The sequence below is a fragment of the Ambystoma mexicanum genome, chromosome 13, assembly GCF_040938575.1.
Source record: "Ambystoma mexicanum isolate Mex_15411 chromosome 13, UKY_AmexF1_1, whole genome shotgun sequence".
Lineage (NCBI taxonomy): Eukaryota > Metazoa > Chordata > Amphibia > Caudata > Ambystomatidae > Ambystoma > Ambystoma mexicanum.
In genome coordinates this window covers 492,944,230-493,232,587 of record NC_090938.1, presented here as the reverse complement: position 1 = coordinate 493,232,587, position 288,358 = coordinate 492,944,230, and the positions used below count along the sequence as shown (strand labels likewise).

The following is a 288,358-nucleotide window of genomic DNA, read 5'->3' as shown; positions in this document are numbered from 1 at the left end:
CTCCTTCATGGCCACCAAGTTTCCATCCAAATTTCATGTCAACGAACCCTTGGTGTTGCCTGTGTTTTTTCTGACGCCTTCGTTGCCGGCTTAAAAGACTTTGCACTCACTGGATGTGGCTCGAAGGCTGAAGTTTTATGTGGCCCACACGCAGTGTTTCCGGAAGGCATCTTGGCTTTTTGTTAACTTTGGTCCTGTGAACCATGGGAAGGCCTTGTTCAAGGCTTCCATCTACCATTGTCACTAGATGGCATACCAACTGCTGGCTGGCCGTCCGAGAGCCCACTCCACCAGAGCGATCGCTGCGACGACGGCATTCCTGTCTGTTGTGCTCCTGCGAGACATCTGAAGGGCTGCTACGTGGAGGTCTACCCACACCTTCACAAAATTCTACTGCATTGACAGGGATTTCAGAGAGGAGTCCAGAATCGGCCAAGCAGTGGTACGCAACCTGCTTGCTTGAAGGTGAGGAGGTAAGAGTAAATCCTTCTGTTGAGCCTTGCCACATCCCGTGGGCGTGTATGCATGTACTGCTATGTATTCTTTATTCATGTGCATGTGAATGCTTGCTAGACCCCATGCTGGAGAACGAACGAGTTACTTACCTGTAACTGTTGATCTCCAGCATGGGTCTGGCATGGAATCACATGTGAACCCTCCTGCCCCTCTGGGGCTCTTCTTGGTCATACTGCCACTTTACGTGCTACCAAATCTGAGGATGGCTGCCAGAGGAGAGGCTTAGGGAGAGGGCAGTCATTTGGCTGATGGCAGTATGACCCATAGCTCAGACATTGGTTTATAGGAGAAAGACAGTTTATAAACAAAAGTGAAACTTTTTTTTCTTATACCGAGGATTCCCAGCCCGACGACAGGGAATATTCATGAGCATGTGATTCCGTGCCAGACCCATGTTAGAGAACAACAGTTACAGGTAAGTAACTTGTTCCTTACCCTACTTTCCCCCTTGCTTTCCACATCCTCTACCTAACTCTATTTCCGGTTACCCTACCTCCCTGTGCCTATCCAATCCAACAGACCCTAACCCTCTATCCCTGAGGGGTTACAGTGTCCTGTGTACTACTATAGTGCAGGTGCCATAACCCTATGGGGATGCACAAGTTTGTGCTACCCCTACATAACAAACAGAGCACCTGTGACACCTGGAGACACGGCTTTGTAATGCTAGTGTGTAAAATGTGAGCCAGAATAACATGGCATCGATGTGCAGCCATTTTGAACACTCATCTACCATTACTGCCTACATTGCCCACAGTGGTGGCAAGGATCAAGTTCAAGACCCTCTGCATTGTCCACAAGTCTTTATGGCGCCTGGGACCGCACTACCTACAACTCCCTCTTCCTAAACATGTCCCTTCTTGACATGAGTGATACACAGGTTAACGTCATCAATGACGAATATTTACTATAAAGGTGTAATTTTTTTTTATGAAACGCTGTGAGATAGTGATGATAGACATCTGCTGATGTCCGTTGTCCTCCCTGTTTTAGATAATTGATATTAAAACAGTTATCCTTTTGCCAAATACCTGAGTTGTTTCGATTATTGCTGTTTGAATACAATTCTGCATCCCCATCTATCTCAAGGGTATTGCTATCTCATCTTAAAGGGCTGGAAGGTCCAGTTCACTCTGATGACATGTACATTGTAATTTTGAATTTCACATTACTATTATAAATATATGTACCTTGATGCACCATTTGCTGTATAGGGGCATTATAAATGCCCAATACATTATTGATTAATATGTTCATGCTGTCATACGTTACATTTTGGTGGCTATTGTATGCATCCTAATCTTTGAGCCTTACTTTTTCATCTCTTTCCACTTACAGAGAAGTTATCCCCATTGGAGCATTCAGAGTTAGCTTGTGTGGGTGACCTGAATTTCGCACCAACCTCCTGAGTGCCATTGTTTCGAAGTTGTCCAAAAATAAAATGTTCTTGCTGACTTTTGCAATTTATTTTCTGTTAATACATATTTCATTGTAAAGAATAAAATGATCAGCGTAAAACTTGATTGCTTCTCTATTACTTTGCTTCTTTGTGTTAACCTTGATCAAATCAGCGTACCTTCAAATGGCCTTCAACTATACAGAATGTGGGCCAATAAAGCAAATCGGGCCTTGTACATCTATGCTTGCTGACAGGAGCATCAGGGTGGGATGGAACATCACATACTGTTCAGTATGAACTCTTTTGCTGTGCCTTGAAACTTCATCCTGGAGAACTCCTTGGTAGTGCTAAAAGAAGGTATAAATCATAAGCTATACAGTATATATAATTTGAATCCGTTTTATGACACTCAACATTGTTGACTGGGGTGTATGTCTAGGCAAACAGCCTGACACTCTTGGGCCCCTATTGTTATGTTATTTGGCATTTATATAGCGCTCTATATCATTGGTGTGACCTCCAGGTGCTGGTAGGTTGAACGCCCTCTGGGACCAGAGTCCAGGTCAGTTGAGAGAGTAAGTGTCGTAGGGTGCATGGGTGCACCAGTTATGTGTGGAGCTGATGTAATTGCCTAATGGTAGCTGCATCCTAGCATTAGGTGTGGTGTTGATGATATCGGTTGAATGTGTGCAGTCTGGTGGGTGGACACCTAGACTGGGTTCTGGCTGCGTTAGGACTGTAGGACGCTTATGTGTGCAGCTAGGCCGGTTTGTCATGGGATATAGCTGCGTTTAATTAAAGTGATGAGGTGTTTGTGGGGTAGTGGTCGTATGTGAGCAGCTAGGCCGAATTGATTGAGGGGTATAGGTGCACTCTAATTGTGTGATGGTGTAGAGTAGAGAGTAAGCATACTGATATGATATGATGTTTCATGCAAACGGCGCCTAAGCGCAATGCGCTTCAAAGGCGTTCAATGACAAGGGAGGGAAAGAGGGAGAAAGCAAATACACTTCCACACGGAATGAACAGCACAAATGTGAAGATTACCTACTGCACTCGGTCTAGAGACACCTAGACAGTGCAGGTGCTAGGGCACAGACAGGAGGGCATGCCTGGGAACTATAAACGAGGACGGAAGGGGTTGGGTACACAGCAATATCGCAGGGGACCGGGGGTAGAGGCAAACGGCAACAGCCTGCAGGGGGCCAGAGGGTACAGAGAGACATCACGGAACCAGAAGGGCAGGGGGTGTACAGCGACATCAAGGGTGACCAGAGGGGGCTGGGGGCACACAGCAACAACATGGGACACGAGAGAGGCATGGGGTAGACGGCCATATCTTCGGCGACCAGGCGAGAAGCTGGGGGCATCACACTGGACCAGAGGTTGTTGGAGGGGCAGTGACGAGATGGGAACCAGGGGGTCTGGGCACACAGTGACGACGAGGAAAATAAGGGCGGGTTACACAGCGACAACTGGCGGATAGTAGGTCAAGAAACTCATATCAGTTAAGACTAGTGATCTGACCAATCATGGAGGAAGCGGGTGGGGAAGGCAGGGAGAGGGATTCCCTGAGGCACGGAGCACAGATTAATACAATTAAATAGAAAAAACATGCTCGGAGGAGCTTTTAGATGCTTTCCACTCACCTCGCTTTCACGAAGCGATTATTACCCAAAGCAAAGACATTGGGCCTCATTACACGGATGGCGGAGAACCATGGCGCTATTAGCGCCATGGTTCATGCCGGTAAAATACCGGCACCGCCTTGGCGGAAAGGGGAATTACCACCCCATTCCAAGGTTGGCGGGGTGGTAATTCCCCCTTCCACCATTGCCCTTCCCCATTCCCATTTTTGCACCATGGGCTCAGTGGGAATGGGGAAGGCGCTAATTACGGTACCGCAAATTGCGGTACCGTAATTAGCTCCCTGGGTCCCTTTGCGGGTTGGTTTTTAACACCTGCAAAAAGGGACCTCGTAGTAAGGCGGTATCCTTACCGCCATCCGTGTAATGAGGCCCATTGGGTAATAATTTTATTTTCGCTGTGTTGCAACTAACCAACGATCCACGACTATTCGCAGATAAACCTGCCACTCCGTCCATGTTACCAAAATTGAACAAGGTTTATAATTTGCTTATGTTTCCAATCTGTTCACATCCCTTATGGTGTACTAGGGGTTGTGTGATGGTTTAGAAACCGATATTCATCCCTGCACCACTGGTGCACTAGAAGTTGTCATAGTGTGCCTCATACCCCAAACAGAACGGCTCTCCTAATTGGCTAATAGTCACCAAAGAGCTATAAACCCAATCAGAGGGGTTGGCTAGCCAACTATGATTCTATGAAGGTCACTTGCCTCGGGCACTAATACAGTTGTGTTCTGCTGAGAACAGCTAATGATTGTCAGGTAAGGGAGGAGTGCTTCAGTCGGAAAGGGTTTCTAGTACAGAGGCAGTCAGGCACATACGATGTGGCCTTAGGGGATGCAAGGATGGCAGTGAGTGTCTCAAATTGTCCAGATAGCTGCGGTTTTGCGAGATGGGATGTGTAGTGTGCAGTCGGTTGTAGCGTTGGTTTCAGCATGAGTGTAATTGTTTCAGTGAGGGGAGGCGGGACAAGACTTCTCGTCAATGGTGTGATAATTGCACGAGAGGGAAGCCGCACTTCACCTGGTGTGTGATACTTAGCAACACTTTATGCGCCAGGTTCCCATCCAGTCCCCAGGCGGTGTTTGAGCACGATTCCGGGAGAACCCACAACCAGCCCTCTGCAAGAATGTTTTATATGTTACGCATACCCTGCTTCAAGTACTCCCAGGGTGTTGAGTAGGGTAAGAAAGGACGTGGGGGCTCATTTGGGGGGCGTGTCTTGCATGATGTCCATGGTCTAATACCTGATGGGGGTGGCCTACCTATGAACATTTTAAAAATGGTGAGGCTTGCTAATTAAGTGCATATCACAACACAGTATGCTTGCTACATTCCTTAAAGTATTAGAAATCAATGCTCAATATCATTACTTATTGGACCCTCGCAAAAGGGTAGTTGTTTTAGTAGCAGGTTCATTAGCATCCCATTAAGTAGGTTGGGCAACCCTAACCCTTCAAAGGCACTACTCATCTCCTCTGTCGGCCCCTGAAAGGGAGGCCCAGGCAATTCAAGCACTTTCCTCTGCAGCACCTAAACAGCTAGTTTTGTTTGCAAAGAGCCTCTGACTCCATCCAGTGCCTTATGAGTGAGAAAGCAGCCAGAGCCAGCCCTGAGCCTTGAAGGGACAAGCGTAGAGGAGAGCAACAGGGGGATAGCAGGAGCCTTGAAGGGGCAAGCGTACAGGAGAGCAACAGGGGGACAGCAGGAGCCTTGAAGGGGCAAGCATAGAGGAGAGCAACAGGGGGGCAAGCGTAGAGGAGAGCAACAGGAGGACAGCAGGAGCCTTGAAGGGGCAAGCGTACAGGAGAGCAACAGGGGGACAGCAGGAGCCTTGAAGGGGCAAGCGTAGAGGAGAGCAACAGGGGGACAGCAGGAGCCTTGAAGGAGCAAGTGTAGAGGAGAAGAACAGGGGACAGCAGGTGCTTGAAGGGGCAAGCTTAGAGGAGAGCAACAGGGGGATAGCAGGAGCACCCATGGAGCCTCATAAGGACCTCGACAAGTGCAACCCCGACAAGTGCAACAGGTGAGGCCCCTCCATTAAAGTGAACACACAGAGGAAGATACCGTAGGACATAGCAAGGGAGGGAGGAGGCTCTGGGCCACAGATCAGTTGGCTATACCCAGAGGACTACCTCACAACCCCCACTACACTACCCATCCAGGAGAACATTGAGGCCAGGAAGGGCCAAGGCACCGCACCTTGTTGGCCCCGGCGAGATCCGATCAAGGGCCCACAAGAGTGACCCCAGACACCCCGGTTCCCCAGAGCAGGATAAAGGAGCTAAGGTGGAGCTTCCAGGGGGGGCAGGCACTCCTGACCAGAGAAAATGTGGCAACCACAGGAGAAGAAGCCTCTAATATCAAGAGGAGCACAGCTGATAACCCAGGCGGGGGAGGGGGGGTCACTGGCAGACGTTGCCCCATAAAAGCGGGGGAAGTAAAGGACTGGGGGCCCCGCAGACCTGGTCCAGGAGAGAGAGACAACCTGCCAGGTATAGCCCTGTGGACCTCCACGCGAGAGAATCCCCAGGTAGCTCCAGAACAGAGGTCCCACAAAAGGAGGCCCAGGGGAGAAGGAGGGGGACCGACCAGCACCTCATCGCCACAAGATCGAACCTCGAAGACATTACATAGAGGGGATTCTTCCGCCCCCCCATGAGGCTCGAGGGGTCTGAGAGGCCCAGGACCAGAATAAAAGCACCAGGGAGGCTAAATTTTAAGGCAAAATGAAAGCCCGGGGAGGGCAACCACCACAATAGATAACACCACAGGGGAGGGGGGGTGGGCTCTTCGAGTTGAAAATAGGCCCATACAAGCCTGCAGGTTATACAGCTGGGGAAATTAAAGGACTCAATACTTTTTTAAAAAACATTTTTTATTGTGTTTGGTTTAAATTTACCTTTACAAAACAATCATCACATTACTAGTAAACATGTGTAAACTAAACAAAAACAGCCTTAATACTCTAAAAGAATAAAAGAAAAATGAAAGGACTCCATACCCACCAATCCACAGCGGATTCGCCGCCAGCTTTTGCTATCACTACCTAAATGATGCAACATAGGGTTAAAAATGATGAGGCACAGCTCCAGTTGCCCGGGAAGGACGGCGCCAAGCCATCATAGGGTTAAGTTGGCACAATTCCTCACAGGCGGCTTTGCAGGGCAGCAGAAAATGCCATTTTACGTGCCGTCAGATTTTGCTTAGGCTGCCGTCAGAATTTGCTTAGGATGCCCAAATGATGCAACATAGGGTTAAAAAGGCTGAGGCACAGCTCCAGTTGCCCAGGAAGGCAGCTTTGCAGGGCAGCAGAAAATGGCATTTTACGTGCCGTCAGACTTTGCTTAGGCTGCCGTCTGATTTTGCAATCGCACCATAAATGATGTAACATAGGGTACAAAATTGCCACCATAGGGTTAATGCTGCACTGCCCTGCACAACATATGGTTAAAATAGATAATATGCCCTGTGGAAACATAGGGTTAATAGGGTTAATGTAGTGCTGCCCCCGCTGCCCCTGCCCCTGTCCCGTAGACCAGAAAGCATTCTCTGACGGCAGAAAGCATTTTCTGAGGGTTATATGCCCTGTGGAAACATAGGGTTAATGTAGCACTGTCACTGCCCCTGCCCGTGCCCCTGGCCCCGCTGTCCCTGGCCCTGCCCCGTAGACCAGAAAGCATTTTCTGACGGGTTAATGCACTGCCCTGCACAACATAGGGTTAAAATATATAATATGCCCTGTAAATAAATAATATGCCCTGTGGAAACATAGGGTTAATGTAGCACTGCCCCTGCCCGTGCCCCTGCCCCCCTGTCCCTGCCCCGTAGACCAGAACGCATTTTCTGACGGGTTAATGCACTGCCCTGCACAACATAGGGTTAAAATATATAATATGCCCTGTAAATAAATAATATGCCCTGTGGAAACATAGGGTTAATGTAGCACTGCCCCGCCCCTGCCCGTGCCCCTGCCCCCCCTGTCCCTGCCCCTGCCTCGTAGACCAGAAAGCATTTTCTGACGGGTTAATGCACTGCCCTGCACAACATAGGGTTAAAATAAATAATATGCCCTGTAAATAAATAATATGCCCTGTGGAAACATAGGGTTAATGTAGCACTGTCCCTGCCCCTGCCTGTGCCCCTGGCCCCGCTGTCCCTGGCCCTGCCCCGTAGACCAGAAAGCATTTTCTGAGAGGTTAATGCACTGCCCTGCACAACATAGGGTTAAAATATATAATATGCCCTGTAAATAAATAATATGCCCTGTGGAAACATAGGGTTAATGTAGCACTGCCCCTGCCCCTGCCCGTGCCCCTGCCCACCCTGTCCCTGCCCCTGCCTCGTAGACCAGAAAGCATTTTCTGACGGGTTAATGCACTGCCCTGCACAACATAGGGTTAAATATATAATATGCCCTGTAAATAAATAATATGCCCTGTGGAAACATAGGGTTAATGTAACACTGCCCCTGCCGTGCCCCTTGCCCCAGCCCCGTAGACCAGAAAGCATTTTCTGACGGGTTAATGCACTGCCCTGCACAACATAGGGTTAAAATAAATACTATGCCCTGTAAATAAATAATATGCCCTGTGGAAACATAGGGTTAATGTAGCACTGCCCCTGCCCCTGCCCGTGCCCCTGCCTCCCCCTGTCCCTACCCCTGCCTCGTAGACCAGAAAGCATTTTCTGACGGGTTAATGCACTGACCTGCACAACATAGGGTTAATGCACTGCCCTGCACAACATAGGGTTAAAATATATAATATGCCCTGTAAATAAATAATATGCCCTGTGGAAACATAGGGTTAATGTAACACTGTCCCTGCCCCTGCCGTGCCCCTTGCCCCGCTGTCCCTGCTCCAGCCCCGTAGACCAGAAAGCATTTTCTGACGGGTTAATGCACTGCCCTGCACAACATAGGGTTAAAATAAATACTATGCCCTGTAAATAAATAATATGCCCTGTGGAAACATAGGGTTAATGTAGCACTGCCCCTGCCCCTGCCCCTGCCCCCCCTGTCCCTGCCCCTGCCTCGTAGACCAGAAAGCATTTTCTGACGGTTAATGCACTGACCTGCACAACATAGGGTTAAAATAAATAATATGCCCTGTAAATAAATAATATGCTCTGTGGAAACATAGGGTTAATGTAGCACTGTCCCTGCCCCTGCCCGTGCCCCTGGCCCCGCTGTCCCTGGCCATGCCCCGTAGACCAGAAAGCATTTTCTGACGAGTTAATGCACTGCCCTGCACAACATAGGGTTAAAATATATAATATGCCCTGTAAATACATAATATGCCCTGTGGAAACATAGGGTTAATGTAGCACTGCCCCTGCCCCTGCCCGTGCCCCTGCCCCCCTGTCCCTGCCCCGTAGACCAGAACGCATTTTCTGACGGGTTAATGCACTGCCCTGCACAACATAGGGTTAAAATATATAATATGCCGTGTAAATAAATAATATGCCCTGTGGAAACATAGGGTTAATGTAGCACTGCCCCTGCCCCTGCCCATGCCCCTGCCCCCCCTGTCCCTGCCCCTGCCTCGTAGACCAGAAAGCATTTTCTGACGGGTTAATGCACTGCCCTACACAACATAGGGTTAAAATAAATAATATGCCCTGTAAATAAATAATATGCCCTGTGGAAACATAGGGTTAATGTAGCACTGTCCCTGCCCCTGCCTGTGCCCCTGGCCCTGCTGTCCCTGGCCCTGCCCCGTAGACCAGAAAGCATTTTCTGACAGGTTAATGCACTGCCCTGCACAACATAGGGTTAAAATATATAATATGCCCTGTAAATAAATAATATGCCCTGTGGAAACATAGGGTTAATGTAGCACTGCCCCTGCCCGTGCCCCTGCCCCCCCTGTCCCTGCCCCTGCCTCGCAGACCAGAAAGCATTTTCTGACGGGTTAATGCACTGCCCTGCACAACATAGGGTTAAAATATATAATATGCCCTGTAAATAAATAATATGCCCTGTGGAAACATAGGGTTAATGTAGCACTGCCCCTGCCCCTGCCCCCCTGTCCCTGCCCCTGCCTCGTAGACCAGAAAGCATTTTCTGACGGGTTAATGCACTGCCCTGCACAACATAGGGTTAAAATAAATAATATGCACTGTAAATAAATAATATGCCCTGTGGAAACATAGGGTTAATGTAGCACTGTCCCTACCCCTGCCCGTGCCCCTGGCCCCGCTGTCCCTGGCCCTGCCCCGTAGACCAGAAAGCATTTTCTGACAGGTTAATGCACTGCCCTGCACAACATAGGGTTAAAATATATAATATGCCCTGTAAATAAATAATATGCCCCGTGGAAACATAGGGTTAATGTAGCACTGCCCCTGCCCGTGCCCCTGCCCCCCTGTCCCTGCCTCTGCCTCGTAGACCAGAAAGCATTTTCTGACGGGTTAATGCACTGCCCTGCACAACATAGGGTTAAAATAAATAATATGCCCTGTAAATAAATAATATGCCCTGTGGAAACATAGGGTTAATGTAGCACTGTCCCTGCCCCTGCCCGTGCCCCTGGCCCCGTTGTCCCTGGCCCTGCCCCGTAGACCAGAAAGCATTTTCTGACAGGTTAATGCACTGCCCTGCACAACATAGGGTTAAAATATATAATATGCCCTGTAAATAAATAATATGCCCTGTGGAAACATAGGGTTAATGTAGCACTGCCCCTGCCCCGTAGACCAGAACGCATTTTCTGACGGGTTAATGCACTGCCCTGCACAACATGGGGTTAAAATATATAATATGCCCTGTAAATAAATAATATGCCCTGTGGAAACATAGGGTTAATGTAGCACTGCCCCCGCCCCTGCCCGTGCCCCTGCCCCCCCCCTGTCTCTGCCCCTGCCTCGTAGACCAGAAAGCATTTTCTGACGGGTTAATGCACTGCCCTGCACAACATAGGGTTAAAATAAATAATATGCCCTGTAAATAAATGATATGCCCTGTGGAAACATAGGGTTAATGTAGCACTGTCCCTGCCCCTGCCTGTGCCCCTGGCCCCGCTGTCCCTGGCCCTGCCCCGTAGACCAGAAAGCATTTTCTGACAGGTTAATGCACTGCCCTGCACAACATAGGGTTAAAATATATAATATGCCCTGTAAATAAATAATATGCCCTGTGGAAACATAGGGTTAATGTAGCACTGCCCCTGCCCCGTAGACCAGAACGCATTTTCTGACGGGTTAATGCACTGCCCTGCACAACATAGGGTTAAAATATATAATATGCCCTGTAAATAAATAATATGCCCTGTGGAAACATAGGGTTAATGTAGCACTGCCCCCGCCCCTGCCCGTGCCCCTGCCCCCCCCCTGTCTCTGCCCCTGCCTCGTAGACCAGAAAGCATTTTCTGACGGGTTAATGCACTGCCCTGCACAACATAGGGTTAAAATAAATAATATGCCCTGTAAATAAATGATATGCCCTGTGGAAACATAGGGTTAATGTAGCACTGTCCCTGCCCCTGCCTGTGCCCCTGGCCCCGCTGTCCCTGGCCCTGCCCCGTAGACCAGAAAGCATTTTCTGACAGGTTAATGCACTGCCCTGCACAACATAGGGTTAAAATATATAATATGCCCTGTAAATAAATAATATGCCCTGTGGAAACATAGGGTTAATGTAGCACTGCCCCTGCCCCTGCCCGTGCCCCTGCCCACCATGTCCCTGCCTCGTAGACCAGAAAGCATTTTCTGACGGGTTAATGCACTGCCCTGCACAACATAGGGTTAAAATAAATAATATCCCCTGTAAATAAATAATATTCCCTGTGGAAACATAGGGTTAATGTCGCACTGTCCCTGCCCCTGCCTGTGCCCCTGGCCCCGCTGTCCCTGTCCCTGCCTCGTAGACCAGAAAGCATTTTCTGACGGGTTAATGCACTGCCCTGCACAACATAGGGTTAAAATATATAATATGCCCTGTAAATAAATAATATGCCCTGTGGAAGCATAGGGTTAATGTAACACTGCCCCTGCCCCTTGCCCCGCTGTCCCTGCCCCAGCCCCGTAGACCAGAAAGCATTTTCTGACGGGTTAATGCTCTGCCCTGCACAACATAGGGTTAAAATATATAATATGCCCTGTAAATAAATAATATGCCCTGTGGAAACATAGGGTTAATGTAACACTGCCCCTGCCCCTGCCGTGCCCCTTGCCCCAGCCCCGTAGACCAGAAAGCATTTTCTGACGGGTTAATGCACTGCCCTGCACAACATAGTGTTAAAATATATAATATGTCCTGTAAATAAATAATATGCCCTGTGGAAACATAGGGTTAATGTAACACTGCCCCTGCCCAGTGCCGTGCCCCTTGCCCCAGCCCCGTAGACCAGAAAGCATTTTCTGACGGGTTAATGCACTGCCCTGCACAACATAGGGTTAAAATATATAATATGCCCTGTAAATAAATAGTATGTCCTGTGGAAACATAGGGTTAATGTAACACTGCCCCTGCCCCTGCCGTGCCCCTTGCCCCAGCCCCGTAGACCAGAAAGCATTTTCTGACGGGTTAATGCACTGCACTGCACAACATAGGGTTAAAATAAATAATATGCCCTGTAAATAAATAATATGCCCTGTGGAAACATAGGGTTAATGTAGCACTGTCCCTGCCCCTGCCCGTGCCCCTGGCCCCGCTGTCCCTGGCCCTGCCCCGTAGACCAGAAAGCATTTTCTGACGGGTTAAAGCACTGCCCTGCACAACATAGGGTTAAAATAAATACTATGCCCTGTAAATAAATAATATGCCCTGTGGAAACATAGGGTTAATGTAGCACTGCCCCTGCCCCTGCACGTGCCCCTGCCCCCCCTGTCCCTGCCCCTGCCTCGTAGACCAGAAAGCATTTTCTGACGGGTTAATGCACTGCCCTGCACAACATACGGTTAAAATATATAATATGCCCTGTAAATAAATAATATGCCCTGTGGAAACATAGGGTTAATGTAGCACTGCCCCTGCCCCTGCCCGTGCCCCTGCCCCCCTGTCCCTGCCCCTGCCTCGCAGACCAGAAAGCATTTTCTGACGGGTTAATGCACTGCCCTGCACAACATAGGGTTAAAATATATAATATGCCCTGTAAATAAATAATATGCCCTGTGGAAACATAGGGTTAATGTAGCACTGCCCCTGCCCCTGCCCGTGCCCCTGCCCCCCCCTGCCCCTGCCCCTGCCTCGTAGACCAGAAAGCATTTTCTGACGGGTTAATGCACTGCCTTGCACAACATAGGGTTAAAATATATAATATGCCCTGTGGAAACATAGGGTTAAAGTAACACTGTCCCTGCCCCTGCCGTGCCCCTTGCCCCGCTGTCCCTGCCCCAGCCCCGTAGACCAGAAAGCATTTTCTGACAGGTTAATGCACTGCCCTGCACAACATAGGGTTAAAATATATGATATGCCCTATAAATAAATAATATGCCCTGGGGAAACATAGGGTTAATGTAACACTGTCCCTGCCCCTGCCGTGCCCCTTGCCCCGCTGTCCCTGACCCAGCCCAGTAGACCAGAAAGCATTTTCTGACGGGTTAATGCACTGCCCTGCACAACATAGGGTTAAAATAAATAATATGCCCTGTAAATAAATAATATGCCCTGTGGAAACATAGGGTTAATGTAGCACTGTCCCTGCCCCTGCCCGTGCCCCTGGCCCCGCTGTCCCTGGCCCTGCCCCGTAGAGCAGAAAGCATTTTCTGACGGGTTAATGCACTGCCCTGCACAACATAGGGTTAAAATAAATACTATGCCCTTTAAATAAATAATATGCCCTGTGGAAACATAGGGTTAATGTAGCACTGCCCCTGCCCATGCCCCTGCCCCCCCTGTCCCTGCCGCTGCCTCGTAGACCAGAAAGCATTTTCTGACGGGTTAATGCACTGCCCTGCACAACATACGGTTAAAATATATAATATGCCCTGTAAATAAATAATATGCCCTGTGGAAACATAGGGTTAATGTAGCACTGCCCCTGCCCCTGCCCGTGCCCCTGCCCCCCCCTGTCCCTGCCTCGCAGACCAGAAAGCATTTTCTGACGGGTTAATGCACTGCCCTGCACAACATAGGGTTAAAATATATAATATGCCCTGTAAATAAATAATATGCCCTGTGGAAACATAGGGTTAATGTAGCACTGCCACTGCCCCTGCCCGTGCCCCTGCCCCCCCCCTGCCCCTGCCCCTGCCTCGTAGACCAGAAAGCATTTTCTGACGGGTTAATGCACTGCCTTGCACAACATAGGGTTAAAATATATAATATGCCCTGTGGAAACATAGGGTTAAAGTAACACTGTCCCTGCCCCTGCCGTGCCCCTTGCCCCGCTGTCCCTGCCCCAGCCCCGTAGACCAGAAAGCATTTTCTGACAGGTTAATGCACTGCCCTGCACAACATAGGGTTAAAATATATAATATGCCCTGTAAATAAATAATATGCCCTGGGGAAACATAGGGTTAATGTAACACTGTCCCTGCCCCTGCCGTGCCCCTTGCCCCGCTGTCCCTGACCTAGCCCCGTAGACCAGAAAGCATTTTCTGACGGTTTAATGCACTGCCCTGCACAACATAGGGTTAAAATAAATACTATGCCCTGTAAATAAATAATATGCCCTGTGGAAACATAGGGTCAATGTAGCACTGCCCCTGCCCCTGCCCGTGCCCCTGCCCCCCCTGTCCCTGCCCCTGCCTCGTAGACCAGAAAGCATTTTCTGACGGGTTAATGCACTGCCCTGCACAACATAGGGTTAAAATATATAATATGCCCTGTAAATAAATAATATGCCCTGTGGAAACATAGGGTTAATATAACACTGTCCCTGCCCCTGCCGTGCCCCTTGCCCCGCTGTCCCTGCCCCAGCCCCGTAGACCAGAAAGCATTTTCTGACGGGTTAATGCACTGCCCTGCACAACATAGGGTTAAATATATAATATGCCCTGTAAATAAATAATATGCCCTGTGGAAACATAGGGTTAATGTAACACTGCCCCTGCCGTGCCCCTTGCCCCAGCCCCGTAGACCAGAAAGTATTTTCTGACAGGTTAATGCACTGCCCTGCACAACATAGGGTTAAAATAAATACTATGCCCTGTAAATAAATAATATGCCCTGTGGAAACATAGGGTTAATGTAGCACTGCCCCTGCCCCTGCCCGTGCCCCTGCCTCCCCCTGTCCCTACCCCTGCCTCGTAGACCAGAAAGCATTTTCTGACGGGTTAATGCACTGACCTGCACAACATAGGGTTAAAATAAATAATATGCCCTGTAAATAAATAATATGCCCTGTGGAAACATAGGGTTAATGTAGCACTGTCCCTGCCCCTGCCCGTGCCCCTGGCCCCGCTGTCCATGGCCCTGCCCCGTAGACCAGAAAGCATTTTCTGACGGGTTAATGCACTGCCCTGCACAACATAGGGTTAAAATATATAATATGCCCTGTAAATAAATAATATGCCCTGTGGAAACATAGGGGTAATGTAGCACTGCCCCTGCCCGTGCCCCTGCCCCCCCCTGTCCCTGCCCCGTAGACCAGAACGCATTTTCTGACGGGTTAATGCACTGCCCTGCACAACATAGGGTTAAAATATATAATATGCCCTGTAAATAAATAATATGCCCTGTGGAAACATAGGGTTAATGTAGCACTGCCCCTGCCCCTGCCCGTGCCCCTGCCCCCCGTGTCCCTGCCCCTGCCTCGTAGACCAGAAAGCATTTTCTGACGGGTTAATGCACTGCCCTGCACAACATAGGGTTAAAATAAATAATATGCCCTGTAAATAAATAATATGCCCTGTGGAAACATAGGGTTAATGTAACACTGTCCCTGCCCCTGCTGTGCCCCTTGCCCCGCTGTCCCTGACCCAGCCCCGTAGACCAGAAAGCATTTTCTGACGGGTTAATGCACTGCCCTGCACAACATAGGGTTAAAATAAATACTATGCCCTGTAAATAAATAATATGCCCTGTGGAAACATAGGGTTAATGTAGCACTGCCCCTGCCCCTGCCCGTGCCCCTGCCCCCCCTGTCCCTGCCCCTGCCTCGTAGACCAGAAAGCATTTTCTGACGGGTTAATGCACTGACCTGCACAACATAGGGTTAAAATAAATAATATGCCCTGTAAATAAATAATATGCTCTGTGGAAACATAGGGTTAATGTAGCACTGTCCCTGCCCCTGCCCGTGCCCCTGGCCCCGCTGTCCCTGGCCATGCCCCGTAGACCAGAAAGCATTTTCTGACGGGTTAATGCACTGCCCTGCACAACATAGGGTTAAAATATATAATATGCCCTGTAAATAAATAATATGCCCTGTGGAAACATAGGGTTAATGTAGCACTGCCCCTGCCCCTGCCCGTGCCCCTGCCCCCCCTGTCCCTGCCCCGTAGACCAGAACGCATTTTCTGACGGGTTAATGCACTGCCCTGCACAACATAGGGTTAAAATATATAATATGCTGTGTAAATAAATAATATGCCCTGTGGAAACATAGGGTTAATGTAGCACTGCCCCTGCCCGTGCCCCTGCCCCCCCTGTCCCTGCCCCTGCCTCGTAGACCAGAAAGCATTTTCTGACGGGTTAATGCACTGCCCTGCACAACATAGGGTTAAAATAAATAATATGCACTGTAAATAAATAATATGCCCTGTGGAAACATAGGGTTAATGTAGCACTGTCCCTGCCCCTGCCTGTGCCCCTGGCCCCGCTGTCCCTGGCCCTGCCCCGTAGACCAGAAAGCATTTTCTGACAGGTTAATGCACTGCCCTGCACAACATAGGGTTAAAATATATAATATGCCCTGTAAATAAATAATATGCCCTGTGGAAACATAGGGTTAATGTAGCACTGCCCCTGCCCCAGCCCGTGCCCCTGCCCCCCCTGTCCCTGCCTCGCAGACCAGAAAGCATTTTCTGACGGGTTAATGCACTGCCCTGCACAACATAGGGTTAAAATATATAATATGCCCTGTAAATAAATAATATGCCCTGTGGAAACATAGGGTTAATGTAGCACTGCCCCTGCCCCTGCCCCCCCCTGCCCCTGCCCCTGCCTCGTAGACCAGAAAGCATTTTCTGACGGGTTAATGCACTGCCTTGCACAACATAGGGTTAAAATATATAATATGCCCTGTGGAAACATAGGGTTAAAGTAACACTGTCCCTGCCGTGCCCCTTGCCCCGCTGTCCCTGCCCCAGCCCCGTAGACCAGAAAGCATTTTCTGACAGGTTAATGCACTGCCCTGCACAACATAGGGTTAAAATATATAATATGCCCTGTAAATAAATAATATGCCCTGGGGAAACATAGGGTTAATGTAACACTGTCCCTGCCCCTGCCGTGCCCCTTGCCCCGCTGTCCCTGACCTAGCCACGTAGACCAGAAAGCATTTTCTGACGGGTTAATGCACTGCCCTGCACAACATAGGGTTAAAATAAATACTATGCCCTGTAAATAAATAATATGCCCTGTGGAAACATAGGGTCAATGTAGCACTGCCCCTGCCCGTGCCCCTGCCCCCCCTGTCCCTGCCCCTGCCTCGTAGACCAGAAAGCATTTTCTGACGGGTTAATGCACTGCCCTGCACAACATAGGGTTAAAATATATAATATGCCCTGTAAATAAATAATATGCCCTGTGGAAACATAGGGTTAATGTAACACTGTCCCTGCCCCTGCCGTGCCCCTTGCCCCGCTGTCCCTGCCCCAGCCCCGTAGACCAGAAAGCATTTTCTGACGGGTTAATGCACTGCCCTGCACAACATAGGGTTAAATATATAATATGCCCTGTAAATAAATAATATGCCCTGTGGAAACATAGGGTTAATGTAACACTGCCCCTGCCGTGCCCCTTGCCCCAGCCCCGTAGACCAGAAAGCATTTTCTGACGGGTTAATGCACTGCCCTGCACAACATAGGGTTAAAATAAATACTATGCCCTGTAAATAAATAATATGCCCTGTGGAAACATAGGGTTAATGTAGCACTGCCCCTGCCCGTGCCCCTGCCTCCCCCTGTCCCTACCCCTGCCTCGTAGACCAGAAAGCATTTTCTGACGGGTTAATGCACTGACCTGCACAACATAGGGTTAAAATAAATAATATGCCCTGTAAATAAATAATATGCCCTGTGGAAACATAGGGTTAATGTAGCACTGTCCCTGCCCCTGCCCGTGCCACTGGCCCCGCTGTCCGTGGCCCTGCCCCGTAGACCAGAAAGCATTTTCTGACGGGTTAATGCACTGCCCTGCACAACATAGGGTTAAAATATATAATAAGCCCTGTAAATAAATAATATGCCCTGTGGAAACAGAGGGTTAATGTAGCACTGCCCCTGCCCGTGCCCCTGCCCCCCCTGTCCCTGCCCCGTAGACCAGAACGCATTTTCTGACGGGTTAATGCACTGCCCTGCACAACATAGGGTTAAAATATATAATATGCCCTGTAAATAAATAATATGCCCTGTGGAAACATAGGGTTAATGTAGCACTGCCCCTGCCCCTGCCCGTGCCCCTGCCCCCCGTGTCCCTGCCCCTGCTTCGTAGACCAGAAAGCATTTTCTGACGGGTTAATGCACTGCCCTGCACAACATAGGGTTAAAATAAATAATATGCCCTGTAAGTAAATAATATGCCCTGTGGAAACATAGTGTTAATGCAGCACTGTCCCTGCCCCTGCCTGTGCCCCTTGCCCCGCTGTCCCTGCCCCAGCCCCGTAGACCAGAAAGCATTTTCTGACGGGTTAATGCACTGCCCTGCACAACATAGGGTTAAATATATAATATGCCCTGTAAATAAATAATATGCCCTGTGGAAACATAGGGTTAATCTAACACTGTCCCTGCCCCTGCTGTGCCCCTTGCCCCGCTGTCCCTGACCCAGCCCCGTAGACCAGAAAGCATTTTCTGACGGGTTAATGCACTGCCCTGCACAACATAGGGTTAAAATAAATACTATGCCCTGTAAATAAATAATATGCCCTGTGGAAACATAGGGTTAATGTAGCACTGCCCCTGCCCCTGCCCGTGCCCCTGCCCCCCCTGTCCCTGCCCCTGCCTCGTAGACCAGAAAGCATTTTCTGACGGGTTAATGCACTGACCTGCACAACATAGGGTTAAAATAAATAATATGCCCTGTAAATAAATAATATGCTCTGTGGAAACATAGGGTTAATGTAGCACTGTCCCTGCCCCTGCCCGTGCCCCTGGCCCCGCTGTCCCTGGCCATGCCCCGTAGACCAGAAAGCATTTTCTGACGGGTTAATGCACTGCCCTGCACAACATAGGGTTAAAATATATAATATGCCCTGTAAATAAATAATATGCCCTGTGGAAACATAGGGTTAATGTAGCACTGCCCCTGCCCCTGCCCGTGCCCCTGCCCCCCCTGTCCCTGCCCCGTAGACCAGAACGCATTTTCTGACGGGTTAATGCACTGCCCTGCACAACATAGGGTTAAAATAAATAATATGCCCTGTAAATAAATAATATGCCCTGTGGAAACATAGGGTTAATGTAGCACTGTCCCTGCCCCTGCCTGTGCCCCTGGCCCCGCTGTCCCTGGCCCTGCCCCGTAGACCAGAAAGCATTTTCTGACAGGTTAATGCACTGCCCTGCACAACATAGGGTTAAAATATATAATATGCCCTATAAATAAATAATTTGCCCTGTGGAAACATAGGGTTAATGTAGCACTGCCCCTGCCCGTGCCCCTGCCCCCCTGTCCCTGCCCCTGCCTCGCAGACCAGAAAGCATTTTCTGACGGGTTAATGCACTGCCCTGCACAACATAGGGTTAAAATATATAATATGCCCTGTAAATAAATAATATGCCCTGTGGAAACATAGGGTTAATGTAGCACTGCCCCTGGCCCCCCTGTCCCTGCCCCTGCCTCGTAGACCAGAAAGCATTTTCTGACGGGTTAATGCACTGCCCTGCACAACATAGGGTTAAAATAAATAATATGCACTGTAAATAAATAATATGCCCTGTGGAAACATAGGGTTAATGTAGCACTGTCCCTACCCCTGCCCATGCCCCTGGCCCCGCTGTCCCTGGCCCTGCCCCGTAGACCAGAAAGCATTTTCTGACAGGTTAATGCACTGCCCTGCACAACATAGGGTTAAAATATATAATATGCCCTGTAAATAAATAATATGCCCTGTGGAAACATAGGGTTAATGTAGCACTGCCCCTGGCCCCCCTGTCCCTGCCCCTGCCTCGTAGACCAGAAAGCATTTTCTGACGGGTTAATGCACTGCCCTGCACAACATAGGGTTAAAATAAATAATATGCCCTGTAAATAAATAATATGCCCTGTGGAAACATAGGGTTAATGTAGCACTGTCCCTGCCCCTGCCCGTGCCCCTGGCCCCGTTGTCCCTGGCCCTGCCCCGTAGACCAGAAAGCATTTTCTGACAGGTTAATGCACTGCCCTGCACAACATAGGGTTAAAATATAAAATATGCCCTGTAAATAAATAATATGCCCTGTGGAAACATAGGGTTAATGTAGCACTGCCCCTGCCCCGTAGACCAGAACGCATTTTCTGACGGGTTAATGCACTGCCCTGCACAACATAGGGTTAAAATATATAATATGCCCTGTAAATAAATAATATGCCCTGTGGAAACATAGGGTTAATGTAGCACTGCCCCCGCCCCTGCCCGTGCCCCTGCCCCCCCCCCCTGCCTCTGCCCCTGCCTCGTAGACCAGAAAGCATTTTCTGACGGGTTAATGCACTGCCCTGCACAACATAGGGTTAAAATAAATAATATGCCCTGTAAATAAATAATATGCCCTGTGTAAACATAGGGTTAATGTAGCACTGTCCCTGCCCCTGCCTGTGCCCCTGGCCCCGCTGTCCCTGGCCCTGCCCCGTAGACCAGAAAGCATTTTCTGACAGGTTAATGCACTGCCCTGCACAACATAGGGTTAAAATATATAATATGCCCTGTAAATAAATAATATGCCCTGTGGAAACATAGGGTTAATGTAGCACTGCCCCTTCCCCTGCCCGTGCCCCTGCCCACCCTGTCCCTGCCTCGTAGACCAGAAAGCATTTTCTGACGGGTTAATGCACTGCCCTGCACAACATAGGGTTAAAATAAATAATATCCCCTGTAAATAAATAATATTCCCTGTGGAAACATAGGGTTAATGTCGCACTGTCCCTGCCCCTGCCTGTGCCCCTGGCCCCGCTGTCCCTGTCCCTGCCTCGTAGACCAGAAAGCATTTTCTGACGGGTTAATGCACTGCCCTGCACAACATAGGGTTAAAATATATAATATGCCCTGTAAATAAATAATATGCCCTGTGGAAACATAGGGTTAATGTAACACTGCCCCTGCCCCTTGCCCCGCTGTCCCTGCCCCAGCCCCGTAGACCAGAAAGCATTTTCTGACGGGTTAATGCTCTGCCCTGCACAACATAGGGTTAAAATATATAATATGCCCTGTAAATAAATAATATGCCCTGTGGAAACATAGGGTTAATGTAACACTGCCCCTGCCCCTGCCGTGCTCCTTGCCCCAGCCCCGTAGACCAGAAAGCATTTTCTGACGGGTTAATGCACTGCCCTGCACAACATAGTGTTAAAATATATAATATGTCCTGTAAATAAATAATATGCCCTGTGGAAACATAGGGTTAATGTAACACTGCCCCTGCCCAGTGCCGTGCCCCTTGCCCCAGCCCCGTAGACCAGAAAGCATTTTCTGACGGGTTAATGCACTGCCCTGCACAACATAGGGTTAAAATATATAATATGCCCTGTAAATAAATAATATGCCCTGTGGAAACATAGGGTTAATGTAACACTGTCCCTGCCCCTGCCCCTGCCCGTGCCCCTGCCCCTGCCCCATAGACCAGAAAGCATTTTCTGACGGGTGAGCAAAATCCGACGTTATAGTACCGTCGGATTTTGCTTTTCCATTGAAATTCACGCATGCGCAGTAGCAGCCTAAGCATTTTTCGACGATGAGCAGAATTCGACGTTACACCGGCGCTTCTGCTGCACCACGTTAGGGGGACAGGAGTAGTGTGGCTGCCCACTCTCAACCTTCATCACACCTGAGCTGCCCAGCAGTGAAATTGAATGCGCTCCGTGTTGGAGCTATATGAAGGGTGAAAAGGACACCCCTGAGAATTCCAGGCCCAGCGGCGGTGAGAAAAATAAAACCATAATAGATTTGGACAACACACGCTGCGATTGGTGGTTAGAGCCCATGTGTTGGGGCTGTAGTGAAATTATCTGCATGGGTTGCTTCAAATAGCTCTGCACTCGGCCACCTTACTGCACCTGCAGTACCTCCTCATGGGCCACACAATGGACAGTCTCTGTGGGACACCATCTTGGGTTTTGGTAAGGTTATCAGTAGACACTTGAGTGAAAGAGGAAAATGCAGTAGAATGTCTTACCGGACCCGTGGCCAGTGCCTTTTACAGGAAGGGGAGAGGATTTCTTTTTCTGGTGCACAAACCAGGTGCTGTGCTCTCAGGCACCTATGGTGCGTCAGAAGGAGTCTGGTCACATGAGGAGCATAAGGGTCCTGAAGCCTGCTGGAGGGGTGAGACAGATTTGCACCTTTGCTCTGGTAGTTGACAGAGTGGAAAGTAGGGGGTTGCGGCTCCAGTGAGTGCTTGTGCGCCCCTTATGTCAAGATATTTTGATTTACAGTGGCACACCCACTGGCACGTGCGCAGGTCACACCACCATCTAATACCAAGGTGGCTGGTAGGACATACCAGCAACATGGACAGCTAGCGCCACTGTTATGTTATGTTAAAGGATCTTTATACTGCACACTATAACTACCTAAGAGGTCCCCTGATGCTCTGGCGGATCTGAAAGGGTAAGAAGGTGGGGTTGGTTAGTAGGACTACGAGGGATAAGAGCAAGAGAGCTGTGATGTGCTGCTGGCAGCATCAGTTCGGTTAACACTGTTCGCTGAACTTAAGTGTGCTTTTCGGTTGATTGCCGTCATGTGCTGTTGTGCAAAATGATGGGTGGTTTGTTTTGTTGTTGCAGTGTAGAAAAGTGCTTGCGGGTTGTTGTGCTTGGAGGAATGGTTGTGTTTGGTTTGAGTATGAGAGGTGTATGCAGAAGGGTGAGATTTTTATTAGGGTTGGTTAATGGCATCACTATCTGGATGTGGCGCATTCTGAACTTCCCAATTCTATCTAGATGGGACTCATGCTAATCTTTACAGTTATATCCAGATCTGACGCATGCCAATTTCCAAAATTCTATCTAGATGTGACGCATGCTAATCTCCAAAATCCTATCTAGATGCGAGTCATGCTAATGTCCTCGATTATATCGAGATTTGGCACATGCTAAATTTCCCAATGCTATCTAGATGCGACTCATGCTAATCTTCATAGTTATATCTAGATGTGACGCATGCTAATTTCCAAAATTCTATCTAGATGTGATGCATGCTAATCTCCAAAATTCTATCTAGATGTGACGCATGCTAATCTTTACAATTCTATCTAGATGTGACGCAAGACTATCTTCACAGTTCTATCTAGATGTGACGCAAGATTATCTTCACAGTTCACAGGCCAAAGGACAAGCGAAAAACCATGTGGCACGGCCACATTTGGACATTAGCCAAAGTTAGTAATGAAACGCAAACTAATCTTTGCAGTGTTGTCTAGATGCAACGCAAGCTAATCTTCACAATTCTGTCTAGATGTGACGCAAAGCTAATCTTCACAATTCTGTCTAGGTGTGACGCATGCTAATTTCCAAACTTCGATCTAGATGTGACACATGCTAATCTCCAAAATTCTATCTAGATGCAAGTTATGCTAATCTCCAAAATTCTATCTAGATGTGACGCATGCTAATCTCCAAAATTCTATCTAGATGTGACGCATGCTAATCTTTACAATTCTATCTAGATGTGACGCAAGACTATCTTCACAGTTCTATCTAGATGTGACGCAAGATTATCTTCACAGTTCACAGTCCAAAGGACAAGCGAAAAACCATGTGGCACGGCCGCATTTGGACATTAGCCACAGTTAGTAGCGAAACGCAAGCTAATCTTTGCAGTTCTGTCTAGAAGCAACGCAAGCTAATCTTCACAATTCTGTCTAGATGTGGCGCAAGCTAATCTTCACAATTCTGTCTAGATGTGACGCAATGCTAATCTTCACAATTCTGTATAGGTGTGGTGCAAGGTGACATTTACAATTCTGTCTAGATGTGGCGCAAGCTAATCTTTACAGCTCCTTCTTCTCTAGCAACAGTCTCTCTCCCTTGGTTTTAGCCTAGCGAGGTGAGTTGGCTTTGGCTTCATTCTGGTTCTGTGGTGAAGAGCCAGGTTTTTAGTAGTTTCCTAAATTTTAGGTGGTCCTTTGTATTTCGTATGTCTTTCGGGAGGATGTTCCAAGTTTTTGCTGCCAGGTAAGAGAAGGAGGATCCCCCTAGTTTTTTCCTTGTGTAAGGTTTTGGTACTAGGCCGATGTCATTGCTTGATCTGAGTGTTCTTGTCGTTTAGTAATATGTACATTTCTTTTGTATGAATCCTGCTTCTTGGCCGTGAATTGCTCTGTGAACACTGTGTGTCTGTGATGTGGTGGGACCACCTGTCAGTCTGGGACCCTGATGGACAGCATGGGTGGAAAACCTCAAACTTTATTTTCAGGCTGTGGAGATTAATGAAAGGGCAAAATGGCCAACTAGTCTATATTCAGCAAGCCCCGCTGTTCAAAAATTGTTCAAAGCTCTTTGGCCCAGCGATCATTCATATGCCGTCACTACTGCAACACTGTATGAATACTTCATGCCCATGATCAATCGTGATTACGAGTGGTTCAGGATGAGATGTGCGAGACAGGAGGAAGGGGAGAGCTTAGACGCATTTCATGGCAAACTTCAGAACATTACGCTTTCATGCGCATTGGGCAACTTCGAGGACGACGAGATTAGGGCTCAAATAATCTATGGCTGCAGCCCGGTCAAATTTAGGAAGCAGGTCCTCACGGAGCCAGGGTTAACCTTGGAAAGGATCCTGGAATTGGGACAATCCCTGGAGCTTGCAGAGGTACAAGCATCTGCAATGGCCGTCTGCAGGAAGAAGTTCAAGCTGGAAGCCCCCATGCAGCAGGTGGAACTAGAGGAGGTGTGCGTCGCGGGCATGTGGCAAGGAAGTAAGATGGCTAGAAAAGAGGAGTGCCCAAGGAAGGAGACAGGCGCAACACTATGCTTGCAGTGTGGATGGGTCCTGCCACACCACATGAGTGCCCAGCCAAGGGACACACTTGCGGGAGCTGCGGGAAAGAAAACCATTTCCCAAGAGTCTGCCCAGCCCCATTATCAGCTAGCCCAGTTGCACAAGTAGCAGGGATTGCCTCAAAAGAAGACACTAGAGAAGCAACAGGAAAGAGACCACCCACACCAGCCGTGGCCGAGCTGGCGTGCCCCAGAAAGGACACCCTTTCTACAAAGAGGAGGATGACGAGGATGTGTTCTTCCTGTCCTGCCCCCAGGCATGTGCCCAGGAGCGTCTACAGCAAATGTGGGAGGATTGGAGCATGGTTCCACGAGATGAACAGTTTGATCCAGGAAAATAGGATCACCAGGTGCTGATTGGGCCGCCTACATCCAATAACGTAATGGGGGTGTGGACTGGAATGCACCTTATATTGTTGTGCTTAGTTACATGGTTCATAGTGTTGGTTTGCAGACTGGAATGCACCAAAACTGGGGGGCTCAAGTGCAGGGACATTGTTATCACTATTATTGTCATTTGGTTATGAAAACGGAGGAGTGTGGTGTGGCCCCTTTAACCAGACCCTCCAGCTTATATCGATTTTGCGATCCCGCAAAATGCTGCGAAAATGGCAGTTTTGCACAAAAACATCAGTTTTCGCAAAAATACCTGCAAAAAATACTGTTTTAAAAGAAAATACTCAGGGGGCCAGGTTCTCAAAACGTTTTTGGACGCAAGAAATGAAATACGCAAACACATGTCATCATTTGCGCCAAAAAAAGAGAAGCCAAATCCACATAGGACACCTGAATGGGCACATTTTATATGCGCATCCATTCAGATGGCCTTTTTCACCTCCTTGCGCAAATCAGGGGGCGTTTCTGAGCGCATCCCAAATTTCCAAGAAAGATGAACTTTCTTTTTTAAGTTAATTGATCTTTATTGGAAGTTAAGAATAATTAAGCAGATGTTACAGCAAGTTGCATGAAAGTGAGGTACATCATAGTTATTATGATAATTGATGATGCTGTAGTTAACTACATACATATTATATATAAGACACGTCATAATAATATTAAGTAAAACCATAGCATGGTTCGGGACAAACAGGGGAGTACAGACACGACACGTTAAGGGGAGAATATGGAGAGGGAAGAGCAAGGAAAGAAGCATTTTATGTTAAGTTATCATGAAAGGGATTCCATTTGTTATGAAACTTAGGTAAAGTTTTTGTTGATAAGGCATACATTTTTTCAATTCTGTGAAAAGAGCAAACAGAGTTCCACCATAAATTATAAGTTAATTTATAAGCTTTTTTCCAATTAGGCACAATGAGATGCAGAAAATACCATAATATATGTATTTCTATACCAGAAAATTTAATAAATCATATTAAGTCACGTGATATATAGGGATTTGCTATGGTTCCAATCATGACATTATGTGAGAGGCTCCTCAAACAAAAACATTTTTTGAAGCATTTCCATATATGAGTCCAAAATGTAAAAACAAAATTACAGTTAAAGATTGAATGAAGGATTGGCCACCAGGGGGCACACGGATGGAGGAAGCAAGCTAGAGCCTCTCCATGTCCCTGACACACCGAAACCGCAAATGTGCCCCCATTTGCATGTACCCCGAGAGCACCTGATCGTCCATCGCACTAATGAGCATCTAGAGCTTACAACGAGAGAAACCCAGACTAAAATCGGAGCCGCGCTCCCAGAGAAACACCATTGCCACCCTTGTGGCAGGCCGCAAAACCCACGCGGCACACTTGCGGATCACATGGAAGCAGACTACACTGATTCGAGCCCGCCTCAGCGTTCCATGGTGAGTTTTCACTGCCCTTTGGTGGACCAGCGGTGTAGCGACCCCCGCCTCATGGCACATTCGGCCAAATAGCAGCAAGAACGCAGGTGCATCGCTGAGGAAACCCTTTGCCTGCCGCCCGGTCCCAAATTGTAGTCCGGAGAGAAGCTGGCGAGTACGCCTCCATCCACGCAAGACTGAGGCGTGGATCCCAGTCAAGGGACGCGCCAACCGAAGGGAAACCCTGCTCACGCAACAACACCCGCAGAACAGCAACGTAAAATTGTGCTCCAAGGAATGCTCCAGTGAACCTAAAGGGACCCTAACAAAACACCACCCCAACGGGCCACCCTCCGAACCCATCCCTGCGGCACAGTGGAGAGAGAAAGCTAAAGGCAAGTACATACTTTGCCGCCACCGCCGGGCCAACCAGCGGCAGCCTCTGCCTGCACACCGGGGCCCAGTGGAGCTGATTGCACCCAAGTGCAGTCCATCTGACAGAAGACGGGAGACTTAAAAACACGCAGAAGGTCCACACCACTCAAATAGTAAGAGATTTAATTTCTACATTTAATCGGTCCCTCCAAACCGCATAGTGCACCTTCCAGCCCCTACTCACGCCCCCTGTCGTTACCCTGACCGACACGCCGCAATTTAGGAAATAACCTGCACCGACACAGGCCTCCCAAAGGTCGCACGCTAAAGCCCGCTGCCCTGGCCTGATCCCGCAAACCCCAGCATCTCTCCCGCCTCCCCCAGCGCCACGCGGCAAACCCTGTGAGGCAGTAGCAAGCAAAGAGGCCGCAGACATGGACTTGGTAACCCCACATTGGGACTGGCCTTTGGGAAACTAATATCCCGGCACTGGGCAAGGAGCTGAGACCACGGACGAAGGTTGGTGGCCACTGTGAGCGATTGTCGGTCGGTTGCAAAGCAATCCGCCCGACCTTAAAAAGCAAAGCCCCCTACGTAGAGACACATGACATCTGTGGTTTTGGTAGGACCCGGATAATAAACTGCCACCCAAAGAAACAAAACTGACCCAAAAACTGTGGTGCAGTGAACTGGGCGGAATTGAGCACAACCCCCTCAACGCACCCACAGTGTGATTGTGCTACACCGGAAGATATACCAGCCATCACACTAAGGACTTCAAACGTTGATGCGAGGGATCACTGAAAGGCAAGTAGAGGTGTGTGGCCCCCGATAAGGGGCGTGTGTCCGCCTATCCCTTTCACAAACGACAAAGCCATTCAAACTGATCAACCTGTGCCCGCCGTACAATTCCATAAGAGGACACCTCCAGCCATAATCGCTGGACACCATCGTTAACTCACAGCACGACACATCCTTACTCCCCCAGGCATCAGCAGAGAAACACGGCACTTAATAACCCGATATTCTAGGGTCCCCCGCAAACATAACCTGTTATATATGAACTCTAAAGAACACCTGGCCAAATTTGCATTTCCACGTAACAATAGAAGCAGCTCCCCGAACACTAGAAGGGAAATGGCAACTGGTACCAAAGACTCAACAGCAACTAAAGGGGACATTCCCGTTCTACTCGACGAAATAAGGGAGTTGCGTGTGGACATAAGCAACAAGGTCGAAAAAATCAACAGCAGAATAGACCAAATGGATGACAGACTCAAAAAGGTGGAACACAACCAGTCATCTCTTGACACTATTGAAGCCCAAATGGATGTCCGTCTAGTTGAAATGGAACGACAGGAGGCGGACATGATATTAAAATGGGATGACTTCAAGAACCGAGAGAGGCGAAACAACCTCCGCTCCTCAGAGTTCCCAAAACCGAAGGTGAGAACGAGGGAGATCTAAAGAACATCATTTATCGGGTCCTCACACTTCTCTTCGATGACGACTGTATAGACTCCACAAAAATTGAAAGACTTCATAGAGCAGGCGGACCCAGTGGAGGACCACGATTAATCTTGGTCTGCTTCCACAACTATCCAGACAGGTCCAGGATCATGGAACAAGCCAGAATAAAGGCGGCCAATACTGCTAGACACAGCAAGAATCCCATATTTCAAGACCTGTCATCTCTCACTCTCACCAAAAGACATCTATGCTTACCACTAACCAAATGGCTCAAAGAAAAGGGGATTTGATACAGTTGGGGCTACCCTTTCTCCATCACGGTTGAATTGGACGGGCAGAGACATAAACTTGCCACAGACACAGAAATAAACACCACTATCCGAGAACTGGTGGACGGGGGAGAACTTGCATCAGATACCCAATCACAAACCATCAAAAACACAGAATGGCGCATCAAAGGACCAAGAAGAAGGAGAATACCTGGGTCAAGGAAATTCATAAGACTCAATGCGTCTGCACCCAACACGTCATGAAATACACCTTCCACCTAGAACCTGACCACCACACATGGCAAAACACATGACACAAAGGGCAAGAAAGCAGTCGGCGACCAGTGGAAACTCTTCTCGAACCGCAGAAGCTCAGACCGATCCACCTGAGTAGGTCTAAAGCAACGGTTTATTTAATAATGATTAAAAACTATCCATAGTTCAAAGTTTTTGAGAATATGATCAAAGTTAAACAGAAGGTAACAAAGCAACATCAAAGGGGGGCACCCAACAATGTGATACGAAGCGAAGGAGCCAGGTTCAAAGACCTCATCAGTGGCTCTGACTCATCTCGATCTTACTGCCGGAGGAGACCGGGCACCAAGAAGGGAGGAAATTCAGGGGAGGGAAAGGGTGGGAGGAGGGGATGAAGAAGGGAAGGGAAGTCACTCAGGCAAGCAATAGAATCAACGTGACGCTCACCACAACAAATAGAGAGGACACACTCCAACAGCGCAATAGGTACACACAAGCAGACAGACACCACTAACAATATCAATGGCGGAACCAACGGAGGCTCACAGGGTTAATACCCTTCGAACATGCACACTTAATGTCAAAGGCTTAAATTCATCAACAAAAACGTCTCTGGTCTCCAGGGAACTCAGGAAGTCTAACATTGACATCCTATTCCTACAGGAAACCAGATACTAGAGGGGAGAAGATTGCAATATACCAACTAGCGTCAAAGGAGACACATACTGGAGCTCGAACATTATCGAAAAGGCTGGAGTTGGGATCTTGATACGCAAAGGGATACGTATGAGAATTACGAAGACTTGGTCGGACACAGAGGGAAGAGCACTCCTGATCTCTGGATAAATCGAGAACACGCAAATTCACGTTTGCAACCATCTACGCACCTAACCAGTGTAAAAAAAGATTCCTGCGAAAGACCACAGAAGAAAATATTGGCCTGGCACAGGGCCACCTTGTATTACGTGGAGACTTTAACACCTGGATGAACATACATATAGACCGACAAACCAAAACCCACGCTCAGAGCGATGCCCAAAAGCAGGAGACAGTGGAGAGCAACGCACCCCTTGAACTTTACGGGATGAAGGACAGCTGAAAGATCTTCATCCACAAGAAAAAGCCTTCACCTTTTACTCTGCTCCACATAATACCCTTACGAGAATAGATTACATCTTTATCTCCGAAGGCCTATTGAACGTAATGAACAACTCCACCATCCATTCATTTGCATGGTCAGGCCATGACATGGTCATGCTGGACCTATACTGCGAATGACCCCCGCAACAAAACTCAAAATGGAGATGCAATGAACATCTGTGGAAGGACCCGGTCTTTAATCAAAAACTCGAAAAAGAAATTAAACAGTTCTTTATTACCAACGACACGCAGGACGTCAAAAAGCAAATAGTATGGAGGCAGCCAAGGCTACGTGGAAGGGCATCCTTATCAGAGAAGGGGCCAAATAAAAAGGGGAAAGGTCTCTTATTGAAACAAATCTTAGAAACAAGATAAGAACCACTGAAAGACTTGCCCAGTCTGTGCCTGAAGAAAGGCTGAACCACCTTGCAGAGGCCAGGAGCTTAAGAGAGGAGATGACAGCACTCGAAGAAGGGAAAATAGTACGGAACCTACAATTTCTAAAACAAAAATTCTATGAAAAGGGAAACAAAGCTGATACCATCTTGGCAGCGCGACTACGCAAACAACACGCCGAACGATGGATTAAGGAGATAGAAAGACCAACTGTCAACCATACGCATAAAACAGTCAACACGCCCCAGGAAATACAAGAAGCATTTGCTACCTTCTATGAAGATCTGTACACCAATGTAGAGATGACACCCATCGAAAATATTGACGCATACATTACAGACTCACTCTTACTGTGAGTCTCCACAACAGAGAATGGAGGTTCAAATTACTGCAGACGAAATAAAACAAGCCATTCAACGTCTAAAATTAGGTAAGGCCCCTGGTAACGATGGATTCACCCCTGGTTTTTACAAGACGTTCTCCTCACTTATTACTCCCTTCTTAACAACACTCTTTAATAATATACTTGAAACAGGCACAGCGCCCTCCTCATTCGCGCAGGCCCTGCTTACGGTCATTCCCAAAAATGGTAAAAACCCTAAACAATGCTGCTCTTACTGTCCAATCTCGCTTCTCAATATTGATGCAAAAATATACGCCAGAGTAGTTGCTGCCAGACTACAGAAACACCTACCTAAACTGATACACCCTGACCAGGTGGGTTTTATTGTGGGCCGACAAGGCGCTGACACAATGAGAAAAACACTACACCTATTCAATGAGGCGCAGAAAATGGATGGAGACCCTATGCTCCTCTCATTAGACGCTGAGAAAGCATTTGACAGGGTAGCCTGGGACTTCCTGGACAGAGTCCTAGTGAAAATAGGCCTCGGATCAAAACTTTGCAGCAGAATCAAAGCAATATACATGTCTCCCAAAACCAGTGTGGTGGTCAACGGAGGAGGTTGCTCAAGGTGGTTTGAACTAAAATGGGGGACAAGACAGGGCTGCCCACTATCCTCCATACTCTTCGTCCTTTCACTGGAACCACTGGCTCAGAAACGGAGACAAAACAGATGTGTGGATGGAATCACGGTCAGAGGCCAAGTGTACAAATTAGGCCTTTACGAAGATGACATACTTTTGCACGTAACAAACCCCCTAACTTCAATTTTAGCAGCAATGGAAACGATAAAAGATTACGGCCAACTAGCAGGTCTCAAAATAAACACAGGAAAATCAACCATCCTCCCCATAGACAGGAGCAAAGACACCATGGTGGTGCAATTTGCACCCTTAGGCATGACAATCACCCTGAAAACCTTACGATACATATGCATCAATGTCACCCGCGACCTCGGAAGCCTCTATGAAGCCAATCCCCCTCCCCCTGATGTCGGTGATCGAATTGGACCTTCGAAAATGGGATAAACTCACAATCTCGTGGATGGGGCGACTTAACGTTGTCAAGATGGTAATCTTACCCAACCTTCTATACTTATTCCAAATGCTCCCCATTCACATACCGGACACCTTCTTCGTAACGATCAAGCGCCTAATATCAAGATTTTGAGGCAGAACAAAAAGCCAAGAATCCCACATGCACTGTTTAGGCTTCGGAAAGATACTGGAGGAGTTGCACTCCCGCACATACACTTGTACTACAAAGCCACCCAATTAAGAATTCTGATTCCATACCTCAGACAAAGAAAAGATCTATATTGGGTAGATCTAGACAACCACCACCTTCGACCCTCGACTGTAGGAGAGTGGCTCTGGGTACCCAGACCTAAATTACTCAGGAGAATACGAGAACACCCCATACTTGGTACCTTATGTAATGTGTGGAAGTAAGGCAATGGAATGAAGGGAATCACAACATGGCCATCTCCCTTAGGTCATTTATGGATTCCAGGGATTTGTGACGTCTTTCCAGAACCAGAACGTTTCCAGACCTGGTATGAAACGGGGTTAGAGAGAGCAGGTCAATCATGGAAGGGAGGGAACTTTCTCACCATACAAGAACTTGAAGAAGCACTTGGTTTAGGCCCCCTCCCGGTTCCCCCGTACCTGCAACTCAAGGGGATCATGACAGATAAGCGATGGAAAGATGAACTGCAAAGAGAGCTCACCCCTTTTGAGAAGGTATTGGACATGGGTGTGAGCACCAGCGGCCTAATAGGAGCAATGTACACTGATCTAGTAGAAGCCAATAACTCCTCTGTTGAAGTCCTAAAAGCAAAATGGGAGACCGACCTAGGAGGAGAGCTTTCCCCCAATATCTGGCACTGAATCTGCAGAAGAACTGCAAAAACATCCATTGCATGCCAGTACAAACTTCACAGCATCAAACTGCTTCACAGGTGGCAATACGACCGTGCCAGACTTGCGAAAATGTACCAAAGTGCAAACCCACACCGCAGATGTGGAATGAAAGCCGACTATTGGCACATGTGGTAGGACTGCTCAGCTGTGCAGGCGTATTGGGACGAAGTCCTTAGTTGGATAAAGGAGCTAGATGGTATAACCAGAGAAAAGGTCCCACTACTAATTTTATTCAGGCTGCAAGATCAAGAAGACACAGCCACCCAACTCCCGAAAATGATTCACAGTTTAATCCCGGCCGCTAGAGCTTGCCTCACCACCTTCTGGAAAAGGGAATCTCTTCCAATCAAATGCAAATAGATTAACAGCAGCAAAGAATTTATACCGAATGGACAGCCTGACCGCTGCCCTTCATGGAGATCGTACCTTGGTGGATGTGGCCTGGACTGACTTCCGTGCCAAATACATTGAACCATCATGAGATGTGTGCAATATCACTGCTACATAATAATAGCCTGTCATGCTTGTAATATTGCTTGTGTCATAGTTAGATCTCTATATACCTTGCATCTTTCTATTGTACAGGACGTTTAGATTAGTGGCAATTATACCGATGAGTGACGAAATTATGGACTATTGGTAAAACTATACCAAAGCGGGGGGTGAGATACTCGGGGTTAAAGTGAGAAAATGTTATGTTATTTAATTTACAAAACATGCTTGTAGGCGTTTGTGAATCATTACCACTCATCGCTTTTCCTAGGTTTATTACTGAACTGTTTGTTACATACGCTTGTTGTACTCTGCAAAAATCAATCAAACTCAAATTTTTTTTTAAAATTAAGATTGAATGAATTAAATCTGCAGGAGAAGATTAGCAGGACTAGCATACACTTTGACTGGAGTTAGACATGTTGGCAACCCTTGGTGGCATAAGATAGGCTCTATGTAATATGAAGTAGTGTGATTGAGTGAGATTTGCTGCAACAGAAGTGGAAAAGCATTGTAGCCATATCTTAGTCCACACTTCTTGAGTGATTTGTAAGTTCCAATAAGATTCCCACAGGTTATAGGGCCTCATTACCCGGTAGGCGGTGAGCCATGGCGCTATTAGCGCCATGGCTCATGCCGGTAAAATACCGGCACCGCCTTGGTGGAAAGGGGATTTACCGCCCCATTCCAAGGTTGGAGGGGCGGTAAATCCCCCTTCCACCATTGCCCTTCCCCATTCCCATTTCTGCCCCATAGGGCTCTATGGGAATGGGAAGGCGCTAATTACGGCACCGCAATTTTGCGGTGCCGTAATTAGCTCCGAGGTCCCTTAGCGGGTTGGATGTTAACGCCTGCAAAAAGCAGGCGTTAAATCCCCCAACCCGCAAAGGGACCTCGTAGTAAGGCGGTAAGGATTTACCGGTACCGGTATTTTACCGGTACCGGTAAATCCTTACCGCCATCCGTGTAATGAGGCCCATAGAGTTTAACAGTAGTATTAGTGGGCTGATTGAGAATGGAATAGAATTTGGATGCTTTGGTGGAGAGTACAAAATTAGTTCTAAATATTTTGAGGGAATTTTATGTGTATAGTGAGGAATATCTTTAGATATAAGTTTAATGAAACTGGAATAAGTTTTAAAATCTGATTAATTTCAATTGAAGCAATTACAGTGGTCTTGGAAAGGCATGGGAACGTTATTGTTAAATAATTGTGAGAATAGGAACATTTCGGCTGAGTACCAAGGACAAAAGAGTAATGAGTTTTGATAACAAAATAATCCATGAGGGGGTATTAATAAACTGGGTTTCAGAAGTTAAACATAAGGTAATTTGTCATAATAAAAAGGATTTCTGGTATTTAAAGAAGTCTGGAAAATTCTCTCCACCGAAAGGTTTACTGGATTTTTTTTATTTATTAAGAGCAATTTTGGCAGATTTATCTTGCCACAGGAATTGAACTAGAATTTTGTCTATTTTTTTAAAGAAAGAATTTGGGAGTAGTACTGGTATCATAGAGAGGTAATAGAGAATAATGGGCCCAAGAGTCATTTTAATAGAGTCTAGTCTCCCCCACCAAGAGAGAAACAAAGGAAACCACTGATTACTGGATGAGTTAACTTTTATCAATAATCATATTCTGGGTTAGGTTTAGGGTGGTCTCGAGGTCTTTAGCTATAGGGACCCCAAGGTATTTAACAGATGAAGTACACCATTTAATTCTAAAAAGAGGTGTGTTCGCTAATGTACATGAATTCGTAAGGGGCAAGATTTCTGATTTGTCATAGTTCAATTTATATCCGGAGACACAGGAAATTGATCTATAGTAGACGTAAGTGCTGGATGGGAAGAATTGGGATCTGATAAAGTTGAATATCGTCCGCATAAGCAGTGAACTTAAAAGTAAAATCTTTAATCGTGATACCTTTAATGCTATCATTGACGGTAATACTTTGGAGTAAAGGTTCTAAAGCTAAAACAAAAAGGAGTGGGGATAGTGGACAGCCCTGTCCAGTGCCTTGTGAGATGTGAAAAGCTTTAGTGAAGGTGTTATTAATAAAGGTTCTGGTTGAGGGAGATGAGTATAGAAGTGACACTAATTTGATAAAGGTAGGGCTGAACCCATGCCATAAGAGGGATTGAAAAATAAAAGGCCAAGAGACTCTATCAAAAGCTTTTTCAGCATTCAGAGCAAGGAGGAAAAGAGGATCTGTAGCATCTTGCGTGTATATAAGAGTGTAAAAAAGAATTATTGTATTGAATAAGGCATACCTTCCTTTAATTAAGCATGTTTGATTAACGCTGATTAGTTTATGCATAATACCGTCCAGACAGCAGGCAATTATCTTGGCTAAGATTTTGGAATCCAAATTAATTGGTGAGATGGAACGGTAATTTTTAACCAAACATGGGTCCTTGTCTGGTTTGGGAAATACAATAAGAAGTGCTTCTCCAAAAGAACCTATGCTAGAGCCTGAGGCAAGACAATTATTGTAGAGTTTGAGACGTTTAGGAAATAGTAGGGATGAAAAAGAACAATAAAAATCTATAGGAAAATTAACTAGTCCAGGGGCTTTACCAATTTTAAGATCCAAAATAGCTTTTTGTATTTCTTGCCACGAAATCGGGTTATCAAGGAATGAAAGGTCTATTGGATGTTCGGTGATCTTTTTATTAGAGCTGAGATATTTAAGAATATTATCGTTAAGAATTGTTTGATCTGCCGAGTAAAAAAGGGAGTAGTCATTAATTTGTTGGGAATTAGAAACTCTGATATTGCGTTGGTTAACTACTGAAGTTATGACATTTTTTTCCTTTTTAGATAAGTGGATAATAATTTGCAAAATTTATTGGATCCGCCATAATTTCGTTTTGGATCTCAATAAAGAGTGTGACCACAAAAGTGATGGGTGGAAGGTTTTGAATTAATCTGTACCACTGGCGTTGCTCTGGGCAACCTTCCACATCACCGTTTTTTAGCCCGTCTGTGCCATTGCAAAAGGGGTCCAGCCATATGCAAATCAGTCTGGTACTGCCACCAATGGTAGCAGCCCAGCCCGAACTGCTAGGCCAGGTCCCCTCTGCACGGAAACACAAGCAACCCCAGACATGTTTCAGCCTTGTTGGGCCTCCTCAGTGAGGTGCAGTTTGGTTCCCTATGGCGCAGCGAGCAAGGGACCTGTAACGCTCACCTGGCTCCCACGGAGGCGCTGACCTGGTCTGGATTGCTGTGACCTCTTCAAGCGTGATGCGCAGGATTCGAAATACCGACTGAACTGGACCCCCAAATCTGGCTTGTCTGGCCCGTAGAAAAATCTTTCTGTAGGTGGAGAAAGGGGATTAACTGACTGCAGAGTATTGTGATTGCTTCCCACCTCCCCTTTGCTCTTCTCTGACCACCTCCGAAATCCCCAATCAAGGCTCACCTTAATGTTTGAATGGATGAGCTCTCCATCCTGCTTCTGGTGCAGGGGTGCGTATTTGACCAGTTACTTCACTGGTTTCGGAAGACGAAATGCCGTAAGTATGCAGTTTAAAAAGTTCCAGAGTAGAGTCTACTCTTTGTTTGCTTTTCTTAACCTGCAATCTGTCCTTATTTTCAGGTGCAGAGTGGAAGTGATGCTTCGAGGGATATTGCCGGAGATAAACTCAGGTGAGTTTGTGATAAAATGATCCCTTTAAATGTATTTGAAGCCCTCTAGTAATGTCTTTCTTTTTTCCCCTTAGGGGCTGGGGTGCGGTACCAGGCCAAGAAGTGGCGCCGACCCGAAATGAGGAGTGGTTCCGTCAAATATGGCCAGGTAAGTCTTGTGACGGAAAATCAGGCTTTCCTCATTTGTTCCTCCTGCTCACCTTTTGTCTCTTCTTCTCCCCTGCAGGTGCAGAGATGTAGCGGAATGCCCAGAAGGTCGTGGTGGATAGTGAAGAGCCCACGAGGCAGGTGAGTGATGCGCGGCGCTGCTACAAGTAGCGCTATGCTTTTAAAGAATGTCTATCTTCAGGATCGCTGGCGTGATGATTCTGGAGACAGGTAAGAAATTAGATTAAGTTCTTGGTTTTCACCTTTTCTCTTCCCTTCCTTCCTTTCAGGTATCCCAAGATCGAGGCGGGCGTGGCTGGAGGCAAGATGCAGGAGCAGGCACGGTGAGCGTTCAGCTTCTAGATGCAGAGCAACGCGAAGCACGTGTGGCAGTCCGGGCGTGGTTTAAATGGCCTTGGAAGAAGTTCCAGGTAAGTATTCTTCCACGGTCCCCACCCAAGTAAAATAGTTCCTATGAGAAAATAGTCCCTCCTAAGCCTCATTTGGCTTGAGGCTTCATGCAGCATGGTCTGCGTCAGGTAAGTGCACCAAACACCCTCTTTTATGAGCCTGGCACCTATGGCGCCAGGACTGATGTCCAACATGAGTCTGGCGCCAAAGGCGCCAGGACAAAGTCCAAAGAGCCCCTATTAGGGGCCGCTGGGCTTTTACCCGAGGGCATGATGCCTGCTCCCGGGGATGCTGGGCCTGTCCTGGTGCACCGGGGGTAGGCATCATGACAGGACCCACATCTGGGCATACCCTCTCTCACAGAGTGAGACAAACTGTGACCACAAAAGTGATGGGTGGAAGGTTTTGAATGAAACTGTACCACTGGCGTTGCTCTGGGCAACCTTCCACACCACTGTTTTTTAGCCGGTCTGCGCCATTGCAAAAGGGGTCCAGCCATATGCAAATCAGTCTGGTATTGCCACCAATGATAGCAGCCCAGCCCGAACTGCTAGACCAGGTCCCCTCTGTATGGAAACACAAGCAACCCCAGACATGTTTCGGCCTTGTTGGGCCTCCTCAGTGAGGTGCAGCTTGGTTCCCTATGGCGCAGCGAGCAAGGGACCCACGTCTGGGCATACCCTATCTCACATAGTGAGACAAACTGTGACCACAAAAGTGATGGGTGGAAGGTTTTGAATGAACCTGTACCACTGGCGTTGCTCTTGTCAACCTTCCACACCACCGTTTTATAGCCCGTCTGCGCCATTGCAAAAGGGGTCCAGCCATATGCAAATCAGTCTGGTAATGCCACCAATGGTAGCAGCCCAGACCAAACTTCTAGGTCAGGTCCCCTCTGCACGGAAACACAAGCAACCCCAGACATGTTTCGGCCTTGTTGGGCCTCTTCAGTGAGGTGCAGCTTGGTTCCCTATGGCGCAGCGAGCAAGGGGCCCACGTCTGGGCATACCCTCTCTCACATAGTGAGACAAACTGTGACCACAAAAGTGATGGGTGGAAGGTTTTGAATGAATCTGTACCACTGGTGTTGCTCTGGGCAACTCTTAATAAAGAGTAACAGGCTTTATATGTGCTATATTTGTTGAATTCTATAAGTTTTGCAAGAAGGGATTTGAAGGAGTCTTCTGTGCGATTGTTGAAGTACACCTGTTCTAATGAATTTATGGAGCAAATATGGTCTTGGGAGAGCCTATTATTTTGTTTTAGCGTATAATTAATACATGCAGTGTGACTTTAAAGGTATCCCAATTGTTATGTATAGATGTATCAAGGGGATTATTAAGAGTAAAGAATTCCGTAATAAAGATATTCATTTGTTGGATAAAATCTGGGTCATTCGTTAAAAAAGAATTAAATCTCCATCTGGATGAACGGAAAGGCAAGGGATCCCCTTCCAGGACAGTAAGAACAGGGGCATGCTCAGAAATAATAATGGGGCCAATTTCAGAATGAAGAATGTTGGGTGCAAGAGGGGAGTTTATAAATATATGATTATTCTTGAAAATTATTTGTGTGGGGGAGAAAACAGTATATTCTTTCGCCTCTTGAAGGCAGAAGCGCCAAGTATCAATAGGGGCAAGATCTTCTATAAAACGTAGATATTGTTTGTGTGATTTCGGATTGATAAATTTAGACTCGGATTAACGATCTAGGGTAAAATCACAAATTTGGTTGCAATCTACGCAAATAATGAGACAATCTGAATTTTTGCTGAAAATAGTGTGTTTTAAATGGTTACAAAAAGTACTGCTGCAGTAGATATTAAGAATTGTGACAGCTACCTTGTTGATAATGGAATCAATAATAGACCATCGTCCTGAGGAATCATGTTGCTCATCAATTAACTGAAAGGACTTTTTTTATGTATAAGGATACTAACTCCCCCCTTCTTATCCGATGCAGGTGCAAAAAAAGGCGTGATTTATGGTATGGTAATGTTTATTTATATAGCGCCTATACACAGGCAAGTGGTCAAAGCGCTCAAGGAGGGAGGGAACACGGGGAAAAACAACAGTCGCTCAGACCCCTTGAATTTCTGAGACGATAACAGCCTGAACAGGCAGATTAAGTGAACATGAAGCATTTAACAGTTTAGATACAGCAAATAGGCCTGCCAGCGATTCTGCATTTTTTTCAAGTGCACATTAAGGGGTGAAGACAAGGGAGAACAGATAGACGATCTTCAGGCAGGGCTGTATACAAATCGTGCAAGTGCGGGAGTGCAGGGAGAAGCAGGGGACCAAGTGCATCAGTAGAGACTGGGGAACTGCTGGGAGAGAAGCTCTCGGGGTTTTTTTATCACAAGTGCAGTGTGGTGAAGGGCCTTGCGGCAAGTGCAGAGGGACTGGAAGGGGTACCTGGGACCTGTGAGACTCTGAGGTACACCAGTGGGCCAGTCAATAAGCTGTGTGGAAGGAGGAAGAAAAGGAAGAGCAGAGAGCTAGGTTAGGAGTGTCGGGTGAGAGAGAATGAAGGGGAGAAGAGGGAGGTCTTGAGGAGTTTTTGAAACCTTAGAATTTCAGGCTCAACATGTAGGGCAGGGAGGCTGTCCCATAGGGAGGCACCTGCTGAGGAAAGGGTTCTCCCTCCAAAACTGTCTGTGGTGAAAACACTGGTAGGCCTCCCACCCCAGCCTCAGAGAGATCCGGAAGCACCTCAAGGCCTTCCTCTTTGCTTCTGCTTTCTCTCTCCCTCTCCCCTGCTGACCAGCTAATATTCTTCACTGAAACTGCACTGATCCTGCAACTGGACCTCTCTAAACGGCCTCGGCCCTGGGCCCAGCCACTCTCCACTTGCACTGATGCCCTGGAACCCCTCTGCACTGCGGGACTGTCTCTGTATCCCTACAGCCCCCCCCCCCTTCCCCAGCACTTGTTCTGCGCTTACCTTGCACTTGCCACCAGCTGGCCCTATTTATTTATTACTTTACGCCACTTACCTTGTACTGCACTTCCCCCCCTCCCCTTCCCCTTGCACTTTTCCCCCTCCCCCACCCCTGCACTTGCGCGATCTGAATGACACCTGGCCTAGTAGGATCGTTGTCTGTCCTCCCCTCCCTGCCTCCTCGCGCCTTGAAACACCTGTGTATAGGCGCATTACAAATACCATATCATATCATATCATATCATCTCTGCTTGGGGAACCGGCTCACTCGCAGAAGGTTGGAGGTAGATGAGCAGAGGGCTCGAGAGGGAAAGTATTTAGGAAGGCAACGTAAATAGGTAAATAGGTCCCAGGCCCCAGAAAGCCTTCTGGACAATGCAGAGGGTCTTAAATTTGATCCTTGCAGCCACAGGGAGCCAATGAAGGGATTTCAGCGCTGGAGTCCCTGGGATTGAGGCCAAGGATAAGTTGTGCGGTTCTGTTCTGGATGAGTTGCAGAAGGCGCAAGACGGAAGCAGTGAGGTTGAGGAAGAGGTTGTTGCAGTAGTCCAGCCTGGAGAGAAGTAGAGCTCTGGGGACAGTGAGCCGCTGAGGGAAAGTGAGAAAGGGTAGAATTCCTTACCCAAACTTTACCCAAAGTTTAATCATTTTATTATTTTCTTCTATTGAATCTAGGTGTGTTTCCTGAATACATGCAATGTCAGGGTTACTTTTCCCTAGATCGCTGAGGATTCTTTATCTTTTAATAGAGTTAAGTCCTTTAACATTCCAAGATAAGACTTTAGTACTCATAGCTATAAGGAGTTATGTAGTGATATTAAAAAAGGACATAAAAAGAGCAATGATAAAATGAAATAGAAAGAATAAGGTAGTGACGATTGGAGTCAGTTTGTATACATTGGTAGTTAGCTACTTTGATATAACAATATATTTGATACAATACAGATGAGAGGAAAGTCAGGAAAACACACGAGGAGAGGTAACAACCAGAACAAACGAATATTTGATTCTAAAAATGGTAACAATCGTACATCAAAAAATGAGTGATCTTGAATTTGTAATGCTAAACAAACAGGAATCTGCTAGGAGCTGCCGTAGGAGGTAGCAAGATGTCACACATTTCATTAATGAGACAGACAGAGTTAAATCTTTACGTATTGCAAGATTGGGCAAATTAGTAATAAATAGATAAGAACAACATCTGGGCAATAATAAACCAACAGTAGTGAAGCTAGGAATTAAACCTTCATGAAGTTGACATCTAACCCAGCATGTTTAATCAGGGACCTGGATTTATCCCTTTGTATTTCGGGAGTTGTCAAATACCTTGGCAGATGGGTTCAGTTCAGATCTATTCCTGGAGTGGTGGAGTTTACCAGATTTAAGTTTTTGCCAGACCGGTATATTGTGGGCAAGTTAAGGTGGTAGATTGGAATAATTATGATCTTTGGAGGTCGATGTGCAGGGCATGGTGTCAATATCAGAAGATTGAAGGGTTTGCACAAAATCATTTAAATCTTCAGGGTTCAAATATTCTTTTGTAATGCCTCCTGGAGAAGTAATCAGCATTCTTGCTGGTTCAAGCAAACCATATTTAATATCAATTTTTTTCAGTGCTGGTCTTAGATCTAAGAATCTTCTTCTATCTTGCATGAATTTGGAACAGTCAGGGGGATAAATATCTTGTTTCCTTGAAATGGGAGAGTTGAAATTTTCTTTGCCGTAAGGAGAATTAGTCGAGCTTGTTAATGTCGTAATAAACAAGCAAATAAGGGCTTGGGTGAGTTATTATGTGAGGTGAATCGAGGTTTAATTCTATGAGCGCGTTGAAATTCGAGATGAGGCGTGACGGTAAGATTTAACATTTTTGGAAGCCTTTCAGTGAGGAATTTAATGGGGTAATTTAGTTCGATATTTTCAGGGACCCAGTATATTCTTATAATATCCCTCTTGTTGCTATCTTCGCGGTTCGCTACTTCCATTTCAAGGTGCTGAATGTTGCTGTGCATTTGTTCTAGACCTTCCATTCTGTCTTCAGTAAAAAAAAAACGCTCTTCAACCTCTGTTAATCTGGAATTTATAGTTTTCATATTGTTTTTAAATGCATTCAAATCATCCTGAATCCCCAAGGTTCTTGTGTCTGAAACAGAAATGGATGTTTCGATCGATGAGAGTTCTTGTAGTATCTTTTCCATACAGTTGTTGATGGAAGATAAGTCTGTAGAAGCATTTTGGGCAGACATTAGAGCGATTAAGGCTGTAACTGCAGACTCTCCTAGAGCGTGACGTGAATGAATAGCCTCAGAGGAGGTGGCATCCCGGCATTATTCAGTTTAAGTTAACCTTATCGGTTCACCTGATGTTCAAAGGTAACTCACACTCACACCTCTGATTGCTGCCAAAGTGGTGTTCTCCACTTCACTCAAGGAATATCAGCCAGAACGCTCAGGGTAACGGAAACGCTTATTCCTCAACCAGCGTTGTGATGAATCACCTCACTAACGTCCAGGCTCAAAGGCGTCCGCTGTTTCCGAGTACCGGAAGGTTGTACCCAGGTAAAAACGGCACTGGAGCCCACAGTAAGGTATCCACAGTAGAATTCACAGCAATAAGTGTGTAAAGTTTGTTGTAAAATTAAAATATGCCCATTTATTAAACACTCCTCCTGCGAGTTCACCAATTATGCGGCCAGCTTGTTTAGTCTCCGGCCACGCACCCAACGTTATTTATCTTTTTTTAAATTTGTAAATTATCTTTGAAGTGATGCAGAGTGAAAGTTCAAAGCAAAACGCTGTTTTTATAGGTGCAATACAAGAATTAGCCACTTGATGTCAGGCGTGAGAGGCCTACTGTAAACCATGAAGCCTCGTTCTAACCTTAATACTTGCCTCAGAGGCGTCCCGTTGACAGGAGCCAGTGTGAGGGTGTGAGGGACTAGTAAGGCAGATTAGCTGTACGGACACCAAAGTTCTGGCACATTGAGCTATTCTAAGTAGAAAAAGCACCTGTATACCCCGTTCCTCATAGGTATAAAAGTTGTTTATTAAAAGCTCCCTCTGACAGGTCATTAATTAAGAGGCCATTTTGTTTGGTTGCTGGACACGCCCCAAGATGCACTTTTAAGTGTGCAGAAATTGTAGGCAACCCCACGTGCGTGGGGGTGCCACTGACACTGTCATGCATTTTATTTAAGGTATGAACCGCTGTTTAACTTGCATTTCTGTTCCTCAAACAGGATAGAAATGCGTTTTTTGGGACGCATTTTACAGTGGCAGGCCCATCACGGTGAAATGCGCGGGAAGCCTGCAGCACATTGTCGGGAGAACACTTCTATTCAAGGCAGCTCACCAGTGCACAATTTGCGCTACAGCTCAGCCCCGTGGAAATACACAGGTCACCTTTGAGAATAAGGTGACCTGCTCATTTCGAAAAATGGGTTATCTAAAAATAGCATATCCTCAGCTCTATTTTTAAAGGTCCCATTTTTTTAGGATCTGGGTCCAAATCTACATTTAAAAAAATGTAATAATGGTCACACTATGAGAGGGAATGGAGAGAGGAGGGGGTTGATGGGTGAGATGTGAAGTGATAGGCACGAAAGCAGAGGGAGAGCAGTGGGTCAGAGGAGGAAGCAGTGCACAAGAGAGCAGAGGAAGCAGTGGGGCGGTGGGCCAGAAATCTGAGAGCGAGCAGAAGTACAGAAAGTAGAGAGAGCGTGTGCTCAAGGGGAGCAGTGAGCCAGAAAGCAGAGAGGAAGCGGTTGGCCAAAAGAGGCAATGAGCTGCCGATTGGGAAAAAGGATGAGGCAATAGAATGGGAGAAAGGATGCAAGATGCAGAAGCAGCACAAAGGTATGAAGGACTGTATACTGCAGGAGTAATTGGAGAGCGTGAGGTGTGAGTTGGGAGTATGGAGTGTGGCAGGGGCTGGGGACTGCAAATTGTGACTTGGCAGTGTGACATAGTATGTGAGTATGAGTATGACAGAGTGAGAGGTTCAGGAATGCAAGTTGTGATGGGGAGTTGGTGAGATGTGTGATGGTGAGAGAGGTGTGTGGGTGTTTGGGGGATTGGAAAACATAGAAGGGGAATATTTTAAGCATTACAACTGATAATGATCAATTTAGTTAATACTATTAAATCGGCATGCACATTAAACCAAAAATGTACCCAAAGCAAGCCAGATTAAATTAATGCATAAGATACATAATAATGACACCCTGGCTCTCTTGTAGCCTTGCACTCTGCCTCTTTCCTGCAATGTGGCAATCTTACACCCTCCAGTTAATACAAAATGTCCCGCAAAAATGCTGCAATAAATAAAGGTTTGTGCCGCAATATTTGCGATTTCATGCCGCAAAATTTGCCATTTCATGCTGCAATATCCTGGAGGGTCTGTTTAACAGTGATATGTTGCCTGTTTACGAGCATGAGTCCATACCATGACTGGATTTAATAAAAAGGGGAATATGTGCGCATGTGCGGCCGGTGCAGCAGCAGACCCAGAGAGTGCTAATCATTTGTCTGTGTTTTATTGTATGGTGTGCCAGCTGTGTGCTCACAGTCTGTGGGGGAGCCTTGGCCTGTGTGATCGCAGCGCCAAGGAGCAAGTGCACTGGGTGATCCCAATGCCAGGGTCCGGTTGTGTGAGCACGACAGCAGCAGGGTGCTCCCCCTGCCATGTTACCAGCTGCCTGGTCACAGCAAGTCAGACCCTGCTTGGTGTTTGCCAGCAGTTGCATGTCCTGCCCGAGTGCCCCCGAGCAGGGTACAACAATGTTAGTGTTGCAACGTCTATGTACCTCCATGGTGCTATACATTGAGGGTCATCACAGAATATTATTTTCTTTTATGTATTTTTTCAATATATAATTAGCTTAGTAAAAATATATGTTTAGTTATACCAGTTTGGCCTGTTAACCCATATTTGCTTGTGCCTCCACCCTGACCCATACCTGCCTAAACTCCGGGTTTATACCGGAGACTCAGGGTTTTCACACTCTTCTCCGGGTCGGAAGAGCTTGGAGTCTCTGGGTTTTCGCAGCAGGCTTCGAGTTGCTGCTGCTCTGAGGCTCAGAATGGTTGGAGCAGTCAACATTGAAGCGGCTATGGCGGCACCTGCATCCCTGAAAAGGGTGTTTTTTAAATTGTCAGTGCTTTTCTAATTATGGGTTATTTTTATTTGTTCCTGCCAGGGAAGCACTGATGAAGGGCTTGACAAAATGTTAGAGATGTCTCAGCAGAACTATACAGGCTGCAGGCATTTCCCCTTCATTCTCTTTGTTTCCTTTAAGTAACCCACTTTGCGCATCTTATTGCAGGCATTATGTGTGGGAATGGTCCATTTCTCTATGAAGCCATGGCTCACTGGGATGGACTGTTTAACATTTAAAAGCCCCATAATCTGCATCTATGCTAAGGTAAATACCAGACTAACAATGCATACTAATCTGTGCCATGTCTGCTTGGTTGACATGAAAACAATTTTTTTACCCTTTATGAGGCATTGCGCATTTTATTTACATCCTGCATAACAAAATGCATTCCAGTGTGAAATGACCGAACTGCATTCTGGGACTCGTAATCTTGTAGTTATAACGGGGAAACCAGGGTTATATTCCCACAATCAATTTAAAGAGGCTGGAAGGCCGTCTCCGAATGGAATGGTGTGTGGGAGCGCATTTCAAAATGATGTTTGGAGGTCCCCTTGCCTTCAGCTGAGAAGATCTGCCTGCAAACATGCCTTTATCTGGATTAGTGTAATGCTTCCAGATGCAAAAGTGCTGTGTAAAAATGGTAAATGCATTTTTTGAGGGCACAGTTAAATTTGATGCAGTCTTGTGCACATAGCCGATCACACATTCAATATAGTTTATCTTTTTGACATATGGAGCCTTGTGTAACTGGGCGTATTCTTGAATGGCTATGGGCAGGGCATAATTCTCATGGTTTTTTATTTTAAAATGTAGGCAGGTATGCCCCACCCTCCACAAATAATGGTATCTACAGATGCCATTAAAGCCTGGGCACCAGTGTTGCCATGTCTGCTTATAATAAGCGACTTTGGGTTTATTTTTGACACAAGTCGCTTATTTTTTTTCAGGTGGCTTGTCGTGGATTTTGTCCGCTTATCCTGTCAATTAGTTGTTTATTGTGGTGCTTATTTCTTCATAAGCACAACAATAAAAACCAAGTAGTTCCCCCTGCAGCTAAAACCAGCCCCTCCAATCAGAATGCCGGCACAAAACTGCTAATGATGGGCCATTAGTCACTGAATGGTTTCGCACCGGCATAGTGATGGCAGGGGAGGTGCAGTGGGGTGTGGGCGTGCATTGTAGGCAGCTATGCCTCTTTTTAACACTCTTTCTCTCCCCGTCCTCTTGCTCTCCCCCCTCTGTCACATACACCCTTTTTGCCACTCTATCTCTGTCCTCTTTCTCTCTTGCGCTTCTTTGCTCTTCTCTCTCAGTCGCTCTCTCTATAGAAGTCAGAAAGTTCACTGAATGCCCTTGTTTGTCTTTCTTTGTGTATTTATTTATTTCTTCCTCGAAGATTGGGGGGATAACTGAAGGGTCTTGGCCTTGCAGGGACGCACCGTGGGCCCAAACGGACACCCGTTTGGGCCCACAGTGCTTCCCTGCAAGCCCAGGACATTTCCAGAATAATAGTTTAAAACAGCGCTATTTCTTTCATGCTGCTTCTTTTCCAAACTATATATCAGTTCCACTTTAAACCACTTTCATGGCATTGGTGATGAGTTACTTCATTATGCATATAATAGTTTTGACCAGTGTTGCTGAGTAAATATTCTTTAAGCCATGACCCGGTTTATTTATTTATGCAATGTTTGTCGGGTACATGGACCCAGATAATTAATTTATTTATGCAATTTTTGTCGGACACCTGTATCCGACAAACATTGCATGAATAAATAAATAGTCTGGGTCTGTGTATCCTTATAACAAGTGATTGTTTATTGGGTTCAGGTGTCTCCTTGTCATTGCCCTTTGCTTAGGTTGCCTCCAGACCCCCTTCAGCATCTTATGTTCTTAATTGGTTGTATGTACTGTGTCCTATGCCATATTCATGGTCTCTCTCGGTGTGCCCAGTCCTCATTGCCTGCAGCCTAAGTGGGACTGGGGCATTAAATTGAATTGGGCACCATTGAAAAAGTGGCCCACTGTTGCAAATGGCAATCCATTCCTTGTTTTGAATAGTGCCAAGGGGCTGCAGTGGGGTATCTGATAAAATGTTATGCAAATTCTGCATTTTAAAGAATATTTATTCAGAAAACAGACACCCGTTTGGGCCCACGGTGGTTCCCTGCAACCCCAGGAAATGTCCGAAATAATAGTTTAAAACTGCGCTATTCCTTTCATGCTGCTTCTTTTCCAAACTATATATCAATTCCACTTTAAACCACTCCCATGGCACTGGTGATTAGTTACTCCTTATGCAGATAATAGTTTTGACCAGTGTTGCTGAGTAAATATTCTTTAAGCTACAACCCAGTTTATTTATTTATGCAATGTTTGTCAGGTACATGGACCCGGATAATGTATTTATTTATGCAATTATTGTCGGATTACATTGCATGAATAAATAAATAATCCAGGTCCATGTATCCTTATAACAAGTGATTGTTTATTGGGTTCAGGTGTCTTCTTGTCATTGCCCTTTTGGCTTAGGTTGCCTCCAAATCCCCTTCAGCATCTGATGTTCTTTGTTGGTCGTATGTACTGCATCTTATGTCATATTCATGGTCTCTTGGTGTGCCCAGTCCTCATTGCCTGCAGCCTAAGTGGGACTGTGGCATAATATTGAATTGGGGATCAATGAAAAAGTGGCCCACCGTTGCAAATGGCAATTCATTCCTTGTTTGACGGATTGTTTTTTTAATAGTGCCAAGGGGGCAAGGTGGGGGGGGGCTGATAAATGTGATGCAAATTCTGCAGTTTAAAGAATATTTATTCAGTAAAACTGATCAAAACTAGTATCAACATGCTGAAGTAACTGATCAAACGAACCACCCATGCTACATACTTTTAGAGATCCGTTAAGTGATTTAGACAACATTAATTTCACACACGTCTGAATGCCCTAGCACAACGTATTCCTTTCTTGCCCTTGGGGTATGTCATGTTTAAAAGACTGGCTTGCATGCTATACCCACATATAGAGAAGGGAAACCCCCTAAACACCACTCCTGGAGGGTTGTGGTCATTTTCTACCTTGCGAAGTGGGGGATATATAAATCAAAATATAAAGCGCAACAAGGTAGGTCAGCCACCTACAGAAACCACCCACATGTCGAGGTAATAGACTAGTGATGAATTGTACTAGTTTGGTTCATTATATATTGAGACCCGGCAAGGGATAATTGTCTCACCTGTATATGTTATTGTAAACTGAAAGGTGGACGATACCGAAGTGTCAATTTGACATCTGTTTCGAATTATGGCAAACTAAGATTGTAAAGGTTGTTAATGTCATGAGCACTTTGTCTTTTTAGTAATGTTTTGGCTTTTTAGATTTTTATGATGATGAATAAAATTTGATATATTTCTTGTATCATTCTTGAGATTTGTGGGTGGTTTCTGTAGTTGGCTGACCTACCTTGTTGCTCTTTATATTTTTATTTGCATGCTACACCTCTTGTACCTGGAGAGCGTGTGGGAGTGGAAAACAATGTGGAGGAGGAAGCAGATGGTGGTCTGTTTCACTTCCATTGACATATTTACGAGATCAGAGGCAGACCAGAGACATTAGGGGCCAGATTACTAGATGAGCAGCGGACCAGAGAGGTGGCGGGCCAGATGAGCAGCGGACCAGAGGGGTGACAGACCAGATGAGCAGCGGACCAGAGAGGTGACAGACCAGATGAGCAGCAGACTAAAGAGGTGACAGGCCAGATGACCAGAGAGGTGACGGGCCAGACGACTGACAGACCGGAGATTTGATGTGCCAAACAACTGCCAAAGGGGACGAGGATCACAGAACTGAACTTGAGACAATAATTGACAAAAAAATGCTCAAGAAGGCGCAGATCACAAGGTCTAAACTTAAGACACTGATTGCCCATAAAATACCAAAGTAGTGGCAGAGTGCAAGGACAGAGATGAGACTGTGACAAAAACATCAAGATTAAATAAAGTATTTTGTTGTTGTAACTATGTCTATGTCCTTTCTGTATGTTTATAATTTAGTGTGGTGATTCTGACTTTTGTGACTTATCCCTTGAATTGTGGGTGTGTGCTTGTTTTTTCAGCTTATTCATATGGGAGTCAGCTTGTTTTGAAGGGGCATTCAGCTAATTTTCTTCTTCTGACCTGGCAACACTGCCGGGCACCTTAAGTTTAGAGTACACCAGCATGATGTACAGTTGTGGCAATAGTATCTAAATAAGAATTGTGTGAGCGACCTGTAAAATATGAACTCGATTGTAAAGTTAACTATTCTAAGATGGCTACCGTGTGAGTTGCACTAGCGTGCGCGGCGTCAGTCTAGCGCTGCTCATCAACCGTGACGTCATTTCGGAGAAGGAACGTTTCATTCACTTCTCTTTCCTCCTCACGGTTACCCATATCTTTAGCTTTGTGCTGTCAGTTCAACATGATGGATAGGGAGTATAAGGGCACACCGCGCCCAATAACTACGTGGCTTTGACTACAACTTTTCAGGAAAGGTTTCGTCATTAATTCGGTAGTCACCAATGTCCAGATTCTGTAAAGCAGTGGGTGTGTCTTCTGTGGTATATTTCCGGTATCGGTGGGCTGGAACCATCATGGCGACGCACCGTTTTTCGACCGAGACTGGTTCTGTTCCTCCAACTAAGACAAGACCACAATTTGGAAATCGTCTGCTAACCGACCCAAGCCGAGTATTTCAGCACAATGCCTGGTGAGAAAGGGGGAGCAATGGAGGGCAGAGTGTGGAGGACTTGTCAGATAGTAGAAGGGCTAAGTATGTTACCAATTTCTAAAGATTCTCTTCTAAGATGGCCGCTGCGAGAGAGAAAGCGAAGTGAGCAGCCATCTTTGAGTTAAATATTACACTGTTGGTAGCGATTCTGTAGAGTGTCATGTCACGTGGTTTTCACGTGCATCCCTTGATCAGAGTGAATTGCTTCCCTTTTTTTCTGTAGAACAAAAACTACGATTTTTGGGGTATTGACACGCGTGTCTTTGAAATGTTTGCCAGCTACTGGCATACTGTAATATTGTTGGATCGTGAGCCTTTCTTTCTTTTGTGTGAACTGGCCTTCAATGACTCGCCTCTATAGAGACATCCTATTTTATTTTGCTCTCGTTTGTAAAAAAAAAAAATATATATATATATATATATATATATATATATATATATACACACAACTCGCTCATTTTCTCCCCTGTCCCTGCATGTTAACGCGTCCTCTACATACTTACAAGTTACGCCTCCCTGCGACCTTTATGTAATGTAATTGGCTAGTTTTAACGCGCTTAAATACCCAGAGGTTTCTGCGATACTGCACAATCTAATCTGACTCCTAACCAGTGATATCTTTTGACTCCTGTTTTTATCGCGTTTTCTCCCAGCATCACCGACTGGCCAGCAACCATTTAATTACCCCATATTAAATAGCACTTGACTCAGGATTGCCCATGTCCGTTGATTGCTTATCTATGTGGTTCTGTATCCTCCATAATTTTGTATTTTTTTTATTGGGTTCATGGTTTGTCAGAAAACCTTACGCAACCAATAACATACACAAAAATAAAATACCATACATTAAAAAAATGACTGAATGCATGAAACATGACATCACAGCAGAATTAATTCAATGTCAACGTATTTAAAACCCCAAAATCGCATCAATACAATGTAATGCAGCTATAGTCAACGAAACCTGTCTTTCAGCTTAAATTGCGACCAATATCAGTCATAATTGTTGGCGGTGTTCCGCTACCCGTGAGCCCTCCACCCTCCGTTGTACAGAGACACGGAGCATTCAGCAAGCGCTGTAAGCCGATGGCAGATTGGTCAAGAAAAAAACAGTTTTTTGTTAGGGAGACTTAAGTGTTCTAATTCCCTTGTACCTTAGAGACCCTTAGCTCTTTTTGCTGGACTTTAGGACTTTTAATTTCTAACCTGGGGAGAGTGAGACCTTTTCCCCACTCTGTCATGTATTTTTTCTTTGATTTGGTATCTGTGTTTCTTTTTGACTTTGGAGTCTGACAAACTCAATAGGCATCATCTTTACATTGTGTCACAGAGCACCTTCAGTGCAATGACACAGGGAAGTCTTCCAAATTTCCCAAAGGTTTCAATACCTTCTCTTGGTGAAACTACTGTTTCCAAGAGCAGTGAAGTGAAATGGACTTTACTTACATTTTGTAACTTTCTAGACCTAGCAACACCATCTTACCATAGGGTGCTGGAGGGTTTACTTAGTATCCTCTTTGTCTAGTTTCTCATGTAACATTTTTTGTTACCATTTCTAGAATTAATGGCTAGTGGCATTGGTTTGCTTTTTCAAACCATGGTGTGTTTTTACTGCAGGCTGCAATTGCAGCCACAAATGGCCCTAGTCTTCTTTTTTTCACCATTTCTTGTTCGAAATGTCCTTCTTGACATTTACTCTGTGTGCCAAACCAGGTTTGGTCCCTTTGTTCGTTTTGTCTTTGGCCGGATTCATGAGTGAAGCCTGCCTCTGCCTCCAGCATGTCTGGCAGGGGTTGGAAGTGAGGGAGGTGCCCACAACTCCCTGTGCTTAATCCCCTTGGTTACAGGAATGCACCCAAAGGTGATTGGGTCCTTGGAGGACAGCCACCCTGCTGTGTGATTGACAGCTAGACTGCGAATGAATGGGAGAAACCTGCATAAAAGGGAAGACTTTTTGCCTGGAAGGCAGTCGACCACTGAACGAAGGAATCCAAAGAAGAACTTGGAAGAGACGCTTGCTGCAACACCTGGACTGTTGGTTTGCCCAGTGCTGAAGCTCCGAATACGCCTCGTCTAGAGAAGCCCTGCAATGGACAACTTCTCCCCTTGGGCTGGTGGGACCAATCAACCCCAAAGTGAACTCGCCTGGACATCCTCTCGGAGCTTGCTGTACTTCCATTGCTGCTGCAGGAACCGAAGTGCCAGGGAGAGGAACACCAGATCGATTGCATCGCCTTTAAGTCAGACCAAGCTCCAGGAAGATCCTCCAGACTCCCAAGAAGCAGGACGGACCAAGCCTGAGCCACCTCAACATAGTGCTGGACCCCAGATGCGAGGAAAGCCCATAGTGGTATCTGAGAACCACAGTGGTGCTACTTGGGAGAGCCGCAAGGAATGAAAACTGCAAGTGGTGCTGATATGAAGTTTGCTGCCACCGACCTTCCATTCGTAGTGCAGGAGTCCCCAAACGTCCACCCTCTTGTTACCACGACTGAGGCCCAGGAACAACAGGATCTGCAAACCTACACAGGAACAGAAGCCGTCTGGAATCAATTTCTTCTAACCAAAGGTACAGTAAAACTAAGGGACTTACCGCTTGTTGTGTAGCCTTGCTTGTTCACAGTTGAGACTCGTCTTGGTTGATTTTGCAGAGTTGCTCCTCACAAGCATCCCAGCTTTTGGCCCTACTGTGATTCTAGTGTTAGGCAAGTTTGTATGCAGTACCCTTTGGGAGACCCCACTACCAACCTGTGAAGTACAGACTTCTACCAAAGGTTGGGTTACCTATCTCCAGGAGCCCAAGGTTTGTGTAGTCTCCCAAAGGGTACTACATACAATCTTGCTTAACACTTCTGCATATAATAGATAATTACATTTTAAAGACCCCCATCTTCAGAGGAAAAGATTTCACACCAGCCAACCAGGACCCCACGTCAGAAAGGTTGAAGAAAGCCAGAGCCAGAACACAGCCTTTGCGAATGCAGCTTTGGGTAATTCCTGGCTCCGTTAACCTTCCTTCTCCATCAAGGCAGACTTGTACTTTGATAGTGTCATGAATGGACATAAGAATTTCCAATAAGTTAGGGATGCCCCTACTCTTTAATTTCTTCCACATGGTGTCTCTTATCACCCTGCCAAAAGCAGACGCTAGGTCTTCAAAGGCCTCTACAGAGGCTTCTTTTTCATCATTTCCATGTTAACATCGTCAGGAGAAAGCTGTTTACCTGAATGCTAAACCCCTTTCTAAATCCTGATTGGTTTTGAATTCAGATGGTTTGGACACCACCCTCCGAGTGAGGATGGAGCGGGATTCCGTGGGATTCATGGTATGTACAATTCTACGGGGGTGCAGAATCCAAACTATGAACATAGTACTACGCTCCAGAGCAGTCCTTGGAGCCGATAGTGACGGACCATGAAACTAGGTTCCTGAACTATGGGCATTCAGCGGAACAAACACTTCTAAAAATTCAATAAGAGGACGGGCTCCCAAACCTACAGGAATTGAGTGGTCAAGTGGTAATGCTACACCAGCTTTCCCTCCTTAAACATACAGCACTGGAGCCTCAAACCTACGCAAAGGGCATTTCGAGATGACGCTAGGCTACTGGCCCACCTTTAAAGTGGGCAATTGTGAGCAATAGGGGCATTGTACCTGTTTGTCAATAAGAATGCGGGAATCATATTACAAGTCCATTAATAAGTCATTGGGGAAATGACCAATCAGAAGGCCAGAGACAGACTAATACTGTGCAACTTTTCAAATTCACTCCACCGCCCCCTGGCCTAAGAAGGGTTGAGAAAACCCATTCAAGGCAGATGCTGGGCGCATGCTGTCTTGCAGCACGCCGATCCCTATGGAAGCTGGGAGAGCGATATTTGGATAAGCGTGCCCACTTACTGACCGTTGTGGAGCAGAAGCTCTGCCAGTGGCTGGACCAAAGCCATGCCAGTAAGGCCTGTGGTGGGTGGACATGGTATACCCAGCAGATTGCTTCCACAGATACCAGAACGAAGTCTGAAGACTGCAGATTGCTTCCACAGATACCAGAACGAAGTCTGAAGACTGCAGGACTTTCAAAAGAAGCCCGGTCAGGTGAAAACTTGAGGAGACCCAGAAGAAGTCTAACCTTGTGACCAGGGAAATATCTTTGAGACTATGAGGCGGTCTAGAGACACACTTGTGGAGAAGTGTCTGCTGATTAAAGACGCTGAAGGGCTCTAGAGAAGAGACAGTAGAGAGGACTATATGCTGAGAAACAAGAGGCCCTAGAGAGAGCTAGACCAAAGACTGTGAAAGTCTACATGCCAACGACAAGAGGCTGGGGATAGGCTTTGCCCATCAATCATGGAGAGGTCTCGCTGTTAAGAAGGCAAGAGAACCTGGAGAGGTTCAGACAAGAGACAATGAAGAGGCCTAGCGCAGAGAAAGTGACTGAAATGGTCTGGTCCAGAGACCTGGAAGAGGTACCTATGTAGATCGAAACCAGGGACTGTGGAAAAGTCAATGTGCTGAGTTGAGACCCCAGAGAGGGCTAATTAGACAGTGGAAAGGTCTGAAATAAAAGGATACAAGAAATCCTGGAGCAGCCTGAACCTTGGAGGAGGTTGCCCAGGAGACCACTTTCGGATTAGACTAGGGAGTAGACATTTATAGACCAGCTTTATGAACGCTTCTTGCCCAAGTATTAAGAACCTTTTGTTGTAAGAATAGGGTTAGCTAGGAGGCTAAAGAACTTAGTAAGAGTCGGTTTGGACTTTTACATTGGTCAACACCTTAGAACTCTGTTTATTAAAATAGGGTGTCCTTGGAGGGACAGAGACTTGAACAGTTAGACTTGGAGAGACTTGGAGACTTTGAAGGAGCTAAAATCCTGGAGTTGAGAGCATCTGGAAAAAGTCCATGTTGTATTGTCCCCTCTTTAACACTGTCCTACAGAATGTGGTAGGTTGAGTTGTGACACTCTTGGCAGAGTCAGAGTGGTAACAGATATGACTTTGTGTGTTTTTTGTAAGTAAGGGTTGGGTCAAATACCTATGAGTACTAAGGGGCTGCACCAATACAATAAAGCAGGTAAAGGAAAGGTCGAAGTAACATATGTTTTTCAGGTGTTTCACACATAAAAATTTAAAAATCCTAATGTTAAGCGTCCATGCCCTAGCCCTTACCCACCTGGGACACCACAATCTACAAAACAAAGAGGGCAACAAAATAGTTCCAAACCTAGTCTTTAAAAGGTTTTAGCTTTAGGGCTACCCTATGGTATGGTCATAAATGTTTCAAACTTTGACCAAAACAAGATTTCTCAAACATACTCCTAATTTTTCATTCCTAAGGTACCCAAATGGATAAAAAAATAACTTGCTGTGAGGGCTCCTTCATGAGCTATCCACAGTCGGGACTTTCCGTAATCCTCACCACTGGACTTTGATCTCTACCAGGTATACACTTCCAAAGCTCCTCTGTACACTGTTTCAGGCCGGGCAACCTTTGCCTATAAGCTTCTCCCCCACCTTGGGGGTTTTCAGACGTCAGAGAAGGTGTCTCCTATGCCTTGGTTTGTTCAGGATATGCAACAGATGCCCCCCCCCCACCCTGGACCACACTTTGCCCAGATTTTTCAACTGGTCCCTCCTCGACACTGGCTACACTGGTTTCTCAGTTGTTCCCTCTTGGACATTGCGTTTCTTGGGGGTTCATAACAGGTCTTTCCAATCTCTTGGCTTTACCATGAATAACAACAGCAGATCCCTTCTAGACCTTGGTGAGGTCACGCTCGCAACATATTCTTTCCTGCTCTTCACCTGTTCAGGCTTCACAACAATTCACTCATCTGGATATTTGTGTTACAGCAGTTCCTCCTGGACGTTTTGATTTCTTTGTGTTTCACAATGGGCCCTCCCTGGACCTTGGTTTTCTCGGGCTTCACAGTAGGTCTACTGTGGGCTTTGGTTTTCACAGGATTGTCAACATGGTCCTACCTGGGCTTTCTGAAAATGCATGACATGTCTGCCCTAAACCTTGGTTTTCTCAGGATTCACAAGCAGCCCTCACTGGACTGTAGCTTTCTCAAGAGTCTCAAAAATCCTCCATGGACCTTTATCTTTCTAAGGATTAACAAAAGGTTCAGTGGCTTTCATGGGATTTCCAACAATTCTGTCGCCGAGACCTTGGATTTCTGAACAGGTCAAAACTATTTCCTGCTCCATCCCCACCTGCAGGGCAGTCATCAGGCATTCAATATTATGTGACCTTCCTGCACTGAGGCAGGATTGATGCCTTTTCCCAGTGGATGCTGTTGGGAAGTCTTAGATTGTTGCTTGCCAATTTCCCTAGGATTCTGTAAGCGTGTAGAACACCTTCAGACAAGCCCACCTCCTCAGGGCTTTGAACACCTAGTACCTCCCAAGATTTTCTTACAAGTATTCAGGAATTGGGCCCCCTTCCTTCAGGCAGTAGCTTTCTTAAAGTATCTCTAAAACTTAGACTTCAAGGCATAAATTAGATTTAAAAAATGTATTGTCAGAGTTTGCTAATTAAAATGTTCTTTCTTGCAAACAAACTTATTTGATAAGCCATTTTGTACTCCAATATTTAATGTCACCAGAAGTTATTTGTACCAAAGACCTAAAATGAGCAACAATACTGCGTTTTTGTGTACCGCAGAAGTAAGACATTAGTGAGATGAGTGTGTCTGTAAAATGTAGAGGTTAGCTACAGGAATGGACCTAAATAGATATGATAAAAAAGATCTGAAAACAGTCTTCAGTGAAAGGCTCTGTGCAACTGGGTCCAGTCAGTGTTGCACAGGGAAGAACCCTTTATATTGTATGCTTGACCAAACATTTGCTGTGTAGGGAGAAGTTCAGATGTTTCATGAATCAACAAGTTCACAATGTTAAAGGAAAGTCATAGCCTGAGACTAAGTACGTAGTATGGCGTTGCGGCACACTTGGCAATTGCCAACTTCAGGTGGACAAGATGGCCCATGGCTGTCATTAATATTGGCTGTTTTCACTAGTTTTGGGGGAGGGCAGGGCCTCTAACTGCCCTCAAGCACGAGCCAGGTAAGCCCAAGCGCAGCATTCCAGCCCTGCACACCCATGACAGAGGTATTTATTGCTATGACCGCTTTGAGCTGTCATCTGAGAGCACTTTTTGTTTTTAAGGGAACCAGGCTTTGCACAATTCGTGCTTCCCCTAAAAAGAAACCACACATATGCCTGCAATTGGAAATAACTATTTCCAGGACCTGCAGTTGGGCCAGGAGGTGTGCAGGTGAGTGGGCAGGGTCTAGCTGTGGCACTACAATGTAGACTCGGGCCTGGTTCACCGCTTCAAAGGACAAGGTGGAGGCTGTGCAGAAGCGCAGTGAGCTGACATGAAATGCAGACGGCTACTTGCAGATGACACTTATTCCTGGCCTCTTGACTGCCAAGCTCACTCCCACAGATGCGGATGTGTAATGCAATCATAATTGTAAAGCAAAGCGAGCTATGGAGGCTAAGTACAGTGTATGGTAGTGCAGCATATTTGTATGTGTAGGCTGGATGGAACTAAACCTCTAGTTTGCTCTGTGTATGCATTATGTAAGAGGAAAAGAGTGGATGGGGTAGAAGGCAGAGAACTGGGGAAAGTAGGTACAATATATATTTTTGCAGCCATTTCACTTTCAGGGTAGCTGGTCTAAAGCAACTGGGTGAAAAGATAGGATGTCAAAGAGTTTGGGATCAGCCCATGGGTTGAGCGCTGGGTGCACAGATGAATGCAACCATCTGGTAACAGAACCAGGTTTGCCATCAAAAGCGTTCGGTCTTGTGATCATGTACATTTTCAAAAGTGCTCACTCATCAATATGATGCACCTTCCCCAACCAAATGAAATGTAGTTGACACTGAGATTTAGTTACGCTAACCTAAACTTTACTGAAAAAATATGAGCGTTTCTTGGCTAGCATGCCCACACAGGCTTTTGGCACTTTAAGTAGAGGAGAAGATTACTGCAGTATGCACTCAGCCCCTTTGAACTTGCAGTGAATAGAGAAAGGCGGTTGGAGAGAGCCCTGAGGGTGCGAGAGGCATGGAGGGTGAGCTGTGCTTTCATTAAACCGGGTCATTTAAATAGCCAGCTGTGCTACACAAGTGTCAATTCAATTAGCACACCTACAGAGTTGCATAGTAAATTGCTATGCAACATTGCTTATTTTATGCCTTGGACTTCTACCAGGCCGTCAGATTTTATGCTTTCTTTCCTCAAGTACTCTCCCCTTGTATTAAGCCCTTTTATATACTTTGGGTTGGGGAGGCTTTTTTAGCTCTTCACTTGATTGGTTCTTCCCCATGCCTTTTGCACCTGCTGCTTGTGATTAGTTATTCTCTGGGGTCTTTTAACTACACTTATTCAACGTTAGTTAATAACCTGATGATCACAGCGGTGAACATGGTGACACAATACTTGAAAGCCATCTGAGCTGAACTGGACCATTTTGGATTAACCTTTCTCTCAGGATGCAGTTCCATGGGTTTTCCCATTTGCTGTCAAAAGCAGCAGTATGTGGTGCACAGTACACTTTAAAGTTGATGAATTAAGTGTAATTTAACAAATAAAATTGGCATATTTTTCTACAAAATTGTGTTTGAATAGTGTTTGTTCCTGTGCCCATTAGTGAATATGGGACAGGAATAGGGTTCACCCAGAGAGAGCAACGACCAGTAGCACTAGCTTTGTTGTCACAAAGATTCAAGGGTTTACCCCTTTACGTTGAGGGTATGCTGGTGCTCCACACCCCTTTATCTCTCTTTTTCGTTTGAAATAGTTCGGGCTTTCTGACCTATGGTTTCTTCCAGCTGTGGCAAGATGAGGATGTTTTTTGTCCATGTGTTTCACTAATTCTGTGGGTTTACTCTGAGCGTTCCTTCTTCGGTTGTAAGTTGTCTGTTCTGTTCTTTGTGCTGCTCTGACTTGTGGCAATGCATTCTGGTATATTGTGTCTTTATGATGAGCAGCTTGAAGTTGAAAAGGGTTTACTGCGACTCGTGGGGGGGGGGGGGAAGCGAGCCATGGGATTCCACCTTGTTCACCCTTGGGAAGTACATCCAGTACTAGTGGCCAGACCAGCCCAGTCCATCGTGGCTTGCTTAGCTCACGCGGAGTTGAGTAACTCGCCACAAATGTCATTCCCTTTTATTCTAGATAATTCTCATAGACCCTATAGGCGTTGCTCCTACCCGAACCCTTTACTAAGAAAACATACTCCAACAAGTGAACCCAAACTGACATTCCATGGCTCTCATTTCCTGGCATAGGTACAATGCACACAGGCCTTGTGCTGAACCAGGGCACGCATCAGCAACAATGGAAAATGGCTTAGAGTTACTGATTTGAGAGAGGACAGTCTGACAATTCATTTCTGAGAATCATTCCAAAAATGAATTTTTACCAAACCTTGTGTTTTAACCTTATTGTCAGGACATGACCACCCATGCCCTTTTCCAGACAGTTTTCCATCCCAGAACGCGAACAGCTATATCCTCGTAGTGTCTACTATAATTGCAAGCGCTGCACTGGAATGCAAAAAGCTGCCATTGTAAAGTGGTATACCTTTGCTTTCTAACATAAAATATTTGGGGGGAAGCGGCATGGGGTTCACCATGCCAGAGTTAAAGGTGCAAAATGGTGCATTACAAGGGTCTCGTAGTCAAGGAGGCATATGCACAAGCACAAAAGTCACATATAAACATGAACTTGGTCAATGCCACTGTTAGGGTGACTAATGTCCTTTCATCATGCTTTTTTTATTCAGTGGCCATTTGTGCAGAGCAGATCCACCCGCCCCACGCTTTACTACTTCCTTTACAACCCTTTACCAAATTGTTTTTTGCCGCTTTAAAGTGGCACAAGCTGAATGTGCCCAGCAAATTAAATGCACTGTGAGGAACAAGGAATGAGACGCGGACACAGAGGGCTCATGCTGAATGGTTTAGACTTTTCTTAAATAATAAAGGGGGTTTGGGAAATGCCTCACTGTCCCTAATCTAGGAGGTATTTCCCTACCTCAACCAAAACTAAGGGTCTGTCCTGTGTCCAATATCCTAACCCTCTCATTCTTAAAGTAACTCTAAGGTGTTAAAGGTATTGTTTTTGGCTTGTAAAGTGAACAAATATTCAAGTTGAAAAAAAAGGTTTAAATCCAACCAAGGTTCGCAATAGATAATGTTCAGTTCCAGGGAATGACTCCCTTCCCTAGGAATAACCAAGTTCCTTATAGCCCAAGAGAATAACCCCCTCCTGTTGGTGTCGCAATCCACTGCAAGGGAATGGACTCCCTTCCCCAGATCTTTTCCACATTCAGTGCAATTCAAAATCCTAAGGGCATGGGATTCTCTTTTCAAGATAATGCAACTTGGGTACGGGTACTCAACTCGCAAAACACCTGGTATACACTCCTACCAGGTTCTCTCATATAGTTCCATAACGCAATTTGGGTGCGGATCCCAGACTCGCAAAACACCTGTGTACTCTCCTACCTGGTTCTCCCACTATGTTAATCCACTTTCAAGATCTGAGAGCATATGCCCCTTCACCTCCCCCCGCCCAAGTTCCTCTTATCAATGGTGTATTTGTATCTCCCCAAATACTGGGACTATTAAAATCCGTTTGATGTAAGCCGTAGGAACTTTGCCGTTCCAGTTAGGGAATGCCTTCTTCAGCTCCTTCCCGAGGCCCGACCTTACGCTGTGGGCTCACCAGCTTTAGGACAGCTCCCTTGGCTTCTCCGACCCCCGCACGGGTGGTCCTCAGCTTCTGCTCCCTCCACTTCGGGCGACGCCTCTCTGCGACTGATGGCGGTCTGCGCGTCACTCCGGATTCCCTTGCCAGCGTGAAGCTCCTCCTTTGCCTCATGTCCTTCTTCAATGTCTCACCCGCCTGCAGGAATGCATCTCTGGTTCAGACGCTGCTTCCCTCTTTCTTTTGTGCCGCTTCTCTGCCTCGCTCGCCGCCTCCTGGATTCCCAGCCCGAGCTGGGAAGTCTTCTCTGCGGTTCTCCTGTGTCTCTTTGCTCGCCTGTCCACCTGACAGTGTGGCTTCCCCAGCAGTGACTAGCCAGTCGAATCTTCTTTGCTCTCAGCTGTTCCATCTTTGAAATCCCTCTTCAACGTAGGGAGTTGCTCATAGCCAATCCGCTTCCTCCTTGAACTAGACTGCGCCTTCTGGTTCAGCCTAGTGATCTTCTTTTGGAAAGTCTTATTTCTCATCTCAATTATTGTGTTTGCTACAGAATATTGACGGATAATGTCTGTCAGCTTTGCGAGTTGTTGAAGGGGATTATTACAGTATGCCATCAAGGCATGAGGAATGGAGGGGATATCCCTAAAAGCGAGCAGGGGATACCATGTCTCATCCAACAGCACCTGTCCCTCCCCCTGAGGGTTGCCTCCCCTCATGTGATCCTCCCTTATATAGCCACCCCCAGGGTCAGGATCAGGTAACTGCTGCCGTCTCTGAGCCACACAAGGAGAGGCGACCTCTGGGGAAGGAGTGATGACATCCTATTAATCACAGCACCAACAAAAGCATGTCACAGATTAAACCTTGCTCTAGGACTGGTAACACCGTGCAGCATGATACTTTATTACACACCTAGACACGCACGCACATTCACTGAAATGCGGATACATTTAAAAAAAATCACACAGCATTAGAAGGATTTTCCTAGACGCTACGTTTTGGTTTCAGGAATATCAAACCATAGCTTGGTTACAAGACTTCCCAGTGTATTATCTGACTCTCCAAAGGGTAAACGTGGTAGAGGAGACCTGGCTATACCATGAAGAGGGAATCTGAATGGAGAATAGGTAAAGGGTAACGTGCAAATGCATACTATAAGGTAATGTCCTCCTAATATATCGATACAAATATAATCTCAAAATATATTTGATGCAGAAAAGAAACACTAGTGTTTATGGCATTGACATCTGCAGAAGTCACTAAAGGTTAGGTGAAGCAGTTTTAGCATACAAATGCAGTATTTGTAGATCAAGTTTCAGAACTGGAGCAAAACCCAATGTTACCCAACAGGATTATGTCCCTAGTAAAGCGCTGTAGTTGGGAGGAGGCACAGCTGTCAAGTCAATCTAAGGGGTACATTAGGCACAAGTGGATGTTATGCTTAACTTGTGATCCATGCTTTCCTATGGGGCAGTGTTGTTTGAAGCAGAAAGTTTCCATAGAAAAGGAACTGTCAATGTTGCATTCCAGCTGGGAAAGTGAAGGGTGTGCAGATACTGACCCTTGGCAGACTCTGACTGGCCTGCAGGGCAATAGAGCAATTCCAGAAGTGCAGGTCCAACATGCTAATATGGTCAAAGTGGGATGGTATTTTGGCCAGTTCTGATTTACTGAACTGTGGAACTAGTTTTGACCCGTGTTAATGACAGAAATATTCTTTAAAAGGCACAATTTGCAGCACATTTTACCCAAAAAAATGTTGGGGTACTACTCGGTCTGTCACAAAAGTCACACATTTACATTTGTGACTCGGGACACTTTTTCATTGGTACCCCAGCCAATTGTATGCCCCAGACTGACCATGGCCCTCAGCCACTGGGAGCAATACAAGGATCCTGCATTGCACAGTTAGATTTAACAAAGATGCTGGGCAACAGAGCAGTTGCATCCATAGCTGAGATTGCAGCTTTGGTGATGAATGTGATTAAGAAGAATGCTTGGCGCTTCCAAAGAAAATAAGAGGTGTCTACCAGTCATTTGCAAGTGAGTCAGGGTCCCAGACACAAGGTAAGTGCAGCGTCCCGGAGGTAGGAGCCTGCCTACTCGAGGGCAGGGAGCACGTGTGTGGTTCCCTCTGGTACAGAAGTGAGGTTTGGGGCATGCAAGTTCCAGAAGTACTTCACTGCCAGATTGTACAGTGCAGAAACCAAGCCTTTGTCTTTTTTTGGCAAGGCCTTCTTTCAACTGCTGTGGGGTAAGTTCCATCAATTGACAAAGTATGGTGCAGGTAACCCTATTCTTTATACAGACCATGTGTACTGTATGTACATCTAGCCTCTGACCAGGTATTCTTTTGATGGCCACCCAGTAGGCAGTTCACGTGTTCCCATGCAAAGACTCAGAATGTGGGTTTAGAGTGAATCATAGACACCCATTCATGCATCAGACCATACCATTGTGTAGCTGCTTTAAGCTCCCAATTTGTATTCTCAGGAACACCATGCATATATATGGCACACACTGCTTTCCATGCTTACCAAGTAAACCCTGCCTCTTTGTGGAGTTTCACTGGACTTCTAAATACAGATGGCTATTTTAATGGGGAGCTGCATGGAACAAGCCTTCGATTCGTGATAAAAAAGACCTGCAACAGCGTGCCATCAAGAGCTGCCACTAGCCATTGAGTTACACGAGCAGCCGAGCAGGACGGCCTGCTTAGTGAAAGACTATAGAGTACCTTTAGTGTACCCTGTTTGGGAGTACTTCTTCCTCTCATCTCGTTACTTGCTCTCAGCACTTTTTCCCTCTCATTTTATTGTGTCAATCCCTTTCATCTCATCTCTTCCTCTCCTCTTAGTCCTCATTCCTTCTCATTTTATTCCTTGCCCCACACCTTCTTCCGTCTAATTGCTCTTTTCCTTTCATCTTCTTCCTTCCTCTTAATCATTTACTCCTCCTTTCATTGTCCACCATCTCATTCCTTCCGTACTCAAATCCTTCTTTCCTCTCCTCTTATTCCTTATATTGTATACCTTCCCCTAACCCTTCTTCCATCTAACAGCTCATCGCTTCTTTTCTCTCCTCTCACCCCTTCCTCTTATTCACTTCTCCCTCTCGACTCATTGTGTCCTCCATCTCATTCATTTCTTACTCAAATTATTCGTCTTCCCACTAATCTTATTCCTTCATCCCTCTCAGTTTAGTCCCTCTTTGCAGCCCTTCTTTGGCGAACATCTCATCGCGCCTTTCCTCTCATCTCGTTCCTTCCTTATTCTCAGCCTGGCCTAGCAGTGCTTCTACTTCTTAAAGAGATTGAAGTCCCGAGAGGATACATCCTAAAAGCTAAATCCAACCATTAAGCTGTTTCAAGTAAAAATAGTAGCACTAAAATGCATGTATATTTTCTCTAAACCTGCTGCATTTTGGCTTTTTCAAAACAATCGTCCCCTTGCAGCCACCCATTGTCATTGGCTGTAGTTAAACGTAATCATTAAACATCTCCCTGTTTCCAGTCTGAGGTGGTCTTTTTAATGGAAGTTGCTGGGCGGACCGGTGCAAACTGAAACAGCTGGGTAATGATTGGCCTACGTCTATGGTTAACTAGTAAAGAAGATAAGTCTATAACCCAATAATAGGATCATAACATTTGCTGTGACGCCTGGTGAAATAAAGCAATGGCATTGTTAGTTTACAGTACACATATAGCACTGCACATACCGACCCACTTTAGTCCCATTTAAAAAAAACTAGGAAGCTAGTTGGGGTTGGAATGTGGGAGGAGGGTACGTATGAAGTGAACATTACATTTGCCACTGACAAGAAGTGTCTCCACAGGAGGATAGTGCCCAGGAAAATGTAACTATACTCCAAAGATATGAAGTCTCAAAATGTTGTGAAGTAACGACTTTAAAAGCCAATGCCATTGTAACTCACCCTTATTATTGTTCTGTCAGTTAGCATTGTGATTGTGATGTTCACTGTGATAGTCTTGGTAGAGGCTCAGCTGCACAATCCTAGCCTCATCAGGCACCACTATCATTTTAGACGGTTCACTACTATTTCACAACACTTACTAAATATCAGGTAGCTCACATCCATGCTATACTTCAGCTTTGTAGTGTGAGAGGCCTAGTGCTTGTATTGCGGAAATACTTAATTTGCACTCGTTTGTAATGTTGGCATTTCCTAGTATTCGGAAGGGTACCTGGTTACTGCCTTGCTCTGCCCAGGTCGGTACAATAATATCAACAAACGAATGAGCAAGGTTAGGCCGATCTCTGCTGAAGAGTAACCACTGCTAGACCCTGAGTGGGTAACCCCTTGTGTGGGTGGTCACAAAATTCTCATGAAACTGTTCTTTTGCACAAAGTGCAGTGGTGTAGTGATACACTGGCATTTTTCAAAAACATAGGTCCTTCACATTTGAGGACATACAAAGTGTAGTACCTAAGTACGAATGATCAAGTAGTCAATATTTGAGACATCTACTTGTACAGTTTGATGCATCAACTCCAAACAGGCATCTAGGTAGTCACCCCACCACAGGGCCCCTTTTCTTTAACATGGCCCTAGCCTGCATTCTACACACTTGCATCGGAGACGACACACTGCTGCTTCAACGATCCTGGCAGCTGAATGCACTGGCACTAGGTAAGCTCTACTACACGCGGCTTTATGCACAGAAACTGGTAGGCCTACCCTCACTGTAAGGAATCTCTAAACAGTATGACTCTGCACATTTAAACGCCCATAGCCCTTCGTGCCACCTACACCATAGGCTGCATGACCTGTGTTGTGGCACCGTAATCCAGAACTTGCACAGCCCACATAGATCACGTCCACCCTTCCCCCACCAGGACCGTTGAGAAGGGGTACTCTTTTTAATCACATTGTATTAAATACAGATTTGCACTAATTTCTCCGTGCACTTGATAAATGGCATTTGTGATTCCACAGAAGCCTTTTTATCCCATTTAAGCGCACTCCACGTTTAGTGGGACCACCACTAGGTCTGCTCTCACCAAATCTGCTAAAACCTACACCACCACCTCCCTAGTCGCACACCAACTATGGGCTAGAGAGGAACTGCACCCTTGGGGCGCCATTTAGTAATCGTACCTCCTTATCCCTGACAGGCGTGACCGCGCCTGTTGACAAGATGACGACTGCATCCTAAAGAAGTGGATCCTTCCACTTCTCAATCTGAGCCACTAAGCTCCTCGGATTCGGTAAGCACCAGCATCCGCCTTACATAGTATTCATAACTTCTCTCTGCTAATCTTTTGCTGACCATGTACATCCTGACACGTTCGTTGTCTGTTTCACTCCGACAGGCCACATAGGACCCTCCACTCGTAAAGACACTCCTGTCCTGATGAAGGCCTACACCATTAGAGCTCACCTAGCTCGACGCAAAATGGCCGAAACACTGTCGTGTTGACATGTATTATATGTTGTTGTTCAACTCTTGATTGTGCCCACACTCTATGGGCCCTCTACCTGTCTGATTCCACTGAATTCTCTAAGCTTCCTTCCCAAGGAACCTATAGAGAATGAACAAACTGTACAAGTAGATGTCTCAAATATTGACTACTTGATCATTCGTACTTGGGTACTACACTTTGTATGTCCTGAAATGTGAATGTTCTATGTTTTTGTAAAATACAAGTGTATTAATACACCACTGTACTTCAAAATAAAACCCCTTTGTGCAGAAGAACAGTTTCATGAGAATTCTGTGACCACCCACACAAGGAGTTACCCACTCAGGGTGTAGCAGTGGTTACTCTTCAGCAGAGATCGACCTGACCTTGCTTATTCGTTTGTTGATATGTTGGCATTTCCGAACTTCGTAGAACTTCTCACAAAGACATGCACATTCACTTATATGTTATGATTTTAGGGTTATTCATACCAAATAAACATTTATTTTGACTCGGTTGTGTTTTATGGTGTAGCATGGCTCCGTTTACAACATCTTCTTATAAATAAGAGTTTGGGTATACACTATTTAAAACCGAGGGTGGACCAAGTTAAGGCTTCAGTCAACCTAACAAAAATCAGTAGCAGTCATGAATAGAGTGAAGTACTGCTGGTTTTAAAATGTGCGTTTTGCATCAACACAAGCGACGGCCTCCCTGCCCATAGCAGATAATCGGACCCTCGCTGAGGTGCATCTGATTCCATATAAAGATGGCTGCATGGCACGTGAAACCGTCGCAAGCGGGATTTCTTGTTTTAAATGGACAAACCCCTTTAATCCAACCATATGTTTTAAAAAAATGTTTTATAAAATGTTCAGTTTTGACCTTAGCAAGAACACATTTCTTGACTTTTTTTCTTAATCAGGGATAACGTGGAGTGGTCTGAGGAACAAGAAGCAACGGCACAGAAGAAAGTCCAGGAGAACAGTGCTCAGCTGTTGCCCCCTGAGAAGCAAAGTATGTATACACTATAGCAGGCAGACTATGACCTACATGAGGTCCATGATAATGATGTGTTTTGTTAAATCAGACACAAATACAAGAGCAACTTGCAGGACTTAAAATGTTTTCTAAATGTATTATTGTTTTCTTGTTCAATTCAAAGAAGGCAACGTCAGGCCCCATTATGCTGCCGTTTTGTGACATTTTGCAGCAAACCAGGAGGTGTGGTTCAGTGGCTAATTATTGGGTGTTGGACCCAGAAACCTGTGGACCCCCCCCCCCCCAACCATCTCACCCCCCGATTTCCCTACTTCACAAATGTGCGCATTCGGGTCCCTTAAGGTGGGTACCGGTGCTGTTACCAGCCCAGTCGGCCCACCACCGAGGGTCATATCACCATCAGCACACGTGGATGCTAATGAAAAATATTTAAAATGTGCCCAGCTTTCGGTCCTGCAATCCAGGTCTGGGACAGGAGTCTTTTTTTTTTTTTTTTTTCAGTCTAGATTACGATGACTTGATCAACACTAAAAGTAAGTAGCAGCACAGGAGTAAGGATGGGTAAGTCTTATTTTTTTTCTTCTCCATATTTTACTTTAGCACCTGCCTGTGTTTACTCACGGAAGCTAAAGTCAGCATTGGGGATGAGGGGTTCAAGAGAGGTCTAGCTCGAACAGCACGCAGCACTGGGGGAGCTTGGATCGTGGGCTTATATTAGAGAATACAGCCCCCATTCCGAGCTCCCTTATTGGCTAGCTCTCCGGCCCAGGGTGTTAATGGACAAATTGTGTTCTACACTTGTGCATCAATTCCCATAGCTTCTTAAAGTGGGAACGATTTAGAAATAGGTTCTGGGCCATAGTCTTATATAAAGCAAGTATTGGCAAAACCCACAGTTTGCCCTTTGTGTAGGCATGGGATAGTCATTTTCCATATTGATGGGTTGAATGATCCTGTCCGTGGCCCGATCTGTTCTTGGTGGCTAGGGGGCAATTGGCGCATTGGGTTGTTATGGCTTAAGGCTGAGGATCAGTGGAGTGGGTTGATTTGGAGCCATCTAGTTAGTGGAGGCCTTCTGGTGAGAGCCGGGAATTTGGCAGCATAGTCCATGAATGGGTCCCAGATGTTTAGGGCTCTGTTCAGAGAGCCAGATCGGATTGCCGTGATTTTTTTCGGCGACCGCTATGTCCCAGCATTTAGCCCACCAAAGTGCCACTGAGGGACCTTCTTTATCTTTCCACACCCGGGCCATTGCGATTTTCGCTGCTAGGAGTAGGTACGTGCATAGCCGGGGGATTTGTCCTGAGAGTGGGAAAGCGCCATCACATGTGTCGCCCAGTAGGATGATTCCAGGGTCCCAGGGGATGGAGAGGCCCGAGATGTCCTTAATATGTTTAACTACCTCTCTCCAGTACAGTTCGGCCTTCGGGCACGTCGATACCGTGTTTAATAGTAAGCCTGGTGTCGAGCACCCGCGCCAACATGATCCGGGAATGTTCGGGTTGGCCCTGTTGATTTGTGCAGTGGTTATATAGTACCTGTAACAGAGTTTGTAGCCCCCTTCCCTATTCGTGATACAATGCAAGCTTTTATGCAGCCTGGTCCAGATTTTCCCCCAGTTTTCCACATAGATTTCCTTGCCCAGGTCCTTTTCCCATTCGAGCATATATCTTTCTTTTTTAGATGGGTCCGACCTAGGAGTCGGTAGAGGGTCGAGGTTCTGCCTTTGCTAGTAGGGGTTGTGAGGCATAGTTCCATCGCAGTTAGTTCTCTGGAGCATTTCTCTCTTGTCGCCCTGTGGGAAAGCCAGTGTCGGATTTGGGCGTAATGGAATCGTTCTCGTTCATTTACCCCGAATTTCGCTTTGCACCTCTCGAATGAAATGGGGGCTCCTGCCTCTAGAAAATCACTGGTTGTTTGCAAGCCTCCCTCTATCCATTGTTGGAAGCTCTGTGGAGACGTGCCTGGGGAGAATTCGGGGTTGTTCCAGATGGGGGTTATGGGGCCTAGGGAGCCGCGAATGCCCCATTTCCGGGCTGCGGCCTTCCAGCATCGGACTGTTGTTCTAGTTGTCAGTAGGGGGCCGGTAGTTGCTCGCTTGTATGTTGGGAAGGTGTGGGAGTGCGGAGGTTGGGACCGGACACCAAGCTTCTTCGAGATGTGTGGTGCGAACTACTTTAACAAATCGCTTGTTTCCACAGTTCTCGATTTCACCTCCTGCCTGTTGCTATAATGAAGCCAGTTGTCAGCAGAGTTTCTTCCCCTCTCTACCACTTCAGATTGCTCCTAAACATAGATGAAGTCCTATGGTTGTCCTATGTTAGAGCACTGCCATTATTCTGCACACATGAGGGTACCGTTAAAAGCTAGTTGCAGACCAGGGGATCTATCAACCTTACTAAGTGACCTTTATCACACAAATCCAACTGTTTACACAGAGAAAAGATGAGGCATCACAGGCATCCAATGGCCATTTACTGACATCTGAACGGAAGTAGGTTGTCTTAAGTCTGTTTATATTCTGTTCAGTATTTGTTTCTTGGTTTCCCTATGATCATGTTGGCAAATGCAGGCATGTCAAACCTGTGGCGAACAGATCTATTCTTGTTTGGGTGTCCCTGTCGTAAACATTCTGCTCCGAGTATTGTCTGCCCAATAACCACTGCAAATTAATCTAAAAAGTGCATCACGGTTGCCGCGCCAGCTCGAGTTTTTAGCAGGTGTGTAGCAGATTTCTTAAATTGATAACACAGAGATCAGTAGTTTGGTGACTTGCTGATTTATTTGTGCACTTGATGCAAAGGTTCCTTCAGATAGTGATGTGAGAAACCTGAGGGTACTTTCACATATAGACCACAGGGATACTTTGTTCAGGTGGCCAGGGCACGGCCATTGCCTTTGGAACCAGACCCTGGGGGTGGACCAGTGCAGGAGGATCACCTGGACAGGGGTCCTTGGGGACTGTTGGAGGAATGCCCTCAGGTGAGGCGCAGTATTTCCCCCCTTTTTCTGACATGCCCTTAACCGATATCCCCTCTGTCTTTGGAGGATATTGTCAGCAGAATCCTGTCACACCCCAACACTTTAACTTAGAAAAGGGAAAGCGAAAACACCATGGGAATTCAAACCATCTTTTGACCCTTAAAAGTAACCTATTCCCCCCTCTTCCAAACCCAGAGGACATTTAATACATCCCTCCATTTCTGACTTGTCTGTACACAAGCTATCTACCATAACAACGGGGAAACTACAATTCCCTTAACCCACCGTACTACAACTAGAAATAATAATTCTAGTAATATGCAGTGGCCCTGCCCCACTGAGACCAAGCAGTGTCAAGCGCTCAATCATAATCACATCCACTCTGCCTTTTAAAGGACACATCTTCCATCACAATTCCCCCTCCCCAATTTCGAAAATCACTAAGAAGAAGAGGAGGCGACTAAGAAGAATACAGATTACTCAAAACCACCCTGAGAGACAAAAGACGGACAGCCCCATGTTAATACTGGACTGTCCCATTAATAGAGCCAATCAAGGAGAGGCATACCCAGCCCAGGACTCGCACCTGAAGCCTGTTCAAGAAAGCCAGGTGTATAAAAGGCAGTGTCTGTCAGAATAGGGAGCAGCAGTTGGGAGAACTGAAGGGAGGTGTTGGGTAAGAATTGGTGCAGTCGCACTGCATGAGACTACACAACACTTATTTGCTTCTTATTAGGTAACCCACCTTTTGGTATAGGTCTGTACTACACAAGTTTGTTAGTGTGGCTGAGCAGCCAGGCCTAACTCAAGAGGGGTATGTGAGCTGTAAAGCAATTCGTAAATACAAGTCGCCAAGTAACACTTACACTCAAGGTTTCCGATATAAATAGTTATTTATTTAACATCAGTTTTAAATAAGCATTCTTTAAAAAGGCAATTTGTTGTAATAATTCAAATACACTTTAAAATTACTTTTCAGAGTCAAATAAAGCCAGTGCATAATCTTTTGGATATGCTTCATACACTACTCCTACACCCTGAGGTGACATCAATCACAAGGATAGTATTTGCATTTCTATATCGCACCAATATACTTTTGTAGACTCTAAGTTGCAGAAAGGAAAGGGTGGGTTATGGAAGAAAAAAGGTTCGAACAATTTATCAGCAATTGTGCGGACAGCTGCATCCTCCAATGAAGTCTAGATAAGCCTTTCCCAGCAGTACCAGTATACACAAGCTACCACCTATGCAGGACAACCCGTATCAAAGTCAATGGATTTAGAAGAGTGCCTTTGCCAGGACAGCCAAAGTCATTTGGACACAGTCTACGGATCTGGTGCACCTCTTGGACAAAAGTCTTACACAAAGTTAGAGAGTTCAGAAAAATCACATGTAGGGTCACAAGCTGTTAGACCTGTTAGAAGGGAGTTGAAATCAACTAAAAAAAGGTAGCCAATGCAATTGCACAGTGAGAAAAGTGCGGCTAAAGGCAATAAGGTAAGTATCCCAAGACTAAACCCTATCTCTGGTTAGAAGAAGAGTGGTCCAGCTGGATTCTATCTTGCTACAGCAGTGCAGATCCTGGTTCCTGAGCCTCAGTCGTGGGGACAAGGGGGAGGAGGTCTGGAGGGCTCCTGCAGCGTTACTTGGGAGGTCATCGTCAGCTACGGGCTCTTTTCGGTTCAGCAGCACTTGCGGTTTCAGTGCTTAACAAATAGCACCTACGTGGATCTCGGACACCGGCTGGACTCTCTTCGCTCCCTCTTTCCTGCACTCTGGTGAGGGGACTCTGGATTTGGAGGTCCTGCTTCTGGAGGGTCCTTAGGAGTCTGCTGGAGTTTCTAGCTGGATTCATTCCGCGGCAGATGTTTCATTCGACGTTCCATTCGACAACGGACACTCGACCCCGGGCATTGGGCTCTCGGAGCAACGGAAAGGTACATGAAGTCGAGAATGGTGGTCCAATGCAGTTCGTCCCTGGGTTAGTTGGTCCCACTAACTGAAGGGCTCCGTCTGGAGCTTCTCTGTCGAGGTGAAAAAGGAGGCCAGCACAGAGACGGGCTTCACCGGACAATTCAAAGGTCCAGGAGGTTGCAGCAAGCTTCGTTCATGGTTTCTTCGTCCAGTGTTTCTCAGAGTGGTTGACTCTGCCTGTAGTCCCAAAACCCTAGCCTTTTAAGCAGGTTTCTCCCATTCATGCACAATCTAGGCTGTCAATCACACAGCAGGGTGGCTGTCCTGAAAGGCCAGCCAGCCAGCCAATCGGAACTAGTTGCATTCCTAGAGACAAAGGACAGGGGAGTTTTGGGACCCTCCCTCACATCCTGTCTTTCCAGACACACTGGAGCCAGGGGCGGGCATCAGGACTGAAGCCCGCCAAAGGCAAGACCAACAAAGGGCTCAAACCTGTCTCAACGCACAGAGCAAAACCCAAGAAAGATCTCAGAAACAGAAAATGGCAAAAAAAAGAAGCTGGGGGCCATTTTGACAAAATGGTCACCCATGGGTGCTGTACGGCAGTTGAGGGTTCAGCATGCGGTAGAAAAGCACAATAGTAGGAAAAATTAAACCTCTGCCACCAGCCATTTAAATTAGTGAGGGTAACATAACAATGTTACATGAGAATGTAGGATAAGGGGCTGCTAGGTAACCCCCCAGCTCACCACATAAAATGGTGTGTGCTGACCTACAAAGAGAAAAGGTAAGTAAAGGCAATTTCACTTTACTATTCTTGGGAACTGTAGTTCACACAAGAAAAGGTATTTAAATCTTGTGCAAAATCTAATGGATTCCTCCGTGACACTGCACTGGGTGCTGTTTGTTACCATACAAAAAGCAGATGCGTTTGTCAGACTCCAAAAACAGTGAACACACAAAATCCAATTTGGGTAAAAACGCATGAGAGAGTGAGACCAATGGTCTTACTCACTCCAGGGTTACAATTAAAAAGTATGAAGAAGTCCCAAGTCCAGTAAAAGAGCTGAGGGTCTATAAATCTGAAGGGAATAAGCACAGAAATGAAAATTCTCCCTAACAGTCCAGCAGGGGATCCCTTCTCAATCCCAGCCCCACTTGCTACTTGGGCCAAGTAACACTGGCCCGGTGTGGCTGGAGGCTTGCAGCCTGGAGAGAGAGCCAAAAAGCAAGGAGAGCGGCTCTCAACAAGCCATATACAGGCCAGTGCTGCTTTCCCTGGGTGGATGTTGATACCCAGCGAGACAGAGAGGCAGGTGGCGAGACCCTGACCTCCGATCGGAGAGCAGTAAGGCTTTGCCCGACAGCATTGCGTGGCCAGTGAGTTTCTGAGTGAGGGGAAACCCAGCACACGTGTGAAGCTGAAGTGGGAACTCGTCAAATATGAGCATGTAATCCACTATTTAACCATAAGGAAAGGTGCAGTATGGGACATTTAGTGGAAATACACCACAAAGACATCTGCACCGTACCTATAACTTGTGAACTGTGGGCAGATGCTACAGGGTAACAGAGTGGTCCGGCATAGTGAAAGTGCCCAATCGAAAGTCTCTGTTTAGACAAACATTTAAGACTGTGAGAATTTTAAGTCAAAGTGGTCCTGCGGAGGTCTGTAGTAAAAGCCACGCACATTCGAAAGTCTTCGACATCAGGAAAAGTGTGGGTAAGGGAACCCCTAAAGCATGGGTGCACAACATACGAGCCGCGGGCCAGTTTCGGCCTGCCATGCCGTTTTGTCCGGCCCGCGAGGCACAAAGACTTTAATGGAGGGCGGCCCGCAAGCAGCATCGGCCGCCCTCCATTTGGAAAGTCTTTGTTGTCTTTCGGGCCAGACAAAACACTGGCCCTCATTGGTTCAGTGCATACGAACCACGCAGCTCCTACGAGCCACGTAGTGCGTGTGTACTGCACCAATGGAGTGCCAGCGCTACGGCTGGCGTGGCCAGTAAGGCTTGATGCTGGAAGGCATTTCAGCCTTGCTTGCCACGCAAGCTGTAGTGCCAGAAGCCTTGCCAGCGTTCCAGCACGTCTGGGTAAGTACATTTTGGGGGGGGGGGAGGATGTGTGTCTGTGTCTGTGTCTCGGGTCCGTCCTGACTGTGTTTTTTTGTTTTTGTATGTATTTTGAGATGCGGCGGTGGGGGGGTGTGTCGGGTGTGTATGGGTGCGTTTGTATTTGTATGTCTGCAGTGTATGTTGAGATGCGGCGGTGGGGGGTGTGTCGGGTCTTCTTGAATGTGTTTTTTGTGCAAGTGCAGTGTGGGTTGAGATCCGGGGTGGGGGGTGTTGTCGGGTCTGCCTGAATGTGTTTGTGTGCAAGTGGATTGTGTGTTGAGATGCGGAGGGGGGTGGGGGGGGTCGGGTCTGCCTGAATGTGTTTGTGTGCAAGTTCAGTGTATGTTGAGATGTGGGGGTGGGGTGGTCAGGTCTGCCTGAATGTGTTTGTGTGCAAGTGCAGTGTGTGTTGAGATCCGGAGGGGGGGGGGTCGGGTCTGCCTGAATGTGTTTGTGTGCAAGTTCAGTGTATGTTGAGATGCGGGAGTGGGGTGTGTGTCGGGTCTGCCTGAATGTGTTTGTGTGCAAGTGAAGTGTATGTTGAGATGCTGGGTGGGGGGGGGGGGAGGTTGGACGGGTCGGGTCTGCCTGAATGGTTGTTGTTGTTGTGTGCGCGTTCAGTGTATGTTGAGACGCTGTGTGGGGTGGGTCCGGGTCTGTATCCGTGCATGCTTGTGAGTTTGTTTGGTGAGTTGGGGGGTGGGGGGTTCAGGTCTGTATGGATGCATGGTGTATGCATGTGAGTTTGTATGGTGAGTTGAGGGTGGGGTCTGTATGGGTGCATGGTGTATACTTGTGAGTTTGTATGGTGAGTTGGTGGGGGGGTTCGGGTCTGTATGGGTGCATGGTGCATGCTTGGTGGCATGGGGCATAGTGTTTGCTTGAGGGGTGAGTGTCTTGGGGCATAGTGTTTGCATGAGGGGTGGGTGTCTTGGGGCATAGTGTTTTCATGAGGGGTGGGTGTCATGTGTTTGCATGAGGGGTGGGTGTCTTGGGGCATAGTGTTTGCATGAGGGGTGGGTGTCTTGGGGCATAGTGTTTGGTTAGGGAGTGGGTGCCATGGGACATGGTGTTTGCATGAGGGGTGGGTGTCTTGGGGCCTAGTGTTTGCATGAGGTGTGGGGGCCATGGGGCATAGTGTTTGGTTGGGGAGTGGGGGCCATGGGGCATAGTGTTTGGTTGGGGAGTGGGGGCCATGGGACATAGTGTTTGCATGAGGGGTGGGTGTCGTGGGGCCTAGTGTTTGCATGAGGGGTGGGTGGGGGCCATGGGGCATAGTGTTTGGTTGGAGAGTGGGAGCCATGGGGCATAGTGTTTGGTTGGGGAGTGGGGGCCATGGGACATAGTGTTTGCATGAGGGGTGGGTGTCTTGGGGCCTAGTGTTTGCATGAGGGGTGGGGGCCATGGGGCATAGTGTTTGGTTGGGGAGTGGGGGCCATGGGGCATAGTGTTTGCATGAGGGGTGGGTGTCATTGGGCATAGTGTTTGCTTGAGGGGGGGTGTCATGGGGCATAGTGTTTGCATGAGGGGTGGGTGTCTTGGGGCATAGTGTTTGCATGAGGGGTGGGGGGCATAGTGTTTGGTTGGGGAGTGGGGGCCATGGGACATGGTGTTTGCATGAGGGGTGGGTGTCTTGGGGCCTAGTGTTTGCATGAGGGGTGGGGGACATGGGGCATAGTGTTTGGTTGGGGAGTGGGGGCCATGGGGCATAGTGTTTGGTTGGGGAGTGGGGGGCCATGGGACATAGTGTTTGCATGAGGGGTGGGTGTCTTGGGGCCTAGTGTTTGCATGAGGGGTGGGGGCCATGGGGCATAGTGTTTGGTTGGGGAGTGGGGGCCATGGGGCATAGTGTTTGCATGAGGGGTGGGAGCCATGGGGCATAGTGTTTGTTTGAGGGGGGGTGTCATTGGGCATAGTGTTTGCTTGAGGGGGGGTGTCATTGGGCATAGTGTTTGCTTGAGGGGGGGTGTCATGGGGCATAGTGTTTGCTTGAGGGGGGGGTGTCTTGGGGCATAGTGTTTGCATGAGGGGCGGGGGCCTTGGGGCATAGTGTTTGCATGAGGGGTGGGAGCCATGGGGCATAGTGTTTGGTCAGGGAGTGGGGGCTATGGGGCATAGTGTTTAATAAAAAATTAGGGGTTGAAAAAGCCTCCTGCCACGCCACGCCTACCGCCCCACCCACATTTACTTTTCGGCCCACTATAGCCATCATGTAGGGTACTTTCGGCCCTCTGTCAAAATCAGTTGTGCACCCATGCCCTAAAGGATGTGAATTAAGCTTGGGGAAAGGAACCCCTGCAAGTACTGTGCTTGAAATGTCTGAGCCCGACTGAGGGAGACCTACAGGAACTTTTAAATCCCTTGTGAAAGGTCCGAGCCCGACTGAGGGATGCCTTTGTGAACTGTGTGCTTTGAACGGTCTGAGCCTGACTGAGGGAAACCGGCGTGAACCTTTTGTTGAACTGTGTTTTGGGATGCTGGAAAGAGAGACTTTAACGTGGAAGACCAGGCGGGCCTCACTCCACGTTTTGAACTGCCTTTGTTTTGAGAACCTGAGCCACAGTGTGTCATCCTGTCTACGGGGTCCGCCTTCCTCTGTGCTGTCCAACCTGGGGAGGAGAGCTGACTCGGCTACGTTTATTCTTTATGTTCTTACACTGATTTTCCTTTTCATACATATTGGGCCTCATTCCGAGTACGGCGCTAACCAATGGCGCTATTAACGCCTTGGTTGACGCCGTACCCGGACCGGCAGCGCCTTGGTGGTTGGCGGAATTACCGCCCCATTCCAAGGTTGGCGGGGCGGTAATTCCCCAATCCCCATTTACCCTTCCCCATTCCCATTCTTGCCCCATAGGGCATAATGGGAGTGGGGAAGGCGTCAATTACGCCACCGTAAATTACGGTGGCGTAATTAACATCAAGGTCCCTTAGCGCCATGGTATTTAACGCCTGCCAAAAGCAGGTGTTAAAAGCACCATGGCGCTAAGGGAACTCGGAGTATGGCGGTAAGGGATTACCGCCACCGCTCTCGTTAGCGGTGGCCGCTATCCCTTACCGCCATACTCGGAATGAGGCCCATTCTCCTTTACATACTTTTTGTACAAGAGATAGGACAGGCATTGGGTTTTGTTAGTATAGGCCATTTTGATTTGACGGACACTACTAGGACTGTGTTATTTATTATTTGATGGTCTTGCTTGCTCCCATCCATAGATATGGGACTAGATAGGCATTCTACCACCCGATCTTTGCTAAAGAAACACTCTTGAACTGTGCCTCATTTGGGCCTGTCTTCATTCATGATACCAGGTCTTCCTTGCAGTGATAAGTTCCTCTATACATGTTTCACCACTGAGATCAAGTGGCTCATCAGGAGGAAGACAACGTCGATTGTGTGCGTCAATTGGTTTCATTTGGTTGACTTAAACATACATTTTTATGTGTTAAAGACATTTGGTGTATCCTCTATTGCTGTAGCATTGGTTGAAAAATAATGGAGGCAAACCTCTGTGCAGCATAGATATCCGTTACTTTCATGTGCCTATCCATCACAAGCACCGAAAGTACCAGTGTCTGGTGTTTATTATTATTTTATTTTTGTTTGCGGTTGCTCAGTCTCATGGCATCCTGCAATTTCCTGGTGCCAGAGGCTCGCCTGAGATTGACATCCCTCCAATGGTCACTCAGAACTGGATGGTCCCAGTTCTCAGGCAGGATGTCACACCACCTTTAAGTTCTGTGCAGAGTCGTATAGATTCTTCTGTGGTGGGCTTGCAAGAAAAACATTCTGAAGGGAGCATCTTTTTGGCAGCCATGGCCGGAGATGACAGTAGTGATGGATGCCTCACACACGGTGTGGAGTCCATGCCAACAAGCTGACAATCGGTGGTCATTGGTCTCCATCGGAGTCCAAACTACATGTCAACCTTTTGGATCTGAGGGCAATTAGACTAGCACTGAAGGCCTTCCTGCCTTCTGTACGGAAAAGAATGTCCCGATAATGATGGACAACATGGTGGCCATGTACTACCTCAACAAGAAAGGGGGCGTAGGGTCACTACCACTGCATTGCAGAGAAGCAATGCAGTTCTGGGCAATTCATGAAGGAATCTCTCTATCAGTAGTTCATCTAGCTGGAGAGGAGAACACGGCGGCGGATGCTGTGAGCAGGCAGAGTACAGTTACCCGTGAGTGGGAACTAGCTCAGGAAGTCCTTGAAGAGATCTTCACCCTTTGGGGAACCCTTCAAATGGATCTGTTCATGACCAGTGTCAACCGGAAGTGCGAACTGTACTGCTTCAGGGAATGTCCTCAAAGAGGAGCTCTAGGGGATGCGTTCATAGCGGACTGGGAGTTGCCACTCCTGCACGCGTTTCCTCCAGTCCCCGTCATTCCTCACATGATTAGGAGGTTGCGAAAAGTTTGGGAAATCATGATTGCTAATTGCCCTGGATTGGGCCAGGAGGACCTGGTACCCGGACCTTTTGGACATGCCCATCTGCCCTCCAATAGGTCTTCCACAAAGGGAGGACCATCTCTCGCGAAAGGAATGACGTAATGGAGATCTTGCTTTCGGCCAGAAGGCCATCAACAAAATCTTTGTACTGCTGCCGTTGGAACAAGTTCAGCAGTTGGTGCAGGGATAAGAACGTGGACCCTTTTCTTAGTGATACACATATGGTGCTTTTAAAAAAAAATATATATATATATATTTTTGATTACATCTGGTGAATCTGGGCCTCCAGAATGGAACAATTAAAGGTTACCTGGTGGCAGTGTTTATTTTCAAGCGATCTTCAGAGAGGATTTATATTTCTAAATCCCTCTGATTGTTTAATTCCTAAAGGGTCTTACTAACTTATTCCCACCAATTTCATTCCAAGTCCCTATGTGGGGTCTTAACCGTTTCTAACGGGCATCCCTTTTGAGCCAATACATTCATGCCCATTAAGACTGTTAACTTTGAAAACTGTTTTACTAATAAAAATATCAGCCCACAGGGTAAGCGAGTTGCAGGCACTTTCCTGTAAACCGCCACATACTGTTTTCTATAAAGACAAGGTTGTTCTCAGGGTAAAACCTTCTTTTCTACCTAAGGTAGTCTCCGACTTCCAATTGTCGCAAAAGATAATTTTGCCAACTTTCTAACCACCTCCTCATCCTGGAAAGGAGGAGGAAAGATTAGATAGGCTGGACCCTAAAAAGGGCTCTTAGTTTTTATATATAAAGATTGGTTAAAATTCGTCAATTACCATTAATTGGCTACACAGGTCCTAAATTGGGGTTTGCTGTGACAAAACAGACCCTATCCAGATGGGCCATCTTGGCTATTGGGGAATGTTACAAGTTAGCGGGCAAAGATCCTCCAGAAGGCTTGAGAGCACATTCCACAAGGGGCACAGCAACATCTGCTGCTCGTCAGAGCGGTGTTCCAGTTTTTTGCAGCAGCCACTTGGTCGTCTGTTTTTGGTGAAACATTACTGCCTGGATTCATCTTCCTGTCGAGGACAATTTGGAAAAGCGGTCTTTCATTCAGTCCATGATAACAGTTGATACAAAATATAATTCATACTCCCACCACCAAATTATTATGCTTTGGGAGTCTATCATAAGATGAGGAATATGTGGGAGGGCAGAATCCATTCAAAGAAACACGTTACTCACCCCTGGTAACGTTCTTTCGATTGGAGGTTCCTCCCACGTATTGCTCATCTCCCCTCCTGCCGTAGAAGTTACATCTTTACACTTTCTTGGAGCCTGCAGTCTATGGTGCGCCTGGTAATTCCTCTAAAGGAGGGGGAGAAACAGAACTGAAGCTAACGGGCGCTGCATGCGCTATTTATACTGATGACTTCGACAGCCTAACAGAGGCGCTCGAGCGACATCGACTCGACGAGACGGCACACATCGCCCCCTGTCGAAAAGAATTTCCGAAGCAGCTAAAGCTGGAAGGATAATTATCATAAGATGAGGAATACGTGGGAGGACCATCCAATCTGAAGAACGTTACCAGAGGTAAGTAATTTGTTCTTGTTGAAAGAAATTTCAGAAAGATTTTTGTCGTTGGATTTTCCCCATCTCTTTAAATATAACCCTTAGCATATCTGCTGACTGTGCGATCCTGACATTTTGGTGAATGTGGGTTTATTTCAACCTCGCTCATCAACTCATTTTGGGGGCACTGGTTTGTACCCAAGACTATCGGTGCAGGGGCAGGCACCCTGTCCACAATTGATTCTTTGGTGTAGCACTACTACCTCCTTTAAGGATACTCTTGCAGGCGAGCCCTGTTCTCCCTTTGTTCTCCCTTTAGTGCTTTTTACACTTGAGCAGTGCAGCCCAGTGTAAGGTTGCAGAAGTACGAGACTGACACAAAGGAGGTATAGAGGTTGCTATAGAGGTATTTGGTTCAAAAGAAAAGGTAAAAAGCTACCTAATGCTAAGAGGGGTTCCTATGCCTCAAATAATAAAATAATAAACTAAGGCGATTGTCGGAATGTCCACCGTTGTGTCAAATCCTATTTCCTTCCCTTACAGTTATAAACAACTAAGGATAAACTCTATGCTGGGTCCAGAAGAATGACTCCCCTCTTCTGGACAGAAGATTTAAAGTCTCTTCGAAATGTACCAGGTGGAGGGTCTCCCTACCCCCGGTTCCTCTTCAGGTTTCTAATGCAAGGAGGAAATGACCCCCTTTCCCCTGTCTTTTTTTCTCAGATTTTCTTAGGCATTGGTCTTGGACCCCGGATGGCAGACCTGGTTCTCTCCTTCACCAGGTACTGCGACGAAGAAGGGGGATTGTGCTTCTCTTGCTTCTTGAAATACCAGGTATTCACATGGTTTCTTCCCTTCCCCTGCTGTTCGCACAATAGATCTGCTTCACTATCCTGCCGGGCACTACCTATCACTCCACACAGTGATTGGTAGCTTCTACTGCTCGTCAGGTCCCAGACCCTTCTACTTGCCAACTTCTTCGTAGCTTCCCCTTTACCTGTTCAGTAACCCTCATACCTTTTTTTTTATACTTGGTCCGCATAGGTTCCGACCTCTCCTGGGTATCTGCAGTTGAGCAGGGGCTTTTTTCCAGCTCTCGGTGACTTCCAGTTGTGTGCGCCGACTGCACGGCTCCCCCGTTTTGTCTGGGTGGCATGATTCTTGTTCCACGCTCTTCACCTGCCTCAGGGACTCCAGAAGCCACCCTCTGCCAACTCAGTAAGTGGCTCGCCACTCTGTATCAGTTTCAGATGTTCTGCTTCCAGCTCAGCGTCCTGGTCTGCGCTTCTCCTTCCCGTCTCGCTCGGCCTCTCACAGTTACTCCTGGGAGGGCTCGACCACATGTTTTGTCCATCCTCCCTTTTTGCATCATGACTACCAATAGATTGTCCATATTGACTAGCCTGCTCATATTGGTTCTGCAGGGTGCTCTTCCGCACTCTGCGCTTCTTTGTCTCCGTTTTGTTCAAGGATTCCCATGGGCAGTCCTTACTCTTCCCTGTCTCAGTATAAGGTAGTGAGATGGAATGTCTACCAAACATGTAGATGGAGGTATGTGGGACTGTTACACTGCAATAGGGAGGAGGGTGAGGGAGGTTGTGAAGTGGTGAGTGGATACTGTGTTCTCCCTAACAGGACGTCCCTCCTCTCATAAGGGGGTTCCCTCCCCATGTGATCCTCCTGAGATGTTACACCCCCACGGGGACTATTGTACTGTGGCTGCATAGCCCTGGCCCCATGGGAAGGGCCCCCTCTAGAGGAGATGGGATGACCTCTAAGGATTCGTCACACCAGACTCACTGGTGTCGGTGATCCCTGCATTTTGCATTTTCAGGTGCAATCCTGTGCACCATAACCCCATTTCTACCTAATAGTAGCCCCCCACCTGTAAAAATATCAACCTTGTTATTTTGAGTCCTGTCTCTTCGACACTCTGGCTTTGATGGCCACCTTCCTCCTGGCTAGGTTTTTGAAAGGAACATATATGGTCTTGCTTTTTTTGTGTGGCTGCTGACCTAAAATAAATATATATATATATATATATGTGTGTGTGTGTGTGTATATATATATATATGTGTATATATATATATATATATATATATATATATATATACACCAAAGTGATCTCTCAAATGCATCTGAGCTGGCTATGCGAGGTTGTATAGCCACGCTGTGTTTGATTGTGCCAATGCCTTTGATAGGTTGGCTATGGTCCCCCCCCCCCCCCCCCCCAGCCCAGGTGTCCTTATATGATGAGTGGATCTGTAGCCATTACATGATTTAATCGCTGAAATCTGGAATCTAAAGCTGGAGCAGCTATAGAGGGCTGCTGGAAGCTGTTACTGAAACAGCCATTGCCAAAGCCAACTCAGAGTACAAACTGAAATCTCTTTGACAAGGGGGGGTCTCCTTCTCTTGAACTGGTATGCCCAAACAGTCCTTCACCTTGTTGGGCTTCCGCCCCAAGCTCCCGGAAGCTGTAAGCCTGTAGCTATTCTACATTACATGAAGTGGAGTGTTTTCCCTACCTGGACATCATGCAGCCTCAGCACTGTACAACATGGTGTGCAGCCTCTTGCAGGGCCTCTGACTTTGTGACTCTCCTGCTGTTCATCAGGAAAAGTGGTCTTGCTGGAACTGAAGTCCTTTATCCTCCCTCAATGTTCATGGGGAAATTCTGGTCTCCCTTCACTGTTGCTGGCAAACCTTTGTTGGGTCACCAAGGCTGCTTTTGTGACGATCCGATTGACCTTGCACCATTACAGTCACCACAGAATATCTTGGAAACTGCTCTGGCATTTTTGGGTATCAGATCCCGTACTACAATCTCCAGAAGGGATTACGACGCTTGTTTCACGACACCTCGGCGTGCTTAAGTGAATCCCTGCAGCATTCAGTCTGATGCTGCTACTCAATGTGGATTTCCTTCCTAGCAAGCAGTGTTCGGATTGTTTCCTCTGTGCTTTTGTGTCCGGGACTCTGAATTTGTTTACTGGCATTTGGATTGTATTCTCCTTCATTGGATTTGGCGTATTGGGTAACTATTTTTGTTCTCCTTGTTTTTTCTACATTCAGCGTTCTTTTGGGATCAGATTTCACCCTTTCTACTTGGTTTAGTATTGACCTCTTTGAGGCTTGGATTTTTGCAGCAGTGGATTAGATTCATTGGCATTTCCAGTACTTCTTGTTCTTCAGCACTCCACACACTCTGTTCTGTGTATCCTTTTACTCCCCTACCTTACATTAGTTTTCCATCCTCATTCCGACCGTGTCAGGACCATCGTGTTTTTGTTTTTCTTTTCTTTTCCCCTTGCTGGGTTATCTGACCTATGAACTTCCTTTAATGTTTTTTTGTTCCATTCCATTCCATTCTTATGGGCTGTTCTGTATAGGCAGGTAAGAAGGCAATTGAAGGTGGGAAGTGGGTATTGTAGTCAGTCTGCAAATGTCCATACTTACCATGTCCCTTTTCCTTGCAGCTTCGAGGTGGTCTATCAAGGGCTTCCTCTGCCCACCCGCTCTCGTCCTCTCCACAGGCTTTTATTCTTGGGTCTGTGTGGTGGGTTGGAGTGGAAGGTCTGCCTTCTCCCAGTGTGACAGCTTCTCTCGGCTGCTACATCATTATGGTCCTTCCTCATTGTGGGTGCTGAAGCAGAGGTACTTCAACATTGAAAAACCTCCCTTCCATAATCGTGAGGTTGAGAATAGAGACTGGAACTGCTGATTCTCTCAACCCAGCTGACAAAGCTACCTCTCCACTCATGACACATGGATACCCAGGACCGCAGCCAAAGATGTATTTATTGTGCATTTGAAAGGTGATTATACAACAAGTAAATTGTGTTTCAAAGCGCCCACAGGGCAACAGGGAGGGAACATGGGAATGAAATGCAACTATAACAATGAAAGATGGAGGCGGTCCGACTAGGACATGTGAGCATTCAGAGCGTGCAAGTACAGAGGGAGAGAAGGGATGAGGAGGATGGGGGGGTAAGTGCTAGGAGTGCCACAGGGAAGTGGTAGGGAGTAAGTAGCTGGTGAATGGTCAACTGCCAATAAATAAGTGCAGGCCTGTAATAGCACAGGCCAGTGGGTGCCAAGGCAAGTGCTGGGGGCGGACGGAGGCTGAAGGCAATTGGGTGAGGGTGGCCAGGACCTGTCACGACCCGTGACCCAGAACCCCACTGGCATGGTCACATGCCAGGTAGGGTTAGGACTTGGGGGGTCATTTTGGGCCCCAAGGGCCTTACATTATCACCGGGGACTCTCCTGGAGTCAGTCCTGGCGCCTTTGGTGCCAGGCTCATATTTGGAATGGGACTTGAGGGGACTACTTTTTGTGTGGAAGCCTGCAGCCAACATGGAGACACCCACACAGTCTAGTCCCTAAGAACCAGACTGTGCGGTGCAGTGTTTTAGGGTGTGGTAGCCCAGACTACTTTACCTGGACTACTTTACAGGGGTAGGCTATATAAACCACACCCAAGCTAAAGAACGTGCTTTGCGTTATCCTGCAGCCAGCAGCGTGACGCTCATCGTGTTCAGAGACCAGCACCCGGCGTTCCTGGAATTGCGGACCTGCAGAGGAGACAAAAGAACATCATTAGCAGTCCCAGTTTACCTTCAGCTTTCCATCCTTCGATCCCGGCTGCTTGCAGTCTTCCATCCCTTTGGCAGCATCTTCAGGACATCACGCACGCACTGGAATGAAGCACCTGGAGTGGAGAGAGAAAAAGGGACGAGGTTAAACAGGTTACTCACGGCAATCACAGCAGTAACCATAGCATCCTCACCTGGCTGGGCATATCTTGGCCGGTTCCACTCCGGAAATCACTGCACACCCAGAAAGACCATTGCGACCTGAAAAGGAATAAAGAATACAGGTTAGCCCAAAAAGACATTAGCGCGCCGCACTTCGTGCTGAACCTACCTTTCTTCATACGCTCTGCGTTCATATATCCCGGCAGGATCCTGATCCAAGCAGCGCACCCAGCGAACCTCCGCACACCTAAGGGGGAAACAATCCGGGAAAGACCTTAATAGCACAAAAGAAAAGCAAAGGCCTTCAGAGACTGCTATAATCGAACTTACCTCCTTAAAGACACTTGAATGGGTTGGCACCAGTGAAGTTAACTCGGTCGCTTCAACCTGCAGAAAACTACGCGCCCCTGCGCAGAAAGCAGGACGGAGAGCACGCCAGACATCATAACAAGGTGAGGAGGGGGCTATCAGGTCGAGTCCAAGGGGCTGGTGGGAGGAAACAAAATCTGTGCCTAAGTCCAGTCCTCCTGTGGTTTCAGGCCCACCTGCCATAGAACATCATCCCGAATTGAGCACATCCGGGGGGAATCCGGCAACGAAGGCATACGGGCGTCCCCGTGGATACCAGGTGAGCGTAACAGGACCCCAGTGGACACATAAGGGCAATGGTCACCAATTTCAGCAACTGTGGGATTTAACAGAGGAGGGAGGGAAGGGGGAGGCGAAAAGGAAGGTCTTGAGGAGCTTCCAAAATTTGAAGAGTTTCAGCTCAAGACTAAGAGGGAGGGGCAGGCTGTTCCATGGGAGGGAGCAAGCCAAGGAAAGACATTGGCCACCAGCTTGCTGTTTAGCGAAGCGCTTGACAGTTTGTGCCGTAAAGATCTAGAGGGAAGAGTATTTAGTGAGAGTCAGTTGTAGATAGCGTGGTCCGGCCCCAGACAGCCATATGGATGATGCAGAGGGATTTGAATTTGATCCTTGCAGCAACCGGGAGCCAGTGGAAAGATTTTAGGGCTGGAGAGATGCAGTCCTTGGGCTTGAGGCCAAGGATAAGCCTCTCAGCCATGTTCTGGATTAGCTGGAAGGGTCGTAGAGAAGAAGAGGGTAGATTAAGGAAGATACTATTGCAGTAGTCTAGCCTAGAAAGAACCAGAACTCTAGAGATATTGAACTTCTGGAGGAAAGTAAGGAAAGGAATTATTCCTTTGAGGAGGTGGAGTTGAAAGTGGGCCTTCTTGGCAAGGTCCTGAATGTGAGGGAGGAAGGACCAGGTCAGAGAAGGGTCGAAGGTGACTCCAAGGTTTCTGGCTTCAGATGAAGGAGAAGGTGGGCATAGAGGGTGGCTAGAGTGAGGGGAAGAAAGGGGGAGCTGGAGTACCAATGGGAAGGATCTCAGTCTTGCTGGCATTGAGGCAGAGATCATTGGAGGCACACCAGAACTGGATGGCAGATAGGCAGTCAGGAATGATGGAGGAGGTAAGGAGAGGATTAGAGGGAAGTTGAAAGAAGAGTTGTGTGTCAACAGCATAACACTGGAAGTTGGGGGAGAAGGTGGAAATTAGGTGTACAAGCGGAGCAAGATAGATGTTAAAGAGCCAGGGAGAAAGGCTGGAACCCTCGGGGACGCCGCAGGTGGAGATAGAGATGGAGGAGGAAAAAGAGCCCAGAATAACCCTCGATGGACGATCATTGAGAAGGAGGTCAGCCAGTTCAGTACCCATTCCGAGATACCTAGGGTATTGTGGAGCCGTTTTATGAGGATGGAGCGGTTGACCGTGTCAAATGCAGAGGAGAGATCAAGTAGAATGAGAACAGCTGGAGAGTTAGACTCAAGAGATGCAATCAGTTATTCATGGGTGTTCAGAAGAGCAGTTTCCGTGCCTGTCGTTGCTCGGAATATAGATTGATGGTTGTTTATGCAACCAACAAGCTCAGTGTGCTGGTTTCAGTTTGGGGAAGACCAGCTTCTCCAAGAGTTTCCCAAGGAAGGGGGTGATAGACATGGGGCGGTAGTTAGCCAGACAAGACTGGTCTGGAGAAGTTGTTTTAGGAGGGAGCGCACAAGGGAGTGCTGGAGGGAAGAAGGGAAAGATCCAGTAGCAAGAGTGGTTGCAGAAATCGACAAATGAGCCGATATTGTCCTTAATGGTTCTGGAGAAACTGGGAGGCCTATTTGGAGGAGACCTTCTTGAGCAGACAACTCTGGGGACCTCTTTGTTAGGCAGAATCCTCTGCAGTACCCTTAGGGAACACTGCAGACAATTAACTCTAAAAGTGGCAGCACAATTTCACCTTTGGTACAAGCCTGTACTACAGTTATAGTGGTAGCAGTAGCGGAGCAGCCAGACTTATCTCAAAAGCAAATGAGCAGTAATAGGAATTACACCAAGGACTACAATTACTGTGACTCAAACACTGACTCAAGGTTTCTAGTTAAAAAATATAAGTACATTTAGTTTTAAACCATCTGTTCACAAAACACTTCACTTCTATTAAATAAAACCACACTCTAAAATATACCACACACAACCAATTCCTTTGGTTCATGTCAATTCAAGGTAAGTACATTAGGATTTGACAGACCGGTGTTGCAAAACAAAAGACGTTACCGGGGGTTAAGCAGCGCTCACTTTTTGACAGTAATGACAGTTCGGTCTTAAGAAAAGTGTACCCGCTGGGAGAATTGTAACCATAGTCAAAACACATTTAGCACATTGAATAAAAACCAAGGCAAAGGGGAGAAAAATCATAGGCAATACTTTTGTCAAGGTACATGAATCCCAGGACGTATTGTAAGAGACAGATAAAGTCAATAGGCCTGCGCCAGTGTCAAATGGAGCAGGGCTCTGTTGTCGAGGATCACACGATTAGAACAGTTCGAGATTAACATTGCCAGGAGTACATGGATATTGTCAAAGGGAGACAAAAGTTATAAGAGGGAAGGAAGAAAGAACAAGTCCTCTGTAAGGAAAAGGGTTCACCCCGATTCCTCAAGGTCGGACGTATAGAACGACCAAATGGACACAGTACCTTATTCAAATGAAGAAAGATGGTGCCACGGCAGTTGTTCCTGGTAGTTCCTCCAGACTCGCGGTTCCTGAAGCTTCAATCGTGGGGACAAGAAGGACGTCTGGAGCAATCTGCACTACCCAGGGATGAGGCCAGCAGCAGCAAAGCAACGGTGAATAACGGTTGCGCTCCTTTAAAACAGGAGAGGGCTCTTCTGATGTCTATCCGGACCACTACAGCTTCGTGCAGCGATTTTGACCCAGGAGAGGATTCTCTGGCTGTAGAAAGGTGAGCTGGTTGATCCCACCAGGCTCAAGGGAGGAAGACTGCAGACTGGATCTTCTGTCGTTGAAGGGTAGATAGCTCAGGGCTGCAGCAGGGCTTCACCGGGACTCGGGAGTTGCAGCAGCCGTCTTCTCCGCTTCTCTTCGGTTCTTGTAGTTCCAGTGGCGACTCTGACTTCCAGCCCAAAAGTCCTGCCTTTTTATGCGAAAATCCCCCATTCACACAGTCTGGCTGTCAATCCCACAACAGGGGGGTTGTCCAGCCCGGACAAACACCCCAGCCAATGGACACAAAGTGTGAGTTGGGTCTCCAAGGAGGCCCTGTGCAGGGGGTTACTAAACCCCCTCCCTACCATTCAGCCCACCTAGACACCCAGACGCCAAAGTAGGGCTTCTTCGTAAAAGCCCACCAAAGGATGGCGAACAAAGAAGGCAAACCTGGGTTGCCACGCAAAGTAAAACACAAGAAGGATATTAACAAAAAGAAATGGCGATTAAACCCGACCGGAGACGAAAGAAAATGTATTTGGTCAAGCGGGTTTATGTTCGAGGCTAATACAATAGCCTAAAACAGTACCACGTTTATAAAGTATAATCGCGGTAGAAAAGTTAGGGTAGATGCCACTGCCATTAGCCAAGTCTTAGTGTTAAGGGAGCGAAACAAGGCTCCAGGAGGTACACACAAAAAGGGACCAGAGTTAACAATGCTCCATGTAAGATGGGGTGTACTGGGTCTGTAGGTTAAATGACTACATAAAGTAAATGGCAACTTTACCTGTTTCTGGGGGAGAGTAGTCAGCCCCAGAAAAATGGAGTCTGTGGGAAGTCTTAGAGACAACCCTGTGTTACTGCACTGAAGGTGCTGTGTAACACACACAAGAAGTTGGGCTCATGGAGTGGTGTGGCTCCAGAGCCCAACATCACACACAAAGTTGAAATACATATGGCAAAACGCATGTAAGAGTGGGGGGGAAAAAGGTTCACACTCTTACCAGGTGGAAAAAAGAAACCCCAGAAAACCAGCAACGCTGCTGAGGGACTCACTAGGTAAGGGAAATTAGCCATAAATGAGAATTCTCCCTAACACTCATCAGGTGTGATAGGAGAGGAGGAAAGAAAGGCAAAGGGGGGGGGAGTGGTGAGAGGCTCTAGGAGGCAGAGGTTTGGGCAGGGGAGGAGAAAGGGAAGCAAGTTTTTGCATTGAAGTGTGTGGCCAATGTGTTGCAGAGGGCCTGGGAGGGAAGTGGTGAGGTGGAGACTGCGGAAGGGTTGGCTAGTTCCTTGCAGATTTTAAAGAGTTCAACCATGTTGTTGGATGCACCAGAGACATGAGCCTGGATGTGGGCCCTTTTCTTGGAGCGACTGGAGCGTCGGTATTTTCTTTGGAACAGGCAACAGGACAGTTTGTCAGAGGGTGAGCATGAGGTCTGCTACCTCCGTTCTGCAGGTCTGCACTTGCGTTTCAGGGCTGCAAGTTCAGAGTCATACCAGGTGTTACACTTGGTGGAATCTTTCAGGCGGATACTCGTGATTGGGGCAAGAGTGTCACAAGTATTAATAATAACAAGATGTAGGTTGTTGAGAGCGGAGTCAGAGGTGGAGTCTGCACTGGGGAGCGGGCAGGATGAAGGTAGATGAGAAGGCGGCAGCTGACACTCATTCGAACGGACGGATGCTCGTGAATGAGGTTGGCTGGGGAGGTGCTGTCAGACGGCAGAGAGGACACAGAATGGGCTGACCAGGAGAGTGGGGTGATGAGTGGGGAAGAGAGCAAAAGGTCAATGTGATTGAAGGCATTGAGTGTCCAGCCGAGTGGGTTGAACCAGAAGGGAGAATGGAGAGGGAGAGCGAGTTGCAGAGGTCACAGAAGAGAGTGGATGTTGTGATTGAGGAGGCAAGGTGGATGGGAAAGTCACCCACGGGAAAGAGTTTAGAGGTGGTTGTGAGGAGAGAGGAGGAGAAATCAGCCCATTCAGAGAGAAACGGATTGGTTGAGCCAGGTGGCCTGTTGATAGTGGCAATGATCAGGGAGGAAGTGGGAGGGATGACAAGCGTGCAGGCCAGGCTCTCGAAGGAAGACGCAGTGCTTAATTTGTGCTGGTGTTTGCCGGTGGGCAACACGGGCACTCTTTTATTTTCGGGCACCGGAACATCATTGGGCCGACTGGCACAAAGGTAATTGCTTTGTTTGCTCCAACTATGACTTTCCATCATAAATCATTCTGAGTCTGCTCTGCTTGCATGGCCTGGCTGGACGTGGGAGTACAGAACAACAGCCAATGAAAACCAACATTCTGTTGTTACTATGCAGTATTTGATACATTCTGTATAGTAACACAGAATGTAAAGTATTCATTGGCTGTTCTCCTGAGCCAGTAAAATGGCATGGTGACGTGGCGGTGGGGGTGGGTGGTCACGTGGGTCTGTTGCAGAGGCAGCGGCGCCACCTTCACTACAGTACACTTAAGGCGTGGCAGTCGACTCGTGAGAGAGCCTGCCCTGCACGTGGGGTCCGGTGTGCAGCCTAGTTTTGCTTAAGTTCCTCAGGCCTAGTTTTGCTTAAGTTCCTCAGGGGCAGATTCTGCTTGCTCAGTGCGGCACCCGACAGGACTGGAGGTACTAACAACGCTGTAAGTAAGTCGCTTCAGTGTAACTTTGTGTCGGCTTACATTGACGTGGATATGTGAGTTGTGACATTCACGGCACCGCTGTAATAATAATGTACGGTATCCATGTCCTTTTAAAAGTAAGAGACCACTGACCGCGGTGTGGCGTGCTGTGTGCCCGCGGCTCCTGCAGGCCAGGATGTGGCCTGAGCTGACAGGCCGCGAGGCAATGCGAGCGTCTCACACACACTTGCATCATTGCCTAAGGCTAAGTTGCCTTACATTATTATTGCGCTCGCCGCAATAATAATGTAAGGTAAGGTCGGATGGACGACCATGTCCTTTAAAAGTAAGAGCCCCTGCCCCCCGACTTTGACCGTGGTCACTGCATCACAGTTTCCGTGTCGTGGCGTGCGGCCCGAGCTGCCAGGCCGCGTGTCAATGCGAGCGTCACACGTTGCATCATCATGATCCTTGCTTACATTATTATTGCACCCACCGCCGTGGATGTGACATATACACGGCGGCAGCTGCAATAATAATGTAACTTAAGGTAACATGTGTTGGCTGGCTGCTTTTATATCCATTAGGAGTGTTAAGTTAACCCAGGTGTGGGCCTCAAGTCCAATTGCCTGACTTTAGCAAAAACCTGTTATGTGGACATGCCTGCTTTACATTTGTGCACTCCCACACCACCTCTTCCTGCATTTACTCCAAATCGAGAGGTTTCGCCCCCACTCCCTCCCTCGCAACACTCCCCTGCCAAAACGCACACGCACACGAACACCCAACACACACATGCACATATCCACTTAGCCGTTCTCCTTCTTGGTCGCTTCCGGGTCCTGGCGTGCCTGTCGGGCCCTGCGCGCACTTGTGTGCGTCGCAGGGGCACACAGTTCGATTTTAGAAAGACTGCACTGTGTGGTCACAGAGCAGTCTTTCTAAATTGTTTATTTTTTCTTTGTTTTTCTGAAGAAGGTCTCTTGACCTAATACTGATCCTCCCTCGCATACCCACCCCAGGGTTGGGATCCAAAAGTGATGGCCTTTCCTGTCTACCTGAGAGGAGGATCCCCGGGGGAAAGAAGTGAGGACACACTCTAGTTCCTCACAGCCCTTCACCCCTCCTTCCTGCTTCAATTTGGAGTAAGAGGACCTGTGTGTGCTGATTTGGTATAGGAGACATGGGAGTTGTAGTTCACTGGGCCTGGGCGGGTCTTCATTGTCTGCTGGATTGCAGCCTAAGGACTTCTACATACTATCTTTGAGTTTCTAACACTTTCCTCCTGTTTAGGTTCATGGTATAGAGGTTGGCTGGTGGGTCCCTCCCCTGGTGTTTTTTTCCAGTTCTGTGCTGGTGCTTGGTCCTGGTTGACTTCCTCCCAAATTCCTCGGCCTAGCTCACAATTCTCTATTTGAATATTTAAGAGCAGTTTCTGCAGCCACACGAGGTGAGCAGAGTGTGTGCTGTTATTACCGGCTCTGTGGAACCGCTGCTCCTCATATCCCTTAAAGGGGTCCACCTACTTGTTTCCTTGGTTCTACTGGGGCACCACGGAGGGTTGAAATTGCACCCGGGCTCTATGAGGGAAGATCCTATCTGTAGGGTTGCCCTTAAAGGGCTAGTGTCAATCCTGGTGCCCTCTGAATGTCTGCTACCATGATTACCAGGCAGAGAACTTCAGCATAGTACCGTCTTACAAATTGTTTCACTACAACTGCGCTTAACTATTGGATTGCACTCTTTGTTAAACCTTGTATGAGAAGTTAGTTATAACTTGTAAACTTCCCCCAAGTATAAAAAAACGGGTTAATTTCTTGAGGCTATTGATGGACAATTGTTCCTTGGATTGGATTTCCTAATGTAGTTTTGCTGTGTGTTGGTGTGCCATATGAAACAGAGGTTTGTGTATATAAAACGAGACCGCCCCCCCCCCTCACCCACACACACTTTAGTATATGTAACTTTTTGGTATGTTTTACTGTGTTGAACTAAATTGTGGTAGGTATCCCAATTGAACGCCAATGTTGTGTTTGGCCTTGTGGCTTTACATAACTTTAAAGCAACTTTCTTGTTATAATAAATATATTTTCAATACCTACCTGGGTGGACTATCTATTGCTTGCCAACCACTGTATATGCGACCTGTACTTTCCAACAATCTGTCAGGACTGCTCTCGGGATTGTGGGGGCTGAAATCCACTCTCGGCTCACTTGTGTAATGCTTTGTTTCAGAGTTCTCCAGGTGTTTTTTGGGTGGGTCTTCCTGGAAGTGAAGAGGTAAGGCCGATCCCTGCTGGAGGCCAGCATGGAGAACGTACAAACACTGGTCACCTGGTGGACCCAACCAAGGTGAGAGCCAAAAATAGTGGGGGGGGGGGGACCCTGTGGGGATGCTATGTCCTGGAGCGGTGGATCAGATAAGTCACTGAGTCACTGAATGTGACAATGGTGAGGTCGGGAAGAAGTAGAGGAGGATTCCGGCAGACGAGCCGAAGAACCTTGGAGGCCAACAAAGGAATTGGAATGAGCGGAATGGGACACGGGACAAGCAGAAAAAACAGCAGGGCACGGACAGAAGAGCAGGAAGAACGAGACTATGGAGCGTAACTGCAAGCGAGAAGCTTTGCAACGTGAAGTGCTGGTAGCAATTTCTGTTGATACCTTCCTGGAACAGGATGCAAGATACGCGGTCACTGAAGGCCAAACACTAGACTGTCACTTTGTGTTGCTTCCGAAAAGAGTATCGGGCACCTAGAGGGCCCGATACCATTGATCTCCTCCCCTCCATAGTCGAGGCATTACTGCTTAGCAACATTACCAGTGAGCGTTTGATTAAACTTGGTGGCAACCCTGCAGGTCCACTAAGGTGTGTCACGCAAGAACCGTATACCAATTGATTCTGAAACCCCGACACCAACAATACAACTCGCTCAAAATGTATTTTTCATTTTTGAAAATATGACCTTTGCCTTTTGGGTTTACTTTTCTTTGACCCGAGTTAATGTCTTGTTTACTTGAGCTACACATCAGTATTATTGAGATTTGTCACACTTTTGGCAAGTCATGCAAATGGAATTATGGTTAGTTGGTCTCGTGCAGAAAAAATACAACCTTCTGTAACGTTTCCACAGCGTGCAGTTATTTCTGCACAGGACATCTCTGAAGGTGCGCCAATTCCTTCAGAGGGACTTTTGCCTTCCACTATTTTAATAGTTAACACATTTGTTTATTCACACATTCGCTCATTCTGTTATTTGTGGTGATGACGTAAATAGTTTTCTATTACCATGCCTTGCTTCTCAGGCAAAATTCATGCCTTAGATGTTAATCTTCTCTAGGTTTGTCCTTTTTAATGTACTTGGACCAAATACACAGCAGCATAACCAGATTGTATTTTATTAGACGCTGGTGAACTGAGACTAGTCCCATATAGTTATTTAGACAGTACTCCTCTACACACATTTTAAAGGGACTTGTCATTCCTCACACAGTTGTATGAAAATTGTGCCAATGAGGGTGCCTCAAAGTGGTTCTCATGCTGTCCTCTTGCTAAAATAACTCACTTATCCGCTCATTCTGTCCCTCTTCCTCACTCATATGGTTGTATGGGCTCCACATGAAGCATTCTATGCTATGAAGGTATGAGGGCATTTGCTCACTTCAGCTATGTCTGACAGGCAAAATTAATAAGGTAGAGCTGGTTGACAGGTGCTGTCCTGCATACCAGTTTAGTGATTTTCCAGCTGTGTTTGAGGGATCCACTCCACACTAATATATTTGCCAATGCTGCTAAAGTGCTTCAGGCAGAAACCATTTCTCTGGCCCTTTCTCTCGGCCACATTCAGCCAATTAGTAAGCAGTATTTTGCATCACATGTCTTTCCTGCAAAGCAACTACAGCGTGGGTCTTTACTGCACTGCAGTTGCTTTGCAGGAAAGAACCGCACATATAGGAGTAGGCGGGGATGGGGACGGGGTGTGTGCAGGAGCAGAAAAGGGGGTTGGGTTGAGGGCACAGCATTTTAGCAGCAAGAGTTTGAAGGAGGGAGAGAGGTTGTGACAAAGAGGAAATAAAAGCCACGAGTGAGACCAGAGAGTGAAGGGGGAACCAATGCCAGGGCTGGAGTGTTGCACGAACACTTGGGACATCTACACCCCCCCCCCCGCATCGATCGCAAGTTATGCGTCCACAACACGCTCCTCGCTTGCTCGTCACGTAGTGCATTGTCAGTGCTACGACTCATCATCATTGCTGGTGCTCCCATACAACCTTCTGACTTTGCGGGCAGAAAACAGCCCAATGTACTATTTTGTCCCAGCGGGCAGAAAACAGCCCAATGTACTATTTTGTCCCAGCTCCCGGCAGAGCTATATGCACACGCCAGATTCCACACTAGCCAATTACTGTGTTACGCCGATCGTCCCATACGCACTGTAAATGTGCCTTTTGACTCCTTAACAGATGTACCCCCCACGTGATCCCACAATTATACTGGAAACTTGCTAACTAACTATTGAGCCTGTTAGAACCATTCATTCCATGTACCTTACTCGAGCCGGATACATGGTGGCTGGTAGCTACTAATACACTATGGCTTGATGTACTTGGCACCCTGTATGTGATGTATGCATGTGATTTCATGCTCATTTTGAAAGCTTGCCTACTGCCTATTACGAACTTGTTAGTGTTATTTGCTCCATGCACCTTATTATGAGCCTAACGCATGATTGTTGGTAGTCATTTATATACCACGGCCTGCTGTACTTGGCACCTTACTGTGAGCCTCAACTACCTACTGCCAAACCACCTGCTCTACCTAACTCCTGCTCTCTAGTACCTCCATGAGATCTGATTGTGGCTAGTTACGGCACCTCTGTACCTTTTCTTTAAATGACCACCTAGGATTAGCATTCCGGCTCCACCTGTTTTTATGTACCCTATTGTGAGCTTGATACTTGACCACTACTAGCTGTCCTATTGATATTCATATTTAGGTGAATTATTATTATTGCTCAATTGCGTCTGGTTGCACATGCCTTTTTAGCTTCTACTGTGAATTTTGCATCTAGGTGAACCTTGAATTTAGGTGAATCCCCTATTGCTCAATTGCGTTTGCTTGCACATGCCATTTTAGCTTCTACTGTGAATTTTGAATCCATGTGAACCTTGAAATTAGGTGAATCCCCTATTGCTCAATTGCATCTGGTTGCACATGCCTTTTTAGCTTCTACTGTGAATTTTGAATCTAGGTGAACACCTTCTTTGCTGCATTTGTAACTTCTCCCTGCACACTGCATATTTAGTCTTTATTGTAACTCTGGAATTCAGGTGAACCCCCTATTGCTCTACTGTGTCTGTTTGCACATGCCATTTTTTAGCCTTTTGAATCTAGGTGACACCGTTTGCTGCATTTGCACCTACTGCTTGCACACTGCATGTTTAGCTTTACTGTGAATCGTGAATTTAGGTGAACCCCACTATTGCCCAACTGTCTGTTGCACAAGCCATTTTCAGCCTCGCCGATGCATCTTCAAGCTAGGTGAGCCCTCCTTCTGCATTTGCAGCTACCCGCCTGCTCATTGCATTCTAGTATCACTGTGGACTTTGAATCTAGGTGAACCCTAACACCATGGGCATAAACCTAAACATCCAGACCCTCCTACTTACGATTGGGCCCCTCACCATCATGGCCCTCGCCACCGTAAACACAAGCCCACCTTTGGACAGAAACATTAGACTTGGGGCAAGACTACCTCGCATTTATAAACCTAAAAGAAATAATATAAATAACACCACTGCATTCTCCCCACCCCTGAATATTTAGCCAAGCGTGCACAAGCAACCAAAAACGAAATCCCAAACCAGGTGCCTATTCAATCTTGCACAAAGGAGCACCTGAACCAAAACAAATACTTAACCAAACCTTCATATAATCCTACTCCTAAGAGCACCCTGACATTAAAAGAGTCTCATCAACGCCAGATCTATGGTAGCCCATGCCACGGAAATTTCTGACATTCTAAGCAATGGCAGCCTGGACCTACTCACCATCACAGAGACTTGGCTCCACGAAGCGGCAGGACCTACTCTGATGCTTGCTGTACCTGACAGTTACCATATCCTTAGAGTAGATAGACTGAATGCCAAAGGCGGTGGCTTAGTCATCATCTCTAAAACTACCTTACCTATTAGGCTCGCCACTTCACCTCCCTGCTCATCCTGTGAAATACTCACAGCCAAATTGCTGCTATCTAATCGCACGTTGACCATCCATCTGATTTACAGGCCCCCAGGACCATTAGGAACCTTCGAAGATGACCTCACCAGCCTCCTAGCGAACAATACACAAAAGCACTCCCAAACCTTGTTGATGGGCGACTTTAACATTGGTTTCAATGACCCAGACAACAAGCATGCCCACTCAATAACAGCCCTACTTAATGACTACGGGCTCACCCAAAAAGTCCTCTCACCTACCCATATCAAAGGTAGAACCCTCGACTGGGTATCTGAACTTAATTGTAACATTGCCATTACCGACATTGTCCCACAACCATGGACGGACCACTATTTAATCAACTTTACCGCCTCTCTTGATCTCCTTACCCCCAAAACTATCAGCATGATACCCCCCCTACCCACTAGAAGTAAAAAAGTTATCACTGCTGAAAAACATATCCCGCTCCCCCTCCCCGCTATTAATGGCTGGGAGAATAACACTGATCCAGACACCCTAGTGGACACCTCTTTAACAAAGCCATGACCATAGCACTAAACACCATTGCCCCAACCAAACTGCGCAAAAGTAAACAGGTAGCGCACTTGAATGCCTGGTTCACCCCCCAACTTAATGACTTAAGAAAGCAGAAAAGAAGAAAGCTACAAGCTATCTGGTGCAACTCGCCGACCGACGACAACAAAGCTAAACTATCTAAACACTATAAGAAAGAAATTATCAACACAAAAACAAACTTATTTGATGACAGAATCACAAAAGCCAAATCAAATACGAAGGAACTTTTCTCCATCCTCTGTGAAATGGAATCCCCCTTACAACCTGCTGACACTGTCCCAAAGGACAAGATATGGTGTACTAACATACAAAACGCATTATCGAATAAAATCTCTTCCCTTCAATTCAAAAAAGACTCTCTGCCCCTTGTTGACCAACTATTACCACCGCCCACTGAGCACAATACTATTCCACCATTTAGCTTCAAAACTATCTCAATCATCGATACTGAAAAGGTCATTCTCTCCCTGAAACCCTCCAACTGCAAGGGTGACAGTTGCCCAGCGCAAATAATAAAGGACGCAGCCAGAGACCTAGCCCCCTTTTATCTCAAAGCTTATCAACTCCTCCTTTAAATCAAACACTGTACCTACCAACCTGAAAGAATCCTGGGTCCTCCCCCTACTGAAAAAACTAACTCTTTGACCCCTCCATCCCCACCAACTATAGACCTATCACTACAGTACCTTTCCCACTCAAAATTATTGACAGAGTAGCCTATTTACAAATTCAAGACTATCTAGAAACCAATCATCTGCTAGGCTCTCGGCAATTAGGATTCTGCCCTCTCCATGGCACCGAAACAGCCTTGCTAGACCTTAAGACAAAAATTGAGGAGTTAAAGGATAGTGGCAAAACAGCTCTGCTACTTCTGCTGGACCTGTCAGCAGCCTTTGACCTGGTGGACCATGCAGTTTTATGCAGTCACCTAAGGCTCGCTGCCAACTTTACAGGAGAAGCCATAGCTTGGGTTCAATCCTTCTTAGCCAACCGGACTATGAGAGTTTTCTCTACCTCCATCTGCGCCGATCCTATCCAAATAAAATGTGGAGTCCCACAGGGATCCTGCTTTTCACCCACTATGTACAACATATTCACCATGCCACTATTTGACAAGTTGGACAGACTGGGTGTCACCTACGCTAATTATGCAGATGACACCCAGATCCTCATACCCCTTTCGGGCAACTATGAAGAAGACCTGGCCTTGATGAATAAAATATACCTTCTCATTCAGGCATGGATGGCGACTCACAACCTCTGCCTGAACGACGATAAAACCGAGATTCTTCTCCTTGGATCCGACTCTAATTTTAAAAAAACGAACCCCAAACTACACATCTTTCAACATTGACAACAATATCATTAAGGTTATGCCAGAGGTAAAAACTCTAGGATTCTACCTGGACTCCTCTCTTACCCCGAAAAAGCAACGCTCTCCTCCACTACCGCCTACACCTGTAAATTAATCCGAGCTGCCAGACCATTCCTCTCCACTGCCAGCGGCATTACCCTGGCTAATGCTCTTATTGCGTCTAGACTAGATTATTGTAACGCCCTGTATTCAGGAGCCAACAAGTATGTTACTGACAAACTTCCAAGACTGCAAAATAACGCTCTAAGAGCAGCTTTGAACATCCCTTATAGAGAGCACATCTCTAAATTCAGGAAAGAGGCCCATTGGCTAAACATAAAGGACATAATCCTCCTCAAAACTATATCTCTCACTTGTAAATGTCTCAACACTCTAGCACCTCCCTACCTATCGGAAAAAATCACCAGGAAATCCACCTCCCGACCACTGAGATCCACCAATACTTTCTTGCTCGAAATCCCCAGATTTAAACTCACCACGGCTGGAGGAACGAGCTTCCCAGTTAATGAAAGCTGATGATATTCCTTAAAATGCAATGTACTGCTATGGTCTAGCAGAAATACCTGGAACGCTCTTGTTCTGACAGTCTACATGAGTTCCTGCTTCAAAGTACTTCTCAAGTGACATTGCCGAGGTGCGCGAGCGCAGGGTGTAAGAGTAAAGGCAAGGTATTGTGATGAATCCAATGGAGCCATCACAGATTCCCCAGCAGTGACCTCCTCCCGTGTGGCCAGGGGACAGTAGCTGCTTCCTGACCCTGGGGGCGCTTGTATGGGGGAGGATCACATGGGAGGAGACAACTACTGGAGAGATGTCATGACTTCATTGGAGGTGTCGGTGCCCTCCACCTCCCCCTTCCCAGAAGGAACACCCTCTGATAGCAGAGTTCTTAATGGCCTGCTATCATTTTAGTCAGGCCCCTTGTTTTTCCCAAAGTCCACTGTGAAGTAGACTTCATAAAACTATCCCAGTGGTTTGTAGATCTCCAACCCTTAGTATCAGTCTGTACTACTCATGGAACCTTGGGAAGAGTGGCAGAGCAGTCAGGCTTATCATACGAGGAAGATGTGAGCTGTAGGTAAGTACACTGAACCTAGTTAGTAATGCACATCAATGAATCACTTGCACGTACATTTATATAAAATATAGATTTATATTTACACAAGATTCACTTTTAAATACTTAGCACCTTAAACCAAAACACTTAAGAATACTTTTCAAAGGCCACTGCTTAGTTTGTAGTTGCTTGTGCTTACAATTGTTAGAGTTTAACAGTTATACCGTATTATCGGTATTAACGCAAACTCGCGAAAGTTAGGAGAAATACTGTTAGTACATTTACTCTGCAAAACCACATAAGATAATTATTTTTAGGAAGGACAATAGTTGGTTAGTGTAACACTTGCAGGGTTTCATGTCATAGAGGCAGTTTCTTCGCACAGCAAGTCTTTTAAGGTCCAAAACGCAAACCTAGCTAAAGGCAGTTCTGAGAGGGCTCAAAGTCTTGACAAGCAGCAGAACAACAAAAACTCTGGTCAATCTTTTCTAGCCTCTATTCTCTAAGGTGCAAGAGGATACAACCAACGTTGGGAGACCATGTTAAAGGACTTGCTAAAGGAACACAAGTGGCGGCTTGGGTCAGAGGTAAGAGGGGGTTGCCCTGGGCACCTCTACGTGCACACAAATGTTTTGGAGTGATTTTTCAGATTACGGTAAGCAATACCTTTTTCCCCACAGTACCTTTTGGTTTGAAGAAATGTTCATGGCTTGATTCTCCTTGATATGGCAGCACTGGACCCGACCTGCCACGTCCTTGGTCTGGTTGTGAAAGGCAGGACAATGGACGGGACCTTTCAGCAGCAGTCTCGAGGGAGGACCTCTGGCACAGATATCAGCAACTACTCTGGTCACTCTGTGGTTTTGGTGCTTTTTCTGCAGCACCAACAGATGGCGCGATTCATTCGGTCAATCTCCTTCGGTTCCTGCAGTCCTGCACTCTGCTGAGGGGACTTGGATGAGTCGGATTGTGTGTCTGGAGGTTCACCTGGGGCTCAGCAAAGACTTGGACGAATTTCGCCTTTCCACAACGATGCACTTCAATTGGGTCGGAGGTCTCCTGGTATTGGGGGTTCCGCAACTCTGGAAATTCACAGGACCTCAGGAGATGGCTCTGATTAAAGTTCGTCTTGGGTCTGGTTGTTCCCACCAATCAAAGAGAAGGAGTCGTCCTCTTCAAAGTTCCTCTTCACACCGAAAACGGGTTTGGGACAGCAGAGGTTGCTTAACAGTGTTGCAAAGGGTCTGCAGGCATCTCTGGCCATCGTCTTATTCGGTTACTTCAGCTTCCAGTGGTCAACTTGCCTTTCACTGCTGGAACCTCACCTTTTTATTCAGTTTTAGCACACACTCCTCTGCAATCTCTCTCAGCAGTTTACAGAAAGGGGTTTATGGCTGTCCAATCATTACAGCTAGACCCCCAGTGGGAGCTGGTTCCATTCAGGCACACAGGCAGACAAAGGACAGGGCAGTGAAAAACTTGTCCCCCACGTCCTGCCTGCCCAGACACACTGGAGCCTAGGTGAGGACACCCAAGGGTTCCTGCTGAAGGCAAAACACACACAGACCTCCCCCTCCCAGAATGGTAGAAGAAGGGCTAACAAAGAACAAACACGCTAGAAATGGCAAAAAAAGAAAGAAGCAACCAGGTTAGTACTTGGGTGTCCCTGTTGTGTATTACCAGGGCTATGGACATAGCCTGTGGTAGTAAAATCACACAATAGTTGGTAGAACACGTCCTCTGCCACCAGCCATCACTAGAACGTTATCTATGTGACTACAAAGTCACAAGAGCAGAGAAGTTGGCACTCCACGTGAGGTAGGGTGCACCAATCTCTCAGACTATGAAGTTTTAGGAAAGATGCAATGTATCTCTCTATCCTTAGGCATTGTGGTTAACCTAAGATAAAGAAAAGAATCTCAAAGGAGAACCCAAAGGGTTCCCAACAACACTGCCCACAAGGAACCGTGTGCTGCAATAGTAAAATAACGATGCCTTAAAGAGATATGGAGGAAAGCAGACTCTATAGGACAGGTAAAACACAGAAACAGAGTTCTAAAATACAGAGCCAATAAGAATGAATGAGTGGAAAAAGGCTCCACTCATTCAGGACTAAAGGAAAAGGTTCAGAAGTCCAGCAAAAAGTGCTGGGGGACTCACTAGGAGAGGGGATGAAGCATAAAAATGAGAACTCTCCCTAACAGCCCTACCCTTCACTCAAACACTCATAACACTTGTTCCTAATGTGCCTTCTTTTAAAAAATCCATGAGAAAAACCATCTAGGAGTTAAAAGCCCAAAGAAAGTTATGGACTTAAACTCCCATAACCACTCGGGTACTGAGATGAGGAAGACAAAGGAGTTTGTACAAAGTGACAAGCGATTGAAATACAACATGCAGACTAGTTGTTTTTTCAAACCTGTAATGAGCGGGACATTTCATAATGGCAACCGCATTATGGAAGAGGGACGTGCAGAAGAGGGCGTTGCCATCCATGCTGGGGCTCCGAGGTGTGAGGCACTTACAGTGGGCGAAGCAGAGAAGGCCGCCGGGACAGGGAGAGAGACGCTGCGTGTAAGCAGGAAGGACCCGGGAGATGCTGGGAGCAATTCAATTCTCCTGGAGGTACAGTCGCTCGACGAGGCAGCAGACTTCATCCTGGGCCGAGAAGGAGGGCTGGTGTGTGACTGCAGAGCTGCGTCGGGTGCTGGGGGAGCGTCCGAACACTCCAACCTAGAACGCGGAAGAGGAAGCCATAACACTGAAGCGTGAGCAACATCGGAAACGCTGGAAAAGCCTAGTGTGAGTCTGCCCAAAGCAGCTTGGGACCCCGGAGCGTTCCAACAACCGCTCCATTGAATGATTGCATGGTATAAAAGTGCTAATACAGAAAATATACAAAGGCAATGTTTGTTTGAGTGCAGCCAAGGCAAAGTATAGAAGCAAGATTCAAGAAGAATGTTTGAATACAGACAAAACAAAGTATAAAAACAAAGTATAAAAGAAAACCCCAATCACATAACGGATGCATGAGATGCCAAAGTGGGGGAAGAAGATTGAGCAAGTATGTCCACAGATTGATAAACCAAGCACCATATGGTATATGCTCTAGTGGTGTATTAAAGAACTGTGAAACGCATAAGACGTCCTAGCAGGCTAGTACAGCAAACAGCTGAAATGTGTTTAAAGATTGCTGGCAGAGGAGTATACCAGGTAATCTACTGAGATACAAGAACTTTTCCAGAAAGATTGTTACTGAATGTTTTACTTGAACAGAACCTTTTTAGTTAAATAAGAACTTTGTGAATCTATTGAAGATGCCAACAAACTGTTAGCTAAAGAAACATTTTACCGTTCTGTTTAAGAATCATGGGGAAGGGAACTATCTTTTTAGATTCATCCAAGAGTCTTAACCTTTGGAGAACATTTTCGTTTGAGTTATCCTAAAACCTTTTGGTTTTGAAAACTTTTTTCCAACATCAAGTTAGCATCTTTTGTTGTTTGTTTATAACTGTGAGGGTCAGGATTGTTTTGTATACAAGGACGGCTTTTCAGTGACTGACATCCTGACACAGACAAATCCTTAGTTTTAGTTTCTAGGTATGGAAGTTCATCTCTAGAATAGGGCTAGAGAGGCATTTTTCTAACCCACGTTTGTTTAATAAAAATGTCTTTACTTCAGAATACAACAACCTTTTGTCCTTCTCCCATTTCTGACCCCTCAAATATGGTGTCCGGGGTGGGATCTGGCTAAGTTGAAATAACCTGGGGAACCCTTAAGTTTTCGAAACTCAAGAGAGCTCCCAATCGAACCATTGAACACTATCGGATTTGACTTGTGCAGCAGCAGGGGAGAATTGATTTAACCTGGGGACCGAGTTTTAATACCCACAGACTTGGTCCTCATTCCCCCTCCTGCAAACTACATTAGAATTGCCTGTAAGTCAGGCTTAGCCTGGCAATATGACTTAGAGGTATTAGTCGGCATCATAGAACCTGACAACAGAGATGATATAAAGGTACTGATGTTAAATAACAGCAGAGGCGCCTATCAAATCAAGGCAGGGAAGAGAATAGCCCTAGGGATTCTGGAGAAGTCTCTGTTCCCTAAACCCCAAGAAGTTATCCCTGTAGTTGAACCAAAAGAGGAAGCGGGGGGTTTTGGGGAGGCAGATATAGAGCCTTATGTTATACCGCAGGCAGCTCCACCTCCTGTGGCAGAGGAGGAGCCTGAAGTTATATCCGATTTAGGCTTTGCCGAAAGGACTGGTTCCTTGCTTGCCAAGCCTTTTCTTTGGGTATCACCTGATGTTCACCTGATGTTCCGCTCACTTGGTCTCTGCGGGGACGTTGGGCACGGTTGGAGCCCTCCCTGGACTTCGCTCCCCTGGATCAGCCTCCTCCCCCAGCTACTGTAGTGTGAACTGCTCTGGTTGCTGGCACTGCCCCTGAGAGAATACAAGAGGCAGTGAGAATGCTGCGATTGGATTGTGATTTCCCGCAAACCCTTCGTTCCAGAGTGAGGTGAGCATGCGTTTCCCCATATAGTCTCACCTGTTTCTTGTGAGGATGAGCTCTCCGTCCTGCTTCTCATCAGCAGGGGCGCTGTTGATGGACCTAGTTGCTTCACTGGCCCGTGTGCATGGCGGCCCAGACCGGCTGTGGCTGAACCACTTTGAAGGTAAGTGTTCTTAACAATGATTATTGTCCGTATCTTTTTGCAATGTCTTTTCTAGTGATTATTGTCCGTAACCTTTGTAATGTCTTTTCTCTCCCCCAATAGGTGTGAAGATGGCCACGCAGAGTCGCGGTGATCGAAGCGAGTCTGAAGGGTGCCAGAGGGGATTGCGGGATTCCCACTTAGAAGGTAAGTAGGGTTTCAAGGTTGAACGCAATTTATGTGTTGCGCGACCAAGCGTAAGATATTTATGCAGTCTCTAACCTTGTGTCCTTTTCTCTTGCATGGATGGCCTGGCGGCGTTAGACGGGGACCAACTATCCAAATACCTTTCGGCAATAACTGGATGGATGGATCCGTGAGGATGCTGGAGGAGAAGAGCTCCCGCGAAGCTAGATGCCCGTAACGGGTGCGGATGTGCCCCGACTCCGATGACAACGGGAATCAGGTAAGATGCGATGCGACGCAGGCGATGGAATTGCTGGAGTCAGGTAAGTTGCGCGTCGAGCAATGGTATTGCTGGAGACAGGTAAGGAACACGCTGAAAATGAAGTGTTGGAGTCAGGTAAGCTGCACTTCTAGCGATGGTGTGGGTGAAGTAGAAATACTGGACCCTCGTGAGATGCGTGCTGAGATGATGAGCTGGAAACGGGTAAGAGCGCTTCAGGCAGCGGTAAGCGTTACACTGCAGAAAGCAGACTAACGCATAGCGCTTGCATGCGGGTGGGGCTGGCTTAAATAGCCTGGTCCCAGCCACTCCCCTTTAGCCCCGTCTAGTGGCTCCACCTTGCCACTCCCAGAGACTGCTGCATGTGGCCTCCAATGTTTAATGGCGACACTCGGCCTGGATGCATGTGGGGAGCCTGCTGGGGAGTAAGTGGCACGTGCCCCAGACACAAAGTGCCTGGTGCCAAAGGCGCCAGGACTCGGTCCATTTGGACCCTTTGGATGATGAGGATAGTTGCCCTTGTCCTGTTGCCATGACAGCACCCCCCTACCCCCCCTCAAGGCCCCTCTCACGGGCGTTCCTCTCCCTGGTCCTGGTTTGGCGGGATTGTCACGATGGAACTGTCTGATTAGTCGTGGAGCATGGACAAATTCCACAGGTTCCCATGTGCGATCTTGAGGTTCATAACCCTTCCAGTTGATCAAGTAGTACAGTTTTGATCGCACTATCTTGGAATCCAGAATGCCTTTAACTTCATATTCTGGTTCTCCTTCCATAATCTCAGGCTCAGGTGGTGGTGTAATCCGAGTATCTGGTTTCATTGGGTTTAGGAGGGAAACATGGAACACCGGATGGATTTGCATATTGGCTGGCAAATCCAATATCATGGCAGCGGGGTTAATGATGGCTTTGATGGGATAAGGCCCGAGTTATCTTGGATGGAAGCCTGAGGTCCTTTCAATGCGATATTCTTGGATGCCAACCATACTCTATCTCCAACTTGGTAATGCGGGGCCTCTCTTCTATCTCTGTCTGCAAACTTTTTCTGTTGTTTCTTGGCTCTGGTCAGGATCTCGGTTGCTTCTTTAAGGGATTGAGTAATGGTCTTATGTAAGGAGGTGATTGCTGTCATTTCCAATTCATCAAGCGGATCAAAGGAGGACGTCCGAGGATGCCGACCGTTCATTGTGTAGAATGTTGTCTGTCCGGTGCTAGTGTGAGTTATTGTAGGCAAATTCAGTCAACAAGAGAATGCTTTTCCAGGAACCTTCAGTTTGCTGCAACATACACCTCAGGAATTGCTCCAGAGTCTGATTGTTTCTTTCCGTTGCACCATCGGTTTGGGGATGGTGACTCATGGATAAGCAAAGAACAATTTGGGCTATCTTACAACAACACCTGCAGAGAGCTGAGACTAATTGAGTTCCACTGTCTGAAATCAATACAGACAGGAAACCATGTAATTTGACAATTTGCTCCAAAAATACTGTGGCCAGAGCAGCAGCAGTGGGAAGCCCCTTTAGTGGAATAAAGTGTGCCATCTTGGAGAATAAGTCTACCACAACCAGGATTGTATTCAACCCGTCACGGGGTGGCAGATCGGTAATAGTCCATGGCTAGCGTATGCCATGGTGCTGGTGGTACAGTTAATGGACCAACAACCCTGCGGGACTTAACTTCTGGGATTTGTGTTACGCGCAAACACCGCAAGTCGCAATAAACTGGCAACGTCTCTTCTCCAGGATGGCCACCAATAGTTCTTTTGAATTTTGGCTCGAGTCTTAGCAATTCCAGGATGTCCTTCCAGGATGTCCTTCCACTAACGACTCGTGGTAGTTTGCTATTATTTTGTATTTCCTTGTCCTGGATGTATAGCCTTCCCTGAAAATAGGGTATGTTATCTTTGATGGAGTACTGGTCTCCCTTAATCAACCATTCCTGTTGGTCTGTTTGGTCCATCTGAGATTGGAGATCAGTCTTCAAGTCTTCCCAGCAGGCGTTTGCAGCGATCTGGGTTTGAATCCATTCTTCGGGAATAATGGCCGCTGGCACAGATGGTGTGAAAGCATCTTTGTCCTCTCCCATGCGTGATAGGGCGTCTGCTTTTCCGTTATGCACTCCTGGTCTGTAAGTAATAATTGAAATCGTATTCGACAAAGAAAAGAGCCCAGCAAAGATTGGGCCTTAGCAGTTTTTAAGTATTACGGTGATCTGTGACCGTGTCTTGCCCCTAGACGGTAGTGTCTCCAGGTCTTGAGGGCTCTTTTTAATTGCTAGTAGTTCCTTGTCAGTGATTGCATAGTTCATTTCCGCTGCTGAAAATTTACAAGACCAAAATGCATTGGGATGTAACTGCCCCGTGTCCGGGTCCTTTTGTGATAATACTGCCCCCATGGCCACGCTGGAGGCGTCTGTTTCAACCACATAAGGCAGGTCAGGTCAAGAATGCCGAAGAACAGGTGCTGAGGTGAAGGCCTGTTTCAATTCTGGAAAGCGTTTTCCGCTTTGGGAGACCAGAAGAATTTTTTATTCTTTCTCAGTAGAGAGGTGATTGTAAACAGTCTGTAAAAATTGGCAAATCCGAGCACACTTTGCACTCCTTTGGTAGATGTTGGGGATGACCACTGAAGAACAGCATCCACTTTGCGTGTGTCCATGTTAACTACTCGTGGGGTAAGCATGAAGCCCAAAAATCCACTTCCGTGACATGGAGGAAGCATTTTTCCATTTGGCAAACAGCCGATGCTGACGAAGCTTTTCCAGAACTGCCCTTACATGGGCAACATGGTCTTCCTTGGATGCTGAGTAGATAAGAATGTTGTCGATGTAAACGAGGATGGCGACGTCCAACAATTCATGAAGCACATCGTTCATGAAGAACTGGAACGGCGCCGGTGCATTACATAACCCAAAGGGCATGAATTGATACTCGAAGCCCATATTTGGTTCGGAATGCCGTCTTCCACTCGTCGCCCTTTTTTAACTCTCACAAGGTGATAGGCTCCTCGTAGGTCTAGTTTTGTGTAGATTTGAGCATTCTTCACCTGATCAAGCAACTCTGGGATGAGTTGCAGAGGGTATCTGTTAACTGTGATTTGGTTCAGTGCCCTATAATCTATACATGTTCTGAGGTTGTCCTCCTTCTTTGGTACGAAGAAGAGAGCCGAGGAGGCAGGAGACTTAGACGGGCGGATGAATCCGTTAGCTAGGTACTGATCTAGGTAAGTCCTCAGATGCTGATTTTCTTGCTCAGTTAAAGTGTAAATTCGACTGCAGGGAATTTGTGCTCCCAGGACCAGATCGATTTGGCAGTCGTAAGGACTATGTGGAGGCAGGGTGTTTGCTTGCTTCTTTTGGAACACATCCTAATAGTCCAGATATTCAGGGGGTAGGGTAGGGAACCAGAGAGTCCCAGTATAGGTTCGTCTCTTCACGCCTTAGTGGTAACAGCTTTTGGCACATTCTTGGGGAAAGGACAGCACTCTTGTTCACCAGTCCATCCTGGGGTTATGGGTTTCTAGCCACAGCATTCCTAGGATCATCTGTAACTGGGGGCCCCAATAAGATCGAAAGATGTGTCTTCCCTATGACCATCCTGACACATCAGCATCACTTTGTCGGTATGCTGCGTCACTGGACCGGATGACAACTGAGAGCATCCACTGCTGTGACGTTTTCCGATTGTAGCTTTTGCTGGAGGGGAAGGCCTATCCGTGCGGCCAGATCTTGATCGATATAATTTCCCACAGCTCCACTATCAATATATGCTTCCAAGGTATGTACCTTTGATGGTTGTTGGTGGTGGACCAAGAGTACCGGGATGACCAGGTGTGCGGTCTGTACAACTTTCTTCATTTTGCTCGACAAGTGGACCCCTACACTTGTTGGGCGTTAGAGTTTTCCGGGTTTTGTTCTTTCTCCTCGTTGTAGTTGTCCATTGCACCTACTATTTTCTTGGGGGGTTTTATCGGGCAATCCCGGAGGAAATGTCCTGCTCTTCCGCAGTATAAACAGAGTTGTTGTTGTCTTCTCTCTCAGCCTTGGAGATAGGGGCCTGTAATTCCCCAAACTGCATGGGTTCGGTTGGCTCATGAGCTTTGACTTGGTTGTCCCAGGGTCGCATATAAACCGACCTCCCTTCAGTTCTTTTGCGGTCCATTTTTCAGTCCTGTAACATATGGTCTAATTGCACCGTCAGATTGATGTACTCCTCACAACACTTGGAAGGGCGGGGGTGTGGGGAGGGGTTTGACTTTAGTTCACCACGCAATCCCCGATATAACCGCATGGTCCTTTTTTCTTCGGGCCAATTGGTCTGTGCTACGAAGCGATTATAGGTGGCAATATAAGTCAGCAGATCATGGCCAGGGACAATAGTTTGTTAACTAGGGCTTGTCCTTGGGTGTGCCTAGAAAACACTTTTTCCAATTCCCATTGGAATTCTCCAAAATTTCGAAGTAGTGGATCATCCTGATTTACTAATGGTGTGGACCAATCTGCTGCGCTACCTCCCAAATATGAAAGTACAAAGACAACTCTTGCACTATCGTTAGGGAAGGCCCCAGGACGACACAAAAAGTGAAGGCGACATTGGTTCATGAATATGGCATATTTGTTAGGATCGCCTGTGAAACGTTTGGGTGGGGCCAATGGCACTGCCCCCGGGAGCACCACTTTGACTGGTGGTGATGGCTGCGGCAAAGGAGTTGGTGTGTTTCCGGGTAACGGAACCTGCCCAGCGTGTGTCTGAAGCATCTGTCTTGCCAGATCATCTGTTCGTTCTCGGGCTACAATAAGGTCTCTTTTCAAGGCATTGGTCGCTTGTCTGGAGGCATTTACTTCAGCCGTAGTTCCCCCAACTATTGGGCCAACTGGTCAGTTTCTGAGGTGTCCATAATGCCCAGGCAGAGATTCAGAGAGGCTTTGCGTTCTGTTACGCTCACCTGGTCTCTGCGGGGAGGTTGGGGCACAGTTGGAGCCCTCCCTGGACTTAGCTCCCCTGGATCAGCCTCCTCCCCCAGCTGCTGTAGTGTGGACTGCTCTGGTTGCTGGCACTGCCCCTGAGAGAATACGAGAGGCAGTGAGAATGCTGCGATTGGATTGTGATTTCCCTCAAACCCTTCGTTCCAGAGTGAGGTGAGCATGCGTATCCCCAAATAGTCTCACCTGTTTTCTTGTGAGGACGAGCTCTCCGTCCTGCTTATCAGCAGGGGCGCCGTTGATGACCTAGTTGCTTCACTGGTCCGTTTGCGTGGCAGCCCATACTAGCTGTGGCCAAACCACTTTGAAGGTAAGTGTTCTTAACAATGATTATTGTCCGTAACCTTTGTAATGTCTTCTCTCCCCAATAGGTGTGAAGATGGCCACGTGGAGTCACGGTGATGGAAGAGAGCCTGAATGGTGCCAGAGGGAATTGTGAGGTTCCCACTTAGAAGGTAAGTAGGGTTTCAAGGTTGAACGCAAGTCTTATGTGTTGCGCGACCAAGCGTAAGATATTTATGCCGTCTCTAACCTTGTGTGTCCTTTTCTCTTGCAGGGATGGCCTGGCGGCGTCAGACAGGGAGCGCCTATCCGAAGACCTGCCGGCGATTACTGGATGGATGGATCCGCGAGTATGCTGGAGGAGAAGAGCTCCTGCGAAACTAGATGCCCGTAACGGGTGAGGATGCCCCCTGACTCCGATGACGACGGGAATTCGGTAAGATGCGATGCGCTGCAGGCGATGGAATTGCAGGAGACGGGTAAGATGCGCGTCCGGCGATGGAGTTGCTGTAGTCAGGTAAGCTGCACTTCTAGCGATGGTGTGGCTGAAGTAGAAGTACTGGACCCTGGTGAGATGCGCGCTGAGATGATGAGCTGGAAACAGGTAAGGGCGCTTCAGGCGGCGGTAAGCGTTACGCTGCAGAAAGCAGACTAACGCAAAGCGCTTGCATGCGGGTGGGGCTGGCTTAAATAGCCTGGTCCCAGCCACTCCCCTTTTGCCCCGCCTAGTGGCTCCACCTTGCCACTCCCAGAGACAGCTGCACGTGCGCACCAATGGTTCTTAATAGCCACGCCCGGCCTGGATGCACGTGGGGAGCCTGCTGGGGAGTAAGTAGCACGTGCCCCAGACACAAAGTGTGCAGAACACACTTTCTTATGAGCCTGGCGCCAAAGGCACCAGGACTGGGTCCATTTGGATGCTTTGGATGATGAGGATAATGGCCCTTGTCCTGTGGCCATGACACCGGAGGAGGAAGAAAGAAAGAAAGAAAGAAAGAAAGAAAGAAAGAAAGAAAGAAAGAAAGAAAGAAAGAAAGAAAGAAAGAAAGAAAGAAAGAAAGAAAGAAAGAAAGAAAGAAAGAAAGAAAGAAAGAAAGAAAGAAAGATTCTCAGACTGGGCTGTTGTTGGGGGAGGGGAGGGGGGAATATTGGATCTGATGAAATCCCTATGTCACAAGTTGTGGTACCCAAAAGCCATATGAAAACTATACTAGAAATTGCCCATTACCGTCTGACAAGTGAACATCAAGGGACATCCAAAACCCAGGCCCAGAACCGAAACTGGTTCTATTGGCCAGGGATATACGCAAATGTAAAGAATTGTGTGATTACTTGTGTGCTATGTCGGAAGACAAGTACCCAAATGCCCCCTCCAGTCCTTTGCAGCCCTTACCCATCATAAAAATACCCTTTTCACGCATAGGTATGGATATAGTTGGGCCTTTAGAACCATCAAAGTTGGGAAACCGATACATACTGGTGATATTAGACTATGCAACTCGTTACCCTGAAGCTTTTCCTTTACGGGACATGACACAACAGATTCTGAAGTATTTCATTCCATTTTTTTCATGAGTTGGGTTTCGAAAGGAGATCGTAACAGATCAAGGATCTACTTTTATGAGTAAGATCATGTCGGAGGTAGAGGAAATTCTTAAGATTAAAACTTTGCGTAATTCTATATAACACTCTCCAACTGATGGTTTAGTTTAGCGATTCAACAAGACCCTAAAACATGTCTTAAAGAAACTGGTTGAGGTTGATGGAAAGAATTGGGATGTTATGACACCATGAGTCCATTTCGCCATTAGGAAAACACACAATTCCCGATGGGATTTTCCCCATTCAAACATTTATATGGGAGAGAACTGTTTTAGATATGGTGCGTGAAACCTGGGAGGATTGTGAGAAAACCACTTTACCACTATCTCAAACTGCCCAGAGGTTGAAAGAGCATATGGCAGCAGTTAGAGCCATAGTGCAAACTAACAGGACTAAGACCCAGGAACAACAAAAGGGCTATCATGATAGAAAAGTTTTATTAAGATCCTTTTTTATTGGACAATGAGTCCTAGTCCTCCTCCCCTCTTCTGAAAACAAAATGCTCTCTAGGTGGCATGGTCCCTACGAGATAATAGATCAGACAGGACCTCATGATTATTGAGTCTCGCAAACGGACAGAAAAATCAAGTCTCACATTTATCAATTGATTCTTCTCAAGGAATGGAAAGAAAATCCCATTATACTACCTGGTATTAACTAGTTTGTAATCTGATGAAACCAAAACCAATACTTTGATTCCCTCTGATTTGCCTCTGAATCGGAAGGAGAACCCAATGGACTTCTTAGAACAGTTCCCTGATGTTTTCAGAACAGAACCTGGGAGAGTAAAAGGGATACATCATTACATCCGTACCCCTCCAGGAAGAGTCGTACATCTGAATCCATATAGGATATCTGATAGTCGAACGTACATTATTGAAAAGGATTTGTAAAATATGTTAAGGGCTGGTATTATCGAGCCCCCTCAAAGCCTCTGCGCCTCCCTGATTGTGTTAGTTGCAAAGCCAGATCAATCATGAAGGTTCTGCATTGATTTCAGGAAGGTAAACATTGTCTCCCAATTTGATAGTTACCCCATTCCCAGAATTGATGGTCGATTGGGGTGCACCGTTTACCTCGCCATGATTGGTCTGACAAAGGGGTACTTGCAAGCCCCTGTTAATCCAGCAGATAAACAGAAAACCGCATTGGCTACTCCCATAAGACCTTTCCAATTCAAAGTATTGCCTTTTGAATTACATGGGGCACCGGCTACCTTTCAAAGGTTGATGAATCAAATCCTGCGGCCCTATGCTGCTTTCTCTGGAGCATACATCGATGATATAATCCTCCACAGGAAGTCTTGGGAGGAGCATGTCTACTGCATGTATTTGGTTACCAGGCCCCTAAGAAAATTGGGGCTTACGGCAAACCCAAAGAAATGCCATTTAGCTAGATCAGCAGTAAAATCTTTTTTTTTTTTTTTTTTTTTTTTTTTTTTTTTGTTGTTGTAGGAAAGAGGCTGGGTCAGCCCCAGACAGAAACCTTCAGAGCGGTTAAAGAAAACGCCACTCAAAAAACAAAAAGATTTGAGAGCCTTTTTGGGTTTAGTAGGATATTATAGATGTTTTATCACTATTTTCTCATCTATAACGTTTTCTCTTACAGATAAACTCAAAACTGCTGAGCCCCAGGAATTTAGATGCCGTCCTGAAGATCAGTGTATTTCGGCAAACTCAAACACATTTTGTGTAGTGAGCCTGTGTTGAAGGTGGCAGATTTCAACCATGAAATTATCCTACAAACAGATGCCTCACATATTGGCCTAGATGCAGTTCTTTCAGAAGATCTTGATGGTATAGTGCAGCCCATCCTCTATATAATTTGGACGTTCTTCCCAAGAGGAAAAATTATGCTACTGTTGAAATGGAAGCCCTGGCCATTATGTGGGCTATAACCTATCTCAAATACTATCTGATGGGTTGGAAATTCCGACCTGTCAAGTACCATGCCCCATTGACATGGATGAGCCTCCGCAAAGACACTAATGCAAGAGTCATGCTCTGGTTCTTAGATTTACAGCCCTATTGCTTTTCTGTGGAGCACAGGAAAGGAAAAGAACAGGGTAAGGTGGACTTCCTTTCCCGTTTTCCAATAGGTGTAGAGAGAACCAGCAACACTAGAGAAGGGTATGTGATGAATCCAATGGAGCCATCACGGATTCCTCAGCAGTGACCTCATTCCGTGACGGCAGCCGCTACTGATCCGGATCCTGGGTACGGTTGTATGAAGGAGGATCACATGAGACAATTACTGGGGAGATATAACTTCATTGGAGGAGTCAGTGTTCCCCACCTTCCCTGTGAGGAAGAACCTCTAATACCCAAGTTCTAAATTTCCTATTGTCCTTTTAGTTAGGCTCCTACCTTTCACACAAACACTCATAATTCACACCAAACACCTTTTGTTCCTGGTGTGCCTTTTTGTAGGAGTTAAAAGCCCAAGGAAAGTAATGGACTTCAACTCCCATAACCACTTGGTTATCGAGACAATGAGGACAAAGAAGTTTGTGCAAAGTGACAGGAGCTTGAAATACAACATGCAGACTAGTTGTTTTTCCAAACCTGTAATGAGCGGGACATTTAAAAATGGCAACAGCATTATGGAAGAGAGAGGTGCAGCTAGCAGTGCAGAAGGAGACGTTACCATCCATGTTGGGGCTCCGAGGCGTGAGGCCCAGAGAGAGAGCTGGCGAAGCAGAGAAGGCCGCCCGGACAGGGTGCGAGATGCTACGTGTGAGCAGGAAGGACCGTGGAGACGCTGGGAGCAGTGCAAGTGCTCCTGAAGGTACGGTGGCTCGACAAGGCAGCAGACTTCATCCCGGCCCGAGAAGGAGAGCTGGCATGTGACCGCGGACCCATGCCATGTGCTGGGGGAGCGTCCGCACATTCCAACCCGGCAAGGCAGAAGAGGAAGCCATAACACTGAAGCGCGAGCAACGCCGGAAATGCTGGGAAAGACGGGTAAGTCTCCCCAAAGCAGCTGAGGACCCTGCAGCGTTCCGACAACCATGCCAAAGAGTGGTTGAATGTAGAGTGCTAATGCAGAAAATATACAAAGGCAAAGTGTTTGAATGCAGCCAGGGCAAAGTATGAAGGCAAGATTCAATAAGAAAATGTTTGAATGTAGACAAAACGAAGAATAAAAGAAGACCCCAATCACCTACAGATGCATGAGATGCCAATGTGAGGAAGAATATTGAGCAAGTATATTTTGAGTGAAATATTACCATAGATGGATCTACCAAGCACCATATGGTATATGCTATTGTGGTGTATTACAGAACTGTGAAACGCATAAGTCCTGGCAGGCGAGTACACCAGGCAGCTGAAAGTTGTATGACGATTCATGGAAGGGGAGTATACCAGGTAATCTACCGAGATACAAGAACCTTTACAGAAAGATTGTTACTGTTTACTTGAACAGAACTTTTTAGTTAAACCAGAACTTTATGAATCTATTGATACCAAGGAACTGTTACCTAAAGAGACATGTTTCCATCGTGTTTAAGAATCCAGGGGGAAGGGAACCATCTTCTGTATCCAAGGGTCTTTACCTTTGGAGAATATTTTTGTTGCAGTTATGCTTGGTTTTGAACACATTTCCAACGTCAAGTTAAAGACATGTCTCTGTATCCTTTGTTGTTTATAAGTGTGAGGGTCAGGAGAGGTTGTTTTGGACTTAAGGACAGCTTTTCAGTTAGTGACATCCTGACACAGACAACTCCTTAGCTTTAATTTCTAGGTAGGGAAGTTCCTCTTTAGAATAGGCTAGAGAGGTGTTTTTCCAACCCATTTTTGTTTAATAAAAATGTCTTTACTTCAGTATACAATAACCTTGAGTCCATCTTTAATTTCTGAGCCTTCACAGTCTGCTTACATCTGCAGCAATCCATTACATACACACATCTTTATCTCCATGCCAACATCGGAAGTTGATGGCCCTCATTACGAGGTTGGAGGTAGCCTTGCCGGTAAAACCGGCAAGGCTACCTCCAAACTCGCATCCGGGTCCGGCACCCACGAATGGGCAATTACCGGGCTATTCCGGCCCAGCCGGACTCGGTAATTGCCCTTTCGCGGGTGCCGGGCCTGATACATCCCCATTCTCATGTGAGCCCCATAGGGCTCAATGGGAATGGGGACGCCGGATGCACTGGCACCGTTTACAGCGGTGCCGGTGCATCCAGCGAGTTATGCTCGCAGGTGCCGCACAGCCCGCCTGGTCAGACCTGGCGGGCTGAGCGAGACCCGCGAGCACAACTCGTACTATGGTGGTACGATAGCAACAGTGCTGGTAGCTTACCGGCACCATTGTTACCGTACCGCCATAGTTGTAATAAGGCCTGATGTATTTTTTTATGTCCCACTAAAAGTCGTTTTGCAACTTTTATTTGTATTGCTCTATTTTCAGAAGTGTTTGCATAGCAGCAAAACTGACGAGTCTCTTATTGCTTGTTTGATTTCCTGTTCAAACAAGTGTGCTTTATCTCTGCTGATGGCTTTGGCAGAAAACCTATTATCTGATTGTTGGATTGAGCTTGCATGCACTTTTTTTATTTTTTTATCCCGGGACAAGAACAGGAGCTACATTCAGGTGTCTTCAGAGCTTCTATAGATCAATTGAAAGGTTTTGCTTTTGTATTAGATCCCATCTAAACGTTTAAGTAGATGCTCAAGTCTAGATAGATACTTCTTGAACAACAGAAAACCTCTTACATGTTACAAGCTTTAGATTGCCATTGGCATTATCTGTGAAGTTCATTCTTCAGTGCAAGGGAATTAAACATCTTTTGTAGAAGAGCGTACCTAAAAGGTCAATTGCGTTTGATATCAAGCAGGGAAGATTGCATTAACTGGTAACATCTATTGGTTTTCCCAGAGGAGAGGGCAGAATTCTGGATTGTAGAACCCTCTTTGCCAAACCATCCAACCTGCCCCTGACTGACTCCCCTCGTCAATAACTGAGGGGGGGAGGGGAGTACAATGCTGATACCCAAGCTGGGGTAGTTTGGTATAATATTTTCATCAGAACTGTGTCTCGACCCGTGGTTCCAGACCTGCGTATGTTTAGTTAAGGCGTAGGGTTCGCCCCAATTCTGTCATTGGTTCTTTGCTGCTGTCTAAACTGGTTTCAGCAAGTTAATCCCCATAGGGGATTCTGACACCTAAGCAGACAAAACCGACACTTGCCCAATTTATTCAGCAACAGCTGCGGAAGCAATGGTCTTGATTTTTTGCAAGCCACATCTTCTCCCTTAATCTCGGGCAATGGGACTTTAAGGATCACAGCCAGACAAGCGCGACGCCCATCTTTGCCAGTGCAGTCCTCAGATGGTGTAAAATAGGAAGTTTGCATACCCGATGTCGCACAATGATAACTCTTATTATAGCGCCCATGCCCAGAAATATTTGGAACTTTAAACTGAGAGGCTTTTATTCAGCAGCCATTGTCCATATCCAGCACTGATTACATTGCTTGAATCCCAGGCAGAAGTAAAACCAAACAAACAATTGGGCATTGTATGGACTGGGTACTGTTCGTTTTACCCATGATCGGGTTTGCATGGTGGTAGGAGAAGCCAGCTTTCCCTGGGACCAAAGAGCACAACATGCGTTCAGTAAATGCTTTGAGCACATGTTGACTACACAATCAAATGCACTTGGCTTGGATGGGTAGCTGTGCACCCGAGCATTCAATACCGTTGTGTTTTGTTTCTGAAAATAGGAGACAGATTGCACGCTTCTACAGGATTGCTAACCACCCATCCAAGGGCCTGATTCACAGAAGCGTTTTATAATGGCGCAGTCCCATAGGGATTCACTCTGTGAATCAGGCCCTAAGCATTTTACACATGCACGTTTCATTGCTTTGAAACACAATTAGGGCGTTCATGTGCATTGTTACCAGTGTCCTGTCCTAAAGGTCCATCTAGTGAAGGGAGTTGCCATATTGCGCGACAATGACTTATAACCCTATGCCATGAGGATCACCCTCCATTTACCCATACTAAAACCTAGGAGCAAAACGTGCACTTGCCATTGGTTAGTGATAATGGACTCTAAGAAAGGGTGTGCTGTGCGAATATGTACAATTGAGGTGGTGAGGTAATTTTTATGGCTGGCTAGTAGCTTGCACATTTAATATTTACCGCTGTTAACTCTTACTCCTGCAAACATGCATCACACAAACCAACTTTGCCATGCACACACAACATCTATAACATCTCCCACAAACACACACTGGCACCAAACATCAGAACGCCACACCTCTTCCAATTAATGGCATCATTTCAACACAGCTAATGAACACAAGACATCCCGTATGGTTCAAGCCACCTGCATGCCCTCCAACCCATACCACCTATTAACAAACCCGCACACAGTGACCGTTTTTTCCAAACTGAAACTACCAACACCACAGCAAAAGCCCTTATGCACTTTTCATCTCCTTTCAATTACAAATTCACCCATTCTCTTGTTTTCAGATCCATCCGAGTACTTGGGGACCATGCAAATGGCAGCAGTGGACGGTATAAATCACTGTAACGTAACCTATCGCCAATTTGAAACTACTGGAATGCTATAATTCTTTGTCAATCTGTGGGTACCATCATAAAGGGCTCATGTCATTACATAACTCCTGCCAAACTCTGTTTATATCCAGTACAGTTCCATATTGTGGCACTGCAAAACCAGAAACCAGCTGACAAGAAGTAGGATGAGCTCATCCCTGATGTTTGGCCTATGTTTTCACCTCCATTCTAACCACCCATGAGTGTTGAGGGAATAGAATAAGAATGCAATAGCTTGGAACATTCAGGGGAGGGAGCCTGACGCAGCCAATGCTCAAACTGCCTACTATTTGTGTTGAGACCATGCACCCACAACATGTGTTCCAGTGTAACCGTACTGCATCATCTTCCAGCCAGAGATCCAAGGCTAGTTTATCTGATGGTGGTAATCCACTGCAGTCCACAAGTTCTGCCATCTCGGTCCCTTTGCGACGTAGCTCATTGACCCGTTTGATGCTTAACCCTTTGACCTATTTTCTTGTCTCTTTCACAGATGAATATGAGGTTGGTGCTCATGGATTCTGGAATACATTTTATTCCGTCCACGAAAATCGCTTTTTCAAGGACCGACATTGGCTTTTCACAGAATTTCCTGAGCTGGCACCAAACCAAGTGAAGCATCGAGTGGAGAACTCTTCATCCAGTGAGCTGCCTTTTGAAGGGACTTTGATTCAAACCCCTGGGTGCAACAAGCAGGGAATCTGTGCCGAAGCACAGGTGCTGAGCACCACGGCGGCTGCTGTGCAGCCAATGTCCTGCAATACTTCACCACACAGTCCTGAACCTGGTGCTGACCAGACTCCTTCTAGTGCTTTTCGAGACCTGAAACTAAATGATGTGGATTTTCCAGGCTCCTCCGCTTCATATCGTATATTAGAGGTAACCTTTGCAATTTTCAATTTTTGTTTTTTGCCTTTATGAAAACCAGAAGCAGAAATGTTGACCTGTTTTCTTTGAGCAATCATTCATTTAGCAAAAATAACCAAGTCCTCCTGCATATCCCTTAACTCGCACAATGCAAGACCTGCAGTACCATGATGCGCTAATACCAGGGGTCAAGTCCTAAAAATTAAAGTTGGGGGACTCAACAAACACAATGGGATGTGACGTTGCCAGAAATTAGCATATCAAGGTGAAATATGCGCATTTTTATTAAATTGGCTTTTCATAACCGCCCAAATTGAACAGGACGAATGGCATTTGCCTTTCATAAAATCAACACACGCACAAAACCAAGACAGGATATTTTCTTCTAATAGTTTTTTTGAAAACGTTAAAAGGTGTGCATGTTTTAAACTCCAAGAACCACTACAAATGTTTTCCCTGGGACTTGCAGTACCGAAATGGGATATTTCACCTTTAGTTGTTTGTTATTTTTGATCGGTTATATAGTGCAGTGGTGAAATGTCCGGCTCCAAACCTGGACTGCAGTCAAGGTCTGCTTTAATTCATGAATTCAAAGAGTACATCCAATGTTTCTCTTTTAGCTGTGGGGGACTGAGTCCCCCCTCTGAATAAAGTGAGGGGGGCTCTGTCCCCCGCGTGTACCCTCGACTTGATCCCTGGCTAATACCATGGGTCATAAAGCAAATGCTCTGAAAGTGGCCCATGAAGAGTTTCAATCTACTAAAGGGCCACTGTGATTCTCAATTGTGAATCTGTGTTCACATTCGTGAGTTAAAGGGGATATAAATCAGGCAGACCTGCTTTCTTGCACCGTGTGAGAAAAAGTATTACTAGTTTACAACTGCTCATAATAGGGCCATTTCTGAACAGGTAGTAACCATTCGCAAAGTGAAAGTACGCATGGCAGACCACTTCAACTTTACAGACTGTTGGCAGTGCCATTGGGTGGTATTGTCCCAAAATCTCAAATAAAAAAAAAGTATGATATATTTGATCGAATTTCAGCTCTACAAAGATTTCGTACAGCTGAAAATGTCAGTCAGATCTACCATACACTTTTGTAGTGAACAAAGGTTGCGGGAGTGTCCCCTCGCTGCCCCTAGCACCCTTGTTCGCCACAGTGGTACCAGGGGTTGCACGGATGTCCCCGCTTTCTGTAGAATAAAGTTGTACAAATAAAAGAGGACCCTACGGTGCTGGTTGCCATCCACGTAAGTGAAGGGAACCGGCATCACAGGGAGAAGGGAGGTCGAGGGGGGAGTCAGCGGCACACAATGAGGTGTGTCAAACCAACAGGCAAGTAGGGTGGCGTGTGGGGGATCAGGTTAGGCGGCTGTGCCTGAAATCATGCATGATTTTACTGCAGCGCGCATTTCGAATTAATCATTTTTGAATTTGAAACTGTGCACTGCAGTAACCTCGCATAGCTAGATCCCCATTGGGTAACGAGCAGCAGCACCCTGCGAGACTCGTGCCGGCAGTATGCAGGACATTGTTCCCTGTTTCTTATAGAGCACAGGGATCGAAATGCAGCCACCCTGCAAAAGCTGAAACTAACAGAATACTACTGTCGAGCCCGTACCTCTGCTGTGCTTTCTCTGCTGCACACAATGACGCACACACAAGCAGCCTTGAAGGCAGCCTGTGTTCACCTCATTGTGTAGAGCCCCTTGGAATTGGTACTTGCTCTGTTGGTAAAATAACATACTTAGTCACAGCAATTCCCAAACACTGCGCTCCGACTGGGGCAGTAATTACATTTTGTCCTTCATTGGGTCCTTAATTTTGTCTGACAAAGTCAGAAACCTGTTTTTGCTCTAGGTTTTACATGACTACCACATGACTATAGGTCCTTGATGTGATGGAAAGCTCTGTGTATGCCATGCTATCCTTATCACTCTCCAGCGGGACTGAAGGTGTGATGACACAGATGAATGTCATTATTATCTTCTTCCCGACCCCGCCCCAATGTGCGAGACGTTACAAACTGGGACAGCTTTGGCACCCCATGAACCTAGGGGTGGTAGATAATGAGTTTAAACTGAGCTCCATGAAACAATATGCTTAACCAAAGTGAATGTACATGCAATCTGCCATAAAGGATTAGTTTGATTGTGCAACACAAGTAAGGACTAAAAGTAGTAGTTGAGTGCACAACTAGTGTGAGGTATAAATAGTGCAACGCAGTATAAAGGGACAGGAGGTTTCTGTGAACCAAGAAAGGGACCACTACACCGATAGGGCAGTTGGGTCGTAGGTAGATGATGAATACATGGGCTGGAACACCATCGAATGGCAGACATACAAGATGAAGAAACGCAGATATAGGTCAGCAATATGGACACAGCCATTTTCCTAACGCAGAGACTGCAGCAGGTCTCGGAATCAGCAAGACCGCAGAACTCAAGATGCTGAATTTTCAAAAACAAATGTATTCTAGAAACCCGGGCAGAGCCCAGACAGTAGCTCACAGTCCAAGCCAAGGTCAGGAACAAGGAAGTGGGTAATGGATGAATAGGAACGCAGGCACAAGATAACGGTTCCCAGGACAAGAAGCGGTAGACTCCCAAGTTAATGTAATAAGAGCACAAACCAACTATTGATGTCCAGGTGCACAAGATCAGTAAGCCAAAAGACTTTTTGAAAAATAACCGACTAGCAACCCAAGTGACCACAAAGAACACAACATGCACGTTAGAATAAGCTAAAACCTTAATAAATAGGAAATCCACTCTCCAACACGGTACCCTAACGTGATCCATACATGAAGAACACTTGCTGTTCATTACAAGTCAAACACAGATAAGACAACCACAGTACAAACACACACACACCGACACTAGGTGGCACACAAGACTGAGTACAAAGGAAAGGAAAGGCTTCATCGCTTCGGGATGACTACGATTATTCTTTAATTTTAATTTTCTTCCCCCACTTATCTCACTCATATCTCAAAGCCTCATCAGTGTCTCCAAGGTTGGTAAGTGTTAGGGAGATTTGTCAGTTGTATGCTGAATCCCCTCTCCTAGTGAGCTCCCCAGCACTTTTTGCTGGACGTCTGAACCTTTTTCGTGCTCTCCTGAAAGAGGGGAGCCCTTTTCCCCTAATTCATTCTTACTTACTCTAACGATGGGAACTTTGTTCTTTATGTTTTACCTTATTCCACGGAGTCTTGCTTTCCTCCATTTCTCTTAAAGACCTATGTGTTTCACTTTTGCAGTATACAGCACCCGATGTGCAGTGTTGATTGGAACCCTTTGGATTCTCCTTTTCTATTCTTTCATTTTCCCTAAGAACTACTGTTCTTAATGAAAGAGGGATACTTTGCATCCTTCCTAAAACTTTAATTTATGAGAGATTAGCACACGCCACCCTATGTGGAGTGCTAAGGGGATACCTAGGTATCCCCCTTCTCTCTGCTCCTGTGACTTTTTGGTCACCGTGACAATCCTAAAGATATGGCTGGTGGCAGTGGATGTGTTCTACCAACTTTTGTGCTATTTTCTACCACAAACTGTATTCACATCCTCGGTTATGCACAAAACCGTCACCTATCTTCTAACATTGTAGCTCCTTTCTTTTCTTGTGTGGTTGTCCTTTGTTAGCCCTTCTTCTACCATTCTGGACGGAGGAGGTTCAGGGTCTGAAATTGATATTTAATGAGCAGGGGCTACCGCAGGGGAACCAGGAGCTACCAGAGATGCTCTTTTTAACTGTGTCCATTTTGTATGAACCATTGTGTTTAAATGTGTATTAGATGTGTTCTAATTCTTCTTTTATTAACATTCTCAAATACTCAGTTAATGTCATATGTACATGTTTGGAAGGCACCAGTTGACCCAAGGAGCCAAAAGTAGCTTCTGGTAGCTGTTGGTTTCAAGCTAACCAGGCTCTACTATGCTAGAAGCAGGAGCTAAATAGCTCCCAGCTCCCCTCAATTTAGAACCCTGGCGGTCTGTGTGCAAGTTTTACCTTTGGTGGTAACCCTTTGTGTCCCCGGCTAGGCTCCAGTGTGTCTGTGAGGAACGGATGCAGGGGAGGAGTTTGACACTCCCCTGTCGTTTGTCTGCTGATCTACTGCAGGGAGAGATTGCAGAGGAGTGATTGGGGAAATCCTAATAAAAGGTGAGATTCCTCCGAAGGCATGTCGACCACTGGGACAGAAGATCCCAAACTGAAGACGTCCAGAGACGCCTGCAGACCCTTCCAGTAACCCTGAAGCTGTCCTGACCCTGTTTTCTTATCAGCAGAGTAGCTCTGAAGAGGATAACTCCTTTCCTTTGGCTGGTGGGATCAACCAGCCCCAAGACAAACTGCAGATCGAGCCATCCCCCAGGTGCTGTGACCTTCCAGGGCTGTAAACGGCAAATAGCAGGGGACCTCTGACGCATTTGCAGTGCAATGTCTTTGAGTGAGAAATCCTCCCAGAACTTTGGCGAGCTCCAGTTGGACCTCCAGAGGCACAATCCAAGTCCCCTCACCAGAGTGCAGGACTGCAGAATCGAGGAAGATCGACCAGGCAGTAACCGTTCATTGTTGGATCTGATAAAAAGGTGCCAAAACTGCAGACCGACGTAGGAGACCGAAGAAATCCTTGCAGAGGGTCCATTCTCATGACTGCTGCTGTGACATCCCATTCAGAGTGCTTACTTTCATCACCAGACTGAGGAACCAGGAGACTGAGTCTGTCGCTGCTGCGTAGGGAAGAATCCAGGTGTGTTCATCAACCACCATAACGTACTGTGAGGCTCAAGGTAGAAGTTGCCTCAAGCCGAATAGTCACTCCAGTGTGACTGAAGTGCGTTACAAGGTGTTTGGGTATCCACCCATACCGCTGTTAAGACTGGGCCAGCGTGGGCTCTTTTAGGGAGTCCTTTGCAGGGTCCTTATAAATTGTCATCTTACTAAAGTATTTTGTTTAAGTGACTGAAATATCATGAGGAACTTTGCCTTTTCTGCTGCTGCATAAGACATTTGCTTCCATCCTACAGTGACTCTGATGAACTCTTGAATAGTTAGGGATTGGCCTATGTGAGAAACCTGAGGGCGTCCTCACATTTGCTTCCCTTAGCACCAGGGAGGGGCCATCATGGTTAGATACCAACTGGGCGTACCCAAGCAAGGGAGAATAACTTGAGTAGAGGATCCTTGGGGATTGGGTGTCGGGTGCTTTTATGCGAGACATGATGGTCCCCATTTCACTTTTCCCATGAAGATGTTTTGCAAGACTTCATGGGCTGTTATTAAATCTCATCCCCATGTAAAAGCCCGAAAGCACCATTATGCTAATGGCACGAGGAAGAGAGCCTTTGAGGCATGCCATTACAGCAATCGGGCCCTTTTCACTAATAGGCCTGGCTATGAAAAAAAGGGACTTACACCTGCAGCCTGTTAATCAAAAGCAGGTGTATAAAAACTGTGAAGCTAGACGAGAAGCAGAGAGGAGACGAAGAGGGGTGTTGCTGCTGCGAGCCGGTCTTTAAGTTGGTAAGCACTGAGACACTGGGGGACGGCAAAGGGAGGTGGTCCTGGAGGTGGTCCTGGTCGGTGTAGCGTGGGAGCAGGAGATGTTGGGATCAAGATCAAGCAGACAGAAGGCAATGAGTTAGAGGGCCGTCCTTTCACCCAGAGCCGAGAAATGCTCATTCTCGGGAGGATAGTTCAGGGGCAACGCGCTAGCCATGGAAGCAAGATAACCCAGAGCAACATAGGTTCGATCCATGGGTCCGCACTTAGAAACTTCTGGGTGTTAAGCACGTTCTAAATGACCTATTATAAATAACCTATTGTTATTTTCCCATGGGGCTGTGAGGGCGCCGGAGTGTCTGAGGAGTAGAAGGACCACTCCAGAGACATTCAATGAAGTTCGGGGCAAACGCTGCATGTAGAAAGTCTCTAAAGGTGAGTCGAAAAGGCTGAGAAAACCTGTTGGCGTTTTTTTTTAATTTTTTTAATTTTTATTTTTTTTTACCACAAGCCCATTGAAAGAACTTCTATTCTTAGTGTTAAAGCACGTCTACATTGTAACAGAGCGGTTGAACCCGAGAACACCTACCAAAGGCTCTGTATATTCTAAACTATCGCTTTTGTGAACTAATTGTCGCAGGCTGAACTGGTCGCTTACCTTGACAGATGCAAGGAACATTACCCGAAGAATTCACTTGTTAAAGAATACATTTTGTAGAAATCTTTATTGCATATGGTTATAAAGTGAAGTAAGCAACTTCACGCTGAATTGAATAAAAGTAAACCAATTAGAATTATTGAGTACTAAAATTAATGAAACAAGCATAAGAACCTTTTATTTTTATACCGAACCGATTTAAACACACACAGTGAATGAAAGGAGCACAGTTGTGTTTAAGCAACAACGTTATATCCATTGAATACTAAGCTGAAGGAAGGAAGCATAGTTGTGTTTTGAATGCCGAGTTGAAAGACAGACGCAAAGTGGTGTGTATTAAATATCGAAATGCAAAGCAGCATTTTTGGAATAACGAATTAAATGCATTATTGCCTAGTTATTTAATAAACACTGAATTAGAAGAAATAAGCCAAAAGATATACGTGAAATAATCGACTGAATGGAATAAGCAGAACTTAATTGAAGTGAAAGGAAAGCGCAACGTTATTGCGCTGTAGCACAATTAACTACAAGCTAATGCAAAGTTAAGGCGAATGAAAGATCTTGGGTAGAAAGTTGAAGTCAAGATTGAGAAACCATTGTTATGTGAAAATCAAGGAACTGCATTTGAGAACAACTTATTTGATTGAATATTGAACTACTTAAGGAAATCTGGAAGTTCCCGTTTGCATGACCTTTAGTGGGTGGACCGCATGGTCTGACCCTGTGCCAAGACCAGAGAACCCCTGTAAACCAACAAGGAATTTTACTGTGGTGAAAGATAGAGAGCAAAGAGTGGTGAGCATCAGACTGGGGGAAGGGAACCCTGAGTTATACATATTTGGGGAAAATCGAGTTGAAAAGCCAAGCAAGTTGGACATAGTGACACAGACCTTCCTTACTTTTCTTTAGGTAGGGAAATCCCACCTTAACTTAGGGCAAGATAGGCCTTATTCCATCATGACATTTTCTTTAATACATTTTGTTCAACTATAAATCTTTTGTGTGTCTCATTCCATGATGTCAATCTTACAACTGCTATAGCATTAGGAAACTTGAAAAGTGTTACTCAGAAGTAAATCACTGCTATTAGTGTTCGATAACCCTCCTTTTCCTTCCTACAGACTTTGTCTGAGTGACTTATGTAAATTAATTATGGCATTTAGGTAGTGTCTTAAGGGGCTCCAAATATCCTTTGGTCTGCAGGAAGCCACTATTCCTTTTATGTAGTTTTCTTCGCAGTCCTGTACAAATATTAGGTACTTGAGCCACTCTTGTGGAGTAGGGGTGGTTTTGGCCTTCCATGCCTTAAGTATGTTCCTCTTGGCCACCGCATTGGCTATTGCGAAAAATCTACGGGATTTGATTGAGGTTTTGCCTATATCTCCCAGCAGGTATTTCAGTGGGGTAGCAGGGATATGCGTGTTCAGAATGTCACTTACGGTCCTGGCTACTTTTTCCCAGAAATCTTTAATTGGTGGGCACTCCAATACATATGTATGGAGTTAGCGGCGGGAGCATTACACTTTGGGCAGGACTCTTGTTTTGAAGTGTCGAATTTGGCCACTTTTCTAGGTGTTATATGCAAGTGATTCAATATTTTAAATTGGATTAGTCTGAAATTGGAGCTTATAGCGATAGATTTAGTATATTGACATACTTGGTCCATTGTGGGTCTTCTATACTAATACCTAGATCTCGTTCCCACTTCTCCTAAATTCTATTCTTGGATGGGGTGTGTGCTTGTACTGCTCTGTATAGTGTGGCTATCCCTCCTTGAAAGCCCTCTTGTGACATGATAGTGGGCAGGAACTGGTGTGAGGTCGGCTCTGCTGGGAATGAGGGCTATTTCTTTTTAAGTGCTGCTTTCACCCGATGGTATTGTAGCGCAGTGGTAAGGCCTGCTCCTACCTTTGCCTGTATGACCTCTAGCGATGCAAACTTCCCGTCTGGGTAGAGGTCTCCCAGTTTAATTTTGCTGTCCGGGTCCCATTTCTTTTTTTGTAGTGTCGTATCAAGCGTGGGTATAAGGTCTGGGTAGTGCCACAGGGGGGCCTGAGGCAAGTAGGGGTCTGTGCATCCCACTCTCAAGTGCGTCACCACGAGTGCAGTCCTTTATCGTTGTGCTGGCCACTCCGTGGCTGTATTCTCCCTGCATGATATGGAGACCTCTGCACAAGCCGTGTTGATGTAGGGGGAGGGGCGGGACGGCATGCTTCCCGGCTTTTTCACCTCTCGGCTGTGTCGTTCGAGCTTCGCTCGTCTGGTATTTTCTCTGGGTTTTCATCCACGAGGAGGGACAACAGTTGGAGTTTCAGAATCCCGGTGTCCTCCGCCACTTTATTCTGCTCTGCGACCCTTGTAATGTCGCACCAACTCGCAGGATTTTGTGTAACAGGATATGCTTGTAAGCGCAGCTCTGTGACTAGGTTTTAGATGGCGTCCAACAGCGCCCAGGGCCATATACATGTAAGGAATAAAAAAGGAGACCTCAATAGACACCCATCTGACCACCAAAAATAGGTCAGTTATTTAAAAAGAAGAAATTGAAAAAGCTAAACAGTTAAGAAAACCCTAAAAAAAAAATAACTACAGCATCATCAATTATCATATTTACTATGATGTATTTCACTTTTCATACAACTTGCTGTAATGTCTATCTAATTATTCTTAACTTTCAATAAAAATCAATTAACTAAAAAAAGGAAAACCCTAAAAAGGACCTAGAGAATTCCACAAAATTATGTTTTGCTATGCATTCAGCATAATGTACACCACCCTGCCTGAGTTTAGCACTGGGGCACTATACTTTTCTGGTGCAGCAACAAAACCTATGTTTTCAGTTTTCATTCACTCCATGAATGTTTTTTCATAACCTTTTATTATGTTTTTGCTGCAATAGAAAAGTATACGTATGCAGAGGACTCCTCAGGAGTGGGTTTGGTTTATTTTTTAAAAAAAACATTTGATTAATCATGGCATGTTTGTTCCAAAGACATCAATGATGTGCGTAACCCTGAGAAGGAATGATCCAAGCTGATTTCATGAACATTGTTGCTATTTTTCTCTTTACTTTTTAAAAACATTGAGCCTTAAGTTGCATACTTAATAGCTGTTTGATGTAAATACATGGTCTTCATAAAGAAATATATGTTATGTTTGACATAAATAAATAAACAAAAGCATACTCTGTACTGGTCCTCATGGAACACTAGAGGTTGCATATCCTTTTTGGGCCAGCCCCTTTCTATGATTATGTCCTCTGATGCCTCCATATTGCAGGAAACATGGATAACTGAACATTTTAATATTGATGGTTAGAATGCGGTGTAATCCTTCAATACGCTCTCATAGAGGGCGTCCTAGTGGAGTTTTTGGCCATTGGACTGAAAGTTAGATATACCCTAGTGCCCTTTATAGCAGATATTCAATCTCCATGTGTATTATCGTTTTTTTTTCCCAAGCTCATATCAATGAAAGAATATTGATCATTAATGTTTATGATCCGCCGGGTGGCTCTGCTATGAAGCAAATCCAACGCTCAATTGAAAAGATACTTTTAATTTGGTATGATAGGCATCCATGTTTTGATTGCTTTAATGTACATGATTTGCACTTGCTTGAGTTTGAAAACTTGTTGAGTGAAATGTATGCTTCCTCAAAAGCACCTCTACTCTGTACGAAACACCGTGGTTGGAAAAAGTTTCTTGCAAGCCATGCTCTTGATTGCCTTGCTGATAAAAATGTTGTTTTCCTGAATTGAACTATACCTGGACTAATGTGCAATCTAAATCTTATATAGACTGTGATCACGGATTCATTAATGTTGACTTGTGATTTGGTGAAAATTTTGTATAATAGATTAAGTGACCATCCAGCCCTTACTTGGACTTCTACTACAGGGAAATCCTGCTTCAGGCCCTGTATGGCTGCTGTAGCCACTGTAAATCAACAAGGTAATCGAATCATATGGTTAGGGAAAGTCAACAAGAGATATATCAAAGTGATTTCTGCAATCCAGAATTTGCTGGAAGGATGGTTAGCATCTCATAGTTGGGACATTGAACATATGATCACAAATTTAGCTGGTCGTAGATGTATTAAGAATTTTTCTACTATGGGCAAACTGGCAAAGGCCATCTTGCCAACTTTGATCCTCAGATTTTGCAAAGAAAATGGACTTATCGTGGATAGAGGGCTATTATCAGAAGACATCCACACTGATCTCCAAAAGAGAGAAAAAGCGTAGTTAACGTTGATAGCTACACAATATAAGAACTAGTTGTCTTATCATAGGCATTCCCTAACCGAATCAAATTGGCAATTGGCAATTGCTGTATGGAATGCTGAAGAATAATGACTACATGAAATGTTGTTAGGGAATACCAGACTGGTTCTGCACCACTGGACCTGAATGCAGTATCTGACGGCCAATGGGAAGCATATATAAATCAGTTATCCTTTTATTCAAATATGGAACAGTCGGTTGATGTAAGATATCATTTCCAGGTCAAGTTCTTCGGTGAAGGATTTGGAGTTGATGCTATCGTATACATTATTAATAAGCTAAAATCCTCCCGAGCCCCTGCACCAGATGGCACAGCAAACATTATAATGAAAGCCAACCCTGAATTCTAGGGAAAAATCTTGCTGGGATTATTTATAAATATAGAAATGAGTGGGAAAGTGTTAGGACAGTTTTTCTGAAGTCCAACTACGGGCTTAGTAAAACCATTCCACTGAGGCAGTACAAGACTCCGCTCTTAGTATAAGGCTGCACCACCTGAGTGTAGGGTAGCGTAGACAGAGAAGCCAGATGTTACACTCACCTGGCTCCCACAGGGGCGTCGATCTGAACTGGACAGCTGCGGTCTCCACCAATGTGACGCGTAGTGCCGAGATGACAGACTGGACTGGCCCACCTAGCTTCGTTTGCTTGGCCCGTAGGAATATTCTTCTGCAAATGGAGAAAGGGAATTAACCACCAGTGGAGTTGAGCGTAAACCCCCCCACCCCCGCTGTTCTTCCCCACTGATCACCTTTGATGTCCCCTCTTATAGTCTCACCTGATGGTTTGGAAAGATGAGCTCTCCATCCTGCATTGAGCGCAGCAGCGCGTAGATAACCAGTTGCTTCACTGGTTCGAAGGAATTGGTGAGTTCCAGAACATTAGATTTCCGGCAAGACGCCGCAAGTATGCAGTTCGTAAGAGTTCCAATGTCTGACTTTCACTCGTGTCCGATTCCTTGCAGGTTGCATCTTGACCCTAGCGAAGAGTTCCTCGTGGCAACCGGTAATATTCAGGTAAGGGTTTGTATTATCCAACACAGTTCGATAAAATAGTATCAGTACGTAACCTGTTGCTTTCTCCCTTATTCAGGCGCTGAGAGAAAGTATGAAGTCTCGGGGAATAATGCCTCCGGTGGTAAAATCAGGTAAGTCTATGGGGGTAACTAGTATTGCCTCTGTTTATTCCCTTGGCTCACCTTGCTGTTCTTGTGTTCCTTTTAGGTGCCGGAGTGCGGCGGGAACATGCAGAAGGATGCGGTGGATAATGAAGATGTTGCGAAGGCCGGTGAGTTCAGCGCGGCGCTGCAGCAGGCGAGGCGACGCGCATAAAATAACTTCTTTCTTCCAGCTCGAAGGCGCGGTGGATCGGGAATTCAGGTAAGGATCAAAGGTATTGCTCTTGTTCTAACCTCTTCTCCTTCTTCCTCCCTTTTTCTAGGAGCTCCAGACTCGAGGCGGGCGTGGCAGAAGACTGGATGCTGACTGCAGGCACGGTGAGCGTTACGCTGCTGGATGCAGAATAACGCGAAGCGTGTGCTGCTCTTCGGCGTGGTTTTAAATAGCCTTCAAAGTAGTCCCAGGTAAGTATTCCTCCCCGACCCCACCCGAGTAGAAAATAATCCCAAGGTAAAGTAGTCCCTTTCAAGCCTCTTTTGTCTTGGAGCTCTTGCAGCATGGTCTGCACCAGGTAAGTTTGCAGCATGGTCTGCATCAGGTAAGTTTTATTCTATGAGCCTGGCGCCTATGGCGCCAGGACTGACTCTCCATATGAGCCTGGCGCCATAGACACCAGGACTGCACCCAAATGGCCCCTAGCAGGGGTTGTTGGGCTTGCTTGGAATAACTTGATGCCTGCTTCCGGGGCTGCTGGACTTGATCTGGATCCCCAGGGGTAGGCATCATGACACCAGACTTATTTTAGGAGGCAGAGAGGGCTGTAGAATCAGTACAAAGAAATTGTAATACAAATGGTCCAAAGAAACACTGAAACACTATGTATTGTAAAAAATAAATGGTTTATTTAAATAGAAGTAGGCCCAGATAAATCTTGGGGGGGGGGGAATGAGTACCATCACAGGTCATATAAACACATTATAGAAAAACACAACACTATGCTTGAAGGTACACAGACCAAAGCATATAACCTAATTTGGAACACATAGCAGGAGTTCTAGGGAAGTCAACCCAAGAGTTACTTTTTAGATTACTTTCAGTAATATAAGGGTAGTAGACCATAGCAATAGTACAGTGATGCTCAGCAAGAAATCGCCTAGTAAACCAGCTGGACAATATACTTTTTGTGAATAGTGGAACACTTATTGTAGGTACAGAAAAAAACATATAACTACTTTTGTGATAACCCACAGTTATGCTAGGTGAGTAAATCCTGAGGATGTAATATTCTATTACAGGTGCTTTTGAGATCAGTAAAACAGAGATTGGGATAAGCATTAACTCTTAGTTTGGACGGCGAACAGCTACCTTAAGGTAAGGAAAACCTATAAACTTTTTAAAGGAGCTATCGGCAACTTAAAGGCAGGTAAAAACCTCTGACTATTTTTGTGTCTGTCTAAAACAGACCAGGGAAAGCAAAACCCAGTGTTAGACTTTAAGAATGACTCAAAGGTATTCTAGGTAGGTAAAACCGAATGCAGACTCTGGGCAGGCTAACAGCAAGTCGGGGGAAGCAAGACCCAGTTGGGAAACTTATACAGCTATTCTCTGAAAGAAATAGTTGGTGAAGCCAACATTACTTTTGGGAAAGAGGACCAGCCAATTTACAGGCGAGTAAAATAGCCTTGCATCTACTTTCTATTAGAATGGCATAACAGTTTCTAAGGAAAGAAATATATTACATATACTTTTCAGAATGGCAGAACATTAGTAAGCGAAGTAAAATAACCTTACATATACTTTTCAGAATGGCTGAACATAGGTAAGTAATAACCTTTGTAACTGTTCACTCAGAGTTAGTTACCAACCAACTTCCTTTGCAAGTAAGTAACTTTTAAACACTTATTCTGTTTCTTGGCAAACAGCCCAATCCTTAGAACAATTTCCCTTATTCTTGGAGCATGAGTGTTCTCGGTGGCAGAAGGGGGGTCACTAGGGTCTAGTGTCCAACATACAGGTAAGGATAGGTTCTTAAGTAGCAAAACGGAAGACTGTTAGAACAAGTAAGTGCTTTACTTTTAGAGTTAGTTGAAGGTCCAGGGGCTTCAGAAAAAGAGACCCTAGGAGGATTCCAGCAGGGGCTTGGGTTCACTGAACGAGAAGACACCCAATCACAGAAACAAAGAAAAACTACACAGGAATCACAAGAGACTTAAGGTAAGTGAATACCCAAGCCAGCACAGTACCTCAGTACAGAAGATTTTGCAGCAGGAGGACTTCAGGATCTGCAGCCAAAAACCCGGTTGTTGAATTCCTTCATCAAGCTGACAGAAGACGGGACACTGGAAGGACTTTTACAGCAAGGATCACAGGAAGGCTCTCAGCAAGGTTTTCCTTGTGGCTGGATGCGGCTCTGTGGATTTGGTACATTTTTCAGGAGCATAGAAGAAGACAGAATATCACTGGTCAGATTCTCGTTGTTTGCAAAGTCCAGCATTCTGGTGAGAGGACTTTTCGTACTGAATTCGCACCACTGGAAATCCAGCAGGATGCCCACAAAGTTTCAGACCAATTCGGAAGACTGTGCACCGCACAATGGCTCGAGGTGCCAGGGTATTAGGGTATTGGAGCCCTGCAAGGTTGCAGCATGGTGTGGGATGGCTCAAAATGCAGGTCTTGAGTCTAGTGGGTCTCACCAGTCTCGGGATTAGGGTCATCGTTTTCGGGGGCCCCAGGTCGATTGGAAGGAAGGGTAACGGCAGGCTCCGGTTACACAATAGGCTCTCCGGTCGCTGGAAATCGTCTCAGTTGCTGTTTCTTCATCTTTCTCTTAGTTTCTGGTTCCAGTGGTCAATTACCTCTTCAGCTTCCAGGATCAGACTTTTATGCGGGAACGCAGCCAATCAAACAGTCATGCAACATTCAAACTTGGCAGTCCTTTCTGGACAGCCAGCCTTACAGTTTGAACTCCTCCCTCGCTTCCTGCATTCACAGACACTCTGGAGCCTGGTCGGGGAGTCCACAGGTCTCCTGCCAAAGCCCACCCTGGATGTCAGGAGAAGGAACAAGAAAGGAGAATAAACACTAAAATGGCAAATAAAAAGCAGACTGGGCCATTTTGGTAAAAAAGAGCACCCATAGGTGTGGAAACGGCCCACGGTAAAGGTGCACCGAATTAATAAAAAGGTGGTTCGCTGCCACCAGCCATTAAAGTTAAGTTTGTCCTTGTAACATAAATGTTACTGAATATCCCCTTTCTCATTTTAAATGTAGCTCCCAGCACTCCACATAAGGTGGGGGGAGGAAGGAAGGGAAGGGGTGGGGTGTGCTGGGCTCACCTAATAAAATGTAAAAGGGATCCAAAGATCCTTTCTACCCTTGGGAACTGTAGTTCTCACAAGGTTATCCAGAGAAAGTTAAAAGGGGGAGCTCCTAGGGCAACCCAGCAACAATAGTCACTTATTGCCAAAAAGTTGTCTTAGAGAAAAACTTTTAAAAGACACTATGGATAGTCTTTAAAATGACACCCATAAATGGAGTAAAATATTCTTTGAGAGTGGAAAAAGGGTCCCACTCACAGAGGTATAAGGAAAAATAATCCACCAGTAAAAGCAAAAGGTTCTGGGGTTAACACGGGTCAGAGAAATATCATTGTTATGAAAATCTTACCTAATAGATAGTGCCTGCCAGCTGGAGAAAGTCTTTATAAATTCCGGTATATAAAAAAGGGGACAAACAAGATCCAACTAGTTATCTATTATTAGCAATGCTTATACGAGTCAAAATATATTTGCTAATATTCTACTAGGAAAGCTCAATAAATGGGTGCAAGAAAGAGAATTGCTGAAATGTTTTCAGACTGGTTTTAGAAAGGGACACTGCAATTTTAAATAACATTTGTGCTAAACAATATCTTATGGCTGAGGTGGAGTGTCGCCCCAATTCTAATATTTACTGTTCTTTTATTGACCCATAGTAAGGCATTTGATTTGGTATCTCGACCATACATTGGAACAGTTGGGGATCGATTCACAATTGCTTTATTTTCTTAAAACCTTGCTTGCGCACACCACTGAGGCAGTTCAACTGAACCGGGAGGGTGAGCTTACTGATTTTATTAAAACTAATCAAGGATTGAAAAAGGGATGTGTCCTTGCTCCCCTACTGTTTAATTTATATGTTTTGGCTATGGCGGACTTTATTGACGCAGCAAAATACATTCCTTCTATATAATGGAGAGGCTGTGTCGTGGCTTGGATATGCTGACAACACTGTCCTCTTCGGTTTAACCCCAATAGGATTGCAACGATCAATATATGCCCTTGTCAACTTTGCACAAACGAATTCCATGATAATTAATACCACTAAAACCAAAATGATGTGCTTAGCTGGCCATCTACCTAAAACGTTTAATTGGAAATTGGGCAATGCTAAACTTGAAGTGGTGGATAGTTCTATTTATTTAGGTTTCCCCATAAAGCTTAAGCCTACTATCCATTTCTTCGAGGATGCCACTATGACTTGGAAGATGTGGCTAGTAATAAAATGATACATAGGGCCTCATTACACGGTAGGCGGTAAGGGTTTCCCGGTACCGGTATTTTACCGGTACCGGTAAATCCTTACCGCCTTACTACGAGGTCCCTTTGCGGGTTGGGGATTTTAACGCCTGCTTTTTGCAGCTTTTTGCTTTTTGTAATGAGGCCCATAGCCAGTTGTGGAGGGAACAACGTAGAAGGATTGGGGGCACCCGTTGGGATGTCCTCTTGGCCTCCTTCCACTCCTCTAAGACCATCATTAATGTCTACTCTAATGGGACCGTCTTGGTCCAAGGCCCTCAGGCCAACCTTCACCTCTTTGATAGACGTTTCGCTTGCCTAATCAACTTCCTTTCTTCTCCTGCTGTCCCCGCCCCTCTGTCCTCGGCTACCTTGCCTTCCCCCTCCCTCTCTGCCCACTCTCGTGCTCCTACACCTCCGCAGGGCGTACCTCTGATCTGTACCCCTCCTCGGAAGTCCTTCAAGGATGGCAACCTTCTCCACATTGCCACTCTTAACTCTCGCTCTGCTGTCAAACATTCCTTTGATATCTGCCGCCTTCTTGAGGAACTGGACCTGGAAGTCCCCCGTCTCACTGAGACATGGTTCACGGCCAGCTCTGTCACCAGCTTTGACATACTCCTACCTGACGGCTACAAGATCCTCTCCGTGCCCAGGCCCAACCGTGCTGGTGGGGGTGTTCACCTTATCTTCCCTGAGTGGATTCCTGCCTCTGTCACTCCTACGCAGACCTACTCCTCTTTTGAATGCCTTGTCTGCCGACTCTCTCTCTCTCCTAGCCATTCCCTTACTGTGGCTACTATCTATCGGCCACCTGGTCAGATTTCTTCCTTCCTCTCCGAGTGGGCGGACCTCTCCTCCTCACTCTTGGCCTCAACCACTCAACTCCTCTTTCTTGGAGACTTCAACATCCACCTGTATGCCTCCTGTCCCCCCTCCGGCCACTTTCGCGAGCTCTGCGACTCTCTCTCACTCCTCCTGTCTGGCCGACTCATTCTGCAGGGCACACTCTCGATGATCTGATCTCCTCTGACCTTCCCCTCTCTGTCCCTCTCTCCACTCCTCTCTCCTGGAGTGATTACTTTCTCCTATCCTCCCACCTCACCCTCCCTACCCCTTAGGCCAAGCCACCTTCATCACTGCCACCCTCCTTCTCGGTCATCCGACCCATCAAGCGCGTGTCAGTGAGGCTTTCGCCGCCACCTTCTCATCCCCACCTCCCCCTTCGACTGACTCTCACCCTGACACAGCCCTCTCCACTCTCCACTCTCCACTCTGCTATATCTGATACTCTTGATATCCTTGCCCCTGTCATGAGAATCTGCCTGAAGCCCAAAGCCAAGTGTAACTCCTGGTATGACTCAGATCTCGTCACCCTAAAACGCAAGTGAGGGTGGCCGAGAGGAAATGGCGCGCTTCATGTTCATCCTCTGACAAACTGGCCTGTCGCCTGCTCCAAAGGGAATACCGGCTCTCAGTTCTCACCAAGAAGAGAGCCCATATCCAAGTCTGCATCTCTGCGGCATCTAACAACTCGGCTGAACTCTTTAAAATCGCAAGGAACTGGCCAACCCTGCTGCAGTCTCTACCTCTCCTGTCTCCTCTCAGGCCCTCTGCACGGCACTGCCGTCTCACTTCATTTCAAAAATTCAGGACATCCTGTCCTCACTCTCCTCCTATCACCTCCCTCCCTCTATTCTCTGCTCCTCCTCTGGCCCTTCTGCAGCCACCCCTCCTCCCTCCTTCTCTGCCTTTCCCCTTTTCTCTGCTGACGAGGTTTCCAGACAAGTCCGATCTATGAAAATCTCGTCGAAACAGGCTCACCCCTGTTCCTCCAAACCTATCTAGGACCACATCGACTCCCTGGCTCCTGCCCTGGCTGACTTCTGCAATCACTCCTTCACCACTGGAGTCTTCCCCTCCCCCCCTTAAGCACTCCCTTGTGCACCCTCTTCTTAAGAAACCCTCTACCGACCCCTCCTGCCCGGCTAACTATCGCCCAATCTCCATCACTCCCTTCCTGGGCAAGCTCCTGGAGAAACTGGCCATCTCCCAGCTTAATCTCCGTGCTGAATCTGTGGGTTGTCTTCATGACCATCAGTCTGGCTTCAGAGCTGCCAGAAGCACGGAAACTGCTCTCCTGAACATCCGTGAAGACCTCCTCTCCAACCTTAACTCTAACACTCCGTGTGTTCTCATCTTGCTTGATCTCTCTTCTGCCTTTGATACTGTCAACCATGCCATCCTGCTCAACCGTCTCCGTGATAACCTGGGTGTCACTGGTCAGGCTCTGGCGTGGCTGACTTCTTTCCTCTCCAATCGACCCTCCCAGGTCCAACTTGGGTCCTTCCTCCGACATCTTTTTCTCTACCTGTGGTGTCCCCCAGGGATCTAACCTCTCTCCCTGGCTGTTGAACCAATATTTGGCCCACCGCATCGCCGCTCTCTGCCCCAACTTTCAGTGTTATGCGGATGATACCCAGCTCATTTTTAGGCTACCCTCGGCCTCCTCCTCTCCTTCCCTCATCTCTGACTGTCTGTCTGCTATCCAGGAGTGGTGTGCCGTCAATGACCTCTGCCTTAATGCCAGTAAGACTGAGATTCTACTCATCGGCACACCCACTCCCTCCTTCCCTGCAGCTCTCTGGCCGGCCTCTCTTGGCCCTCTTCCTGCTCCTACCAGCCAGGCAAAAAACCTCAGGGTCATCTTCGACTCCACACTCTCCTTCTCTCTTCACATTTCTGACGTCTCAAAGAAGTCACACTACCAGCTGCACCACCTCAGAGGTATTCTTCCTTTCCTCTCCTTCCCCCAGAAGCTTGCTGTCTCCAGAGCCGTGGCTCTCTCTAAGCTGGACTAGTGTAACAGCCTCTATCTAAATCTGCCTGCCTCTACTCTCCGCCCACTGCAACTCATCCAGAACAGGACTGCAAGACTTGTCCTTGGCCTCAAGCCCAGGGGCTGTATCTCTCCAGGACTGAAATCTCTGCACTGGCTCCCAGTGGCTGCGAGGATTAAGTTCAAAACCCTCTGCATTGTCCACAAGGCCTTCTGGGGCCTGGGGCCGAAATACCTTCAACTCTCTCTTCCTAAATATCTTCCGTCTCGAGCTCTTTGCTCATCCGCCTCCAACTCCCTCAGGGTCAGCCGCTTCTCCAAGCAACGAGTTGGGGGTAGATCTCTCTCTGCGGCAGGGGCCTCCCTCTGGGACAGCCTTCCTGCCTCCCTGAAACTTGAGGAGAACCATCTCCGGTTCCGGAAGCACTTCAGAACCTTCCTCTTTGCTTCTGCTTTCTCTCCCCCTCTCCCCTGCTAAATTCCTGATTGAAACTGTACTGAATCTGCACTGGGCCACTCTCACTGATCTCGGTCCCTGGCCCAGCCACTTGCCCCCTGCACTGCCTCCCTGGCAACCCCTGCACTGCGTGACTGTCTCTGCATCCCTACAGCCCTGTTCTGCACTTTCCCCTCTCCCTTTGCACTTTCTCTTCCCATGCACTTGCGCGATCTGAATGACACCTGGCCTAGTAAGATCGTTGTCTGTCTTCCCTTTGTCCTCCCTCCCTGCCTCATCGCGCCTTGAAACACTTGTGTATAGGCGCGTTACAAATGCCATATCATATCATATCCAGCTCTAAGACGGTTTATTTTATATTTACGTCTTAACCTACTTCCAACGGTGGACTATGTGGGTGGCTGGGAAAATATTCCTCGCGACAAAAGATGTTGCTTTTGTGGGTTGGAGCTTGAGACAAGCCGCCATGTTTTGACATTCCGTCCTCCGCTTGAAATGTATTTATTGTAAGGGATACAGGAAATTTGTTGAACGCAATGAAAATATTGGAAATGACCCATTTTGGAATACTATTTATAGAGCAGAATCGATCTGGAAAGAGGCTTTGAAGCTTTTAAAAATGTAAACTGATCTGAGTATATTTAAAATGTTATATTGTTACTAATATGGAATTTTGAATTTTAGATGACAATGGGCCTCATTACAAGTTTGGAGGTAGCCATGCCTGTAATACAAGCAGGCTACCTCCAAACTTGCGTTTAAATCCGGCACCCGCGAATGGGCAATTACCGGGTCATGCCGAGTTTGGCGGACCCAGTAATTGCCCATTCGCAGGTGCCAGTAATAAGGGACTCCCCATCCCCATTCGCCCCCATAGGGCTGAATGGGGAGGGTGGAAGCACCGGTACTGTTAATAACGGTACCAGTGCCACCATCATGTTCTGCTCGTGGGTTCTTGTACGGCCACCAGGTCAGGCCTGGTGGCTGCAAGGGCACCCGCGAGCAGAACTCGTAGTATGGTAGTACGGTAGCAATGGTGCTGGTAGCGATACTGGCTCTGTTGTTGCCTTACCGCCATACTTGTAATGAGGCCTATTTATATTTTAGAATTTTGAGGCAATATTTTAGTAAGGTTTTCTTAACTTTTTATTTTGTTATGATGAATTTAATGTGTCTTTAGTGATCTAAAACAAATGTAAACTTGCTTGATAATTATATTTAGAGTTGAATATATGTAAAGGGTTTGCTATAAATGAAAATATTTATTTTAATGTGCTTAAGGTTTGTATAGTAACCAAATGCACAATAAAGTATACAAAAAATAAAGAATTTATAGTCCCTGTCTCAGCAATTATTAGGCCCAAGTCTGCAAGTGCCTGGCATGCCTAATTCTAACCTATTTGAAACCATAGCCTGCATGTTCGATAAAACTGTTTTATGTTTCTTTTTAAATATGCTCTTGAAATGTGGACTCATGCTGTTTTTATCCCATAGGTCGGGTGTGGAGTTGGCAATACAGTCTTTCCCATTTTAAAGACCAACAAGTGAGTGATTCATGTTTCTAGTTCTTTAATAGTGCTTTTTATTGCTGGAAATCCCCATAGGGCCACAGATTCAAACATCCACAGACAAAGATCTTCTAGTATCTTAAGCTTTTTAAAGTATTCCGATAGGTTGTGGTGTGTCTGGGCTAAAGGGTACCCAAGACTCTTTCAACCTTCATGTGTGCCCCCTCCACCCTAGCCCAGGTATCCCTGCTCCCCACAATGATCCTGAGAGCTGGACTAATGCAAGGTAGCCCTTACTGTCTAAACTAGCTTATTTCTAAGGGAGGGCCAAAGGTCATAGCTTTCTCTAACTCTCTGAGACTTTCTGCACTCTAGTTGATGTCATTACTTCTTTATTCCGACGTCAACTCATCTTTCTCTCCATCAATCTCACTTACCTTCTCTCTCTCGCTTTATCTCTCCAATACACTCCTCTCTCTCGCGCCTTCCTCCTTGCCCAGCACCTTCTCTATTATTCTCTGCTATCTCAATTCTTCTTCCCTCTTTGATCTTAATTGTCTCTTCCTCTCCAGTCTGATCTTCTCCCACTGTTCACATCTCCTCCCCTCCCTCTCTCATGCTCGTCTCACTCTTTCTACTTGCTCTCTCCTCCATCCTACTACCACCTCTCTCCTCCTGCTCTCTGCCCATCAACACTTATCCAACCTCCGTTCTGTCACACCTCTGCCACCTCCCTTTTCACACTTTCACTTTGACACCTCCACTTACTTCATACTGCCTAACGTCCTCCTATTACTCTTGCCTCGCGATCTCCCTCTTTCTCATTGAACCAGTCACTCTCAAATTTGCTGCACTCCACTATTTCCATTGGTATCCCTCTCATGTACGAAACCTAACATGCACTCTCACACCATCGCCACAGTTTTTGCAGCACTACTCTCCACTCTCCACTCTCCGTTTTCCACCGTGTGCTTTACACTGCATGGTCTCTTGGTCCACAAGCTCCTAACCTCGCTCAAACCCCTTTCATCCATCTTCTGTCTGGCTAGACTTTTATAATACAGCCTATTCTGCACCATTACTCCACCTGGCTCCCATTGGCCTCCTGGGTCACCTGCTCTATGGGGCCAGTCTATCCCTGTTCTTTCCCTAGAGGGTTAGGTTTTCAGGTCACAAGTTTCAAAAACCCTGGTAACCCCATCTCCAATTACTGGTCTCTGGTGTGTTCTCTGTTGGCTCTGAGCAAAGCGGTTTCACCATGCAGTTTCCCTGTGCCATCTTTATCGTTCTGCAGTTCTTTTCTTTGGTGGCAACGTGTTGGGGTCCCAAAGTGGTGTTGGAATTTGGTGGTCTTGCTCTTGTCTGGGTTTTTGTTGCTGCAGCCTGGAGACATCTGGGGCATGTAGTTCTGCAAAGGAAACAGTGTTAGGACAGTTTCTTTGAAGTCCAGCTAAGGGCTTAGCAAAACCATTCAACTGAGACAGTACAAGACTCCACTCTTAGTATAAGGCTGTACCCCTGAGTATATGGTAGCATAGGCAGAGCAGCCAGGCTTATGTTAGGAGGGAGAGAGGACTGTAGGAAAGTACATAGAACCTGTAGCATAGGGTTCAATAGAAACACTTACAACCAGAAGTGTAATATAAAATAAAGGTTTATTATAAATACAAGTAGGCCAAGTTAAGTCTTGGGGTAAGTACTGGTCATAGAGTCATAAACGCATTATAAAACATTACACAATGCATGAAGGTACACAGACCAAAACATAAACCTTGTTTAGAAAACAAACAGTATTTCTAGTCAAGTCAGACCATATCATACACATTTAGTATAGGACACACCTATTCGTGGGGAGTAAAAACCATTAGTTACTTTTAGATTAATTGCTGTAATACAAGGGTAGTAGTAGAGCAAAGTAATCACATAATCAACCAACCCTGTTACCAGGTTACTTTTCTGAATAGTGGAACACAGATTCAAGGGACAGTATATACCTATAACTACATTTATGATAGCACACAGTTATACTAGGTGAGTAAAACCTTTTGGTGTAATGTTCAATTACAGTGGCTTTTCAGCTAAGTGAACACTGTCTAAGATGAGCAAGAACTACGCTAATTTGGGATGCACCAGGCAGACCAAGGTCAGCTACACCTAAAGAACACTTCAATAATGACACATAGCTATTCTAGGCAGGTAAAACCTAATGTTGTAATATACTATTACAGTTGTTTTTCAGATCAGTATAACACAGATTGAGGTACACAATAACTCTAACATATTTTAGGATGACGCACAGCTATTCAAGGTAAGTAAAACCTATATATTTTTTAAAGGAGCTACCAGCAACTTAAAGGTAGTTATAAACCTAAGACTGTTTTAGCATGTATTTAAAACCGACCAGGGAAAGCAAAACCCAATGTTACACTTTATGAATGACTCCATGTTATTCTTGGAAGGTAAATCCTAAGTCAGACCTATTCTAAACGGGATATGCAGCAAGTTTGGGAAAGCAAAACTCAGTTGGGGAATTTATAGACCTATTCTCTGAAAGAAATAGTTAGTGAAGCTGACATTACCTTTGGTAAAGAGTCACAACCAATTCACAGGTGAGTAAATTAACCTTTTTATATATATTTTTCAGAATGGCATAACACACATTCAAGTTAAGTACAAACTTTTGTAACTGTCTGCTCTGAGTGACAGTAACCAACTCTTTCATAAGTAAGTATTTTGAAACACTTGTTATACTTTTTAAAGACCAAATCCTTTACTTATCCAGACCTTCCCTGTTCTATTGCATGAGTTCACTCAGGAACAGAAAAGGGACCCTAGTGGCCTGTGAGCCAGCTGTAGGCAGGGTGAGACAGGGTTCTGTTGCAGGCTAAAGTCAGATTTCCTATGGAGGCCTGTTCAACAAGTAAGTAGTTCACTTTAAAGTTAATTGGGGTCCAGGGACTTCAGAGAAGACGCCCTAGGAGGAGTCCAGCTGTGGGCCTTGGTGAACTGGATGATAGGGCTCCCAATCACAAGAAGACCTCAAAACGTTACAGAAATCACAAAGACTTAAGGTAAGTGAATACCCCAGCCAGCACAGTACCTTGGCACGGAAGAAGAGATGCAGCAAGAAGACTTGATCTGCAGCCAAAAATGTGGTCGTTGAATTCCGTTAATATAAACATTAAAGACAGTACACTGGAAGTGCTTCTGCAACAGGGATCAACGGGGAAGGCTCCAGGCAAGAGTTTCTTCAAGGCTGGATGCAGCTCTGCGATTTTGGCACCCTTTTCAAGAGCCAGAAGAAGACTGCATCTCGCTGGTCGCATTCTCATCCCTTTCAAGGTCCAGCACTCTGGTGACGGGGCTTTCCGGACTCATGTCTCTGGAGGTCCAGCAGGATGCTACGAAAGTTTCAGCTCGATTCGAAAGACCATGTACTGCACAATGGTTCGAGGTCCCAGGGTATTTGGGTATTGCAGCACAGCGTGGGATGGCTCAAAATGCAGGTCTTCTTGAGTCTAGCGGGTCTCACCAGGTTCTGGGTCGTCTGTTTCGGGATCCCCAGGTCGATTGGAACGAAGGGCTACAGCAGGCTATGGTTGCACAGCAGGCTCTCCGGTCGCTGGAAATCGTCTCGGCACAGTTTTCTTCATCTTCATCTTCCTCTTCGGTTTTGGTTCCAGTGGTCGACTACCTCTTCAGCTTCCAGAATCGGACTATTATGCAGGAACCCAGCCAATAAAACAGCCTTGCAACATTCAAACTTGGGTTGGCTGTCCTTTCTGGACAGCCAGCCTTCCAGTTTCAACTGGATTCTCAGGCAGGCTGGAAGTCAAAAGCCTGCAGAGTTTTGGACTCTTCCCTCACTTCCTGCCTTCAGACACACTGGAGCCTGGGCGGGGAGTCCACCGGATTCCCCCCAAAGATAAAATTAACACCAAGGAATTTCCTGCCCTGTATGTCAGGGAAAGGAACAAGAAAGGACAATAAACGCTAAAACGGCGAAAAAAAAGACGACGTAGGCCATTTTGCACCGACTTAATAGAAAGGTTCACTGCCACCAGCCATTAAAGCTAAGTTTGTCCTTGTAACATAAATGTTACATTTAAAAAGAGAAAGGGGATACTCAGTAATATCTCTCACTTAACAAAATGTAAAAGGGATCCAAAGAGCCTTTGTACCCTTGGGAACTGGAGTTCTCACAGGGTTAGCCAGAATTAAAAGGGGTAGCTCTAGGGCAACCCAGCAACAATAGGCACTTATTGCCAAAATGGTGTTAAAGAGGATAACTTTTAAAAGACACTATGGAGATTCTTTAAAATGACACCCATAAAAAGACTCAAAAACTGAGTGTGGAAAAAGGTTCCCACTCACTGAGGTGTATTGTAGTGCATGTGTGAAAATGAGCTAAATAACATGGCGCCGGTGCGCGGCCATTTTGGACATTCACTACCATTACCGCAATGAAAGCCTACGTTTTCATGGGCTCAGTAAGCAAATGTGAATTCTACAACGGTTGCGAGGTCACATAATGATGTCAGATGTGCTGACTCGGGGGGGATACTTGTATTGTCCGCTGAAGGTCAAGCCAAAAAGGGAGTCAGGGCTTTGCAGGTGCAGTGATAAGGGGTGCTGGGAACGAAGGCAAGGGAGAGAAGCTGGGTTTTTCCACTTCTAGCTCGATTTTCCCACTCTTTGCTCCCAATACTTGCAGTCTGCTCTTCGACCAGGGGCAGTCTGGTAACCTTGAAGGGGCGGGGATCTCCCCATAAAAAGAAGAGGTATTCTTCATGCAAAACAGACAGTTGGACCCCGGGTGATGCAGTCTCACTGAGAGGGAGGATGCTGCGCTCCAGACCCTGTTGGCACAAGTGATCTCTGCCTACCTGCTCTGGGAATAAGCAGTGTTGTGGTGGCCAAGATGAAGGTGTCTTCTGCAACCATACTAACGATGATGCATTTTTTTCTATATTCATGTATAATCGACTATATGCTATGTTTTAGTTGTGTGTATGTGTATTGGGTATGAATAAAGGGCCTATAATGAGCCATTTATCTTCTTCTAACCAGTGGTCTAAGTGTGATTTATTGCCTCCCTGAGTCCTTTTGGAACTTTTTGGGTCTGTGTAATAGAGTGCGGGAGTCTAAGGCCCCTGTGCGTGGCCGAAAAAGCAAAACATTTGGCGCTGTGAGCAGGGTCTTTGTGCTGATGTTCGATGGCAAAGAACCCTGCCAATTTTAATAATTTTTAAGTATTGGACTCGGAGGCAAGTTTTTTGTGAATATTTGACGAGCAAAGTGGGTGTGCTGTGAGGTATTGACGATAGGGACGTGAAACATTCATTGATATCACGAGTTCCCTATTTAGGAAAAAAGGAAGCTCCGCAGGCGGAGACTGTCCTGAAGTAACTTTCCCAGGGTGGACCAAAGGTCTGTATGACAGTGGCGCAAACCTGTGCTTGTGGGGCAGGTCGGAATGAGACTTAGGTTCCGAGTATTGGAGCGGCGAGTCCGGCCGAAGTGACTGGCTGCCTGCAACAGGTGCCGGTGGAAAGAGTGTTCCGCTTTAGGTAGAAGAGGTTGGATTCTGTTGCATGCTTTCCAGAAGGTGCATCAACAGAATGTGGAACTGCAGGCGAGTGTGTTGAAATTGGAAAAGGAGTTGGCGGCTGAGAAACAGATTGCGTTAATGCAGCAGCTCCAAATAGGGTTGTATGATAAGGCAGATAAATATCAAGCGGTCGCAGAGCGAGCTGCCGTAAGGGTTGCTCGGTACAGATATCGGAAGAGAAGAGGGAGGGTGAATTCCTGTAAGGTAGCAACTGTGATTGCTTCTGCAGGGGTTGATTGGGACCCTAACCAATGGGATGGAGATGTGTTTGACAGTACCAGCACCAAGAGTGGTTCAGAGCAGGAGGTAGCGTCCAGGCCAGAGTCTGGTCGGAAGAAGGTAACCGCTAAACCAGTGATGCGCATGCGAGCTGGTCCCAATCCAAACCATCCCTTAGGGGGTTTGGTGGATTTGACAACACTAGAGGATTATTTCCATCAAGAGGTCAGGGAAATTATTAGCCGATTGAAGCAAAGGGCTGATACGTCTTTGTTAACTTTGGATAGTTGGATTATTTGACGGAGGGACGGTGAGTCTCCGGGTAGATGCCACGGTCGGCGCCTGGTTTCTGCCATTGTCGCAGGAAACCCATATTCAGGTAAAGTTACGTGTAGGTCCTACCCATGAGGACGACTGGGGAGAGGTGTAAATGTCTTTGTTACAGTTAGCGGCTCAAGGGTGTAATCGCAAGTACCCATTCGCATCGGACTGGCCTAATGAGGAGAAGTGGTACACCTTGAGAGAGGCCATACAAAGAGTGAGGGAGCATGCCATGAAAGAAGAGATTCATTTAGATACCCCCCAACATATGGGAGCGGTAGCGTTGTCGGTTTCAGCTAGAAATGCCATTTTTTGAACCGCTCCACCAGCATATAAGAATGTCATTATGACCCTGTTGGTGGGAATGACCGGTAGAATGACAGATGAGGTGGTGGATGCAATCAGGCAATTGGCAGGTATAGGGGAATGGGAAAAGGCTGAGGAAAGACCCCCGAGAACGGGAGAGAGAGGGGCGGAGTGAAAAACTGACCCCTGAAAAGAGGTTTGACTGCCGAGACTTTTGGGTATCCAGGAAAGATATGTTTTTGGCGCTACTAAAAGAGGGGGTACCACGGGAAGACATTGATGGGATTGAGACATGGGCCATGTATCAATTATGTAAGAAGCAAGGGCTGGAAGGTAGTAGCGGTACAAGCAAGTGAAACGGGGGAAGGTACAGAAGCCCAGGAGGGATCAGATACTTCCACGCCACCCGCGGAGGAAGTGGACGAAGAGTCCCCTGGTACGTCCCACAATTCCGGCCGACTTATGCATATTTGAGAAAAATGGTGAGTACAATGGTGGAAATGGGAGTCCAAATACACGCATTCAAAGTACAAATAGGATTGTGGTCAAACTCCGGTGACAACTGCCCAAATTAAGGTAGACAGACGGCCTCATGTGAGTGTGAAGTTATTTTGGCAATTGGGAAAGCGGTCCCCGCCTTAATTGATACCGGGTGGAGGACTCATTGATACATGGGAACCCTTTGAGGTTTAATGGATGGCATTTTGCGATCACCGGGTTGGGGGGAAAAGAGACCCCTGCGGTTCAGGTCATAATCAATATGAAAATTGGTAATTTGAAGAGGGATACTTATCAAGTATTCATTGTTCCGATACCTGAATTATTGGGTTTGACATTCTGGAGGGTTTGACTCTCGGATTGGGAGGTAAACCCTCAGTTTGGGGTGAGTGCATTGACCTGTACCCCTGTTATTGTGGGGAAATTGAAGATGCCCCCTGTGCAGGTTCCGTTGGCCACAAAACGAGTATCTATGAAACTAAATCGGATTTCAGGGTGGGGCAGAAAGAGATTTCAGATACCATCAAAGGATATGTGGAAGCCGGTGTATTGCATCCCGTAACCACGGCTTGGAACAATCCGGTCTGGCCAGTTAAAAAGCTGGACGGAAGTTACAGGATGACGGTAGATTACCGTGAATTGAACACATTCACTCCCCTGTTAATACCTGCAGTCTCTCTGATTGAAAATGTGTAGAAGTTTGAGGGAACTTTATGCAGTATTAGATTTGGCCAATGCCTTCTTAACCGTACCGACTATATGCTATGTTTTAGTTGTGTGTATGTGTATTGGGTGTGAATAAAGGACCTATAACTAGCCAGGTATAAGGAAAAATAATTTACCAGTGCAGCAAAATGTTCTGGGGTTGACACAGGCCAGGAAGATGTGCAAATAACAGGCTTCTGTTTGGCTGAGCAGGATAATGATCCTGATGTTGCTGCACCCACAGTGTTAGTATAGGCCTGAATGGTAAGTGTACACCCAATGTCAGATAGGCTTGCAGCTCAATTATCTGGGTTTGCTCTTGGGAGAGACCCAAGTGCAGGAGAGCAACGCAGTAAGGAATCTTCATCTGTTTCTGTTTGATAGCTGGCATTGCTTTGGGTCCTTGCAAAGTTAATTGTGGTGGCTCCTGGTATCCATGAATGCCACAACGGTTCTGGTGAGGATACATTTCTGCAGTCAGGCTGATGAGTGGAAGAGACACTATAGAAAGTGCTGGGTCATAGAGAAAGTGTACTGGTAAGCGGTGCAGCTGTCCAGTGGCACACACTGCGGGTCCAATCACAGTATGATTCATTAGGTGTCCAGTGGTTGCTGCTAAGGTAGGACAAGGGCTTCTCAGAGCCTCAACAGTTATTTCAAATTTCTTCTGTTGCGTTTATACTGACAGACCACACTTTGTCTTGTGCCGATGCTACCGGTGTCCAATGCTCCTGCTTCTTCATCCTTGGTCTGTACCGGGTCAAGCAGCAAGGCTTTTCCTGGGAGCAGAAGATCCATGAGGAATAAAACCTGACTATGCCCACCTAGTCTGGGTAAGGAAGCACTGGTCCATAAGTTGCCTCTTGTCGATTTCTATGTCCGGTGACCTCACACACTGGCAGCTCCTTGCCTTCAGATCAGTATTGGCGAGGTGTAGGCCAACAGAGCCTCCTCAGGGGTCTGTCTGATTCATAAAGAATTCCTCTCCAAGGTAAACTTATGTTTTTCGACCAAATAAGATGGAAGATACTTGAACAGGACATCCTGGAAACTGAGTAAACATATTATTTGGAATTGGAAAGTGGCACCAATTCAGTCACTTTGGCTTTGAGACAAGGCCACTAATTGGGCCTTGTCAAATGCGGGTGGGGGGTCAACAACTGCTCTTTGTATGTATGAGGCCTTTCAGGGTGATTGCCAGAGCCAGTCCTACCCCTGAGGTGGACGGTGGCAGGAGAGGGCCCCATTTCCTGTGCCTCCCTCCCCGCCCGCTAAAGTGCTTCTGTGCAGAACCCTGCCTCAAGGTACACATTCCCACCAGTTATCTTTTACCATTTCAATACCAGAAGAAACGAAGAAAGTGAGGCTGCCTGCAGAGAAAGCAAAACAAACTTCACAAGTTCCATGCATCACAGTGCCCACAAGATATATGTTCGCGAGAAGCTGAAACCGCGAAGTTCCAACTCTGCAAAATGTAACAAAGGCAAGTCTCAACTGAGAGCTAGCAAGTTACAAAGCAAGAGGTAAGTACCCCTTAGTTTATGTTTATTTATAACACGCACAAGGTATTAGGTTACAGTACCTTAGGTCTGAAGAAATTGGTACCAGCTGGCTTTGGTTCCTGTTTTAGTATGGCAGATATTGTTGTTCCTGGGCCTCAGTCGTGGGGACAAGAGGGAGTTTGTCTCGGAGTGTCGCGGGTGCCAGGGTACACAGGTTTCAATGACGATACATGGAATAACGGATGTATACGAAGCGTAGGTGGTAAAACCAGTTCCATAGCCACAGGATTGACAATGTTCTTTATGGGATATGGTCCCACGTACTTGGGGTTGAATTTTTTTAGGCCCTTTCAACTGAATGTATTTTGTGGATAACCACACTCTGTCTCCGATCTGGTACCGGGGTTCAGGAGCCCTTGTGGTTTTCGTCTCCAAAAGGGTTTGAGTAGCTCTCTTTAGAGTCTCTTTAATGCTGGCATGCAAGGTACTGACAGCTGGCATGTCCAAGGGTGCCGGTGGATCCAAGGTTGACGTTCGTGGGTCTCGCCCATGTAAAAAGAAGAAAGTTGGAACACCCGTGGGACTGAGATGTTTATATGCATATTCAGCAACCCACAGCAGTTCTACCCAATTCAAATCCATCTGGGCCAGCATACACCGAAGATACTGCTCAAGCGTTTGGTTTGTTCTCTCGGTCTGCCCGTCAGTCTGTGGTTGGTGGCTGGTAGAAAGACAGACCTCGATTTGTGCTTTGGTGCAGCAGGCTCTCCAGAACTTGGATACAAATTGACTTCCTCGGTCTGATATTACTACTGAAGGAAAGCCGTGTAATCTGAGAATGTTGGTAAGGAATATTTATGCTAATGTCCCGCCATTAGGTATGCCCTTCAGCGCGGTAAAGTGTGCCATTTTGGTCAGAAGATCAACCACTTCTAAAATGGTGTTATAACCTCCGCAAGAGGGCAACTCTGTGATGAAATCTAACGAGATGGTGTGCCATGGGGCCGGCGGGACTGGTAATGGCCAAAGCAATCCTTGTGGTCTAGTTCTTGGGGTTTTGTTCCTTGCACAGATGCCGCAGGATTTTATATGTTGCACTATATCTTTCCTCCATGTAGGCCACCAGAAGTGCTGCTGAACCTTTGCCATAGTTTTTGCTATGCCGGGATGTCGTGCTGTTAGTGCATCATGATAGGCATGCATAACCTGCTCTTGCATTGCAGGAAGAGGTAGGTGGAGACGATCCCGGTAGTAAGGAAGGTCATCGAGTACAGTCCGTTGAGATCCTTGTGAAGCCCAGTTATGTACTTGTGCCGGACTCATAATATCTTTGATTTTATCTTGTAGCTTTTCCAGTGCAGTCAGGTGATTTACCTGTAATTTCTACTATTTTCTCTTCTGGTATAATGGGTAGCGGAGTAGGACCTGCATAAGCGTCCTCTTTTTCTGTGCTCCAGCCAATACGTGATAGCGCATCCGCCTTTCCGTTTTTTACCCCTGGGCGATAGCTAATGGTGAAGTCATATTCCCAAAAGAATAGGGCCCATCGTAGATGCCGTGGCGTTTGGGCTCTGGCTGTCTGTAGAAATTGCAGGTTGCGATGGTCGGTAAGTACCGTGACTGGGTGTCGTACCCCCAAGAGATGGTGTTGCCATTCTTTGAACGCTGCTTTTATGGCGAGTAGTTCTTCGTCAGTTACCGCGTAATTAAGTTCTGTCGGATTAAACTTCCGAGACCAAAAGGCTACTGGGTGTAACTGGTTGGTGTTAGGATCCTTTTGGGAGAGTACTACTCCCATGGCCACGTTGGAAGCGTCCGTTTCTACCAAGAACGGGAGTTCTGGATTAGGATGCCTAAGTATGGGTGCGGTAATAAAACGTTGTTTCAACTGCTGGAAGGCCTGCTCGGCTTCGGTGGTCCATGCGAAAATGCGATTTTTGCAGAGTAACGATGTTATGGGATGAACAGTCTTGCAGAAGTCAGCGATGAATCTCTTATAAAAGTTAGTGAAGCCTAGGAAACTCTGGACTGTCTTGATTGAAGTGGGCGAAGGCCATTGTAGTATTGCTTCCACCTTGCGGTTGTCCATTTGAATGCCCTGGGGGTTGAGTATGTTCCCAAGGAACTCCACCGTGGTCACATGAAAAGCACACGTTTCGATTTTTGCGAAGAGATGGTGCTGGCGTAACTTTTCTAGGACTGCTTATATGTGGTGCACATGCTTCTCAATAGAGTCAGAGTAGATCAAGATGTCATCTATGTACACCATAGCACAGACGTTGAGTAGTTCTCTTAACACATCAGTCATGAAATATTGAAATGCAGCTGGTGCATTGCACAGGCCAAAGGGCATGACCGTGTACTCATACAGCCCAAACTTGGTGCAGAAGGCCATCTTCCATTTGTCCCCGGCCTTCACGCAAACCAAATGGTAGGCTCCTCTAAGATCCAATTTTGTGTAAATCTTTGCCTCCTTCACTTGGTCTAATAGCACAGGAATCCGGGGCAAGGGTTACCGGTTCTTTATGGTGATTTTGTTGAGCCCTCTATAGTCTATGCAGGTTCTGAGATACCCCTCCTTGGGGACGAAGAAGAGGGCTGATGAAACAGGAGACTTGGAAAGCCGGATAAACCCGTTAGCCAGGTACTGATCTAGGTATTCCCGTAGATGCTGGTTCTCCTTTTCAGTAAGGGCATAAATGCGGCTACAGGGGAGTTGTGCACCTGGAACCAAGTCAATCTGACAGTCATAGGCCCTATGGGGCGGTAAGGTATTAGCATGCTCCTTGTGAAAAACGTCTTGGAAATCTTCATACTCAGGAGGCAGCTGGCCAATGACTCCAGTACAGTTCCTGGTGATGTAGTTACTGGTCCTGGGGTTTCATTTATCTTGATTGAAGCAGGATAGCAGGTTCGGTTACATTCGGCTGAGAATGTCACAGAATTAGTACGCCAGTCAATGGCTGGGTTGTGACACATCTTCCAGGGCATTCCCAGGATTAGTTGGAATTGGGGAGTGTTGATGAGGTCAAACAATATGTTCCCGATGGCCGTCATGGCATAACAATACAACGGTTCCAGTACATTGGGTCACTGGCCCGGATGACGACTGCGTCCCATCCACGGACAAGATATGGTCAATACTTTCCCGTTTCTGAATGGGCACACCTATGCGCCTGGCCACTGTGATGTCCATGTAGTTACCTACTGCCCCACAGTCGATGTACGCTTCCAGGGCGTGCATCCGTTGTGGTTGCTCAGGGCATAATAGGATAACTAGTATTGTAAGATGCGAGACCGCCGTCTCTCCTTTTCCCGACAAGCCGGTCTCTACTCTTGTCGAGCCATGCAGTTTCCCGGTGGCTCCTCCACTTCTGGTGTGGTTTCCATGACTCCTAGTGATCTCCGGGGTGCTTTATTTGGGCAATCCTTTAAGAAATGTCCTGCTTTTCCACAGTATAAACACAACTGTTGTTTCCTGCGTTGCTCTCTTTCTTCCTTGGTTAACGGGCCTCTTACACTTCCCAATTGCATTGGTTCAGGTATGTTATCAGTGGTCCGTGGTGTTTCTCGAGGTCTTGTGTACAGAGGTCCATTCTCAAAACGGGACCGGTCAGACTTCCTTTCTTGTAGACGATGGTCTAGATGGACTACTAGGTCTATGTAATCCGAACAGCGTTCCGGTGGGTTCACCACTTGTGCTAGAACATCTTTCAACTCACTTCGCAGTCCTCTATAGAACAAGGTAGTCTGTTTATCTTCGGGCCAGTTGGTCTCGGCCACCAGCCGATTAAATGTGGTTTTATACACTAGCAAGTTCTGAGACCCTTGTCGAAGGGCTAACAACTCCCCATCCAAGGCGTGTCCTCGGGTACAACGAGAAAAAAGCGTGTCCATTTCCTGTTGGAAGTTGATGAAGATATGTAGAACAGGGTCATCCCATCGACTAATGGTACGGACCAGCTGGCGGCATGTCCACCGAGGTGAGACAAGACAAAGGCCACCTTGTTTTGGTCTCTCGGGAACGCCCCTGGGCGACATAGAAAATGGAGCCGACGCTGAGTCATGAAGACGCCATACTTCAGGGGTGTCTCCCATAAACCTTTCTGGTGGGGCCAAAGGGACTGTGACAGGAGTGGTCACCTGTATCTGGGATGCTGCCGCTGCTGCTCCATCAGCTGGACCAGGCAAAGGGGTCTGTCCAGCTTGAGTTCTGGTAAGGTGCTTTGCCAGTTCCTCCGTTCTCTCCCTGTTCACTACCAGCTCTTTTCTCATAGCATTAGTCTATGCGCGTGCAGCATGCACCTCGGCCCGTAACCCGCCCAGCAAGGCGGCTAGCTGATCCACTTCTGAAGCCATGGCACTCAGGCAGAGTAGTAACGTGGGCTTAGCCTTCTGTAACGCTTACCTCTGGGGCCCTGCAGGAGTGCCTGGTCCGGTCTGTCGGCGGTCACCTGCCCCCCTTGCAGTTGGCCCAAAACGCTCCTGTCCCTCTGCAGGTTATTACCCAGTGGTCAGAGAGTTGGGAGTGATCCGGATTGATGGATGGATGGATGGATCCTGGGGCACTCTTAATTGTACGAGTATTACTACATACAGAATGTTTCTGCATGTATGCTACATGACAGAACAACTTTAGGTTTACTGCAATTAAAAAGTAGACCCCAGAAACACAGCCGTCAGGACAAACCCCCCTGGTATCAAGAATCCCGGGATGCAGCAGAAGAATATGTTGACGGTTCACGGAGGAGCCCCCGGTGAAGGCGGGGGCGGAGAGGGAATCGCGAAGCTGCTCCTGATGACACTGAGCCGCTTCTGAAGAGCCGCGGGGGATCCGGACGAATTCGCACACACCCGAGATGGGATACAGGTACGGCCGTGTGCTGGAGCTGTTTACTAGAAGCGCTGAAGTCCTGAAGCTGGATGCACGCGGGGAACAGGTAGGAAGAGCCGGTAACAAGCAAGCGTCACGCTGATCCCCAGCCAAAGAAAACACTAAGCATGGGTGTGGCCCAGGGCGGGGTTTATATACCCTGGGCCCACCCAGCACCACTAGACCACCAAGGATTCTTGAATATCAGGCTCTTCGGGGGCCATGTTGTGTACAGTTAAACATCCCAACCTGGGGGCCATCTTGATAGGGGCAACTGCCTGGGAATAGCTGTTCTTGCGCCACTCAGCTACCTTCTTAGACCAACTGCCACCAACACTACCGGGGGAAATCATGACACTATGTAGTCAGTCACCAGGTGACTGTATGCAAAGCCATGAGACTGATGGGGATGATGGCTTCCTTTGTATACCTAGTTCCTCACACTCGTCTGCGCATGCACCCCATGCAAGAGTGGCTATCGAGCCAGTGGTGTCACGCCGGCGGCCAGTGGGACAATCTAGTGGTTGTCTCGGCGGCCCTCGTCCAGTCTCTGCAGTGGTGGTCAAGGGAAAACCTTCGGCAGGGAAAAACCTTCAGCACCCGTGCAGTGGAAGCCACTCTCACCAGACACATCTCTGACTGGGTGGAGAGCTCACTTTCTTCAAAAGACGGCACACAGCATGTGGTCTCCAGCAGTAGCATCCACTCACACCAACCTGTTGGAACTGCTAGCAGTGTTCAAGGCACTGAAGGCCTTCCAGAAACACCTACGGGGGAAAACTGTTCTAATCCTCACGGACAGTACTACAGCCATGTACTACTTAAACAAACAAAGGGGCACTCACTCTGTAGGGCTGTCCAAACTGTCCCAAAACCTCTGGAAGTTGGTACTCAAACACATGTTCCTCCTCACACAACATGTTCCAGGGGAACTCAATCTTCTGGCAGATGTACTCAGCAGAGACCCCCCCCCGCCCAACCCCCTACCCATAGAGCTCAAGTTGCGGCTACAGGAGGACATTTTCTCTGTCTTCGCAGAATGGGGCTTCCCAGAGATCGACTTATTTGCCACTCTGGAGAATGCCCAATGCCCAGATTACGCCTCCAGGTACCCACAGAACCGCTCCAAGGGGAACGGTCTTTGGATAACATGATCCGGGAGATTTGTCTACGCCTTTCCCCCCGTACCCTCAATTCCCCCTGTTCAACAGAATAGTGTACAAGATGCACCAAAAACCAGTCACGATGATCCTGGTGGCCCCTATTTGGGCCCACCAACCTTGGTTCTCCCATCTCATGGCAATATCAGTCACCCCTCCCAGGAAGCTACCGTGCCCGTACAACATGTTGTCTCAAGATCGGGGATAGACACTACATCCATGCCCTCAAACTCTAAACTTAGCACCCTGGTTCCTGAGGTCATAGTTTGGGCACCTTCAGCTCCCTTAGATGCATGGATATACTCAGAGAGGCATGGAAACCTACCACCAGACATTGGTACTCCAGCAAGTGGAAGTGCTTTATCTGGTATAATGTCAAGGGCATCAATCCTATTGATTGCTCACTTAAAGATATCGCCCTTTACCTAACTGACCTGTTAGATTCAGGACTGGTTTTCAATTCTCAAAGTCCATTTAGCCGCGCTTTCGGCATACACCATGTTCCAGAGCAAGGTTTCATGGTTGAAACCTCCTGTAATTAAAGCCTTTATGGAAGTGGTAAAGAGACTTCATCCCTCTATCTCCAACCCAGCTCCTGGGTGGGACCTGAATGATGATCTCACCAGACTAATGGGACCTCCCTTTGAACCATTGCACAAGGCTAGCCTTAAAGCACTCACCTACAAGACCGCCTTCCTGGTGGTGATCGCCTCTATAAGTAGAGTTGGTGAACTGCAGGCCCTTTCAGTTCAGGACCCATTCGTCACGATTCACAAAGACAAGGTGGTTTTGCGCACACACACCCTCGCTTTGCGCCCAAATTTATCTAAAAGTTCCATGTAACTACCCACCTTTTTCTAAAAGCCCACTAAGGTGGCGTAAAGAAGCCTCCACACACTGGCTCTAAGGAGAGTGGTTAGCTACTATCTGGAAAAGACAAAGCCATTAAGGAAAACAACCCAGTTCTTTGTTTCAGTGGTAGCTGGTAGAGAAGGGAACCCTGTCTCTATACCGGCTATTTCCAAGTGGATCGTAAACTGCATGACACTGTTTCTCTCTTGTTAAGAGAGATCTACCCTTCACGCCTAGAGCACACTCCACTCGGGCACAGGGGCTACCATAGCATTAAATGCAAATTTTCTCTAGATGCCATTTGCAAAGCAGTAACCTGGAGTTCTGTACACACCTTTACACAACAAAACTGCCTGGATACACACTCGAGGTCTGATTCTCAGGTGGGACTAGCGGTGCTAAGACATCTCTTAGCTACTGTTCCTTAACACATCCCACCACCTTCTCTGGGTACTGCTCGCAAGTCTATGCAGAGCATGCGATTCTAAGCAGATCCACAAGCATCAGAAGACATGCATTACTCACCGTTATAGCATTTCTGAGGATTGTATGTGCTTAGATTCACATGCGCTATATATATATATATTACTAAAAAAAACCTTTAACCACCTTGACACTCAGAAAATCGACAAAAGACTTGGCACCAGGAATTGATATCAACAGGTTTTATGATGGTCTGAAAAGGTTGGGATGAAAGCCTATATGCATTCCGATTTTACTCTACAGCTAAAAAGGGAATTCCTATCTTGGATTACAATAGAGAAAAGGATGGGTGAGCCTGTAGGGTGCCTTGGTTTACTCTGTAGCAGGGACATGTGCCTGCCCCTCAAAAGTGTGACACAATTATACATTTTGTGACAAAAGAAATAGGTGTTCCACTTTTGTTATACAAATATGTACAAAACGAGCCATTTCAGGGTCCAGGTTGGGAAAGAGGGTCCCCTATATCCTTTCCCTTGTTCTAAGCTGCCTACTTAAAAAGATATGAAGACAGTACAGATTCTCACTATAGCCAGGTAAACTCTGTCTACCCTAGCCCTACTTTAGGGAAACCTAAAGTTTGTAGCCTTCTTTATCGAACTCCGTCGGGGACTTCTAGGTGACCTAGCGGTTCTATGTCATTTTTCTAAAGGTCGCACATGAAAAAGACTTATTTATTCCAGTCGATTTTGTGTTGGCCTCAGAGTGGAAAAAGGACACAGCCAAAGGGTTATATACTAATTGACCTTTTCACAATTCTCGGGAGAATTGACCTAATTTAGAAGGTCAATTAGGTCATATATGCGGGGGAAACCCCCCGCAATCTCCACCCAATCCAAAAACCCCTGCAACCCCTCCACCCAAACCCCTGACAGTTTGATTTAGAAAGACGCTCTACATGGTCATAGAGCGGTCTTTATAAATCGATCTTTTTTGGTATCGGTCAAAATAAAACTATATTTTTGACTTGGTACCGCCTAGTGGGGTATATTTCTTTTGCCCTGGCGCCTTCCTTCAAATGACTGTCTCACAACCTTTTCTTCACTTTCACCTGTCGCGCGCTCTCTCGCCGTCTCATCCCTCCCGATTTCTCTCCCATCTCTACACTCCAGCTCCTAGTCCTATCTCCCACCGTCCTGTAGCCTCCGCTGTCCTCCACAATCTCTTGGATCACTGTCTCGTTTGTTTCAATTTGCTCTGACGGGTCGTTGATATCACTTTTCACCTCTTGTAAAGATTGCAAGTTCTGCTCTTATGAGAGCGAGTTGTGCTTGGAGCGTTTCCGTCATTTGATCCTTAAAATCGTTGAAATATTGGGCCTCATTACAAGTTCGGCGGTAGTCTTGCCGGTAAAACCGGCAGACTGTCGCCGAACTTGCACATTTTACCAGTGCCCGTGAATGGACAATTACCGGGTCATTACGGCCCCGCCAGACCCAGTATTTGCCCATTCCGGTGCGCCTGTAAAAAATGCTCCCCATTCCCATTTGAACCTCATAGGGCTCAATGGGAATGGGTAAGCCGGATGCACCATTCAGAATGGTGCCGGTGCATCTGCTCGCGGGTGCCGGTCCGCCCGCCAGGTCCGACCTGGCGGGCGAAAAGGGACCCGCGAGCAGAACTCGTAGTTTGCCGGTCCGGTAACTGCAGTACCGGCAAGCTTACTGGTACCATAGTTACCGGACCGGCAAACTTGTAATGAGGCCCATTGTTTGATTACTTCAGTTGTTGAATCCTGCTCTGGTATCTTCGATACTGATAGAGGTCCTGTGTCTCCTTCTTTTCATCATAATTTCAGAAGTGCCCCTTGTTGTTTTTTCTTCTGGAGCTTGGGGTTAGGAACCCCCTCCACTGGTTCTTTGCTCTATTCTGGGATGTTTATGAGAGAAATCTGTAGTGACAAGGTTGCCAGCTCGCCCCTCCAGCCTTTTGTTGCAAAGATGGAATCTTAAGCGCTGATAGTTGGTCTTATGGAGTAACAGTTTAGGATCTGTGCACAGTTTTAACAGTACCAACACGCACACTGATCTCTGGTATCATTTGTTGATGTACTCAGTCCGGGGTTGATTTGATGCCCTAGGTGGACCACTTTCCCTGAAGTACCCTGATCGTTACCGACGCCGCACGGCTATAGGGTCCCTTTAATTGCTTCCGACAGTACACAATGGAAACCCTCACCGCTCCGCAGGTTTAAATTTCCACCCACTTCGTGCCAAATCACACCTGTTTCCTTAGGCCAGTCAAATAACACCAAACGACCACCTCGCTCTTTGGCCTTCACTTGTTCATTCCTAAAGTTACACCAGGAGTATGAATATTACTTTCTTGGTCTAATGGACACCTACCCCGTGCTAATTCTGGGACCTCAAACTCCCTATGTTGTGCCATCCAGTCTTGAAATATGTCGGGTGGTTGCTGCTCAGACAATTCCTGCTCTGCAATAGTACTGCAATATGATTAATCCAGGCATCAGTTTGATTGAATGCAGGGCTTTAGATATAAAATCTACATAAAGCGCAGCGCAACTTGTGGGCGCTGCCTAGCCTCCTACATAGTAAGCCCCGTACCTCTTGCACCTCAGTTCAACCCTGTTAGGGAGAATTCTCAGAAATGTGCTAATTCCTCTCTACCTTAGAGACCCCCAGCATTTTTGCTGGACTGTAGGACTTTTTCATTTTTAACCTGTAGGGAGTGAGACACTTTTCCCACTCTCATGTATTTTTCTTTGCTTCAACACTGTTTCTTTTTGGGTTTGGAGTCTGACAAACTCTGCATAGTGACACAGAGCACCTTCAGTGCAGTGGCACAGGGAAGTCTCTTAGATTTCCCAAAGGTTTAAATACCTTCTCTTGGATAAACTACGGTTTCCAAGAGCAGTAAAGTGAAATTGACTTTACTTACAATTGTAACTTTATAAACCCAGAACACACTATCTTACAATTGGATGCTGGAAGGGTTACTTAATATCCCCTTTGTCTAGTTTCTCATGTAACAATTTTGTGTTACCCTTTCTACAATTAATGGCTGGTGGCAGTGGTTTTACCTTTTACTACCTTTGTGTGTTTTTACCGCGGGCTGCATTCGTAGCTGCAGTAAGGCACCCATGGGTGCCCATTTTGTCAAAATGGCCCTGGTCTTCTTTTTTCGCCATTTCTTGCTGGAAAGGTCCTTCTTGAGATTTACTCTGCGCGCCAAACCAGGTTTGGTCCCTTTGTTCGTTTTGTCTTTGGTGGGATTCACGGGTGAAGCCTGCCTCTGGCTCCAGTATGTCTGGCAGGGGCAGAAAGTGAGGGAGGTCCCTGAAACTCCCTGTGCTTAATCCCCTTGGTTACAGGAATGCACCCAAAGGTGATTGGCTGGCTGGCTGGCTGTCCCTGTCAGTCCGTGAACAGTGCTGGAATCTGTTGGGCCTATCTGGATGAATTGGTCGTTGTCGGAGAGGTATGCAGCGGGCCACAGCTGGACGGTTTTGCTGAAATCCATGCACATGTTTAGGGGGGATTCATTCTGATCAGTATGGTATTCCTACATATTATCTCCACCAAAAATATCACTGTAAATATGGTCTTTTGTCTCGCCATAGGTGATATTTTTGGGGGGATAATTTGTGGGAGCGGGGGTGTCCCCCACAGGGTCCATGGCTCAATATCGCTGGAAAAATATGGCAATATTTTTGTATCGCAATATTTTTGCGGGGATATCAACACATGGAACCATCAGTATCGAAGGCAGTAGATGGGATAACTAAGCAAGGGTCCCTTTTGTCCAAAATGTTTAGAGCTTCACCAGAAACTGAGTTTGGCAGTCTCTTTGATACATTGTAGTTGGAAACAGGATTGATAGTCTTGTAGGAAATAGTGCAGAGTGATTTTATTCATGCAACTGCATGGCCGCATTCAGTGGCGGCTGGTGAAAGTGGAGGGGTGTTCTAAAAATAATGGGTTAAAATGGTGCATTTTAGAGCACAATTTTTTTTAAAAAAGGTGGTAAAAGCAAAACAGTTGGTAATTGGTTTTGTAGGGCAACTCAAATCCCAAAAGATTCAAGTCGCCAACAGTGCACTGGTGCATTTCTCGAACAAATTTTCATGATGCCTTTGCCCACAATAGGTGTGAACCTTTAAAACATTTTCACACTGGCTGTGCCCATACATTTCTATAATGGCTGCACCAAAATATGCAAGTATTCCCATATGAGAACATGCTGAAGTTTGACGCATAATGCCAATAATGATACTATAAGGAAACAAATCGATGCTTGTTCTGCCAATATATGGCAGTATGCCCACGTAAGAACATACTTCACTTGCCTTTACAGTTATAAATGCATGCCACAGTAAGAAAACATTTCCAAACTGGCTGCACCAAAATGCTAGTCTAGCTACATAATAACACTTATCGTGCTTGCTTTATCAAAGATGCCCAATACAAAATGCCATGCCACAATAGGAAACGGCTAGACTGGTTGCATAAAAATGCCAGTCTAGCTTTGTAATAACATTGATCATGGTTGATTTATCAAAGCTGTCCAATATAAAATGTCCTACCACAATACGAAAAGGCTAGGCTGACTGCATTTAATGCCAGTCTAACTACATAACACTCCTCATCCCTGCTTGGGATACTGCAATACCTGCCACTATGGCCTCCAGCTCCTCGCAGGCACACAATCAATTGTGTGCGTGCAGGTGCTAGGGGGTCCAGGCATGGCATTTTTGTTACTGGGCATCTTTTGTAGATGCCCATTAATAAATGACATGCCTGCCGCCGTGCCCTCCAGTGCCTCACGTGCACAGATAATCAGTTATGTGTGCATGCAAGGGGCTGGGAGGGTTTGGGGGTCAGGCATGACATTGCATGTGAGGCGCTAGGAATCCCAGGGGACTGGCCTGGCATTCTTTACTGGGCATATGCACTAAGAAATGCCATGCCTGCCCCTGCGCCTCAGCACCTCACACGCATTCATCTATGATAGATGTCCACTAAAATGACATGCCTGCCACCTGGGTCCCCTGCTCTACACACACGGACACAATTAATGTGATTGTGTGTATGCCAGGCGCTGGGGGCCCACGGGGCAAGCATGGTATTTCTTTTACTAGACCTCTATCATAGATGTTTAGTAAAATAAAATACCATGCCTGGCCCCCTGTGATTTTGTGTGTCTGTGTGTCTGTCTGTCTCGCGCTGAGAGAAACCAGAGGGCAGGCATGGTATTTATTTTTTACTGGAAATCTATTATAGCTGTCCAGTAAACAAATAAGATCCCTGTCCCATCGGCCCCCCAACGCCACAGAACATGAACAGATTTTGAATGCTGTTTTTGTACAGCCTTCATCCCCCCCAACCTCCACTCCCCCCCCCCCCCCCCCCCCAATTGCCAAAATCAGCTCCCTGGCCCAGCACAAACACACACATACTCTCACTACACAACATTCATCTCACACACAGCATGCACTCGCCCATTCACACAAACACCCATCATCATACACTCACTCAAAACACAAGTATACATGCATCCATGCACATATCTAAATAACATAAACCTACCCTCTGCCCGGTCCTGTAGCTTGTCTCCTCCCAGCGCTCCAGCTCCCACGTAGCACAAACGGGAGCCGGCTCATGCACGCATGTGCAGGAGCCAGGAAGCGGGAGCGTTGGTGTTAGGGGAGTTTTTTAAAGTCCACCTGGAGGGAAGACTCTATAAAACTATCCCTTGCTGTACAGGTCCCCAACTCTTACTAAAACTCTGTACTACCCGAAGGATTGGTAGAATGGGAGAGCAGCCAGGCCCATCTTTTGAGGAGGATGTGAGCTGTACACTGAACCCAGTCAACACAATCCCCAAAGAAACTCTTACACACTGACAGTTATAATAAAATGTACATTTATCTTATATAAACAAGGCAGGAAAGTGAATACTCTATTAGACTAACCAATAAACGAAGAAAATATCATCAATACTTTTAAAAGGTGACTGCTTTGATAGTAGTTGCTTGCGCTTACAATTGTTACACCAAATGACAGCTCTACCGGGTCTGTAGGAAGGAAAAGGAGGGTTATTCAACACTATTTGCTGTAAGATATTTCTCTGCAACACTTTTCAAGGCTCCTAATGCGTTAGTCAGATCCCTAACTAGTCAAGAGTTCATCAAAGTCTGTGTAGGGTGGTAGCAAAAGTCTTATGCAGCAGCAGAAAAGGCAAAGTTCCTTGCTTTAGTAGATACACAAGTTATAGGGACCCTGCAAAGGATGCCCTAAAGAAGCACAGGCTGCTAAGCCTTGGCCAGAGGTATGGGTGGACACCCAAACACTTTATAATGCACTCAGAGCGACTTTTTTCGGCTTGAGGTGAAGTTCTAACTTTAACCCCACAGTACATTAGGTCGGTTGAAGAAAGTGTAGCTGGATTCATTCCTGTGCAGCAGCGACGGACCCGTTCTCCTGATTCCTCCGGTCTGGTGATGAAAGGAAGCACTCTGAATGGGGTGTCGCAGAAGCAGTCACGACAAAGGACCCTCAGCAAGTCTTTCTTCGGTCTCCTGTGTTGGTCTGCGTTTATGGGGCCTTTGATCAGCTCCAACAATGAACGGTTATCACCCAGTCGATCTTCCTCGATTCTGGAGTCCTGGACTCTGGTGAGGGGACTTGGATGAGTGGGAGCATGCCGTAGAAGGTCCAACTGGAGCTCACCAAAGTTCTGGGTGGATTAGTCCACGCAATGACATTGCACTGCAAATGAGTCGGCGGTCCCTTGGTATTCGCAGGTTACAGTCCTGGAAGGTCACAGCACTTCAGGGATGGCTGTTCCCACCAGCCAAAGGGAAGGAGTCATGCTCTTCGGAGCTCCTCTGTCGATAAGAAACTGGGTCAGGACAGCAGTGGTCAATTCAGGGTTACTGGAAGGGTCTGCGGGCGTCTCTGGTCGTCTTCAGCTTCAGATCTTCTGTTCCAGTAGTCGATTTGCCTTCTGTCTCAGGAACCTCACCTTTTATTCGGATTTCCCATTCCCTCCTCTGCAAACTCTCCCAGCAGTTTACAGAAAGGGGCGGGTAGGCTGTGCGATCAGGACAACCAGCCCCCCAGTGGGAACTGGATCCATTCAGGAACTCTGGCAGACAATGATCGGGGAGTCTTAACTCCTCCCCTGCTTTCTGCCGTCAGACACACAGGAGCCTAGGCGGAGAAACCCAAGTGTTCCTGCCAAAGGCAAAACTCACATTCAGTCCTCCCCCTCCCAGAATGGTAGAAGGGCTAACAAAGGACAACCACACAAGAAATGGTGAACAAAGAAAGGAGCCACCATGTTAGAACATAGGTGACCCTTTTGTGCATAACCGAGGCTGTGAATACAATCTGCGGTAGAAAATAACATAAATGTTGGTGGAACACGTCCACTCCCAACAGCCATAACTTTAGGTTTGTCACTGTAACCAAAAAGTCACAGGAGCAGAGAGAAGGGGGATATTATGCATCCTTCCGAGTCAAAATGCTGTAAAATCTCTTTTGCCATCTATTGTATTAAGAACCTCCTTTTGGAAACACAAAATGTTTTGCAACAAGGATTTTTTTCTCCAAAATCTAGTTTGCGATCAAATGTAATGAAGACCCCATCTGTTAGAGCGTGTTCTGCTCAAGTGGGGAAGACGTTGGTGATTTCTCTTCTTTTGATTGATGTCACAGTACAAGCCATGAAGTGACACCTGTGGAACGTAGACGCCTGAAATAGGGAACTCACCCTTGCTCCAGATTGCCTGATGATCTGCTGTGGTAATGCCAATGACAATTAACAGCTTCTGGAAGAGGCCAGCCTTTCCATTTGTATTTGAAGTGTCCAATATTTTTAATGCAGGTCTAATATGTTAATTAATCTTGTCCAAAACACTTAACACCAGAGACCAGTCTCTAAGTGCGGGATCAGGATTTGAACCTTTATTGCGCTGCGTTCTGTTGCTTCCAAGACAAACGCGTCGCCCCTGAGCTATCCTCCTAGCCCATTGTTATCCTTTGGGGTTTTCTCTATAGCATTGTGCGTACTGGAACGGCTCCTTCCCGATCTCTGAAGCCTGTCTATTGGACCGTCTATATTCTGGCTGTTTTGCACCCTTAACAGCTCTGTAACTGAGCAATATATGGGTTGGGTATTATGTAGTAACTCCAAACCTCCACACAAAAAACCTTTTGCCTACCGTAATTGCAGACACATTCTCCAAGGTAATGGGGTCCCGAAGCCTCATTTGACCTTCTGTTTCAGGTTTCTGTGTGGACTTAAGTTAGATGAGCAGAGTGTCTGTTGAAGCGTGTGATCCCAGCAGGGCTGCACTGGGGGAATTCTTCTAGATCTTCTGGCTGTCCTTTGCCTCAAGTGCAAAGAGTAAGGAACCACAATTCGTTCTTCGCAACCCTGCATCTTTGATAAGGAAGGAGAGCATGATGTTTATAACATACAGGGACCTTTGGGAGGTAATGGTGAAACTGGAGTGGGACTGGATGAGGGACTACCGTACAGGCCCATCAAGGGTGCAACACCCACCAAGCACTTTTCCCTTTTCCAAACTGTCATGCATACATTACTTGGTAGTCTAACTGTTCCCCTATGTGCCTCCATCCTGTGACCAGAACTAGCCCAATACTTTAGAAGAAAAGAAGAAATGGATTTACAGACGTATGTAATAAAATGACTGCTGATTCATTGGATGCACCCGTTCCCGCTGTGTGTATAAATCGCCTTTCAATATGCAGGAGTAACCCTCTCACCACACAGACTCTCTCTGGTGCCAAATCTAAACATTCCATATGAATATCAAGTGGTCCATACCAGGTTACCAAAATAGTGTTTTATTAGAGCAATGTTTTTAAATAGGGTGGGCCGGGGGCAGATGGTGAGGGTGAATTATTTGGCTCCATTACTAATTTAAAATATTCTTAATAACTGAGGTGGACGCAAGAAATCGTACTGTAAAGAAGGAAGTGATGTTCAGTTTTTGATTAAAGGGAAACGTATTAACATTTGATGTGGTGTCTGTTTTCAATAGTGACCATGGCCTCTTTGTGTACTGCTGTGACTTCTCCAGCACGGCTGTGGACCTGGTCAAGGTAAGTTGCACCGCGCAATTGTCTTAAGGTGACTGCTTGTCACTATTGGGTGTTGTGGTTCAAGGAATTCTAATATGTATGCTTAGCTTGTGTGGAAAAGGAGCTAACGTACTGTTAAGATGTATTTCTACAACATGGCCTGGTGGACAGATTTTAGGAGGCCATCCTAGTTTTGATCAGCAGCAAGCTCTGAGATGTAAGCCAAAACATGGTACGTGGATGAGCAGTCAAGGCTTAGTTGCAGGAGAGTGCGAGTGGGGTCAGGATCCCCCAATGAGTCCACACAATAATTCAATTTAGACAGTCTGTTATAAAAAGTGTTATTTATTTTAGGCCTTTAGAACACACTGAAAAGTGAAACTAGCAGGTAGCACTATCACACAACACTCTATAATACACATGTATACAATCACCATTATATTCACTTAATAGACATCATCAAATAACTTATCAAGCAAAGCAGGTAAGTACTGTAGATGCATTAAAATGATGGGAATTGGTCAGAAATTCAGTATCCTAGCTTTAGAAGTCCAAACCCTAAAATGAACGAGGCCTTGTGCCCAAAAGTCAAAGGTAAGCGGTCTTCTTGTTAAAAGGATGCAATGGGCTTGTGGTGGTGATTAGTTTCAAACTATTAAAGTTCTTCAACAATTTACCAGAAGACAGGTATGATCTCTTCTTTCTGCCAGACCTAAGGTTAACCCAGGGGCAGGATACCTGAACCACATACGATGACCAAAGGTGAGTGGGGTGCAGAGCCGGAGACAAAGGGACTTGTTTGTAATGTTATCCTATGGAGGACAGGGTGTGGGGGGGCTGCACCCTGATACTTACTTAATCCCCCCCGCCCCCTCCCATTTGACCCTGATTTCCCCATTTCCCAGATGTCTTTGTGTAGCGTCTGGAGTTCAATGGGGGCTCAATTTTCCACCCTTTGTTAGGGTGAGAGGTGTTGAGTTGTGGATTTGAGGATTCTTCCAGTCGGGTGCAACCGCTGTCGCTGAGGAAATGCAAAATACAATGATGCAGGCCTCCATAGGACACCACTGAATCGAGGAATGCGAGTTCCAGCAATGGTCACCGTTTGCAGGCAACGACTGCTCTTCCAGTCGCATTCACAAGAGCTGCTCCAGGACAGGTTCCCTTGAAGATAAGAAGCTGGAATTAGGGGAGAAGGTGACTTATGGCACAAGCTGGTGACCACCAAAGTTCCGGACTTGATCGCAGAACAGTGACACTTCTGGCAAGGCATCCCATGAGAGAGCTGGTCAGTCCACCGGGCATTCCAAGGACATTGCTGAAGGGCTGGACCCTTGAAAGGCATTGAGACTAGTTGGTCCCACTAGTCCAAGGGCTGAAGCACTGCTCATGGTCTTCAGAGACCAGGCAGAGGAGCAGGGCTTCACCAGGCTGGACAATGGAAGGGATGCAGGGCCACTTCAGGAGTCTCTTCGGTCTGCTCTTCGATTCTTGGCTGCAACGTAGAGCTGAAGAATAGCTGCAGAGGTGGTCCTCTTCTCCAAAATCCTAGCTGGCAGGAAGTCCAAGCCCACCAATGGTAAGGATCTGCATCATTGAAACAGCCAGTAGTTGTCCAATTGGGGGTTTCAAAACTGGTTTCACATCTACCCCACAAGCAGAATTTCTGACACCAAGGATGTCGAAATGGGACTAGACCATCCCAGCCCCCACTTTCCCAGGCAAGAGCGTGACCTTATAAGGACTTTCCTGACCTGTGAAAGCAGGAAGAACGATAAACTCCAATATGGCCAAAGAACATGCAGAAATCTCGTGGCATGGCTATTTTAGTGCACTAGCCACGTTTAGTACCCATATGCGGTAAGCACAAATGCACACACCAAAAATAATGCAAACACGTTAAAAATGTAACTGCTCTCTCCAGCTTGTCTTTAGGCACAGAAAAAAGTAAGGGGATACTAACCTATCCTCATCGAACTACGAAGTAAAGCTAAAGGCCTGGCGGCCATGGGAAAAGTCATTCTAAAGAAACACTGTGGCTTCTCATTAATCCCCTTGATTTCCTTCTACCGACTGAAAGCTTCTTTTATGTTACCTGAGAGCATTTGGCCAAGATTAGAAGGTCTGTTTTGGCAGAATGTGTTGGGGCTGCCTAAAAGGACAATGATTCCCATTGTGAGAAGAGAACTGGTGTTGACATCATTAAAAGCAATTGCCAGATGGAAGTCGTTATTGTTATACCGCAAATCCCTTGAAAAACCAATGAAGGGGGTTTTCATGATGTTAAAAAAGGCAATGGCAGTTCCTAGGGAAAAACTACTTAAGGAATGGCAAACAATCTGTGATAGAATGATTACTGACCTGAATGAATCAAAAGAAATGTTGACGCGAGAGCCGGGGAAGATCAGGATGAAATTATTTGCCAACGATTGAATAGGGACACTGGAAGAAATCTAGAATTACAAAAACAGAGAGGACTATTGGTTTGGATCTCGAAAATTAAATGAACTTCCGAAGTATATTCAAATCTTCCCAAACTGGTTCTTGAGACAGCAATACATGCGCTTTTGACTAAATATTGCATCTCAAATTCGATGGGCACATGGAAGAATGAGACACCAGAGCGATGCATTATGCAGACTGCGTAAGGAAGAAAGGGTGGGAGAGTCACTAAAACATCTGGTCCTTAGCTGCCCGATGTTAAATGAGGAAAGAACACAAGAAATGGGAGCAATGGTAGCATGCTATGGACCACCAATTCTCACCTGAACTTGGACGATCCTAATAGAAAGAGATAAAACTCATATCATACTGGGCCTGACCAAATTCTTGCTACAAATCTCTGTAAAACTGGAAAAAACAGTAAGTAAAGGACATGATTAGGCCACAAAGAATTCTATTTTTCTCATCTTCTGTATCAAGCTACGACTAAAGGTTTTCAATATTGTAAACCATTTTAAGTCATTTAATTAAACAAAAGAATCCTCATCGAACTGCATTTTAAGATGCTGTGTGCAATGTTGGCAATGCAAGAATTCAAAAGGGAAACCAACTTTCCAGTACTGATAGTCTGAAGGACTGATCAGTTTCCCTATAACAAGTGAGCCAAAGGCAAGGGTAGTGAAGATGAAGGGTATACTGCTCCTCAAAAAGTCAGGACAGGATCAAAAACAGAGCAAAAAGAATCTGGTTCAATAGGAAACTATGGCGTGAAAGTTGCAAAAAGAAAATCTACTGTTAGGGGAGTTTTCCTAAAGTCCACTTGAGGTAAGACTTGATAAGACTATCCCAATACTCTCTCTTACTCGTGGAACCTTGGTAGAGTGGCAGAGCAGTCGGGCCTATCATAAGAGGAAGATGTGAGCTGTAGGTAAGTACTGTAAGGAACTCATGGTGGCAACAGTAAAGGACACATGTGATCACAGTTCAAGGGTGTTTATTAAACTGTATAAATGGGTGAGATAAAGGTAAATCTAAGATTGGAGCAAGCTAGGACCATCAAATAATAATAAGGCAGTCCTAGTGGCGTCTTGTCAAATAAAAAGGGCATATACTAAAAAAAACTATTGCCAATCCTTACCGCTAAATTACAGAATAGTGTGCGATAATGTTCACCAGAAAAGAAAGAAGTGTTCACAAAAGGATAAGTCAAGATGGTATAGCTGGGGTCTCCCTTCCCCATGTTTTTAGCACAGGACAAGGTGGGACTCCGGAGCACAAAACACAACTGTGCTTCGCCAGCACGAGGTTACAGTTCCTTCCAGCAATATCCGGACCTTTTATGGCCAAGTCTCTTTCATACAAAGTCCCTTGCCTCCAAGGGCCTGATGTGTCAACATTAACAAAACAAAAGTTCCTTTCTGTAATCTTTTTTACGTTGGGTGATGATTCTTCACCCCTGCATCCCCCTCAACCGGGCTCCAATCCTTCTTGAATGTTAGCCTCCCTCCGTCGGGTTCACAAAACGTCCTTCACTCAAAATATTTTCACCTGTAGTGTTCATGAGTCTCAATGTCTTTTTTTTAAACAATCATTCACTGTGGACATCCCTCAGCCGGGTTCACATTTGCCAGATGCACAATTCACTTTTCTTTATCACAATGCAGGATTCGTTTCCCTTAGCTTTTCCTCTTGGCTACGGGTCAACGACTTCCGATTGTTCAAGGGGTTTTACTCAACCCTTGTATGACCACTTTGACCTCTTAAATCGGGCTCTACTAGGGCCTGCTGGTATTTGTAGTTTCAACAAAAGGGGAACAGCCAGATCCTTTTTGAATGGGCGCCCATGTGGCCCATGACCACTCTTCAGCTGGTCTTTCCCTGGGCTTTAAAAGTTCATTAACAAATAAGTTATTTGTTAATAAGTTCTTTCAATTCATATCATGTTGCCGTTTGCAACCTTCGCTCAACACAGTCCGGTTTACTATCGGTTCTCCCTCCGACTCACCGGCTGTGCTGAACTCCTTGGCGTTTCTTGTCTCTGGAGTCAAGGACGGTACCACGGTAGCAAGCGTGTCTCCCGCCTTGGTTATCTGTGCGGGAGGGACCCTTGCACCGTCGACATCTGTTACACCACACGCTAGCTGTAGTTCCCAGTCTTATGATTCCTTTCACAGAGGCTTCATGGGCTGGGTCGAAAAGGGCAAGGGCACTTCCCTCCTTGACGTCCTTTCAGGTCTCGCCACCTTTCTCCTCCGTTTGAACTGCCGTCCTGGAATAGCTGCTTCCTCGTGCGTTTGGCCTTGCTCAAAGTGTGCTCTTGTGCTCCGCCTTTAATCCCTGTGGGAAGGGAAAGGACTGTCTGGTGTGTGTAGTTATTGTCAATTGCCTGACTCTGCCTGACCCTTTTGTTGGGACATGTCAGGTAAAAGGCGCTAGTGTTAAGGAGGGGGGTAGAGCTTCTAAATATCCTACGGATAGGATGGGGAAAAGGTGTTATAAGGAAGGGGGACAGTGTCCCAGTCCCACTTCTACTCCCCGAAGACCCCTTATCCCCCCCCATCCAGGTGATCCTCCCCTACGGGTCCACCCCCTAGGAACTGGATCCAATAGCGATGGCCGTGTCCTGGCCACCCGGATGACAGATCTCCGGGGACTAGCGGGTGAGACACCTCCAGGTTTCTCACAGTACACTGAACCCAGTTAGTACAGTAGTCCAAAGAAACACTTCACTTACACCTGTTAAGGAGAATTTTCATTTCTGTGCTAATTCCCTTCAACCTTGGAGACCCCCAGATCTTTTGATGGTCTTGGGACATTTTTAATTTTAACCCTGGAGTGAGTGACCTTTTTCTCACTCTCATGTGTTTTTCCCTGATTTGGATTTTGTCTGTTCACTGTTTTTTGTGTCTGACAATCTCCATAGGCATCTGGTTTTTGTATGGTGACACACAGTACCTTCAGTGCAGGGTTTAAATTAAGTTTAAACACCTTTTTCTTGGGTGGACAACAGTTCCCAAGAATAGTAAGCTAAAATGCATCTTACTTAACTTTTCTCTTTGTAGGTACAGCACAGACCATCTTATGTGGAGTGCTGGTGGGTTACTTAGTAGCCCCTTATCCTACTTTCCCATGTAATGTTTTAATACTTTTTGTTACCCTTGCTACTTTAAATGGCTGTGGCAGTGGTTTACTCTTTCCTACCATTGTGCTTTTCTACCACAGGCTGAACCTTCAGCTGCAGTAAAGCACCCATGGGTGACCATTTTGTCAAAATGGCCCCCGTGTTGTTTTTTTTTTTTTTTGTTTTTTTTTTTGCCATTTTCTGTTTGTGAGGTCTTTCTGGGTTTTTACTTCGTGGGTTGAGACTGATTTGAGCCCTTTGTGTGTTTTCCCTTTGGTGGGCTTCAGCCCTGAAGCCCACCCCTGGCTCCAGTGTATCTGGACGGGATGTGAGGGAGGGTCCCGAAACTCCCCTGTCCTTTTGTCTCTAGGGGTGCCTGATCGAAACCAATCCTGATTGGCCGGCAGGACAGCCACCATGCTGTGTGATTAGCAGCCTAGGATGTGCATGTATGGGAAAACTTGCTGAAAAGGTGAGGTTCTTGGCACTATAGGCAGAGTCGACCACTGCAAGAAACATCTGATGAAGAAACCGTGAAGTGAAGCCTGCTGCAACATCTTGGACCTAGAATTGCCAGGTGAAGCCCCGCTGCTGTGCTGACCTCCTGTTTCACCTCGACAGAGAAGCTCTGGATGAAATGACTTCTCCCCTTGGGTTAGTGGGACCAACTTAACGCGAGACGTACTCCACTTTGGTGCAATCCCCGACTTGCTGTGCCTCAGTTGCTGCAGAAGCCCAATGTCAGGGGTCGAGTGTCCATAACTGAGTGCCACGTCTGCCGCGCAGCGAATCTGGCCAAAAGCTCCAGGAGCCTCTTCAGGACACTCCAGAAGCAGGAAATCCCGATCCAATATACCCTCGCCAGAATGCAGGACCGAGGTTGCAAGGAAACTCCAACCGGAGGTAACCATTTTGCGATTCTGCGTTGGTGCTGTTTGTGAAGAGCTGAAACCGCGAAGTGCTGCTGAATCGAAGAGAGCCCGTAGCTACCGACGACCTTCCCGAGTACTGCCACAAGACCCCTTCAGGCATCATCCCTCTTGAGCCCACGACTGAGGCTCGGGAACCAGGGTCTGCTTGGCTGTATCTAGCAAGACAGAATCCAGCGGGTCCACTTTTAACCAGAGGTACTGTTTGGGCTTGAGGGTACTTACCTTCTTGCCTTAAGTCGTGCTCTCTCACCTGAGATTTGCACTTGCTTAACTTTCCGGGTTGATTTCAACTCCTCTTTGCACAGGCCTACCAGCTTGTGTGTCTTCAGTGATTATCTGAACTCAGACTTTTAATCCAAGAAGTGCATCAGAACCATAGACTTGTCCTAATGACTTTGGCTGTCCTGGCTCCCTAAAGGCACCCTTCTAAATCCATTGACTTTGGTATTGCTTGTCCTCCATAGGTTGTAGCTTGTTGAATATTGTTAATGCTGGCAAAGGCTTATCTAGAGATAATTGGAGGATTCAGTTGTCCTCGCATTTTCTAAGAAAGTGTTCTAACCTTTTTTATTTTCCTTAACCCTTCCTTTCTGCAACTCCGTCTACAAAGTATATTGGTGTAATATATAAATAGTATCCTTGTAATTGAAGTCACTTCAGGGTGTAGAAGAAATCTATAGAGCATGTCAACATTGCATATGAAGCATTGCAACAGACTAACAACACATAACCCGTCACAACAGCACATGGGAATTCTGGCACCGATCAGAAAACCGCACTTCAGCTCAGCGAACGGTGCAAACCGAACTGAAGCGGTCATCAGGACATCACAACTCGCACTTTCCTATTCCCACTACACTCTACTAACCCCCTCCCCTCTTCCCCCATCTTGACACCCTCCTTTTCAGATCTGCCAGAGCGCCTGGGGACCACAGCAGTGGTGACGCTGTGCAGTACAAATACCTTTAACATTAACATATCCAAAGAATATTCACTAGCTTTCTTGATACTGAAAACTAATTCCAAAGTTTACCTGAACTGTTACGGTCAATTGCCTTTTTAAATAATTATTTATAACTGAAACCTTGAGTGTAAGTGCTACTTGGTTACTTGTATTGACTGATTTCATCTGTACAGCTCTACAGCTCACATTTACCCATCTTGAGATAGGACTGGCTGCTCAGTCACACTACTGACTTGTGTAGTACAGGCCTGTACCAAAAGCTGGGTTACCTAATACCAAGCAGATAAGTCTTGTGTAGTCTCCCACAGGGTGACTCCACCAATTCTTACCGAACAACAGCAATAAAGTTATATTAAAATATATATTTATTATATTTACACAACGCATGTCTTAAAATGCTTAAATCACTTAACCAACACACATAGGATTACATTCAAATACTTTTCAAAGGCCACTGCTTAATTGGTAGTTGCTTGCGGTACAATTGTACAGAGTTTGACACTAATGACAGTTCTACCGTATTATCGGTATGACCGCACACTCGCGTACAAAAGATATACAGTAATTGCATTTAGTCAGCGAAACCACATAAGATAAAGGGCCTCATCGCAAGGTTAGCAATATCCTGGCAGTAATTGCGCTGGGGTACTGCCAACGCAAACAACATTACCGCTACTTGGTTTGGTGCTATTAGCGCTGGATCACGAATAGTAGTAAGGAGGTAAATTGCCATTCTCCATTGGGTTGATTGGACCCAATGGGGTTTTTCGGCGCTATTAGTGCCGGCACAATTGGTGTGGCGCTAATAGCGCCGAAAGCGGGCGGAAAGTAGAGCTGTTTACCTCCAGCAAAAAGCTGGAGGTAAAACTCTGAACTTTCTGGCCAACTCATGATTGGTCCAACCCTTAAATGCAGCGGTAATAGCATTACCGCTGCATTTAAGGGCTACCGCCCAACTCTTGATGAGGCCCAAAGTCTTTTAATAATAATAATAATAATAATTTGGTATTTATATAGCGCTACGAACCCTCAGGTATCTGAGCGCTGCTTATTATTACCCACGGTGTGTGGTGCTCATTTATCGACCTCAGAAGGATGAAAGGCTGAGTTTGGCCCTGCCGGGATTCGAACCTGCAGTAGCAGGCTCTGCACGGATGTCAAAGCAAGCGCTCTACTCGCTGTAAAAGGTTGGTTAATCATGCAGGAGCAGAGCTTAAGGTTCTAGAGATGTTTTTCTGGCAAACTACAGCTTTAAAAGTCTGATGCCTAACTTTGTGTAAAAGTCAGTTTGGTGAGGGCTCAAAGTCTTACGAAGCAGCAGAACAGCAAACGTCATGTGGCTATTTTCAGTCTCTAGGTAAGGCTACTACAAGAGTTCACACAACTATGGAGACCCTGTTAAAGGACTCCCAAAAGGGACACAAGCTGACAGGTTGGGTTACTGGTAAGACTGTGCTTCCTGGACACCTCTTCGTGCACTCCAACACTCTGGAGCGATTTCTTGGTTTACGGTAAACAATACCTTTTCACCCCTCATTACTTTCGGTTAGAATAAATGTTTGTGGCTGGATTCTCCTCTGTGCGGCAGCGACAAACCCAGTGTCCGGATTCGATGGCCTGGTGATGAAAGGCAGGACTCTGAACGGGATGTCTCGGCAGCAGACTCTCTCTCACTCTCTCTCACTCTCTCTCACTCTCTCTCACTCTCTCTCACTCTCTCTCACTCTCTCTCACTCTCTCTCTCACTCTCTCTCTCACTCTCTCTCACTCTCTCTCACTCTCTCACAACCACACTAGAAATGGTACAAAAAGAAAGGAGCCACCATGTTAGAACATAGGTGACCCTATTGTGCACAACAGACTGTGAATACAGTCTGCAGTAAAAGAAAATAGCACAATAGTTGGTAGAACACATCCACTGCCAGCAGCCATAAATGGAGGGTTGTCTAGGTGACTAAAAAGTCACAGGAGCAGAGAGAAGGGGGATGCTAGGAATGCCCTTAGCACTCCACATAAGGTGGTGTGAGCTAATCTCAGAGTATACCCTTATTGGAGGGATGCAAAGTATCTCTCTATCCTTAAGAACTGTAGTTGGTAGAGATAAATAAGCATCTCAAAGGAGAACCCGAAGTGTTCCCAACAACATTGCCCATAAGGAGCTGTGTGCTGCAAAAGTTAAACACAGATGCCTTAAAAGAGATATGGAAAAAAGTAGACTCCATAGTAAAGGTAAGCCACAGAGAACAGAGTTCCAAAAGTTAGCAAATTAGAATGAATGAGTGGAAAAAGGCTCCACTCATTCAGGATAGAAAGAAAAAGGTCCAGAAGTCTAGCAAAAAGTGTTGGGGGCCTCAGTAGGAGAAAGGACGGAGCATAACATTTTTATAAATCTCCCTAACACATACCTCAAAAAATAGCGTTTGCCAAATAACCCGATTGAATTTATTTTTTAAAAAAATGCTTAAATGGAGCCAGCCTGGATATTTGTTTGAATTCTGCTAATAGGTTACTGGCTGGACACCTCGCACGTCCTCATTACCAAGTGAAGTTAAATAGTAGGTTTTCTCAATTTCATTTAGCTCATTCTTTCTTAATTCATGAGTCCCCCTCAATGTTGCCTGTGAATTAACCTTTGCATGGCATTGCACGTAAATGCCATAGGTGCCCTTTCCCCCCATCCCAGTTTCTCCTTCTCTTTCTATGTGTGAATCCCAAATAGATCATCATTTGTTCAACTCCCTTTTATGGCTTTTGCTCTTTCACCCTCCCCCCCCCCCCCTCCTTCTGCCCCAAAAATCAGTGATTCATCTGTGCCCCTTCCCTTAGCTTCTCAGTTATGCCCTTTTTCTATCCATCTTTCTATGGCAGAGCAATGAAGAATATGATGCGTCCCGCTGTTTTGCTTTTGTCCATGATGTGACTGACCAGCTGAGTAGCTTCCCGGTGCCCGCAGGAAGCATGGACATCATCATTCTGATCTTCGTCCTTTCGGCAATTCTCCCAGACAAGTATGTTGGTTAATTACTCGTACACTAGAGTTTTTAAAGTAACGATGAACGAGTGCCTCTCAGCTCTTGGAACCAAAAGTGAATCAATGTTGATCCTAACCTTTGTCCTCTTTTGTGACCTGCCGAAATTGCGCCCATAGCTTTGAGTGTGGCGGGAGGGAACAGAGTGTCCGCCTCATGTTAAAAGATGGCATTTAATGTGTCTATTGGATGGAGAATCTTTCCTTCTAGTTCACCCGGCATTATTCTGTTAACAGCTTACATAGTGGTTATTTTTAGGTCAACCATATTGCAGTAACATGTGCCTGACACCCATACTATGCATCTTTGTAGAGATGGCCTGCATGAATCGAATTAAAACAAAATGGAATGCTTGGGGATATATTATACCGGAGGGACATATTTTTACACTCCATTCTTGTCCCTAGGATGCTGGATGTTCTGTGCAGGCTAAGCCGGCTGCTGAAACCTGGAGGACAAATCATTATGCGGGACTACGGACGCTATGACATGGCTCAGCTTCGTTTTAAAAAAGGTTGGTCTTTCCTCTGCTTCGTTGTTGCAATTCACAGAGCATGTTCATTGTCCTGTGTTGACACCTCCGTTATGTCTTCTTCTTCATTCTTTTTCTCCTTCATCTACCTTTTCCCTCTCCTTCACTCCTCATTTCATTAGTTACCATAGGTAATAATCAAGGACATTTTTTTTCAGGATTGTGTTTTGTTTCTCTTCCAGTCTTGGATTCACAGCTTATTAGCAAATTATTTATTCATAGGAATTGTTAGGAGAGATGTGTAGAACAAATAAAGACTTAGGACAGTTTTTCTGAAGTCCAACTAAGGGCTTAGTAAAAACCATTCAACTGAGGCAGTACAAGACTCCACTCTTAGTAACAGTAGTTCTGGGGAAGTCCAAACCTTTTCTTACTCATTCAGTATAGGTCACACCTATTCTTGGTGAGTAAAAACCAATGGTTACTTTCACAATTACATTCAGTAATGACAGGGCAGTATACCCTACCAGTTGTACAGTGACTCTCAGTACAAATCACATAAGCGGGCAACTGGACAATATACTTTTTGTGAATAGTGGAACACTTATTCCAGGTACAATAAAAACCTATAACTACGTTTGTGCTAACACGCAGGTATACTAGGTGAGTAAAATCTAAGGATGTAATATTCAATTACAGGTGCTTTTGAGATCCGTAAAACACAGATTGAGATAAGCAGTAACTCCTGTAACTTATTTTTTGGGATGGCACACAGCTAACTCAAGGTAAGTAAAACCCATATACTTTTTTAACCTCACAATGAAATCCAGGTTAGATTTCCCAGCTATACAAGTAATTTATGAGGGACAACTGGAACCAAAAACTCTTTTTATGTCCGTCTAAACAGCACAAGGAAAGCAAAACCCCATGTTACACTTTAGTGAATGACTCAGTTATTCTAGGTAGGTAGCAACCTAATGCAGACTTATTCTGGACAGGCCAGCAGCAAGTCAGGGGAAGCAAGACCCTATTGGGGGACACTTCTATAATTATCCTAATGGGCATCTGGTGAAACCAACACTTTATTTTTGGGAAGAAGCACAATCTGATCAAAGAGTAATATACCTTCATATCTACTTTCTATTAGAATGGTAAAACGGTTTCTAAGGAAAGAAAGATATTAATCATACTTTTAAGAATAGTGCATCACATATCCAAGGTAAGTAAGAACCTTTGTAACTGTTAACTCTTAGTTAGTTACCAACCAACTCTTTACAAGTTAGTAACTTTTAAACACTTATTTTCTTTTCTAGGCAAACGGCCCAATCCCTTAAAAATCTTTCCCATATTCTTGGAGCATGAGTGTTCTCAGTGGCAGAAGGGGGGTCACTAGGATTTAGTGTCCAACAGGCAGTGTCAGGATAGGTTCTTAAGTAGCAAAAGCCATAGTTCCTTACAAAGACTGGGCAACAAACAGGTGAGTACTTTACTTTAGAGTTAGAAGAGGGTCCAGAGGCTTTGCAGAAGACACCCTAGCAGGATGCTAGCAGTGGGACTGGGTGCACTTGTTGAGAGGCCTCTCCATCAAAGAAAACGCCCCACAACTACACAAAAATCCTAACCGACTTAAGGTAAGTACATACCCAAGTCAACACAGTACCTCCGCATTGAAGATTTTGCAGCAGGGGGACTTCAGGTTCCGCAGCCAAATACCTGGCCAGTGGATTCCTTGTTGTGGTGACTGAAAACAAGACCTCAGAAGGAACTTTGCAGCATGGATCAATGGAGAAGGCTCTAGACAAGGTTTTCCTCGTTGCTGAATGCGGTTCTGCGGTTTTGGTGCCTCTTCAAGGAGCACAGAAGAAGACAGAAAATCACGGTTGACTTCTCATCGTTAAAAATGCCCAGCGCTCTGAGGGGGAATTTAGACTTGATTTGTGTCTCTGGAGATCCACCAGGACGCCCACGAAGTTCCAGCGAGATTCGGAATTCGGAAGACCGTGCACCGCACAGTGGCTCGAGGTCCTAGGGTATTGGGGTATTGCAGCAGCGCAAGGTCAAATCAACACGGGGGATGGCTCAAAATGCAGGGCTTCGCGCGTCTAGGGTGTCCCATTAGGCTCTGGGTCAGCGCCATCGTTTTCGGAGTCCCCAGGTCGATTGGATGGAAGGGCTACTGCAGGCTCCCGGTTACACAGCAGGCTCTCCGGTCGCTGGAAATTTCAGCTGCTTTTCCTTCCTCATCCTCGTTGGGTTTGGTTCCAGTGTTCGACTTGTCTCCAGCTTCCAGGTTTGCAGTATTCAGCAGGAACTACAGCACAACCTCTGCATGCTCTCCCTGCATTTTACAACAAGAGGCGGTCTGGTTGCCCAGTCGGGACAGCCAGCCCCCCACTGGGATTCTTCCCCATTCAGGCAAGGAGGAAGACGAAGGGCTGTGGAGTTTTGGCCTCCTCCCTCACTTCCTGCCTCCTCCCTCACTTCCTGCCTTCACAGACAGACTGGAGCCTGGGCGGGGAGTCCAGGGGACTCCTGCCGAAGATAAAAATCACACAAAGGAATTTCCAGCCTTGAATGTCAGGGGAAGGAACAAGAAAGGACAAACACTAAACTGGCAAAAAAAGAAGACGACGGGGGGCCATTTTGGTAAAATGAGCACCCTTAGGTGCCTTTACTGCAGCTGTGCACACAAATTATTACAAGGTATCCTCCCACCAGCCATTGAAGGTAAGCTTGTCCCTGTAACAGAATTGGTAGTTTTAGTGTGAAAGGGGATACATTGCATCTCCCCAGCACTCCACATGAGGTGGGGTGTGCTGGTTTCACCTAACAAAATGTAAAAGGGATCCAAAGATCCTTTCTACCCTTGGGAACTTAGAAGGGGAGCCCCTAAGGCAACCCAGCAACAGGCACTTATTGCCAATAAGTTGTTAAAGTGGATAACTTTAAAAAGACACTATGGAGAGTCAAAAACATGACACCCATAAAAATAGTAAAAGATTCTGTGAGGATGAAAAAAGGTTCCCACTCAGAGGTATTAAGGAGAAATATCCCACTAGTAAAGCAAAAAGTTCTGGGGTTGACACGGGTCAGGCAGATTTACCCTTTTTATGAAAATCTTACCTAACAAAGACACACCAATACATAGGCTGCAGGGCTGCTCCTTTTATGCTCCACTTTCCCAGGTCTAAACGCTGTAGTGCAGGGGAGAAGCACATGCATTTTTTTGTCATCCAAACTTCTTTACTCCTTGTGTTTCATGCAAAATAAATGATGCATTATCAGAAAGTTCCTCTTTAGATTGGGCAGTAATAATTTAAGAAATACTTATTATGGCACTGGTCTGCTAGTGCCACTGATCCAAACCGAGCTATAGAGTTGCAGGAGCAGGCTTCTATTTTCCGTTGATACTTTTTTTTTTTTTTTTTTTTTTTTTTAGGAGAATTTTTAAACCCTGTTTTTTTGTTGGGATTATTTGCCTGTTTTAAGATAGGAAAAGTGATGGGTAGACCGCTTATGTGCTTATCTGTGGGGCTGTCTGTCTAGGCCCCCACTAGAATGGAAGAGACAGAAGCACTGGCAACCATCAGTGCTGAGTTCATACCTCGACTGTCTATGCTGAACACTGGATCTGCTCCTCAAATGAACCAGGCAACTGCATCCTACCCCAGCTCTCCTTCTCAGCACAGCAGCATCATCAGTTAAGCCACAGCTGTCATTCTTGCTTGAAGATCCTCTTCAGAGGCACTTGGACCACATACCTTGACCTCTCACTTTGCAAGGACCCGAGCTTAGACAGCCAGTGGTTGGACATTGCAGATGATACCTGACTGTGAGGTTCTATCAAACTGATACCCTTAAAAAAGGCACTGGAGTCATCCCAAAACCAAGTCCAATCCATAATATTGGACCCAGCCCTACAGATAAGGGATGTATCGGCCACTTTTAGATAAGTAAGATAAGACTGGTAAAATAGCTCAGCGGGTTGAGCGCTCGCTGCTGCGATCTGAGCGTGAGCTGCAGGTCGTAGGTTCGAGTCCCGGCAAGGCCAACTCAGCCTTTCATCCGTCCGAGGTCGATAAATGAGTACCAATTTCAGTTGGGTGATATTGTATGTAAATATGTGCTCTGTAAAGCGCTTTGGATTAATGCGCTGTATAAATAACACATCCTTATCATTTTACTCAAATACTCCCTAAAAAGTAAAATGGGCAGTAAAAATACTAACAAAAAGTAGTTAGCTGATGCATAAGGTTTCTTTCTTTTACCCGCACAACTACATGGTTCTTTTTGGATCATTAATACACATAGTGCATTGGTAGTGCCACAGGAAGTAACTACTACTACTACTACTACTACTTCCTGATTTGTAGAGGTAAAAATGTATCCTTTCATGTGAATGAAGGTCTAGGTGCAAAGAAATATTTATTACAAAAACATTTCTGTTATATACAAAGAGTTTTACTCGCGTATACAATACTTCCATTAAGAATGGGACTTAATATTTTACATTCTAAAAAATCTTTTATTCACAACTTTTCTTCTTGAGGCAATACAAATCCTACTGTACCCTAACCTTGTACCCTAACATGGTCCTGGGTGAAATTTTCCTTTAGGTTGACCTCACAGGTGCGGCTAAGAACTAAGATTGCTTGTAGGTGCATCTAGGGACTTTCTGAACCTGAATTGCTTTTTGTAGCCTGTTTTAGCACTTGGCTTAGCTTTAACGAGTTAAAATTTATATTTTCATCGATTACTGGACAACTCTTTATTTAAAGTGACAAGACAATCTACACTAAACACAGGGTCAGCGCATGACATAACTCTTCAACAAAGTTTGTCCTTTTCATTTCAAGGACACCGTTCAACTTTGTGAAACTATTAACTAATGACAGCCATCAACAATATGGCTGTTGACACACAATCTGGTGTGAAAAACGCTGCCCTCAATCCAGATGTTAGGAGGAATATCCTACCCTTATGTTTATAGCACGTGGGTACCTTCACAAACGGCACAACTAGTGGTAGCTGCAGTGAAGCGAACAAGGGCAGCAGGGTACACCAGGATAAAGGGTAACACAATATCACTTTAAATATTGTATGTAGTAACCCTGTGGGAGACTACACAGCCTTATCCTCTTGGCAATAGATACCCAACTATTGGTATAGGTCTGTACTACACAAGTTGGTAGAGTGACTGATCAGCCAGGCTTATCTCAAGAGGGGTAATTGTGAGCAGTCAAATAAAACTTATACTGAAGGTTTTCTAGTAAAATAATTATTGAACAGTCAGTTTTAAACACTTCCTCAGATTAAAGTTTAAGCAAATGTATACCCTTTGGGATCACACACAACAAGGCCTGTGAAGGCATAGCTGCAAGCAACTCTGCAGAAAAAGCAGCTACTGCAAGTCTCCAGTGAAAAAGACAAGCTACAGACCAAAAAGGTAAGCACCCCTTTAGTCACAAGATAGTACCTTAGGTTGGAAGAAGAGGATCCATCTGGCTTTTGTTCAGGTTACAGTCCTGCAGATCCTGGGCCTCAGTCATGCAGAAAAGAGGGAGGAGGTCTATAGGACTCCTGAACTGCAGTTTGGCGGCGGCAATGGACTCTTTCCAAATCAGCAGCACTTTGCGGTTTCAGCTACCGGTCAATAGCACCACTGCGGTTACTGGACACCTTGTGGGCTTTCCTTGCTTCTGGGGTCCAGCACTCTGAGGTGGCTCAGGCTTGGGTCGTCCTGCTTCGAGAGGGTCCTTAGGATCTTCCTGCAGCTCGGGTCCAGCTTAAAGACGATGCACTCGATTCTGGTGTTCCTGACCCCTGGCACTCGGGTCCAGCAGCAGCAAGGAAGTGCAGCCAGCAGAGAAAGGGTTTCCAGGCAAGTTCGTCTTGGGGTCGATTGGTCCCACCAACCCAAGAGGAGAAGTCGTCCGTTCCGGGCTTCTCTAGTCGATATGCAAATTGGAGCTTCAGCACTGCAGCAGGGCTTCACCGGACAAACCAATGGTCCAGGAGGGTGCAGCAAGCTTCTCTTCCAGTTTCTTCTGTGCCTTCGTCCTCCAAGGACAGCCAGCCAGCCGATCACCTTTGGGTGCATTCAGATAACCAAGGAGATTAAGCACAGGGAGTTTCGGGCACCTCCCTTGCTTTCTGCCCTGCCAGACACGCTGGAGCCAGAGGCGGGTTTCAGCACTGACGCCCGCCAAAGACAAAACGAACAAAGGGACCAAACCTGGTCTGGCGCGCAGAGTAAAAACCAAGAAAGACCTCACTAGCAAGAAATGGCAAAAAAAAAAGACCAGGACCATTTTGACAAAATGGGACCCCATGGGTGCAATACTGCAGCTGAGGATAAGCTGTAAAAACGCACAATGGTAGGAAAATTAAACCACTGCCACCAGCCATTAAATGTAGTGAGGGTAATATAAAAAAAGTTACATGAGTAAGTAGTAGAAGGGGCTACTAAGTAACCCCCAGTACTTGCACATACAATGGGGTGTACTGGACCTACATAGGAAAAACAGGTAAGAAAATTAAATTTCACTTTACTACTCTTGGGAACAGTAGTTTACCCAAGCGAAGGTATTTAAACCTTAAGAGAAATCCACAGGACTTCTCTGTGACACTGCACTGAGGGTGCTGGGTGTCACATTACAAAAGGTGATGTCTGTGGAGATTGTCAGTCTCCAAAACCAAAAGGAACACAGTCCAAATCGGATCAAAAATACATGAGAGAATGAGAAAAAGGTCTCACTCACTCCAGGATAAAAATGAAAGTTCTAAAGTCCAGCAAAAGAGCTGGGGGTCTCTAAGGTTGAAGGGGAATTAGCACAGAAATGAGAATTCTCCCTAACACTGTTCAGGCTGACCTCCGCCTGAGGGTTTTCACCAAACTGATGGCGGTAGTGGCAGCGAGTCTCGGGAGAGGGGGGGGGGGGATTCACGTCTACCCTTACCTGAACGATTGGCTGATCAGTGCGCGTTCACCCGAACAAGTCCTGGATCATCTCTGTGTCACCTGCCACTCCCTTCACAGACTGGGCTTCTCCCTCAATTACAAGAAGTCCCATATGACTCCTTATCAGAAACTCCAGTTCATCAGAGCTGTTCTGGATACATCCTTGGGGAAAGAGCTCGCCACCCGAGGGGAGGGCTCGAGACATTCTACAGATGGTCAAAAAATGGTTAAGTGTCCAGTGTCTCCCGGCCTTCTTTTTTTAAATTTGTTTTAAAAAAAATTTGAGGTTGCTCAGCCTCATGGCATCCTGCATTTTTCTGGTGCTGGAAGCCCGCCGGAGTATGAGGTCCCTTCAATGGACTCTCAGAACTCTGTGGTCCCAGTTATCCGGCAGATGTCGGACCTACTTCAGGTTTCAAGCGGGGTCGCACAGGATCTTCTCTGGTGGGCCTGTGAGGACAACATTCTGAAGGGAGAACCTTTTTAGCAACCATGGCCGGAGATGACAGTAGTGACGGATGCCTCACTCATGGGGTAGGCAGCCCACACCAACAATCCGACAGTCAGCGGTCGTTGGTCTCCATCGGAGTCCAAACTACATATCGATCTTTTGGAGCTGAGGGCAATCAGACTAGCACTGAAGGCCTTTCTGCCCTCTGTACGGGGAAATCATTTCCTGATAATGATGGACAACACAGTGGCCATGTACTACCTCAACAAGAGAGGTGGTATAGGGTCACTACCACTGTGCAGAGAGACAATGCATCTCTATTGCTGGACAATTCAAGAAGGAATCTCCCTATCGGCAGTTCACCGAGCCGGAGAGGAGAGGACAGCGGCGGACACTCTGAGCAGGCAGAGCACAGTCTCCCATGAGTCGGAACTAGCTCAGGAAGTCCTTCAAGAGATCCGTCACCCTTTGGGGAACTCCTCAAGTGGACCTGTTTGCGACCGTTGTCAACCGGAAGTGCAAACTGTACTGCTCCAGGGAATTCCGCCCAAGAGGATCTCTAGGAGACGCGTTTGTGGTGGACTGGGAATTTACACTCCTGTACATGTTTCCTCCAGTCCCCGTCATGCCTCATTTAGTCAGGAGGTTGAGAAAGTTTGGGAAACACATGATCCGAATTGCCCCGGATTGGGCCAGGAGGACGTGGTACCCAGACCTTCTGGGCATGTCCATCTGTCCTCCAATGCGTCTTCCACAAAGAGGGGCCCTTCTCTTGCAGGAGAGGAGGGTCAGGTTCTCCTTCCAGAGGTCTAAACACTTAAGCTTCACGCTCGGTTTCTGAGAGGCTGAGATACAAGTATTGGGACCTCCCGTATAACGTAATGGAGATTTAAGCTTTCGGCCAGAAGGCCAGCATCAGTCTTTGTACCGCTGCCGTTGGAATAAATTCTGTGAGTGGTACAGAGAAAAGAATGTAGATCTTTTTCTGTGTAAAACGCCAGATGTTTTATCCTTTCTAATATCTTTAGCCAATCTGGGACTCCAGATTGGTACTATTAAAGGATATTTGGCAGCGCTGTCCATCTTTAAGCGCTTGTCAGAGGAATGTTCATACTTCAAAATTCCACTGGTGTCACAATTTGTAAAGGGGGTAACCAATGTGCCTCTCCGCCCCCCCCCTCCCCATACCTCCCTCCTTTCCATGTTCCAGTTTGGGACCTTAATTTGGTTCTAAAATTCCTAATGTGTGCACCTTTTGAACCTTTACACTCGTGTCCTTTAAGGTTGCTAACCTTTAAAACCATTCTATTGGTAGCTCTAACATCAGCCCGTAGAGTGAGTGAGTTGCAGGCACTTTCGTCCAAGCCACTCTTTACTATCTTTCATAAAAATAGAGTTGTTCTAAGGGTTAAACCTTCATTTTTACCCAAAATGATTTTCATGTAGGGCAGAACATTGTTTTACCTTCTTTCTGTCACCCGCCTCATTCAAGCAAGGAGGAGGAGAGGTTACATAGGTTGGACCCTCGCCGAGCTTTAAGCTTTTTTATATCTATTCTAGACTGTCAAAATTCTGTATTGATGATCAACTTTTCATTGGCTATACGGGCCACAAACTGGGTCAGGCTGTTACTAAATAGACCTTATCCAGATGGATAATTCTGGCTATCTCAGAATGTTACAGGCTGGCAGGGAGGGATCCTCCTGAAAATTTAAGGGCCCATTCCACCATGGGCATGGCTACCTCTACAGCCCTGAAAAGGGGTGCACCGATAAAGTATTTGTGAAGCAGCAACATGGTCTACTATTCAAACGTTCCTAAAGCATTACTGCCTGGAATCTTCCCTCTGTCAGGATGGAAGGTTTGGAAATGCAGTCCTGCACTTGGTCCATGAAAACCATTAAAATCTAAATTCTATTCCCTCCACCATATCAAACACTGCTTTGGAAGTCTATCAAAGATGGGGAATACGTGGGAGGGACCCAATTCATTTGAAGAACAAGTTACTTACCCCTGGCAACGTTCTTTTGACGGGATGTTCCTTCCGTATTCCTCATTGCCCTCCCAACCTACCCCACAGTAGAATGTCCCATGGTATTACAACTTTCCTTCCTTCAAGGCTCAGTATGGTAATTCCCGTGGTTATGCAGGTATTTCTACTGTAATAAAAAACAGAACTGAAGCCAACGGGCTCTGCGCGTGCTATATATGCCTTCAATGACCTCATCCTTGAGACGGAGCACTTTGAGGGACATCAAGTCTATGCCATCGACGCACAGCGCCCTCTTTCTAACATTTTTGCGAAGCAGCTAAAGCTGCATATCGAATATCAAAGATGAGGACCACGTGGAAGGAACATCCAGTCGAAAGACCGTTACCAGGGGTAAGTAACTTGTTCTTCTTTTCAACTTGATATTCATGCACATAAAAAGATACATTTTTACACCTGCAGATCAGGAAGTTGTAATAGTAGTCACTTCCTGTGGCAGTACCAATGCACTGTGTATTACTGATCCAAACATAACCATGTAGTTGTGTGGGTGAAAGAAAGGGAACAAGACACCTTATGTGTTAGCAGTATTTTTACTCCCCATTGTTCCTTTTTGAGAGTATTTGAGTAAATTATAGATTTTTTTTTTTCTTTCCGTCCCTCAATTGTTGTCTGCGACAAAGTATGTTTTATGGCCATTGCTTGAAATAGACAATCGATTTGAATCTCTGCCTTCACCCAATATGCTATAAATACACCACCTTTCGAAAAATGAGTGCATATGCCGTGTTGATCGACATTCATGCGGCTTTCGACATTGTACCAAGATCACATCTCTGGGTCATACTTGGAGACCTTGACTTACTGTTAGGCAGAATGTTCATCTTGTGTGTAATTCTCACCACTTGGTGAGTCCCCCAGTGCTTTTTGCTGGCCTATTGGATGTTTGTCTGACTCTCCTGAGTAGCAACTCTTTTTCCTCACTGTTGGGGTGTTTTCCTGAAGGTCCTACTGGCATTAAGACTTTAGTAAGCTATCCCAGTGATTTGTAGATCCCCCAACTCTTACTATCAGTCTGTACTAACTGAGGACCTTGGTAGAGTGGCAGAGCAAGTCAGGCTTATTTTAAGAGGAGGATGTGAGCTGTAGGTAAGTACACCAAACAGGCACAGCAAAGAAGAACGTACACTTGTATAAAGTATATATTATATTCACACCAGAAATCACTTAAATACTCGTTTATACTAGAACACTTAAGAATACTTGATATTACACTTGGAAGGATACTTTCACTTTTGTGTTTATTCGCGGTTGCTTTTGTAGCAACGTTAGAAAGGGAAAAGGTAATGGGCCTCATTACGACCCAGGAGGTAGAGGGTTAATGGCTCTGGTAGAGCTGCCAGCGCTGTTATCCCGCTACCACCTCATTACGAGGCCTGCTCGCGGGTCCCGCTAAGGCCGTCTGGTAAAACCAGGCATCCTTAGCGGGACCCGCTAGCAGACCAGGATGCTAACAATGGGCCCGTTGTTAGCATCCTCCCCATTCCCATTGAGCCCTATAGGGGCTCAAATGGGAATGGGATGTACCTGGTCCGGTTCCCGGGAAAGGGAATTACCGGGCCCTCCAAGGTCGGAATGGCCCGGTAATTCCCCATTCCAGGTACCGGGTATGGGGGGGTAGCCATGCTGCTAAAAGCGGCATGGCTACCTCCATACTCGTAATGAGGCCCAATGTTATTGTATTATCAGTCATTGCGCACTCATGCAGTTTTCAACGGTTTATACAGTAATGCATTTACTCTGCAAGCACACATAGTATCACTTAAAGGGAGGAAAATGGTTAGTTAGTTTAACATGAGCTTGGTTCAAGGTTCTAGAGAGGATTTCTTTGCATAATATGACCTTTAAGTCTGAAAACGCAACCCTAGCAAAAGGCAGTTCGGAGAGGGTTTGAAGTCTTGACAAGCAGCGAAATATGAAGGGTCCCTGTGGATTTCTTCCAGTCTCTTGTGTTATTGAAGCAGCAAATTAACAACAAGGGGGACCTTAAAACGGTCTCGAGGAAAGGACACGAAGTGGCTTGGGTCTGAGTTAAGAGGGGGTTGCCCTGGACACGTCAACGTGCACTCCAACACTCTGGAGCGACTTTTTGGAATCGGGTAAGCATTTTCCCCAGAGTACCTTAGGTTAGACGAAAATGTTCGTGCTTGATGCTCTGCGATGTTGCAGTTCTGGACCCGACCTCCGTATTCCTTGGTCTGATGACTGAAGCCAGGACAATGGACGGGATTTCTTAGCAGCAGTATCGAAGGAGGACCTATAGCGCAACTTTCAGCAACTTCTGGGGTCACTCTGCAGTTTTGGCGCCTTTTCTGTCGCACCAACAAAGGACACAGCCCGATCAATCTTCCTTGCTTGCTGCAGTTGCACGCTCTGTTGAGGGGGTCTGGGCGAGTTGGATCGGATCTCCGGAGTGTCCTTAAGAGTTCAGCAAAGATTTGGACGGATTTGGTCTTTCCACGACGATGCACTCGATATGGGCAGCAGGTCTCCTTGTATTGTTCCGCAGCTCTCGAAACTCCTAGGACCTCGGGAGATGGCTTGTTTCAAAGTTCGTCTTGGGACTGGTTGTTCCCACCAGCCAAACGAAGGAGTCGTTCCTCTTCGGAGCTCCTCTGTCACCCAGAAAACGGGGTCAGGACATCAGTGGCCGCTTCAGTGTTGCAAAGGGTCTGCAGGCGTCTCTGGTCGTCGTCTTCGGTTAGTTCAGCTTCCTGTGGTCGACTCGCCTTTCACTTCAGAAGCCTCACCTTTTATACAGCTCCAGCACACTCCTATGCCATCTCTCACAGCATTTTATCGAAAGGGGCGTTTGGCTGTCCAATCGGGACAGCCAGACCACCTGTGGGAGTTGGGCCTATTCAGGCACTCTGGCAGACAAAAAGGACAGACAAGACAAAGGCAAAATGCACATACAGTTCTCCCCCTCCAAGAATGGTAGAAGGGCTAACAAAGAACAACCACGCTATTAGTGGCGGGAAAAAAAAGGGAGGCCGCAAGTTGGTACTTGGGTGCCCTTATTGTGCACTACCGAGGTTATGGACGTAGCCTGGGGTATAAAAAAATACACAGTAGTTGGTAGAACATGTCCACTTCCAACAGCCATATATGTGACTTAAAAGTCACAGGAGCAGAGAGAAGGGGGATACTAGATATCCCTTTGGCACTCCACTGAAGGTGGTGTGTGCCAATCTTTGTCTATAAAGTTTTGAGAGAGATACTGAGTATCTCTCTAACCCTAAGAACTGTAGTTACTTGGGGATATTAAAAATAATCTTAAAGGAGGACCCTGAGGGTCCCCAGCCACACTGTCCATAAGGAGCTTTGTGCAGCATTAGAAGAATACAGATACCTTTTTAAGAGCTATGGAGTAGAACGCCTACATAGTACAGGTAGTACACAAAGTACAGCGTTCCAAAAGACAGAGCTTAAAAGTATGAATGAGTGGAAAAAGGCTCCACTCATTCAGTATTGAAAGAAAAAGGCTCAGAAGCACAGCAAAAAGTACTGGGGGCCTCGCTAGGGGAGGGGATGAAGCATAAAAATTATACATTTCCCTAACAATCACTTCCTTTTTGTTTCTGGTTTAATTTTATGGCGACTGCTTTCCTCCATCTTTTAATGGCATCTGTATTTTCCTATCGCAGCACACAACACCTTCTGTGCAGTGTTGCTGGAAGTTCCTGGAGCGTCCCTCTTTGCTTTGTTCTAACTTAAGGTTTCCAGGATAGGGAAAAATGTTTTATCCTACCTGTGCTTTTCTTTTGTGAGATCAGCACGCACCCACCGTATGTGGAGTGCTGAGGGGACACATTTGATCCCTTTTCTCACTTCTCCTGTAGCTTTCTAGTTACAGTGACCAGTCCGAGTGGCTGGTGGCAGTGGATGATTTTCTAGCAATTTTGTGAGACTTTTGCAGGCTTTATGCGCAGCTGCGTTAAGGGACAAATGGGGTACCCATGTTCCAAAATGGTGCCTGTCTTCGTTCTTCACCAACTCACAATGAGTTGTCCTTTCCTGAACCTTCTTCTGCCGACCTGGGTGGGGGAAGTCCTGCTCATTCCTTTTTGTCTTTGCCTGGCTCTCTTTGGGAAGTCTGCCCAAAGGCATCCCGGGTCTATGCCATCCAGCAGGTCTGCTTGGATCCAGTACTGACTGGGTGCCTGGACACCCACTGGACACTGGGACAGCCACTACCCAAAGTTTGAATGTAGCATGCATGCTGATTGGCTGGGTTCCTGCATAAAAGTCGAGGGTCTTGATGCTGAAGTTGACCACTGGAAGATCCATTCCAAAGAGGAAGAATAAAGGATGACGCCTGCAGCCACCTCTAGCGACTGCCAAAGACGACTTGAGTGCCCGCTGTAGCTCCAGCCCTTACTTTGGCGACAGGGATGACCCAGAACGGACAACTTCCTCTCGTGAACTTGTGGTCCTAACCATTCTCGAGACCAGCTACAGTTTGGGCCAAGCCATGACAAGCTGGGACCTACCGGGCCTGCACTATCCGAATACCCTGGGACTTCTGGCACTGCTGCGGTGCATCTTCTCCTCAAGCGTGGTTCTGGCTGCAAATATGTGGGCATCTGTCTGAGCCTACAGCAACTCCATCACGATCATAGAAGTCCCCTCCGTTAACTCGTGACTGAGAGAAGAAAGAAAGTCTGCCGGGTGACAACTGTCGCTGCTACAAAGCCTGTGTCGAGCCTCCACAACCAAGTGCTGCGAAGCTTGTTTGCTGGGCATCCCTGTGACCGAGTCTAACTGCCTTCTCCCGCTAAAAGTTCTTCCTCCAGCCCACCAAGGCCAGAGACCCGAACCAGAGCTGCTGACATCTTTCCTTTGGGCACTGTCTCACTCCTAGGTGCTTACATAAGTTGTTTTCGTGTTGCTGTTCGCTCATTCTGAGCTTTTTGAGTCACGTTGGGGTGGACGACCCAACAGTCTTCTCGTTTTCCTAAGGACACCCGTAGGCCGAAATCCTTCAGGTGGCCTACCTAGCCCCCCTAAACCCTTTGAATCCAATTTTGTTACTTGCTACAAAGAGTCTTCTGTGAATTTGACAACTTCGACAGCGTCTGCCTTCCTTTGTTCTGCTACCCATGGGCCACTAGTCCCCCAGAGCCTCCATCTGACTTTTGAGACTGTCCCCAGATAGATTTAGGCCTACAAAAAGTTATTTAACTTACCAGTATTGCTATTTAGTAAATGTTGGTTGATGAATGATTTGCTAACCTAAAGCTACTCTTGATACTTACCTGTTTCCCATCAAAGGGTCTACTATTGAATAGAGTATTGCTTCAGCAAATGTCCTACTTCATATATAACTTTCCTTACTTACTGAATTGCGTTTTTGAGTTTAACATTGCCTTGGTGTATATAATAATCCTATTTTTATATAACTACAGTGTGTGCTTCCTTGACTATCAGTGTACTCCAAGGTATTTGTACTCAACTACAGCCCTTTTCTCTTCCAGACTAAGCCTGGCTGCTCGACCATAGCTACCAAAACATTTGGGTAGTTTAAGCCAAACCCAAGAGTTGGAGCCCTGTACACCTAAAAGGACAGAGCCACTGCAAGAGGAGGTGTAGTAGCACTATTAGCCAAAGAATCCTTGGATATCAGAATATCCCCAGACCCACTCTCCTCACGTCTGGAGAAGCCATGACTGTAAAAATTTCCCTTACACCTACCTGCACACTTTCACTTCATATCATCTATAGACCCCCGGGTGCTATTTTCACCTTTTGAAGATGATATCGCAACATTGGTGGCTCACAACTTGAAACCACGCTCTAATATGATCATCATGGGCAACTTTAACCTAGGACTGAATGATTATCTAGACTTGAATGCCACTCTTAGCAAACCCTCTAGAAGCCCAAGGCTTTACAGAAAGAATCACCACATCAACCCACGACAAAGGGCGTACCTTGGATTGGCTAGCTGACACTAACTGTTCTACCACTATCCAGTCTAATACCCCCTCACCTTGGTCTGATCACAATATTATCTCATTTACTATTACTATTCTCTCTATGGTACTAAATAAAACACAATCCAACCATGATGGCCCCATTGAGAAATCTCAAAAATATTAGCCGAAATAAGATGCTACCTCTACTGTCCACTATCTTAAACACTCAGCACTTGGTCATCAACCCTAGTTAGCCATTATAATGAAACGATGATAGCAGCTATTGTGAAAATTGCCCCATTAAAAAGCAAAATGTCCAAACCTCCTGCACATATCGATCGTTCACCCCTGAACTTAAAGCTTTGCGGGTACAAAAAAGAGCAGCAGAAACCAAATGGACTAAATCACCAACTCAAGAAAATAAAACCCTTTTCAAAACTATAGCCAACAACTATAAGCTTGACATCAAATCTAAAAGCGAAGTCTGTAATCAAAGAATTTTTAATGCCTAATCAAATACCAGAGAATTATTCACGATTCTTCAAAAACTGGAATCCCCAGCACCTACCGCTGACCATACGATCAAAGACATTCAATGGTGTACCAAGATCCAAAACTACTTGGCTGATAAAATCTCACACTTACAATGTAAAATTGAAAGAGAAAATCTAAACTCAATCTCAACCAAACCCCTCAACTAGTTACCTTCCGTTAGACACCCGTTAGGCACCTAAATTCTCCTTCTCGCCACTCTCACAACTAACATTATCAAAAGTTTAAAACCATCCAGATGTAAAGGGGATATTTGCCCGGCAACCTTGGTAAAAGATTGGATATTGGAACTTGCCCCATTCATCACCAACCTCATTAATAATTATTTTGTCACCAACACAGTCCCCAATGATATAAAAACAGCCTGGGTTCTACCCCTACTTAAAAAACCCACTCTAGATCCCAATATTCCAACAAACTATCACCCGATCACAACTGTCCCCTTTTAAATTCAAATATTAGAGTGTCCAGCGTATTTGCAGATCCAAAAACACCTCGAGGATAACCACCTTTAAGGACTAAGACAGTCCGGATTCAGACCATGTCGCGGTACGGAAACCGCATTGCTCGACCTGAAATCACAAATGGATCACCACAAGGATAATGGAGAACGGTGTATCCTTTTACTACTAGATCTCTCTGCTGCGTTTGATTTAGTAAATCACGATATCCTATGCCAACATCTAGACACGGCAACCCAATTCTCCTCAGACGTAAATCACGATATCCTATGCCAACATCTAGACACGGCAACCCAATTCTCCTCAGACGCCATAAAATGTATCGGATCATTCTTATCCAACCCCTCTAGGAGAGTCTTCTCAGAATCTGCTGCAGCCATCCCAGTCCCAGTAACTTGTGGGGTACCACAAGGCTCTTGTGTTTCACCTACTCCTTATAACGCATTTACCAAACTCTTATTTGACAAACTTGATAATATGGGTATCTTGTATACTAACTATGCGGACAATACCCAGATTCTTATACCTGTTACTGGATGTTATGACACAGACTCTAAAAACCTCAATAATATATACCTTGCCATCCAAGCCTGGATGGCCAGCAATGAACTATGCCTCAATGACGATAAGACATAGCTAATAATCATTGGCAACTAAACAAAACTCAACAACCTCACCCATCAGTACAAATCATTCATCATTGATGGTAATACTATCCCTGTAGCCAATGAGATAAAAACCCTTGGAGTATACATAGACTCTGCTCTCACGTTAAACAGACAAGTTAACGCTGTAGTTTCCTCTGCCACGTACACAACCAAATTGACAAGAGCCAGTCACACTTTTCTTTCTTCTGAAAACGCCATTACATTGGCAAGAGCATTAATACTGTCTAGGATAGATTACTGCAACTCCCTCTTCGCTGGAACCATCACTAGAAATATATAAAAGCTACAAATGGTTCAAAACAATGCCATAAGAGCCGCATTAAATATCCCTAGAGATAACCATATCTCTGCTACTAGAAGGAATATTCACTGGCTTCCTGTCCAAGACAGAATTAAATTTAAAATCCTAACCATGACTCATAAATGTATTGCGAAGAAGGCACCCAAATATCTCAGTAACCTCATTTGCAAAGTTGGCTCCAACAGACCAACTCGGAATGTCTACACTAATGCTCAGCATACCTAGATTTAAGAAACTGAAAGTAGGAGGCTCTAGCTTCCCAGTAATGGCTCCAAAACTGGAACGCTCTTCCGTACCAACTGAGAAATGACAATTCATACTGGTCGTTTAGAAAAAAATTAAAAACTCTTTCTCTTCTTCAGTTCTGACTTCCAGCAATAATCTAGTGCAATCCTGTACTTAGCATTTGGAGGCTATATACCTACACTATCAAATGTAAAATTGTAATTTGTGTGTAGCTTTGCCATTGTGAATATCCGAATATCCTGCAAATATGATGCTCACTGTAATATGTGTAACAATGCCTGCTGTTCAAGATATGTAAACCTGTACCCATTCTCGTAAGATTATAATTTGAGCGCCTAGATGCTTCTGGGCTAGGTGCGCTGTACAAATAAAGTGAGTCTTCTACAGTCCTACCACAGGGACTTTAGTAAAACTCCCTAACAAGTAGTGGCAGCGATGGGATACTGTGTAGTTTGAGATACACTGAGTCCACAAGGGCTGTTTTCTATGTATAATTCTTGCTCTGAGAAAATTGTATTACAGTATGGATATTTACAACCAGGAGGCTCTTACCTGCCTCGAAGTAGACACGCTTAAAGAATTGTGTAAGGAAAGAGGCTTTAGCTGTAAGGGAAAACAACCCTGAATTGGTTCAAACCTTCATGGACTTCTAGAAGTCCCAAAGTAGACCAGTATCACCTAAATATCTTATTGCCATTGATTTGAGAGAGGAGGACGAAGCAGACTGTGTTTAAGTTCAAACTTAGGAGCTGATATTGAATTGGAGGATGGACCTGTACCCATAGAGTCCCCCTCCTGGTGAAGCTCTCTGGCCTGCATATCCCCTCTATCTTACCTCCTGAAGTGCTTCCGGAAGTTGAGAAATAAAAAGCAATAATCCTTTTAGATGAATTTGGAACTGGAACATAGGAAAATAGAGCTCAGAGAAAAATAAATTAATCAAAAGGAGATGGAACATGAGTTAATAATGAGAATGATGTTTCTTGATGACTCCTTTTCCTCTTCAGGGTTTTTTCTGGCTGATGCTTCCAGGATTCCCAAGCCAAAGCTACCAAAGGATGTGGTGGGTTCATATAATGTTAAGAATGATACAATTGATTGGTGGAAGGCATTTGAATTGGCTTGTAAGATGCAAGAAGTGAGTGATAGAGCACTTGTACCATGGGTTCTTTCTAGGCTTCCCCAGAATGGTTGCGATGTACTTCTTGAGATGGATGTTGCTGATAGAAGGGACTACAGCTTGGTCAAGCAAGCTCTCGTAGCTAGATATGGGAATACTCCTTCCCAATATCTAAAATGGATAAGTGACCATAAGAAAAAGGATAGTGTTATGGTCAACCTGGGTATGTGAATCTTTGAAGAATTTAGATGGGTGGATTGAAGGCCATAAAGTGAGAACTTTTGATGGCATGAGAAGTCATGCTAGAAAGTATTTTTGATGCCTGTTCCACAGAATTGAGACAGCACCTTGCTGACTCAATGTAACTTTGTTTGCTTTGTTGTCCTAGGTATAAATAACATGGCAATGTGTTTTTATGCTTACGACGCTGTCATGCTCATGTGGATGCTGTAGGAAATGTCACTGTTTGCACTTTACCTGTCGGAAAATGGATTGGTAGTCGTATGTACCGATTTTGATGCTGCTTCTACATGTCACTGCTGCTAAATCATGTGTTTCGCCATGCTCAGGTTGATGTGGTAGGAATTATTACTGATCGCAACTAACCTATAACCTTATTAAGAATGGCAATCGACAGTTCAAGGTGAGTCAAACCTTTACCACATTCAGAATGCAATCAGCTATTTTTGGGGCGTAAAATTAGGTTACATAAACCTTTTGAATACTGACAGTAATTCAAGGGTAGAGACCCGGTCAGTCATGCAGTGACTCTCTGTTAAGAAATCACGAAGTAAACCAACCCTGTTACCAGGATACTTTTCTGAATAGTGCAACACAAATTCATGGAACAGTATGAACCTATAACTACTTTGGATAACCTCCAGTTATACCAGGTGAGTAAGGCCTAATGTTGTAATAAACTATTACAGTTGCTTTTGGTATTACCCAATTTGATAGTTTTTAACTGATTGAGTGGTACTTCTGGCCGAATTCGCCAGCACAATTTGATAGATTTAAAATTGATCAAGTTGGGTAATCACTACCAAACATGGGGAGCAAGGGTTTCAGTGCTGGCCTTGGGGGTTAGCGAGGGTGTCCCCCCGCTTCTTGAGGATTACAGATGAGGGAAAAAAAGAGAAATGGGGACTGTGCAGCATCAGATTCCGACCCGCGTAAGAGGGACGGAACGGACGCCACAGGTTCAGAAGGAAGCAGACCTGCAAAAGGTAAGTTGGGGGGTGCATAGATTTGTGGAGTTTTGCCACAGCAAAATTGGTTTTGCAGCAAAATTGACTACGGTCAATTCCTCCTGCAAAAAATTCTGCCACGGCCAAATCACACAGATCCTTGTTTTTCAGATCAGTGAAACACAGATTAAGGTAAGCAATAACTCTATACACTATTTCGGGATTGCACAAAGCAGACCAAGTTCAGTAAAATCCACAGTTTACTTATTCAGAATGGCACACAGCTATTCAATGTAGGTAAAACCCAATGCACACTTATTTGAGACGGGCTTTGCAGCAGGTCTACGGAAGCCAAACCCAGTTGGTCAATTTATACACTTATATTCTGAAAGAAATAGTTGGGTGAAGCCAACAGCATTACTTTTGGGAAGAGGGGGACCCAATTCACAGGTGAGTAAAATAACCTTATTTCTGATGCTTGTGAATCTGTTTAGTGACATGCTGTGCATATAGTCCAACATCTAGTGGTAATCGCGCAGTATTGCATCTTGTCTTTCGAGGATCGAAAGGGGATGTCGACATGGGCGTGCTTGTAACACTATCCCTAACGTGACGTGTAGTGTACCCAAGAACCCTCACACGTCCAGGTCCCTCAGGTTGTTTTTTTTCCACCCAGCTAGCTGGTCGCCTTATGCGGTGCTTGAAAAACTGCTAATATATCTTTGTCCACGACCTCTGGTCGTTTTATTATTAGTCACCCTTTACCGGCGAATACTTAACAACCAACGCCGAAGACCGCGGAAGACGACTCGAGACTTCGGCGGATGGCGCTCCAGTTGATACCGTCGATCGCGTGGCCTCGCCCTTCTGCCAGGCCTACACAATAGGGAGATTGGGGTTTGGGGCTCTGTTTCTTTTCAAGAAAGCATTTCTTTATCCCCTCTCTTTTCCCTTCTGGTTTTGCTGTCGATATAAACCTGACCTATGGACAGGATACATTTTAAATGTTGCCCTTCTTGCAACGGCAAGTAAGTATCTCTGGAAAGACACACACCGAAGGTGTAATAAGTGTCTACCTCGAGATCATCACGAGGAGTCCTGTCAGTCTTGCAAGCTTTTACGTCCTAAAACGATAAAAGATAGGTGAGTAAAACTGTCGGTGGCCTATGCCAGGCAGCAGGTCGAGGGTAGCTCCCCCATCGCCCGGGGCGGCTCGCGTGACGAGGAAGTTAGCGGCAGCAGTGGCTCCGATATGGAGGCCATTGAACCAACTTCAGAGCAGCCACGCTCAGACGTCCGGCCCTGCTATGAGGAATGTACACTCCAGAGACAGGGACGCGCACACACAACAAAATAGGTAAATGCACAACCCCCCAGGCCTCCTCGACGGACTCGTCAGGACGGCCAAAGACGCCAACGGGTACGTCAATCCTTTTCGGCGGAACCCACCGATCCTCAGGGTTGGCCACCCTACCCGCAACAATCTAGGCAGCATGCGTCCGGGCACTCGAGTCACAAGGGCATCAGCGTCAAATCTCATAAGAGCGCCGAAATGCCTCATAAGATTGCATCGACACTTAAGGTTTCGGCAGTCCCGAAAAGCGCGTCTAAACTGCGAGGTCCGTCGAAATCTCTCCCAGACGCGCCGGAGATCCGAGCGAGTATCGCAAACATCATCTTGGCAGCGAACAAGCCTAGAGACACATCGAAAGACCCGTCTAAACGTCGAGAGGGTCAGGAAGAATACCCAGAGGGTTCCCAACCCCTATCTAAGACTGTCAGACAAGGCTCGACAACCTAAGGACACAAGGCCCCAAGAAGATCCCTTTCCACCTCCAGACCCTTCTGGATCAACTTTATGGACCAGGGACAGGTTTGAGGGGTGTTCGAATAGACTTTCCAAACTTGTGGACTTTTCAGAGAAATGTAACCCCCCCTAAAAGATAGAGGAAGACTACTACCCTGCTATGTCTAAGTTTCGAAGGACATCGAGCCACACTCCTCTGGAGGAGGTGTTTGATCTAACAGAGCCAGAGGAGACCCCTCAGGACCCTTCTGATCAGGGTGAGGGAATTCTGGATTAAAACTGGAAACACAAGCATCCTTTATTAACAAACCAGTAGAGGAATCTAACCTGTTTGGGAAAGCGGTGGATGAGGCATTACAGACTGCAAAAAAGGAACCATGAGACCTTCTAAGCCAAATAACGCAGAGACTGTATCGGCAGCGAGGGGGTACCTCTGGCCGCTCCTTTCGAGGACTATCTTTCCCATGTTCCCCACACTATCAAACCAATATCAGCCAAGAGGACAGTGCTGTGGCAAATGAAGGGGTAGAAGCACCATCCCTAGAGACTCCCCGGCCTCTAATCAGAAATAACTTACCTATCCGGGTGCCCTACCATACCACCCCGGTCAGGGGACGAATAACCACATTCTTCCATGCATGAGAGGGAATAACCACAGACCAGTGGGTGTTCAAGACTGTCTCCCATGGTTACTGTATCGAGTTCAGCCGACCACCTCGATTCCGGCCACCAACGTCCAGAAGATTGTCACCAGAAAATCTGAAGATCTTACTACAAGAGGTCGAGATCCTGCAAGAAAAGGGCACGATCAAAGTCGTTCCCATTCTACAGGAAAACAAGGGTATTTATTCAGTGTACTATCTTGTACCCAAAAAGGATCTCGCCATGTGCCCTGTGCTAGACTTGAGCCCAGCGAACAAATTTGTCAAACCACAAAAGTTTTGTATGACAAAACTAAAAGAAGTGTAATCACTCTGGTAAAACCGGGGGATTACATGGCAACATTGTACATGAAAGATGCATACTTTCATATTTCAGTTCTGCCAGCGCACAGAAAATACCGAAGATTCATGATCGAGGACAAACACTATCAGTTCAAGGTCCTTCCCTTCGGCATTGCCTCAGCCCCAATGGTATTTACAAAGGTACTGGCGGTAGAAGCGGCTCACCTGCTAAGGCAGTCCGTTCCAGTCTATCCTTACCTCGACAAATGGCTAATAACTGGGGATTCGCACAGAACATGCCTATCAAACACCTAAAATACAGTAGATCTACACTTCAGTCTGGGATTCTCAATAAACGAGAAGAAGTCCAGTCTAGACCCCAGCCAAGTCAAACATTTTCTGCGAGCTCTAATTCAGACAGAAGACGGCCTTGTCTTCCCCTCCAATGAATGGGTTCAAAACATGCTGTTCCAGATCCCTCAGTATGTAGCCAGTCGCAAGGTGACTGTACACAAAGCCATGTGACTGTTAGGGATGATGGCTTCCTGCATTTACTTAGTCCCATACGCACGTTTGCGCATGTGCCCCATGCAAGAGTGGCTCAACAGCCAATGGTGTCAGGCCAGCGGACAATGGGACGATCTAGTGGTTTTCTTGCCAGACCTCGTTCTCTCTCTGCCGTGGAGGCCGAGGGGAAAACCTCTAAAAGGGGAAAACCTTCACCACCTCTGTAGTAGAAGCCACTCTCACTACAGGCGCACCTCAGACGGGGTGGGGGGAGGCTCACCTCCTTCACTGCATGGCGCACAGTGTTTGGTCCCCGGCAGTAGCCTCCAACAACAAATACCTGTTTGAGTTATTGCCAGAGTTCAAAGCCTTTCAGACACAGTGTTAGGCAAGATTGTGTGCAGTACCCTTTGGGAGACTACAGCAACCCTGTCCTCCTGGCAATAGGTAACCCAACCTTTTAGTATAGGTCTGTAATACGCAGGTTGGTAATGTGGCTGAACAGCCAGGCTTATCTCAAAGGGGTCAATGTGAGCAGTAGGGTTTACATAGAGATTCACAGTTGCTAGTAATCAAATAAACTCTTAACCTCAAGGTTTTTTGATTAAACAATTAATAATTTATTTAAGTCTGTTGAATAAGCCTTCTATATATGCAACACATAAATACACTTGACAATACCCACTCTTAGTTTCTCTAAATCAGCAAGTACCCATTTGGGATGGCAGACAGTTTCCTACACCCTGAGGTGTCTTAAATAACTAGGACAATGGACATTAATATATCAATGGACATTTAGAGCAATACTGAGTTGGTGTCAAAGAAAAGGGGTTGGAGAATAAAAAAAAAGTTAAACAAATCTTCTGAAGCAGGTAAGTACTTTTGAACCCCCAATGCAAAGTATCTTAACCCTTTCCTGGAGTAAAGGTAAAGCACAAAGTCAGAGGTAAGAAGAGCCTTTCAGGGAGCCAGGCCAGCCAATGTTACTTGAGCAAAAGTCTAGGTGAGCTGAAGCACTTCTTGCAGGTAAGTGAAAGTCTTGCACAATGTTTTAGAAGTCTTTGTAGAAAAATAGGATCCCTTTAAGGCCACAAGCTAGGAGGCTTGTGAGGGGCCAAGCTGCAAGGAACTCTGCAACAGCAACCAAGACAAGTCTCAACTCAGAACAATTAAGGCTACACAACAAGAGGTAAGTCCCGTTAGTTTTACAGAACCTTTGGTTAGAAGAAATGGCTCCAGCTGGCTTCTGGTCCTGTGTAGCTCTGCAGATCTTATTCCTGGGCCTCAGTCGTGGGGACAAGAGGGAGGACGTCTGGGGACTCGTGCATTACAATTGGAAGGTCGGCGGCAGCAATGGGCAAAATTCAATTCAGCGGCACTTCGCGGTTTCAGCTCCTCGTGTCTCTAGCAAATAGCACCACTGCGGTCTCTCAGATACCACTCTGGACCTTATCGCATCTTGGGTCCTGCACACTGTTGAGGTGGCTCAGGCTTGGTCAGTCCTGCTTCCTGGGAGTCCGGAAGATATTCCTGGAGCTCGGGTCCGGCTTCCTCGCTTCTGGTGTTCCTCTCCCTGGCACTTTTCTTTTTTACTGCAGCAGCAATGGAAGTACAGCCAGCTTCGAGAGGATTTCCAGATGAACTCGTCTTGGGGTTGAATGGTCCCACCAACCCAAGGGGAGAATTCGTCCTTTGCAGGTCTTCTCTAGTCTAGGCGGATTTGGAGCTTCAGCTCTGCAGCAGGGTTTCACCAGGCAAACCAACGGTCAAGGAGTTGCAGCAGGCATCTCTTCCAAATTCTTCTTCAGATTCTTTCATCCAGTGGTCGACTCTGCCTTCCAAGCAAAAAGCCTCGCCTTTTTATGCAGGTTTCTCCCATTCATTTGCAGCCTAGCTGTCAATCACACAGGAGGGTGGCTGTCCTCCAAGGACAGCCCTCCAGCCAACCACCCTTGGGTGCATTCCTGTAACCAAGAGACTAAGCACAGGGAGTTTCAGGCACCTCCCTCGCTTCCTGCCCTGCTAGACACGCTGGAGCCAGAGGCGGGCTTCACTTGTGAATCCCGCCAAAAACAAAACGAACAAAAGGACCAAACCGGGTTTGGCACGCAGAGTAAATCTCAAGAAGGACCTTTCCAACAAGAAATGGCGAAAAAAGACCAGGGCCATTTGGACAAAATGGGCACCCATGGTGCTTTACTGCAGCTGTAATTGCAGCCTGTGGTAGAACCACACAATGGTAGGAAAAAGTAAACCACTGCCACCAGCCATTAATTGTAGAAAGGGTAACATAAAAATGTTACATGTGAAACAAGACAAAGGGGATACTAAGTAACTCCTCCAGCACCCTATTGTAAGATAGTGTGTGCTGGGTCTAGAAAGTTACAAAATGTAAGTAAAGTCAATTTCACTTCACTGCTTTTGGAAACCGTAGTTTCACCAAGAGAAGGTATTTAAACCTTGGGGAAATCAAAGAGACTTCCCTGTGCCACCGCACTGAAGGTACTGTCTGTCACCATGTAAAGATGATGCCTATGGAGTTTGTCAGACACCAAAGTCAAAAGAAACAGAGTCCAAATCACTAAAGTCCAGTAAAAGAGTTGGGGGTCTCCAAGGTAGAAGGGAATTAGCACATTTCTGAGAATTCTCCCTAACACACAGCTACAGGGGAAGATGGTACTGGTCCTCACAGACAGTACCCCGGCCATGTATTACCTGAACAAACAGGGGGCACAAACTCTCCAGGGCTATCCAAATGTTCCTCCTGTCTCAACACATTCCAGGGGAACTCAATCTTCTGGTAGACGTGCTCAGCAGAGACTTCCCTCTACCCACAGAGTACGAATGGCAATTACACGATGACATTGTCGCGGAATGGGGCTTTCGAGAGATCGACTTGTTCACAACTCTGGAGAATGCCCAATGCCAAGATTACACCTTCAGATACCCCCAGAACCGCACCGGGGGGAACGGTCTCTCGATAACATGGGGACATTTCTCTACGGTTTTCCCCCAACTCCCCTTCTCAACAAGATAGTGCACAAGATGCACCAGGAACCAGTCACGATGATTCTTGTAGCCCCCATGTGGGCCCGCCAACCCTGGTTCTCCCATCTGATGGCGATGTCAATCTCTCCTCTGATGAAGCTACCTTGCCCATACAACATGCTCACAGGACAAGGTTGAAACACTCCACCCTTGCCCGCAAACCCTCAATTTAGCGGTCTGGCTCCTGAGGTCACAGAGTTCGGGCACCCTCCAACTTCCTCAGAGTTGTATGGATATTCTCAGAGGCAAGAAAGCCTAACACCATACATTGTTATGCCAATAAATGGAAATGCTTCGTTATCTGGTGCCATTCTAAGAGCATCAATCCCATTGACTGCTCACCTACCCACATTGTCTTATACCTGACTCATCTACGGGACTCGGGTCTGGTTTTTAATTCTCTAAAGGGCTACCTAGCTGCACTTTCAGCATAAATTACATCCCAAAAGAAGGTGTTGTGGTGGAAGATCCCAGTGATCAAGGCATTTATGGAAGGGGTTAAAAAACTTCATCCCCCCCATTTCGAACCCGACTCCCGGATGGGCCCTAAATGTGGTATTAACTAGGCTAATGGGATCTCCCTTTGAGCCGATGCATAAGGCTAGCCTCAAGGCTCTCACTTACAAGACTGCCTTCCTAGTGGCAGTCACTTCCATTAGAAGAGTCAGTGAATTACAAGCCCTTTCCGTCCAAGACCCATTTGTCACAATTCACAAAGATAATGTGGTTTTGCGCACTCACCCTAGATTTGCGCCAACATTAATTTCAAAGTTCCATGTGAACCAATCAATAGAACTACCCACCTTCTTCCAGAACCCAACTAATTTGGCAGAAAGAAGCCTACACACTTGATGTGCGCAGGGCAGTTATGTTATCTTGAAAAGACAAAACCACTAAAAGTCAAATCAGTGTTTCATTTCAGTGGCGGCTGGTAGAGAAGGGGACCCTGTCTCCAAGTCAGCCATCTCAAAGTGGATTGTAAACTGCATCACACACTGCTACATTCTTGCTGAGAGAGATCTGCCCTTCAAGCCTAGAGCACTCTATTCCGGGTACTGGGGCTTCCATAGCATTCATTACAAATGTTCCTCTAGAATCCATTTTCAAAGCAGCAACCTTGAGTTCTAGTCACACCTTTACAGAACACTACTGCCTAGATACTCATTCTAGGTCAGACTCTCAGGTGGGACAAGCAATACTAAAACATCTCTTTACTAATGTTCTCGCACCCCACCTCCAACTCTGGGTACTGCTCGCTAGTCTATGCACAACATGTAACTCTAAGCATATTCACAAGCATCAGAAGACATGCATTACTTACCGTAATAGCATTTCTGATGACTGTATCTGCTTAAATTCACATGCGCCCACCCTTCCTCCCCACTCACAGTAGAAGAAACATAGATGCCTTACTAGTCTCTCTCTATCTGTACTTGCTCATGTTAGTCATAAGGCTCCCTCACGGCAGAAAAAACACAACTAGAGGAACCTTGCCGGATGACGGCTCGTGGGTACACTACACGTCACGTTCGGGACAGTGTTACAAGCACGCCCATGTCGACGTCCCCTTTTGAACCATGAAAGACGAGATGCAATACTCTGTGATTACCACTAGATGTCGAATTATATGCACAGCATGTGAATCGAAGCAGATCAAATCATCAGAAATGCTATTACGGTAACTAATGCATGTCATATACTTTTAAGAATGGCAAAACACATTCAGACGATAGTTAGAACTTTTGTAACTGCTCATATTTGAGGGACAGTTCCCAACCAAGTCTTTCACAAGTAACTTTTGAACACTCGTTCTACTTTTCAAGACAGAATATTTTTCTTATTCATTTTCAGGAAAAGTCAGAGTTCCTGAGGAAATCTCTTCAAAACAAGTAGTTCACTTTAGAGTGAGATAGGATCCAGGGACTTCAGAAAAGACACCATAGAGGGATCCCAGCATTGGGTCTGGGTGAACTGGATGAGAGGACTTCCAATCATACAAATCAGCCCCAAAGCTTCACAGCAATCACACAAGGCTTAAGGTAAGTAATACTCCAGCCAACACAGTACCTCAGCACAGAAGAAGTTTGCAGCAGGACGTCTTCAGGATCTGCAGCTGAAAACCCAAAATTTGAATTCCTTGTCGCGGTGACTGAAGAAAGGTCACTGGAAGGGAATTTGCAGCAGGGGCAATCAGGAAGGCTGCAGGCAAGAGTTTCTTCATGGCTGGAAGCGGCTCTGTGGTTTTGGCGCCTTTTCAGGAGCCAGGAGAAGACTGAATATCGGTGGTCGGATTCTCATCATTAATCTGGTCCAGCACTCTGTTGAGGGGACTTCAAGGACTCCAAGTCTCTGGAGGTCCAGCAGGATGCCACCAAAGTTTCTGCAAGATTCAGAATTCGGAAGACTGTGCACGGCGTAATGGCCTGAGGTCCCAAGGTATTAGGGTATTGCAGCCCCACAAGGTCGTAGCATGATATGGGGTGCTCAAAATCAGGTCTTCTTGAGTCCAGTGGATCTCACCAGGCTCTGGGTCGGGGTCGTCATTTTCAGGACCCCCCAGGTTGATTGGAAGGAAGGGCTACAGCAGTCTATTCGGTCGCTGGAAATCGCTACAGCTGTATTTTCTTCATGTTCCTCTTTGGTTTCAGCTCCAGTGGTCGACTTGTTAGCCGCTTCCAGGTTCGGAGTAGTTAACAGGAGCTACATCACAACTTGTGAAATCGCTCCATGCATTTTACAGAAAGCGACTGTCTGGCTGTCCAATCAGGACAGCCAGCCCCCACTGGGAATTAGTTCCTTTCAGGAAAGGTGGAAGACAAAGGGCTGCAGAGTTTTGGACTCCTCACTCGCTTCCTGCCTTCTCAGACACGCTGGAGCGTGGGCGAGGAATCCAAACAAACTTTCACTGAGGTCATTCCCACCTAGAATGGCATGGGAAGACCTTGGAAACTGCAAGCACACAAGAAATGTCAAAAAAGAACAAGCCCACCATTTTAGCAAAATGGTGGCCCTTCTGTGTATTACCAAGGCTGAATTAATAGCCTTCCAGTAATAGACTTGTAGTCATGAAGGTAAAACCACTGCCACCAACCATTCATGTAAACTCGCAATTGTAACAAAATGTTACCAGGTAAGTAAGAACTGGGATACATCGTATTCCCTCAGCACTCCACATAAGGTGGGGTGTGCTGGCTCACTTATACAAAATGTAAAGGGGATGAAAATCACTCTTTACTACTTGGGAACAGTAGTTCACCCAAGTATATAAAAGAGAAATTAACAGGGGACCCCCAAAGAGGCAACCCAGCCTAAGCCCAAAAGATGTAGGAAACTATAACTCCAACCATACACTATAGAGAGACATAGAAAGGTTACCCATAAAAAGAGTAAGACTAGGTGAGAGTGGAAAAAGATTCCCCCTCACCTAGGGACAAGGTCAAATAGTTACTAAGTCCAAGTAAAAGGTTCTGGGGTTGACAAAGTTCAGGAGGATTTATCACTAATAAAACATTCTTCCTAACACTTCATATCAAAATAAAGCTGATCGAATCGAAATAAACATTTATTCTCTCAAATAAAATGTCCCATACAGTTTCAGCTGGCCCTTTGACATGCTCCACCGAGCCTTGCCCAACATCTCATTAGTTTAGAAATGTGTATAGGCTCTTTGGCGAAGGCCCTATGCATCTGCATACCTTGTCATGGACCCTAACATACCTCCACACCAGAAACCACAACATGAAAACAGGAAGGTCTGCACGTGATGGGCGTGTACTGTGTGTTACAGGAATGAGAAGCGTAGGCAGCACCTTCATGGTGGATGCCGGGGGACTACAGTTTGCTTCTCTTGCCCACCTACATGGACATTAATTGCATGATGGTGGCTTGGCACTACATGTACACAAGCCCCCATTTGAAATAATCAACCTGCATCCATCAACTTGACTAATCCACGCAAATAAGTTTCGCTCGCACCAGAAGTGATTCTAGGGCAGGGGCCCTAATCCTTTGAAAGGGCAAGATTCCCCAGCATAGTGTGTGGGTGTTTGGAGAAGGAGACAGTGTAAGTTTGGAGTTGTTTGAAGGTAGAGAGGAGGCTGGCGGGAGGAAGAGGAAGAGGTGGTACTAAAACTAGAGGTGTAGGTGGCAAAAGGAAGCGGAGAGGACACATTGAAAGGAGGAGCAGACAAGATGGTTGAAATAGGCTCAGAAGAGGTTGTGAAAGGAAGAGCAGAGGAGTAGGTGGAGAGAATACAATTGAAGGAGGTGGTGAAAGAGGAGTAGGGGAAGTGGTGAAGAGGTGGGGGATTCAGAAAGGAGTTGAGGAAGAGGGAGTGCAAGGACGAGCAGAGAGAAATTAATTGTGTAGAAAAGTCCTGGGAAGTGAGGGTTGGAAAGAGGAGTCGAGAAGGATTCGAGGGAGAAGACGGGGGGAGTATATGAAGAAGACAAATGGTGTGAGGAAAATCAGTGGAGGATAGAAGTTGCAAGGGATCAAGAAGATCTGTAGGAGATGGCTGGAAGAGAAGGAGGGTTTAGGGGAGGCTCTCTTGAGTATCATCTGACATTGGGGAATGAGTAGGAAAGCGAGAGTCTGTTGGGCTTCTATAACTCTGGTCGCCTGTAGCCCAGAGCCAACCATTCGACCTGTGAGAGCCAAGTGGCTGCTTCTTCCCTGGTGGGAACTTTGGGCACTGCGGGAGTGCTGGCTCAAGACAAGGTGGGCTTCCTAAATTGACAGTGACTGCCCAATGGAGAGAATGTCACCCCTTCCACCGAGAAATCCATAACAGTGGAATTGGAGAGTCTACTACAAGGAGGACAAATGGGAGTGGGAGAGACTTTGATAGACTTCTTTGAGAGCTCAAAAAAACCCTTTTGAAAGACTACCATCCTGACAATCACCGTAAAATAGGGTTGAGCCCATTTGGAAAAGTAACTGGAATAAGTGACGGAGAAGGGTTTATGCTATAGGGAGAAGGACTAAGTCTTATATGAGAAGCTATCCATCTTTTGTTCAACTTTTTTTGTTTTGTTCTTCACAATGCCAAGGTAAACCCCTTTTGCATCAAGGAACCATTAATAAGTTTACCATGTGAAATGGACAATCCTTGTCTGGTCATGTTGTCCCACCTATACTTGATAACCGGTGCCTAGAGAGGTATCACCTTTGCTCTTCCTAGGTAGCCCACAGTCTGTCTTATTCATTTGAAAGAGTTTTAGCTTGAAAGTCCTGAGCTGTGACACTGGCACAAGAGCCGTAAACATTTAGCAAGCTGAGTACTGGTTCACTATTGTTTTCTCCAATGAGATGTTGCATCCCAGGTTGTTGACTGAGCTGGATGCTGAAGGCAGGGGGCTGGGGGTGGCTAGGGAGGACGGCCTGGGGGTGGGGTTGGATAAAGAGCGGCATCTTAACACAGATCAGGATTTCAGTTTTTACTAGGAATAAGGAGGAGATGGTTAGCCGTCATCCAGTGGTCGATTTCTGTGAGGCACAATGCAAGGTCAGGATGTGGATAAACCAGGGTCTTGGGGATTTTGAAGATGATCTGGGTGTCATAGGCTTAGTTGTAGCAGGCTAGTTCATGTGAGCAGATAAGGGTGGGTAGGGTGGTCAGGTAAAGGTTGAAGAGAAGGGAGGAAAGGCAGGCACCCTCTGGGACCCCGTTGGAGATGGGGTGGGGGGGGAGAGGAGTAGGAAGGGAGTACGGTGATTTGTGAACGGTTAGCGAGGAAAGAGGAGATCCATCTTAATGCAGAGTCCCTGATGCCTAGAGATTGGAGACTTTACGCGAGGATGCTGTGGTCGATAGTGTCAAAGGCTGCCGATAGATCAAAGGTGATAAGTGCAGCACAGCCTTCTGAGTATGTAGTTTTTTTCAGGTCATCCTAGATGGAGATGAGGGAAGTTTCAGTTCCTCAGAGGGGTCTGAAAATGGACTGGGCAGGGTCGAACAGGGAATTGGATTAGGTAAAGAGATAGACCTGGGACTATGGCGTGCGGTCAATGAATTTGGCAATGAAGCGGCTGTTTGAGATTGGCCGGTAGTTGGATGGGGGTCGAGGGATGTTTTTTTGAGTAGGGGTTTGACATGCAAGGTCTTGAATGCTGCTGGGAAGATGCCCAATGTCTGTGAATGGTTAATTATCGATCTTACTACGCTGCCTGCACAGGTCAAGGAGAGTATGTTCTTTAGGAGGAAGGGAGGGGGTATGGGTCTGCCAGGGATTCAGAAAGGTGGCACTGGCCAGTAGCTTCAGGAATTATGGATGGGAGACGGTAGAGAAGCAGGAGAGGAGAGAAATTAGGATGGCCGCTAAGAAGTCACTAAGGGTGTCTGCAAAGTTTCTGTTTTAGCCTGGAGGTCTTTAAAGGAGTAGGAAGCTGTGGGTGAGGGAGGGGGTGATTTGGAATTTCACTAGCAAGGATTCAGTCGGGGTTGCAAGGTTGTTTCTCGGTGTGTTCGACTATGAGGTGTAGTTTGTGGAGGATGGCTAACCTCCCTGCTCTGCCGGTTATGTTGTGCACGATCCGGAGTAGCCAGGGTGGGGTAATGCCTTGTGCGCGATGGGTTGGAAATTTTCGGAAAACCAGGTTTCTGTGATTAAGAGGATGTCTAGGCTTTCAGAGGAGATGACGTCGAATATGTTGTCCGTTTTTGGTGACTGATCTGGCATTAATAAGGATGCAAAGAGTGGGAAAGGTGGGAGGGGTAGGGTGGGCCTTGGCGAGTAAGAACGATGAGGACCAGAGGGGGGAGCGAGAGTGCGTGCCAGGAAGGCAGACTTTTAGGTGGATCTCAGTGGGTGGGAGGGGGGGTTAAGAGTTCAAAATGGGAGATGGATGTCTTGGAGAGGGGGGGTCGAAAGTAGGAGAGGGGCTGTTTCACTGTAAGGGTGTGGGAGGTAATGCCGGTAGTGATAGAAGACTGAGAGGGAAGAGTGGTTGTGATGGAGGGCTTCTCAGGAGGGAGTCTCGGGGTGGAGTGGGAAGGAAGGTCCATCTGAGGGGAGGAGGAAGGGTGACTTGCTGTGGATGGTGTGAGGATGGAGGAGTGGCTGGTGAGGTAGAGGGGCGGTTGGTAGGTGCAGAAGTGTGGTGCAGGGTGGCAGATGGAGCTGGATGTTGATGTTCTGCAGGGAGTCTGGAGGGCAGAGGGGGAGCAGAGCTGGGAGAGTTGGCAGGGGAGGTGAAGAGTGGATGTACGGGTTTGTGAGAGTGAAGGGAGGTCATGATGGTATAGGAGAGAGGTGTGGCTAGGGATCTAGGTGGGAGAAGAGGTCAGGAGTGATGCGAGCCTGAGGGGGTTTTGGCTTCTGTGTTTTGGTAGGATGTGTGGGTGCCAATGGCGTATGTGAGTGTTTGTGGGGCTGCTGATGGGGGAGTATTTGCCAAGGCACCCTGAGGTGTACAGGTGAGTGGGTTGTGTTGGGAAGGTTGGGGGAGATGACTCTGAGGGGGATGCAGACTGAGGGCAGCTGATGAAGGGTCGTAGAGGGGGGGGCCCACCAGATCCTGGCTATGAGGGGGATGAGTGGTTGGGTAACATTTTCATATCATCTTCCTGGCATGTGTCAACCCCAGAACTTTTTGCTGAACTGGTAATTATTTTTCCCTATACCTTAGTGAGTGGGAATCTTTTTCCACGGTCAGTCTTTTACTCTTTTTATGGGTGTCCTTTTTAAGACTCTCCATAATGTCTTTTAAAAATTATCCTCTGACAGCTTTTTGGCAATAAGTGCCTATTGTTGCTGGATTGCCCTAGGGGCTCCCCTTTTAGCTTTCTCTGGCTACCCTTGTGAGAATTACAGTCCCCAAGGCTAGTAGGGATCTTTGGATCCCTTTTACATTTGATTAAGTGAGATGAGCACCCCCACCTTATGTGGAGTGCTGGGGAGATACTGAGTATCCCCTTTCTCATTTTAAATGTAACATTTATGTCATAAGGACAAACTTATCTTTAATGGGTGGTGGCAGTGAACCTTTTTATTAATTCGGTGCACCTTTACCGCGGGCTGTTTCCACAGCCCCGGTAAAAGCACCTTTGGGCGCTCATTCTACCAAAATGGCCTGGTGGTCTTCTTTTTTCACCATTTTAGCATGTCTTGTCCTTTCTTGTTCCTTCTCCTGACCTCCAAGGCAGGAAATTCCTTTGTGTTAATTATATCTTCGGTGGATTCCCTGACCAGGCTCCAGAGTGTCTGTGAAGCCAGGAAGCAAGGGAGGAGTCCAAAACTCTGCAGTTCTTTGTCTTCCAGTTTAAGTGTGTGAATCCAGTTCAAACTCGGAGGCTGGCTATCCTGGACGGATTGCCAACCCACCCAAGTTTGAATGTTGTAAGGCTGTTTGGTTGGGTTCCTGCATAAAAGTCTGATCCTGGAATCTGAAGAGGTAGTTGACCACTGGAACCAAAGCCGAAGATTATGATGGAGGAAACACGTCTGAGACCATTTGCAACAACCGGCGAGCCTGCTGTGTAACCGGAGCTTGCCGTAGCCCTTCCTTCCAATCAACCTGGGGTCAAAATGACATCCCCGAACTAGAGCCTGGCGAGACCCACTAGACGCAAGAAAACCTGCATTTTGAGCCATTGCACGCCGTGCTGCAATACCCTTGGACCTTGAGCCATTGTGCGGTGCACATTCTTCCGAATCTCGCTGAAACTTGGTGGGCATGCTGCTGCATCTCCAGAGGCACGATTCCAGTCCAAGAAGCCCCTCACCAGAGGGGCTGGACCTTGCAAACGACTAGAATCCGACAGTGATATTCGGTCTTCTCTGCTCCTGAAAAAGGTGCCAAATCCACAGAGCTGCATCCAGTTGGGAGGTAAACCTTGCCTAGAGCCTTCCGCATGATCCTTGCTGCAAAAGTCATTCCAGTGTCCTGTTTTCTGTCTTCTTAATGAAGGAATTCAATGACTGGGTTTGGCTACAGATCCAGAAGCCCTCCTGTTGCAAAACTCTTCTTCTGTGCTGAGGTACTGTGCTGGCTTGGGTATTTACTTACCTTAAGTCTCTTGTGATTCTTGTGTAGTTTTGGGTGGTTTTCTGTGATTGGGTGACCTCTCGTCCAGTTCACCCAGGCCCACTGCTGGAATCCTCCTAGGGTGTCTTCCTTGAAGGCCATGGACCCTCAACTAACTCTAAAAGTAAAGTACTTACTTGTTCTAATAGTCTTCCTTAGGATCTCTGACTTTTGCTACTTAAGAACCTATCATGACCTGCCTGTTGGACACTAGACCCTAATGACCCCCCCCTTCTGCCACTGAGAACACTCATGCTCCAAGAATAAGGGGTAGACTTCTAAGGATTCGACCTTTTGCCTAGAAAAGAGAATGTGTTTAAAAGTTACTTATTTGCAAAAGAAGTTGGTTGGTAACTGTAACTCTGAGAATGAATAGTTAAAAAGTTATTACTTACCTTAGAAATGTCTTGCTATTCTGAAAAGTATATGTAACATCTTTTGTTCTTAAGAAACTGTGTTCGCCATTCTAATTGAAAGTAGATCTAAGGTTATTTTACTCACCTGTAAATTGGCTGTGCCTCTTTCCCAAAAGTAATGGTGTTGGCTTACTAACTATTTCTTTCAGAGAATAGGTGTATACGGTTCCCAAATGGGTCTTGCTTTCCCTGACTTGCTGTTAGCCTGTCCAGAATAAGTCTGTATTAGGTTTTACCAACCTAGAATAACCTTGAGTCATTCATATAGTGTAACACTGGGGTTTGCTTTCCCTGGTCTGTTTTAGACAGACACAAAAACAGTCAGGTTTATACTTGCCTTTAAGTTGCTGATAGCTCCTTTAAAACGTGTATAGGTTTTACTTACCTTGAGGTAGCTGTTTGCCATCCTAAAATAAATGGAAAAAATAAAGGGGTGGACCTGCACTTCAAATCCTGATCCTTCAGGTATAGAACAATATCCACGATTGGATCAGTGAGACGGGATGACACTCTTTTAGTACATATTCACATTTTATTGGCTAAATTTAGCATATATAAAAAACATTTTTCGCAATATAAAAAATTCGTAAAAAACTTTTCATAGCAACATTCATAGCCACATACAAAACTCATTCATATTCACTAAGTGTCCTGTCTTGTCTATCGCAATAGCCCGTTCTTAATATATTCTGGCTACTAGTCGCCGCATGAAACGTGGATACCAGTATTATTCTGGACACTTATTCTCTGAAAATAGCATGGGCACATGTTTTTTCATTCCCACTGTGTCACTGGGGTGTGATGATATTAACACTGAGTAGGGTGAGTGGTTAATATCTATTCCGATACGGGTCTTTTTCATGCATAGACACTATGAGGTGTTTTGGAGCTACATAAAGGATATGATCCATATATATGTTTCCCTTGGCAGAACGCTGTGAGTGAAACATCAGGCGTGTTTTTCTACGCTGCAATTTACAGTGGCAAAACTACGACGATTGTTCTCAAGTTGTACCATGGGCACATGTAAGTGGGGTTTTTGTATATGATTGTGACCTGTGTAGTCTAATGGCTAAAGTTGAAATCTTTGGGTGGAGAGAATTTTAAAATATTTGATTGTTGTTGGTTCCACAGGTTCAGTACTTGCACTGAGTCCAGTGGAGAATTAATATTCTGCATTCCGTTCACCTTCCCTCGACTTGGAACTTGGGGGTCAGTAGGGATCTAATGTGTTGATAAATCGGGAACACATTGTGACACTAATAGTCACCTTGCTAAATAAATTGGGATGACACTCTGTTTTTATGATTGTTTTTAGATTGGTTACGGGCCCTTACACATTAAGAATTGGGGCGAAGAATCTTCGCTTTGCCTCACGTCCTGAGGAAGGTCTCCGACCGAAACACGTGTCGATGTTTTTTCTGTACAATAAATACCTGACCCAAAAAACTGGTGCTTGATACATCATGACACCTAATCTTAGGGACTGGGTCTATTCTGTAATATGTGTAATGAAGTTGTCTTTCTAAAGTAACCCAATGATAAATTAAATGTCACGGGTGCTGATATGTGTGGAAATATGAATGAGTTTTGTATGTGGCTATGAATGTTGCTATGAAAAGTTTTTTACGGATTTTTTATATTGCGAAAAATGTTTTTTGTAAATTTAGCCAATAAAATGTGAATATGTACTAAAAGAGTGTCATCCCGTCTCACTGATCCAATCTTGGATATTGTTATCCTAAAATAAGTTACATGCTTATCTCAATCTGTGTTTTACTGATCTCAAAAGCACCTGTAATAGAATATTGCATCCTTAGGTTTTACTCACCTAGTATAACTCAGGGTTATCACAAAAGAAGTTATAGATTTGTACTCCATCTACCACTATTAAGAAAAGTATATTGTCCAGTTGGTTTACTAAGTGATTTCTTGCTGAGCATCACGGTACAACTGCTAGGGTCTACTACCCTTGTATTACTGCAAAGTAATCTGAAAGTAACTCATGGTTTTACTCCCCAAGAATAGGTGTGCCCTATACTGACTGTGTATACAAAGGTCGGACCTACCTAGAAATACTGTTGGGTGTTCTAAATAAGGTCTGTGCTTTGATTTGTGTATATCTGTGTATTTAAAGCATAGTGTTGTGTTTTTATAATGGGTTTATATGCTTTATTATAGTACTTACTTATCCAAGAATCTCTTGGTCTGCTTGAATATAAAATAAACCCTTTATTTTTACAATACCTAGTGTGCCAGTGTTTCTTTGGACCATATATATAATTCCAATTCTTTGTTCTGATTCTACAGCCCTCTCTCCCTCCGAACATAAGCCTGGCTGCTCTGCCTATGCTACCATATACTCAGGAGTACAGCCTTATACTAAGAGTAGAGTCGTGTACTGTCTCAGTTCAATGGTTTTACTGAGTCCTTAATTGGACTTAAGAAAAACTGTCCTAAGAAGTGGGAGGGAGTATGTGAGGAGGGCCAGGGAAGGCTGGTGGTCTGATTTCTGGAATGCCATAGTGCCCCTGTAACCTTGGAGCTACTTGGCATGGTGGGGATTTAAGTCCCAGAAGGTTGGAGTCATGCCTAGGGGGCTAGTGCCCCTGTCTGTCTACTCAGGCCACCTAGAGTGATGGCGCTGACAAGGCTTCAAAGGTGGGTGAAACGGGGACAAAGACAGGGGATGACTTCAGAAAGGAGTGTGTAGGTGTGGTGCTGTAATTACACTCAAGTGGCACTACATTTAAAGACAATTGCAATACTCGGATATCAGCTAAGCTAGATTGAAAACATGAGCTACACACAAATTGCAACTGGTTCAAAACATTTGCTACACCCAAAATGAAACTACGTTCAAAGCATGTGTTACTCTCAAATAGCAAATGGATTCATCACATTTGTTACACTTAAATTGCACCTAGATTAACAAATAAAGGCTACACTCACATTACAACTAAATTCAATGTTTTGAAACTAGATTCAAAACATAAGCTACTATTAAATTGTAGACCAGTTTAGTGTATGCCCAAGGGGACAACTAAACAGAGCATCAGTTATGCTTAAGAGGTACACAGGGACGGTACATAGGCTGTACTAGGTGTGTGGCTAGGTTCTACACTAAGGCAGTCCCCTGAATGCATCAATAAGCGTGAGGTAATTGTGCTCAAGGCAGAGAAATTCAAGATAGTATCTATACTAGTGGATCTGCTTGATTGGAGGGTATACTAGTTTACAGGGGCGTTGCTAGGGGGGTTAGGGGGGCTGTAGCCCCTGATCTTTTGGTTGTAGCCCCAGATAGAATCTCAGGAGCTACAGCCAAAAGACTAGCTAGCCCCCAGTTCCAACAGTTCCAACATCAGCTTAGCCCCGGGTCTTTTCCAGACCTAGCAACTCCCCTGCTAGTTCATGCAATTAAAGAATAAAGGGGGCAGTATTCAATTATGCAACTGCGTTCTAAATGTGGTGTCTATGCTTACAGTAATTGAGTTCAGTAGGGGCTGTATTCAAGAGCTTCTAAATTTAGTACAGTGGTAACATTTTGCTCCTCAAATTCTGCTCAGCAAGGGTTGTCACAGAGCAGCAGAGTATAGATGGGAGAGGTTCCACAATGAGGAGCAGTATAATTTAAGGGGCTATACTTAAGGCAACTGGAATCAGGCACAAGTCACTAATCACAGCGTGAGCTATGCAATTGAAGGTCTTCTTTTACCCTTAGTGTTGCAGTAGCTTCTGGGGCGCACCAGATGAACAGAGCAAACAGGAGATGGGGGGTGGGGGTGCCTAAGGGAGGCGCCCTTTGCCAGCTGCCTGGGCAAGGCTTCCCTGGGAGGGCTTCTGAAGAGAGGAGGTTCCGGTCACGTGATAAGTATCAGACCAATTGGAAAACGGGAGGTATGCAGGGAGGAGTGCGGGGGGGAGGGTGGCGGGACTGCTGGGGTCTGGATGCAGATACGGAAATGGAGGAAAAGGATTGTAAAAATGGAGCCCTGGGCCTTGAAGTGCAGACAAAGGCAAAGACAAAGGCATTTGGTGCAAGCACTCACTGTGCAGATGCAGCTCCCGCGGGTTGGTCAGTGACGTAGTAATACTGTACCTTTTTAACCACCCCGCTCCACTAAGGTTCACCGGGGGCTCTATCTTCTGCCCTTTATTCTGGTGAGAGGTGCCCAGTGGTTGCGGGTTTGCAGATTCTTCAGTCGGATGCAACTGCAAGATGCAATCCATGTAGGCGAAGAAATTCAGAATCCAATGATGCAGATCTCTTCAGGCACTTCACAGGATGGAGGCAGGCGAGATCCATCTACAATCACTGTAGGTGACAACAAGCTTCCTTCTAGTTGCGGTCACAGAAGCTGCTGCATTACAGGTTCCCCTAAAGATGGGAAGCTGGAATTCAGGAAGGTGACCAGTGGCACAAGCTGGCGCCTACCGAGTTCCAGACTCGAACGCAGAACGGCGACAGTTCTGGTGAGGTAGCCCACGAGAGAGCGTGTCAGGCCACTGGGCAGTCCACAGACACTGGTGAAGGCTCGGAAGGGTAGGATCCCAGAGAAGAAATCGAGGCTAGTTGGTCCCACTAGTCCAAGGGCGGAAGCACCGCTCGGGATCTTCGGAGATCAGGCAGAGGAGCAGGGCTTTACCGGGCCAGACACTGCAGGGGACTTCCCTGACCTGAGAAGGCAGGGAGATGGCCAAACTCCAGTATGGCAAAAGCACAAGCGAAAATCTCATGCCGCTGCCATTTTAGGACACTAGCCACGTTTAGTAGCCATAATCAGTAAACGCGAATGTGCACACCAAAATAATAAAAAGAAAAGGTAAATATGGAACTGCTGTCACCAGCTTGTCTTTAGGCACATATAATGGTGACCAGAAATCCCATTTGAAAAAACTAGGGTGATACAAATGTATGCCAATTGCGATGCATTGTAAGATGCTGTGTATAGTATACAAATGCAAGAATTCAAAAGGGACACCAAGTTTCCCAGTACTGATGGTCTGAAGGACTGATCAGTGTCCCCATAAAAAGTGAGCAAACCGCAATGGCAGTGAAGCTGAAAGCTTTATTTCCCTTCAAAAAGTCAGGAAAGGATCAACAAGAATGGGGTTTCATAGGAAACTATGGACAAACAATTGCAAAAAGAACATTTTTCCTAGCTACTTGTTTTATATAGAGGAACAAATAGCAGGAAGGTGGGCGCTGGGCAATCAGCCCACTCACTACCTAGGGCAGTGTATTCAAACGTTGGCTCTCCAGATTGTTTAGACTACATCTCCCAAAAACACTAGCCAACATAGTCATTGGTGGGGGATCATTGGAGGTGTAGTCCAAAACATCTGGAGAGCCGCAGGTTGCAGACCCCTGACAAGCCACCATTGCTCTATGTAGCATAGCATAGGCTAACTGATTAACATTCTCTTGAATGCTGCACTGAAACCGCACACAACAATCAGTGTGACCAGAGCATGTCAGACCATCTCTTGAGATTTGTCCAATGATAAAAACCTCATACACCTGGATTTTGTAGACTTGACAAGTGGGTCTTTGACAATGCCCCCTCAGAGTGTCATTTCCTCTTGATCAATAATTCAGTAGCAGCAGAATTTTGAATGTTACATTCAAAGGGTATAACTGTTAGTACCTGGTTTCAGTTCCTGAGAACTATGGCTATCACGTTTTTTGTCGAACACTCTGGTTTTTGTAGACTCTGGGGCCCACTGAGCCCAAGTTATTGCCACCAAAGCATTTCTGAATTAAGGACTGATGGTAGAGTTTGCTTTGGGGTGCAGATCACAACATCAGCAGTATTTATGTTTGGGTCTCTTTACTTGATTATAATGGGCTTTGGGACTAAATGAGTTTTGTAGGCAATCTTTTGCTCATTCGGGTGGGATTTCAAGGCAGGCCTTATTAAGCCCAGAGCAAGTCTTGCTGCATTGTTTGTTTGAAATACTTGTAGGGGGTTCAGACTATTCTTAGGCAAACCAATATACTTTGTTCCCAAAGTCCAGGCACAGTGGCACTAGAGATCCAACTAGTTGGACCCTGTGATCAAAGCTAAGCTGAGGGATCATTTTGCTTGGCATGTGCAGCTGAATGTGCTCTTTGACTGGGTGTTCAACTGCCGTTTGAAGCGGAGTGGTATGTAGAGCACAACACTCGCGTTCCTTGCTTTGCTTGCTCTTTGTCTACCCATTGAAAACTACCATGTTAAATGTAAATGAGCTTGGTGGACTTTATCAAATGTACGTACCCAGCAAAGGGGAGGGGGGCGGTGCTGGCATTCTCCCAGCCAATGAGGAGGCTCGGAACGCGGACATTACCACATGGTAATCCTGCCACTCCGAGCCTCCTCAGGGCTGAAGGCTGCCATCTTCCCCGCCGGGGAACCAGGTAAGTGCTCCTCTCCTTGCTTCCCTCCCTCCCTACCCCCATCCACAGATTTCCCTTTCCCACTTACCTTCTCTTTCGATCCTTTTCGGGAGCGGATGTGCTGCGACCACTTCTGTACTTTGCGCGTCCACTCCCAATCTGCAATGTGCCGCCATGGAAAGGAGGAAGGGACTACATGTTGCCCTTCTCCCGTTCCATGTTGGCAATTTTTTTTTTTTTAATTTTTTTACCTTTGTAGAGTGCACTGCAGCCCATAGACATCGAGGCGCTATTACATGAAGGCGTAAGCAGCAAGATTATGTAAACATAGGAAAGATAAGGTACTTAGTTACAGAGAGAGGAGCGGAGCATAGTTATAAATGACGTTCGTATGCCTGTAGATATAAAGGCAGGTAGGTTTAGACAAACAGCCTAGTTTTTAAGGCTTTGCGGAAGGCTAGGTGAGAGTCAATCCCCCTGAGGAGCGAAGGTAGGGCGTTCCAATGTGAGGCTGCTAGGGCTGAGAAGCTCGAACTGCCCGAACGTACCCTACAAGTCTTGGGGGTAGAAGATCAGGTTGGTGTAGGCAGATCTGGTGGGCCTGGCCGAGGTGGGTCGTGAAATTCTCTGGGCACGGTAGGGGGGAGCAAGGTCATGGAGCCATTTATGGGTGAGGGAGAGGATTTTAAAGATGATCCTCTGCCTAATGGGCAGCCAGTGGACCTGCCTCCTAAGGTCAGAAATGTGGTCTTTCCTGGAAAAACCTGTAGCGGCCCTGAGGGCGTTGTTCTGGGCAAGCTGGATTGTTAGTTTACTTTTTTTTAAAAACTATTTTCAATTGCTGCCATGGAAAAAGAGAACAGACTCCCTTTCCCCTTTCTTGGCGCCCATTTATTTCGGACGTTTCACAACTGAAAAGAATTGCTTTTAGTACCCCGGTTTTACGGGCCGGGATACTAATAGCAATAAGGCCCTCGCTTGCTTCGCTCTGGCCTGTAACTGTGGGTTCTGGAGCATTACCTGAAGCGGTAATGCCCCCCTGCTCGGGGCTTATTCGTTAATTGGCACCTCCCTCTTTGGCAATTGAGGTACACACTACCTGCTGTCATCCATAGCTCCAGAATACAAATTTGAGGTAAGAGTATTTTACCCCCAATTTTGAGATGCTTGGAGGAAAAATGCACTTTTCCTGCAGTTGTATGTTTAGTAAGTACTAATACGAATTTTTTTCGGTTATTTTTCTGGCACTGCAACTCCTTGTAGCTAACACTTCTGTATATAAATATATAGAAATATTTGCTGTCGTCACACGAGGTAGCACTGGAGCAGGGATCTTCTTTATGGAAGGTGGTCATGCCACTGGTCTGAACACATCAATTGAGCATGCATCTTGCATAAAGTGCCTGACCCATGTGTACCTTTTGGTTCTATGTGATTTGATCGTAGAGATTTTGTCGCATGCAAAACAATCTAATTTTTGTAGTTTTTGAATCCATTTGCCCGTCAATATATGTGGGGGGGAGAGCCTTCCCGCCCTCCACATATATTTGCTCTCAAATTCGGTCAAAAAATGGCGATGGTTTTGCATTCGACCAAATCTCCTGCAATAGAATCTTCCTTTCCCGTACCTTTCTTCTCCCTTGTTTTTTATAAGTATTGGCCCCATTTTAGAGAGTCAGGTAGGCAGATACACCACTTATTTGAAGCCATGTTTTCAGGGATGCTTGCATCTGAGACTCGCAATGTTATGTCTTGGTTTGTGGTGTTGCCTTTTACGGTGCAGATCATGATTTGTCTCTACCTGGTAGTTGATGCATGTATACGAACAGTTACAGTGAGAAGGCAGGTGTTGGGTGTCAGGTTTTGTGCTGATTCCCTTTAACCTGATAGACCCCCAGCACTTTTTCTGAACTCTGGACATTTTTGATTGTATTTTCCTGCATGAGTGACACTTTTTAAAACGCCCTCATTCTTTTTCTCTGACTGGGATTTTTATTTTACTGTTTTTATGGAGTATGCTTCCCTCCATGTGTTTAATACAGGCATCTGTTGTTAAATTTGTGACACCCAGCACCCTCTCTGCAGTGTCACTGGGGAGTCGCTTGGACTTCTATTTGTTTTAATTCATTCTCTTGTGTGAACTACAATTCCCAAGAGTTGTAAGATAACTTTTATCTTGCTTACCTTTTCCTTTGTGGGTCGAGCACACACCACCTTATGTGGGGCGCTGGGAGTTACATTGTAACTCCTTTTCCCACTATTCATGTAACATTTTGTTACGCTGACTAACAAACCCAAATGGCTGGTGGCAGTGGATACTTTTTCTACATTTTGTGACGGTTACTAATAGGCTGATTTCTCCGCTGCGGTACAGCACCCATGGGTGGCCATTTTCTCAAAATGGCCCCTGTCTTTGTTTTTTGCCATTTTCTGTTTGCCAGCTCCTTCTGGGCTCTACTCTCTTTTCATGTAGGATTATGTCCTTTGTGAGTTTTGGCTTTGGCAGACTTCACGCCTGAAGCCTGCCCAGGCTCCAGTGTGTCTGGCAAGGCAGGAAGTGAGGGTACCGAAACTTCACTGTCCTTTGTTTGTAGGTATGCCTGGCTGAAACCTGTTCTGAGTGGCTGGCTATCCTGCAGGACAGCCAACCCCCAGGTGATTAGCTCCATGGAAGTGAATGAATGGGTTCCAGCATATAAGGTAAGGATTTTTGGACTACAAGAGTCGACCACTGGAACGAGGCTCCTGAAGCAGAAGACGAGGAAAGAGGCCAGCAGCACCTTCAACAGCCACGGAATCGCTGGTGAAGCCCTGCAGCTGTGCTGACCCCGTTTACATCTCGACAGGGAAGCGCCGCCAAGGATCACCTTCTCACTTGGGCTGGTGGAACCAACTAGCCTCAAGACCTTCAATTTGGGCCATCCCCCCACATCCTGCGACGTCCCTGGGCTGCAGAACATCAATAACCGCGGTAAATGGACCATTTGCAAGTGCATCATTTTCCGAACATCGAATCTCGCTGAGACTTTGCAGGCACCTGTGTGGACCCCCAGAGCTGGGAATTCTTCACCAAACGTCCCCTCAACAGAGTTCAGGACCGAGTAATCCAAGAGAATTCAACCAGTGATATTTGTTTCTTCTTGGCACTAAGAAAAATGCACCAAAACCACAAAGAGCTGCTGGAGTGAGCTGAATTCTTTGCTGCCGACCCATTTTCTCGAGTGCTGTTGCAGAAGCCCACGGAAGGTGCCCCCTTTCATCACCACAACCAGGGAGCTGGAATCGGTGCATCCAGAAGGCGACCAGCTACATTTTCAACTTCACTTTTCTGGTACTGTGGGGCTTGGGTTATTACCCTTACCTTATGCATTCTCAGTGCTCCTTTCCTTTGGGAGTGCTGTTTTCTCAATTGGGAGTTAACCTCCCCACTGTGCAGGTCTTGCAACCTGTAGTCCAGAAGGTTACTCTTGAGCTCCTGTGTTTTCTACAAGAACTAACTGGTTGCTTAGCTTTTCTCTCAGGATTTTCATCAGAACTGGTGCTGTCCATTTGACTGTGGCTTTGCTGGTTTCCCAAAGGTCCATCTTCTTAATCCTACCGTCTTTGCCAATGCTGGTTCCTCCATAGACTTGAATTGTGAATACTTTTTTTTAGTTGGGGAAACATACTGCCTAAATCCCCCTGTACATTGTTACTTAGCAGTTGTTAGCTGTGTTCTGTCTAACCTTTACTTCCCCTTAAACGGAATTTTGCAGAGATGATGCACAGAAGTGCTTTTACTGAACTTGACTGAAGTCACTGTGTGTGCTTGATATGAAAAGTATATGAAAAATGACTAGCATGCATTATTGTTCCTTGTATAATCTTATTCCTTTTCTACTTGAATGTTATTGATAGTGGCTACATTTTAGAGTTGCTGGTGTATATATGAATAAATATAACTTTAAGTGAGTGTTTTCTTGGGTCCCTGTATGAACTGATTTCTTTGTACTGCTCTAAAGCTCACATAACTCCCTCCTAAGATATGACTGACTTTTGTAGTGCAGGCCTATATTAAAAGTTGGGTCCCTAATACCAAGAGAGAAGTCTTATGAAGTCTTAACACCAGATGGACTTAAGAAAATCTTACTTAACAGCAGGTCTTTGGGGGCTCTGCAGGCTCCAAACATGGAGATTAAGGTGTCTTTCTTGATTTTACGGGTGCAGTTTACCATTTATGTATTACCAAATCAAATATAAGATCATTTTTCTTACAGAAATCATTTTGTAGTGTAGTAAGTTGTAGTTTGTGCTTTTTAATATTGATCACCTTTTATATGAATTCCCTGTTTTGTAAGTAAATATGTGCCTTTGTTTTTTTTTTGCTCCAGGTCGCTGCTTGTCGGACAATTTCTATGTGAGGGGAGACGGAACCAGAGTCTACTTCTTCACACAAGGTATGCAGCACACATTCAGGATGGGTAGTAAGGGAACATTATGATGGTGACTGTCAGAATCAGTTTACTGGTTATCACTCACAGATCCCCCTGACCCTGATCTGGCCGGTTGCCAGTCACTAAACCGGCTTCCAGAGATAGTGGAACCTCCCCTTTCGATGCCTGTTGAGCCTTTCATGATGCCTTTCATGATGCACATCCTCTTGCCCAATCACACTTCTCATGCATTAGGCCCCTTGATCTCCCCAGTGCTATTGGTCCAGTTGTCTGCATTCTACAAGTTATAACCCGAATCCATATTTTAGATTACTACCCCGCGAGGGGGGGGGTAGCGGCCTCCCAGTCAAAGAGGAGGCTTAGAACGGGGTCTTTACCACACTGGCAAAGACCCCGGTCAGAGCGGAAGGCCGCCATCTTCCCTCACTGTACCGTAGGTAAGTGCTCTCCCCCCACATCACCTGCCGCTCCCGCCCCACCCCCTTTTCCACATCTTCAGCCCCCATGCCGTCCACTTAACTTTTCCTGCCTCATCCCTCTTCGGTGCCAGGAACACTAGTGTTCCCAGCACTTGCCCGGCACGCGAATGGCCGTCATGGAAAGGGAGATGGGACTACTTGTAGTTCCCTTCTCCCTGATCCACGGCAGCCCTCTTTTTTTTGTAGTTTTTTTCTCGAGTTAAAAAACAGTTAACACGCTATTTCTGAACTCAAGAGAAATAAACTATTAGTCCCTCAGTACAATGTTTGTTTGTGCCGGATTACTAATAGCAAAAGAATCCTCGAATGTGGGGCATTACCGGTCTGGTACACAAAAAGAATACTAGGCGAAGCTGGCAGATGGACTCAATCCCCTGCATGCCCGTTTCCAAAAACACTGGAAAATTGGGTGTGCTAAGAGGTTGGCCAAGTATGTTCTTCTTTTAAAGTATTTATTATCAACACATGCAAGTATGGATGTTCATCTGTCCCCACAGCTCAGCGCTGTATATAGCGGCCTGTCTCGCATGAGCCTAATATGCTTCAAGGGAGACACACTCTGCCCCATTGCCTTGTTTGGCTGTGAACCTAGCCAGAGCACTACCGTATCTACCCAGAGTGGCCCTAGCTTTCTCCAGTTGCATTGACCAACTACATGATGCCATCACTCTGACCCCCCCGGTAAACGTAAGACGCCACTTGTTCGATTTCGCCCTCTTCCAGGACCAACTTGATGCCTTTGCGTTTCCTCCTAATGTTAGTATTAAAAACCATAGATTTAGTCTTGGTTACATTCAGTGCTAGACGGATGTAATGCATCCAACTGCTTGCGGACACCTGTAGGTTTTAAAGATAGCAGTACTGCATCGTCCACAAACGGCAAGACCGGCATCCTGTCGCCAGCTAGCACTGTGGCATTAGTCTTGGAGGCCAACAGCTCCTCAATAACACCATTTCTAAAAATGAAAAATGATTTTGGAGCCAGGACGCACCCATCGCAGATGCCCTTTTCGATGTTGATGCTACTGGAGGTCCTACCATCAATTCCCCTCTGTGAACGGAGGATAGCGCAGGGGCAACACGCTGATCATGGAAATGAGCAGAGCAACAGAGGTTCGAATCCCAGATCTGCTCTTAGAAACCGAACTCTGTTATGGTACTAATTGTGTTATAAAAAACAATTAAATAAAAAACATTGCTGTGTTACAGGTATATAAGCTCTGAATCGCAGTTAGGAGGGCAACCAAAATGCAGATTCCACTAAGGATCTCCCAAAGGCGATGCCTGGGCACGGTATCAAACACAGTTCTAAGATCTACATATACTGCATAGACACTGATCTTCCTGAGAACTGTGTATTTATCAGTCATCGGCCACAACCGCAGGCTTTGGCCCACTGTGCTCAAACCTCGCAGAACCCAGCCTGTCAGTGGTTGATAATCTGGTTACTGTTTGCGCAGGCCTCCAGATGGAACAATAACACCCTAGCAAAGGTTTTCTCCCTGCATCTAGCAGTGAGATCGGTCACTAATTATGGGGCTGGTCTCTAGGATCTTTCTTATGGATGGGGACCAACTTGGTGCTTGTCTAGGACACAGATGCCACGTTCTGACTCAGGGTAGCATTATATAGTTTTGTTAAATACGGGACCCAAGCAGTAGGCTCATTCGCATAAAAATCTATTGGGACCTATCAGGGCCTGGCGCCTTTCCCAGTTTCTGGCACGATAATGCTTTACCAACTTCATTGCCGGTCAATACCAGCAGTGAAAAATGATGTCTATTTGCCTGACTGGCACATGCCCCCTGAGAGTAAATCGCTGTGCTGCTATGGACCCCATTATCGCCATATAGGTTACTATAATATTCCACTCGGGCTTGTTCTGTTATACAGCCTATTAGGAAGATTTCGCCAGCATGGGGTCTGGCGTGGATTCACATGCTCATGAATATTCCCAGTTGTCAGGCCGGGAATCCTCGGTAAAAGAAAAACAGTTTCACATTCACTTACAAACTGTATTTCTCTTCTAAACCAATCACTGTCCTCTGGGTCATACTGCCCCCCCATCCAATAACAGTCTTCTCCTTAAGCCCCTCCTCGGGCAGCCATCTTCAGATTTTTAACGCTTCAATGATGGGAGTCTTCGAGTTTTGCTCTGTGAGCTTTGTTGTTTTGTTTTTGGACGGAAAAAGTTGCTATTTTTGTTCAAAAAGAGCCAGGGTACCCTTCTCTCCATCTGTCGACAGCAGGCACCCGTTTGTCTTTGAATTTCAGCAGCCCTCAAGGGAGCGAAGATCATTAACGGTTAGTTTCCAGAAGGCCATCAGGCCTACTCTGCGCCTCCACCCATGACAGAGGAGAAGGAAGGAAGGTCCCTCTTCAGGGTCTCTGCCAAGTGCAGGCTACGGAACGTGTAGAGGACCAGCACCTCCAATGCCTATACTGTCTTCACCCGGACCACATGGAAGGGGAATGTGAGATCTGCCTCGGCTTCTCCAAGAATACGTAGAAGAATCGATATAGTAGACTGGCACTGTGGCTGAACGCCAAGGCCTCTGCCCCGTGCTCTGAGCAGGGTCATGCCCCACCTGTGGGGGCCCAAGAAAAGGCTAAGCACTGCAAGTTCCGTTCCACTGGGGTCGCTGCGCAAGCTGGTCCCGTGTAGGGCAGGGCACGTTCAACATCACCATCCGCATCCATTGCCAGCCAACGATCAAGCTCCTCCTCCAAGAGGAAGTCGCCTAGCTCGGCTGAGCTGCGGGAGAGAAGATGGCCGGAGTACCCAAGAAGGGCCAGTCGGCTAAGAAGAGGTCTTAGACGACGATAGAGCTGGTGGTGGCTGCTCTCACGAAAGTGCAAGGGCCGACCCCATTAAGGTGGCCCTCCACAACGCAGAAAGTGTTCCTACTTCCGAAGCGAGACACCACAGCAGTGACTTTGGCGAAGTCTGCAGGCATGTTGGAGAAGAGGATGCCGTCTTTGAGCCCGCCTCCGACCCCTCCGGATGGAAAAAGGTGGGGGGGGGCAAGAAGGCCCCGGTCCAACCCCAGGCCATGGAAGTTTCGTCCACGGACACAGGAGGACATGGAGTCCTTACACGCGGCCCACGAGGATGTGGAGGAGGAGGACAACGATGACGGCACGGTGCCTAGTGCTCCGATCACGCCAGCTCAGATGTATCTGTGGACATCCTGTCGACCATACCCACGTTGGTGTCAGAGATCCAGAAGAGGATGCCGCAGGGCTCGGTTCCTATGGCCCCTGAGCCCCCCGATGAGCCTACGACAAATAAGAGAAAGGGTTATCCGATGCCCCCATTTGAGCCTCCACATCCGCGTTGGGTGCCCTCTTCCGCCGGTGGACCCCGACACAGGGACGGATACGGTCACAACAATGACAATATCGTCACAGCAGACGGGTTGCCGCATCCAAGGGTGTCGACACCGGATGAGGCGGGTTGTTCCATTCGATGGTCGCAAAAGCTTTTGAGCTTTTCCAAATTAGACCCGAGGAAACCAAGGAGGAGGGTTTCCTGTACCGGAGGCGCAAGGCCAAGAGGAAAACCATCATGGTGGTACGCCTTCTGGATGACGTGGGCGGAGGGCCTGGCCCTCTTGAAGAACCCTTGCACGGCTCCAGCCAAATGGGATAGGCTTGAGAAGAAGTGCCGGGGTCCGCACCCAAGTGACTGAGGTAGCAACCATCGCCGAACTCTGTGGTTCCAGCGGCCGTGAGGAAGCGGTCGGCGAACCCTTTCTTAGGCAAGATTGTATATAGTAACCCTGTGGGAGAATACACCAGCTTAGTCCTCTTGGCAATAGGTAACCCAACCTTTTGGTATAGGCTTGTACTACACAGGTTGGTAGTGTGAATGTTGGGCAAGATTTGGAGCAGTACCCTTTGGGTGCACTACAACAACCTTGACCTCCTGGCAATAGGAACCCAACCTTTGGTATAAGTCTGTACTACACAGGTTGGTAGTGTGGTTGAGCAGCCAGGCTTATCTCAAGAGGGGTCAATGTCAGCAGTAGGGGAGTTGCACAGAGTTTCACAGTGACAAGTATCCAAATAAACACTTAAACGCAAAGTTTCTTGATTTTAAACAATTATTAATTTATTTAACAGTCAGTTTGAATAAGCCTTCTTCAGAAGGGGCAATATAATAGTAACACACACATATACACTTCAAAATACACACTCTTAGATTCTCTAAATCAGCAATTACCCATTTGGGATGGCACACAGACACTTCCTACTTCCCCAGGTGACTTAAATAGCTAAGACAGTGTGGACATTAATGTATCAGTTGTGCAGTTAGAGCAATACTGAGATGAGTGTTAAAGTAAAGAGATTTCAGAATAAAACAAGAGATCACACAAATATTCTGAAGCAGGTAAGCACTTTTGAACCCCCAATGTAAAGTAAATTAACCCTTTCCTGGAGGGGAAGGTAAGACACAAGCAGTGGAGAGAAGTCATTCAGGGAGCCGGGCCAGCCAATGTAAATTGGGCAAAAGTCTAGGTGAGCTGAAGCACTTCTTGCAGGTAAGTAAAAAGTCTTGCACAATGTTTTAGAAGTCTTTATAGAAAAAGTAGAATCAATGTAGTGTCACAAGCTGGGAGGCTTGTGAGAGGTAGAAGCAACCAAGGCAAGTCTCAACTGAGATCAAGTAAGGGTACAACAACGACAGATAAGTCCTCTCAACTTTACAGTACCTTTGGTTAGAAGAAATGGTTCTAGCTGGCCTCAGTCCTGTGCAGCTCTGTAGATATTGTTGTTCCTGGGCCTCAGTCGTGGGTACAAGAGGGAGGACTTCTGGGGACTCCTCCACTGCAATGGGATGGTGCGCGGCAGAGAAGGACAAACATCTATTCAGTGGCACTTTGCGGTTTCAGCTCCTTGCGTCTCAGCAAATAGCACCACCACGGACTCTCGGATACCACTCTGGACTTTACTCCCATCTGGAGACCAGTGCTCTGTTGAGGTGGCCCAGGCTTGTTCAGCCCTGCTTCGAGGGAGTCCGGAGGATCTTCCACAAGCTTGAGTCCGGTTTAAAGGCAATGCCTTTACTCGATTCTGGTGTTCCTGTCCCCTGGCACTCGGTTCCTGCAGCAGCAATGAAGTACAGCCAGCAGAGAGAGGGGTTCCAGTCGAGTTCGTCTTGGGGCTGATTGGTTCCACCAACCCAAGGTGAGAAATTGTCCTTGCAGGGCTTCTCTAGTCGATTAGAAATTTGGGGTTTCAGCAATACAGCAGGGCTTCACCTGGCAAACCAACAGTTGAGGAGGTTACAGCAAGCTTCTTCTTTGGTTCCTTCGTCCAGTGGTTTACTCTGCCTTCCTTTCAAAAGACCTTGCCTTTTATGCAAGTTGTTCCCATTCATTTGCAGCCTAGCTGTCACTCACACAGCATGGTGGCTGTCCTCCATGGACAGCCAGCTGGCCAATCAACTTTGGGTGCATTCCTGTAACCAAGGAGACTAAGCACAGGGAGTTTCGGGCACCGCCCTCTCTTCCTGCCCTGCCAGACATGCTGGAGCCAGAGGCAGACTTCACCAGTGAATCCCGCCAAAGAAAAGATGAACAAAGGGACCAAACCTGGTTTGGCATGCAGAGTAACTCTCAAGAAGGACCTTTCCAACAAGAAATGGCGAAAAAAGAAGACCAGGGCAATTTTTACAAAATGGGCACCCATAGGTGCTATACTGCAGCTGCAAACGCAGCCCACGGTAAAAACACACCATTGTAGGAAAAAGTAAACCACTGCCACCAGTCTTTAATTGTAGAAAGGCTAACATAAACTTGTTACATGAGAAGGTAGACAAAGGGGATACTAAGTAACCCCTCCAGCACTCTATGTAAGATAGTGTGTGGTGGGTCGCCATGGGAAAGGAGGATATTTACACTGCGGCGCCCACCATCAAAGCGGTCAACGCACTGGTGATCCTAGCCAGGTATGACTGGGAGCTGTGGTACAAGCTAGGCCCGATTCTAAAGTTCCTCCCTGAGGACAAGAGGATGGAGGCGATCGCCCTCTTCCATGGAAGGAGAGGTGGCTTCAGACCATGCTATCACAGTGGCGCTGGATGTCTCTGACACAGGGTTCTGGCAGATGGGGAACAGTGTCTGCCTTTGTCGTCAAAGCTAACTGATGGCCATGAATTTCTGCCAGGAGGTCGAGACGAGGGTACCGGACATGCCATTCGATGGAGATAACCTTTTTGGGAAGGCAGTCGACGAGTCCCTACAGGCCATCAAGGCAGATGCAGAGACCGCCCATTGCCTGGGTATGCTCCAGCAGGACCGCTCTTCCTTTCGCTCCTCCAGAGGCAAGTCGTCGTACCGCAAGCCCTCTAGGTCCACGACCCAGTGTTGGGTAAGAATTGATGCAGTTACACTGTGTGGGACTACACAAAGCTTATCTGCTTGGTACTAGGTAACCCACCTTTTGGTCTGCACTACACAAGTTGGTAGTGTGACCGAGCAGCCAGGCCTATATCAAGAGGGGTAAATTTGAGCTGTAGAGCTGTACAAATCAAATACGTAAATACAGGTAGTCAAGTAACACTTACACTCAAGGTTTTTGTTAATAGTTATTTATTTAATCAACATACATTTTTAAATAAGTGTTCGTTAAAAAGGCCATTCATGTAACAATGTAAATATACTTTAAAATCACTTTTTAGAGTAAGTTAATGGATAATCTTTTGGATATGCTTCTTACACAATTCCTACACCCTGGGGTGACTTCAATCATAAGGACTGTAATGGCATTTATATCTTACACTAATTATGCTTTGCAGATTCTGAGGTTGTAGGAAGGAAAGGTTTAAGGAAGGAAAAAGGTTAAACAGGTTCTCAGTAAGTGTGAGGACAACTACATCTTCCAATGAAATCTAGACCAGCCTTTCCCAACGGTACCAGTCTAAAACAAGGTGCCACCTATGAGGGACAAACAATATCAAAGTCACGGGGTTAGAAGAATCTTCACGGAACCAGGAAAGCCAAAGTCAATTTGAACAGTCTATGGAGTTAAGGCACTTCTTGGAATCAAAGTCTTGCACAAAGTTAGAGAGTTAATTAGAAAATCACCTGTAGGGTCACAGGCTGTTAAGCCTGTGAAAAGAGAGTAGGAATCCACACTAAATGTAAGCCATTGCAATTCCCAACTGGAAAAAGCACAGCTAAAAGACAGTGAGGTAAGTTCCCCAAATCTAAACAGTACCTCTGGTTTGAAGAAGAGTGGTCCAGCTGGATTCTGTCTTGGCACAGCGGTGCAGACCCTGTGTTCCTGAGCCTTAGTCGTGAGGACAAGAGGAAGGACGTCTGGAGGGCTCCTGCAGCGGTACTTGGGAGGTCATCGGCAGCTATGGGCTCTTTTCGGTTCAGTTCGCAAACAGCATTGTCGCGGATCTCTGATACCGGTTGGGCTTCCTCCACTCCTTGGGTCCTGCACTGTGGTGAGGAGACTCGAGCTCTGGTCGTCCTGCTTCTGGAGCTCTGGCCGGATTTTAGACATTGCACTTGACTACGGATTACTTGACCCCTGGCACTCTGTTCTTGCAGTAACGAAGAAGTACAGCCAGTCGGGGAAGATGGTCCAGTGGAGTTCGTCTCAGTGTTCGTTGGTCCCACTAGCCCAAGCAGAGAAGCCGTCCCTTCCGGAGCTTCTCTGTCGAATTGAAAAAGTAGTTTCAGCACAGCAGCAGGGCTTCACCGGGCAATTGAAAAGTCCAGGAGGATGCAGCAAGCTTCGTTCACGGTTTCTTCGTCTGGTCTTTCTCCCAGTGGTCGACTCTGTCTCTAGTCCCAAAACCCTCGCCTTTTAAGCAGGTTTCTCCCATTCATGCACAGCCTAGGCTGTCAACCGCACAGCAGGGTGGCTGTCCTTCAGCCATTCGGCCAATCAGGACTGGTTGCATTCAGGCATTCATAGAGACAAAGGACAGGAGAGTTTTCGGGAACTTCCCTCACAGCCTGCCTTTACAGACACACTGGAGCCAGAGGGAGGCTTCAGGGCTGACGCCAGCCAAAGACAAAATGAACAAAGGGCTCCAATCTGCCTCAACGCACGCAGTAAAACCCAAGAAAGACCTCACAAACACAAAATGGTGAAAAAAGAAGACTGGGCCAGTTTGACAGAAATGGTCACCCAGGGGTGCTGTACTGCAGCTGAGGGTGCGGTAGAAAAGCACAATGGTAGGAAAATTAAATCACTGCCACCAGCCATATAAAGTAGTGAGGCTAACATAAAAATGTTAAATGACATTGTAGGGAAAGGGGCTACTATGTAACCTCCTAGCACTCCACATAAAATGGGGTGTGCTAGACCTACAAAGAGAAAAGGTAAGTAAAGTCAATTTCCCTTTACTATTCTTGGGAATGAACAGCAGTTCACACAAGAAAAGGTATTTAAACCGTATGAGAAATTTGAAGGATTGCTCTGTGACACAGCATCGAAGGTGCTGTGTGTCACCATACAAAAAGTAGATGCCTATGGAGTTTGTCAGACTCCACAAACAGTGGAAACACATCATCCAAATCAGGTCAAAACACATGAGAGCATGCAAAAAAAAGTCTCACTGACTTCAGGGTTAAAACTAAAAAGTCCTAAAGTCCAGCAAAAGATCTAAAGGGAATTAGCCCAGAAATGAGAATTCTCCCTAACACACAGAAAGCCTACAGAGGCCATTCCCAGGCCTACGGTGGAGGTACCCGCTAAGCAAGCCACCGGCGCTAAAGCAGCCCAGAACCGGCCAGGACGTTGGGCTCTCACGCTTGCACCCCAGTGGGAGGCCGGCTGATGGGATTCATCAGCGGGTTGGAGAAGATCACCACCGACAGATAGATGCTGGACGCTCTCGCCCACGGACATACCCTGGAGTTTCAGCACAGGTGTCTGCGGATCCCTCCGGTGGCCCAGCAGGAGCAGGTTGTTAGGGAGAATTCTCAGAAATGCGTCAATTCCCTTCTACCTTGGCGACCCCCAGCTCTTTTTGCTGGACTTTAGGACTTTTAATTTTTATCCTGGAGGGAGTGAGGCCTTTTTTCTCCACTCTCCTATATATTTTTCTTTGATTTGAACACTGTTTCTTTTGGTTTTGGAGTCTGACAAATGCCATAGGTATCTTTGTTTACATTGTGACACATGGCACCTTCAGTTCAATGGCACAGGGAAGTCTTTCATATTTCCCAAAGGTTTAAATACCTTCTCTTGGTTAAACTACTGTTTCCAAGAGCAATAACGTGAAATTGACTTTACTTGCCTTTTGTAACTTTGTAGACCCAGCACACACTATCTTGCATAGAGTGCTGGAGGGGTTACTTAGTATCCCCTTTGTCCACTTTCTCATGTAACATTTTTAATGTTACCCTTTCTATAGTTAACCTTTTAACTGCCATGGGTTCCCCCCCCCAGTGCCAAGGCCTTTTTTGGTGATTTCAGTATTTCACCATGCAAAACATTTTCTCCTTCATTAACCCCTTAAGTGCCAAGGACGAGCCATCTCATCCTTGGCACTGGGGAGGTAATCCCAAGGATGAGATACCTCATCCTTGTGGCAGTGGTTTACTTTTTATTTTTTCCTACCATTGTGTGTTTTTACTGCGGGCTGCAATTGCAGCTGCAGTAAAGCACACATGGGTGCCCATTTTGTCATAATGGCCTGGTTTTCATTTTTTGCCATTTCTTTTTGGAAAGGTCCTTCTTGAGCTATACTTTGCTCGCCAAACCAGGTTTGGTCCCTTTGTTTGTTTTGACTTTGGCGGGGTTCACTGGTGAAGCCCGCCTCTGGGTCCAGCATGTCTGGCAGGGCAGGAAGAGAGGGAGGTGCCCGAAGCTCCTGTGCTTAGTCTACTTGGTTACAGGAATTCACCCAAAGGTGATTGGGCGGCTGGCTGCCCTTGGAGGACAGCCACCCTGCTGTGTGAGTGACAACAAGGCTGCAAATTAATGGGAGAGACTTGCATAAAAGCCCAGGTCTTTAGCAAGGCAGGCAGAGTCGACCACTGGATGAAGGAATCTGAATAACTTGGAAGAGACGATTGCTGCAACTCCTAGACCGCTGGTTTCCCAGGTGAAACCCTGCTGCAGTGCTGAAGCTCCGAATGCGCCTTGACTAGAGAAGCCCTGCAAAGGACGACTTCTCCCCTTGGGTTGGTGGGACCAATCAAACCCAAGTCAAACTCATCTGGAAATCCTCTTGTTGCTGGCTGTACTCCCCAGACGTCCTCTATCTTGTCCCCATGACTGAGGCCTAGGAACAACAGGATCTTCCATATTACAACAGGAACAGAAGCCAGCTGGAACCAATTTCTTCAGACCTAAGGTACTGTGAACTAAGGGGTACTTAACTCTTGTTGTCTAGCATTGCTAGCTCTCAGTTGAGACTTGCCTTTGCTGCCTTTTGCAGAGTTGCTTGCAGCTTCTCCCATCACAAGCCTCCCAGCTTGTGGCCCAAAGGTGATTTCCTTTTCTACAAAGCTCTCTATAACATTGTGCAAGACTTTTTACTTACCTTCAAGAAGTGCCTCAGCTCCCCTAGACTTTTCTCTATTGACATTGGCTGACCTGGCTCCCTAAAGACTCTTCTAACCTCTGACTTTGTGTTCTGATCTGTCCCTCCAAAAGTCATGCATTCTTTACTTATATAGCTGGGAAAGGGTTAATCTGCATTGCATTGGGGTTTTCAAAAGTGCTTACCTGTTGGAAAAACTTGTTAACCATTGTTTCCTTTCCTTCCCTACCCTTTTCCTTTTGACACCAAACTCAGTATTGCTCTAAATGTACCACTGATATATCAATGTCCACAGTGTCCTAGTTATTGAAGTCACCTCAGGGTGTAGGAAGTGTCTGTGTGCCATCCCAAAAGGTTATCTACTGATTTATTGAAAGTGAGAGTGTGTATTTTTGAAGTATATTTAAGTGCTACATATTTGCTCCCTTCTAAAGAAGGCTTACTGAACGGACTGTTCAATTAATAAATAATTGTTTAATCAAGAAACCTTGAGTGTAATTGTTATTTGGATACTTGTCATTGTGAAACTCTATGTTGCAACCCTACAGCTCACATTGACCCCTCTTGAGATAAGCCTGGCTGCTCAGTCACCCTACCAACTTGTGTAGTATAGATTTATACCAAAGGTTGGTTTACCTATTGCCAAGAGGACAACGCTGGAGTAGTCTCCTACAGGGTTACTACATACAATAACAAACATTAATATAAACGTTAGGCTTCAGTTCAACAAGAGCAATAAAGTAGGTGAGTAAACTGTTCTTATGCTAAACATATTCCAGGGCACTGAGTGACGTGAGTGCCGTCATTTGAGGTCAGTATTGGCACTTATTTGTGATCACCATTACAATATTGATTTCAAGGAGTGATAAGTCAGATCAGAACATATTTGGTAAGTGGTAAAACAGATTCTCCCAGAGGGATGTAGGCAGTCTTTTTTTTCCCAGCAATAATAGTGTTCAACAATTAAAACTTGTAATGGAGCAAGCTCTGCCAAACCCAATAGGTTCCGAAATGGAGCCTTTAGGGAGCTAGGACAGCTAAAGTCAATGGGTCAGTTCAAAGTTCTGATCCAACCTTCTTAGAAAAAAGTTTTAAAATAATCATTAGTTAAGAAGAAAATCACAGAAGATCAAGAGGAGCGACCTTGAAGAAGCACAAGCTGGGAAGCCAGTGCAGGTGGGTTGAGGTCAACTCAAAAGGGTTTCAAATAGTACTCCCCAAGCTAGGAAACACCATAAACGGCAAAAGATAGATTTACCCCAAACCCCACAGTACCTGAGAATTGAAGAATTGGTTCCAGCTGGATGCCTTCCTGTTAGTGTAGCAGACACTTGTTACTGGTCCTTGGTCGTGGTGACGAAAGGGAGGACGTCTGGCGGGCTACTGCAACAGCATTCCAGCGAGGGACTTGCAGCAATGGATAATGGATTCTCTTTGATTCAGCCGCCCTTTGTGGTTTTTGGCACCTTTTTCTCAGTGCCAAAGGAGAACGAACAGCTCTGGTTGGAAGTTACTTGATCAATCTGTTAAGGGTTTCAATCGGGCAATACACTCTGGTCTCAGCTTAGTATGCAGTGTGCAAATTAAATACTTATTTTATTGTGTCTATAGGTTCAATATTCTGAGTGATATACCACTCCTATCACACCCCTTCTCAAAACACCCCAGGTCACAATGGACCAGGAATCAGGCTAGTTGGTAAAGGTAATATTTATTTCCGATGCTTGTTAATCTGCTTAGAATCACATGCTGTGCGCATATGGTCCGACATCCAGTGATAACCGCAAAGTCTTTCGGGGGACCGAAAGGGGACGTCGGCATAGGCATGTCTGAAACACTATCCCTATCGTGACGTGTGTAGTACACAAAATCCCTCACGCACCCTGGTCCCTCAGATTGTTTTTGTTCTCCCAGATAACTGGTCGCCCTATAGCGGAGCTCTTCATGAGACATTGTTTATTTTACCGAATTGTCGGTTTAATCCCTGTTAAGTCACTTTGCCCATCAAGAACATCTTTGACGAAAACTACGGGAGAATCGTCTACGGCTGTGGGTTCCGGCGCCTAAGATCCGGCGTTCGGACTTCCACGTGGTCGGGCCTTCTGGCCGGCCTACACAGTAGGAAGAGTGGGCTCGGGGTTTGCCATACTGCTATGATGTCTTTCCTCTTTTCCACTGCTTTCCTTTTTGGTCTGGTCACCCTTCCCTTCTGCTATGGAAAGGACTCCATTTAGATTCTGCCCTTTGAGTAGGGTCAGATATCCGTGGAAAGACGAGCACACGTCGTGTAACGCTTGTCTCCCCCTAGAGCACGACGAGAAGCGGTGTTCGGCGTGTAAACTCCTTAAACCTAAAACCCCTAAGGAGCGCCGGTTGAAGCGGTGAGCGGTGGGCCGCGTACGGAATGTCATGCGTGGAGCCTCCCTCCCCTGCCGCAACACCAGCCGAAAGTGACAGGGGTACATCGGATGACCAAACGTCCAATGCGGACGTTATAGACCTTGAGGCGGACTATTCTAGAGCCGCCACGCCCGTCCCCGACCCTTCCAGTCTCGAGTCCGGTCTTGCTACAGCGACCACACCCGGTGACAGGGGCGTACAATTGCACCGTACAAAGCACACAACCCAAGCGCCCTCATCGACGACTTTGTCAAAGAAGGCGAAAGCGCCATCAGATCGATCTGATCGGAAGCCTTCCCCGCATCCGCAGCAGCGCATGACGACTGGGCATAACAAACATTACAGGGGCATTACTCCCCAAACTACACAAGCTGAAGTTTCTGAACAAGAAACTTCGATGGGTTCCAAGGTTTCCAGGGCCTGTCTAGACCCGAAAACTGCGAGTAGGCCTCTACCCGAGAAGCCATCCACTGGCCCTTCTGGAGCCGCGGAAGACATTTTCACTGCTGACACATCATCGGAGGCGTTGTCTCCCGAAGATTCTGTGACTATCCGTAAGAGCATCAATAGGATTGCTACGGCGGTGGGCCTAGTACCGGTTCCGCCCACAGTTATGGGCCAATCTGCCGAAAAGTTTTCCACGGATTTGGTAGACGATCCCGAAGACTCTTACGAAGAAAGCCAGGTACCCCTCTCAAACACCCTGAGGAGATCCTCTCAACCCCTTAGGGCGGAGAACCTGGTTCCTACTCAGCTAGGTCTATTTGGGTCATCCAAGTGTACCACGGAGCAATTTGAGGTGTGTATGGATCGGCTGGAGCAGTTTTTCAGGGCTTCTGATCAATCTCCGCCGAAAAAAGCTCGGGTAGACCCTAACCCTCAAACACAAGATGCCCAACACCTAGATGTCCAACACCATGTTGACTATCAAGAAGATGTCCAGATGGACACATATAGAGACATCTATACAGAAGAAGAGGAGGCTTCTTTTCTGGACAACTATGGGGAAGATCAAGGGGCAACGGACAACTGGGAGGACACCCAGCAGGATGATCACAATTCTGATATCGTTTGCCTCGACTCTCCCCCATCCACCCCGATTCGACAAGCTTCCCTGGTGGATGATCAAATGGCTTTCAACAACATGTTGAAAAAAGCAGCGGAATTCTTTAAAATTGCCATGCTTGAAGCCTTGCCCGAACAAGATTTCGCAGAGTACATTATTAATGAAAAGCCTCCAGCAAGCCAGTCTATCCCTCTCTTGAGCTCTGTAAAGAGACGGCTGGCCCCTTCCTTACTCACACCCGCTCGGACTAGGGCTGTGAACCCAAGGGTCGAAAAACTTTTCCGGCCCTCCCCCACCGACCCACTTTATATCAAAGGAAGGACACGCAATCCCAGACTCGCTGGTGGTGACCAACACTCGCAAGAGAGCAGGGTGAGTCACCCCCGGACAAGGGGTCCAAAAGTTTGTATGCCTTAAGCAAACGGGTTACGTCGGCGGCGACCTATACCGTCCGGATTGCCAATAACACAACGTTACTGGCAAGCTACGTCGACGCCCAATGGAACCTACTCCAGGAAGGCCTTCAGGAGGTTCCAGAACCAACCACAGCCAAGCTTCTCGCCATTGTCTCGGAGGGCAAACTTGCCAATCAGAATGTTGTAAAGAATACCCTGGACACCGCAGAGACAGCAGGCAGGTCTCTCGCACAGGATACTCTCCTAAAGAGACACTCGTGGCTGGGCGCGTCAGGCTTCAGGCCCGAGACCCAGGCATCCATTATCAACAAACCCATCGAAAACTAGAGGCCAACCTCTTCGGGAAGGCAGAAGACGATGCATTGGAGACAGCCAAGAAGGAGCACGAGACTATTAAGTCACTGCACCAGATTTCCCAAAAACCCTCTTCACAGAGGGGCAGTAATTCTCGGCGGTCCTTTCTAGGACAAGCCCGCGCCGCTCAAAATAATTTCGGCACGGGCAACTTCAACTTAAGTCAACCTGCTGCAAGCCCCACTTACTACCCCCAGAGGGGTCAGAAGCGCGGAAAGAATAGAGGCAGAGGTTCCAATTCCAGAGGAGGGTCAACTTCGGGTCAGAAATGACCACCAAGTTCAGGTCCCCTCCCATGTCTCCCCGGTCGGGGGGCGATTAACATCTTTCTTCAAGACATGGGAGGGGATAACTTCAGACCAGTGGGTCTTAAAGACGGTCGCCCACGGTTACTGCGTGGAATTCGCCCGACCTCCACAGTTCAGACCGCCGAAACATCAACGCCTTTCACCGGAACATCTGCAGATCCTGATCCAAGAGGTGGAAGCGCTGCTGGGAAAGGACGCCATAGAAGCCGTCCCGATTCTTCAGGTAAACAAGGGTATCTATTCAGTGTACTTCCTTGTACCCAAAAAGGATCTCACCATGCGTCCTGTTCTAGACCTGCGCCCAGCGAACAAGTTCATAAAGCCACAGAAGTTTCGCATGGTAACACTGCAAGAGGTGATCCCATTGATAAAACAGGGGGACTTCATGACAACATTGGATATGAAAGATGCATACTTTCATATTTCAATGCTGCCACAGCACAGAAAATTCCTAAGGTTTGTGATTCAGGACAAACACTACAGTTCAAGGTACTCCCCTTCGGCATAGCCTCGGCGCCAAGGGTGTTTACCAAGGTCCTGGCAGTGGCAGCGGCACACCTGCGCAGACTTTCAGTTCCAGTTTACCCTTACCTCGACGATTGGCTCATCACAGGGGACTCGTTCAACGTTTGTTTTTCGAACACCCAAAAGACAGTAAACCTACTGTTCAGCCTGGGATTTTCTATCAACGAAAAGAAATCCAGCCTAGTCCCCAGCCAAGTAAAGCAGTTCCTGGGGGCTCTAATTCATACGGAAGACGGTATAGTCTTCCCTTCCATCGAGAGGGTTCAGAGCATGTTCCTCAGTATGTAGCCAGTCGAGAGGTGACGGTACGCAAAGCTATGCGTTTGCTAGGGATGATGGCGTCATGCATAAACTTGGTTTCCCACGCGCAGCTGCACATGCGTCGCATGCAAGAGTGGCTCAACAGCCAGTGGTGTCAGGCCAGCGGACAATGGGAAGATCTGTTAGTTGTCTCGCCAGCCCTCGTTCTCTCTCTGCAGTGGTGGTCGAGGGAGAACCTCTTGAAAGGGAAAACCTTCACCACCCCTGCAGTGGAAGCCACTCTCACGACAGACGCATCTCTCACAGGGTGGGGGGCTCACCTGCTTCAACAGACAGCGCACGGAGTGTGGTCCCCTCGGGTAGCGTCCAACCATATAAACCTACTGGAGCTACTAGCAGTGTTCAAAGCATTGAAAGCCTTTCAGGAGCAACTGCAAGGGAAGACAGTGCTGGTCCTAACCGACAGCACAACAGCAATGTGTTACCTGAACAAACAGGGGGGGGGGCACTCACTCTCCAGGGCTATCCAAGCTGTCCCAAAACATCTGGATATGGGCTCTCAAACACAAGATGTTCCTGATATCTCAACATGTTCCAGGGGAACTCAATCTTCTGGCAGACGTACTCGGCAGAGATTTTCCTCTGCCAAAAGAGTGCGAATGGCGACTGCACGAAGACATTGTATCCAACGTCTTCGCAGAATGGGGGTTTCCAGAGATTTACCTGTTCGCTACTCAAGAGAACGCCCAATGCCAAGATTACGCCTCCAGGTACCCCCAGAACCGATCCAAGGGGAACGGTCTCTGGATAACCTGGTCGGGGAAATTTGTCTACGCTTTTCCCCCTGACTCCCCTTCTGAACAAGATAGTACACAAGATGCACCAGGAACCAGTTACCATGATTCTGGTGGCTCCCATGTGGGCCCGCCAACCTTGGTTCGCGCACCTGATGGAAATGTCCCTCTCCCCACCAGTCAAGTTGCCCTGCCTGTACAACATGTTGTCTCAGGACAGGGGGGGAGACTCTGCACCCATGCCCACAAACTCTGAACTTAGCAGCCTGGCTCCTGAGGTCATAGAGTTTGGACATCTGCAACTCCCTCAAAGATGCATGGACCTACTGAGGGAGGCAAGAAAGCCTAACACACGTTATTGCTATGCCAGCAAATGGAAGCGTTTTGTCATCTGGTGCAGTTCCAAAGGCGTCAATCCCACCGATTGCTCGCCTTCACACATTGTTATATCTAACCCATCTGTTGGACTCTGGGTTAGTCTTCAATTCCTTAAAGGTTCACCCAGCGGCGTTGTCAGCCTACATCACGTCACAGCAGAAGGTGACGTGGTGGAAAATACCTGTGATTAAAGCCTTTATGGAAGGGGTTAAAAGAATGTATTCCCCCCCCCCATCACTGACCTAGCCCCCTGGGTGGGATCTAAATGTGGTTTTAACTAGGCTCATGGGGCCCCCTTTTGAGCCTATGCCTAAAGCTAGTCTGAAAGACCTGACTTACAAGACAGCCTTTCTAGTAGCTATCACTTCTATCAGAAGAGTTAGCAAACTACAGGCCCTCTCGGTTTTGGACCCCTTTGTTACAGTCCACAAAGATAAGGTAGTTCTGCGCACTCATCCCAGATTTGCGCCAAAATTTATTTCGAAGTTCCATGTGAACCAGTCAATCGAACTACCCACGTTCTTCCAGAGACCTACTAACATGGCCGAAAGAAGCCTTCACACACTAGATGTGCGCAGGGCAGTCATGTTCTACATGGATAGAACTAAACCACTGAGGAAAACTAAACAATTCTTTGTTTCAGTGGCAGCTGGTAGAGAAGGGGATCCTGTCTCTAAATCAGCAATATCAAGGTGGATTGTCAAATGCATCACACTATGTTACACTCTCACAAAGAGAGAACTGCCCTTCAAGCCTAGAGCACATTCTACTCGAGGTACTGGGGCTTCCATAGCATTCATTGCAAATGTTCCCCTAAAGTCCATTTGCAAAGCGGCAACCTGGAGTTCTGTACACACCTTTACAACACACTATTGCCTAGACACTCATTCTAGGTCTGATTCTCAGGTGGGACAAGCAGTACTAAGACATCTTTTTTCTACTGTTCCTTCTCACAACCCACCTCCAACTCCGGGTACTGCTCGCTAGTCTATGCACAGCATGTGATTCTAAGCAGATTAACAAGCATCAGAAGACATGCATTAATTACCATAAAAGCGTTTCTGGTGATTGTATCTGCTTGGATTCACATGCGCCCTCCCTTCCTCCCCGCTCGGGGTGGAAGGAACATCGACTTCTTACTACTTTCTCTCTTCATGTACTCACTATAGCCTTGGGCTCCCTCATGGCAGAAAAAATGCAATCGGAGGGACCTTGGGTACTACACACGTCACGATCGGGATAGTGTTTCAGACACGCCTATGCCGACGTCCCCTTTCGGTCCCCCGAAAGACAAGATGCAATACTCCGCGGTTGCCACTGGATGTCAGACCATATGCAAGGCATGTGAATCTAAGCAGATACAATCATCAGAAATGCTTTTACGGTATGTAATGTATGTCTTATTTAAAATTCAAATCACACATGTTTTAATATATGGGGCAGTAATCACCAATGTGTTGACAATACAAATAAGTAGGTAATGCAGTTGAATTCACTTTTAGCAACACAAAGTATAAAGCACAGAAAAAAGCACAGTTTTGGCGTGTTTGAAAGATAGCGCTTAAGTTAGGTTTTCCCCCTGCAAATTTCTCAACTCACAAAGCAATTCTACACAGGTGTCAGTAAGCAGCAGGTATTCAGGAATATAGAACAGTGTACAGGGTGTGAATACAATCTTCCCTCCCCAAACAAGAGAAAAAAACATTTTGAAAATGTTACCCTTTTAAAATGACATTCTAAAATGGCTGAGCAAAACAAGAAAAGTGTGCAAAAATCCTTCAATATAAATTCCTATGGGAGCTACACTGAGAGCTACACTGGGAGCTACACTGAAAAGATCCTAACAAACATAAGCTATAATATGAGCAACAATACACACTTTGAATCTTTATGGAAGTTTGGAAATACTTGGGATTGAAAATCAAACGTGTAAAACCTTTAGAAATGCAAATTCCCACCTACATTTCACTAAACGGTTTTTAAGATAAACAGATGAAATAAACTGTTCGTGGATGCTGTGATGGTGTTAAATTGAGGAAGTTGTGCAAGTTTGAATGAGTGGTGTATTTAGAAAAATAGAACAGAAAATCGGTTTTAAAAATGACAGGTTACTTAGATTTAATGGGTAAGAAAAAGAGAATGCCACCCGTGAATCTCCAGTAATACACGGCTGCTGGTAACCCTTCACGTGGCGGATAGCCGGTTTTTCTTTATGGGAAGTACTTTATTTAATCAAAATCAATAATGACTTATGTTCTAGTAAAATAAAAATGAAAGAAAATCAGCGCTAACACTAGGAATCACAAACAGGGTTGCAATGATGGTTCTGACAGTATTATAGGTTCTTAAGTTAAAGATAGGATGGGTTATAGATTGGGATAAGACAAGGCAATACATGCCATGGATACTATGATTCCTATTGCTACTAACAGTCCACTTTAATTTAAGATTTTGGACCATCAGGGGCTCTGGTCATCACGGATTGGGTCTAAGCAAGGTCAGCAGGGCACATCTGGCGGGATAGGTCAGCTGGGCGGTTCTGGTCAACTGGACTGGCACCTCAGACTGGACTGGACGGGACTGGCTTGGATTGGCCCCTCTGGTTGCTGGACACTGTAGATCAGTGGAATGGTGAGTTTCAGCAGGCAAGCATTTATGGTAGCAAGCCAAAGTGGATCAAAATTGCTTCCCTTAAGGTTTGGGATGGGTCCAGAATTTGGGCCTAGCTGAAAAGGAGTTCAGCAATGCTGAGGCCTTGGCTTTGCAAATAAGTCTGGAATCAGAAACAAGATGGAGAATTCAGGAACAGGGCGCCACGCAGAAATCAGGATGGAGTCGGGAATCATGTGTGTTGTGAGGTTCCCTTATTTATCCTGCCAAATGACAACACTCAAGTTTATGGTTGGGGCAGACTTACTACCCACACCCACAAGGCTATGATTGGGCAAAAGCACAGTTCCTGCCTTGCTCTTGGCTGGTTGGATGACAGAAATGGTTGTCATGTTTTATGATATGGTCTAGAAATCTCCGATAGTTATTGGGACGAAAATCTAACTTTCCCACAAATGCATGTTTATGTACATATGCCCTCTAAGAAAATCGGATACATAAATTCCATATTTCGTGGGTCACATTTGCATCCAACTCCCAAGTCGGTGGGACCTGGTTCTGCCTTTCTGTTGAATTTTGGCTATTTGAACCATGAAGGTTTGGCTTAACATTTTCTATATATGCAATCACCCCTAGAACATGGGTACACAATATTAGATTTGCAGCATTAATAGTTTCTGCGCACTTGGTCATTTTTCATAACTTCAGTTCCTTACGCAGTAAGAAATCCTACCAAGTTTTCAAATGGCTAGCATAAGTTCAGATTTATATCTATGTACTTTTTACTTGTTTACTTATTCTTGCTGCCAAGTTAAATGTCTTGAAGGTCAGTGGCAAAATAAGCATTTTAAATCAAAAAAATCACATGTCAGTTTTTTCTCTTTCTTCTCAAGTGTGAGCAAATGGCAAGTCCTTTGAAGTTCAATGAGAAGCCTCTTCCTGGAGAGTGGAGCTTCTGGGCTCCTCCCCTGGAAGGATGAGTGTGCAAGCCTGCCACCGTCTTTGCCTGGGGCCCAACAGCAATTAGCCTTTACTGCCAGCAGTGAGGTGTCGACCTTTTCCAGGCTAAGGCTGTCGGAGCAGACTTTTTTTTTTTTTAAATAGTTAATTAGCTCAAGACTAGGTTTAACTTTGTTTCACCTAAATCTTTCATTTAAACATATAAAATGAACACAGTTTATAGGTAGATTTTTAACCTTAGCAATCCTTTGACATTCTTAAAGATTTAAGCCTTTAAACAAAAACATGCTTTCACAACAGGCGTTTTTGCACTTCATTCATGAAAAAGCACATTAAACCGAGTTCTTTACATCAGATTTTCCTCTGCAGCAGATACACATTTTAGTCAGCCTTAGTTCTTCCCTTGAGTGCTGGGATTGTTTGCAGTCTGGATACATGTATCCTGCCTTTGTTTAGAGTTTCTCTCTGCATAGCTGATTCTGTTACTTGTTGCAAAGTTAGCCGCGTTTTTCTGTGGAAATTGAAAACAAAGGTTCCTGGGTTGCTCTTTCATTAGATACATTTTATAGAGCTGTCAGTCAATGAGGCCCGGTTCCTCTGAGTCACACTGGATGATCCTGGGTATTGCAGTACCCTTTTAATCTCAATGTTTCAATGGAAAAAAAATGGATCTAGCGCCAAAACCAGCACTTTTTTAGGCTGCAAAGCTAACATGTTTAAAGGCATTTTCGGTTTTCAGCACAATTCTGCTGCTTTGCTCCATGTTGAATATGGCAGAGCCCACTGGCATGCTCCTGCAGTGAGAACTCTGTTTTCACTCACCTCCCCTCCCCCCTTGACTTTAAAGATTAAAGATTTTGCCGCACACAGGAGTCAACGCATCCATTTTGGGCTGTTTCTTTTACCATTTGTAAAGTGATGCAGTGGGGCACATTGGAATGGGTCAAAATATCCCACACCTCGGTCCTGGACTCTGGTGAGGGGACTCTGGATGAAGATTTCCTGCTTGTGTAGGGTCCTCTGGATGCCCACAAACCTTTGGCTGGATTTGCACTTCTGAAGACCCTGCACTTGATGATGGTCAGCGGTCCCCGGGCATTGGGATTTTGCAGCCTTGGAAAGTCACAGCAAGTTGGGGGGCTTGTGCCAAAAATGAAGCTTGTTCCAAGGATAGTTGGTTCCACCAGCCCAAGGGAGGAAGTCGCCCCTTGCGGGTCTTGCCAGTCGAAACGAAGAGAGGGTCAAAATAGCTGCAGGGCTTCACTGGGCACTTAGTGGTCCAGGAGGGTGCTGCTGGAGTCTCTTCACGTCTTCTTCGTCGGATGTTGTCCTCCAGTGGTTGACTCTGCCTCTAGTCCCAACGTCCTCGCCTTTTAAGCCAGTTCCGATCCATTCATAGCCCTAGGGATGTCAATCACCCAGCACGGTGGCTCAGTGCTCATCACAGCTGTAGTGGGATTTGCTGTTGCATAGTGCCAATGTTAACTGTTGCAGATTGACACCGGTTTTCCCGACCAAGCTGTGCATTTGAGGCGATCCTGAAATGCTTGCATTGCTCAACTTGTTGCTTTTTCCTCCCGGTGGCTCATTGATTTATTGATTTAATTTGTGAGTAACTGCTCCAGTCGGGGAAGGGGGGCAGGGGAGTGGGGGATCGATCCCAATATTTGAACTTGATCTGGATTTTAAATTTGAATTGACCTTGAATGATTGGCTTTATGTGCGTACTGTTTAATATTTTTGTTTTAAGTCCTTCATTTTTTAAAATGTTTTTGATTTTAATCTTTAATTAGGCATTAGGAATCTATGCATATGCTGGGAGAAATGTCTGCACAATGGGGGGTCCCAGGGGTCCAAGGATGTCCTCCAATTGTAGTGTGTCAGTTGGAGAAGAGATCATTGAGACGCTCAGTAAGGAGGGAGAACCCAGGGCCCATAGAGAGAGATTGGTCCCCAAACACAAGCTTAACATGGCTGAGACGCAAGAATTGGTTAAAGAAAGCATGGGTCCCCACAAAGTAATTTTAGCTGCACTTGTGAATGGGTGTAAAATACTCCCAGGCTATCAGTTTCCCAATCTTCTAAAGGGAAACTAAGGGACGTACTACAGCGTACCAGTGGAGGTTGATCTGCCCCTGTCAAAAGTGAGAGACCCCGGGAGTAAGGGGGTGGGAGGAGGTGCTGCGCCGGTAGTGGCGATGGTAGTGGCTGAAACCATCACCACCACCTACACTACAGAGGTCATTGTTATTAACAGATTTGACACACTGAGCACTGTATCTGCCGACTATGCAACCACGGTAGGTCCTGCATGCCTCCCGGAATCTGCACACCCTTGGCGACCCACAATCATTATTCTGGGGGTGTGAGGGGGAGTGACCAAAGACAAGCTCAGCAAGTGGAATACGGTCTAGTGGGTGCGAGGGCTGTATGTGTGCCATGGAATTTATAGCCCTCTCGCAGAAGGAAAATGAAGTACAAAGGAGTGATGTGAGCAGATTTACTAAGATAGTTGAGGGCCTTGTGTCACGAGTCCCAGCCCCCCTGGTGAGGGTGGGCGGGGAGGCAGCAGTGGGGCTCCCCACGGGAAAAAAAGGAGCTCATGCTGGGCTAAGTAGAGCTAATGGGTGTAACCAACCGGCAAATTCACAGATGAAGAATGATCCCCCTCTTAAGTTCGGCAAGGGTGGCTAGTGGTGGATCTCGGGTTAAAGCACCAGCGAAGGTATTTTTTCCACCGATAGCCAGACAATTTGGGTAACAAAGATGGACTTTTTATTTAGTGAATGTGCCTAAACCCCTGAATAGCAAAAATGAGCGAGGGGAGAGAATTATTAATAAGGCCATCCACTGGTTGAGGGCCAAGAAAGGGTGTCTCTCTGTTATACGTAGTAACATTGTGTCCTGTGAGAGACTGACTGGGCCACACAGTAAAGATTCAATAAGAATCCATATGAAAACTTGGTCCATGGCATCCTGGAAATGGAGCAACGGGCGCTGCCCCCAAATGGTTTGGAAATGTGTATAAACATTTCACTACCCACATGGGACACTAGTATAGGTATGTGAAGTAGGGGGAGTGACCAGGATTTTAGTGGCACACTTCATGAAGGGCCAGACGATATGCACCATAGGCAGCGGTCTCGCAACCCATTAAGAGAAGATGGAAAGACTATTTTCTGGCCTGAATGGTTCTTGGGAGGGGTCAAGTGGATTGCTTATCAGTTCAAAGACGGGAAGTGGTTGACTGCCAGGGAAGTTAATGAAAATTGGAATATTATTGGTTTTACGAACTTGGATTAACAGAAGCACAGGAGGGCAATTGGTGACGTGGAAACAAACAATGGGTTAAATCTGGAGCTTTTCACTACTAAATCAAATAAGGGCAAAGGAGGTTTGGCCAGCAGGATTTATCGACAGATTGTTGCTGAATAGAAGGAGAATGTTCTGCTGAGAGACAAATGGATCCGAGAATTGTATGTGATATTTCGTCAATTTCCTTTCTTCTCCTGCTGTCCCCCTTCTGTCCCCCCCACCCCCCTCCCTGGCTTCCTCGCCTCCCCATGCTGCCTCCTCCTGGGCCACCTTGCCCTCTCCTCCTTCCCTTTCTGCCCCCCGTGGGCTTCTACGCCTCTGCAGGGCATACTTCTGATTTGTACCCCTCCCCGGAAGTCTTTCAAGGACGGCAACCTTCTCCATATTGCCACTCTTAACTCTCGCTCAGCTGTCACTCTCCTCCGACATCTGCCGCTTTCTGGAGGAACTTGACCTCGATGTCCTCTGTCTCACCGAGACATGGTTCACGGCCAGCTCTGTCACAAGCTTTGACACTCTCCTCCCTGATGGCTACAATATTCTCTCCGCGCCCAGGTCCATCCGTTCCGGAGGGGGTGTAGCCCTAATCTTCCCCGAGTGGATTCCTGCCTCTGTTATTCCTATGCAGGCCTACTCCTCTTTCGAAGGCCTTGTCTACAGTCTCTCTCTCTCTCTCTCTCTCTCTCCTAGCCATTCCCTTACTGTGGCTACTATCTATCGGCCTCCTGGTCAGATCTCCTCCTTCCGCTCTGAGTGGGCGGACCTCTTCTCTTCCCTCCTGGTCTCAACCACTCAATTTCCTGTCCTTCCTCTGGACTCTTTTGCGACCTTAGCAACTCTCTCTCACACTCCATTCTCCCCTCTGGCCCGACCCACTCTGCAGGGCACACTTTGGATGTTCTGATCTCATCAGACCTTCCCCTTTCTATCCCTTTCGCTACTCCTCCCTCTTGGAGTGAGCACTTTCTCCTTTCCTCCCAGCTCACCCTCTCTACCCCTCAGGCCAAGCCAACTCCATCACTGCCACCCACCTTCGCAGTCATCGGACCCATGAAGCGCGTGTCAGCTGAGGCTTTCGCCGCCGCTTTCTCACCCACCCTCCCCCTTTGGCTGACTCATACCCTGACACTGCCCTTTCCATGCTCCACTCTGCTATATCTGATACTCTCGATGTTCTTGCCCCTGTCATGAGGATCCGCCTGAAGCCCAAAGCCAAGTGCAACTCCTGGTGCGACTCTGACCTCGTTGCCCTTAAATGCAAGTGCAGGGTAGCTGAGAGGAAATGGCGTGCTTCATGTACATCCTCTGACAAACTGGCCTGCCGCCTGCTCCAAAGGCAATGCCGGCTCTCTGTCCTCAACAAGAAGAGAGCTCACATCCAAGCCCGCCTCTCTGCGGCATCTAACAACTCGGCTGAACTCTTTAAAATCTGTAAGGAACTAGCCAATCCTGCTGCAGTCTCTACCTCTCCTGTCCCTTCCCAGGCCCTCTGCATGGCACTGGCTTCTCATTTAATCCTCCCTCTACTCCCTGCTCTTCCTCTGGCCCTTCTTTGGCCACCTCTCCTCCTTCCTTCTCTGCCTTTCTGTTCTCCCCAGACAATGTTTCTAGACCAGTCCGATCTATGAAAGTCTTGTCAAAACAGGTTCATCCCTGCTCTTCCAAAACCATCAAGGATCACATTGACTCCCTAGCTCCCACTCTGGCCGACTTCTGCAACCACTCCTTCACCACTGGAGTCTTCCCCTCCCACCTGAAGCACTCCCTTGTGCACCCTCTTCTTAAGAAACCCTCTGCTGTCCCGTCCTGCCCAGCTAACTATCGCCCAATCTCCATCCCTCCTTTCCTGGGCAAACTCTTGGAAAAGCTGGCCATCTCCCAGCTCAATCTTCACAATGAATCTGTTGGTTGTCTCCATGACCATCAGTCTGGCTTCAGAGCTGCCAGAAGCACGGAAACTACTCTCCTGAACATCCGTGAAGACCTGCTCTCCAACCTTGATTCCAACACCCCCTGTGTCCTCATCTTGATCTTTCTTCTGCCTTTGACACGGTCAACCATGCCATCCTGCTCAACCGTCTCCACGATAACCTGGGTATCACCGGGCAGGCCCTGGCATGGCTGACTTCTTTCCTCTCTGATAGACCCTCCCAGGTGGTGTCCCCAGGGGTCTAACCTCTCTCTCTGGCTGTTCAACCAACACTTTGCACTTCTTGCCCACCGCATTGCTGCGCTCTGCCCCAATTTACGGTGCCACCACTTCTCCCTCTCTCATCTGACTGTCTTTCCACCATCCAGGAGTGGTGTGCCGCCATTGATCTCTGCCTTAATGCCAGTAAGACCGAGATTCTCCTCATTGGAACACCCGCTCCCTCCTTTCCTGTCTCTCTCTGGCTGGACTCTCTTGGCCCTCTTCCTGCTCCAACTGTGAGGCTAAAAACCTTGGGGTCATCTTCGACTCCACACTCTCTTCTTCTCTCCTCACACCTCTGAAGTCTCTAAGAAGTCACACTACCAGCAGCACCTCCTTAGGGGTATTTTTCCTTTCCTTTCCTTCCCCCAGAAGCTCACTGTCTCCAGAGCTCTGGTTCTCTCTAGGCTGGACTACTGCAACAACCTCTTTCTAAATCTGCCTGCTTCCACTCTCCACCCTTTGCAACTCATCCAGAACAAGACTGCGAGACTTGTCCTTGGCCTCATGCCCAGGGATCGTATTTCTCCATGACTGAAATCTCTCCATTGGCTCCCAGTGGCTATGAGGATTAAGTTCAAAACCCTCTGCATTGTCCACAAGGCTTTCTGGGGCCAGGGCCTCAATACATTCAACTGTCTCTTCCTAAATCGCTTCCTTCTCGAGCTCTTCACTCATCCGCCTCCAACTCCCTCAGGGTCAGTCGCTTCTCCAAGCAACGTGTTGGTGGCAGATCTTTCTTCGGCAGGGGCCTCCCTCTGGAACAGCCTCCCTGCCTCCCTGAAATTTGAGGAGAATCCTCTCCGGTTCCGGAAGCACCTCAAAGCCTTTCTCTTTGCTTCTGCATATTCTCTCTCCCCTGCTGACTTCCTGGCTGAAACTGCAACTGCACTGGTTACCTGGCCACCCTCTGATCTCTGGCCCAGGTCGCCTCCCCCGCCAGTCGCACACCTGCACTGCCTTCCTGTCAACCCCAGCACTTGGGGACTGCTTCTGTAGCCCTACAGTCCCACTACCAGCACTTGACACCCGATGTCTGCACTTACCCTTGCACTTGCCACCTGTTGGCCGTACTTTTATTATTGCTTATTTATTCTACTATCCCTTGTACTGCACTGTCACCTCCCCCTTAACCCCCCGCACTTTCCCTCTTCCCCCTTCCCATGCACTTGTGCGATCTGAATGACACTTGGCCTAGTAGGATCGTTGTCTGTCTTCCCTCTGTTCTCCCTCCCTTGCCTCGTCGCGCCTTGGAACACCTGTGTACAGGCGCGTTATAAATGCCATATCATATCATATATCCGTGCTCTGTGCGAGAATGTGTCAACATGTCAAACTTTGCTCTTTAAGCCTAGGTGAAAAGTCCTGATTGATTAAAATCTTAAACAGGGTTTACTGGACCCCAGAGCGGTTGTATAATTTATTTATTTATTTTATTTATTTACATTTATAAAGCGCTCACACAGCCCGCAGGCATCGAGGCGCTGTTACAGGAATTGTTTGTTTTTCTTAGTTGCGTAATAGTGTTTTTTTTGTCTTAGTTACGTATTTATAACGTGCTTAAACACCCAGAGGTTTCTAAGCGCGGACCGGGGATCGAACCTGCTGTTGCTTCGTGTCGTCTTGCTTCCAAGACGCGAACGCTGCCGCTGAGCTATCCTCCCGGGACGAGGACTTTCCGATACCAGTGACTGCTGGGGGTGTGTGCATCACGTTGGGTGTCTGGAACACATGTGGGATTGTGTGAGGGTGCAAGGTTTTTGCCGAGAATTTGGTGTAATTTGCGAGAAGGTACTGGAAGAGAAAATTGATTTTGATTTTAAGGCATTGATAATGGGAGGTGATGAATTGCTTGAGGGACTACTTGTCATAAGAAATGGTTATTTTGAGGTGCAGTGATGGGGAAGAAATTGATACCAACTGGTTGGAAATCTGCTTTTTCTCCGAAAATTGATGTTTGGATTGATGAAATGCATAAGCTGGCGGAAATGGAGAAAACTATGTATAGGAGAAAAAGGAAATTCTCTCTTTTTGATAAGATTTGGGGGAAGTTTATGCTTTCGTACTAGACTCCGATTTGATATTGATATGGGCCTTTGGGGAGGAGGGGGTCTGGTGGGGGGGGGTCTTCTTAGACTGTTTTTACTTTTAATGTATATAGTTCTGTTATTAAGTTTTAATATGCTGTTGATTTATTAATGATTTTGTTTTGTACTGATTTGCTTTTATTTATGTATTTATATCTGAATAAATGAAAATAAATAATAAACAATAAAAAAGTGCAGATAATATGCTCGCATGTACCGCCGCCGGCACGGGGGCAGGGGGGTCCGATGAATGACCATAATTATCCCACTGGGTTCCAACAGAGATTGTTCCAGCTTAGTAGGAGTCGGGGCAAGGTTCCTTGGAATTGAAGTGCTGGGCACCCTGGGCAGGGACAGAGTTATGTTCCTTTGGTACGTGACTTTAGGTTGGACCCAAGGGATCAACGGGATGTGTCAAATTACAATCTAGGCGCATATCCAGCCCAGATAGGTCCTATCATGGAATATTGCTGGGGTAAATAAATACTTGTCAGACAATTATTGGCTTTGTTTTGTTTGCAAACTCGGGGTGATCTGCCTGCAAGAAACTTGGGCTTTGGTAGCATCTATCATTCAAGGATATGCCACCTTACCATACCGGCACGTAAAGGTGCGAAGGGTCGCCCAAGTGGTGGCCTGCTAAAATGGGTGAACGTCGCCCTGTTTATATCTGCCGAGCACACAGACACTGGATCCCCAGATTTGCTCGAACTACATCTTAAGCTTACGGATGACTCTGTGATCTTGCTGATCAATTTATACAGTAGAACAATTCTGGTAGGGGTGCAGAGTTCATAGGGAAGATTACAAATAATGTTTTGGCCTGGGGAGTGTCTGCCCTGGGGCCTCTGAAGACTCTGGTTGTGGGGGACCTCAACCTTTAGTTCGAGCCTCTGCAAAATATGGCTGACATTGTGGAGGAGGAGGATAACCACTGGAGGTTGGAGCCTCTAAACTCAACCTATCCACTTGGACAATATAGGCATGCAGAAGAGATTGCCATCTCCTTATCGTCGGCTAATTTAAGGGCCTCTAACGGCCGATTTTCAGAGGATACACCAGCAGTCCCAACTTTAGATAACAATTAGTCGAACCGCAAAATTGATTATATTTTTGGAAATGTCAAGGTCTGGGACCTTGTGAAAACTTGTCGTATAATCACCAGGGCCGAGAGCCATCATCATCCTTTGCTTTTGGAGTTGAGTGAGTCCCTCCTGGATAGCATCTGATGGGAGAGCTGCTTGTGTAAAGGAGGCACTGTCCCGTTAGAGGTCTCAGGCCATAGCAAGCGAAACATCAGATGGAGCAATCTCCACCTGGAAGCGATCCTGCCATTGGTTTACCAAGCTATATCCCCGCTCTTAGACAATTTTGCTATAGCAGATCCTTGCGAAGGGGATGCTGTAGCATTAATAAATGAGACCATGATGTAGAAGGTGGTCACGATTTTTCAAACCCCATAAAGCAGTACGTAAATTGTCTGAGGCCTCCAAACCATTGTACGATCGAGCGTAGGCTGACCAAGGGGCGGCTGATTAGTGAAGCAAGATCACGAATATCATCAATTGGAAATGAGTTAAGGTTGGCCAGAGCAGAATATCGCAGGCTAATCAAGGACAAAAAGAGGGCATGGCAGGAGGATATTTGGGGAGCCATATTGCATGCCATAGACCAAGGGGATTCGAAGGGATTTTGGGGCCTGATGCGGGCTGGGCAGGGTGCAGGATCAAACACGCTGCAAGCCTGTATCGCAGAACATGCTTGGGTAGATCATTATTGTAGCATCTATGGAGGAAATGGGGCAGCGATTAGTATGACTAGCTCTGGTGGGGTGTGCGCTATGGACAGAGATTATTTAAACCACCCCAGCTGACACTGACCCATGAAGAGGTTGGTAAAGCGTTGATTTGCCAGAAGCCGGGTAAAGCACCAGGCCCGGATAGGGTACCCACAGATTTCTATATGAATGAGATTACTGTCTAGGTCCCATATCTGACTAATCTATTTAATGTAATTTTGAGTAAGAATGTGGACAAGAGCAGAGTCATGGACAAGAGCAGAGTTGGTCCCAATCCATAAAAAAGGTTCTAGAGACGAGCCTTTGAATTTCAGACCCATCTCATTATTGGATGCTGGAGGGAAAATCTTTGCAGGGGTCCTGCTGGCACATTTGGACTCTTGGGTTAACAGCAGGATGATTTTTAATCAATGCCAAGAAGGGTGCTGCGAAGGATTGAGCACAGTCGACCAAAGTCTTTGACTACGGTTGGTGTGCGATAAGTACTCAGTCCTCAGATCAGTGTATACTCAGTCTTTGTGGACTTGCGTACCGCTTTTGACACTGTACCTAGGCTCCGTCTTTGGGAGGTGCTTAGGGAGCAGGGCATCCCGGCCTCACTCTGACCACAATATAGAGCTTATATACAGGCAATACTGCGTTTGTTCGATGGAGTCTTGATGGGAGAACCTCTGGCAGTATTAACATTGAAAAAGGTGTTTGCCAGGGGTGTGTCCTGGCCCCTAAGCATTTTTGTATGTTTATTAATGGCACGATTGAGGAGTTGCTGGCTGCCCAGAGAGATGCACCTACCTTGATGGGTGACAAGATTCAAATTTTGCTGTTCGCGGATGACAGTTTTATTATCTCTGACCCCCGCTGGCACCCGCAAGCAGCTGGATATATTTGTTGCATTTTGCAAAAGAAATGGTCTGGTGCTAAACATTAAGACAAAATCAATTATCTTTAATACTAATACCAGGAGGAAACCCATGGGACTCAGACTGGGCTTGGATGAAGGGGAGATTGAGCAAGTGGTCTTGTACGATTTACCTAGGAGTTAGAGCAATGGCTACCTGTGGCTGGTCTATGCAACTGGAGAAAGCAAGGCTCCCATTGGCCAGGTGCAGTGGGGCCCTCGTTAGGTTCACTGCAGAACATAGTAACGGGCCGTGCGCGTTTCACTCGAAGTGTGTACAAGGCCCAGGCACGGCAAGCTGCAATTTATGGGGCAGAGGTGTGGCAGCAGATTTATACTCATTTCTTGGCAGTTATAGAGAGTAAGTTCTTTAAAAATAAATTGGGGTTGCCCATCTGCACCCCAAATTTGCCATTATGCTTAGACAGTGATCCAGGGAATAGAATCTATTTGACAGTTGCGCCTGGTCCTTTATTGGGTCCGGTTGTGGACCAATGTAAATTTCCTCAAATACAGAGAATCACTGCTGGATGTTTTATCTCAGCAACGGGGCACTGACGTGAAGTGGGCATCCCATGTAAGAAGGTGCCTTGGGATAAGGATCTTGGTGACTACTGGTGTAATCCGTGTGTTATTACTACTCATTGTAAAATAAGGGTCAAAACCACTAAGCTAAGACACAGCAAGACATACTGGTAAAATTCACATCCTCTGAGTCCCTGGCTCGTTACATTGCCATTAAGACAGAAGTGGGATATGAGGCTTCTTTGGAATGTTAGCCCCAAATTTGAAAGGTCCCTGTATGTGAAATTTCGATTTGGGATCCTGCCTACGGCAGAGTTGGTGCACAGATGGGCTGACAGCGTATCGTATGTATGTATGTATGTATGTTAGTTATGTAAAAACGCAATTGATGTGTTGAAACATTTAATAATGCTGTGTCCAGTGTGAGAAACCAGAAGGTGCCTCACCTACTATTTCCCAGGGATCTGTCACCCAGGTGGCCAGCACATGGCCATTGCTTTTGGATCCAGTTCCTGGGGGTGGACCGATGAGGGGTCTTCGGGGAGTGGGACACTGGATGGTAAGGTGTTTTATCCCCTTCCCTGTAACACCTTTACCCCATTCTACCAAGTAGGATATTTAGGAACTCTAGCCCCTGAACCCCTTTTACAACACAAACACTTTCTCATGGACCACCTGCTATGAGAGAAAACAGACTTAACACCCGAGCAGTATACCTAGCATGTCCCAATACAGTGGTCAGGCGGGGTCCGGCAATTACTGATCATCAGACACACCTGACTTCCATTAAGTTTCCCCACATAGATAAAAGGCGCAGCACGAGAGCACACTCTGAGAGAGGCAAAGCACACAAGGAAACAGCAGTTGCGTGACGGCAGCTGAACAAGAGAGGAAAGACGGTGAAACAGAAGGGGATAGCAAGGAGGGAAATTCGGAGAAGGAACCGTTACTTTCCAGACACCTCGAGAATAGAGAGCGTAAGAATACAGAGCGTAAGACAAGGAAACCAGGCTGACAAATCCTGCATTGTGTGTCGTAGATGCACTGGGGGTGTGTGGAAGGGGCCTACCGCATCAATAATCATGGCAGGGAGAATCAGCCGCTGTGGTACCGTCCTTGGCTCCAACAACAAACCAGAGTCCGTGAAATCAACACAGCCGGTGAGTTGGGGAGACTGATACAAGACCGGTCTATGTTGAAGCCAAGGTTGCAATCGGCAACATTGTATTGCTGGCGCTGGAACGAACATTGTTAAAACGTATGCGATAAGAAACGCAAGTAAAATTGAACTGCTGATGCCTGAACTTTAAAAGCAAGATAAAATACCTTTTGACAGAGTGTTCCAGCACATTGAGGGTGCTCAATCGAAGGTCTCTGTAAGGTATCCAGCTGAGAAGTGGGAAAAGTGAGAATGTTATATCAAGACGAGAAAGAGTAATTGTGAATCCAAGTGGTCTTGTGATGGGTCAAGCAAAACCCTGCGCACAGTCGGAATTTTTCCAATTTTGATGAAGTAGAGAATTTTGGTCTTAGCCCGTCATAGGGGAACCCGGGGTGAACAGTAAATCCCCCTTGAATTGGTATATGTGAAATCCTAAGATGAAAGGAACTTTAATATTTGTTGTGTTGCATCAGGCCCTCTGAAATAAGAGACTTTCAATGGCAAAGAGACTTTGGCACAGAAGGCCCTAATGTTGAAGTTTTGAACTGCATCCTTGTGCTAAAGAAGCCAAAGAGTGTGCTAAGCTCGAGTGTGTTGCCTTGTCCTGTGATGAAAACGTGGGTAGGGGAAGTCAACGGCTTGAATATCCTGACATATAATTTCTTGAACACTTCTCTTTTGCATAACATTTTTTCCTACACGATTTGTATTTAGAAGTAAGGATTGGCAATAGGTTTATTAGTATAGGCCCTTTTATTTTGACAGACTCAACTAGGACTGCATTATTATTTGATGGTCGTAGCTTGCTCCCATCTTTAGATTTAGTATTAGATAGACGTTTTTCAAACCCAATTGAAGTTCAATAGACACCCTTGAACTGTGATCACCTGTGTCCGTCTTACTGTTCGATACCATGCCTTCCTTACACCAGTTACACTGCCTTTTAAGAATATGCTTTTTAAACTGTTTTCCCGGGGTCGTGGGTGCTAATTAATTGAAGCAGCGATGGCAATCTGCCTAAATTCAGCTGATACCCCGTCAGTGAAATGGACTGTTTTAATCATGAACTCTGAATTTTATGTTCTCTGAGGGAAATTCATGTTTCTCCTTCGTCCTGGCTCTCCATCCTTCCCAACTGGTTGGGAACCGGAAAAAGATGGCAGCAAAAAATAGCTGTCAGTTTAAAAAAATTGAAGGTGTAGGGCGTACGTCACACGTGCGTCCCTCCGCGCGCCGAGCCCACACCTTAACCCTACCTCACCAACATTCCACACCCAGTTCCTGTTTTCCCACCTACTGAGCGGGTCAGAATTTTGCTGCACTGCGACTCCCTCCTTTTTTGGGGCATTACTTTTTGCTGTCCATCCCTTTTTTCTTAGCGTTTGGTCATTTATTCAATTCGTGGTGCCTCCCTCTACGCATGCCGTATAAGACAGGATTCAAACAGTGCATCCGTTGTCGGAAGCAATTCTCGGCAGCCGATCCCCATTATACCTGCGTTCGGTGTTTGGGTATACATCACTCGGTGAGTACCTGTGTCTTTTGCTATGGGATTCACCCGAGGTCTCTGCGGACTCGTCTTCTCAATTTGTCACAGCTTGGACCGGTACCGAAGACGAACAAAGACTTTGTACGGAACAGGAGGGAGGCCAGCATCGGTAAGAGGGGGACTGTACCTTCAGGTAAGGTACGTGTTTCGGCACCAGCCTTCGGTACCCAGGGGAAGACAACCTCCTCAGTTACGGGTTCTTCATGGGACCATTCAGGGCGAAACCTGGCCGTTTTCAACAGAGAGTACCTCCAGGTGGGAAAGTGTTAGTACCAAAAGGTGGGAAAGGGTCTGAAAAGATCCACCCTGTACCGGAAGATTTGTTTACACCAGTCAAAATTATTACAGTACCGGGGAAAACCTTTAATGCCTCGGTAATCCAAATAGGCAAGGGTTCCTTCAAAGATGCGCACGCCTCAGTGGTCGACTCAGTACCTTCCCATTCCCCTCTATCTGCTACAGCCAAGACGGTTACTGCATGTAGACCTTCCAGTGCTTCGATACCGAAAGAGAAAATGTTCTCCTCGGTGACCGCAGTTCCTTGGTACAGAAGAAGTCACATAAGTCCCTTCACAAAAGGCATAAACATTCTCACTCGAAATCCCGTCCAGTGCATCCGTTGTCTGAAGCAATTCTCGGCTTCTCCAAGGAGGCACAAGTGGAAAAAAGAAGCGTTGCATCTAACTCTGATTCGGTACCAGAGAGTCCGAAATATAATTCCATTCTCGTTTCTGATTCGGAAGACTTTGTTGCTTCGACATTTTTTACAGTTCTTCCGGAACAATTATTCAGTACTCCTGTGAGTGAATTCTCCTCAAATTTTGCCACAATGTTCTCCTCGGTTTGAGGACAATTTGGCTCAACCAACTCGGGTTCCAGCATCTCAATCGGGACCACAGATGTTTTTAACAAATCCAAACCATCAGTCTACCAGGGCTGATTCTTTTACATCACCCTTTAGGTTACAAGATCCCCAACCCAATCCTTCTCTAATGGCAAATGATATAACCAATACGGTACTGGAAATCATGCTTTCTGAGCCCTTCTTAGAAGTTCTGGCTCAACGCATTAATGACAAAATGTCTCCTAGTAGTCCTCCTCAGGGATCAGTGCCCACTGATCCTATTCCTGCGCCAGTCAAAGCAGCTCTTTTTTGGAACGCACTCCCCACTGCCCTCAGAGTGGATCAGCCATACTCGAGATTTAGACACAACCTATTGAACTGGTTTTGCTCTAAGGACATCTAGAAAGCATTTACCTGTATTACTCATCTGTACTCCTGATCCTAGGATGCTCAGCGTGATTCCTTATGTTTTTTACCACAGTCCCTATTTTTTTTTTCTCGCAGTGTACCTCCTACATGCATTATGCATATAAACTGTATGCATTATAATTTGTTTATGTATTCAATTCATATGCTGTAACTAAGCTTCAAATATGCTTGTAACTGCTGCACCCAGCTACCTGAGGGTTTGGTGCGCATTATCAAATAAATAAACAATCACTGTGTCAGTTGACAACTAGAATTCTGCTCCTCCATCCAAGAAACAAAAAATGTCCAAAGACACCGACACCGATACAGATGACGACACTGCTCTGTCACCATCTAAGGTGTTTAATGAGATTGTAGCAAAAGCTATGCAGGCCTTGGAAATCATTCCTAAAGATAAACCTGAAACAGCTGGTGTTTTTGGTAAACTGCCATCTCAGCAGTCTAAAAATCCACTTCCCATGGAATCATCTGTTCTAGAGCAAGCACTAGCACGTTGGGGAAAACCCTCATTCAGATCCTCGCATCTCTAAAGTTTTAGACTCCAAGTATAAGGTGCCTAAGGAAGAGCCTTTCATACTTATGGAAAATCTTCCAGCACAATCTGTGGTAGTTTCAGCTACCCTGCGCACCCAGGGAAAACGTCCTTCTGTCTCAAGCTTCAGGACTAGATAGGAATGTAAAAGCCTGGCAGGCACAAGGTAAAACGTACTACACTAATGCTACCTTACAACTCTGGCAAGTAAACACTGCTACAGTTTTAGCAGGATTTAATATCCTTAATTGGGCGAACCTGGAGCACTTTACTGACATGCTCCCTCAGGAAACCGCTGATGATTTTTTTTTTTCTTTTTGTATTTCAGAAGGTAGAGCGGCGGCTATCCAACAGCTTCAAGTGGTTAAGGACCTCACTGATACAACAGCAAGAGCGGGCATTAATGCAGTCTGGTTGCGTAGACCCGCATATTTATCAGCCTTTCTCTTCACCAGGATATTCAAGAGAAAGTTCTCGGCCTTCTTTTTGACAGCTTAACACTTTTTGATCCCTCTACTGATGAGGTACATCAAAAATGTAAAGCCAGTTTCACTGGTGCTAAAGCCCTTAGCTCAGTTTGGGTAAAATAACCATATCAGCAGAACTTTAAGTCGTTCAAACCACATCCTCAAGGGAATAATGGTCCTGCCACATCCACAAAATCTTAGAACTCTTCTAAGAAGAGAAGATATAGACCTAAATCCAAGTCGGGGCCTTCCCCTTCTTCAAATTCTTAACAAGAACAAAATAACTCTATTTGACTTCCTCCCGGGGATGAACATACCTTCTGCTACAACTATAATTGTTAGCACAGAAATGAGAATTCACCCTAATTCCCTTCAACCTTGGAGAACCCCAGCGCTTTTGCTGGACTTTAGGACTTTTTAATTTTAACCCTGGACTGAGTGAGACCTTTTTTATCACTCGCATGTGTTTTGATCTATTTTGGATCATGTGTTATTTACTGTTTTTGGAGCTTGACGAATTGCATAGGCATCTACTTTTTGTACGGTGACACACAGCACTCTCGGTGCAGTGTCACAGAGAAATCCTTTAGATTTCTCAGAAGGTTTAAATACCTTTTTTATTTTGTGAACTACTGTTCCCAAGTATAGTAAAGTGAAATTGACTTTACTTACCTTTTCTCTTTGTATGGTCCAGTACCCCCCACACCCCCTATATTATGTGGAGTGCTGGGGTGGTTGCCTAGTACCCCCTTATTCTACATTTGCATGTAACATTTTTTGTTACCCTCACTACTTTAAATGGCTGGTGGCAGTGGTTTCATTTTCCTACCATTGTGCTTTTCTACAGCAGGCTGAATCCTCCTCTGCATTACAGCACCCATGGGTCTTCTTTTTTCTGCCATTTTCTGTTTGTGAGTTCTTTTTTGGGTTTTAATATGTGCATCAAGGCAGATTTGAACCCTTTGCTCGTTTTGCCTTTGGCAGGCTTCATCCCGGACGCCTGCCTCTGGCTCCAGTGTGTCTGGAAAAGCAGGATGTGAGGGAGGTGCCCGAAACTCCCCTGTCCTTTGTCTATAGGAGTGCATGAATGCAACCAGTCCTGATTGGCTGTTTGATTGACAGCCTAGGCTGTGCATGAATGGGCAAAACCTGCTTAAAAGCCGAGGGTTTTGGGACTAGAGGCTGAGTCGACCACTTGGAGAAACACCCGACGAAGAAATCGTGAACGAAGCTTGCTGCATCCTCCTGGAGCTTTGAATTGCCTGTTGAAGCCCTGCTGCTGTGCCGAAACTCCTTTTTCTAATCGACAAGGGAAGCTCCGGAAAGGATGACGTCTTCCCTTGGGTTAGTGGGACAAACTAACCCCGAGACGAACTCCACTGGACCATCTTCCCTGATTGGCTGTACTTCTTCGCTGCTGCAAGAACCGAGTGCCATGGGTCGAGAAATTCGTAGTCGAGTGCAACGTCTGAAATCTGGCCAGAAGCTCCGTGATGGTGCTGTTTACCAAGCGCTGAAACCGCAAAGTGACACTGATCCAGAATTCGCCCGTAGCTGCTGACAAGCTCCAAAATGCTGCCGCATGAGCACTCCAGGCGTCTTCCCTCTTGTACCCACGACTGAGGCACATGAACTCAGGGTCTGCCCCGTTGCAACAGGTCAGAATCCAGCAGGAGCACTCTTCTTCAAACCAGAGGTATTGTTTACACTTGGGGTACTTACCTCAGTGTCCTTTGGCTTTGCTCTTGTCAGTTGTTTTGAATTGGCTGCTTTTGAGAGTTGATTCCAACTCTCCTTTTCACTTGTGACCCTACAAGTGATTTTCTACAAACTCTCTAACTTTGTGCAAAACTTTTCTATCTAAGAAGTACCTCGGCTTCATAGACTGTGCTCCAATTGACTTTGGCTGTCCTGGCTCTCTGCAGACTCGTCTGGGCCATTGACATTTCTGTCCCTCATAGGTGGTAACTTGTTTAAGACTGTTATTGCTGGGAAAGGTTAGATCTTATTGGAAGATTTAATTGTCCTCACCTATACTAAGAACCTGTATAACCTTTTTCCTTCCTTTAACGTTTCCTTTCTGCAACCTCAGAATCTGCAAAGTATAGTTGGTGCGATATATAAATGCCATTACTGCCCTCAGGGTGTAGGAAGTGTGTAAAAAGCATTTCTAAAGAGTATACACTTACTTATGCTGATCCTGAAAAGTATTTTTAAAGTATATTTGATTGCTACATACATTGCCCTTTTTAAAGAATGCTTATTTAAAAATTGATGTTAAATAATTATTTATAACTGAAATCTTGAGTGTAAGTGTTACTTGGATACTTGTGTAAGCGAAGTTCATTGCTGCAGCTCACAGTTACCCCTCTTGAGATAGGCCTGGCTGCTCAGTCACACTACCAACTTGTATAGTACAGACCTACACCAAAAGGTGGGTTACCTAATACCAAGCAGATAAGTGTTGTGTAGTGTCACACAGTGTTACTACACCAATTCTTACCTAACAATTATCAAGGAGTATACATCCCTGATTGCAGGAAGGATTTCCAACTTTCTTACACATTGGGAAAGCATCACTCAAGAGGAGTGGGTTTTGAATATTATTTGACGCGGTTACCGTCTTGGCCTTCGGTTATTCTCCCATCCTCTTACCCTGAAGCTCCAAAAATCATCCCCTGAGCTCCTGGTAGAGACCCAAAAACTCCTTTCCTTATGAGCGATTGAATTGGTTCCTCAAGAGGAATTAGGTCAGGGGTGTTTTATTCCCGCTACTTGTAATCTCAAAGAAAAGCGGCGTGTTCTGGCCAATTCTAGACCTCTCAGATCTCAACCAGTTTCTGTTAATCAAAACCTTCCATATGGTTACCATACCTCAGATTATAGAGTCTATTCATCTGAATGATTGGATGGCATCTATAGATCTACATGTTGCTTATTTTCACATTCCCATCTTTAAAGATCACTGTCGTTTCCTGAGGTTCACCATAGTAAGGTCTCATTACCAGTTCACATGTCTGCCCTTCGGATGCAATTCTGCTTCCAGGGTATTCACAAACATTCTGGGAACAGTGGCATCGGTTAAGGACAGTAGATCTATATCCTTACCTAGGCAACTGGCTCCTCAAGGCCCAGTCTCCGGAGGAATTGCTTCAAAGGATGCAATTAACATGCCACACTCTTTTCAACCTAGGGTTTTCCATAAATGTGGCAAAATCCAAACTCATCCCTTCGCAAAGGATCCAACTTTATAGGAGCAGTAATAGATACTACTCTACAGAAAGCCTTCCCTCCCCGGAAAGGGTGGGAGCAATTCAACAAGTTATCTCGAAAGTCCAAACACGTCAGGTTCCAAAAGCTTGGTGGTTTCAAAGACTATTGGGGTAGTGGCCTCTTGTATAAACCTAGTTCCCTTTGCAAGGCGACGTAGGGAACAGTTTACTGGCATCTTGCCTGCAACTGGAACCAACTGTTGTATTCTCACGAAATGAAAATTCAAATTCCAAAGCAAGTTCAGGACTCACTAATCTGGTGGAACTCCCCAGAGAATGTATTAATCTGGTCTCCTTTTCAGCCACCCCTTCACCAAATAGTTATTACAGCAGACTCATCCAAGTACGGTTGGTGATCCCATTGTGAAAGACTAACCGCACATGGCCTTTGGCCTTCTCAAGAAATAAGGGACCACATAAATGTCCTGGAACTAAGACCTATTCTTCGCTCTAAAATCATCTCTTCCCTCACTTCAAGGAAAGGTGGTGAAAATTCTCAAACAATACCACTGCAATGTTCTATATCAACAAGCAGGGGGGCACTGGTTCCTTCCCCTGTGTCTCCTTGCAGTGAAGATTTGGCATTGGGCCATTCAGAATCACATTTTCTTGTTGGTGTCCATCTGGAGGGAAACAAAAACATCTTAGCAGACAACCTGAGCAGGTTACAGTCTGCTCCGCATGAGTGGTAGCTGAAACCGGCAGTAGCAAAGACAATGGTCCTCATTACATGTTTGCCGGTCCGGAATTAACGGTGCAGATAAAACCGTACTGGCACCGTTTGCCAGACTGGAAAAACTAAGAGTTCTGTGGGCGGGTGCCGTTCCGCCCGCCCGCCAGGTTTGATCCATTACAACATGTTGGCGGTTTTTCCACGGTCCCCATTCCCATCGAGTCCTATGGGACTCCACAGGAATGGGGATTAACAGAATTGCCGGCGCCGGATTTACTGGACCACCGGGGTTGTAATGCCCCAGTAAATCCGGCAAGTCCGGTGCTGGTAATTCACTACGGGTCCGGCGGCAGCCTGCCGGTTTTACCAGCACGGCTACTGCCGGACTCCTAATGAGGGCCAATATTTCAGATATGGGGCCATCCATCAGTAGACCTCTTTGCCAACCAGCACAACACTCTGTCCCCAGTTTGCGTCAAAGCAAGGTCTGGGTCTTCAGACGCTGTGAGATGCACTAAACCTGCATTGTTTGAACCTATACTCTTTTCCACCTCTCCCATTGATGCACAAAGCATTGCTCAAATTCAAGATGTCACAGAATCTAACAATGATTCTTATAGCTCCTTTCTGGTCTCGCCAGATTTGGTTTCCACACCTCCTGGAGTTAGCAGGGACTTTCAAATTAGATCTCCCGTCGTTGAGGGATCTGTTGACACAACAGAAAGGGCAGGTTCTTCATCCCTCTCCTTAATTGCTGAACTTGAATGCTTGGTTCCTGAAAAACTAGCCTTCTCCCACTTACAATTGTCAGAACAAAATCTAACAATCATGTTGGCTTTCAGAAAAGCTTCTACCAAGAAGCAATATTGAAGCAAATTGTTAGGGAGAGTTCTCAGAAATGTGCTAATTCCCTTCTACCTTGCAGTCCCCCAGCTCCTTTGCTGGACCTTAGGACTTTTAAGTTCTAACCTGGAGAGAGTGAGACCGTTTTCCCACTTTCATGTATTTTTCTGTGATTTGGACTCTGTTTCTTTTGACTTTGGAGTCTGACAAACTCCATAAGCATAATCTTTACATTGTGACACACAGCACCTTGAGTGCAGTGGCACATGGAAGTCTCTTAGATTTCCCAAAGGTTTAAATACCTTCTCTTGGTGAAACTATTGTTTCCAAGAGCAGTGAAGTGAAATATTGTATTACTTTCTAGACCCAGCACACACTATCTTACCATAGGGTGCTGGAGGGAGTACTTAATATCCCCTTTGTCTAGTTTCTCATGTAACATTTTTGTGTTACCCTTTCTACACTTAATGGCTGGTGGCAGTGGTTTACTTTATACTACCATTGTGCGTTTTTACTGCGGGCTGCGTTCGCAGCTACAGTGAGGCAACCATGGGTGTCCATTTTGTCAAAATGGCCCTGGTGGTCTTTTTTCGCCATTTCTTGTTGGAAATGTCCTTCTTGAGATTTACTCTTCGCGCCAAACCAGGTCTGGTCCATTTGTTTTGTCGTTGGCAGGAATCGCGAGTGAAACCCGCCTCTGGCTCCAGTATGTCTGGCAGGGGCAGGGAGGGAGGGAGGGAGGGAGGTGCCCAAAGCTCCCTGTGCTTAATCCCCTTAGTTACAGGAATGCACCCAAAGGTGATTGGCCGGCTGGCTGTCCTTGAAGGACAGCCACCCTGCTGTGTGATTGACAGCTAGGCTCGAATGAATGGGAGAAACCTGCATAAAGGCAAGCTTTTTGGCCTGGAAGGCAGAGTCGACCAAAGGACGAAGGAATCCGAAGAAGAACTTGGAAGAGACGCCTGCTGCAACTCCTGGGCCGTTGGTTTGCCCGGTGAAGCCCTGCTGCTGTGCTGAAGCTCTGTATTTGCCTTGACTAGAGAAGCCCTGCAAGGACGACTTCTCCCCTTGGGTTGGTGGAACCAATCAACCCCAAAGTGAACTCGTCTGGACATCCTCTCGGAGCTGGCTGTACTTCCACTGCTGCTACCAAAGTGCTAGGAAGAGGAATACCAGATTGAGTGCATCGCTTTTAAGTTGGACCCGAGCACCAGGAAGATACTCCAGACTTCCCTGAAGCAGGACTGACCAAGCCTGAGCCGCCTCAACAGAGTGCTGGACCCCAGATGTGAGGAAAGTCTGAAGTGGTATCCGAGAACCACAGTGTTGCTATTTGATATAGACACAAGTAGCTGAAACCGCGAAGTGCAGCTGAATTGAAATTTGACCTTCGCTGCCACCGACCTTCCCGTTGTGTTGCAGGAGTCCCCAGAAGTCCTCCCTCTTGTCTCCACGACTGAGGCCCAGGAACAGAAGCCAGCTCGACTCATTTCTTCTAACCAAAATTACTGTAAACCTAAGAGGACTTACCTCTTGTTGTGTAGCCTTGCTTGTTTTCAGTTGAGACTGGTCTTGGTTGCCTTTGCAGAGTTGCTTGCAGCTTTGCCCCTCACAAGCCTCCCAGCTTGTGGCCCTTCAAGTGAATCTTATTTCTGCAAACATTTTTAAAAACATTGTGCAAGACTTTTACTTGCCTGCAAAGAAGATCTTCAGCTCCCCTAGACTTTGTTCAAGTAACATTGACTGCCCTGGCTCCCTGAGAGACTCTTCTTACCTATGACTTTGTGCTTTTGCCTTTCCTGCAGGACAGGGGTTAATTTACTTTGCATTGGAAGGTTTAAAAAGTACTTACCAGTTTATGAATTATTTAACCTTTGTTTTATTCCTCCATCTAATCTTTTGCACCCTAAACTCAGTATTGCTCTAAATGTACCAGTGATAAATCAAGTCCACAGTGTCCTACCTATTTAAGTTACCCCAGGGTGTAGGAAGTGTTTGTGCGCCATCCACAATGGGTATCATCTGATTTAGAGAAACGGAGTGCGTTTTGAAGTGTATTATAATTGTTACATGTTTTGCTCCCTTCTGAAGAAGGCTTATTGAACTGACTGTTAAATAAAGTCATAATTTTTTAATCCAGAAACCTTTAGTGTAATTGTTTATTTTAATAACTGTTACTGAAACTCTGGGTTACAACCCTACTGCTCATATTGACCCCTCTTGAGATGAGCCTGCTGCTCAGCCACACTACCAACCTGTGTAGTACAGACTTGTACCAAAGGTTGGGTTCCTCTTGCCAGGAAATCAAGGTTGATGTAGTCTTCCAAAGGATACTGCACACAATCTTGCCTAACACAAATGGTTACCGTTCTGTCACAGGGCCCTAGACGGCAATCTTAATCATCTAGAGGCTTCTGTTGATAAGGTCACATCCTTCATGTCTCCTCTAGTTTACACTTGTCAAAGTAGACGCTTGCAAACATTACTTATCGGCTCTTGGAACATACCTAAACAGAGAACATAAGTCGTCCTCTCTCTCAAACAAAGCTATTCCTAGGGCCTTCTACGTTTACAGCTCCCTATTCATGAACCTCAACCTCAATGGGATCTCAACGTAATTTTGTCAGCGCTGATGCAAACACCATTCAAGCCTATGGCATCATGCAAATTGGAACTTCTAACTTGGAAAACAGCATTTTTAGTATCCATTACATCAACTAGAAGGATTTGAGAACCCCAAGCTCTCTCCTCAAAGGAACCTTATATAGTATTCCATAAGCATAAAGTAGTCCTTCGTACGGTCCCCTCCTTTCTACCAAAGGTGGTTTCCGACTTTCAACTGAATCAAGAAATATGTCTTCCTGCTTTTCTTCCTAGGCTGCATGCTTATGCGGCCGAGGAGACATAACATAATCTAGACATTGTAATAACTTAATTAGAGAGGACCACATCTTTCAGGAAAGCAGACCAGCTCTTCATCACTTACGGCCGGTCCATCTCCTGGCAATAAAGCAGATAAAGCTTCCATCGCCAGATGGATTATCTCCTGTATCTCCAAGGCATATGATATGAAAGGGCTCGCGACTCTGCAGAGACTTCGGGCTCATTTCTCAAGAGCCAAAGCAGCATCCCTAGCCTTTACTAGGAATGTTCCCACTGTAGAAATCTGTAGAGCTGCTACCTGGGCTACCCCTCTTGCCTTTTGCAAGCACTATACTCTGTACATGCTGTCTCCTCCACCCTTACTTATTCTAAGGCTTTTTATTCTGGTTCCAAGCAGTTGGGAAGGAGGGAGAGCCAGGACAAAAGAGAAATGAAAAATTATTTTCATGATGATTCAGGTTCTTAGTCCAGGCTCTCCCTCCTTCACAACACCCAACCAGCCATCCCCTATAGTAATAATTAAATTCTACCGCCATCGGCAGAACCACAGGAACTGGGTGTGGAACGTTGGTGACGTAGGCGTAAGGTGGGGCCCGGCGCGTGGAGGGACGCCCGCGTGACCGAGGCCCTACACCTTGAATTTTCTTAAAGTGAGAAACTGAATCACCATGAAGATCATTTTTCATATTGTATGTATGTTGTGATGTTTGAAGGGATGTGTGCTTTTATGACTTGTTTGTCGGAATAAAGCTTAGGAAATATAAAATGGAGGAAGTCAGTAGCGATAATGACCTCCTCATGGAGTCTGGGAACAATCTACTTTTAGCTCCGTTGGGTCTCCCCCGGCTTCCAAAGTTATCGGTACTTTGTGGTAGGTCTCGGCATTCCAATGAACACATGTGATCTGCACAGCCTCTCTCAAGTTTAAGATGTTAAGATAGACGAGGTCTGACCAGACAGCAGTCTGTTTAGTCCCTGAGTCAACCCAGGTGGTAGCCCACATCTGATTGACTTTGATCTGTTTTGGAGCCTGTAAAGATCTGGTTTACATACACAGACATCACTTTCCTCCGATGGTTCTAGAATTCTTTCTTTCTACTTTTCCCATTCCTCCGTGTCAAACCATCCTATCTCTACTATCTCTGTGGGTTCCTCATGTTGGTTATTGGGACAAACGCAGGCAAAATTTCCTTTTGTACTGCATAAATACATTGTTGGTTGGATGGATGAAGTTTTGTCCCCCTACTCGCACTGGTTTCCGTTGACTCACAAGTTTGAATAGTGGACAGGAAAACCATATTTCTTATTCTCTTGTCGCCCTGCTGGAACTAGTGTCAGGATTTCTCTGAATTTGGGGGATGGCGTTTCTTGTGTCAAAGGTTTAACCTCCCCCGACCACCAGGGAAACCACCTGTCCTATCCAAAGTCTCTTGAGATCTTCTATTGGTGTTCTCCTGGCTAGCTAGGATTCTTTCCAGGAGGGTCTTGAGAGACAGAGGCATAGACATTTTCAAACTCGAAATAGCCTGTTCTAAAGCTCCCACAAATTCCTTGGTAGGGGAAAAAATGTCAGGATGAGAACATCGAAACTCCATCGTCTTCTGAACTTCTAGGTAACTCACTGGTCATTAGTGAGGCTGTCGAGGTATGTTGCTGCTCATCTCTCACTACAGGATTATGCCACTGGGTGGTAATTAAAGGTTTTATGCCCCACTGGCCTACAGGCGGTAATTGGCCGATGGGTTTCGACATTTGTTTTTGGGGTGGACCGGACTATCCAACGGGTCACAGCCACCCTACTTCTGACAACACTTGTGAGAGGTCAGAATCAGGAGATGGTTTGAAGTCTTTTTTTTTTTGTTTTTTCTTTTAAAAATGCCTGCTCTTTCCCTATACGTGGGGACTCTAAACCATGTTCTAATGAGAAACTGAATAAAAGGGTACTTTTCAGGATGACAGGAAGTCTCAACATAAATACAGTGCTCTGTCTGGAAATCCTACGTCTATCCCAATTTCTTTCCCTATATTGTCAACATTTTTTGACATAAAAACAATGAAGGCACTCTTCAGAGTCAGAGTGCTACATGCTAGTAAAAATGTTATTTAAAAAACGAAACCTGGTTTTTAGGTTTTACTTGTCCATCCATCACACACTTTTTGGAGCATTTGTAAAACCCCAGAGCCAAGCCTCAGTATCAGCATCCACCTTAGACGTAGCTGCAGCCATTCAGATTTCAATAAAACCATATAAGAGAATATTTTCCACCCTACAGAAATATGTATACTGAGTTCTCTGTTGGCACATTATTACTCCGAGGCATACATTTTTCAATATTAGCATTTATTTTATTATGCAAAGATACATGTACATCTTACCATATGTCCCTCTGGTTTTGTTCAAAATGTGCTCACGCCCTTCCAGTCACTTCATCTTTGTGAGAGTAAAGCAGATCTTGAAGCATGCTCAGCTCTGGGCCCGCCCAGGCTATTGTAATCCTTGTTTAGCCGCATCCAAAGCAAACACGACAAACTTAGCCTAGGGCTCTCGTTCCAGTCAGAGCCCACACAACTTCGGAGCGTGTTTAATTACAGAATGAACAATTATGAATTAATACAGGCTTTCATTTCCATATTCAGTAAATGCAGTCGACTCCTTTCGATTCACATTTGCTGTATTCTGTGTTCTTTTTCGGGTTGCTTAGCCCTTTTTTAGGTTTAATCTGGGGCTTGGTGAGCTTATCCCTTGATACCCAAATAGCTTTGGGTTTTATAAAGATCAAATCTTGATCGCTATCAACAGAATGCTGTCAACAAGGATATACAGTATTCGTCAAAATTGAATTTGCAACCACGACTGACTGTTGTTCTTGGGGTATTGTACGAATTTACAGAGTTTAAAAGTCTGACCCCACCAAAAGACCTAAAACACACATCACGAAAAGTTCGGACTACCAAAAGTCTGAAATGTTCGTGTTGTGTTTAGGTGTTTTGGTGGGGTCGGACTTGGGGCTGGGGGGTGTTCCCCACAACACATCCCTCACTACAGTGAGTGGGTGTTGCGGAGGACACCACCTCAGCCCCCCTGCCAAATGAAAAAAAGAAAAAAACAGGGGTTGCGGGGATGTTCCCCCACAATACCCCGCTCACTATGCTATACAGTATAGTGATTGGGGTGTTGTGGGCGACACCGCCGCAGCACACCCGAGGAAAGAGGAAAAAAAAAGAAACAAAAGAACCCTGCAGCGCTGGTTCCCGATCACGGAAGTGAAAGGGAACTGGTGCCGCAGGGACACAGCACATCTTCGAAGGTAAGTGGGGGTGTGTAGGGGGTTTTAAATGTGTTCGCATGGGAAATGTACGCACCTTTTGTGGTTTGTAGATTTCACATGCAAATTTGGCATGTTCTTGGCAGTAGGAACCTGGTGTGCCGCTGTCCTGGCCAGGACGAACACCACCAAATCCAAGCCAGGTGCCATTACTCACCTACTTCAATGGGGCAGCTGGCCATTACTGGACAGGATGGCCCGCACGCCTGTTATTGAGGCAATCTAACCCGTGGCAGTGGGCCAACCCTTCAGGAAATGTATTTAAGTGTTCATTTATAATGTGCTTAATACCAACAAGTGGTTTCTAAGAGCGGGATCGGGATTTCGAACCTCTGTTACACTGTGTTGTCTTGCTTCCAAGACAACCACGTTGCCCCTGAGCTATCCTTCTTCCCCAGATGGGCAGCCTCCCGAATTAAGTGCCAGAGCCAAGCAGGTGGCGGTACATTTACTGGCAGGAATTTTTCTGGTCCCACTGGTTAATGTGGCAGATGTTCGTACGCGGATGATGGAAGCTCCTATAGAATTCAAAAACTGAAAATGATTACTTACCAGAGCTTCCGAAGTAGCTGCGAGGAACAGCTAGAGTCTTTTTTTTCTTTTCTGTATTAATGTCCAGAATATAGCACACCTTCAAAGCAACCTGATTGGCTGAGCCCTTTGCCCTAGCTGCTAATGACTAAATATTCTAGTTTTCCAATTGTATCTATACTATTGTATCCTATGACGGCAGCTTTTTCTTATACAGCACTATGTTGCATCACACTATATAAAACCAAATACACGACACAATACAATGCAAATTATACACAATACCTGCACCAGTAAGCAACTTGATAACTGCTATCTACAATGAGTCTCCAACACATGGGTTGTAATGTCCCATGGTGCCGTGCATGAGCATTCTAGTTTTACATATGGATGACTGGAATTTTCATCAATGGGTGCCGTTGTACTGCAGTTTTGGCGCAGAATAATATTTCTAAATCGGACATGGGCAGTCACCACCCTCTGATCCCTAACTTCGTAAGGTCTTTTGAGGATATCCTGGCCAATTCTGGGTTATTTATTGACCCCTAAATAGGTCAATCATTCTAAAGGAGTAGACTTGACCTTTGGCATTGGTAGTTTGGCAAAATGTATGCAAACCATTTTCTGCAAGACCTGCATGGGGACTGGAAACTATAATCTGCATTTTGAAGTCATTTTAAATGGCTTAGCATTTTCCATGTCTTTTTAGTTGTTCCACTGTTATTGGACCTTGGAGATATCTTCCCTTAGCACTTGCTCTGGGCGCAGCACTGAATCCGGCTGCTTAGATTACTAGCATTATTGATAGGTGAAAGCCTTCTTCCGAGCAGTTTGCGAGATATGTACCCCCTTAGAACTGTGTCAACCTACTGGACTTTTCGAAATAAGCTTTTCGAAATAAGCTAAAGACCTGGCTAGTCTCCCAAGAATAATCCGTCCCCTCAGAGTCAGCCCCTGGCCCTACCCTCATGATCACCTGCAGAGGACTACTTGCTCTTTATAGATTTCTGACCTAGACAAACCACCAACCTTTGTTATCATCCATGTTTACTATAATTGTTTCCAAACTGATGTATCATACCCAAAATAATGTATTTCACATGTACTCTTATATGATTATTCTATGTACATACCCAAGTGCAACTTGCGCCCATATACCTCATCCATGTTTACTATAATTGTATCCTAATTGGTGCATCATACCCTATGTAATGTATTTCCCCTGTATTTCTATATGTTTATTGTATGTACATACCCAGCTATAACTTGTAAACTTGCGCCCAGATACCTTTGGGTGGGGAGCGCTATATAAATAAAACAAACCAACCCTCACCAGTGCTTCCGCCTCTTGTTCCCAACTCCTCCCCAGCAAGGCAAAAAGGAACTTATCACCTGCGAGTGAAAACTCGGGTGCTAATGCTGTGTTAAAAAATAAAAAAGACCTGATGCTACGTTCACTTCTCCCTCACTGCACCTGAGACATTTTGCTCCTTTTCAATGTATAAGACATTGTAACGAACACTGAAGAGCCTAAAAGTATCCAGGTGTGGTGAAGGATACCTAAACACAGCATTAGCTCAGATTTTCTTTTATCAAACTGCACCAGCACCCATGCTTTCCCTCAAGATTGTTAATGGTATTAGAAGGCTGACATTGCAGCCATTAACTGTTCAGCAAAGCCTGCATCAAGCACTTTTGCTTCTCCATGGCCCTTAACTTTGGCAGTGTGCCATTAACTGGCTGGGATAGCCCACCTTCCCAATCCTTATTGCGTAAATCGTGGGTCTGCAACTTTTGGCTCTCCAGATGTTTTGGACTACAACTCCCATCTATCCAGCCCGTATAGTCAAGGGTGACGGATCATGGGATTTGCTGTCCAAAACATCTGGAGAGCCACACGTTGCAGAACCCTGGATTAAATATTGATGAGGTGTGAACTCCACATTTTGGCTGCATGGTCTGATGGTAAGATATTTGACCCTCAGCACCTCCTCTTTCTTTTCCTCAGATGAGTTGGACAAACTCTTGACTGGCGCTGGTCTGGAGAAAGTGCAGAATATTGTTGATCGTCGCTTGCAGGTGAACCGTGGGAAGCAGCTCACCATGTATCGGGTGTGGATCCAGTGCAAGTACCGCAAACCATTGACAGCCGATAATGAGACGACGGAGGGACAGTTTAGAGAGAATGGAAACCCTGCAGTGGGTGAACGGTGTCTCAGTAAAGTGTAGGATGGATGTAACAAAAACCATCACCAAACCCTCAGCCTATAGGCAGGACAGTTATTTACAGAGCCTGCTTTGTTGCTGAATGGACTTTTTTTGGTTCTCCTACCTCCTTAAATTAATTAGATCATTGAAGCTCAAAAGCCTGCAGTCTTCAGCGTCCAGCCTGCAGTCTGCTCCAGGAACCCATTTAACAGAAAACTGACCGTTTGGTGTATTATTGTCCAAGCAACAAATGCATTCTTCTATTTTTAATGGATTCTGTTTCAAAATGATTATAAACCTTGTTTTAATAAATTGCTTTTTTATAATGTGTTATTTTTATAGAAATGTAATGTAACAATTATATGTGCTGGTTGCCAGAGAGACATACTTCAGCGTTCATTCGGTTATATCTCTTAACATCCTTGGGGAGACAATGCAGTGATTTCTTTTGTAAATAAGGCTGCCCCAACTGCAGAGATTCACAGATCTCGGCCTCTCACTTCTTCAGTACCGCCCTAGATGCACATGTCTGAAGCACGAATTCTCTTCTGTGTGTTTTTGTCGGTTTTAATCTAGGAGACCCAATGCTCTGTTAAGCGTGTTTCTTCAGAACCATCAATGGTTGGGTGCCAGGTTAACCTTGCCCAGGAGGCTGTTGAAGTCTTTAACCACACTGAAAGCCCCCATATTGTCATGCAATGCATTTAACTCTAGGGCTCCCCACCTTTCTCAGGAACCCCCTTCATTCTTGGGGTAGCTAAATCCGTTGTGGAACGTGTTAGAATTGAAGAAAATGTGGTCAGAAGAACGCCTTCTTAGAAGATGACCATAAAGACTACATGTAACCTCTGTATCTGATTGCGATATGGAAGGCTGCCAGACATGTCCAGGTTTTTCATCTAAAACCAAAAATGATCAAGCCAGATTGCTCTTTTTAAGTGAAGTCCCATGTCCCTCCTCCGATGAACATTCTCGTGGCTTGCCATGCTCTTATTGTGTTAGCAGAGTGAGAGTGAGCATTAGCAATTCCCTACAGCCTCACAAGAAGATGCCTCAAAATTACACGCTGACGGAAGGCCAAAGAAGTGTGAAACTAGTGTCAGTGACCTCTTTCGAAACAGATACATTAATGAAGGTACATTTATGGAATATCCACAAAACTATTTATCCAGCATTATCTTTGGCTTTAAGTATGAAAACAACAATAATTAATCTCATATATATTTGAACATGTGACTTATTTCTTAACTTCAATGCGTAGTGATGCCACTTTCTGTCATTTAAGGTTCAGGGGGGGGTGAAAAGAAGCATAGTTTTACAGAAGACCAGATCTAAACCAGCCCTCAATACCACTGACCTCTGTTCACAAGCTAAACTCTCATATTGTGTCCAATATCTCGACAATTGCAATTATTTTGGCACTCTAGTTGTTCTCTCTGCCTGCCTCTCGGGTGTTAATGTTATACAGAGGTGTCGGTGCAGTGTGTAAAAAGGCTTCTCCCAACATCCGGTTATGTATCCCATCATAACAACTTTCACAATATCTTAAAGATATGGCTTTGTAGCCATGTCAACCTTGTGGTGTCTGTATTGGGCAGGGGGTCAATTGTCTTATAGCCTATTTATTAAGTGGGAAGATGCATCCAGGTACAACTGAGGTAATGTGCAGCACTTCATGGTGTTCTAGTGCATCCTATATACATCTGTATACTAGCACACCCTGTGTACAGATCTGAAGCTTTTTTGCAAGATCCTGAGATTCCCTTTAACAATAATATTTGTTAGTAATTTTTGTATATCAATGTACTAAGTCTATCATATTGTATATTAGGGCACATGTTTGCTTAACTTGCATACAGTCGATCAGAGGAAATAGAGGGGGAGGTGAACAGTCTTCTGATTGTCTGAGCAGGATAGTGGCCCCAATTCTGCATGGCCCATCACTGGTTTGTATAGAACCCACTTTTAAGGAAAGGCTTATGTTCTAGTTAAGACTTTAGGGCAAAGTGTGTGCTTTTTGTAGTGAGCTCAGCGTTGGACACTATGTGGTCGGTTATCTTTGTCAGTTTCTGACCACTGGCAGTCAACTCCGGTTCTTGCAAGGCGGGAGGTCAGCAGTAGTTGTTTAAGAAAAGTTAAACTTACTTTGTTTCACAGAAATAATACTTTCCTCAAAAAGTATGAGCATAAAAGATACAACGGTATAATATAACGTTATTCACATTAAAAAGTACAAACATAGTAGTTTTTTTTTGTTTTTTTAGAGAAAAACGAGTTATTTCACAAGTAGGATTTTGCTGACCATAAAATGTCAGGAGTTGGTTTAGCTTTCAGCGCCTAATTTCCCCCAAGGAACATATATATTTTCCTTAAGAAAAGTTAAACTTACTTTGTTTCACAGAAATAATAATTTCCTCAAAAAGTATGAGCATAAAAGATACAACTGTATAATATAACGTTATTCACATTAAAAAGTACAAACATAGTTGGTTTTTTTTGTTTTTTTAGAGAAAAACGAGTTATTTCACAAGTAGGATTTTGCTGACCATAAAATGTCAGGAGTTGGTTTAGCTTTCAGCGCGTAATTTCCCCCAAGGAACATATATATTTTCCTGAGGTATTTCTTTTGTAAAAAGTGCTGTGATGATGTTCACCTTTGAGGAGCCATTTGAGCAGGGGTGGGGTTATTGGCGGCTGGCAACGCCCACAAGCACTTTGAAAAGCTGCCTGAGGACTGTCCCTCCTCCCAACCTCCTATGCTAGGTACTCTGTTAGAAGGTGAGGGGTGCAGAAATAGATTGGATTGTATTGTAGTTGTCATTTATATAGCACCATTTACCAGTATTATAGTCTTAATGTGCTAGTGGTGGGAATGCGGCACCGAAGTCCAACATGTGGGAAATCTGAGTTGGATTAGAATGTATGTGCGCATTTGGCCACGATAAGGTTTAGCAAGCATGGCCGGGCTCCGATGAAAAGCAACCCACGAGGTCAGGCATGTGAATGGGAGCTAAAAGAGGTCAGGAGAAGGCTTGAGTGCTAGAGGCTTGTGTCCAGCTGGCCCAAATTTGTCATAGGTCTTCACTGTATACTGATGGCAGAGGTGTTGAGGCGTAGTTTGGTGCGAGTAGACGGCAAAAATGTGTGACCAGCGAGACCGAATTTGTCGTAGTTGTTGCTGTATTCTATTGCGTGTAGGTAGCCATGATTGTGGCCCGTGTCCACCGGAGTGATATGTACATACCTAGATACTTGAGTGGAGATTTGTTGTAGATGCACCTGTTAGATAAGGTAGTGTCATCCTTTGTCGATTTCTTTTTTTATTTTATTTTTATTTTATTGGTTTTTTCAAACCTTTCAAATGACAACATATTTACAAGTAACAAAACAACATGTAGACATACAGACAATTATCAGTTGTAGTCTTTTGGGCAAACTCCATCCACAAAGTTATCAAACCGATTATAGCCTGTCAGTTTTTACTAATTTGTTTCCCCTACTGGTGCCAGCATCAGACATTTTTCAATTTGCTCCAAAAAACGTGTTAATGGAAATATCAGTTTCAAGTTGGTTCCTTGGTACATCAGATTCCACCAGTCATCAGCACATAAGGATGGATGGATTACACTCCATGGGCCCAGTTGCATTGATCTTTCAGATTTTAGCTTGGGGCAAAATAGCACTAAGTGTTTGAGTGATTCTTTAGCTAGCAGACAAAGTCTACATTCAGGTTTTAGGTGCTCATTGCTGTTCCATAAGCGAAGACGTTCAGTAGTTTTGAACAAGTTTAGCCTAAACAGTAAGAACAGCTTTCGTGCTTGTGGGTCTGGAAACAGAATGATGTAACGCTGCTGTGTATTGAAGGCACGTGCCTCCAATGGCACATTACACATCGATTTGGCCATCGCTCTCTTTGTGCATGTTTGATCCCAGTCAATGTGCCAGATTTTAATCTTTGCCACATCTGGATTTTCATGGAGCAACTCAATCTTGATGTCGTAATTCTGTAATAATACTTCACATCTGTTTGACCACATTGCGATGACATTGGAGTTACCAGCTGAACCGTTGCAGAAGATGTCAAATTGATGGATTTGTGCTCTGGAGCGTGTTTTACGATCAAATTTAGTAAACTCCAGCTAATCCTAGCGTGGATCGATATTATCGATAATTCGTATCTTATGCAGGCAGTCTTCACGCCTTTTGGGAGTGCTAAGACTTTAGACCAAAAGCAGTTCTCTAATGAGTCCCAAATTTCATAAGAGCAGCCGAAGGCATTTGCAGCCCCGTATGTCAATACGGGGATTATCTTCTGATGGTAGAAGGCCAGAACAGGTTTTAACGAAAATTTACCATATCTTTTGTGGATAATTAGTGCCTGGTTTGCAAGTTGTTTGCATTTTCTTCTTGTGTCGGTCTGCCACGGTTGCTCCGTTATTGATGAGCTTATGAGCATTCCCAGATATTTAACACTGGCAGATATTTGCAGAGGTTCATGGCCTAGCGTCCAATTAGGGGTGCATTTCCGCGCCACCCAGCCGCCTTTTAGGTTTTGCAGGACCAATATTTCACATTTTTTTGTGTTGATCAGTAATTGATTGGATGTGACATATTGTTGAACCGCATTTAGCTTTCGTTGTAACCCAATGGGCGTCCGGTCCAAAATGATCAGATCATCAGCATATAAAAGCCAGTTTAATTGTGATTTGGCCACTTTCGGTGGAAGTGATTTTGTTGCCACAATTGCTTCACCTATATCTGATATAAAAGGACTGAATAGTACTGCAGCTAGCGGGCACCCCCCTTTAACTCCTTTAAAGGTGTTAATTACTTTGGATAGTTGCCCCGATTGATCCAGCCTTACTCGGATAGAGGTGTTTGTGTGCAGTTCTTTGATTGCCGCTATTAAGTCTGACGGGCATCCCCAACGCTTCAGTTTTTCCCACAGGATCGCTCTATTGATGGTGTCAAATGTGTATGAGAAGTCTATAAAGGCTAGATAGACCTTCGTATTTGACTTTATCGCTTCCATTTTAATGATGTTTAGCAGGAGTAAATTCAGCGAACATCCCACCTGCTTCACGAAACCTAATTGGCGCTCATCCACGTGGTTCGAAGTTAGGGACCAGGATACGAGTTTTTGTTGGAGCATGGTGGCATAGATCTTACCTAGGACGTCTAATAGAGCAATTGGACGATAGTTTTTCGGGTTTGCTCTGTCGCCTTTTTTAATGATAAGTACAACTATCGCGGTCTTCCAGGATTTTGGCGTCTGGCCACTTAAATTTACTCGATTAAACAACGTTACACAGATCTCTGCCCATAGCTCTGGGTGTCGTTTAATAGTAAAATTTGTCAGGCCGTCAGGACCAGGTGCACGTGAATTTTTCGCTTTTTTACTGATGGTCACTATTTTATCTTTTGGGTAAGATAAGGCCCACGGTTTAGGTGTTGCTTTAACTGGGCCGTTAATTGAAACAGATGCTTTGTATAAACCTTCGAAGTGAATTATTACAGGCTTGTATGGCTTTTTGTGGGGCATGCTGATTGTTCATAAGCCTCCTTCATAAGCCTCCAAAAGTCTCTAGTATTCTTATTTTTTAGGACCGTCAACATCTGTTCTGCATCATTTTGGGACATAACATGCTTGTGATCTTTTAGCCAGTTTTTGTATCTTTGCTTAACCGCCTTTACATCACGTATGTTGAGCTATTTGTACACTTCAGCCTTCTGATGTCTTGACGCATAAGACGCTTTTGTATCAGCAATTCCCGGTCAAAGCTGTGTTGGCGTACAAAGGCCATATTCTTAAAACCCGTTTGCTTGGGTTTATAATGTGTCAAAAGGTGGTCATAGTCAACGTTTGGGCAGGTCTTGCAGTAGAGATTTACCAGATGTTCCACATCATGTGTTTCCGAGTCTCAGTCTTACTCTATTGGAATCCACCTGGATTTTATGAGGCCATAGCTCTAGTTGCTGTTTTGGCACAGTTATAAATTCTGTTATTAGCATGTTATGGTCGCTTTCAGTCTTTTTAATAATTTTCAGCGATGTTATCCGTGGGTGTAAGGCTTCTGACACAAATATATAGTCAATTGTTGACCTTTGCCCATCACGATGCCACGTAGAGGCTGGCGGCATATCATCACAAGTGTTCCCATTCAAAAGTTGTGCGTTTCTTAGGGTCATTTCTTCCGACCAAAACTTGGCCAAAGAAGTTTTTTCAGGGCCAGATGGTTTAAATAGGTTGATATTTAAATCACCACAGATGAGAACATTCGGCCAGCCGTTCGTTTCCAACAGTTCATCAACTATTTCCATGATCTGATCGATGAATACCTGTTTTCCAGCATTCGTGTGGTGCCAGTACAGGTTTACAACACAAAACTGTTCTGTGAGCGTCACTCCGTGTTTTAGTTTTGACAATAAGGTTACTTGGATGAAATGGCTTTAGTTCATCGAACTCGCAATCCTCCACCCCGAGGATTTCCTAACCATGGTGGCCATGCCCGACATCAGGCGTCCTTTTAAAGATTTTAGAGCAGGATTTAAGGCCACCTCAAAGTCGTCCACGACTGGGGTTTCTCATAGCCAGGTTTCCTGGAGACATGCGATATCGATTGTTGCAAGCCAATTTGATTTGAACAGATGTGAGAATTTGCGAGTGTTCCAAGAAGCCAATCTACACAAAGATTTGGGAGCCTCGATCCTGCATTATTGAGGATTTTTGCTGCATGGGGCTGCAGACAACCATTGCCACTCATGCTTACCGCCACTTGGGCTGAAGGATTTATTACTAGGAACACTCAGTCCATCTTGTTTGACGTTACAGAGTATAGTGATTCGTATATTTTCTTCATATTGCTCCATCTCAGAAACCTCCAGTATCTGGTCATGGCAAGGGTTTCCCAGTTGTTTCTGTTTGTTTCCAACCAAGGATGCCTTCTGATTTGATGAACAAGGGGGTGTTTGAACGTCAATGACACTCTAATCCATGAGTTTCAGCGTACTCACGCAAGAGTCCTTACTTAGGACTTTAAGGCTGTATTGGACCTCTACTCCACTAGGTGCTTTATGAGATGTTTCAGAGTATTTAAAGACTTCAAAGCCTAGGGAAAACAGGGCGATATTAGCGTCCAGTATTGTTGAAGCAACAATAGGCGACGAGAAATGAAGCACCACCTTATCGTTCCTTTTTTCGTTGAAAAACTCCACGATCCTCAGGTCGTTTGAGCTTATGGCCCCTAGGGCTGGCACGAGGTGTAAAAGCCTGATTATGTTGCCTCGATTCAATATTAGATTATCAGAGGAATCTAGCCTTTCAGTGACAAGTTTGTAAATAGGGCACCTCGAACTCGAGCCTCTCGACGATCTGGGCTGAGACGTTCGATCGTCATTCAGGGAAGCCTTTGAATTGCGTATTTGACAATCACCATGGTCAATCATATCAATGGCTGAGATTTTTATGTCATCGTTATGCAGCATTGCTGCCGCCATATTAACAGGGACATAAGGATTTGTCCGAATATTTCCAGGGGCCAACGACCCCTGCTCCGTAGTGACACGCATCCTTTTTTCGTGTAGAGTCATAAACACCGGACTGTCCAACGATTTCAGATGCCCCTGATGGGCTTCCTTTTCATTGATTATTTGACAGGTTCTTCTTGCAGAGGACAATACATTTTGAGTCGTTTGCGTGCCGGTCACGGAACAAGAGCTTAAATTGATGATACTTGGAACGGTTTGGACAGCAAGAGGTTCACTTCCATGGCCATATGCCGAGGCGTCGATGTTAATTTGGTTGACTTTCTCTACATCTGTCAAGGTAAGGGCGATCTCTACCTCTTGATTTTCGGAGGAGGAATCGGCCTCCAGGTCCTGAATATCGTGTGTCACTTCGTCGTACGTTGATAAGTTCAACAGCTCACTTGATAGTTCATGATTCAAACCTGACGCAGCCACTGCGTCAGGTGTTACAAAAGTTTGTGTCTGAAGGGTTTTTTTGCGGTTTCCCACTGATTGAAGAGGCTGCCTTTAGACACTTGTTGATGTTACTTGCCACATTCTGGACCACGTTTATGTTGCGTAGAAATTTCCATGCACCATGTAGTGCCTTGTTTCCAAGTCCTTTTTGATTTTTGTTTCTTCGCCTGTTTTGCAGGTGGTTTAGCTAGGGGCTTAGAAGTCGACACCTTCGGTTGTGGCACCCTGTTGAAGACCGAATAATTGGGTACTGAAGCCACTGCAGATATTGCAGAGGGGATAATATTGGAAGCGTCAGCGCCCAAAATTTCCCTGAGAGGAAGATGCCACCTGGGAGTCACATAATGCTTGGTTCAAATTCCCCCTCGCCTGTTCAAATGCAGTGTGGAATGAAATGTCAGGAGTGGTATCTTCGGAAATTGTCATCATTATAGGCATGGTTTCTGAGTCTTGCATGGGCAGATTCCCCGTTATTGATGTCAAGCTTGGGGGAATTACCGCACTAATAGTTGGCGGTGTCGCCAGCTTTTTCAATATAGGATCAGTCGACGCCGATGGGCCTGGGTGCACGTCTTCATGGATTACAATCACGTCTAGGTGCTCTTGAGTATTTTGATTTGGATCTCCTGTTCCGCGTTCATTTGAAGACTTGTTACATCGGGTTGATAACTTGCTCACAGTTGGTGAAGTGTTTTGATGCTTTTGCAGGTTTGAGGTCATTCCATCGTATTTAAACAAAGCTAGCGCCTCTCTCGCTACTTCTGCCAAGAGTTTTTTTTGTCAATTGCATCATTTTTCCTTTGCTCATTTAACAGAGTACATGATTCGTCTAATCTTTTCATTCCTTCTTGTTGGTCGTTGTAAGACTGATCAGACTTGTTCAATCCGAATTAATTTCGAGTGCATTAGAGCCACAACAGTTGTCAGGTCCTTAGTGGCTTCATGCATGGCTTCATATAATTTCATATAAGGGGCCCTAGACATCGTCATAGATGAGATTATTAAGGTTTGTTGCTCAGCATGAGGCATAGTGGGTCTGTCTTCGGCACTAAACACTGGTGGTTGAAGTCGATTAGCCGTTTCCGACATTTCTCTAGTGTGGCGAATTTTCGGAAATGGACGTTCCATCAACGAGGAGTCTTGGGAGTCTTCCGACAGACATTTGTTGGTAGCAGATCGCTGTGAGGTATGGGTAATAGACGTAAGGGACATGTTAGAGTGTTGTTGTTGCGTGGTCAACCTTTTCTGAGCGGTCAACACATGTTCGAGACCCTCGTGTTGTTCACGATTACTTGGAGTGTGATTATTAGTTTTGAAATGTTTGTAACACACCTTAGACCATATGTCTTCATTTGAGCCGCTTAGTTGTGATATTTGCCTTTTTGAGGTGTGTTTGTCAGGTTTCAACGTAGGAGAAGTAGGACCTTTGTTGGTGTTTGCAAGACACTCTTTATTCATTGCTACTAAGTTTTCCAGAACCTTAGTCATGACACTCAAGGAGTTTCTCCTGTTTTCAGTGAACTGTGCACTTGGGTCAACTTGTGGCAGACACCCAGATCTGTCAGAGTGGGGCTCCAGTGGGCGTGGGACACAATCTTGACCCAAGCTCATCGCTGACTGCATAGGGTGAGCAATCTCAGCGGCTGAAAAAGTCGGACAGAAGGCCGTGCCGGACAGATGAACGGGAGAACTGGCACTTATAGGAGTTAGCTGGACAGGGCTACTACCGGGCTGCAATACGCCAGGAGTCGCTGCAAACAACAGAGGAGCGCCGTCTCTCCATCCGTCTGCCTTGCTCGCGCACGCAGCAACAAGCACACCACTAGACCCGTCGGGTGCACGCGCGCCCGTAGGCGCCGCCCCCAGGTTAGCCTCCGCGGGAGAACCGACGGCGCGCCCACCAACACCGCCAGCTCTGGGGCCCTGCACCCCGCCAAGGCGGCCAACCCACCGCCACCACCCGCCTCGTCCAGAAGCGGATCAGCGTACAGCCCAGCGTCAGGTAAGCCAACCGATTTTTCTAAGTTCACACACGCGTCCTGAGCAACTATGGACACATTGCCTTCACAGCCGCTGGTGTCCGCGGATAACAATCCCGCCTGTGGAGCTACTAAGGGGGCAACAACCCTGATCACGTCCTCGTCCAACGTGCTCACATATAGTAGGGGGCGAGCCGCTCCACAAAGTTTAGAATCAAACGACCCCGACACCACGTCTGGATGAAGTGTGCGATTTTCAGACATGCGAGTAGAATCCCTGGCATCAGGTAGTTCCTTGCAAACATAAATCTGCTCATCCACAACAGAGTCAGGGTTTGAGGAACATGAAAAGAATCGGCTTACTTTACTTGCAGGTGCACAAGGAGTGATTTCATTCAGCGCCTTCGCCTCGCGTCGTATTTGCGCCCTTGTTCTTAGGGCAGATGGAATGGAGTCCGACATGATCGATGTGTCCTACCTAGCTCCCCAACTCGCCAAACAGCGAGATATCACAGCCCTTCTCTCCTCAGGGCTTAACGCCGCAAGGGCGGTGGAGGCGGCCACTTGTAGTCAGCTGCTGAGAGCCAGCTGAATTAGTTAAAGGCACACGCACCTGCTCTTCTCTGCGTCCAGGTAACAGCCAAACAGCGAGATATCACAGCCCTTCTCTCCTCAGGGCTTAACGCCGCAAGGGCGGTGGAGGCGGCCACTTGTAGTCAGCTGCTGAGAGCCAGCTGAATTAGTTAAAGGCACACGCACCTCCTCTTCTCTGCGTCCAGGTAACAGCCAAATGGCGAGATATCACAGCCCTTCTCTCCTCAGGGCTTAATGCCGCAAGGGCGGTGGAGGCGGCCACTTGTAGTCAGCTGCTGAGAGCCAGCTGAATTAGTTAAAGCACACGCACCTCCTCTTCTCTGCGTCCAGGTAACAGCCAAACAGCGAGATATCACAGCCCTTCTCTCCTCAGGGCTTAACGCCGCAAGGGCGGTGGAGGCGGCCACTTGTAGTCAGCTGCTGAAAGCCAGCTGAATTAGTTAAAGGCACACGCACCTCCTCTTCTCTGCGTCCAGGTAACAGCCAAACAGCGAGATATCACAGCCCTTCTCTCCTCAGGGCTTTAACCTAGGTAAGATCTATGCCACCATGCTCCAACAAAAACTCATAGCCTGGTCCCTAACTTCGAACCACGTGGATAAGCGCCAATCAGGTTTCGTGAAGCAGGTGGGATGTTCGCTGAATTTACTCCTGCTAAACATCATTAAAATGGAAGCGATAAAGTCAAATACGAAGGTCTATCTAGCCTTTATAGACTTCTCATACGCATTTGACACCATCAATAGAGCGATCCTGTGGGAAAAACTGAAGCTTTGGGGATAGCCGTCCGACATAATAGCGGCAATCAAAGAACTGCACACAAACACCTCTATCCAAGTAAGGCTGGATCAATCGGGGCAACTATCCAAAGTAATTAACACCTCTAAAGGAGTTAAACAGGGGTGCCCGTTAGCTGCAGTACTATTCAGTCTTTTTATATCAGATATAGGTGAAGCAATTGTGGCAACAAAATCATTTCCACCGAAAGTGGCCAAATCACATTTAAACTGGCTTTTATATGCTGATGATCTGATCATTTTGGACTGGACACCCATTGGGTTACAAAGAAAGCTAAATGCGGTTCAACAATATGTCACATCCAATCAATTACTGATCAACACAAAAAATGTGAAATATTGGTCCTGCAAAACCTAAAAGGCGGCTGGGTGGCGCGGAAACGCACCCCTAATTGGACGCTAGGCCATGAACCTCTGCAAATATCTGCCAGTGTTAAATATCTGGGAATGCTCATAAGCTCATCAATAACGGATGGACCGTGGCAGGCCGACACAAGAAGAAAATGCAAACAACTTGAAAACCAGGCACTAATTATCCACAAAAGATATGGTACATTTTCGTTAAAACCTGTTCTGGCCTTCTACCATCAGAAGGTAATCCTCGTATTGACATACGGGGCTGAAAATGCCTTTGGTTGCTCTTATGAAATTTGGGACTCATTAGAGAACTGCTTTTGGTCTAAAGTCTTAGCACTCCCGAAAGGCGTGAAGACTGCCTGCATAAGATACGAATTATCGATAATATCGATCCACGCTAGGATTAGCTGGAGTTTGCTAAATTTGTATCGTAAAACACTCTCCAGAGCACAAATCCCTCAATTTGACATCTTCTACGACGGTTCAGCTGGTAACTCCAATGTCATCGCAATGTGGTCAAACAGATGTGAAGTATTATTACAGAATTACGACATCAAGATTGAGTTGCTCCATGACAATCCGGATGCGGCAAAGCTTAAAATCTGGCGCATTGACTGGGATCAAACATGCACAAAGAGAGCGATGGCCAAATCGATGTGTGATGTGCCATTGGAGGCACATGCCTTCAATACCCAGCAGCGTTACATCATTCTGTTTCCAGACCCACAAGCACGAAAGCTGTTCTTACTGTTTAGGCTAAACTTGTTCAAAACTACTGAACGTCTTTGCTTATGGAAGAGTAACAAGCACCTAAAACCTGAATGTAGACTTTGTCTGCTAGCTAAATAATCACTCAAACACTTAGTGCTATTTTGCCCCAAGCTAAAATCTGAAAGATCAATGCACCTGGGCCCATGGAGTGTAATGTAATCCATCCTTATGTGCTGATGACTGGTGGAATCTGATGTACCAAGGAACCGACTTGAAACTGATATTTCCATTAACACGTTTTTTGGAGCAAATTGAAAAATGTCTGATGTTGGCACCAGTAGGGGAAACAAATTAGTAAAAACTGACACGGTATAATCTGTTTGATAACTTTGTGGATGGAGTTTGCCCAAAAGACTACAACTGTCGATTTCTTGCGGCTGCAATAAATGGTTAGTGACACATGCTAGCCTTCACAAATTACCACTAGTAGAGTATGAGCTATACTTTCAAGCACTTCTAGATGAAGAGCATGGTGAGTCTTCACAAATAGTGTGCAGGCGCTAGCCCTTCACAATTGTTAGTACCTATTAGTGAATTCAATAGAATGCAAACGCTTGCACATTGCCCATCTGTCAGCGTAGGGATAGACTAATTAGAATTCAACTTGGGAAGATCAGTGAAAAACCACTTCAATTCAACTTTGGCAGAGCAGTGAAAAACTACACAGATTCAACCTTGGCAGAGCAGCAAAAAAACACCTAGGTTCAACTTTGGTAGAGGAGTGAAATTCCACTTAGATTCAACCTTGGCAGAACAGTGAATGCCAGTTATACCATTAGGCTAGATGCATGTAGGTATAAGACATTAGGTTATCAGTCGCTGTAGGTTGTCTGTGTCAGGCGTCTCAGGCCGGTCTTCATGTTAAGAGGGCGGCCACCAAGGGGAGAAGCCCATCGGAGGGGTGGGGAAACAGGTAATTCAGTGCCACAGTGTAGAGAAGGCATGGTATCAACAGTAAGACCGACACAAGTGACCACAGTTCAAGGGTGTTTATTGAACTTTAACAAGGGTGTGATAAATGCCTATCTAATCCTAAATCTACAGATGGGAGCAAGCTATGACCATCAAATAACAATGCAGTCCTAGTGGAGTCTCTTCAAAGTAAAAGGGCCTATACTAAAACACCTATTGCCAATACTTATCAATAAATACAAATAATGTGGGGTAGTGTTTATGAAAAAGGAAAAAGTGTTCACAAAAATGATATGTCCGGATGTTCAGGCTGTTGGCCTCCTTTCGCCACGTTTTTAGCACGGGACAAGGCGGTTCACTCGAGCATAGCACACTCTGGCTTCTTCGGCACGAGGATACAGTTCTGTTACCAGCATCAGGGTCTTCTGTGCCCAGGTCTCTTTACTTATCAAAGTCTCTTGATTCATAGGGCCTGATGTACCAAAACAAACAAAAGTTTCCTTTACCTGTTCAAGTACTCAATT

The 288,358-nt window shown here is 46.1% G+C and overlaps 1 protein-coding gene across 1 annotated transcript; it reads left to right on the top strand.

Annotated features, from left to right (window-relative positions):
* Positions 1 to 49,956: 49,956 nt before the first annotated feature.
* On the top strand, positions 49,957 to 274,767 carry METTL2A (methyltransferase 2A, tRNA N3-cytidine). Its single transcript, XM_069634153.1, has 9 exons — positions 49,957 to 50,371; positions 67,470 to 67,561; positions 119,501 to 119,886; positions 140,790 to 140,839; positions 166,365 to 166,425; positions 176,732 to 176,871; positions 177,300 to 177,406; positions 223,779 to 223,844; positions 274,242 to 274,767. Exons 1-9 carry the CDS (start codon positions 50,184 to 50,186, stop codon positions 274,460 to 274,462), a joined length of 1,311 nt encoding a protein of 436 aa, XP_069490254.1. The 5' UTR covers positions 49,957 to 50,183; the 3' UTR covers positions 274,463 to 274,767.
* The last annotated feature ends 13,591 nt before the right edge of the window (positions 274,768 to 288,358 follow it).

What these genes read in the sequence shown, in the direction of transcription:
- METTL2A (XM_069634153.1), top strand. Translation starts at nt 50,184, where the DNA reads ATGTCCAGATTCTGTAAAGCAGTGGGTGTGTCTTCTGTGGTATATTTC. An exon ending in CTTCATATCGTATATTAGAG is followed by an intron (nt 119,887 to 140,789) that starts GTAACCTTTGCA and finishes TTTATCCCATAG; the next exon opens with GTCGGGTGTGGAGTTGGCAA. An exon ending in CGGCTGTGGACCTGGTCAAG is followed by an intron (nt 166,426 to 176,731) that starts GTAAGTTGCACC and finishes TTTCTATGGCAG; the next exon opens with AGCAATGAAGAATATGATGC.